Source organism: Bos grunniens, chromosome 16 (assembly GCF_055505025.1).
Source record: "Bos grunniens cultivar Pamir isolate PY7600 chromosome 16, Bosgru_T2T1.0, whole genome shotgun sequence".
Classification (NCBI taxonomy): Eukaryota; Metazoa; Chordata; class Mammalia; order Artiodactyla; family Bovidae; genus Bos; species Bos grunniens.
In genome coordinates, this window is record NC_141180.1 from 79866965 (window position 1) to 80155322 (window position 288358).

General features: G+C 49.8%; 1 protein-coding gene and 1 long non-coding RNA gene across 13 annotated transcripts; one reads left to right on the forward strand and one right to left on the reverse strand.

Annotated features, from left to right (window-relative positions):
• Positions 1–19131: 19131 nt before the first annotated feature.
• On the reverse strand, positions 19132–220455 carry NFASC (neurofascin). 12 transcript variants are annotated; one of them, XM_086345648.1, is made up of 33 exons: positions 220300–220455; positions 118776–118884; positions 96651–96828; positions 89603–89620; positions 88845–88950; positions 86712–86908; positions 86131–86253; positions 83965–84135; positions 79824–79874; positions 73633–73744; positions 73025–73209; positions 71172–71303; positions 67450–67593; positions 66330–66441; positions 65864–66030; positions 65254–65401; positions 63987–64111; positions 62957–63001; positions 61720–61821; positions 61245–61442; positions 60371–60441; positions 58554–58776; positions 56885–57000; positions 54965–55169; positions 53622–53744; positions 52319–52492; positions 49894–49908; positions 43436–43663; positions 39915–40031; positions 38689–38841; positions 30954–31085; positions 28580–28649; positions 19132–25121 (listed from the first exon to the last, which is right to left on the reverse strand). In XM_086345648.1, the coding sequence occupies exons 1-33, from the start codon at positions 220404–220406 to the stop codon at positions 24890–24892; spliced, it is 4389 nt and encodes a 1462-aa protein (XP_086201774.1). In that variant the 5' UTR covers positions 220407–220455; the 3' UTR covers positions 19132–24889. The 12 variants fall into 12 exon arrangements, with proteins under 12 accessions (XP_086201774.1, XP_086201777.1, XP_086201775.1 ...); XM_086345651.1 differs by lacking the exons at positions 54965–55169; positions 56885–57000 and adding an exon at positions 216842–216969 and having other exon boundaries at positions 220300–220422; XM_086345649.1 differs by lacking the exons at positions 79824–79874; positions 89603–89620.
• LOC147357120 (uncharacterized) lies at positions 216988–217918 on the forward strand. Its single transcript, XR_015143785.1, has 3 exons — positions 216988–217116; positions 217334–217417; positions 217518–217918. It is a non-coding gene; the product is annotated as an uncharacterized LOC147357120 (long non-coding RNA).
• Positions 220456–288358: the final 67903 nt, after the last annotated feature.

A 288358-nucleotide genomic window follows, 5' to 3' on the forward strand; every position in this document is an offset into this window, starting at 1 on the left:
CTTAGAGGAAGGGCTGCAAATTAGAAACGAGGTGCGGGCCGAGTGGGGTGGAGGGCTGCCTCTGATCGTCTTTATTGTTTCCCCTGTTTATGAGAGTAAGGTGGGCTCTTGGTCAAGATAACCGAACATTAGAGGAAATTTTAAAATAGATAGTGAATGTACCTTAGCAGATTTAAATTACATGCCTCCGGGTTTATTAATTTCATGTAAATAATTACATGGGTTATTAGTATTATTTTATGCAAATGGATCACCTCATATATCATTGATTGGCAAAATATTTTAAAATTATATAGTAGACCTTGAGCCACTTTTCACACTTTCAACCAGCCCGCAGTGTGTTGTCATGAAAAGCCCACTAGGCTAAGAGTCTGGGTCTTTGCAGGCAGTCTGGGCCCTCCAACTAGTTTTACTGAATGTTCTAGGCTGAGTGCGTTGTCTTCCTGAGCCTCATCGATCACCTGAAGGGGCTAAAGATGGCCAGGGTCCCTGCCGGCTCTGAGATTCTAGGTGCTCACTTGGTGAGTGACGCGTCTCCCCCTCTCTGCTCCTGTCGTGGGCAGGCGTGCCCCGGGAGGCTGGGGCCTGGAGGAGGAGGGACGAGCCGTCTGTGGCGGCCGTGGCCCGGCAGGCTGTCACTGTGCCCCCACCCTGGTCCACCTGCTGTCTAGCTCGCACAGACGGGACCAGTGAGCGGTCCAGATGCTGAAGCAGCTGGTGGGGGCAGGCCAACATCAGAGCTTTAAGGGGCATACCTGTCAAGCCTGGAGCGTGGCTCCATGTATTTTTGAGTGGAGGGGGACACAGAGGCTTGGGACAGGCTTGGATCGACAGAGAAGGGGCCTGGAAAGGGAGGAGGAGGTGTGGTCTGAGGGAAGGCCTGTAGCTCAGCCTCTGAGGCCAGAATGCCTGCCCGGGTCCCATCCACTCTCCCCCCTCCAGGGCCTTCCGCTGCCCCTGCATGTAGCTTTCCCAGCTCGGGGACAGTCTTCCTCGTTCGTGATGGAGGCTCTGTGAGCCACATCTCCTGGATAACTTGGACTGCTGCCGAGCAAGTCCCTTCCGGGATGTCCTTCCTTCTGCCTCTGCCCACGCTGTCCTTGTCTGTCTGTCTTCCTGAGGCTGGCACTTGGCCTCAAGCTTCTGAGGTTAGCCCTGCCCTCTGACCCCACCCATGTCAACCAAGGCTCTGATGAGAGCGCCCCGAGTTCTCTCCAAGCAGAAACGGCTGCCAAGAGGGGTTGGCTCAGCTGCTGCCCTGGGAGAGGTGGACTGGGCATTGGCTGACTCAGGGGCCAATGGTCTGGAAATGTTTGCAGAGGGATTGCTTTAGATTGACACTGCTGTCTTTATGACTGTTTTAGGACAGCTGCCGCCTTTGTGGTGGGGGGTGGGTCCTTGGGGAGGCCACGGTTCCCATCCCAATGATACAGGTGACTAGGGGCTCTAAGATGTTCTCAGACCCCTCTGCAACCTGCCTGCCCTGCCCCTGGGCTCCAGAAGCCACAGTAAGTGCAAACAGGGTGCTAACTGAGCCCAGGACTGGATTTGGGGCAGTATCTCCCAAAGTTTCATCTCGGAGGGATTTGGGGGGCTTGGGGGCTCCTCACTGCCTCAGGTGCTTCTGTTTCTGACAAAAGAGTGGGCTGAGCCTTTGGGGGTCTAGGCTGAGTTTTGCTTGTGGGTCCATTAGATTGATAATGGCAACGGCATTTTATATTATTATTAATTATTGTATAAATTATTAACAACGACTTGAGTGTCTCCAACGAGCCAGGAACTGTACTAAGTGCTTTAACTGAATTGTCTACCCAAGGGGGTATGTGTTATTATTATTATGCTCGCTCTACAGATGAGGCTCAGAGAGATTGAAGAACCTGCTCAGAGTAAACAAGAGGAGAAGTGGAGAATGCTGGTCGGACTCCAGTATCCACGTACTCCAGCCCCCAGCCTCCGGCCCCTCTGGGGTGGACAGAGCAGGGGACAGGTGCCTGTCAGATCCCAGAATCCTCAGCACAGTTGATTACAAGGGGCACTTCTTTTTTCTGGGGCTAAGCAGTATGTCTTCCTGTTGTCTAGAGCGGGACACCTCATCTCCAATTTGGGTTTCCGCAGACTTCCAGACGGGCAGAGAAGGCGAGCTGAAGATGATCAGGCAGCTAATCAAATGGCCACTGTTTGCCTGACAATGTGGTGACCCCAAGTGGGGGCTCCCAGGAGGCATCTTGAGGGCCACTCAACCCTGCTCAGACCACCTGCTCCCTGCTCCGGAGGCCCACCAGGGGATCTCCCGTGGTCAAGGAGGGGCCTCGGGTCAGCCCCAGGGGACCAGTGGGGAGGAGCTCTCTGCCAGGACACAGGCCCCTGACAGTGTGGCTCTCCTCCCGTGTTAGTCCCGAGCCTCACATGGCCTTTCCCAGCCCCTCCTGCAACCAGGCTCTTCACCTCTGGTCTCAGGCTTCAGAAGTTTTCTAGCACTCCCAGGAGTGTTCGTGTGTTTTTGGAGCCAGGTCTCTACCTAGAACAGCGGAGGGTTAAAGAGCCACCGGATATGGTCTGTTTTTAGTGTGCTTGTAACCTTTCTGGAAGCAGTCTGGATGTGGGAGCCGGATGGTCCATCCGCAGCCTCCAGGAAGAGGGCCAGGTGGGTTGGGCAAAGCTCTGAAACCAGACCAGCTTGACACAGAGTCCTGTGTGGCCCCAGGCAAGTCACTAATCTCAGAGTCCCAGGTTCTCCATCTGAAAAACAGGGATGAAGACACAAACCTCGCCTAGCTGGTGTGAATGCTGAATTAAGCACATGGTAGGTACTCAGTAAACATTCACACTTCCCTTTGGGCCCTTTTAGGATTCAGCTTCCCCATCTGTAATGAGTGCGTGTACCCATGAGGCTGAGCCCTTCTCTGCTTCAAGGATTGGGTGACTCTGGATTCACCTTCAGAAGAGCTGGACTCTCAGCTCTGGATGACCCAGCTGGAGGACAATGGCAGGTCACTGACGGACACTTAATTTCTCTGAGAATCCAGGTTCTCATCACCAAAATGCAAACAATCCTATTCCTAACTTAGAATAGTGTAAGGACAAGTAGATTAAAATATGACTTTTATAGGCACTGTTTGTATGAAAGTGAAGTCGCTCAGTCGTGTCCAGCTCTTTGCCACCCCATGGACTGTAGCCTACCAGGTTCCACCGTCCATGGGATTTTCCAGGCAAGAATACTGGAGTGGGTTGCTATTTCCTTCTCCAGGGGATCTTCCCGACCCAGGGATCAAACCCAGGTCTCCCACATTGTAGGCATTGGAGGCAGACGCTTTACTGTCTGAGCCACCGGGGAAGAGATGAAGTCAAGTTTGTATGAAGTGCCATGCAAAATACTGGTGATGATTCCCTCGACCATGCAGTCTCTGAAGGCAGAGATTTTCTCATTCATGCCCATGTTTCCCACACCCCCACCCCCAGCTTAACCTAGTGACTGATGCCTAGCAGAGACTCAAATAACTATCTGTTGACTGGTGAATAAATGGCGGAGAATGACTGCTCTGACAGTTCAGATGGGGGAAAGCGGGAGCTAGGAGGGGGGCAAAGGTTTTGGTGGATGGGTTGGGGGTGCCTCCTGACCTGGAATAAACAGTGTAGAGGTGGGGGACCCGTTTCTGGCATGGGTTGCTGGGGACTGGAAAGAGCATGATTCATGTGGGTCCGGGAGGAGCCAAGTTGAACTAAGCAGGGGGCTGGAAGGGAAATCTCAGTACCCCACCCACATTTGCCTTCCTAATTTTGTGTGAGGGCCTGAAGGGGCCTGCAGCCCAGAGGGGCCTAATTATTCTCTTAGCCATTTCAACACAGGGCTCTCGGAGCTTCTTTTCAGGCTTATAATGGACAATGCTAATGTCATTATTAATATTTAATAGTAATGATGCTAATAATGCCTTGCATTTATGCGGTCTCTCCAAAGAGCTCAAAGAACCCTGAGATCTTTTTTTATGCACAATTTGGCCAGTGTGGGAGGTGGAGGGTGGGAGGGCAGGGGCAGCCAACAAAGGACGGAGCCATGGGGAAACTGAAGCCCAGAGGCTGTCCCAAGGTCCCGGAACGGTGGAGATGAAGCTGGGCTGGGATTGGGCGCTGGGGTTCCCCGTCTGGGGCTCTGCCCTCCGCCTCTCCAGGACATGCAGGGTCATGTTTTGACTTTGCCAGAAGACTCCCCCACCAAAGATGGCCTCCTCCTCAAAGCACGGCCCTGGATGGGGCAGGGCTGCCGGGCAGCGGCCTCTGAGTGCTCTTTACGAAGCCCGCCCTGTGTGGCTAACGCGCAGCCTGGGCACATGGGAGCTGGGGGGGCAGGTGAGGACACGGGTCCTTGACCAGATTCTGCAGGCCTCCCTGAGCCTCAGGCCAGGCCCTGCTGTCTGGCATCCCCGGATGGCTGAGATGTCATCTGCTGGAAGCAGCTTCAATCCACCCATGTCAGGGTGCAGACCCTCTCTTTGCTCGGTCTTCTTGTGCCGACTTTGCTGTCTTTATATTCCCTGCTACAATCTGTCAGGGCCAAAAACATACCCCAAAGACGCAGTCAAAAAAAGCGAGCACAAAAAAAAAAAAAAAAAAAGCGAGCACATTAGAATTTCAGGGCTGCTACGAAGCACTATCCAGGGAACTGCACTTATATAAGAATGGTGGGTGGTACCCCTCGAAGGAGACAGTGCGGAACAGAGTGGAAGGCTATGGGCTTTGGCGTCTGACAGCTATTGATTCCAGTCCCACTCACTGTATTGATTGTCTGGTGACCTTAGGCTTCTCTGAGCCTCAATTTCCTCTTCTGCAAAATAGAGGTGAGATGCTCTGCCTCAGAGGGATGTGTGGGTCAGAGGAGGGAGGCACACATGTTGGACTGCAGCAGAGGAGGCGGCGGGACCCTCACGGCTCTGTCACCCGTGCAGGGAGCGTCCGGTGTGAGTGATGCTCGTGACGGTGTCCTGAGCAGGCTGTCCTGAGATGTGACCTTGCTGCCTCTGCCACCTAGCCTCCCTCTGTTTCTACCCATTTCTGAGTCACTTTCTATAGCCTCCTCTGATTCTGCGATCCATCTGATAACCTCCTGGTGAATCTCCTTTTTGCTTACGACAGCCGAAGTCTGCTTCTGCTGTCTGCAACCCAGAGCCTGGACTAATTCAGGATTCAAAGTTCCTAGCACAGTGCCTGGAACAGAAGTGCCGAGCCAGAAGCTTTGAGAAAAGTGTTGTACTCACACACCCAACCGCATCCGTCCTTCCATCCATCCATCTGTTTAACAAGCAACTATCAAGTCCTCTTGTAGCAAGCACTGTGCTGGGTGCTGGGGACACTGAGAAGAATAAGGCAGGGGATGCCCTCTTACTGAGCTCACAGCGGAATGGTGGGATGACGTGAAAAATGATCAGAACACAACCCATTGAGTGCTGTAACCCAGGCTCACACAAGGTATCATGGAAGGGTACCTGCCTTGGCCTAGTGAGGCTCAGGAACAGAGAAAGCATTTAATTGTGTCTTAGAGGTATACTCTGAGCTCGCCAGGTAGGCCAGGTGTGTTTGGCATGGGCTTGGAGGGGTGAGGAGGATGTGGTTCCAGGAAGGAGCAACCGTTTGTGCAAAGGCAGCAGCGTGGCAGAATATGGTATGTTTGGAAAAGGAGTTGGTCTAGGGTTGAGGATTCAAGGAAGGGATGAGGTTGGAGGGGAAGGCTGCAGTCAATCCTCAAGGAACGTTATGAGCCCAGGAGGAGCTTTATCTGAGGGCAGTGGGGACCATCAAAGGGGTCTAAGCTGGCAAGAGACAGGCTGAGATGTGTGCTTTGGAAGGTCCACTCAGGGGCGGCAGGGAAGGTGGAATGCACAGGGCAGACGCAGATGTGGAGGCAGGGAGGCCGTGTACTCAGCCACTGTCAGAGGGGAAGTCATGGGGGCTTGGAAGGGTTCTGGGCACGGGGCTCAGACCTGCGCTGGCCAGCCAGGAGTCTTCATCGGATGGCCATGGGGCTCTCACGCCTCTACATTGGGCCAGCCCCTGTATCCACCCCCGTGACGGTCAGTTTTGTGTGTCAACTTGGCTAGACTACAGTACCCAGCTGTCTAATCAAACACTGATCTAGGTGTTGCTGAGAAGTGATTTTGTAGATGCGGTTCACATCTACCATCAGTTGACTTCAAGTAAGGAGGTTACCTTCCATAATGTGGGAGGGCCTCATCCAATCAGCGGAAGGGCCTGAAAAGCACAGCTGAGATTTTCCAGAGGAAGAAATTCTGCCCTCAGACTGCAGCCTCCGCTGTCACCTGAGTTTCCAACCTGCCAGCTTGTAATCAGAAAACAGACTCGATAGCCCTCACAGTTATGTAAATCAATTCCTTGAAATGAAGCATATTTATTTCATGTGTATTTGTACACACATACGCACACACACACCTCACTTGTTTTCTTTCTTGGGAGAACCCCGGTTGATACACCCCCCTTTACCCTGTCCACCGGCCTCTCCTCTTGGCTTCCCTGTCTCATGAATGGCACCCCGACCTTTACACCCTCTGTGACCGCACCCCCCCTCCTGTGTCCTGCTCGTTCTGCCTCCCAGGGGCCTCTCCCATACACGCCCCGCCCCCGTGCCCTTCCTGCAGTGTTAGCTCCGATGCTCACCTGTTTTCACCTGAGCTCTTTCTATCTGTCCTCCCCAGGCTTTCTGTTTCCAGTCTAGTTCCCATTCACCCTCCAGACTGCAGTCAGAGGGAGCCTCCTAAAATGCAAACCAGATCATACCGCTTTCCCGCTAACAATTCTGCAGCTCCTCTCCCTCCAGGCTGGTGCCAGGCTCCTTGCTGTGACTTGTGGTCTGGTGTCGCCTGCCCCGCCCTGATGTCACCTGCCTCACCCTCTTTAGCTCAACCCCGGTCCAGAGTACCACACCCCCGCCCCCCTCCGCCTGACACCCCCGCCCTCCCCGCCCCCCCCCCGCCCTCCCCGCCCCCCCCCCCCGCCCCCCTTACCCCCCGCCTCACTCCCAGCATGCTGATCTGTCTGCCCTTCCTGGGAGGTGCCCCGCCCCCCCCGCCCCCCCCGCCCCCCCCCGCCCCTCCTTACCCCCCGCCTCACTCCCAGCGTGCTGATCTGTCTGCCCTTCCTGGGAGGTGCCCCGCCCCCCCCGCCCCCCCCGCCCCCCCCGCCCCCCCCGCCCCCCCTTACCCCCCGCCTCACTCCCAGCGTGCTGATCTGTCTGCCCTTCCTGGGAGGTGCCCCGCCCCCCCCGCCCCCCCCGCCCCCCCCGCCCCCCCGCCCCCCCGCCCCCCCCGCCCCCCTTACGCCCCGCCTCACTCCCAGCATGCTGATCTGTCTGCCCGCCTCACTCCCAGCGTGCTGACCTGTCTGCCCTTCCTGGGAGGTGCTGGACTCTAACCCCACTCTTTCAGTGCTGTTCTTTGTTGGAAATGCTGTCTTTCTCTCTAGGTACACCTGGCTACGTCCTCCTTGCTCTTGAGAATTGGCCTGGAGGTCGTGCCTCCAGGGAGCCTCGTGTGCCCGCCTTTCTCGAGCACGAGGTGGCCCTCCCCGGTGCCCTTGTCACACGGGCATGCTCCTCGCTCATCTGCATGGGGATGGGCTGTCTCTCCCTGTGTCTTTCATCTGTGCACCGTCAGTGCAGTATCGCTGCTCAAAACGTGTTTGTTACATGGCTTGATGAGTGTGGCACCCATTCTTCTCCGGGGTTCAGGATGCGGCAGGGGAGGAGACCCTGCCGGACCACAGATGGCTACCTCCCCCACCATCCCAAAGGTCCTGTATCGTGATCCCTTTGAGAGCCTTAGGCCCAAGTGCTAAGAGTATGTTTCAAATTTTCAAAGAGTTTAAAAAGGAAAGATGTTTTGGGAGATACAAAAAGAATATGAAATGCAAATTTCAATGTTCATAATAAACATTTCTTGGAACACAGCCACATTTATTCGTTTGTGCATTTCCGGCCACTTTCCTGATGCTCTGGCAGTGGAAGAGTTGCCAGAGAGTCTGTATGGCTGAATATTCTCAGCCTGCAAAGCTGAGACGATTCCCTATCGGGCGCTGCGCAGGAAGTGTTTGCTGGTGCTTCGTCTGAGGCGTCCCTTCGCGCCTGGGGAGTCTGAAGCTCGAGGCGTGGCAGGCACTGGTGTGCCGGCGTCAGTTTCCCTCTTGCCTTAGCTCAGTGCTTCTCGACCAGGGGATATTTGGTGAAGTCTGCAGACGTTTATCACAATCGGGGTTGTGGTGGGGGGTATGGAATGTGTATCAGGCATCTGGGGGTAAAGGTCAATAGCCTATAAAGCATAGGGCAGCCCCACACCTGAGAATTACCCCAGCCCCAAGCATCATTGGGAATCCCTGTGTGGAAGGTCAGGACAGGGCCGGCCAGGTTCCTGGTTGGTCTTCTGGGCTGAGGAGCCAGCCAGAGCTTCCACTGCCCTGGAATGGAGCAGTTCAATGATTGTGCGTGTAGGGAGAGGGGCAGACAGGCCAGTTCTTTTCTTGGCCCCCTGAGGCTCCTGTACCTGCTAGGGGCCCTGGGCAGGCCTCCGGGGGAAGACTAACCTCTCTCCCGTATCCCTCAAGGGACAGGACAGGTGCCTACCTGCTTGGGCAGGTGAGTTCGGTTCCAGAAGGGGAGATGGTTGCCAAGGCTGCCAGCTGAGGACATAGGGAGGGGTGCCAGGGCCAGGGGCAGGGGGAACTGGAGGTGCTCGCAGGGGCCCAGGTGATCAGGGTGCCCAAACTGGCAGAAGGCGCATGAGGCGGGGGGAGCCTCAGGGAAGGGGTTGGCACGGCTCCCACCCAACCTTCTGGAAAGTGAGAAGAACAGATGCTGTGACTGTCAGATGAGATGCTCCTGGCACTTTGGGAAATTGCAGAATTAACAAAAGGACGGTTGCTTTCAGGGAGCACGAGCAGGGGCGCAGCGTGCACAGCTGGGCTAGACTCCGGGGACCCCCTTTCCTGGAAAAGCCGCGAGCGGGGGTCCTCCTGCCTGGCTTCTGGGCCTCCTGTGGGTCAGGCCTGGGGAGACAGCGGGATGAAGCAGACGGTCGGGTCTGGGGGCAGAACAGAGTCAGGTCAGAGTCGGGCCAGTCTGCACGCAGCTTGGAGCCTGGCAAGTGGCAGGGCTGTTTGGAGGTCATCTCATCTCTACTCCTGCTCCTGGGTCCAGCCTCAGCAGACGGTGCCCTGCCGGCTGAGGATCCACACAGAGGGGCCCTCAGCAGGAATGCGAATTCACCAGCTGTTACTTGCAGAGCCCCCAGGAGCAGCAGCCAGCTCTCTCTGAAAGCTTCACAGACAAAGAGGCATGGGCCTGAGGGTCTGCAGGGAGCCTGCACTTCCTCGTGGCGGAGAGCTGGGCGGCAGGATGGCCCGCAGCTGGTGCGGTCGCCTCCTGGACGCTCACTGGGGAGAGGGAGCCGGTGTGCGCACCGCGTGGCTGGGGTAACTGAGGAAGGCTCAGACCAGAGCTGGCTGGCCGGGTCCGCTCAGAGGCAGGAGGCTCGGACGCTGTGCTTCTACACCTATTAGAAGAACAGGAAAGGAGAGGATGATAAGCAGTGTCCCAAGAGGGGATGGTTTTAATTGCAATGTGGAGCTAATTTAGACTCAAAGACAACGCTTTCTTTTCTTTTTTTAAATTGGGGTATAGCTGACTTACAATACTGTGTTAGTTTCAGGTGTACTTATAGCTGATTTAAAATATTGTGTTCGTTTCAAGTGTACACATACACACCTACATACGTATGTATTCCAGAGTATTTTCCATTATGGGTTATTATGAGATATTGAATATAATTCCCTGTGCTACATAGTAAATCCCTGTTGTGTATGTATTATATATATAGTGGTGTGTATCTGTTACAGAGAAGGAAATGGCACCCCACTCCAGTACTCTTGCCTGGAAAATCCCATGGATGGAGGAACCTGGCAGGCTGCAGTCCATGAGGTCGCTAAGAGTCGGACACGACTGAGCGACTTCACTTTCACTTTTCACTTTCATGCATTGGAGAAGGAAATGGCAACCCACTCTAGTGTTCTTGCCTGGAGAATCCCAGGGATGGGGGAGCCTGGTGGGCTGCCGTCTATGGGGTCGCACTGAGTCAGACATGACTGAAGTGACTTACAGTAGTAGTGTATCTGTTAATCCTAATTTTATCCCTTCCCACCCTTCATCCACAACTTTGTTTTCTGTATCTGTGGGTCGGTTTCTATTTTACAAATAGATTCAGCTGTATTATTTTTTAGGTTCTGCAGATAGGTGATATCATACATCACATTTGTCTGTCTGTGTCTGACTTACTTCACTTAGCATGACATTCTCTAGGTTCGTCCACCCAAAGACAGCTTTCCCAAGCTGGGAGGTCAGACAACCGGCAGGGGAGCAGTGCAGTCTCTGCGGGGTCAGGGACCTGCCTGCCTGCCCTGGGGCCTGGCCTGGCTAAAGCTCCCCAGTCGGGTGGTCCTGGGGCATTGCTCTGTCCTTCCTGGCATACCCTCTGCTTTCTGGCTCCTGGAGCTGCTGCAGCTGAATTAAGGAAGGGTGACTAGGGTCGGGAGCCAGGGACTCCGACACTCTGGAGGCCCCGGGCATGGGCCAGGGAGCCCCCAGAGGAGGCGGTTGTCTCCTCCACCCTCGAAACGTGAGCCATCGTGAGGGCCACTCGTGACCGGGAGGCGAGCAGGAGTGGAGGGCGAGGGGCAGCAGAGAGGCGAGGGGTCACGCTCCTCATTTGCTGCAGTGTCATCCGTCTCCTTGTCACAACTCTCTCCAGGGGGCCAGCCGGGCGACAGATGCGCCCCTGAGGAGGGGCTGCCGGCCTCCTCCCTGCCGCCACCGGCTTCTCCCCAGCCCCGCTCCCCTGGAGCCCGCTGCATTGTTAGCTGGCCCCCCGGGGGACAGACTGCAGATGGAGCCAAGCGGGTGTCTGTTTTGTTTTGGGGGCGGGGGAGTCTCTGAACCAAGAACCTATTTGGCTAATGAAGTTGTAATTACTCCCGGGCTCACTAATCGGATGAAAACCCACGGCTCTGCTAAGGCCACTGACGGACCCGCGTGTGCCTGACAGCTCTGCAGAGGGCCGGGTGTCGGAAGTGGGAAGGGTTGGTGCTGGGCAGGGAGAGGGCGCAGAGGCTGTGCTTCTGGGCGCAAGTCACACCGGCACGGTCCTCGGTTCAGGATAAGATGAGATTCCTGAGAACTATCATGCCCCCAGTTTTCCCAAACCCAGCACAGCTCCCAGCTACCTGGTTTGGTGGGAGATAGACAGCTGAAAATCCCAAACTATTTCTACCTGTCTTTAGAATGAATCTATTCACAGGTTTTTACATATTTTGTTTCTTCTAGGAAACCCCTCGGGCCTTTCGGATGCAGTCCAGTTGAGCATAATGAGAAATGTGAGCCTGCTTTCGCCAAGGAGGGCTTGGCTAAAAGGGAAGGCAGGGCCAGGGCGTTCGCTGGGGGCCAGGGACTTAGTGTTTGCTGGGGGGTTCCATGAAATGAGGGGACAGAGCAGGACTCACACTGGCCTTCACTCTCTGTAGGGCTGTTTCCTGAGGGCCAGGATCCTACTTCCCGTCCGGGGGTTGAAACTTGCTGCCCTTCTACCAGGGGCTAGAGGCTAGAAGCAAAATTTCCTGATTCTTACCCCATTTAAAAGCAAACACGCTTCAAGGAGTCAGAAACTGTAAAACACGCACAAAGTTTATTATTAGAGACGCAGCCCAGTGTATATGGGAGCACACAGAGGAACATTTATTTTTGTCCGAAGCAGCACAGAAATACACACTGGGAGAGGAGCGTGGAGCACAGTACAGTGATTTAAGTCACCGATATAGGACGGCCCTTCGGGTCTTTGTTTTCATTTGGCCAATTACTTGTTTCTTCCTTCACAGCTGACAGGTCCTTGGACCCTCCCCAAGATGCACGCAGAACCTTCTGCTGAGACGGATCCCACCGCAGAGGCTTACGGCTGCCCATCCACACTCATTACGGGGTGGGGCCCCCTCCCCTTTCGACCCCAAGAAACCTTCCTGCACGTGTGCAGAGGGAAGTCACCCTCGACCTCAAGAGAGGCCATCTTATCTCTTTGCTTCAGCGGAGCTTAGTTTCTGCCACTAGCTTTGCCCTTGGAATACCTGAGTGAGAACGACGTTTGAATTTTACTCCGCTTGACAGAAACCCGCCGTCCAGCCCAGGGGCCCGTCCGTCTCCTACCTCAGGTCTGAGCCACATGCACAGAGTTGGGAGGGCTGGGTCCGTCCAGGAGCCCCTGCCGACTGAAGGCTGCGCTCGCGGCCCTTGCGCACACCCAGCCCGGCCCACGTCCCATCCCAGCAGTTGGCTTGTGGCCTTGACCGCAGCAGGCAGCCCAGGGCCATCATCATGTGGAAAACCTGGGGAGGAGGCGCGTGTGGCTCGGGAGGAAGGACTTTCTGGCTTTTGTGTCTTGTGGAGGCTGTTGCTCAGCTTTGGGAGGGAGAGGGATAGCGGATTTTAGCTTCTCTGGGCTTCAGAGCTGATGGCATCAGTGATGGTCTCTGACAAACGCCCCTTCCTTGGGGACAGGTGTGTCAGTGTGGAGCCGGAAGGAGCCCTGAGTCCCATCCCTGTGGCCTGGACGGGTGGTTCCTCCCCGAGCTCTGGCGTTGGTTCCTCAGTCTCAGGGGAAATGGCCCCAGGGAGGTAACCATACCCAATTCCAATCTGGGTGAGAACTCAGGAGGGGAACCTGGCCGAGTTCTGCCCTGGGGCCATTCTCTCTTGGGACAGACCCAGGCCTTCCGGATGTCTAGCCTATTCCTGTTCTGCGGGTTGTCTGGCCGGGAGGGGCTGGAGAGAGCAGGGGCAGGAGGGAGGGAGGTTCAAGATGGACAGTTCTTTCCCATAAATGAGAGTGGGTTCCTTGGCTTTCAAGGGAGACAAAAGCACTTAGGGGACTTTGGGAAACTTAATTAATGGGGCTGTAAAATGAGCCTCTAGCTCTCAATATCCATCACCAGCCCTTACATCCAACCACTTGGAACCTGGTAAACTTGCTTTTAGGAAGACAAATACTGGCCGCTCCCATCCCCTTCCACCTGCCACCACACAGTCAGCACCACACGGACTAGACCCCTAGCTGGGCAGTAAATACAGTCATGCAGACGGTTTGAAGACAAACGGGCCTGCTTAGCCTTGGGACCACTGGGCGCTAAAGATCAGTGGACCACCCACTGCACATGAGGGACCACAGAGTTAGAGTCACGGGCCGCTGCTCCTGCCCACCAGAGGCCTGCAGCCTGGCCAGGCGTGGAGGAGACAAGTTGGGCACTTGTGTTGAAGGCTGGGGACAGAGGGAGTGGGGAGGTCAGGAGAAGCTCTTTGGAGAGAGATGGAACTGTGGGCCAAGGTAATTATGAAAGGAGGGACTTGAGCCCCCCTGGAAGGATGGGAAGGACTTTTGAAGGAAGGAATCAGGCTAGGGAGAACATCCTAGAAGGCAGAAGTATAAGGGGATTCATTCATTTATTTAAATTTAACAAAGTATTATATAATACTATGCATCAGGCATTTTTCATGTTTTAACTAATTTGATCCTTTGTGTTGTTTAGTCACTAAGTCACGGCTAACTCTTTGCGACCCCATGGACTGTAGCCCTCCAGGCTCCTCTGTCCGTGAGATTCTTGAGGCAAGAATACTGGAGTGGGTTGCCATTTCCTTCTCCAGGGGATCTTCCCAACCCAGGGATTGAATCTGCGTCTCCTGCATTGCAGGCACTCTTCACCGCTGAGCCACCAAGGAAGCCAAATTTGATCTTTACAGCAACCTAAAAGGTAGCTACAATGATAATCCCTGCTCTATAGATGAAGAAACTGAGGCAAAGCAAGGTCAGGTAACCTGTCTGTGGTCACAGAGCTGGGATCTTACTGACTGTCCACCGAGCCCTGGCTTTTTCTCGGTACTCAAGGCTGACTTGTGGAAGGATGCATGCCTAGGGCTTCGCTGCCCCTCGTCATGTGGCCAGGGGCTGCAGGGACCCACAGCCCTTCCCTGGGTTCTCTGGGTTTTCTTGGAGTGGGGTCAGGAACCCACATGTGCTACCACAGCAGAGCAGAGCAGAAAGGGACCAACCGCTGCCAGATCCCGTGAAAAGCTAGCAGGGGCCGCTCCGGCATGAAGCCTTGAAAACAAGATCCCAGGGCTAACTCTTCACAGAGATGCGCATTCACACCCGAGTGTAGCCGTGAGAGCCGAGGGTTCAGAGTCAGAAAGCCCTGACGGCTGGTTCTGGCTTCATCACCCACCTTGGGCCACAGATTCAGCCGCGCGGAGCTGCAGCTTCCTCATGCATAAACAGGACATAAAACTACCTCCTCAGAGGGCGGCTGTGAGGTTAAGAGACCATTTGCATAAAGCACACAGCCTCTGCCTCGCGCAGTCAGCCAGCATCAACGTTATTAGTTACTCTTCTCCTGAATCACTTAATGTAGATGATGCACTGTGACCCAAATGCCAGCTGGTGCCTCTTGCCTCTTTGACATCCATGTATAAATGGCTTGCTGCTGCTACTGCTGCTAAGTCGCTTCAGTCGTGTCCGACTCTGTGCTACCCTATAGATGGCAGCCCACCAAGCTCCCCTGTCCCTGGGATTCTCCAGGCAAGAACACTGGAGTGGGTTGCCATTTCCTTCCCCAATGCATGAAAGTGAAACGTGAAAGTGAAGTCGCCCAGTCGTGTCCGACTCCTAGTGACCCCATGGACTGCAGTGCACCAGGCTTCTCCGTCCATGGGATTTTCCAGGCAAGAGTACTGGAGTGGGATGCCATTGCCTTCTCCCATAAATGGCTTAGTTGTCTGCCAATTCCATGGTCTGTGGAAGTCAAAGTCTCCCATAATTCTTGCTAATTCCTGAGGTCTGTGCTCTGACCTCTACATTCTCCTGTGGTTTCTGCTTCCCTTTGCATCAGTTTGCATGTAGCATTCACCAACTTTGCTAGTTTTTATAAAACATTGAGTCACACAAAACTCATCCATCAATTGGGTAGGCTTGACTGACAATTTGGGGGCAGTGGGTAGGGCTATATCCCAGAGTTCCCAGGCTTTTCCTTATGGATCCTCTAATCCAGGGGTCCTCAAACGTCAGTCTGCCTCAAGGGTTTGTTAAAACACATATTCCAGAGTTTCTGAGACAGTAGATGGGAGCGGGACAAGAAATCTGCATTTTTGATAAGCTCCCAGGTGATCCTACTGCTGATGGTCTAAGAACCACACTCTGAGACCAGTGCTGGTCCTGGGACCACACTCTGAGACCACTGCTGCTCAGGGACCACACTCTGAGACCACTGCTCTCGTCTTCCTTCTGATGTCACTGCACTGCAGCTGTCTCTTGCCCTGGATTGCTTCAGAGTCCTCAGACCTCCCCCCTCTGTCATGCAGGCTTCCCTCACTGTTCTCTGGGAATGCTCCACCCAGATCAGTCCCAGACCCTCCACTGGTAGGATTCAGCCCTGTTAGAGGGCAATTGTGATTTTAAATATATCCTCAGTAATTTTGTTTTTTGTGTTTATTTGTTTCAGACTGATCTACTCTCGCCCACCAGCCACAGCTCACCTTTCCCTAGTTCTCTTGAAGCTGAGTTCCTATTGAGGATAGGATGAGTTCCTATGGAACCCTGGCCAGGACCCTACCAGACCCATCCCTGTCTACACAAAGCTGTGCTTCTCTGCTGAGGGTCTGAGGCAAGCTCTGGGCAGGGGTGGGGGAGGGGGAGGGGGCTGGGACCTGGGGCTGCTGGGCCGCAGCTGTGGCTCCAAATTGCTCGGAGGCCCACTGCCTGGTCCGCAGCAATTCGGCAGGAACCACATCAAACAAATGGGCTCTGATGCATTAAGTGGGGAGGGGGAGGCTGAAATAGGCGCCCCCCCAATGCAGTGTTGAGCGGTAGAGGCTGCCTTGATGAGGGGGACCATAACGAATTCCCAGATTCCATCCCTTCAAGGGCAGCTGGGCAAGAGGGGATATAGCCTTCACTCTTAATAAAGATTGGAGGATGACGCGCTCCCTCCCACTGGGTCAGTTAATCCAGCTCCACACTAGGGATCAGCATTTCTAATGGGCTGGGAGGCACAGCCTTCAGAAGCCGGGGATGAGGGATGACAGATATTCTGGGGTCCCTGGGGGCTCTGGAGGGAGGCTGGCCTCGCTTTGTTTGGACTCATTTGAATCGAGGTCCGTGTTCTTCGAGTAAGACAGTCGTTTCATCTCTCTACTTCTGTGCTCTTGAGTGGAGGCTCCTGCTCTAAAAGTGGGCCAGTGGACCACCCCAAATGTATCCAAGTCCAAAATCCAAATATCCAAAAGGGTGACACAAAAGTTTCGAATTCACCTGGCTACTTCTTTCCTTCAAAGGCACAGCTGTGTCATTCATTCATCCATATGCATTCTGTCCTTACTGTGTGCCAGGCTGGCCTGCAGATACAGAGGTGGAAAAAATGATATTAATTCAGGCTGTTCATCTTTTAGTGAAAGAAGCAGAAAATAAGTGTTATATGCCAAGCCCCTGGGAGAGACCTGAAATAGGTGTTCTGGGGGCATAGAGAGGGAATCTTAACGAGACTGCACTGTGCACACACTGTGCGTGTGTGCGCATGTGTGCGTATGTGTGTGTGTGCGCGCGTGTGCATGTGTACTCGTGTGGCCATAGCAGAATCAGGGAGAACTTCCCGAGACAGTGTCCCCTGCACATCTTGTTAAAGACATGTGACCCAGCACGGAGGCCACAGCCTGACTTTCAGGAGCTGAGATGATCTGTAGGGGAAAAGGTGGTTAGAGAGATTTGGGAAGGACGAAAGAGCCTGGAATTAGGTGTTTCAAGGCCTGGTTGTGAGCATCAGATTATGCATTATCCGGTTGGACAGGTGTCTGTAAAGTTGAGAGGAGAGTATTTCAAGCCTGCCAACTTTTGATGATAATTTATTTATTGAATCCACAGTTATTGAGCCCGTTGTCCTGGACATTGTCACATTGCTTTTGCTTACCTGGTCGTCTCTCTTGATAGTCTGAGTTTCCTGAGGACTGGAAATCTATCCTACTGATTTTATGTCATTAACTGGTCCAGAAAAAGTTATTAATAGGTGCTTTTTGAGGGGAATTAAATTGCCAAAATGGAGAAGTCTGAGAAATTGCATGTCAAAGGCGCTAGAAATCGCTTGAAATGGCTAAAATTTAGGGTATATGTGAAGAATCGTAAAAGTAAAAAAAGACTGCAGAGGTAAGGGTCAGATCATGAAGGATCTAACACGTCAAACCAAGGAGTTTAGACCTTATCTTATTGTAGCAAACTTGAGGTTTCCAAGTAAAGGAGTGACATGATCAGATTTGTGGTTTAGATCTTTTGGCTGCGGTTTCAAGAGGGAGTAGGCAACACTCTTGGCAAGGACACTGTCAGTTCAGCACGCGGCCGCAGACTAGCGCTGGGGACAGTGCAAATGAGCACAAGGAGCAAATTTCTGAGATAGTTTGTGAACGTGAGAATGATAAGATCTTTCTTGCGTTAGAACAAGTGCTCAGGGACGTTCAGAAGTGGTGTGTGACAAACCCAGTGAGTTATTCAGAAGGAGCTAGACCTGGAAATACGTTCTTATTTTAATCTAGTGAAGCAGCAACTCCTCGAGTCAATGGTCTTTTCTGAGGGAAGAATAAGGACCAGAGCCTTGGAACTTGGTGGTTCTTTGTCCCAGAGATTTGGGTCTGCATTCGCAGGGGAGTCTTTTTGCCTATATTTCCCATTACTGCCTATAAACCACTAGTTACCTTTCTGCACAAGCAGAACCCCTGCATGCCCCACACTGTCCTGAGGAAAGGGAGGGGGCTTACGAAGTCTGGGTGCACCCTCACCATTCACCCTGCCTGGTGATGGTCTGCAGCCACTCCTCAGGGAAAACGCGCACTACCGAACCACGGGCCAAAGCAAAGGAGGCGTGCTGGAGCCGGAGCCGTGTTCCTCACCAACAGGGGCCTCTCTGGCTCCTTCCCTTCTCTCTTTGCTCGTTGGCTGATATTCCTTTGAGTCTATTTGTTTCAAATTTAATTTTATTTTTAATTGGAGGATAATTACTTTACAATATTGTGATGGCTTCTGTCGTACACCAACGTGAATCAGCCCTAAGTATGCTTATGCCGCTTCCTCTTCAGTCTCCCTCCCTCCTCCCACCCCATCCCCCGCTCTAGGTTGTCACAGAGCACTAGCCCTGGGCTCCCTGTGTCGCAGACAGCCTTTGAGTCTATTAGGAGGGGCTTTTGGTTCGTCATAAGCAGTTTTATTCATTCTTTCAATGCGCTCTTCCATCTCAGGGCAGGGCTGCACGGGCGGAGCGGCCGGCAGGCAGCCCAGCCTGGAGCTCCTCTAGAGGCAGGGGTGCAGAAGCACAGAGGCAGCTGCTGTGAATCAGCAGTGTCTCCATGACTGAGCACATTCCCGCACCACTCATTCTACACTGAAAACACAGATTGTGCCATTGAATTTTCCAGGATATGACCAACTTCAAAATGGGGGCTGGTGGGACTGCCCTGGTGGCCCAGTGGCTAAGACTTCACATTCTGCATGCAGGAGGCCCAGGTTCAATCCCTGGTCAGAGAACTAGATCCCGCACCCTGCTATGAAGATCAGAGACCCCAGGTGCCGCCACTGACTCAGTGCAGCCAAATAAATAAAGACAATATAGGGGCTGCTATCACCGAATTGTGTGTGTGTGCTGCCTAATGCCCATGAAAAACCCTATGACTCATTTCTTTTTATATATAATTTTATTTTTATTCTTTTAAAATATTTTGGCTGCACCGGGTCTTCGTTGTTGCGGGTCTCACTGGGGTGGGGGTGGGCCTTCTCGTCGCGGGCGCAGGCTCTGGGGTCTGGGCCGGCAGAAGTGGCGCACAGGCTTAGTTGCCCTGCAGCCTGTGGGATCTTCCTGGACCAGGCGTCAAATCTGTGTCCCCTGCATTGGCAGGTGGATTCACAACCACTGGGCCACCAGGGAAGTCCCCTGTGATTCATTTCTGTCATTAACCCCCAAACATCCCTCTTCTAGCCACCAACTAAGGAAATTGAACAAATTACATGGCCAGAGTCCATTGTGAACAACTTTTATTATACGTTTAGTGTTCTCTATACAAAAGAAATCAGTTTTGTTTTTTTTTACAGTGATTCAAAAAAAAATTCTGAATAATTTGGCCTTTCCATTGCTCATGCAGTCAGTTTATAAGTCCACATATTAGATGGTCTTCTACGGCCCAGAAGCCTTCCCTGCTGAAGGTCAAGCATGACACCCTCAGATACGCATCTGTCGCTGACAAGGTTGGTTAATGCAAAATAACTCGAAAAAAGGAAAGAACATGATGTGAGAGGGGTTAAAACAAGGTGTGCCACGGTGAGTGAAAATATTTAACCAATGGGAAAAAAAGATCAGACCAACTTGTGGGTGTGTGGGTATGTGGGAAGGGATGGAGACATTTGGAAAAGATTTCCCCGCTGAACAGAACAAACTGGAAAATGTGTGTGCTGGGGAGGCTGCGGGGCCAGAGGTCCCTGGGGCCCAGCGTGGAGTAGGGAGGGGCAGGACAGAGCGGCCACGTCACAGGCGACCGGTGCTCAGAGCAGGAGGGCGAGAGGCTGGCACAGAGCTGGGAGCCGGGCAGGGGACAGCTGACTGAGAACACTGAGTCTGGAAGTCAGAAAGGAGAGCAGGGCAGTCGTCCGACCTGCATCCTTTTTCAAAGAGAAACAAGAGACGTGCACAAAATTCTGCACTTCATCTCCCGGAGTTTTGTGTTTATTGCTTCACTGAAGTCTTTGCATGTGCTGCACGCCAGCCCGGCAGATCCGGGGGTGGAACTTCCACGGCCCCACTCCCCCGAGGCCAGGGTGGAGGGCACAGAGCCTACCAGGCCCCGTCTCGCGGGGACGCAGTATGCTGGGGGCAAGAGATGCCACCCGAGGGGAGAGCTTCGTGGTGACAAACACCAATCAGCTGGTCCCTCTCCTCCTGGCCTGGGTCTCTCCTGAACAGCACAACCGGTTCACTACGGGCTGGCAGACTGACTGACCTGGGACTCAGAAAAATCCTGTGATTTCATTTGTGGAGGTATAAGGGCGTGTGGGAGAAGCAGAAAAGAATGTGGGCCAGATCTTAAGTAACATCACTGTGTCCAAGGCGGGAACACCGCTGTTTCCAGCTGTGCTGAGATGAAAGAACACTGCACAAGGAGTCAGAGGGCCCGAGTTCAAGGCCGGACCTCACCTCGATTTACCAGTTATGTGACTGCGGACAGTCCCTTCCCCTCTCTGGATTTGACCGTACAATGAGTCATTTCAATCAGATCAGCTCTGTGGTTCCTCTGCATGCTGAAATCTGATCCTGTTTAAGCTTTGTACCTATTTCACTTCCATCTTTACTATGATGAAACCACCATTTAATACTAATAGACCAGTAGGGGGCACTGGTTTTGGCTTGAGATGCCGTGTGGTGGGGTCTGGCGGCTTCCCTGGATGGCTGTCCTTCTTTCCCTGTCCCTTCTCAGAACCTGTTCTCAGTAGCGGAGGGAGGGTAAGCTGGGCAGGCTGGGCACAGCCATAGTTCGGCGTGAACTCCCACAGGTGGCCCCTGCCTGTCCTGAAGAGGGGCTGCCCAGGAGTTGGGCTCTGCAAAGGTCACTGAGTGTCCTCCTGTAATTTCAAGCTCTTTGCTTTATTTGTTGACTCCTCTGATTTATTTTAATCAAGGATCTCCCTCTATGCACCTCCTAAGCCCACCACGTAGTGATCAACCAGGATCCTCAGAGTGGTTTCTTTCCCGGGGACCGAATCACAGCACGGGCCGGGGTGTATGTGGCTACTGGCAGAGTGACCGAGGCATCACAAACGGAGCGTGCGCTGCATCCTCCCACGGAGATGCCCTCCCGCCCCCGAGCTGAGAGGCCAGGAAGCTTCCTCTCTTCAGCCCTTAGCAGAGCAGCCTCGCAAAGACTGAGGCGAGGGTGGGAAACCCCCACCGCTCTCGTCACACGGCTTTTGGGGGTGCTCTGTGACTTGGCCTTGATCCTGCAGAGGGCTCCAGGAGCCTTGGAGAGCTGCGGCCCGTGTTGTTCCCCGGGAAAAACCCTCTCCTTTGGATCAGACTCTGTTCAGGGTTTGCCCACAGGAATCGCCCAGACGGAGTCCGGCACAGGCAGCCTCCGACCGCTGCCCCGACACTCCCAACACACTTCCCCACAGCCCTTCACACTTCATCTCCGTGTCTGGGAGTGGACTCAGCCTCTTCCAGACAAGGTCATGCTTTGTACTGTTCCTCCTGAAAGTGCTGCCCGGCGATGGGGCCTCGGCCTGCGTGTGCATGTCCGTGCGGGTGCTGAGTGTGAGCAGGGGAGGCCCTCGCTTGGCTGGAAAAGCCACAAACATCCACGGATCTGTTTCCAGCCCTCTTCTAAGGCTAACTGTGTTCAGGGAAATCACGAAGGTACTCTCCGGGCCCAGGCCACAGAAGTCCTTGTGGTGAGAGCAGTCATGACCCCGGCAGCCTCTCGGACAGGCGAACGTTTCTCTAGGCCTCAGGACTTGCTGGGAAGGGGGCCAAGGCAATGGACAGGGGACAAGTGTAAGCTCAACCATTTCCTCAAAAGCAAGGCAAGGGGCAAAGAGGTCTGTTCACCATGACCCCGGCCAAGGGGCAGGTACTGTCCCCCGGCCCTGCAGTGTGCTTCCTAGAGACTGGCACCCGCTCCTTTAGCTGGGCACATGCCCCTCTGTGGGGACAGGTTTTCAGAGGAGGGACTGACTAGAGGAGACAGAGGCACCGAAATACAGACAAGTCAAGCAGCCTGCCCGAAGCGCAGAGCAGAGCGACCCGGGAGGACCGTTCCCGTCCGGCCCAGAATGGGGAAGCGAGCTATCCCCGCAAGGACCTTCCCTTCAACCTGCAGCCACTGGTGGCTCGAGCATGCAGAGCGCTCCTGTCAACGCCGCCTGTCACGATACTCAGCGCTGAGGACAGGGGCCGCGGCTGCTCGGCACCGCGGTCTCCAGGGCTCAGGCCAGCTGCTCCTGACCATCTGCGGAGCGGAGGGATGGACGGACGGCTGAGAGGAGGAGACGCCATGGCTGAGTCCTGCGGGCAGACAGGGGCTCAGGCCGGGGGTTTCCGGAGCCGGAAACGGCCCACACTTCCGCCCCCTCCCCTGCCCCGGGCCAAGCAGGCCGAAGCACCGGTGGTGGCGCTCTCCTGGCATTGCGGTGGGTATGTTTGGGGTGGCTCTTGAGCACCCTGCTTGGCAGGGAGCGTTGGACAATACTGCTCTCCGGCTGAGCTGGGTGGGCTCTGGCGCGGGCTCCATGGAAGATGGACGCTCCTCGGCCTAACCAGGCGGCCCACACAGCCCTCTGGGCCCCTCCTGTCTTCGCTCGGGGATGACCTGGCCCCTGCCTGCCAGGAGGGCGGCGGTCACGTGGTGTGTGGCTCTCAGCACAGCAGCGCACAAGGGGGCTGGTGGCACTGCCTTCACACACAAGGAGGGGCAAGCCTGGCAGGACACGGAGACAGGCTGAGGTCCCGCCCCCCTTCCCGTCATGGGTCTTGTGAAGGACTTTCTGAGGCAGGGGGATGGTATGACCACAGCTCGGCGCCCACCCTGCCTGCAGAGCTCGCCTCCAGCGCGGTGAGCGCAGACAGTGCAGTGTGGAGTGAAGGCCTGAGAAACGACTGCTCTGCTCAGATCCAGAGTGTTTCTGAGAAATCCAGCTCACAGGCACACCTCCCTGCCATTCCCTGCTCAGGCTCCGGGAACGCCCAGCGGCATCCAGGCAGGTAGAGGGGGTGAACGCCTGGGAAGGCGCCCCTGAGCTGGCTCCTCAGGCCGTCAGTCACCCCTTCCCTCTGACCACGAGAGCCCGTCCAGGCCTCCTGCCCGCACACCTCCCGCGGCCTGGGCCAGTGGAGAGCTGCCTGCCCTCAGGTTCAAACAGCACAGCTGGTGCGGCTCGGGGCTACCTTTTCTTATCTGCAGACAGAGTACCTGTGTCTAGGGGCTTGACCTGCACCTGACCAGTAAGTGACGTAAGCATTGCTAATACCTTTGTGGCTTAAACGTGTGGCAAACGAGGCTTAAATAAGGTCTCTGAAGGACACAGTGCTGCTCCTGCCCAGGTGCCTCCCTGCAGAGACTGTGTCTGTGGTAGGTGGTCCACTCTGGGGGTCAGCTCCACCCTCCTAAAAGCAACTCTAGCTGCAGCAACAGCTGAAGGGCTACCCTTAGGCTCAAGATTTCTCTCTCTGAGGCTAGGTACCTTTGGTTTCAAAATGGAATAGGTGGGGAGGATAAAGGCAGAGCCCTGGGTCTCTGAGAACCGCAGGTCTTCGAGTGTCTCCATCTGGGGCATGTTTTGAGTGGCTGCTTCGGGTTCTGCTGGGATGCTTGCATAGGCCGCCCAGCTCTCCTTGAGACAGGTGTCACTGGAGGCTTCAAGGCTTGCAGGGAGGGGCTGCGGACCTGGGAACTGCAGGGACAGGTCAGAGCTGCGTAAGGCATACGAAGAGCGCTGCCAGGCCCTGCTCTGCAGCACTGAGTACCGCGGTCCTGCGGGGGCTCCTGATATGGGAACACCCTAAGGAACGGACTCGCAGGCTACTCCTGGGGGTAGCCGCGCCCCATCCACACACCGTAAAACACCAGACCCACTGTCACACAGAGCCGACCGAGGAGAGGCTACCTGCCACACACGCAAGGGGAGTGCAGGTCCACCCCCAGGCACACCAGCACAGCCTTCGCACCGTGGGGTCCGTCTCCCGGAGGGCAGCAGCACAGGCCCTGACCCGGTGTGGGGCAGCCCCCACCCTGGATGCAGGGGGCGCAGTCCTCTGCCCCACAGCCTGAGTCTCAGTGATGAGGAGGAAGGCAGTCCAATCCCAGCCCTTCCCTTCTCTCTCAAGGTGGGCACGGCTCCCCAGGGACCAGACACCTGGCTTCCCTCTGCTTGAGGTACACGGTCACAGGAGCCGAAGTCCTTCGCCTTGGTGCCCACTCCTGTTCCTCAGACTCCTTCAGTCAGCACAGCTTTTGTCTCAGACGCTCCAGAGCAAGGGGCAGGGTGAGAGCGAGGAGCAAGAGGTAAGCCCACCTCCCCAGCTGAACCAGAGCCAGGCAAGGAGGCCTGACCCCCCTCTCCCTCCCTGCCAAAAATACTGTCGTTTCCCAGAAAGGCGCCAAGCCCAGCTCAGCAGCTGACAAGGTTGAGGCAGAGGGGTTGGGGGCCGGGGGAGGCATGTGATGAGAAAGGCATCCTTGGGAAATACATGGGCCCAGCAGCAGTTTGAATACTATAGCTCTTCTGTATGTTCGCTTACAGATCAATCCTTTTTGCTTATCTTGCAGTTTCCTGGGGGAGAATCCGCCTATCGTTTCTTTTTCCAGGGACATTTCTTCAAAAGGAAAAGAAAATGGACATGTTGGGTCTGGAGGGGGAAGACTCACGGAGCAAAAACAGAGACGAGAAGGACTGTAACCAGCGGAAACCTGGTGTGTGTGTGTGTGTGTGTGTGGAGGTCGGGGTGGGCAGTGTGGTGGAGGCCTGGGGTGACCGTGAGGCTGAGCGAGACACCGGGGCTCCCTCCGGCGGAGCTGAGCCGAGGCAGCAGCTTGCCCACAGGTGGCACCGGGGGGTCATCGGGAGGGGGCTTGCAGTCGGCTGGGCAGTCGCCGGCCCTCACAGCTTGGCAGCCTCTCATGCTGTCCCCCCGTCCCTGAAGGTGGTGGCGGCTCTGGGGCAGGTCTGCAGCGGCTCATCTCCCCCCTTCCCCCTCCGGCTTGCGGAGTAGCGGCTGTGCCTGCAAGGCTCCGTTAGGCCAGAGAATAGATGGCGTTGACCGGTGACGTGGCCTCCGAGCTCTCGTTGCCTTCCGTCTCCTCCTTGTCCTTCTTGACTGTGTACTGGCCGATGAAGGAGCCGTCCTCGTTGAACTGGCCCTCGCCACCCTCGCCATAGTCCACCAGGCTGTCGTCGCTCTCCTGCTGCTTAATGGTGCCGTCCAGGGACGTCTGGCTGCCCTGCAGGGGCTTGTTGTCCTCGTCACTGGACGGGGAGAGACAGAGGATCAGAGCCAGTCCACCCTGTGCCGCCCAGACCCCGGCCGGAAGGGAGAGGGCCTCCAGCCTCTCGCTGCTCAGAGGACCGGACCCCAGGATGACCCAGCCCTCACTTGCTGGCCCTGTCTGGCCAGGTCTGCAGAGGGAAGCTGAGGCCAAGAGAGGACACTTCTCCAGGGCAGAGGGGCAGGCGGGTGCTGGGCCAGGATGCCAGGATGTGCCCGCACTCCTAGACGCCTGGGCGGGGGTCTTTTCTGTGAGGCCGGGCTGCTGGCTCTCTGGGATGGAAGCAGAGAAGCAGCCACCCTCCAGGAGGCAGACGGAACTGCCTGTGGACCAGCGGGGACAGGAAGGGTCAAAGAAAGAGGTCAAGGGCTCTGAGTTCTGGTCCCGAGTGTGTCCCTGCGGCTTTGGGAAAGCCCTTCCTTCTCACTGGGCTTTAGTCCTGCCATCAAGAGGGTTCATCTAGCTCTGACTCTGTGATCTGTGACTCTCTCTGGAAAGATTGCCCTTGGCAAGAAGCGAGGGTCCGAGCCCAAGAGAGACAAACCCCTCCCTGCCTTTCCTTTTCTCTTTCTTGGCGGTGTTACCCTTAGCTCTGGTTTATCCACAGAAAGATGCTGGTTTCAGGGCAAGCGGAGGGAGGTGGCAGGGTGTACGTATGAGACAGGAGGGCTGGCAATCAGAGACAAAACTAGCCAGGCGTGGAGGGCTGTGCCCAGCTCCCTCAGAAGCTCTGCAGGCCCTGCCCTTAAGCTCCTCTCACGCGGAGAGAGCTGGTCATTACAGTGGCATCTGCCTGCTGGGGTGCCTGCTGTGCCCCCAGGGAGGGAGACACCCAGAGGGGGCAGGCATCTGCTCTGGCACTGCATCCCGTCCCCCGAGGCAGGGACCAGGTGCTGCCCTTCAGAGGAGAGAGAGGTCCCGGCAGGCAGGAACACAGCGGGCCGGGCAGGCTGAGCAGACACCCCGCAGCCCGCTCCTCTGCCCCAGGCCACACCTAGCCATCCCTGGGCTTGTGGCAAACACCGTCTGGATTGTCACTAGAGTGGGAAGGGAGTTCTTGCCTCAGCGCTGGGCACAGGCAGCTGCCAGGGGTGGGGAGGGCTGCGAACCAGAGCAGAGGAGCTGGGCACCAGCAGGTGGGAAGCTAGCAGCCCACCCCCACCGCGCCAAGCGAGACACCCCCACCGCGCGCCAAGGGACAGTGGCCCTGTCTCCTGGCCTAACTGACGGCAGGGCTGCGGGAGGGGCAGCTGAGATGGAAGTGGGCCTCCAGGGTTACGTTATCTGTTCAGAGGGTGAAATTCATGTTTTGAAAAACAAGCAGATTCTAATGACCAAGCCCCTGACTCCACTTGCCACTCTGTTTCACCAGCACCCTCTCCCCAGGGCTCTCCACTCCCGCTGCACGGTCGTGATGACTGTCTGTGTGATTCTTGTGAACTCCAGGCCCCCAAGCTACATGCAGGCACTGGCCAGGCTGGCCCAGCGGGCATGGAGGCCGTGGGAGAGGGCTTCACTGTGCCAGCTTCTTGTGGGGAAAGAGGACCTACATCCGGGAAAGGACTGTGACCCTGTGGTCTAGGCACCCGTTCGCCTCCCTTCCAGAAGACCTCTGAGGACCAGGTGGACAGACCAGGGAGAGAGAAGCAGAGAGAGCCCCACCAGAGAGGTGCTGGGCAGGGGGGTCCCAGACGAGCAGGGCGAGCCCACACCCCAGGCTGTCCCGCCCAGGAACCTGGTTTCTGCTCTAACATACTGATTTTCGCCCTTTCCAACTTCCGACTCTGGGATTCATCCAAGTGGGGCTCCAGGATGGATGCTGCAGGCCCCCCAGAGCCACAGCCAAGGGGTGTGCAGGTGCACACACGTGTGTGTGCCCATGTGTGTGCTGTGTAAGCCCGTGCGTGCACGCACCAGTATTTGTGTCTCCAGCCTCAGAGTCAGTGGGGCCGGGGGTGGCAGTGGGGAGGAAGCACACGCTTTCACCCAGCAACTGTGGTGTCTGGGAGGAGAGGTGCCCGAGAAAGCGGCTTCTCCCGGCACAGGTCCCTGGGCCCGCCCCTCACGCCGCCTCGAGCTGCACTGAGGGTCTGGGGAGAGAAGGCCCAGGCCCTCTGGGACTCATGGCCAGAGAAGGACCCTGGACCAACGGGGAAGCTGGGCCCCACGAGGGGTGCTGAGGACTGTTGGGGAAGGGCCTCTCACACTTGCCCTTTGGGAGGCTTATGAGGATGCAGAGAGTGGACGGACAGACAGTCTATAAGGCGCAGACACTCCCCAGCCTGGGCCTTGGTCCTCTCGGTGGGGACACGGGCCCTGGACCAAACGCTGTCCAAGGCCCATTCCAGGCTGCAGCCCAGAACGTCATTCTAGGTCCTGAGGGAAAGGCCCAGAACACCGCTCCCTTCATCCCTCAACCAGCTGTCTCAAACACAATACAACTTCCCCGTGTCGTCACCATTTTCAGGGCCGGGGTGGGGTACAGGCAGAGGGGGAGCTGAGGCAGATGGCTCCTGTGTGGGCAGCGGCTCTGCTGCCCGTTGATCTGATCCTGTCTGGGAGGCTGCTGACGGGCAACGTGGCAGAGGCCCAAGACAGGCTAAGGAGAGGTCAGAGGGGGATGGGGTGGCCTGGCCCAGAGAGACTGGTGGGGGTGGGCTCTGATCTGAGCACTTCCTCCCATCGCACCTGGCCTGCGGATGAGACCTCCAGGACTCATTCTGCACTAGTCCTTTGCTCAAAGCACACTTGCCATTAAAATGGACAGATGACAATTCTGTTAAGCCAGATACAAAGGCCCGTCCAGACCTGAGCGGAAGCATGGGCGCAGGACAAGGGCAGTAGCCGGACGTTGCGGCCCGGCCTCCCCAGTTCTGTACTAGCTCACAGTGGGGAATGCATGAGGCTTGGCCAGGTCACTTCCTAGTCCAGGCCTTGGTCCTCTTGTTGGGGACACGGGCGCCAGAACAAATGCTGTCCAAGGCCCATTCCAGGCTGCAGCCCAGAGATGTCATTCTAGGTCCTGAGGGAAAGGCCCAGAACATCGCTCCCTTCACCCTCCTGTAGTTGAGTCTCAAATATAATACAACTGCCCCGTGTCATCATCATTTTCAGGGCTGGGGTGGGGTACAGGCAGATGGGAAGCTGAGAGCAGAGCTCATTGCACAGCAAGAGGGAGCCTGGGGCTCGCTTTCAGAGCAAAAAGGTAGAAACACACATACAAAGAACACAATAAACCTGAGTTGTGCAGCTGGATGAATGAAACGCTGCTCATCAAATGAGTGTGAGTGTGCTGGGCGGTGCTCCCGCCACAGGCAGAGCTGATGGGAGGATCTCCACGCGGTGGCCTCTGAGCCCAGCTGTCAGCCCTGAGGGCAGGAGGGAAAACCCACCAGACAGGGGTGCTGTGCGTGAGCAGGAGTGAAGGGGACCCCGCACCTGTAATCAAAGGAGCCATCCTCTTCTTTGGGGTCTTCAGGGCCGAGGGGCACATCCTTCTTTTCTCGCACTTGGTCAGGAAGAGAAACAAGGACACAGAGGTGATGACTGGCCCCAAAGGAACAGCCAAAGACGCTGCCTCTGGGTTCAATACCTCTTTCTCAATACAGCACCACCCACGCCCTCTGCTTCTTGCCTCCCGCTTTTAAGCAGGTTCCAGGCTAATTCTGCCTCCTTGCCATCATCTCCACTGATCACTGAAATCTTCCCCAACCTGGCTCGCCTCAGCCTCTCCATGAGGTCTTCCCCAAACACCCGGACGCCGTCCTTTCCTTGGCAACTTTCCTTTTTGCCACACTGTGTGGCAGGCGAGATCTTAGTTCTCTGAACAGGGATCCAACCCACGCCCCCTGCACTCCTTAGCACGGAGTCCTAACCACTGGATTGTCAGGGAATTCCTTGGCACCTTTCTTAATCCTGCTCTGTGTGACAATTACTTGTGCACATTTATGACGCCCGTAATAGAATGCCAGTTCTTTCCTTGAGGGTGGGGACTGTGTGTCTCTTCAAAGCTCCTGGGAGAGTGTCCTGGGCAGAGAGGACACGCTGTACACGCCTCTGGAATGGAAGGCGCTCTCCTAACTGGGACCCCACTTGTCTGCGTGACTCCCCTTTCCCACACCGCCCGTGAATGGCCAGCACTCCTCCCAGGCCCTGTCTGGTGCTGTGACCCTCCTACTGCACCAGCTGCCCTGTCCTTGACGGAGCGGTCACTTCTTCTAGAACCCTTTGCACCCAGCACAAGGGCTGGTGCACCGCAGACACTCAGGTGAATGACTGTGCTTCTTTTTGAGGCACAAGGCAGGATAACCACCCCTATTTTCACGGAGGGAAGCTGAGGCCTGGAAGACATCGCATAACAATTAGCAACTAAACAAAATGTCGAATGGACACTGGAGCCACTGGAGCCCTGGTCTCATGGCTCCTGGCTCTTTCATCTTCTGATGTAAGGAAAGGGGCATAACTAGAAGAAGAACTTTCTGAAATGGGCAGAGGAAGGTCCAGAGTTAGCTGATCATTCTCAGGTGTCCCAGTTCCACCTGGAACAAGGAGTGAGATCAGAGAGGCCGCCCTTCCTCAGCCTTTCTTACAGAAGAAAAGCAATCCCAGCACAGCACAACAAAGTGAACAAATCGTTCACCAATGTGCATGCTAAGCGCTAAGTCGCTCAGTCGTGTCCAACTCTTTGCGACCCCATGGACTGTAGCCCGCCAGGCTCCTCTGTCCATGGGGATTCTCCAGACAAGAATACTGGAGTGGACTGCCATTTCCCTCTCCATCATTCACCAATAATGAAGTATAATTTCCTGCCGTTCCTGACTTGAAGGAGTCCTTTAGAATCCTAGCGTCTGAGAGCACGTGGGCCAGAGGAAGAAAATAGAATAGAATCTCCTCTCTCTGAGTTGAGTTTTAGGAGATCGTGGAGAAGGACTTGTTCACAGAGATGGGGAGAAGCCAGTGCTTGGAGAGCACAGGGTGTATCTGGTGATGGCTCTGGGGGCAGGGAGCAATTTCATCCTGCAGTCCAGCTGGACTTCTGCTCTCAGGGTCATCCATTATCCTGTCTCCTGTCACCCTCCCCACCCCATCACAGACAGATGGCTTTCTTGTCCCTGTTTGAAAAACAATCAATATTTCCAGAAACAAAAAAGCCAGAGGCCCTTGTCCTTGACCTTGGTTTGTCTGGGCTGGAGGATCTTCAGGCCACAGAACAGAAGTACCTCTCTGGGACTCAAAGGAAAGCCCAAAGCCCTTTAAGGACTGGCGAGGGGTGGGGTTCCTCTCCGTGCAACCTACCCCCCAGCCTCTGCCTGCTCCTCATATAGGGCCATCTGTCCCCTTGTTGAGGTATTGTGATTGCAACCCCGCCGTGCTGAGCGCCCAGCTCCACAGCCTCTCTCGTGTGTGTGCTTCTTCCATCCAGACCTCTCCTCCCTCCAGCCTCTCTCTCTCATGGTTACAGAAAAGCATCTCTCCTTTCTCCTTCACTGGGATACAGGGTCCTAATGAGATTCAGGCTGAAAAAAGCCAATTACTGAGCAGATGGGTGGTGAGTCCAGGGGAGGGAAGGTCACTCTTAATGGGAGCCAGGGCTCCTTCCATCCCCTCTCTGGCTGCTTGGACTGCTCCATCCCCCCACCTCAGGGGAACTTAATTAACTCAAGTGCTTTCTGGCAACTCTACGGTGCACAGAACAGGCAAGAGGACCCTACGTCCCAGCCTGGGGAAGGGCTGTGCTTGCTGAGAGAATGGCGACTCACAGGAAGAGCCTGGTGGCCCTGTCCCCGAAGCTGGCTCCTTGGACACATCTTACCGGGGTACTTGCCGCCGCGACTCCTCTTGATGAAACAGACAATGAGCAGGATCAGCACCAGCAGGGCGATGGCACACATGAGTCCGATGAACCAGCCCTGGGTGGCAATGTCCGCCTGGTTGTTGGTGTAGGCTGTGGGGGAGGGCCAGAGGCACACACATGAATGACCGGTTCACAAGGCGGCACGCAAGGAGGAGGGAGAATTTCGGCTATTTCATGGCCAGGTTCCTCCTGCAGCCTACCGCTACCACCCGGCCGCCCTCTGGCTCAAACCACCCCGCTACAGGGATGAAAAGGCAAGGGCAAAAGGTCAGAAAAGAGGCACCAACAAGGAAGGAGTAGAGGGAACAGAATAAGCAGCAGAAGGCTGAGCAGGCCCTTTGGGAAGAGAACCGTCCTAAGCTTGAGGCACTGGCATTCTTGCAAGCACAGTGGCTGAGCACAGCCTGGTGGGGAAGGAAGGAAGGCCAGGGACTGACTGTGACTCCCTGTGGATGAGCCGGGTTGAGCTTGCGTGCTGCCCACCCGGGAATGGGGGCCGCGGTCACACGCACACCCCCGGGGGAACACCTTCGCGGGCCGGCACAGACACCGGGACAGACACCTGTCCTCGCAGCCCGTTAGCCTTTCCCGAAGCAGGACCTGGGCGTGGTGCAGTCCAGGGTGCCCCATGCTCCCTTGTGTCTCTCCAACATCCCTGCATGGGCACCTCAGATGGGCCAGGGGAGGCCATGCCTTCAGCACAGCCCACGCCACTCCACCACACGTGGAGACCCCTGTGACAGACAGCCCCTTGCCACCCCTGCCTGGACACGTGGAGGCCTGTCTCAAAGCGGGAGACCCCTTCATGACTCCAGGGGCAGGCTGCATGGGCCTGGAGACCGGAGCACGTCTGACGGTGTCCTGGAGGACCCATGACTGAGGTTAGAGATGGGAAGGGGTTGGGTGCATAGGCGTCACCTGCCCTCTTCCTGTCTACGGACTGAAGAAGAAAAGATGCAGCCTTCCCTGGAAACCACGACTTGGAGGACAGGATCAGGGACAGAGGAGACCGCAGGGAACCTGGGGCAGACAGAGCCAGCGCAGTAGCCTCTGGGAGACCCAGCAATGGTGGGAGTGCTGGGAGCCACGCAGCCCGAGCTGAGGCTCCGGGCCTCCCAGGGGAGAAGCTCGGGGGCAGAGACGTGACCCCAGGCTGCACCCCAAGGTCTGAGTTACACCATCGTGTAGGGCAGGTATCCAGGTGTGGCCTACTCTTTGCTCTTTGTGGGCAGAAAAACTGTCTTTACCGTGTTCTCAGCGTCCAGCCAAGGGCCTTGCACCAAGCTGGGTCTCAATAAACAATGAAGACTGATGAACAAGACCTTCCCCTCTCTCTGCAGTCTGGCTGCCCAGGCAGTCCGGGCTGGAAAGTTCCATAAGACCATGGCCATGACCACGTTGATCCGGGTGCTGTGGGGGAAGTCCCACCCCTGCGTCCACAGGCTATGTCCCACACAAGATCTGAGAGGTCTTCCCAAGCCCCACAAAGGATCAGATTACCTCCTTCCTTCAACCTCCAGCGTTTCTCGTTACCACTAGGAAAAACTCCTCTATTGCTTATCCTGACCCGCGGGGCTCCATCAGTCGCGTCTCCCACCACCCTGGCCGCTCCAGACCCCCCGGCCGCTCCCATGCCTGCCTCGGGGTCCTCTGCATCTGCTGCTCTGTCTTCAGACAGCGGCCTCATCAAATGTCATCTCTTCAGAGAGGCCTTCCTGGACCTTCCCAGCTAAGACAAAACTCTCTTTCCCACCCTGCCACTCTATCTGCAGGACTGATTGTGCCCTTTTCATAGCACTTATAACAACTGGCTATACTACTACTGCTAACAGCTTACACTTGTAAGCACTTCCTATGGGCTGACACAGCTCAAAGCACTTTCCCACAATTATCTAGTTTAACCCTCACAACAGTCCCATAGGGTGGATTTGTCGTTCAGTCACTAGGTCGTGTCTGACTCTTTGCGACCCCATGGACTGCAGCATGCCAGGCTTCCCTGCCCTTCACTGTCTCCCAGAGCTTGCTCAAATTCATATCCATTGAGTCGATGATGCTATCCAACCATCTTGTCCTGTCATCCTTTCTCAAGAAGAAGCAAGAACTGCGATCCGATGGCCTCCAGAATGAAAAGTACAATCACAGAAAACTAACCAAAATGATCACAAGGATCATAGCCTTGTGTAACTCAATGAAGCCATGAGCCATGCTGTGCAGAGCCACCCGAGACAGATGTTTCATGGTGGAGAGTTCTGACAGGATGTGGTCCACTGGAGAAGCGAATGGCAAACCTCTTCAGCATTCTTGCCTTGAGAACCCCAAGAACAGTAGGAAAAGGCAAAAAGGTGGATTTGTACTATTACCCTGTTTCATAGGTGAGGCAACCGAGGTGCTGAGGTCAGTGATCGGCTCAGGGCCCTGGAACTGTAAGTGGTGGAGCTGAGGTGTGACCCCAGGCTGTCTGGTTTGAGTCTGTGCTCTTTACCACTCCACTCAGAAGGTAAGCTCCTTGAAGGAGGGACTGTCAGGGACTGGAGGGACTGTCGTGCCCAGGGCTGGGCCACAGCCCGGAACACAGGGCCCTCAGTTCTCATCTGCTCCTTGGCCTCCGCCCCGTGGCCCACCCTCTCACCCTCTCGGCCTGGTGGGGCTCTGCCTCCCTCAGACTCCATGCTGCCCTCCCTTCTGCACCTGTGCCAGCACTTGACTCAATCGCCCGCTGTGGGTCCCCTCGGCAGTTACTGCATTCTTCTGCTCTACAGTGAGCTTTGCTGGCGGAAGATGCAAACCAGGCCTGTCACGGACTCGCCGAGTCATACTTCAACGGGCCCTCCACGGCAGCCTGGCCCTCCTTCCACTCCTCCCTGCTGCCCCTCTCCCGCCCAGTCTGTGTCTCGTTGTTGCACTCACCTGCCCCACACTGGAGGCCACTGGAGCTTCACAGGCTCTACAACCGTCTCCTTCCATACCTGACGGGGCTCTCCTCTCTCCCCTCTGCAGGGACCCAACGCCTCACCTCCTTGGTGGCTCAGTCCTGTGAGGATCTCTGAAAACTCTAGCATTTCCCAGTTCTTCCCCAGTGCTGTCTCTTCCCTTTCTCTGTTAAACGTGCCGAAGCTCCCTGTTTTCAGGCATTGCTGAGGAACCTGCCAGGCTTTTTGGCTCTCGTGCGCACACTGTCCTCTTACAGGTAAGTGCTCCAACCTTCCGCCATCATCGCCGATCCCTGCCAGCTCCTTTCCATGCCCCACATGCTGGCCTCCAAGCCCGCTGTAGTCCGTGCTCACCCACCACCACCAAGAGCGCCCTTCTCAGACTCACTGCGGCGCCCTAGACTCTCACTCTCGCCTGTCCTCTGGCCATGCCTCTCCAAACTCCTTTCATCTCTCCTTGTTCTTTGAGCTGGTTCCACACTGCAAGGCCAGGGCTTGCTCCTGACATCTCCCTGGATCACCCATCTGCCCCTGCTTCTGCCAGTGCCTTCACAACTCACCTCTAAGGGCTATCGTTTACTCCTTCCAAAATGTCTCCCGTAGTCAAGTCACTACCCAGTTCTAAAGGGTTCCGCTCAGTCTGTGTTCGTCAGACTCCAAGGATACGACACTACATCACGCTGTTACATTTCTAGAACACTTCAATCAAATCAGGTGCCCTGGTCGTCTCCTTCCGCACCCTCCCCACCCTGCCCCAGAGAGCCTGGATGGCCACCCTTCCTGTCCTTCCCCTTTGCATGTTCAACCCCTCCTTCCTAAATCTCTGATTCCTCCAGCTCACACCAGTCTCTTAGGTCCAATTTCAACCCCATTTACTCTGCATGATGCAACATTTAATTGCTCTGTTTCCTGGGTTCTGATGTCCAATGATATTACAAAGGCTGGAGACCTGGGGATCCTTTGAGCCCCCTTGTCCTTAGCATGATGCTGGTCACCTAACAAGTCGTCACCGACTACTTACTGACTAGTGGCCAATTTAATCCTAATATAACTATGGAGAAGGAAATGGCAACCCACTCCAGCATCCTTGCCTGGGAAATCCCATAGACAGAGGAGCCCGACAGGCTACAGTCCATGGGGTTGCAAGAGTTGGACATGACTTAGCAAATAAACCACCACCACCACCAACGTTAACATGGGCTACCTCTTTCATTTTTTCTTGATACCAGCCGAAGGATCACAAGGATATTGGCTTCACCACTGCCACCTGGGCACTGGGATGACAAAGTCATTTCAACTTATGTTTGAACGGTGGTCCCCACCTTTTGCAAAGAAGTTGGTCTGAATATCTGCAGTGACCTGTTTGCTCCACTATCTTGCTGACAGCTGTCTCCCATGAGACCCCTTTCTCTTGGGAAAGAAAGGCGCAATTCCAGGGAAGGTGGCCATATGAGAAATTTACCAATTAAATATAGCTTTCCATCCCTGACATCACCATGCAAAGTTCAAATGTTACTTTCAGTCCTTACTGAAAAGACCAAAGAATTTTCTGTGAAGTTCAGACATACAAGGCTCTTCAAAACCAAGCAGATTTTGTAACTATGTTTGGTGATAGATGTTAACTAAACTTGTGATAATTATTTTGCGTAGATCAAATGATTATGTTGTACGCCTAAAATTAATCAATGTCAATGATACACAATAACAAAGAAACAAAAAACCCAGTGGGATCTGGGGTAAGGTGGGCTCAATCAGACTCCGCCAAAATGATTTAGTTTCTCAAGAACCAAAAGAAATTTAGGACATAATCTCACTCACATGACTCCAAAGACTCTGAAAGGAGGAGGCATTTTTGCAGGGTTTCAGGGCAATTACATTTGTCTGCCAAGACCATTCTTAATTGATCCATTCAACATGTTTCCAGATCCCTAATGGTCACAGTAATAGCAACATCCCAAGATCAGTGAATATCTACATTTACGACCTTTGCTGGAGCTAACGGAACCCAGGACAGCACCTGTTCACTGGGAACACACAGTTCTAATATCTCCTACTCTGGCCTAGAGGTCATATTTTGTGTGCCTTCCACAACCATACTCTACAACCCCGCTCGGAAATGTGTAGCTCACTTGAAAAGCACAGTTCCCTTAACTCTTCACTCTAATCAAGAGGAAATCCGTTTGATCATTGGAGAGAGACCAGTCACTCAAAGCGGGCAGAAAAATTGTATTTCAGAAATAGGGGGAAGAACAAATATGACAGGGATGGGCTTTCTTCAAATGCAGTTTGGCATGGCTGCTCTCACTTAATGCGTCATTTTACACCTTTCCATCTTTATCTCACTCCATCCTGGGTTTCTCCCAGCACAGCAAAAAGAGGCTGACCACAGGTAGGTCCCCTAATGTCCCTCCTTCCATGTCCCTGAAGCCTAAGGCAGCTTGCTGTCTGTCTCGCTGGGCCCCTGTCAGCACCCCATCCAGCCTGCTCCAGGATGTGAGAGCTGACAGGTCTCTTGGAATCCAGAGTTATGTGCTGGGGCCCCTCAGGCCTCTTTGGCTTCAAATGCTTCAAGAAAGTGATTAACTTCTCACATGGGATCTTTCTGGTGAGAGTCAAGGAGCCTGTGAGCATTCCTTGTGTTTTTTTTTTTTTTTCCATTTCCTGCATGAACCATTGTAACATGTTTGAGTCTATGGACGGAAGTGATAGCCTGTGGTTGTCTAAAGACCAGTGGTTGGGCCCCAAGATGGTCATAAACTTGATGAGACACAGGGACCTGGGAGATGATTGTGTGAACTTGGCTCTGGAGTCCACCCACTCCTTTGTGTATTTTCAGAGGATCTGGACACACGCTCACAGGCATACACAAAGTTTAGAAAGTAAAAATATTTTTCTTCTCTATGTGATTTGCACATAGTCATTTCTAGCCAGCCCGTGAGGAAAGGGAGCAGTAAGTGCCCAGAGCGAGGGTCATGAGCCTGCCCTCTCCAGCTTGCATGGGGAGGAGGTGGGGACACATGCGAGCGCTGCAGGCCTCACTCACCCTGAAAGCAAGCTATGGGGTCAGCCTCTCCATAGCAACCACAGGAAAGGAAAAATGAACATCTGAGTCAGTGTTCAGAAGTGCATCTCAATCACTACCATTGTTTTTCTTTGCATGGAATGCTGGGACATTAGAGCAGACTGGGACGTCCCTGAGGGCAGGGACTGGCCCTTTCCCCCCTGGCTCTTCCTCCCCAACCCACACCCACAGCCCCTGGGCTCAGCACTGGGCGAAGTTAAGCTCTGCAAGCAGGCTGAGCTGGCTTTTGCTGCATTCCCTGGGATGGAACTTGATCATCAGATCTCATCCTTGCTTTCTGCCTCTGGGCTCGACTCAAGTTTGTAACAAAGCAAAAGCGAACGCATGCATCGGGGAGCACCAGCTTGGCACCCTGACTGGGTCGGAGTCCAGCCCCCTGCTTCAGTCGGTCCACTGCCCAGCGTCCGGGCCTGGCTCCCGGGATGACCTGGCTCCTTGCAGACTTCCTGCCCGAGCCGGCCTGGTTAGCCTCAAGCAGGCAGCAGGACTCAGACTCCCCGAGTCTGGATGGCATGGACAGGCATGGACATGCACATGCGCAGAACAGGCAGAGACACAGGGAGGAGGCCGGGACACCCAGTCCGGGAGGGACCAGGCTGGAAGGGGTGGGGGAGGCATTACACACACGGGCTGAGACTCTCGAGACGCAAGCCACCAGGATCAGCCTCCTCAAGCCAGGCGCAGGAGGACACATAAGTCCACATTTAGAACTTCACAGAAACCATGCTGCGTTCTTTCCTTTAGCCTTGTGTCTAGTAACCTGCCCCTGAGCAGGACGTGCCTGAGGGCAGGGACTGGTCCTTTCGTTTTTGTCTCTTTCCCCAAACTCATCCTTTCCCCAGGGCTTAGCAAAACGGCCCCTTGGCCAGCCTGCCCAGCTGACTTTAAAGAGAGACACAAACAGGCAAGCAATGCCCTCCAGACTGCCAGCCACCCTGACCAACAGAGAGATTTCTGAACCTTGTTAACTGACCCCCCGTTTCCCTGTTGGTTTGGTACAAATGAAGAAGCTTCTCCATCCACAGCTGAAGCCCTGAAAGATCCAGAGGTCTTCTAGGACTGGAAAGTTTCTCCTCCTCAGTGCAACAAAAGGTCAACTACTTTTAAGCCATGACAAACCTGGGGCAAAGTTAAACTAAAACAAAGCTCCAAACAATTTGGGTAACACACTTTGGAGTTTTTAAACAACAGTTGGCAGTGGCAAGGCAATGCCATACATGCTGATCCTTGGTTTGGTTCCTGGGAAGATTCTGGGGTCAAGACCTGGTCCTATCCCCTAACCCCACATGCAGGAAGCGAGCCCGTGTGAGGCCAGGTCGCACTGCCCCGAGACCCCCACACAAAGACCATGTTTATGCTCACACCGAGCCCTCATGGTTCCAGCACAGTGGAGGCCAGGGGGCCCCCACTGACCTCAGGCTGCGTGGCCTGGCTTCCGTCTGATGCCCCCTCATCCCCACAGGGTCAGACGCGCACTTTCCTCTCTGGTGGCATGCACTTTTGGCTCATTCTGTCTTTCCGGTAGCTGCAGCCTGACACGTAAGAAGAGCCGCGCCGCGCCATGCAAGGTGAGGAACAGGAGGGCGAGTCTTCCTTCCCGGGAGGAGAGACAAGCGGGAAGCTGAGGATGAGCACGACATGCCCATGCTTGCCGGGGACGGCCAGGCCAGACCCCTCTCACCTGCACTGGTCATAAAGGTGATGACGGCACTGCTGATGCCCTCGTGGTCCCGGGAATAAACGCGCAACGTGTATGTCATCCCGGGATAGAGGTCTGTCAGCTGTACGGGCTGGGCCTGGGCCTTAACAGGGACAGTTTTTTTCGTATGATTGCCTGGGGAACAGAAACCTCAGTCAGCCTAAGGCTGGGCACAGGGAGCTGGAGAGGCAAAGCTTAGATGCCTGGGTGCCTGTTAAAGGTGGAGGCACGGTGGGGGCGGCGGGGGCCAGGCCGTCCCGCAAGACGCTGCCCCTCGTGAGGCTCTCTGTGCTCACCACAGGCTGAGGCGCTGAGCACACTAGGACCCGCTTCCTTAGGCTCTCAGGGTGTCAGCCAGCGCTCTGCTGCCCTGGAGAGGATAACTCAGCACCCCGCAGGGTGGCGGAGGGAAGCCGGGCCTCTGCTCCTCGGGCCGCACTCCCGGCTTGCCCTCTCATTTCTCACCGCGTGAGCTTGCGCTGCGGGAGAAGCGACAGCCTGGGTGTCTGGGGGCGGGGTGAATGTTGGTCACGGGAAGCACTGAAAAAGTACGACAAACTAGCAGTTCTGGGTTCTCCAACCGCAGAGAACCGAGAGTTGGTTTTCTTCTCTCTCAGAGCTTTGGGTGCCCTTCCAGCACAAGTCTAACAGGCCAGCACGGTGGGTCTGAGCCCTCTGGAAGGGGGCCTTCCCCCAGCTACCCGGACCCCACTCCAGTCTCACAAATATCCAGTAAAGGAGGACCAGCTCAGCTCAAGCTGAGACGTGTGACCCTGGACGGTGTCTCTGACCTGTGGGCAGCTGGCGTCCCTCTGTGAGCAAAGTACAGTTGGGGGTCCACCTGTCCAGGGGAGACACTAAGAGTATGGATCCTAAGTGAAGGAATCCACACAGCAGCGAGAGCGAGCTCACTGGGGTGCCGTCAAAACCCTTGTCCTGGGCAGGAAATGGACAAAGGGCCCTCAGCCAGGCCACCCCCCCGCTGCCGAGCAAGGCACCCCCAGACCACCACTGAAGGTGCAGAAACCCCTTCCTTCACCTTGAGTTTGCTCTGCCCACCCCTGCTGCCTGAGCACGTTATCGACTTCACGAAGCCACAGTGGAGCAGCTGAAAGGCCTCCCCAGGCCCGGGGGAGTGCTCGGGGCCTCTTTAAGGGCATCTGCGCTACCCACGGCGACTGCTGCCGCACCCACAGAGCAATGCTTACTGTCGGTGTACTCAACCACAAAGTCAGTTCCGGGCCCGAAATTGTGCTTCCAGCTGATGTTGGCCCATTTACTGTTGGGGAGCACAGTGACGTTCCAGATGGACTGCTCGTCGGGGGCTGGCGGGGGTTAGAACAGGAGTTAGTGGTGAGGAGGGAGGAGGCACCGGAGACAGACAGACAGACAGGCACACACGGGCAGCCGGGACAGGGTAAATAGGAAAGGGCCGCACACAGGGCCTGACGGAGCTCCAAGCTGCAGCCTTGGCGGCCAGGCCAGAGGTCGCCATCCAGGCATGAGCAGTACAGTCAGGGGCCCTGTGTATGAGGCAGAGCTGGAAACCATGTGTCCACATAGGCGGGGGTGCGAACGAGAGAGTGGTGTGGGCCAGGCCACCGGAGGCCCTAACCAGGGTTCCTTCCCTTTTTAGGTCCCTTGTCACAGATTTCAACGGTGCAGTGAAAAGCCCTGTTAGCTAGGATGCAGACAGGGTGGGGGTTGTGGGGGAGATGTGCCTCTTTCCCATCAGCTACAGACATTCTACAGAAAGGAAAAAGGCATCTTGAAAAGCCAGTCGAGAGTCATGATGAGATCTGCATAAAGGGCAAGACCAAATGAAAACCTTATTGCGCTCCTGAAACTGGAGACGGAGAGTGGCAACTTACACGGAGCCCTTGGGGTCATTCTTGGTCACCAAGACGCTGAACTCTGTGAAAAATGGCCTCAGACCATCTAACGGGACTTGGGCCTGAAACCCCAGAGCTCTAAGAAGAGACAGTACGAATCCTTCCTCTCCCTTTCATGGGACCATAGAAGATAACTCCTTCTTGACACCCAACATTCAGAGGTCCAGATACCGGAAGAATCCTGTTCTGTTGCCTTCTTAGCACAGTATCTTTGATCTCCATGCAACACAGAAGACATTAATTATCTAGTTCCTATGAGCTGGGAGCTACTTTATTAAAGCCATCACACAAATCTGAAACCATAGCCTGTGGACAGGAGAGTGGCAGTAATCTTCAAACGTAATCATTTTTCAACATCCCAGCAGTCTAGTCTCTGTATCCCATTTCTCAGCAAAGATTTAATAGTGGAGTACTAGCATGAAGCCTTGTATTTCAAAGACTTTACCAGTGTGGCTCCTGTATATTTTATTAGCATGCAAGGGGGCACTGTCACCAACTCACTTGTCAAAAGTAAATGAATAGAGTACATTGGTGATGCATGTGTTCATTATCTATCTGACACGTGACTGAGTCTGCAGGGCTCGGGAAGTGATTAACGATCTCCTGGTCTGCACTCCAAAGAAGCGCCTTTTCTACTCCAGCCTCGTCAGCTGCCGGTGGTCCCAGGTGAATGGGATTCGTTTTAGGTGAGGAGCAAGAAAGAGATTCCATTGATGGCGCCAGGCCTTCTCCGCGGGCAGGGCAGAAGGCAGGCTTCTTTACTCATCTGTCAACGGTTTCCACTGTATCGGCTGCTTTAAGTCAGCCCGAATCCCAGCTCCTTAGAAGCTCATGGCTCTTTCTAGTGGGAGTGAATTGTGATTGGTTATGGTTTGGGGACTTGACATTTTCCCTCCTCAGCTCTGGGCCCTGGAAATAAGCCCAAGGATTTGGGTTTAAACAGTTTGACCACCAATACAACCCTGGCCCAAGGCTGACTGTCTTAAAGGTAATGGAAATGGGGGCACTATTAGATAAGGTCAAGCAATGGGAAACCAAATGATTTTTACTGGGAGGTGGAGGAAGGCTCTGCCACCTAGAAATACCAAGATGATGATCATTAAAGAGATGAAAAGCTCAGAGAGAGGCAGCAATAAGGAAAGCTATCAATGACTATAAAAACAAAAAGAATTGAAGGGAAGCAGGGATTGTTCTGTCGACTCCTGAGATGTGAGACTTAAGGGGTATCCCTTGAGATCAAAAAAGGAGAACTTAAGGACAAAGTCACATTTCACCCTGAAAAAAAAAGTAAACTTAGGAACAATCCTGTCCTCAGTTGTAAGACATGATAAAGATGTACATTCCTTTTGGAAACCCTGGGCAGCAGAGCCGCTGTGCTGCGTGCAGGGAGCAGGGATGTCAAGAGGGCCCCGTAAGGACGAGCTCGGAGGGCAGCCCAGCCCCTGCGGCATCTCGGGTGTAGCTACAACTCTGCGTGCACGCCCACGGGCTCGTCCTCTGTGGCAGCAGGGCCAACCCTTCCAGGAGCAAGACCCACTCCCTGTCTTCATTCTCAGCACATCTCTTCTGTGAATTTGGAGCATCCACGTGGGACCCAGAGGCCCACCTGAAGCCTCCTGTGGCCCCAAAGAACACCCATCACCAAACTGCCAGCGGCAGCTTCTGACAGCCTAGCAGGTTTCTCCTTAGCCAACTTTTTCCTGCAGAGCAGGCTGTTACATTGTTGATACTGCAGCTTTAAGCCAAATCAGTTTTCAAGGTCTGAGGAGCATCATGTCAGCTACACATTGCGTGTCTCACTTACGGCTCACACAACTCCATGTAACTGGATTAAAGAAAAGACTCACACGTGCATTAAGCCTCCATTCTCAGTTGGGTGCTGAGAGAACACGGGTGGGGTGAGTGCAGCCCTGGCAGCTGGAGGGACGTGCCCAGGAGAGAGAGGGGTCTATGGCCCTGCAGCTGCTGGAGGAGCGTTCTGGGAGCTTCCTGCCAGCAGCCCTGCCACCACATCATGCTGGCTTGACAGGTGGTCTCTGGGCTCCACAAGCTGGAGGCCCTCCCCTCCACGGTAATAGGAGTGTTTGATGTCAGTTCTCAGAAGCACTGCTGGGTCCCCGAGGGGTCTCCACAGGCTGCAAGTACAGAGCTTCCCGGCCTGGCTACCTGATGCAGGAACACCACATTGTCTGGGCTCAGCAGGCCAGCCCTGGGATCGATCCTTCCCAGGGGCCTCTAGAAAGCCTGTGGTTTTCCCTCCGTGTGTATATCCGGGGGTGTGGGGAATACAAGGGGGGAGAGCAACAGAGCACTTGCCAGCATTTCAGGACTCCTCGGCAGTACCATTTCCTGGAAGCTCTGACCTTATAAAAAAAGCCTATAAACCTGCTTTTCCAGGAGAGGCTCAAGGGAGGCGCGGGGTTCTGAGAAGAGAGCCGCCTGGCTTGGCCGGCTACTCCCCACTCCCCAGGCTCTGCTGCAAGGCTAGGGCAACACGGCAAGGACAGGAGGCCTTCGTAGGCCAGCTGGCCAACGTCCAGCCCCTCTCCTTCCCTCCTCGCCCCCTCTGCAGTGCTCAGCCCTCAGCCGATCCCTCAGTATGTAGCTGGAGGCGGCCCTACCGTGTGGGCCCTGGAGTGCCTGCCTGTGTGGTTGTAGCCCTGTTAAAAAACAAGGATCTGAGCTTAGGACACGGGGTCTGAGTGGTGGAGACCCCCCAAAGAGTTGGGGCAGGGTGCTCTGTGCCTCGAGGCCACCAGCCTGAGAATCCAGTCTCCCCCCTCCTGTCTGGGGAGGCCTGCGCATGGAGGGGCAGGGGCATGGACGATGGGCAGTACCGGATTCTTGGATCTCAGTCCTGGAGGTGGTGGCGGGACTCTCCGTGGTGGTGGTGGTGGCGGTGGAGGCTGTAGTGGCTGTGGCTTCGGTGGTGGCGGTGGTGGTAGGTGCGACAGGTGGGACGGTGGGGACTGTTGTGGCTTCGGTGGCGGCGGCGGTGGCAGTGGCATCGGTACTGCTCACCGTGCCAGGCGCGCCCACCGTGGTCGGGGGCGACGTGGGAGGCGCTAAGGGGAAATGTAAAATAGCCGCGTCTGGTCGGTCTGGCTGTCCCAAGGCTGGACGCACGGCCCCGCGTGCAAGGCAGGCAGCCCATGGGCCTGATGGAGCTGAGTGACCGGAAGGCTCCCCAAGCAGGACAGATGGGTCAGGCAGGTACAGGGCCGCGGGAAGGGAAGAGAATGAAGCCTGAGTGTTTCATTCTCTTCTCACGGCCTATGTGGCTCAAAGCTCCCAGCATGCACCCAGCCAAGGGCAGTGATGAAGATGACACATGTACTGAGTCGCTCAGACCCCAGGGATGACATGGAGTCCCAGGCCAAGCGCCACCCAGCAGAGGCCAAGCAGCATCACTTGGGTCCAGGCCTGGGGCCTGGGCCTTGAGATGGGCAGCTGGCAGGGCCCCATCTGCAGGGGCACCAGGAAGCCTGCCATTCCCAACCGTTCACTCCAAAACGACACTTCCTCCCGCCTGCCTGAGTTCTAATACTACCCAAACCCATCGACAGAGAGAGAAGCATCCCCACTCTGCGGGCAAGCCTTGTCCCGTGCTTCCTCTTTTCTGCCTCCACTGTCACCCCTTCCCCAGGCTCTCAGCTCATATTCATTTCCTGCCTCTCTTCCCGTCTTCTCTGCCCAGGGATGGTCCTTCCTGCAATTACCCCAATCCATCCTGGGGGCGACAGAGGATAAGATGGTTGAATGGCAGCACTGACTCAATGGACATGAGTTTGAGCAAACTCAGGGAGATAGTGAAGGACAGGGAAGCCTGGCGGGCTGCAGTCCAGGGGGTCACAAAGAGTTGGACATAACTTAGCGACTAAACAACAACCACCACCCTAACTTGTAGTAACTGCCTTTCTCTCTAGGACATTTGGGTCCTGGGCCCCGCCTCCCCAGTCCACAGGAAATGCAGAAATCCCAAGATATGAGTGAGGCACAGGCGGCCTGCTTTTTCGTATAAATCTTCAGAGGGCTTCACATCTGCCGTAACTCTTACTTTCTCATCTCCCATTCAAAGCTACCTTTTGACAGGGGTGAGCCGTAGTGGGTTAAGTCTATCGTGACAATGTGTCCATAGACCCTCTTTCTTTCTACAGAAGAGCCGTGGATGCTAACAAAGGGCTGGCCTATTACTCTTTAGTTCCAGTACTGCTAATGCTGAGAAGAATGATGGGAAATCAAGAGAGCCAGGGATACCGCTCCTTATCTTCTATCTCCTGTGATCTGACCAGCCTACTTTCTGCCAACAGGGCAGAAAGTCACTCAGCTGTGTCTGACTCTTTGTGACCCCATGGACTGTAGTCTGCCAGGCTCCTCTGTATATGGAATTCTCCAGGCCAGAATACTGGAGTGGGTAGCTGTTCCCTTCTCCAGGGGATCTTACCAATCCAGGGATCGAACCCAGGTCTCCCGCATTGCAGGCAGATTCTTTACTGACTGAGCCACCAGGGAAGCCTAAAAATACTAGAGTGGGTAGCCTATCCCTTCTCCAGCAGATCTTCTTGACCCAGGAATCAAACAAGGGTCTCCTGCATTGCAGATGGATTCTTTACTTAACTAAGCTATCAGGGAAGCCCTTAAGACACAAGTAGGTAACTCTAACTTCCAAGGAAGAAAGATATCCTATCTTATCTCAAATCTCCAGAAGTTCAGGAAAATACTATCCATACTCCCTAGAAGAGGGCCGGAGCAAGAAAGAAACGAGAGAGAAAACTGCCAGAAAGCTTCTCTCAAGAATTAAGAGATGCTAAGCCTTCTCATCAAGAGCCTGACCAACAAAAGCCCTTTTCATTCCCGTGGGCCTCCATGTTACAAGTCCCCCATAGAACAGGAGGAACTGTTCCTGGGATCCCAGTTGCCTCCCTATTTATAAGATCAGAGGCGTTATTGGGCCTGAGGGTGCTGATCACAGAGGTCACAGTGGGCAACTGACCGTGCCCCATGCATTCCAGAGATTCCTGGACAAGGTCAGGACAGACAGCGCTACGTTCTCCAAACCCCAGTCAACACAGACATCAGGAAGGTGGGTGTGAGGGGAACATGTAGTGGGAAAAACTCTCCCTCTCACAGTCAGTATTCAAGGATGCATTTCAAGTGGCCCAGGCCTGGAATGCAAGCCTAGTGTTTCAAGAGATCAGCCAGCGGGAATTGTCCTATCCCACTCACCAAGACAGGCAAAGAGACAGACGCGCGTACACACACACACACACACACACACACACGAGTCTGAGATCCACAGGGCAAAGGCGAGCTCCCTCCTAGGCCTGGTACTGGCAGCTCTATGGCCATGGATGCACATGGGCCTTTCCTGCTGTTCTGAGCTGCTGGAAGGAACCCTGAGAAGCTATTTTGTCCATCTGGACAGAACTACTCTGATTTGGCTCCTTATCAATAGTGTGTTTCCTAATAATTTCAGAAGGCTCACCTTTGCTATGACTACTTAAAAGATCATCAAAAAACTGACACTCGCTTCTAAGTCACCCGCCTCTGTAGAGTGCGGAGATGCGGGCTTCCCCCCACGTGCACAGTGGTTCTGCGTTCCAGCCCCGGGAGACTACACACACTCTCCTGTGGGCGCTGGTCCTCCCACGGGCAGGGACACATGCTCAAGCGGACACAGGGCCGACTGGAGGCCCACATGCGTCCCCCCCGGCACTGCAGCGAGCAGCCCTAGAAACAGAGATGTGGAGAGGGCCAGAACAAGTCCTTCCTGGGCTCCGCTGGGCAAAGACAAGAACGAGAATTGAAGATGCTGCCACGGTCTCAACCCCTCCCTCTCCGGTCCCTCCACCCAGTGTGGCTGGAGCAAGGGTTTTCTCTGATGATGGCTGCTGCTAAATGGCTTCAGTCGTGTCCGACTCTGTGCTACCCCATAGACGGCAGCCCACCAGGCTCCCCCGTCCCTGGGATTCCCCAGGCAAGAACACTGGAGTGGGTCGCCATTTCCTTCTCCAATGCATGAAAGTGAAAAGTGAAAGTGAAGTCGCTCAGTCGTGTCCGACTCTTAGCGACCCCATGGACTGCAGCCTTCCAGGCTCCTCCATCCATGGGATTTCCCAGGCAAGAGTACTGGAGTGGGGTGCCATTGCGTTCTCCGAGCCTAGATGCTTTTCCTTCAGCTTGGCAGCAATAATCAGGCGTTAGCGAGAGGGGCCCAAGAGGAGTGGGAGGAAAGGAATCGCCTCCCAGGTGCCCTCCCAGAGGATGCCCAGCACCGCAGGGGCAGTAGCGGTGGTGCTTTAGCTGGCTGCAGTCACAGCTGGTGAATCGGCACTCTCTCTGGTCCACTGCTAACAGTGTCTATTGTCCCAGGGATGGACAGGACCAGAGAGACTGGGAGGGTAGAGGCAAGAAGGCAAGGTTCTGGGGGAAGGGCTGGAAGTCAGGAAGTGAGCTGTCAGAGCCATGTGCAGGCAGGAGGGAAGGGCAGGCTTTCCAGGGAAACTGTCCCGTGTTCAGGTCTAAGGGGATTCAAATGCCTTCAATCCCCAGGGCGGGGTTAGGGTAGCAGATAAAAGGGAAATAAGGCCCAGAAGTGGGGCTTATAGGCAGAGTGGTCCACGGGCTGGACAGACACATTGCTGGGCTGGGATGCCATCTCCAACGACAGCAGAACTAATACGGTCACTGCCCAGCAGAGACCACCAGGCTGGCAACTGCGTGACGGAGGGCCAGGGCAGTGACCAAGAGCGGCGGAGGGCCAGGGTGGTGACCGAGAGTGGCGGAGGGCCAGGGCGGTGACCGAGAGCGACGGACGATGGAGGGCCTGGGCGGTGACCGAGAGCGGCGGAGGGCCACGGCGGTGACCGAGAGCGGCGGAGGGCCAGGGCGATAGCCGAGAGCGGCGGAGGGCCAGGGCGGTGACCGAGAGCGACAGAGGGCCAGGGCGGTGACCGAGAGCAGCGGAGGGCCAGGGTGATAGCCGAGAGCGACGGAGGGCCAGGATGGTGACCGAAAGTGATGGAGGGCCAGGGTGGTGACTGAGAATGACGGAGGGCCAGGGTGATAACTGAGAGTGACGGAGGGCCAGGGTGATAACTGAGAGTGATGGAGGGCCAAGGTGGACCTGGAGGCACAGGACCCCTCCCTGAAGTACTCAACCCAGTGTGTTATCTAACATACTCTGGAAGATGCCCCAGCCAAGGCCAAGGGTTTTCCACCAGAGTTTTGGGTGGCACCATGCAAGAAATGAAGAAAATTAAGAGACAACATGTCTCTTATTCATCTTTTGTCACCCAGAACCCACCACGGAGCTGCCCAGCAAATGTTGGCAGATATGAGTTGAGCCAAACACAAGGGCAGCAGTTCCCAGACATTCCAAAGTGGATGGCTCGGTCCAAAAGTGTCCACCTGGTGCACAGACTACCTTGGCCAAATACAGATGGCCAGAACAGATGGGCAGCAACCCTAAGAGACTGCAGACATGGGCACAGGAAAGGGATCATCTTTCCTGGGTGAGAGGAACACATCAGTTTGGGGGGAAAACACCCACAACTGGCGAGAAAGAGAGAGAAAGGAACAGCGGGCTGGGGTCCAGACCACGCCAACGATGGAGACCCTGGTGCCTGGCGTCACCTGGCGCCTTCAAGGCTGGGAACAGCCGATGCTACTGGCACAGCTCATTTACCAAGAAATGCCCTGTGCCCTGCAGAAGCGGAGCCCAGGAAACACGTGACCGACAGACAGAGGTCCCGGCTCCCTCTGCACACCAGGGTGAGAAGGAGGAAGTGGGGGTTTGGAACTACACGCATCCCTCTCACACCTGCCACACGAGAGGGGCATCACAGCCCGGCGTGGATCCCATCAAGCAAAGCAAGCTCCCTGCCACCAGGCCCAGCTGCCTCGGGTCCCCAGTGCCAGCATGGGGAGGGGACTGTGAGCTGTTGACCAGAGAGCTCCCAGGTGATCTGCGTGGCTCCCTCACTGCCTCTCTCCTTCCACCTCCACTGAGTGGTTTCGGGACCCTGGGCACTTGCTGGGCCAGCCCCAGGGGCGCCCATGCAAACTCAAATCAGGAAGTCAGGGCCACCCCCAGGCTGCACGGACGGCCTTCCCCCAGTCTCCAGGCCCAGGACCCGCTCTGCCTCCCATCCCAGCAGAGGTGGGGAGGCACTGGCTGTTGGCCTGGGTTATCTGAGGGTAGGATGGAGGGGAGGGGAGCACGATGGCTGCGCATCACCCAGCGGTCTGGCTGACGGGACAAACACAAACAGAGGAAGCAGGGTACGCAACAGAAACAGAACCAACCTAAAGCGAGGGGGGCTGTGAGTGAGCGTGGAGGGGAACCAAGGGGGGAAGGTGGGGTCCTCCACGCAAGCCAGCCCTCTAGCCTCCCTGCTGCCTGCAGCCTGAGGCAGCCCCGGTGCACCCACCTCACGGCCTCTGCTCTGCCTCGAAGGAGGGCAGGGGCGGCAGCCCGGGTCCCTGCCCAGCCGCTCCAGCTTGAGGGCCGGCCTTGCTGATGCTCCTCAGACCACAGCGTGAGGGGGCTTGGGCCCCTTGGAGGGCAGGTCACCTCCTGCTCCGGACCTGCCCGCCCAGCTCCTCACGGTGTGTCTGCCTCCCAGACCCCGGGAGTGGGCACTGTCCTTAACACCCAAGACTGAGAAGCTGGGTTTCGGCAGGCTGACGGGACTCTCAGCCCATGGCGTCCTCTGAGACTCCAGGTTGGGGGCGCCTGGCCTATCCCAGGACACAGACTCACTGAGTGGAACCCACGGGAGATGGCAGAGCTGGTGCCCGGCCCCATGCAGCATGCAAGGCCAGCATGCACGGCACGCTCACCCTCGGGTCACCTTTTCAGGGGGTGGCAGCCTGACCCGGAGACAGGAGCCAGCTGCCCCCACCCCCAGGGCACAGCAGGTCACCCAAGGGCTCTGGGCCTGCGGTGCTCTGAGATGGCAAGCTGGGCAAGGGACCAGGTGCTCAGAGGAGATAACCACTCAGCTCCAGAGAAAGCTGCAGCTCCAGCGAGCAGGTCTGGAGCCTCTGAGTGGGCTCCCTTCCAAGCCAGCTGCCTTCGTTAGTGAAGGGAGGGGAAGGCGCTGGCTCTCCTCTGGCCCTGCCCCTCCCCCCGCCTCCAGGCTCCTGCAGAGTCTGGCTTCCTACCCGCTGAAAGGGTGCATGCTGAGAGCATGCTTTCACCCCAGGCCTCTCCCTCGGTCTGCCCCGCTAGGCTGGCCTCCACCTGCGCTGCCCCATGCCACGCCCATTACCTCTGCAGTTGGTACAGTACCTGCGGTTGGCGTGGCTTCAGAACACGGCACCCAAGATAGCCAGAGAGGGAAAGGGGGAAAGAACGAGAGGGAAGAGAAAACAGCACAGGTGAGACCACAGGACAAGCAATCACAGGAGAGACGGTTCTGGCTCAAAGTGACCCAGACGGCATGGCTGGGTGCTGGCCACAGCCCTGTGGATACCACCTGGCCTTTAGGGATTGTGTTCAACCCCACGGGGGTCTGCCACGCTCCTACAGAAAACCTTCCTGAGTCTTGGAGACCCTTCTAACATCTTTGCTTCTATCTCAACTTGAGGACATCTAGGAGGTGGCAGCAGAAACAGTCTGCCTAGAATGCATGTCCCCATGTCTGTTTTGAAGAATGTGTCCCTCTCTAGCGGGGCTGATCTTTACGAAGGAGCTGGGTGATCCTCGATGGTGCCAGGAATTGAAGGCATAAGACAGAAGAGTATAGGAGGACACCAACCCTAGGCAAAAGCAAGCCTCCTTTATCCCCAAGGGCAGGCAGTGGGTAGCTGAACCACGCTGGGGTGAAGGGAGATGGAGAATGGGTTTGGTGGCCCTCCCCACACCGCCTCAGCCTGGAAAGCTGGGGCCTGTGATGGACGGGAGCACGGGGCCCTGTCCCATGTCCTGCCGCCCACTGGACTGCATGAAAGAGGAAACGCAGCTGCGGACTGAGCCTAAAAGGAACTCCTGAGTCTGCTGCAAAGTCCTTGGCTGAGTGGGGCTGAGCATCCCTCTTTGTTCTCTTGCCCCCGGCACTGAGATCCTTCCCTGCAGCGGTCACTGGAGCTGGGCGGTGGGGCCTTGTTTCTCTGATGTTCAGTATTGGTGGGGGCAGGAGAAGGGAGGGAGAAGAGGCTCTCTTTATGTATCTCCTTGTAGAGTGAAGTAGTCAAGAAAGTGCACCATCCCTGGCCTGACCTTTGGTAACAGGCATGTATCAACCACTTACCCAAAGTCACCCAGCCCTAATACTCTGTCCAAGTACCCAAGAAACTGGAAGGGAGACTGGGGGAGAGGGGCATGTTGTGTGGCTCACTCCGGGTTTACAGGCACAGACACACAGCACCGTCAGCCTTCCCCAGCTTCCGCCTGGCCCCTTGCCCCTCTGCTTCGGTGCTGGCCTGCTGGTCAGGGGAGCAGGGCCGGGGGAGGGATGCGGGACTGCTTGTGGAGCTCAGCTGGGAGCCTGGGGGGAGGCAGCAGAGGCAGCAGGCCTGGAGGTACCACTGCTCTCCTGGGCTGGGGGTGGGGATGCCCAGGAGGCCCCCCAAGCCAGGAGACCTCAGCCTTCTTGGGAGAGTGCTGGACGCGATAATCTGTGGTCGGTGTCAGAGGTCCCTAACCACATGGCCCCTTCTTTGCAGCCTTCCCTTGTGGACTCAACCCCATCCCCCGCCCAGCCACGGCACTTCCGTCACCCAAACACACCACTGCTTGTGGTGAATCACAGTTGGATCCTCTTGTGGGCGTCCCTCCTTCTAGACTGGGGGAGCTCATTAGTTTTTATATCCCTGGTTTTTGGCACAGTTGTCCGGCACCTCGGGCAGTGTCTGTTGAACAGCCCACGGTGCCTCTGGGGAGGCAGAGCCCCCACCCTCTCTCACAGGGGGTCTGCGGATGGATGCCAGGGCTTCCAGAGCCTCTCCCACCTGAGAGCTCCCGGACGCCACGAGCAGGGGCGCCGAGCGCCCTCTAGTGGACATCGCGTGCGCGCGCAGCTCCGGGCCGGGTGCCCTCTAGTGGACATCGCGTGCACGTGCAGCTCCGGACCGGGCGCTCGCGGTGGGAAGACGCCAGAGCCCAGGAGAGGAGCTCAAGTGCGCTCTCTGTGCAGCTGGTTGGGCCGACGGCTGTTTCCCAGCTCCCTGTCTTCTCCTCAGCCTGACAGCTCTCTCCCTTCAGGCCGCCAGGAGGGCTACTACGTCTGCCTCCTGCTCGACCCAGGACGCCGGCAGTCAGCGTCCGTCACGCCTGGTCTTCGTTCCTCTCAGCGCCAGGCACCCTCAGAGAAGGGGCAGCCCCAGGGGCCACCTCCATCACAGCGCTGCCTCCCTCATCTGGCAAACACCTTCCTGCTCTGTGGAGTCCGTGAGCACACTTACTTCCAACGTGCTTTCTCTCTCGTCCCCTCAGCTCAGCCACGACTCACACTCTCTTCCGTATATCCCCAACAGTTAAACAGCTGAACAAGTCGAGGCCACGTGAGGATCCAGGTCTGACTGGGACAGTATGAAGACGTGTCTTCCAGGTCCATCGCCGGCACCTACCTGTCAGCACGCAGGCTGGCTTCTCCCTCTGGGGGCCTGCGGGCCGCGGCCCCGCTATCCCAGGAGGCCAGAGGCCAGCTCAGGGTTTCTCTAGGCATCTGCACTCCCCGGGACCATCCGCCCCGCGGCCGCCGCAGTGCACCTACCTTCATTCGGGGGTGCTGGCGACTCCTCCGTGACTGCTTCCCCTGAGCCCACCTGCGTCCTGGCACTGAGGGAAAAGCGGTAGCGCGACACGGGGTCTGCTCTTTGCACCGTGAACTTGGTCTGATTGGGAGAGAAGTTTTCCACTATCTGCTTTCCTACTTTGGTTCCATTAACTGGAGAGAGACAGGTAAGTGGAATTGAGCTTTAGCAATGCTGACCATGATGCGTTATATATAAACTGCTGCTGGAAGGAGGAAGCCTTCTCGACTCTGCTGGGAAGGGAACCCATGAAACCTGCTCAGGATCTTAAGGACTCGGCCTGGGAGACGTTTCAAAGGCTGAGTGTTGGGCCACAGCTCCTCTCTGGCTCTTCAATGACGCACCAGGGTTAACACGTTCCCACTGACCTCATTATTGCTAGCTCAACACAAGGTTATGTGGCTGATTCTGAAAGATTTAACTTTTAATCCTCGAGCCTTCTCAACAAGGACAAAACTTGAGTTCCTTTTTTCCTTTCAACAGAACTAGGGCAAAACCACTAGAGCTTTTCATTGTTAGTGCCTCCTTTGTAAAAGGCCTATTCACTATATACCTCAGAGGGGGAAGGTCAGGTCCAGAGATGGATTCAGAATCACATTCAAGCACACAGTTGGCTATTAAAATCCTTAATAGCACAATGCCTGCCCTTTGAGCCTCACATTAAGGCATAACATCACCTACTTTAGAAGACGTTTGAAAGTCTTTCAAATGAATAACACTCCTGTCCCTGCCTGGTGATGCTGAATTCTTTAGGTGAGGTCATCCCAACCCAGGCTCCTGAGTGAGCCAATATTCAATACTGAATATTCAATATTCCATGGCAACTCCACAAACAGCTGCTTTACCAAAAATGGCAACTTGTTAAGGTGGCCCCGAGGGTCAGTGTCGCGTGGATCCCTATGCATGTACTATCTGCCTAGTGGATGGAAGCTCTGTCAGGTAAGAAACGTTCTGTCCTAGACCTTTAGGAGTTAGAGACTCTAAGATTCCTGAGCCTGGGGGTTGAATCCCTCATCAGACCAGACGTCCCCTATGCCTCACCGGCTGACTGGAAGCCCCTTGAAGGAGAAGCTGTGACAAGAGAGCAGGGATTGGGTCTCACTTGCCTCCCATAACCCTATGGGAAGCTTTTTCCCTGCCCCTTGCATCCCTCCACAATGCCCTGTGTACCCAGAGGCTTTCTACTTTAATTCCTTAGGAAAAGTGGTGAGAATGGGGTTTATGATTCTCAGATTATCCAAGAGAAAGAAGGGCAGAACGTACAGGCCACGTATTTGAGAGTATATCCAATCAGGATCCCATTGGGGTGTTCTGGATGATCCCATTCCAGGTTGATTGTCTCCAGGTTGGGCTGCCGGACTCGGAAACGCCTGGGGGCACTGGGTACTTGGGGAAGGAGGAGAGAGCGGGGGACATGGGGGGAGAGAAAGGGGCGGGCAGGATGAGGAAAACACAAGAAACAAAGCACAAGTATGAAGGCATTGACCTCTGGACGACCCCTGTGCTGGGTCGCTGCTAAGCCAGAACCTGGAGGGCTATGAGGGGGCTGGCACCCACTGCCTCATCCGGGATGGCATCTCCCCACATCTAGGACAAGCACAGCTCAGACTTGGTTTACATGGGGAAGGGTCAGTCAAGTTCTCCTTTAAAAACTACCCTGAATACAGCACACATTAGACTCTGATCCCGCAAAGAAGCCTCCAGGTTGGGCAGAATCATCCTCAGGTAGGAAACCAATTTTAGCCTCTGTTTGGTAACAGAAGCCACGGTTCTCAATCTTCAGACAAGGATTCTCACCACAGGGTCAAAGTATCAAACCCTGGCCTCTGGGCTGAGAATGCCAGGTTCAGGGGTGAGGAGAAAGAAACCCACGTTGGAACATGTGGATGGTGCCAGGAGCAGGAGCAATGGGGAGAGGCTGGTGATGAAAACCAGACGAGGAGGAAGGGATACAGGAATAAAGAAACAAGGGAGAGGAAACAGGAGAGGAAAAAGGAGGAGGGGCAGAAGAATGGGGGAAAATAACAGTTAAGAAGGAAGGAGAAACAAGAGGGCCTGGTCTGAGGGGCCTGGCAGGAACAGGAGACGCGCGGGGACCTCCCCAGGTGTCCAGCTCCCAGGACCGGGGTGCCCCCTGAAGGACAGCCTCTAGGTCACAGCGGTGATAGGAGAGAAGGTTCTTGGGGCTGAGGCTGGCGAACCAAGCAGATGCCTCCTGGGAGTCCAGGTGCCTTCTGGGAGTCCAGATGCCTCCTGGGAGTCCAGGTGCCTTCTGGGAGTCCAGGTGCTTCCTGGGAGTCCAGGTGCCTGGGCTCCCTCAAGATGCTGTGGGCGGCTCCTGCAGTGCCCTTGGGAGTCCGTGTGCACAGCCTTGCCAGAGTTCCGTCAGCCGCCTCACAGTCTTGTTCTGACATAGAACCGCCCATCGGGGCAGCTGCCTCGGGGACAGCGCTCCATGGGTGCCATCAGCATGCCAGTCATCCCTCCATGAGGTTGTGCAAAGGTCAACTTGTGTCATCCGGGTAGAGGCGTGCTGGAGGCGCTTGGGGCCACTCGGCCACGCCACCCGTGTCCTGCCCTCCCCGGGGAGCAGCAGCCGGACCTACCTCCTTCCGGGGTGGTGAACTCCTTGGTTTCACTGCGAGGCCCATCGCCTCGCCCATTGACCACAACCATCTCCAGCTTGTAGTTACTGTAGGGGAAGAGGCGGGACACCACACCACGCAGGCGGTCGCCAGGGAAGCCAGCTTGCTGCCTCTTCTGAGACACCCACAGGTTCTTCAGCAAGCTGCTCTCCCTCCAGTAGTAGGCCTTAGGACAGAGGCGGGCTGGTGAGGGCTTGGCTGTGCAGGGCAGGGTTAGTTGTTAGTGGTGGTGCTGGTGGTGACTGGTCTTCCCTTTCCTGGCCACGGGCTCCGAATTGCAAAGGCCCTCAGCAGCCCCACGGAGGGCTGGGGGAGGCACCTGACAGTCCCCGATCATTAGCCACTAGCGTGTGGGGACCGATGTCAAACCAAATAGAGTTTTTGTTTTCGATCATTTTCTGAGCCATGTTGTCTCTCTGGGGAACAGGCATGCTGGCCAAACGAACAGCCGAGATGCTCCATCTTGAGACTTATTTCCAAGCAGGGATTAGGTTGCTCAGGGAGTCTGTACCAAAAGCACAAATTCGAGCCAAGGGCCCAGGCATGGAGAGCTCTTTCCTGTGCTCAAAGACCACATCACCTTGAGTTAGATTTAGTATGGTTTAGATTGGCAGCAGACAGGAGCTGAAAAGTAGCAGGTTACCCCCAGAAGTCTGAATACAAGACAGGGTTGATTTAGTCCTTTAAAATCAAAAGCTTCCTTTTGATACTATTTAAAAACCCTTAGGATAGTGACATGTCCAAGCCAATGAGAGACCAGGCTGTGGGATGGCAAGAGCTGGGGTGGGATGGGACAGCCTGTGGAAGGTGGTAGTGCCACAGTCAGAGGCTGTGGCATGGGGTGTGATAAGCAGTGGACGGGAAGCCCCAGGTCAGGCCGTCACACCAGCATCACCTGGGGCCTCCAAGGACAAGGTATGGAGGAAGTCCAGACTTAAGAAGGGGACCCAAAGAGAGCTTTAGCCAAAAACTTCTCCAGGCAAGTAGGTTAAAGGTGCAAGTTGGGGAAGAGCTCATTCAAGCATATATATCAGCTCACTTTCCTTCCTCGGTCTGCCAAATCCATTTCCCTAGAAGAGACTGACTCCCTCTGTGCCACCAATTGTCCATCAGCCAACCCCCGATGACCTCTAAGGCGCAGAACCCGTGTTACCCCAGGGCCACAGCCTCTCCAGGAGTTGTAAATAGAGCAGCTCATCAGGGAGAGCCTTGAGTACCCTGGGTTATCTCTCCCTTCCCATTCGAAGAGAGAAACATCAGGGAGAGAAGAGGCGGCTGGGGGAAGTCAAGGGCCATAATAACTGCAGTTGGCTGTGACAACAGGGAAGGGTTTGTACCCTTGTAGTAGCTCTTCCGGTTAGTTGGGGCTTCATGAAACCAGAATGGGTGAGGCAAGCAGCCCAGAAGGGCCTGTAGGAGAGGGGAGGGGTGTAGCTCAGCGGTGCCTCAACACTGCCTCTGAAGATACACGTGTCCTCGCACACGGAGGGCAAGCATAATGTGCTCTGTGTGGCCAATGCAAACCCAGCACCCACCTGCCGAGCAGACTCTCAGCACACCTGGTGCAGGAGACACCTGGTGTATCTGTATTTTTTCTGAGTCTATTTTGAACAGCTCACTCTAGACATCCTGTTTTTTGTTTTGGCTGTGCTGCATGGCTTGCAGGGTCTTAGTTTCCCAACCAGGCCAAGGAGCCGAAAGTGTAGAGTCCTAACCACTGGACCACCAGGGAATTTCTCAGACATCATCTTCTTAAACCAACTCTGGATCCAACAGCTATCCCAAGGACCCCTTCCAAACATCTCATGTACCGCGTCTGCTACCCCCTCGCCCTGTTAGGGAGCTGTGTGGTTAGACGGGGGCTGCAGCTGGCTTCCTCACTCGATATTCTCTGAGCTGGCCCTGGACCGTGTCGGAGTAGACGCGGTTCCACTGAAGGCTGATGGCGGTGCTGTTCAGGACTCGGATTTTAACATCTGTGGGTGCAGCCCTGGGATCTGCAATGTGTCGGGACAGAGAGCTGGTTATGCAGGTGGGGCTGCCCCTCCCCGACGCCAGAGTCCCCTCCGACTTGCTTGCCCTCTGCTGGTTTGTGCCTTCAGCCCACTCTGGACGCCAAGCACTCCCTCCAGGCCGAGTGGCGTGATGGCACTCCACTGTGGCTGGCCTCCCGGTGGCTTACCAACCTTGCTGTTTCCCTTCTAACCCTGTCCTCACACTGGAAATAGTCCCCCTTGAGTGGCATTTGTTTCTTGCCAGGGCCCCGCAGGAAACACTGCCCACAGACTGAAGACGCCCTAGCCTAGTTCAGGAAAAGACTCTGATCCTGTGACTACCTGCAGAGGGAGGGCCACTGCGCCCATAACTGGCTCTCTCCCCTGTTTTTTCTACTCTGCCACAACAGTGGTTCTGCCCTATCCCCTCTAACATGTCGGTTGCAGGGTACACAGATGCGACGGAAACGGTGGGGAGGTCCGTGAGTCCATGGCTAGATGCTGCCTTTTCCATACTTACCCTCCAGAAGTCCCCACCGCCTTCTGTCTGGAAGTGTCTGCCACCATGGAAATGAGGAGCGGGATGGACAGAGGGCCTGCTGATCCCCGGTCCCTATCTCCCGAGGGGGTCCAATCCACAATCACCTCCAGGGAAGCGGGGAACGGGGCCTGACCCTCACTTCCTTCTAGCTCACTGTCGTGAACCCCACTTGCCCTGCTCCTGACCCCAGCACTGGCCCTCTGAATCCACTCTTCCCCAAGACTCTCCTCCCTCCTTCCTTCGGGTCACCCCACCCACCTCCATGGTTTCTTCTCGGCTCAGACCCAGATCCACCAGGGTATGGATTACCCTGACCAGGAGGGGCGTCACTAACCCTCCTGCCTTGCTCAGCAGCCTGCAGGACTGATGTGCTAGGGACAGAGAGGCCCCCACTGTCTGGAGAGGCAGGTACACACTTCTACACATATCCCACAATCACATTGATTTATCCAGTGACAGCCTCCAAAGAATTCCTCTTTTTATGCCCAGAGTTGCAGTGGCTGGCCTAGAGTGTTCGGTCTGGGGAGCTGTGGACTTTAGTCCCTCCAGGATTCCCCTGGGGAGCCCAGGGAGGAGTCTGGCCTGGTCCTGCTTCCTGTGGAGGCGTCTAGTTATGGCCTTTGGGTCAGATGGTCCTTGGGGCTAGCAAGGCCTGCCAGTAATATAGACCACAAACCTGGGTTCTGTTCTCAAGCCTGGAATTTGCTGTTGTGCAGTATGGGCAGGGGTTCCCCTTGCAGGACCCCAGTTTTCATGTTCATAACATGAGAGTATTGGACTGGGTGACGACGTTCATTAACTCTAACTAGCATTCAGATGATACCATCTCTGCTCCCGGCACCGCCTGGGGCCTGTCTGCTCTAGGTCACTGCAGGAAACCCCTCTTTCCTGGTAACTCACTGTCCTCCAGGATGCTCTTAGAAGACCCGGGGCCCACGCCAAGGTTCCTGGTCTGCGGGGTGGCCTGGGTAGCCCAGCTGTGCGGGCCTGGGGTGGAGGGAGGGCGGGTACTCACAATCTTCTCCAGAGTAACCGATGACGGTGTCTGGCTCAGGGCCCTTCCCAAAGTCATTTTCAGCCTGGACTCGGATCTCGTAGGGCACATAGACGGGGGTCTGCCCCACCACGTAGCGGGAGCCCCACACGGTGACATTGTTCCAGGTCTCACGGGTCTCTCTCCGCCGCCACTTGACGATGTAGCGCAGGTTGGGGCCGAAGGCGGAGGTGGCGTTCATGGGCTGAGCGGGGAGAGGCAGCAGGAGTGGTGAGGGCGCCGGCGAGGAGCCCGGGCCACCCCGCTCGCCCTCTTCCCATGGCAGGCCCCTGTCCCCAGCCTGCCCAGCCGTGGCCAGCCCCTTGCACAGCTGGGGAGAGCCTGCCCCCAACTCTGAGTCCCCAGGGAGCCTGGAGTCCTGTGAAGCCAGCAGCATGCAGATCTTCCACCCAGGCCCCAGTCCCTCTGACCTCACAGCCCCCCCTCGGCAGGTGCACAGGCAGTAAAAGCATTACTGTCAACAGGACTCTTTCCAGTGATGGAGCAATCAGAAGCAAAATGTGCACGGTGATGTAACAAGCCTCCAAAGTCAGAGAGGAGTGGGTTCTGGTTTAGTCATGGCATGCCTGCTGCCAATGAATCAAAATTCCCAAATTCAGTCCTAGCGCATCCACGCCTGTCTGCCCTACCCTTCTTACAAGGCTGGAGCTGGGAGCGGGCGTAACTCTGTCTTTGTTCCCCAAGGGCTGGTCCAGGAACCCGTTCCCTGGGCGCCTACAATACGGAGCTGAACCACTTCTTGGCAAGTCCTAAAGATGAGCCCTGGAGTCTTAAGTCTGGGCTCAGCCCAACTGCCAAGGCTGCTGTGAGACCAGGCCCTCGGCAGACAGTGATGGTTGTGATTCTAAACTCTGCATCCGTCTATTTCCATTATGCACAGCAACAGCACAAAAACGTTAAAATTTCAGTGGCTGGGACTTCCTGGTGGCACATGCCGTGGAGTGACTAAGCCTGTGCACCACAATTACTGAAGCCCATGTGCCCTGGAGCCTGTGCTTCATAACAAGAGAAGCCCCCACACCACAGCTAGAGAGCAGCTCCTTCTCTCCACAGCTACAGAAAGCCCTCGCGCAGCAACAGAGACCCAGAGCAACCAAAAATAAAAAGTTTTCAGTGGCTGAATTTACATCTCAGACTTAGAAGCAGTTTGGGGGAAAAAAAAAGAAATGTCATTCAGAGGCCACATATCCCAGTTTTGGTTTGGAAAATGTGGTCAGGTAAGCCAAGATGGAAGATGAGTTTTTCAATCCTGGTCTGGCGGTCATCTTTGGAGTCCCTCTGTCCATCCTGGACTTACAGACGGCGGCCACTGGAGACCCACCACAAGGCTGGTCTCTCTGCACACTCAACAATCTCCAGTGAGAGGAGCTCAGAGCTCACCGAAGCGAGGTACTGGTGTTTAGGCTACATCCTTTCTGGGGACTAATCTAAATCTCTCCTTCCTCTAAAGAAGTGGTTTGGTTTTGTGGGACTCTCTCTGCTTTTGCCAGAATCATAGTGTCTATGTCCTCAGTCACCTCTGCTCCTGTCTTAAAGCTTGCTCTCAGATACTCTCCTGTTTGATTTCTTGATGCTCGATGCAAAGAGTGGCCCTCACATCAGGCAGGACGCCTGGGCCACCCTGCAGCCTGGGGGGTCCCAGGGGTGTACAGGGCGAGGGCCCGCAGGCTGCCAGGCAAGCATCGTGGGCGGGCTGGAGGGGCGGTCCCAGGGGTGTACAGGGCGAGGGCCCGCAGGCTGCCAGGCAGGCATCGTGGGCGGGCTGGAGGGGCTCTCACCGTCCACGTGATCTCCATGTTGTTCTTCCTGGTCCCCTCTCCCTTCACATCAGAGGGGTTGGACTCGGGGGCTGGAACCCAAATGGAGACAAAGTTCAAACCCAGGGTACGCATCACAGGGCACAGTAAACAGCCTCTCCTCCCCAGCTGACTGGCCCCTTCTGTGCTCATCTCTGCATTTCTCAACACACTCCATCCCCTACGCAGCTGAGCTCGCTCTGCCACTCTGTTGTACATATGATGTGCATTCCTAGCTGAGACTTAAACCCCCAAAGGAGGGATAGTTTCTTCTGAGTTTTAATCGCTGACAAAAATAGCATTTATTATAAGGCTTTCCACACTTTAGATGATCAATAGAGCCAACTCAATGTGGGTTATCCCCTTTGTGGATTATCCACTAAGTGTGTTTAATACCAACTTGGTTTATCCTGGCATTCAACATTTTGGGGGACCATCTTTCACCCTCAATGAGCCAGTGTGATTTCAGAAATCGAAGCATTTCATTACCCAAGTATGTTAAGAAACCTTATGCAACATGAGATTATATGTTTCTACCGCCAATCTTCATAGCTCTTCCCTTTAAAGCAGATCATCAAGAATTATTCATAATTATTACTAATAAGTAGTAATAAAAATGTCAGTTAACATTTATTGTGTGCTTACTACATGCACATTACATTAAGGACCTGAATTGTATTTTCAAACAATTGTATTTTCACAACAGCCCTGTAACGGAGATGGTATAATTATTCTGTTTCATAAATGAGGAAGCCTGGAATAGCTTGCCTAAATTCACGTGGCTGGGGACCCGGGGAACTTAGTCTGTACTCGGGTGCCTGGCGTCAGCACCCGCCGTTAGCCCTCAAGCACTCACGTGCTCCGCTGGTTCGGTAGCGCTCAGATGGGAGGCTGGGGTGGCTGCTGCCCACCTCATTGATGGCGATGACCCGGAACTGGTAGTTGACATAGGGCGACAGCCGGAGCACAGCTGAGTTGACACTGCCCGGGAACTTGGAATGGTCATGCCAGACCCCTGGCTGGAACTGGTCTTCTTCAAACTGGACGACGTAGTCTGAGGAGGCAAGGAAGTCGGGACTGTCTGGGGAGCTGAGTCAGTGAGTTCTTTCCCAAGGTTTCCTCGGGTTCCCAGCAGTACTGACAGCCTCCCGTGGGGAGACAGAGGCACATGAACTCTTCCCAAACACAAAACGGGAGACAGACCACAGCCTCCATCCTGTCGATAGCCCAGGGTACATGCCAAGTGAGGAGGTGGCGGGGCCCAAAGCCAGGGCCAGGCCGGCCTCCGGGCTGCGTCCCTCTCTCCTGGTCAGCACAGGCCCGTGGCTGACCTGTGATGGGGCTGTTGTTGTCGTCCCCTGGGATCCAGGTCAGCCTCACGCTTCTCTCAGCCAGGTCGGTGAGCTCCAGGTCCCGGGGTCGGTCCGGTCGTCCTGGCAGCAGAGGGAGGGGCTTCCAGAGTCAGAGCCAACCAGGCCTGCATGGGTCCCAGCCCCAGCCACCGTCCCGCAGACAGGACCCGGGCGGGCTGAGCTCACTCCACTAAGGGACCAACCCTAGCCTGTGCCGGAGGGTCAGCCCAGGGGCCACCCCTGCCCTCGGGGTTCAAGGAAGGACAAAGAGGAAAGACCCCCAGATTCCACCCCACCCAAAGAATATCAAGGGGTGCAGGGCGCAGTGAGAACTGGGGCCAACCCACCCCAATCTGTGGGTGTTCTTGGAGTGGAAGCATTTGGGAAAGGGTCACACCTTTAGGAAAGAAGTATGGGACTTCTGTCTATAATTATCTTCTACTCTGTGTGCTGAGGCTCTGAGGGGGCAGGAGCCCAGGAGGGTGTTTGGAGAGCTTGCAGGGCAGAGCAGTTGGGGGGGTGGGGGGAGCGGGACAAACACAGAGGACCAGGCCAGGGAGGAGAGAGCAGCTCCGTCTAGAAGCTTCCATGATGGACAGCAGGACAGAGTCCCCCAGCAAGGGTGGGGCAGCGCCTTTAGGGGACTCCAGTCTCACTGGGTTTCTGAAGTGGGTGTGAGTGCCCTCCTGGCCTAGGGATAAAGCCGTCCTGGTCTCTGACTAGTGAGGGCACACGTGTTTCTTTTCTCCCACCCTGGCCCCTTGAACTAGTTATTTCCACATTTTGGCTGGTAACTGGAAGGATGTGAAAGATGAGTCCCAGCAGCCACATTCACGTGTTGCACACATGTGCACGTGGACTGTAAATGGGTGGTAACAGCAGATCTGGAGAGGCTGCCAAAAAGATGGGCCTACGGATAACTGGAAGCAAGTGTTCCGAGAGCACATGGAGAACAGGCCGCCCCAGGGGAGTGGTGGGCGTGGCCAGAGGTAAGGGGTGGGAGGAACCACAACTCAGTCTACCAAAGGGGCGGGACTAGGAGGGCACAGGGAGGGGACGGGGCCTCCTGACAGGGGTCAGACTTGGCAGGGGTGGCGCAAGCTGCCCCCTCCCCTGTGCACAGCACTCCTCTCCTGCAGGGCCTTCCTCCTCCTACGCGCCACCCTCCAAGGCACCTCGAGTGCTTGGCACGAGCCCTGGGGTTAGTACGAATTACCTTTGGGAAGGGCAGCCAAACGGTTAGTTGGAGTGGCCTGATCAGCTGCAAAGGTAAGAGGGGTTATCCAGGTTAGCAGGTCAGCTGGGGATAAAGGTGCTCTAAGGGCAGGATCAGGAGGCCAGGCTTGAACAGCGGCCCCTGCTTGGCCCCTGCTTGGCCCCACCCCCCATCCCGTGGAGGGTGCCCCGGCCCTCACAAAGGCCTTCCCGTGCTCCCTCTGCAGCCACGCGGTCTGCTTGCTGTCCCGGTGCAGGCACCGTGTCTGGGCCCACTGTTCCCTGGGACGGTGCAGGGACGCACCGAGACAGCAGAGGTGAAGAGAGGATACGCTCCGCTGGGCAGGAGACCACACCCCCGGGTTTGGGATGGCTTGTGTTTACAGTCTGGCTTGGGGGCGAGGGCCCGCCAAGAGGGAGTCATGGGGAGTGCCCAGCACCCTGTGAAATCCCTCCAGTAGAGGCAGGCAGAGAATAAAGCAGCAGTGGGTGTTAGAAGGCCAAACACAGAGCTGTCTTGTTGGATGGGCAGTTTTAATTGACTTAGTGACTTAGAGTCAGCTGTAAAGTTGGTTAAAACGACCACAATAGGAACCCCGTCCATCCCTCTCTCCTCCGGCACCCTTCAGTTGAGGATTGAGGTGAGTTAGCGATTCCATTCAGGAGGTAAGGCATCCAGTACAGCCTGCTCTGAGAGGAGCAGCTTCCTAACCCTCAGACCCTCAGACAAGAGGATCCCCATGCCTGGCTGGCTGGCTGACCGTGGGCACTGCCCTCTGAGCCACCCCACTTCTCTGGATGCAGGGAGGCGGGGTGGGGGCCGCGGCAGGGCGTGCAGTGGCGGTTACCAAGGACGGTCAGGGCAGGGAGGCGGGGTGGGGCCGCGGCAGGGCGTGCAGCGGCGGTTACCGAGGACGGTCAGGGCAGGGAGGCGGGGTGGGGCCGCGGCAGGGCGTGCAGCGGCGGTTACCGAGGACGGTCAGGGCAGGGAGGCGGGGTGGGGCCGCGGCAGGGCGTGCAGTGGCGGTTACCGAGGACGGTCAGGTAGGCTTTGGCCAGGTCTTGGTCCAGCTCAGTGCTGGCAACGCACGTGTAGCTGCCCTGGTCCCGCTCGGCCACGCCGAAGATGGTCAGGGAATCCTCCTCCTTCTTCATTCTGCAAAGGAAGCGGGAGGGGTTGGAGGAAGGTGGAGGGGAGACGGTGAGGTGGGGAGGCGGGGGTGGCAGGCACTGCCTGTCCATCTTCTCCCTGGGGTGGGGACAGTGGGTCTGAGTGGGCAGCTGCAGCCCCTCCTAGGGGACGGGGGCTCACTGCAGTGCTGTGGGAGGGACAGGGTCTTCCTGCCATGCTGAGCACTCGTGGAGCTTGAGGAGGTTGAGGAGGAGCCAGGACACGGGCAGCACTAGGGGGCCCCTCCGTATTCACTGTGCTTGGATCCCCCGGGTCCTCTGCGCTCCCCTCCTGAATTAGGGCGCAGCACAGCCCACCCCTGAAGGCAGGTCTTCTCAAGCTTGCTCTGTTTCCATCCCAGAGCGATGCCTGCACTCACCCAAGTGCCCTGGGCTCCCCTGAACTGTCTCCAGAGGGAGGAGGGCACCCAGGAGCCCGTGCCTGCTGTAGGATTATGCCCCTCCAGGAAACCAGATGATTGGCAGACCCAGCTGGTACCCACGTGCACCCTGCCCCGAGACCGAAGCTGGTACAGAAGAGAGCCCAGGGGGAGGCTCAGATCAACGTTCTCAGCCGCAGCGGTGTATTCACAACACCTGGGGGACTTTACACACCATCTACGCCTGGGCCCGCCCTCAACTCCAGTCAGATCCGAATCTGGCTGAGGGAGAGGACAGGCATGGGCCCAGGGTGCAGTAAGGGCGAGCCAAGTAACCACAGGGCCAGAGCCTGCTCAGGCATCCCCGCCTCTGTCGGGGGACGAGGCACTGCTGGCTGGGCTGAAAGGAGGCGGGGGGCATCCGGCATGGACGCCGAAGAGGAGCAAGGAGGGGCTGAGGGACAGAAAAGAGAGTGCAGATGGAAGGAGGAGGGGAAGGAAGGGAGGAGGGAGGAGAGAAAGGAGGGGAGGAGGGGAGGAGAGGCGGCGGAAGAGGAGAGAGGAGCAGGGCGCTGAGTGGAGAGGGGGCAGGCATTGGAGGGGATCTCCCCTGAGGGGTCCAGAACCCTCTTCGGCGGTTCTGCAGTGATACACCGACATAGGAGCCCGGGTGCGTCCACGCATCACCAGAATCAAGGGAGAAGGCAGGGCCCCAGGGCGCAGCAGGCAGGGAGGCAGGAGCGGAGACCTGTTGCTGATGTAGAGCGGCTCGTCGTCCTTCAGCCAGGAGACCGCGAGCTTCAGGGAGGGGTCGTGCTTCACGCGGCACTCCAGCTGCACCGTGGTGCCCCTCTTGGCGACCTGGTCCTCGGGCATCCGGTAGATCCTCGTGGGGTCTGCGGAGAAGCGCCTGAGCTTGAGCTCCTCTCTGCCACCCCCACCCCCGAGCGGCCACAGGGTGACATGCATGACCAGCTTGCACGGACCGCAGAGGGTGGCAGAAATAGGATTCAGTTAGGTGCACGGGTCGGGGAGGCCCGGAATAGGAGATCCCCAATGGAAATAACGCCCAGGCCCTTTCTCGCTGGCTCAGGAACACAGGACGTGGTTTCTGGGGCGGTGGCGGGGAGCTGGTGTGGGGAGCAGGCTTCGCTGCCTAGGGCAGGTAATGACTCAGTGCGTGCAGCATGCAGGCCAGCCGGAGGCCCTGAGGGAGGTCCCACTAGGGATTAAACATTAAAGGTGGTGCGTTTTCAAAGTGACACACACGGATAACTTTGAGGTGGCATCCTCAAAGTTAAAGATGCCCCCCCGGCCCCGACTCACTGCGTCCTCTACCTAGCGACCGTCTCCTTTACCTTTGACCTCGAGGCGGACCTGGTTCTCTGCTTTGCCCAGGATGTTGGTGGCAACACAGGTGTAGATGCCCTGGTCCTCTTTTCGGATCATCTTGATCTCCAGACTGCCGTTCTCATAGACGTGGTAGTTGCCACCATCCAGGTTGCTTCCTTGTCCATTCTTAAACCTCACAACAGAGCAGCAGGACACACAGCATGCTGGGAAACGACCAGCCCGGGGGAAGGGACCCCAGGCCGTGCGTCCGCCCCCACCCATGGCTGGCCTTGGCAAGCCTCTGGCCTCAGTTTCCTTCCTTGCACAATAAGAGGCCTGACCCAGATGCTCTGCCAGCTTCATCTCAGCCTCCACCCTCTGCGGCTCCCAGAACTTGCTGAACCCCTCTCGTGGGCCGAATGCGATGAGAGAGGTGAGACAGATGCCCCTACAGATGCCCCCATGGGGGAAGCCTGGTCTCCTGGAACTTACCATCGGAGCGTGGGGATGGGAGACCCAAAGAATGGGCAGTCCAGCCGGGTCCGGTTGTACAGGATCACCCTGATGAGCTGGTTCCGGGGCGACAGCATCCGAGGCGGCACGTCTGCAACCCCAGAGACCTAACCCTGACTTTGGGTGGGGGTCTGCCTTCCTCTGCGACCCCAGAGACCTAACCCTGACCTTGGGCGGGGGTCTGCCTTCCTCCGTGACCCCAGAGACCTAACCCTGACCTTGGGTGGGGGTCTGCCTTCCTCTGTGACCCCAGAGACCTAACCCTGACCTTGGGTGGGGGTCTGCCTTCTGTGACCCCAGAGACCCAACCCTGACCTTGGGAGGGGGTCTGCCTTCCTGTGCGACCCCAGAGACCTAACCCTGACCTTGGGCAGGGGTCTGCCTTCCTCTGTGACCCCAGAGACCTAACCCTGACCTTGGGTGGGGGTCTGCCTTTCTCTGTGACCCCAGAGACCTAACCCTGACCTTGGGTGGGGGTCTGCCTTCCTCCCCCTCCTTGGGGACCAGTCTTATCTCAATGTACCTTCTCCTCGGGGCAGCTTTCTAAATACCAGCGTGACCTCCCCCATCAACCTCCCTCCGGATTAGGTAAGGAAGGAGGAAGCTGACCCATCTGCACCTAGTCTACATCCAGTCTCACTTTTGCAGAGGATGCCCCCAGCCTTCCAGCAGCTTCTGCATCTGCCCCTCCACAGCCCCAAGGTTTCTCCTAGTGGCACCTGCCCTCTGCCCTCTGCCTGCTCCAGGAGGGCCACAAACACACTCAGAGTAGCTCCTACCCTGAGGCCCAGGGGAGACTCAACATGGACACACCAAGAAGGTGAGACGGTCCCTCCTCTTGTCAGGGGAGGAAGGAGACTGAGCCTGGTGTCTCAGCTCTCCGTCTGTCCTCTGAGTGGAATGAACCGTCTGCACACCCAGCTCTGCAGATTTTAAGTCCTCCATCACCGCTCCTCATTTCATCCTGGGTCTCCACGCTTCCCTACACTGCTGCCCTTTTCCCCACAGCCTGACTGATCTCTCAAGCAGAGAGGGAGCCCACGCTCCGAGCAGGGCCCTGGAGGTTCCCCGGCAGGCAGGGGGAGAGGGGTGCACTCACCCAGCACGCTGACGAAGGCGTTGGCCAGCAGGTAGCCGTGCTCGTTGGAGGTGTTGCACTGGTACACGGCCCGGCTGCTGATCTGCGTGTCACGGAAGATGATGGTGTCCCCGGCCACCTCACGGTTGGGGTTGGGCGGTGCCGCTACAGACAGGAAGGTGCTCCTCGTAAGACGGGGAGGGCAGGCAGAGGGCGTGTGGGACTCGGGCCAGGGCTCCCTGGTAGGACTGAGCCTACCAGAGTTTATTTCTCAATCCGTCCAATGGGAACAGGAATCCCGGTCAAAGCTACATGGCAGCTGGGCAGCCGTGGTTTGAATTCTAACCACATTACCCACCGGCCCTATTGGCTCTAAACACTTCGGGCTCCTTGTCTGGGGATAACTTACCACCCTGTGGCATTTCTATGAGGATGACTGGAGAGTCTATGTATGTCATTAGAAGAGGGCTGAGCACATGTGGTTGGAGGGCTGTTATCATTTTCACCCAATGTGCATATATTCAAAAGTGTTTTGAAAAGCATAAAGCAATAAACAACTAGGTGGGGCCTACCCGCTTCCCATCCTCTGAGCAGAGCACTCTGCAGACGTCCACAAAGTTAAACCTGGAGGCGCACGCCTGCTGCAAGTTGATGAGCCCCTCCATTTGCCAAAGTGACCTGACCTTCCCAAGACACGTGCGCACTGAGAGGACACCCCTGTCGCAGTTCTCCTGGCCCCCCTGGCTGCGGATGCAGAGAGCGGAGGCTGGGGAGTCGCTTCAGGCACGTCCGGCTCTTTGCAACTCTGTGGACCATAGCCTGCCAGGCTCCTCTGTCCACAGGATTCTCCAGGCAAGAATACTGGAGTGGGTACCACGCCCTCCGCCAGGGGATCTTCCTGACCCAGGGATCAAACCCACATCTCTTATGTCTCCTGAATTGGCAGGGGGGTTCTTTACCACCAGCACTTCCTGGGAAGCCCGAATCACTCTAAGAGTCGGGGCAAATCAGTAGCTCCTCCGGGCCTCATTTCCTTCACCTGTCAAATAGGGAAGCATTTCTTTCATCTTCCCCTACTCTGAGGAAGGGTAAGGTAAGAGAGCAAGAATGAGATAACGAGCAATACAAATAAAAGTTTTCCAGAAATGTAAAGAATCCACACTTTCCTCATCTTTCACCACCACGAGGTGCCTTTCCTCTGTAAGGTTTTGGGCCTGGGCCAGATGACCTGGCTTGTGTGATCTATGACCTCACCCAGGATCACTCAGACCTTCCACAGGAGTCAGCAGAGGGGGAGCCAGGGTCCGGCCCCACGGGCGCCACCCCATAGACAGCGGGTCTGAGCCCGGAGATGTGGAATCAGGTGGTGAACAAAGCCAAGGTCAGTGTTCTCATCCTTCTTCCGGCGCCTCAGCAAAAAGGCACAGAGGAAGCAACGCCAGCAACTTCACGTCTCCTCACCTGGAGGCGACCAGCGTTTCTCCCAGTCACTCCTTTGAACGATGGGGGACCTTGCCAGGGCCAGTGCTCAGCTGCAAATCCCGGGCTCTGCATTTCTTTAATGGTGCTGTGGAGTTTAGAGCCTTTGTCTGCCTTATCCCCGAAGTGCCATCAGGACAGGGAGAAGGGCAGAGGACAGGCCAAGTCAGTAAGTGGCTTGTGTGCAGGGGGAGGCTATTTCCTAGGATAACTAGAGGCTCAGTACCAAACAGGGCAGGTTGAGGCGTTGTCACAGCAGCCCCCAGCTCCCTCAGTCCCGGGTCGTGTGACCTCGGGGCAGTTTCTGCAAAGGCAGCACTTCATTTCCTCATCTTCAGTGTCTGAGGTTAACGAGGTTAAGAGGGATGCTCAGCGCCCGGCACACAATAAATGTCTAGAAAGGTGCATTCACGCCGTCTCCTCTGCCCGGCTCCCTCCTCTCCACCTGCTTTTATCAGCTGTTGCTCACGAGTTAGGTTCTGAGTTCTTGCCATCTATTTTCTGTCCCATCTGGCTGATAATACAGTTTGTATTTGCTCTGACCCTTCAGAGAAAGTAAGGACAGGACGTTTAACATGTAAAGCAGGGCTTCCCTGGTAGTTGAGAGTGGTAAAGAATCCACCTGCCAATGCAGAAGACACAGGTTCGCTCCCTGGCCCAGGAAGATCCCACATGCCATGGAGCACCTAAGCCCGAGTGGCAAACTACTGAGCCTGCGCCCTGGAGCCTGGGGGCTGCAAGTACTGAGCCTGTGCCCAGAGCCCGAGCTCCACGAGGAGAGAGGCCACTGCAGGGAGAAGCCCACACACCGCAGCTAGAGAGCAGCCCCCACTCAACTACAGCCAGGGAGGGGCCTGCTCACCACAGCCAGGGAGGGGCCCCTGCTCACCACAGCCAGGGAGGGGCCTGCTCACCACAGCCAGGGAGGGGCCTGCTCACCACAGCCAGGGAGGGGCTCCCACTCACCCCAGCCAGAGAGGGGTCTGCTCACCACAGCCAGGGAGGGGCCCCCCGCTCACCACAGCCAGGGAGGGACCCCTGCTCACCACAGCCAGGGAGGGGCCTGCTCACCACAGCCAGGGAGGGGCCCCCGCTCACCACAGCCAGGGAGGGGCTCCCACTCACCCCAGCCAGAGAGGGGTCTGCTCACCACAGCCAGAGAGGGGCCCCCGCTCACCACAGCCAGAGACGGGGCCCCTGCTCACCACAGCCAGGGAGGGGCACACGCTCACCACAGAGGGGCCTGCTCACCACAGCCAGGGAGGGGCCCCCGCTCACCACAGCCAGAGAGGGGCCTGCTCACCACAGTCAGGGAGGGGCCCCCGCTCACCACAGCCAGAGAGGGGCCTGCTCACCACAGCCAGAGAGGGGCCTGCTCACCACAGCCAGGGAGGGGCCCCTGCTCACCACAGCCAGAGAGGGGCCTGCTCACCACAGCCAGAGAGGGGCCCCTGCTCACCACAGCCAGGGAGGGGCCCCCGCTCACCACAGCGAGAGAGGGGCCTGCTCACCACAGCTAGGGAGGGGCACCCGCTCACCCCAGCCAGAGAGGGGCCTGCTCACCACAGCCAGGGAGGGGCCCCTGTTCACCACAGCTAGAGAAAAGCCTGTGCAGCAATGAAGACGCAGTGCAGCCAAAAACAAAGTTTTTTTTTTATAAAAAAGCAAATGCAACTAGAGTGAATTCAGATGTGAAACTTTGACCAAGGCCTCCGGCTAGAGAGAGCCTGGAGCCACGCACCCCTGCATCTGGGAGGGACTAAATCTTCCTGGACGCTAATGTGCACTCAGTAACTGCACTGGGCAGCTCTGCTCTCAGAGGGGCTTCCCCTCATTTCCGACCGTATCTTCCATGTTGTCGCACAACCCTGCCTCTTATTATACCCTCAGCAGAGGGAGGGGTTTGGTGGGGGGCAATGGTGATGAGCTACCAAGGTCTCCTCTACCTCCTGAGCCCCATGACCCAGAGCCCATGATCTCAGGGACACAGCTGAGGTCCCCAGCTCTCAAACTGAGCTTTGCAGTTATTAGGGGCAGAAAGCAGAAATTTATGAAAAAACCCTAGGGAGCAGAAATCCCTTAAACACGGGCACAGGCCTCCTGTTCTATCTCACACAAAGGAGGCTGGGTTTCCTCCCTCTTGAAAGGTTCAAAAGGATGGGTCGCTCCCTCACTTCTGATGGCACAGAGCTGGTCCACAGGGGTGGGGAGCTGGATGCTCCCAGGAGGGAGAAGAGACAGGCAGGACAGCAGCGATTACTCACATTGCAAAGGTTCCCCGTTCACCATCCACTGGACCGTGGGCTTGGGGTTCCCATTGGCTCGACACACCAGTCTCCCATCCTCGCCAGGAGCCAGGATGAGGTTCTTGGGTTCATCCAGCCAGTAGGGAGCAGCTGGAAGACAAGGACAGGCACAGGCAGGGGTGTCAAATGAGACAAGCAGGCTGAGGAAACCAAGGGGGCTCCCTCTCGGAAGGCAGGAGCCCCAGTGCCGGGCCCACCCCCACGCCTGCCCAGGGCTCGTCCCGATGGGATGGCGGCAGGAGCCCCCGAGTGCCGGGCCCACCCCCCACGCCTGCCCAGGGCTCGTCCCGATGGGATGGCGGCAGGAGCCCCCGAGTGCCGGGCCCACCCCCCACGCCTGCCCAGGGCTCGTCCCGATGGGATGGCGGCAGGAGCCCCCGAGTGCCGGGCCCACCCCCCACGCCTGCCCAGGGCTCGTCCCGATGGGATGGCGGTCCCGACCTCTGGTCGACTTGGCACTACAGATGCGGACTGGTTTATTTCAAGTTCTCAGAACAAGAGTTCTAAACTGGGGCCTCCTGAAGAGCTTTTAAGAAACACGAATGCCAGGGCCCATCGTCAACCTAGTAAGTCAGAATCCCCGGGGGAAGCCCAGGTGGCCAATGAATTGAGAGCTACTCAGAGAAGGCAATGGCACCCCACTCCAGTACTCTTGCCTGGGAAATCCCATGGACGGAGGAGCCTGGTAGGCTATAGTCCATGGGGTCGCTAAGAGTCGGACACGACTGAGCGACTTCCCTTTCACTTTTCACTTTCACGCACTGGAGAAGGAAATGGCACCCCACTCCAGTGTTCTTGCCTGGAGAATCCCAGGGACGGGGGAGCCTGTTGGGCTGCCATCTATGGGGTCGCACAGAGTTGGACACGATTGAAGTGACTTAGCAGCAGCAGCAGCAGGCCCTCCTGATGTGCACCCAAGGCCTCAAGCCAGGGAGGACAGTAAAGTAGCAGGGGCCGGCCCCGCTGGATTTCCACTGCTATTGTTGCAAGACCAGACCACTTAGGAAAGGCGTGCTGCTCATTCTTTTACCGTTGACCTTTGATTAGCAGAAGCTCTTAGCTGGCCACTCCTTCCAGCTGTTTGGAAATTTTGTGAATATGTGGATTATTCTGAGAAGAGGGTCCTTCGGATCAGAGTTCAAAGCTCTTGAAACCCCAATGAATGTTAAGTACCCCTATTCTGAGTGTGGTGCTGAAACCAAGGTCACAGGTCAATGAGCATGTGCTAAGAAAGTTCTTGCTCTGTGGTATTTAACCTTATCACCCTGATCATCCACTCAGCCCCGCCATTCAGACTGAGAAGTGATTGGTGGAGCTCCCAGCCTCATGGCTGGGACCCACAAAGACACGTGCTCCATTGCTGACAACAGCTCAGGTATTTTTAGGGGAGGGAAGCGATTTCCTAAAAAAATAATTCAGGCCATGATCCCTCCCCATTTTTAAAAAGAACCATGTTCAACTACACAGACAGCATAGGGCTAAGACAACACGCCACGAACAGGAATGAGAAACGAAAGACAGGTTCCGGGTCATCCAAACAGGCCACAGAAGAGAGTGCGCCTGCGGAGAGAGCCCCAGGCGCCCAGGGGAGGAGGGCGATGGTGGGGGATCTCTGCCCGTGACACTCCCCTTCCTCCCTGCCCTTACACACGCACACACGCATCCAGGGGGATGCCACTCCTGCAGGTCGCTATTCCCACTCATCAGCGTGCTGGTGTTTTCCCCACTCATGCAACCACCCCGAGAGGGAGGGGTGGCCGCGGAGGTGAGGGCTGGCAAGGCCGTCATAGTGAGAATTGCGCACAACGTACCCTTCACTCTCACCGAGATCGTGTGCCGGATACTGCCCATCTTGTTGGAGGCCAGGCAGAAATACTCCCCAGAGTCTTCCTCGGACACGTTGGTGATGCGCAGGGCCTTGTTGAAGTTCTCAAACTTGGCCTTGTCGGATGGCAGGTCCCCACCTTTCTTGTACCATGCAATGTCTGGTGTGGGGCTAAGAGAGACCAAGCAAGAAACAGGGACTTACCACCACATGTGGCTCTGCCACGCCTGTGTGGAGCCCAGGACACCCGGGTATCCTTATGGTGTCCTTGGGCTCAGGAGGATGCGTGTCCTTCGAGGGCTGATCCCTCCTGTGCAAAGGGGATGCTCAGCCACAGGGCGCACAAAGGAGTCAGCTAAGATCACAAGGGGGTCTAACACATACAGGAAGCCTAGCTACCTGCTCTCCTCATTATCTGAGAAAGAAAGGTGGCCGGAATGGGATGACCATGATTGGCAGTGTCCTCATTAGGAGCTATCTGCTTCTCTCTCCCACCCCACCCTCTGCAAAATGTTGCAGCAACAGAGCATGCACAATCCCCCAACCCATCCTCCTGGGGGGGCGGGCAGAAGTCGGGGTGCAAACCGTACGTACACCCCAGAGGCGATGCACTCCAGTAGGAGGTCCATGCCACGCAGCACCATCTGACTGCTTGCAGTGCCCTGGGGATACATGAAGCTGGGTGTTCTCTCTGCAACTCCTCGGGCTGAAACAGGATGGAACAAGCTCTGTGAGCTTACTGCCCAGAGGGCTGTCCCAGCTGGGCCGAGCTGTTGGACTAGAGAGAAAGGTCATCGTGCCCTCCTGATGATGCCCTTAGCCGCAGACCCCCACCCCCTGCCGCACCGCTGAAACCACCCCAGGGGCCGGGGCATCATTAAGAGAGGTGTGTTAGGAAGCGCAGGGCTCCTCAGCCCCACCGGCACGTGTGTGTGAGCAGCTCTAAGCTCTGAAAGGCTCTGCCAAAAGGAGCCCAGAGTCCCCCCAGTTCATAAGCCTCTCCGGCCCTGGAAGGGGCAAGGGTTGCCTGAGCAGGGACAGTCCACTCTCTGCACATCCCGCGCTGGGATCCAGAGGCCAGCACGGTGGCCCCAGGGAGGCCGTCTCAGCTTGGGGCCACAGGACAGACAACCGGCTCTTTGGGACCCCGGAGACAAGGAGCTGGGATGAAGCCACAAAGACTCAGATGAACAGTCAGAGATGCAAGGAGTATTATTAATGGCTTAGCAAAGACAGGGGAGAATTAATGCACAGGGATGACAGGAAATCACTGTGGGGCTAAAATCCAATCTGCTGCTTCACTAATGACTTCCGCACGGCAGGGAGGAGGGTGTTAATTGGATGTGAGAGACTGAGGGAGGGGTGAGAAGCAAGTGCAGCCAAGATGGAGGAGCCGCTCCACCACTCAAGCAGGCTGGAGCAGCCCTGGGGCCTGCAATCAGTGACACACACACAGCTTTCCAAGGACAGGGGCTCACAGAGGCGACACGCTCAGGGTGGCTCTGTCCCTGTGGAGGGGGTCATGCAAGTCTGGGGACACCCCAGTGCAGTGGACCCCACCTTACCTGAGCCTCACCTCTGCCTTAGAGCTCTCTGCACGGTTTTACGGAAATGAATGAGATGGGACGAGGAAGAACAAGGATTCTGTAACCAGGAACCCCAAAGCAAGGGCAAACTGGAGGGGTCACCTTTGCTCAAAAGGTGTGTGACTGTCAACAAGAAGAGTTAAAAATATAAATACAAGCTGGGCCTCCCCACAGGTTTAATGGGTCTCTGACTCAGCTAGAGGGGAGGCGGCGCTGCCAGGGGGCTGGGAGCCCTCAGACGTGCCTGGAGTGAGAGCAGGCGTGCTTCCAGGCGGGGCAGGTACTGTTACTGGGTGCCTGGCGTGCAGGTACTGTTACTGGGTGCCTGGAGTGAGAGCAGGCATGCGTCCAGGCGGGGTGGGGTAGGTACTGTTACTGGGTGCTGGTGGAATGAGGACAGAGTGGCAGGGACCCTGTCTCAGTGCCCCGGCTGGGCTCGGGGGCTAGCTGGGGTCTGGCTGGCGCAGCAGGGCTCCTGTCCTGCGGGCACCCAGCTTCTCTCTATCAGCCATCAGAGGAGGGTGTGTCACAGAACTGGCGTGTATTTTATCCTTTTATCAAGGGGAAGGAATGATGAAATGTGCATGGAGGTAATTAGTCTGCTGGCACACTGCAGGGCATGTAGCAAGTGCTTGGTGAATGAGTGTGGAATGAATAAATTCAAGAGGAGGAAAGAAGAAAAGAGAAGGCAACAGTTTACCCCGTGTCATCGCTCTATGCAGATGTCCTCACCTGCCCCACCAGCACACACACATACAACACTGGCTACCGAAGGGGTTAATCCATTATGTGGTTAATTGGTTACCATCTGTAACTCTAAGCGCATCCAGCTCTCAGTACCAAAGAAGCCTGATGCCAAGGCAGCAGCTTCCTCCCACCCATCAACCTGGAGTCACCCAAATGGTCAGACAACACAAGGTCAGGGGCACCGGGAGGAGAAGGAGATCTGAAGGCAGGAGGCTCTGGTGCCAGTTTGGTGAATCTGTTGAGAGCTGGGAACTGGGGGGTTCCATGGAAGTTCAGTCAGCATATTCCTTCCACGTGGGACCCAAACCTGCGGCAACCAATGTGTGTCCCTGTGGACGTTTAATTCACACCTTAGCATGCAGCCCTGTAAGCACACACGACCAACAAAGCGAGGATGGGAGAGGGGAAGTGAGCACAGCGGCCCCCTGTGGCTGCCTGGACACACTGCAGCTGGGCCTATAAAAAGGCCACAGCATCCCTCATTTACAGGATGTGGGCTAGCAACCAGAGTCACCCTAAAGGAGGAGAAGCCACTGCAACCAGGCCAAAGTTTAGAAATACAGGGAGGAGCATCTTAAAGGCAGAGGTCACAGTCAGGGCTGCCACTTGGCCACTCACTGCAGGCCAAGCACCGGGCTCGGCTCTGTCTCTACCACCACCGTCATGTTTGAAAGTCACAGCAAACCTGGGGGTATGCCTCTCATTTTCCAGAGAGGAAACAGAGGCTCAGCAGAGTCAACAGACTTGGCAAAGTCACAAGCCAGTTATGTTTGGCTTCTGGACCACTGGAGCCAAAGCTTGGGTTGCACCATCTATTCTACACTGCCCCTCTCTTTAAAGACTGATATCCTACTTGTTCCTAGGACTGACAGTCAGTTTTGGGAAGATCTTTCTTACTCAAACCAAAGAATACCAAAATTCAAGGGCAAAAGAGATAAAGGAGAAAGATATTTTTGTTTTAATGAGCTTCTCTGGTGAAACTATTCCACAATGTTTCCCTCAAATATTGGTTCTTGCCATCTCAGCTGAGAGTCCTTCTCTCCTGGATGTCTATTCAATAAAGTTAGGGAGATCCTTCTCTCCCAAACTGGAAAAACAGAAGCTGGGCTGGAAATTAAGAGGCTCCAAAGACATCCCAACTGGATTGTTAAGGCCATGGAAAGCTTAAAGAGGAGTCAGGGTGACACGTGGGATCGTTAAGGGATGAAAAGGCTGGACTCAAAGGGGAGGCTGTGAAGAAATGTCCTCTTACATGAAACGGATTTACAGGAAAGTTTAAGAAGGATAATCCAGCTGGTACCTTTGGGAGCCACTGCTCCCAAGGGAGGGTAGCTCATTTCTTTCCTGGGAGACACAGACCCAGGAAGAGTGCTAGAGACAAAGGTGATCACTCTATGAGCTGTGTGTGTTGGAAGATGACAGGGGGTTTTACAGGATCTGTCTCAGAGGTGGGGATCCAGCCTCTCCAGTGTGATAATGCTTCTCTTATTCTCGTAAATCATCAAGGCTGGAGTCAGACCTGATATCTGAACAAACTCAGAATCCAGCTGCTAACGCTCACATCTCTGAAGACTCACAGCTTCCCACATGGGCTCATCTGACCTCGAGGTCATGGGCAGCCATCCTCTGCTGCTCTTGCTGTGGTGCAAGAGTGGGCTCATGGGTTTCCAGGGAATCTGGTCAGCAGGGGCACATCAGGAGATGCCTCTGCCTCAACCACCTTGGCTTTACAGAGACAATGAAAGCTGCCTCAGCACAAACTTGCCTCCTGCAAGAGGACATGGCAAGACTAAGGGAAACCCGAGTTGCCTGCCTCTGTCGAGTGCTGCGTGTTAGCAGAAGAGAGTTCAATGAATCAGACGTGTCTGAAAACCTCTGCCACACACAGCTTTTAGGGTGGCTGGACCTACCTTTGCTGCTTCCAGTTCTCGGAACTGAGAACTCACGGGGCTGGATTCCTGGCATCTCACCACCTCTCTGGCTCTAGAAATGGCTGACCAAGCAACCCCAGAAGATGAGCAAAACTCTTTGCTAGTAACATTTAATATCTTCTACTGCCAAGAAATCTCTTCCATAAATCTATCCCCAGCCCCTCATGCAGTAGCTGGAGCTTTGTTCTTACTCTGCTCTCAGCATAGCTGAGAATCGGAAAAGCTTTCATTTTTCCAGTCTGCCCTACAATTTCTCCCTCCATAGTACTTTCTTCCTGTGATTGTGCCTGTCTCTCTCCCCTAAGCTTCTCTTCAATTCCTCCACCTCCCTCTTAATTTCAGAAGCAAAGAACAACCGTGCTTGATCCAGTCAACACTAAACCATCCTCTTTAATACCAACAATGGTAACATTTATTAATCATGAATGTGTTTCACATCTCACTAGGGACATATGCACATTATCCTATTTAATCTTCACAACAATCTTTTGGAGCAGGTAATATACTCATTCTGCAGAAAAGGAGATTAAAGTTCTAATAGACTAAATGACTTGTCCAAGGTCGCTTGATGGCATGTCTTAGAGCCTGAGTTTCATTCCAGGCAGACTGCCTCAGAGGGCATGCTCTGCCTGTCTCCTTGCCAGGATGAATTCTAAGTGGCAAGTTACCATCTCAGACCAGCTTCTGCCTACTACTTAGTGTGTCAGGGGACACCTGGCATACACTCACAGGATACCAAACCACTCTAGGAAAAGTGTGGTTATGGGCTGGCCCTGCTGTTACAAAAGGGGCATATTCAGAGCTAAGCCCAGAGGGGTACTGGGCATTATTCATCACACTGTGCCTCTCGGTCCAGGAACTCAGGGAAGGACTGTATCTTCTCTCCTTCCTTTTCACCTTCTGTTTTCTTCTAGAAGCATCTGAGCTAGCTGTCCTTGGTTCAGCACGTGCCTCACTTTGACCTTTATACCCTTTCTAGCCCGGGTCGTACTTGGTCAGCCCCATCCACCTTGGATTGAGGAGATGAGGCTAATCTTCCTGTGAGCTCCCGTGAGCTTTTAGTTTCCTAGTCTTGGATGATTCTTCTAACTCCTGCTTACTCACAATACTATCCACCACCGGTCACACACTAGTTTATTAAATGGTTAGAATCACTCAAACTTATCACTGATAGAACAACTCTACATGTCTGCCTCGATGGTTTATCTTATATACAGCAAGGAGCTTGGACCAGATGGCCTCTACGAGACTTACTGGCTTCTACAGACTCCAACCTAAAGACTACTTCCATGACAGATTACCCAGAATCTGATTTAGAAAAAGGCACATTTCTCACCAGTGCTCTGAGGCTCTGGACATAATGGTGGTTGGCCCCATTATTTTGAAAGCAACGTCCAGGATCCAACAAAGGTCCCCTGCATTCTCGGGCAGTAAATCTCCTTGGCAGGATCTCAGCATGGCTCTGGCTGCTTGATGCCAAGTTACAGCCTTTGCCTGTCTCCCTGGCTCTCACTCCCCCTTCCTGTCCTCCACTCCAGACACCGATCAGTTGATATTAACACATCAGCGCACAGACACTTCCTATCTTTCTGAGCCAACAGTGACCCCCCTGGGGACCTGCAGCCTTAGCTCTGAGCCATAACTGATGCTGGGAGCAGCTGCGTCTCCAGAGCCAGCAAATGACGATTTCTCTGGCTGCTCAAGGAAAATGAGACATCCTTGAGCCATGCTTGGGGGGTAGCTCAGGTGTGGAAACAGACAATTACTCTACTAATCAGCTTGAGCAACCAGTTGTGTGATGAGTTAGAAATATGCCTCATGGAAATTGTTCCATGACTTGCAAATGTGTGGTGGAGGGGGTGGGATTGGATCTGAGTGCACTTCCAGAGGAGGGAAGAGAACCAGGTGTAGACCGCAATGGATGGTCCAACTTCATTTATACTTACCTTGAAAGAAAACTCAGAGCAAGACTCTTCTTCCTATTTCCCAGGTGAATTTTAAAGAGATGTAAGACCTGTGAAATGTATGCCCAGTGACTAAGGCTAGAGCACGATGCAGGCAATTCACATCTAGACACTTAAACCCGGCTAATCAAAGACTACAAAGTTTTCTGTGCTCTTTAAGCCACTGATGGAAACGAGACTTCCTGTTTCCTCCTGACTGTGGGAAGTCCCTTATTTTCAGATATTCTCTGTCCACCCACCACTGATTCCTAAGTTTCTACTGAACCTCTGAGAAGCTGTTTTGAAGTCCTACCCTGGTTTGACCAGGTAGGTCAAACTTGTCCAGAACTCACAACTGGAGGCTGGTATCTCTGAGGAGACCACACCATCACATAAGCACCTCCACCTTCCACACTGGCCACCTTCCTCCCAGTTCTGGAGGAGTCACCTTGGTACCCTGACCTGGCCAACTGTAAGGCTTGGCAGCCGGCACGAGTTAATGACATGGTGTCAGTCGAGTTAGGCAAACTGGGGTTAGGACAGGCAAGGTTACTCCCAAGGCTACCACGGCGACTCACCACTGTACATGTCAGGGTGGTTTCTTAAGGACGAGTCATTATAGGGGTGGTCTGCAATAAACAAAAGAGGGTGAGCAAACAGGGGCCACGGAGAGGTCAAGGAGGCAAAAACGGGGGAGAACAACAGAAATGCAAAGCCACAAAACAACCAGGGAGCACCAGTGGTCTTTCGCAAAGGAAACACACAGCATATTCGGAAAGGAAATACGCTTGGTGAAGAACAAGCAACACAAAACAGCTCCCAGAAGGGAAGAAAAGGTTAAATCCTGCAAAAGAAGGCAATAGTAAGTTTCTTTTTTAATAAAGAAATTAGGCATGACCTTTAATTGCTTGGTCATACTATAATTTCAAACAAATGAGATATGAATTAGTGGTATCCTGTAGCAATTTGAACAACTCTTTTCCACCAAAATCCTCTGTTCCCAGGACTCTGGGTCAGGCCAGCTTCTGGGGTCACTAAAGAGAAAGGAATGTTAGTGAGCCCTGGGGCAAGAGCAAAGCCCCACCCGAGCAGAAGCCAACTTGCAAGGGGTGGGAGGTAAATGAGGGGAGAAGATAGAGACAGATCATCAACAGAATGGGACAGGAGGACCCTTGGTAGTGCCCAGCAATCATGTGCTGACCAGCAACAAGAACTCCCCAGATGGGCACTATCCTGGTCTCCAGATTGAGTCTCTTGGCAGAAACGCCTCTTTCTGCGGAGGCGAGGAGTGATTCTGGGAGAGGGGGACAGCTAGGCTGAGCTTCGGAGTTTAGGCTCAGAAAGGGAGCCAAGGACAGGAGAGAGTGCGTGAGCTGTGAGTTCTACACTTAGAACAGGGAAAGGCCTGCTAACAAGATAGAGGTTCAAAGCTCTCTGGACTAGCTTAGGATGAAGCCATCCCTTATGGAACAAGAGACCAGAGGGCTCTGATGTTGGGTAATGAAAACCTTTGGGCACTGAATCCTCAGTGAGAAAGACATTTTGGAATGGGGCATATGATCATGCCAACATCCTTAAGGAGCTTTTCATTCTCCTACCAGCGTCTCCTTCCAGCTACCGGTTCAAGTTTTGACAGCACCAACAGAGGGTCGGGATGGGAGCGCCGACTGGAAGCCAAGCAGACGCCCTGAGAAGCCTGGACCCAGCCCAGCAGCCTGAGGGAGGAGAGGCTGCCAGAGCATTTGCATCTTGGAAGACGGATCAAATCCTGTTATAACTCATGGCGGGGAGGCAACAGGAGCACCAGCATTGCTCTGCATCCCAGAGCTGCTTAACGTCCATTAGAAGGGGTTTCGTTATTCAGAACCATCCTTTAAACAGGGATATATTGGTTGTAAAAGACCTTGCCTGTGTGTGGGAAGGTGGCTTGGGTTTATCTGGAGGTAAAGGTGGAACCCGAGACCCTCACTGGCATGAAGAGGCAGGGCAGCGTGGGGCGGGAGGGGCGGCAGCTGGGCCTCGGAGGATGGGGGGGCCCCATGCTCCTGTGCCACCAGCTGCAACAGAAGGGCCCATGCTCAGAACTGACCTCACGCTTTGTGGACTCTGAAGCACATCTGAGAAACTCAGGGAGACTTCCTGACGCCTCTAAGAAGGCCACTTAGACAACGATGTCAAAGGAAGCAGGGTTAGTTCTCCGGCCTGACTCAAGGACAGCCTTGCTCCTTCTCCACGGCTGCCTCCTGTCCCCGGGAGGCACCTGGGACCGAAGTGGGACAGGCATCTCTTTGTTATTCCCACTTCACTGTCTTTGACTACTTCCCAAGGCAAGATTTTAAAATGATTTTATATTGCCCAGTGTTCTGTATCAGATCCTTTCTCTCCTTCCTTTAATGCAGATAATAAAAAATTGGCTGTGATGAGATTTATTTCTTCCTCAGTGGGCAGACTGTGAAAGAAACCCCTGGTGAGAACAGTCTTTGAAGCTGTCCCAACTTGTCTGATTTGTCTCCCACTCCCAGACCTGGTTCTGAAGGTACAAGAAAACGCTTGTGTCCTTTCCAGGCAGGAAAGCAGAGAAAGCACAGCTGAGTTATTTTAAGCAACTGAACCCAGTTCTGAGCTGGCACGGATGCCCAGAACTTGCTCCCAGCCAAAGCTGCCCCTGGGAGAACTCCAGGAAGCCGACAGGGTTCTGTCCCCGACGGCCAGCACATTTCTCAGCAACTGGAGGCGAGAGTTTCAGTGGAGAAGGGGACCCAGAAATGCAGCAGAAACAAATATCCCTTACCTAACTCTGGTAGAGAAAAGGATGTTTCTGGAAAGTCCAACTTCTAAAGGTTGTTGAAATCTTCAACTGCTTAATTCTACAAAGGAAGGCTCTTCCCCACCTCTGTCTCCCTGCCTCTACCCCACGTACCAGTGACAGCTTCTGCCCAGGACTGCAGTGGCCACCTGACTCTGCAGTCCCCACACAGCAGGCAGACTCTGAGCCTGGGTCGGGAGAGAGGGACCCCGGTGAGGCAATGAAGGAGGTCCAGGGAGGTGCTGCCTTGACATTCTGCCCCTCCACCACTGCCCGAGGCTGCCTGCCCTGTCCTGGCTCCAGAGGCCCCTGGGCAGACCAGACTGTCCTCCTCAGCTCAGCCAGCTGGCAGGCAGTCCCTTCTGCACTCAGACAACCCAACTTTCTTCTCAGGGGTCCTCTCTGGGCCTGAATCCAGAATAAAAAACACCAGGGAAGAGGCAGCAAGTGGACTGAAGCTGGGCAACCCTGCTAGGAACAAGCAAGCCTTGTCCCTGGTTGCTGGCCATCCTGTTGGCTATCAGAGTACAGGCAGCTCTGAGCAGCGCGTGGGGAGCCCCAGAGGTCAGAAGGGGAGATTAGGGGAGGAGGAAATGGGGTTCAGAGAGAGACGAGTGGGGAAAAGAGGAAAGGGGAGGCGAAACAGAGAAGAAGGGAAAAAAAGGGAAGAATGTGAAGAGAAAGGAAAAGAGAAAAAACCCACAACAGGAGAAGGCACACAGGAGGGAAGCTGCCTTGGGGGCCCATCTCCACCCGTGGGATGGCTGGAGGGTGGGGCCAGGCTGACCCGCAGCACTGCGGTTCCCATCACGCAGGGGCCAGTGAGGCGAGAAGGGCCCACATGTCCTGAGAGAGGGGCGAGCTCACTCCTGCCTTCCTCTGCCTCCCATGCCCACCCAGGAGACAGCACCAATCACCCATGGGTCCGCTCTGGGAAGCCAGGGCTCAGCCCCTTTCCTTGAACCTGTGGAAACGGCCAGCCCCACATGGGCCCCTCTGCCTGAGCGCCTCCTCTACTGCCTCTGTCCACGGTGCTGAAAGCAACATTCACAACTGCCTGAGACAGATGAACATCTTTGGGCGCTTTTATACCGAAGGTCAGTGACAAAACCACAGTATAAACCAACATAGCCACTTCCAGTGTCCTGAGCAGGCGAGGACTTTGTAGCCAAAGCTCCAGGCTGGCTGGTCTCTGGCAAAAAGTGACTCTCTAGACCGAGAGCTTCTCTCTCTCCTGGTGAAGGGTCATCAATGCTAAAATGGGTCAGGAAATGCTGATTCATTCTGGTAGCAGCCAAACAATCAGGGAACAAAAGTGAAAACAGATAAAACTAAAAGATAAACCTGCAACTTGCAAACACAGCAATTCCATATGGTTCAGCATATACTCATTAATATTACAGAATCAAACACAATTTATTTTGTGGTATCACTAATTTAGATATTCCATGCTATTATTTTAGAAATAAAGATAACCAAACCATGACGAGAAATAATCAAGCTGACTGCATGAGAGAGATGTTGAATGACCACTTACAGCAGAGCTTCTCAAATTCTGGTGTGTCTCCAGGACACCTGGAGAACTAATGTAGACCAGAGAGGCCCAGGACTCTCGGGCAGGCGAGGGACTGGATGTAGGTGAGGGCGCCAAGCTTGCCAGGTGACTCTGACTCCACCAAAGTTTGAGAAGCACTGATTTGGAGCAGGACCGAATTTAACTCAAGGCTCCAGAATCAAGAGATATGGCTAAAGAGCAGCTAGAGTCACTCAGGCACCGTGAGCTGGAAGAATTTCTAGGTCAGCCATGGGGACAAGGCACTTCCCAGATCCCAGTGCCCAGGGCTGTCTGGGCTCGGTGGGCTGCTGTTCCCAGCCCCTGGCCCCCAGCCCCGGGCAGGGGCCCGCACACTTACTGGTCAGGACTTTGAGGGTGAATGGGTTCTTCTGCTGGATGGTGTGGGTGAAGTGGAAGCGGGCATTGCAGCTGTAGTCTGTCTGCATGTCCTGCAGCATCACATTAGAGAAATACAGGTCCCCATTATGGCCCTGGGAGACACGTTTGTCTTGGGTGATGGGCTCCATGGCTATAAGGAAGCAGGGGTACAGGGGGAGGTTAGCAGTAATGATAACAGCAATAAAAATCATCATAGTTCTGGTGATTGAACACCTACCGAGGGCCAGGCTGGGGCCAGGAGCTCCACAGTATTTGATGGAATACTGTCAACCCTGAGGAGGGATTATTCCCATTTTAGAGCTAAGAAAGCTGAGGATTTAACAAGATCCGGCTTGCAAAAGCAGTGAAGGGGAGTGGGATTTCCATTCAGACCTGTCTGTCCACCGTGTTCACGCTCTGCGACCACACCTTTCTATTTCCTATTCATGCCACAAAAGATCTGACTGGCTCCGAGGCCAGAGGGAGGAAACACAGTCCTTCAGATGGTCCCCAAACCGGGAGGCACGTTCACCTGTTTTATTTTTTAAACCTCCACTCATCCCCAAGAAAGAAAAAAGCACCACCAACTGTCAGATATACACCAATCAAGGATGTATATCATCAACTTTAGGACACTTTCCAATTTTAGAGATGTTAAAATATGAAAATGTGTGCTTTTTTTAAGATTAATAACATCATAGGAGTGGCTGAGAATGCTGACCACACCGTCTACATTTTTTTTAAACCACTGTATCTGTAAACGCAAATGACCAGGTTTCTAGGCTGTTAGGTTTGTAAAAATATAAGGCTGACAACTTACTCACAGGTATCTCCTTCTTATCCCTGATGATTGCTTCTCAAGTCACCATTGCTTTTTCTTTCTCTTGAAAAGTAGTTCTATTTAATTAATTAATTTTATCATGTTGTGACAAGGGGATAAGCTGAGAGGAGGAGTACCCAGTCCATCCTGGGATTTGAGCTGAGGCTTGAAGGTCCCGTGACATTTACCAGGCAGAAGAGGAAGGAGCTAAGAGGTTTCTAAGCAGCAGGAACAGTGTGTGCTAAAAGTAAGAACCCACAGCCTGAACCGGGAATCGGGGGTGGGGAGGGCATATGAATGAAAGGATCATTTTTAGAAAGACCAGGGAGGCCAGGTATGGATGATTATTGTAACCCAAGGAAAAGCTGATGGTGGCTCCCGCTAGGGAGGTGGCGGAGAGAATGGAGAGCAGGGTCATGGGATGTGCTCAGGAAGCAGCGTGAACACCATCCAGCATGGTGTGGGGTTGAGAGGGGCTCACAGACCAACCCGGCGGCCTGTGGCCAGCTGCCCTCCCCACACATCCGCACTGTGATGAGACAAGGGGGGGACAATGACTGAGCACAAAGCCATCCATTCAGGACGGGAGGGAGGGAGGAAGCCAGGGAGAAGCTCAGAGAGATGGCAGCCTTCTATCCATCTTCATAATGCCCCCTCCCTTTATCCCGACTGAAAACACAGGAAGAAACAGCGGACAGTTCAGAGAGCCTCTGTCCAAAACAGAGTCAGGACAAGCTCTGAATGAGGTACTCTGTCCTCCCTGCTCCAAACACCCTGTCTCCCCATCGCTCCTTTATCTAAAGTTTCATTCCCTAATCCCTCTTCTGTCCGATGAGAAGACTGAATCAGAGCAGATCCAGACGAACCAAAGATTGAAGGAGGCTTGGTTTCAACCTGCCTTCGACTGGCCGATTGGCAGTTCGTCCTCTGACCCATTTCTTTTTCTCTTGCTCTTATTCATCACCACAAATATTACTGAACACTTACTATATGTCTGGCCCTGTTATAAGCACTTTGGACATATTGTCCTTTGAATCCTTAAAATAATTCTATTACATAAATACATTTATCAGTCCTAGTTTTTTAAAAGGGGAAACCGTAGCCCAGAGATGTTAAACAAGTTGCTTGAGATCACACAGCTAATAGCAGGCAGGCTCAACAGTGAGCCCCAGCAACCTCTCTCTGCAAAGCCCGTGTCCTTAGTCGCATGGCCACCTTATATCTGTTCTCACGAGTCAAGGTCGTCCAGCCTTGGGAAGACCCCTTCCCATTCAACACTCTCCAAAAATTAAAACAGAAATAAAACACCAGGCCCTCGAGACTTACAGCTGCTCATCCAGAAGATGACCGGGGACGGAAGCCCAGGTGGGGGGTTGCACTGGAGCGTCAAGGGGGCACCTTCTTGAACCACGACAGGGTCGAGGTTTTCCTTGGGCCACAGCGGGGATTCTGGGGAGAAACAAAGGAGGAATCGATGAGGGTGACAGCTGGGCTGGGCAAGGAGCTGGGTTAGAAGGTGGCAGCTAAGAGGGCAAAGAGAAGAGGAAACGGGAGAACAAAGAAGGCCCTCGAGAGGGACAGGGTCTGTGTGTCTCAGCAAGGGGTGGCCTGGAGAGGCAGGGGAGGCCTCTCGTCAGACTGAATGAATACACATCTTCCAAGGCTCTACTCCTCCCCTGCCCCTTGCCCCGGACAGGTCAGTGAGGTTGTTCCACAGCGGTTTGGAAACTTCCTTTCCAAGGAAATTTTTTGAGTTGAGGGAGGCGCACCCCTGCTCAGAGGCCAGGCACGCAGATGCCCCAGGTAGCTGCAGGCCAAGGGCAGGTGGCCCTTCTGGAATGACCCTCTACGCCCTGCCCTCCACAGACCCAGCAGCGGGGCATCCTGGGCCAGGCCCACGCACTCACTGGACACCTGCAGGCGAATCCGATTGGACAGGGCCGTGCCAAATTTGTTGCGGGCAAAGCACTGGTATTCCCCCTCGTACTCCTCTGGCCGCCCGCCACTGCGGAAGTCGATCACCAGCGTCCCGGACCGCCTCCTCATCGACACCCGGGGGTCCTTGGCGATGTTAAAGAACTTGCTGTTGCGCGTCCAGTGGAAGCTGTGGACAATGCAGGGTGGGGGTCAGGGTCAGGGGCAACCAAGAGTAGAGGGTGGGCTCCAGGCTCCCAGCTCTAGGCCAGAATCTCAGGGCCCTAGAGTGGGACTCGGGCCATAACCATTCCTCCAGACCAGTGGGTCCCATCCCTGGCTGAGCAGCAGGACCTGCTCGGACCCCTGATGAAATGCTGGGTCCTGGGTCCCACCCAGGGGAGTCTCTGAGGAGGCCCCTGACAGAAGTCGTGCCACCAACCGCGGCTGGGAGTCACGACTGCAAGTGAGAGACACCACGCGGCCGAGGGGGACTGCGTTCTTTGAAAGAGCAGGTAGCGATTCTGGTTTTTTAAAATCCAGAATGAGCAGCTACTCCCACCCCTAACCATTCCCAACCCAAATCCAAATTCCTATTCCACCGGTCCCAACACATCAGGGAATGGGCCCTTCTCTGCCTGTGTCAGTATTCGATAACTGACTCTAAGGTCAACATGAAATGGCCCCAGGTTATCTGTGCGCCGCTCAGAGGATGTAGATTATAAAATGGCTGTGCATTACAACCCCGGAGGAGCAGTTTTAAAATACAAAGTAGCCTTAATAAAACTGGGCCCTACGTGAAGAGACTAGAACATCCTCTGTTTCTCTGGGGGCGGACGCGTGTCTGCCCGGGACATAGCCTAAAAGAAGCACGGACGACGGCAGCTTCTCAGAATCTCAGGCACTGCCTGGCAAAGGCCTGTGGGAGAAAGACCAACCCTGAGAAGCGAGGTCAAGATACCCTGCCAGAGACTCCTGCTTCTTCACGGGCAAACGAGGCCCTGCTTGCTTCTGGGCCAGCTGCCTCGGGCACACCTGTGGAGGGAGGCAGAAGCAGGGTGCCCACCCCGAGGCCCTGCTTGCTTCTGGGCTTGCTGCTCTGGGCCAGCCGCCTCGGGCACACCCATGGAGGGAGGCACAAGCAGGGTGCCCACCCCGAGGCCCTGCCCGCCTCACGGCTCCTGCGACAGACACACACTGCACGAGGGCCTGTCACGTCTGGGTACAAGGCCACCATGAGGCTGCCGGAGCTCCAGCCTGCGGCTGCTGCTTCGAAGAGGGTGGGCATTCCCATCCCCAGTGCTTATCACTTGGTAGAAGTTATGCCTGGTCTGGGGTGTCAGAGGCCTGGGGTTAGGTTCCTGACATCTCCGAGCCTCATTTCACTTCCTCTCCACGAGGGCATGGGTCTTTCCCTGAAGGGCGGTGAGGTGGGCGAACAGATGGTGTGAGGAGCAACGGCTTGCAATTAGTGTCTGCCGATATCTCATATGATCTCGTGTGTGTGTGTGTTAGTCGCTCAGTCATGCTAACTCTTTGCGACCTCATGGACTGTAGCTCACCGGGCTCCTCTGTCCATGAAATTCTCCAGGCAAGAATACTGGAGTGGGTTGCCATTTCCTTCTCCAGGGGGGAACCTTTCTGACCCAAGGATCGAACCTGGGTCTCCTGCATTGCAGGCAGATGCTTTACCATCTGAGCTACTAGGAAAGCCCACCATATGATCTTGATATGCACATAAATAAGCAGACATGAATGCAGAATGGAAGACTAAAGTTAGCGTGAAGAGGAACTTCCTGTAAGCTAAGCATCGGGTGGATGCTGGAAACATAAGCAGTGGGAAGAATGTTATATTCAAAGTCAGAAAACTTCATATCTAGTCCTGGCTTTTTGGTGTGAACTGAAGCCAGTGAAGTTTCCTGGCCCCCAGATTCCTCATCAACCACATTTCCTAGTTATCCAAACTGTACCTTCTCCCTAATAGGTGCCTAGCGGACATTTTCTGAATGGATTTCTCAGCTGCTTCAGCTATCATCAGGCTCAGGGGGAAGGGAACGGCTTTGATGCCCTTTTGGCAGGTCCTGTGTTCCCTCCACCCAGCTTGGATTCACCTGCTGTGCACTCACCTGGGGGCAGGGTTCCCCTTGGCTTCACACTCAATCAAGATGTTGTCACGGGGATCCACAATGTGGTCCTTCACAGACTGCTTGGTGATGGTCGGGGGCTGGGACACTGTAAGAGCACACACGGTGATCAGTCAGGGGACCTGCCCTTGGGGAACGGCTGAAATTAAGAGCTTCAGGAGCCACCCAGACAAGCAGGCCAGCAGCGGTGAGCAGTGCCCCGTGCTAGAGACCCAACTGCTTAAACGGGGTTGCAAGAAAGGGCGTGGTGTGTCAAGGACTAAGCGTAAGAAGAACCCCTTTACGTTCCTGTCTTTATGAGAAACTGAAGGCCAGGCTTTTGGTTTGCTTGTTCATATATTCTCATGCTTAGTACAATGTCTAGGGTACAACAGTTCTTCATAAATGTTCATTGAATGAATAAAGGAACCAAAAGCAGCTCGATTTCCAGAACCTAGTTGCCATGATGGTTCTGAGCTCTGTAGGATCAATAGTTGGAAACTGTGGTGAGGCTAGGGCTGAAAGCCGCTTTAGTCCCCAGACGCCTTCCCAGGGGCTTGTCTGCAGCCAAAGAGCCAGCTCCAGCTCCCAGCCCCAAGATCCGAAGTCCTCACTGCACTGCCTTGCCAGCCACTGGAGGACGGGGGCAGCGGTCCTTCCAGAAGCTTCTGGCAGCCCAGTGTCCTCCGCCTCCTCCCATCCCTTCTTACTGCCCGCCACCTCCCAGAGGCACAGTGCAGACAGGCGCCCAGGGGACTTACGCTCATTCTGAATGCTTGCTGTTAGTTCCCGATGGGTTAGCATTGTGAGGGGAGAAAAGAAGACAACGGTTATCAGTTATCAGCATGACTGTCACCCAGGTGGCCTCAGGCCCCGGCCTGCAGGGGGAGGCGATGCCAGTGTGGCTCTCTCCTCCCAGCCTCGGAGCTCTGTGGGATAGCCACGCAGGGGTGGGGACAGACCCGACGACCCTTCACAGAGAAGGTGACGCCTCCCCCAGGGGACCAGACCGCACAGCTGAGCAAATGACCAGCTTCTGACCAAGTGATTTCCAGGGAAATCTGCAAGTCAGAACTGGCAATGCTGCTCAAAAGAGGCGGGGTTCTGAGGATGCCACTCGTCATCTCCACATGCCAAGGGTGCGAGGGTGAGGCTGGAGGGCTGGGGAAGGGGTGGAGCTGAACCACTGGTGCAGGGCGGAGCCCAAGGGCCAGTCAGGTCCACGGCCTCATTGCTCCGCACCTTCTTCTCCTTCACACCTGAAAGCATCTTCCCACCTTCCTTCCTCTGCCATCCTTTGAAAAACTCGAGGGAAGGATGAATTATTGTCATCTGCTCATGGCACAAGTGCACTGTTCTACGGAAATCCTGCTTCTGAACAACTCTGGAGACGAAGCTGAACGCACCAGGGCTTTCTGTGCTTTTTACAAGGAGGGCAAAGGGGCAGGTGGCACGGATTTCCCCCGGCCTCACCTGAGACGTGCGTGTGCTCATGCACAGGGGTGTTTGGGGTGTGGGCCTTGCACACCTTAATCAGTGCGAGAATCACCTGGGGGGTGTTGTCTGGTAAACATGCAGGCTCTGACTCAGTAGGTCTGGGGGGTCTGAGCGCCTGCGTTTCTGACAAGCAGCCAGCTGACGGCTGGTGGCTGCAGTTTGTGGGCCACACTGTGAACAGCAAGGGTTTAGAGGGTTTATTCTTCGTGGGGAGAAGGGTTTGGTGAAAATTTCTCTGCAGAGAAGAGAACATGCGTTGCTATAACTTTTTAAGATATTCTTTCCCTCACAGTTACATCACTATATATATTACACGATTACATTACTGTAGACCATTCTTATTTCAGGCCAGTGGAGAGGTCAGACACTGCTGGTGTGGTGAGCTGACCTTTTCTAAGTGAGCACTCCCTGGGGGAAGGCTGAGCCATGATGACCTCAAAACTTTCTGACTTGATCAGTGAGATGTGCAAGAGGAGATGAGAGGCTCTGAGCGGGGTGGCCTGGAGAAAGCAGAGTTAAGACAGGACCAAGTGACACAGAGGAGCCACAGGACAGGGAAGATCGAGAGGGGAGGTGGGGGGCAGCAGGGACGAGGGCCCTGCTACACACTGTCAGGAAGTGAAAGTCTTGACAATAAAGCTCATGAAAAGGTTCGAAGGGATTCTTTCAGTGGGCTGGAGGTGTGTGGCCTGTTCATGGATTAAAGAGAAATTTTATCTGCTTTACCATGTGCCTGGGGCGACCTTGGCAAGAAATAGAAAAAGCAAGAAAAGGACAGGGCAACAACAGAAATCTTGGTTTCTGAACGCAGGCTCTGGAGAGCTCCCCACCGTGGCAACTTCAACCATCCGTGATTCTCCTGCCAGGACCCAAGAAAGGTAACTCTGGAAAGCCAGGCGTGTTGGGCAGGGACGGGGAGGGAGGCAGAAGGACCCACGGTCAGGAGCAGCAGGGCTGACCCCTGACCCACTCCCTCAACTACCAGCCCGGGCCCCTGGTTACTTCATCTCAGGACACATCTGACGTCTTTTGGGTCCTCATACCCAGTTGAGGGCTCTGGCCTCACCTGGGATACGAAGCCTAAAACAGAGTCTGCTTTGCCCACATGGGTTTCAAGTCTTTTACACATCAGTTCAGTTCAGTCGCTCAGTTGTGTCCGACTCTTTGTGACCCCATGAATCGCAGCATGCCAGGCCTCCCTGTCCATCACCAACTCCTGGAGTTCACTCAGACTCACGTCCATCGAGTCAGTGATGCCATCCAGCCATCTCATCCTCTGTCGTCCCCTTCTCCTCTTGCCCCCAATCCCTCCCAGCATCAGAGTCTTTTTCAATGAGTCAACTCTTCACATGAGGTGGCCAAAGTACTGGAGTTTCAGCTTCAGCATCATTCCTTCCAAAGAAATCCAGGGCTGATCTCCTTCAGAATGGACTGGTTGGATCTCCTTGCAGTCCAAGGGACTCTCAAGAGTCTTCTCCAACACCACAGTTCAAAAGCATCAATTCTTTGGCACTCAGTTTTCTTCATAGTCCAACTCTCACATCCATATATGACCACTAGAAAAACCATAGCCTTGACTAGATGGACTTTTGTTGGCAAAGTAATGTCTCTGCTTTTGAATATGCTATCTAGGTTGGTCATAACCTTCCTTCCAAGGAGTAAGCGTCTTTTAATTTCATGGCTGTAATAACCATCTGCAGTGATTTTGGAGTCCAAAAAAATAAAGTCTGACACTGTTTCCACTGTTTCCCCATCTATTGGCCATGAAGTGATGGGACCAGATGCCATGATCTTCGTTTTCTGAATGTTGAGCTTTAAGCCAACTTTTTGACTCCTCTTTCACTTTCATCAAGAGGCTTTTTAGTTCCTCTTCACTTTCTGCCATAAGGGTGGTGTCATCTGCATATGTGAGGTTATTGATATTTCTCCTGGCAATCTTGATTCCAGCTTGTGCTTCTTCCAGCCCAGCATTTCTCATGATGTACTCTGCATATAAGTTAAATAAACAGGGTGACAATATACAGCCTTGACGTACTCCTTTTCCTATTTGGAACCAGTCTGTTGTTCCATGTCCAGTTCTAACTGTTGCTTCCTGACCTGCATACAAATTTCTCAAAAGGCAGATCAGGTGGTCTGGTATTCCCATCTCTTTCAGAATTTTCCACAGTTGATTGTGATCCACACAGTCAAAGGCTTTGGCCTAGTCAATAAAGCAGAAATAGATGTTTTTCTGGAACTCTCTTCCTTTTTCGATGATCCAGCGGATGTTGGCAATTTGATCTCTGGTTCCTCTGCCTTTTCTAAAACCAGCTTGAACATCTGGAAGTTCACAGTTCACGTATTGCTGAAGCTTTTACACATAGGCCAGTTCAATGGAAGCAGCCTGAGACGTTGCCCAGGGAGTGTCCGGTTCTTGAAAGGAAAGTTGACTCAGTTAAGGTTCCACAGGAAGTTTGGGGCAATGTATTACTGCAAGGAAAATCAGCTCTCCCACTGCTGGTCGAGAGCTCCTTTCACATGTCCATTCTCGGCTGGAGAGGTGAGCCAGCCAACGGGGGCCCTGGCACTCCGCTCTCCCTGACACTCTGGACAGAGCTTGGGGGAGTGCAGGTTCTCTGGATTCTGCCCCCAGCCCCACGCTGACAACTGGCCGGGGCCTCTTGAGAAACTACTTGCCTAAAGAGGTAATGACATCTGCAGCCACCACTGTGCAGCCAAGGGATTTATCACAGGGACACGGTCAGCCCAGAGGACACGCCACCACAGCGGGAAGACAGCGAGGACAGCCTGCCCAGGGACAGAGTGCCCGTCTCCACCTAGTCCTGTGCACACCCGGCCCTTCTATCCTACGGAACCTGCTGGGGGGCGATGTCGAGTGAGAACGAATTTGCTCTTTTACTTCCAAGAGGGAGGAAATCTTCCCATGGGCTCTGCAGGGAGCGAGACAGACCCCCGCTCAGTCTGCAGAGTTCCTGCACTCACGAACCCCTTTCCCTTCCCCGGCTCTGACAGCCCCTGGCACCCCCGCCCCATGGAGGATTGAGTGACCGTGCGTGCGCGCTGTCAAGGCCACCCCAGCCTCATGCCCTGGCCCGACAGTAAGGAGGCAGCGCTGCTCCTACCCCGCTGTCCTCCTCCGTGGGTCCCTAGAGGGGAAATGCCAAGTTCCTTGATGCAGGGAGGGCGATGGAGGGGCAAGCTGCCAACAGACTCACTTTTTTTGGCAAAATCGCTCTAATGGATGGGGCAAAAGCAACCCTTTGGTTTTTCCAAAGGTCACGCTGCTCTGCTTGGGGGCGGGGTGGGGTGCATGTGACTCTGCTGGCGGAGCAGCGGCAGTGGGAGGCCGCGTGTTCAGTGAGGGATTGCGCTGCGGCTCAGGCTCTGTTCTAGGACACCTGCTGCGCCCAAGCCCCCGGAGGCCCAGTTGATGCCCCCAAAGGGGAAGCGAGCAGAGGACACGCCAGGCAGCCCGTGGCCTGAGCCCCTCTGCCGCCCCAGGTGACACACAGAGAAAGCTGAGGGCGTTCCCACCGGCCACTGTGAGCAAAGCTGTGTGAACACAGGCGTGCAGGCACCTTTCCTGCCTTTTGCACCAACATGGATGGACCCTGAGGTCAATGCTAAGGGAAATAAGTCAGACGGAGGACAAATGCTGTGTGTTCCCACTTACATGTAGAACCTAAAAAAAGGCAAAACCAAAGAAATGGAGTAGGGTGGCAGCTGGCTGGGGGTGGGGGAAGTAGGGAGACGCTGGTCAAGGAATACAACTTTTAGCTACAAGATGGGTGAATTCTGGGGATCCTGTGCACAGCATGGCAACTACTGTTAACTGTGCTGCATTATATACTTACAAGCCGGTACAGGAGATCTTAGAAGTCACCACCACACACCCACAAAGCTAACTTCCTTTCTGAGTTCTACACCGTAAATAAACATATTTTTATGTCAGAAATATCTCAATAAAGCTGGGTCTGGAGAGGAGAAAGCCTGACCTTTCCCCAGCCCGTTCCACTGGGTGAGATGGAAGGACTGGCTCAGATCATCTGGGAGGCATCTACCCTGCTGGGCCCGGGGGCAGGGCAAACCCTGACTGATGAGTGCCTCTTCCCAGGGCACCTGGGTGCCCTCTGAAGAGCCTGCCTCACTCTTGTCTTGCTCTCATCTTTCGCAGACTCAGGCTGGAGACGTGGCCATGGCCACTGTGCCTGCAGCAACCAGGGAGGCTGGTTGCTGTATGTATGCGACAGGCACAGGCAGCAGCGGGAGCTTCTTGTCGACACGGCTGGGGGCACCGGGACTGGCTCTGCAGAAGGACTTCCTCGTGAAGAGAGATGCCATGGTCACGTCCTGGCCCTGCCTAGGTGAGCTGGAGAAAACAGCTTCATTTCTCTGCCCCTCAGAGTCGGCCAAGGATGACACCGACTCCGCGGACGGGCTGTGAGAGTCACCGGAGATGTGCCTGGAGAGCTCTGAGCTCTCTGTCAGGCGTGAGGCAGATGCTATTCCAGGGAGACCCGAGATGAGCTACAGGGGGCAGGCCAACAGAGGCGGGGTGTGGCACGTGGTGCCACACTGGGGGCCAAGGGGCCTGGGCTCTTTCCGTGAGTCCGTCGCCCACTTGCTGCATGGCCCTGAGGAAGCAGGGACTGGGGTCCCGATGGACACTTAGGAAGACACCCTGCAGACCCTCCTCGGGGCTGGCAGCTCTGCCCCACGGCTGGTGCTCTGCAGAGACTGGCTGTGGGGTCCTGCCCACGGCCCCTGAGCTTTAGGATCCAGATTCCTAACACAGACGTCGAAGCCCTTGGTTTATAGGTTCACCCTGCAGGAACCCCTCACCCACCTGCCCCAGGGACCAGAGTGGCAGACGAGTAACCAAGGAGAAGTGGCAGAAACAAAACGAGCCTTCACCGCTTCCTGCGTAACCCAGCTTCCTCCTCAGCCCCTCTCCTCGCCAGGGACGTGGCCTTACCATGCTCCTTATTAGACTGTCTGCCTGGGACCGTTCATGAGAAACTGTCCTTGAGCCAGCAGTGCAGACGGTCTCCATGGGAATGGTCTCCTTCACAACTGCCCTCTCCCTCCCTCCCTGTGTGTGTGTGTGTGTGTGTGTGCGTGCACACACACACACGTACACAGGCTGGGGCCATCAGGAGGGCTGTGGGGGCCCTGTCCATCTTGCTCTGGGTCCAATCACACTTTCTCCTGGCCCTCTCCACCCGGAAGTACCCCCTCTCTGGGCAGCTGTTACTGGTGAAGTGCGGGCGGGCAGCAGCAGGGAGCTGAGATACCCGCGACTCTTCTCCAAGCTGTGCTAGCTCCAGGCGCCGGAGGCTGGCTTTGGAGAGCTCAGTGGGGACTTCTTCAAGGCTGTATCACTCTCCCACCCCTCCTCAGACACCTGTTGCCTGGAGAGAGTCCAAGGCAACACTGGCATCACATACGTCCCATCTATTCCTCGAAGCAGGAACGGGGGACAGAGGTGGCGTATTCACATCACAGCTCTGGGATGCCCAGAATTCCTGGCAGAAGAGTCAGAATTGTAGCAAAGGTGGCACCCATCTAAATACAGGCCAAGGGTCACAGCTGCCAGTCCACGGGCCACTTACAAATGTAACATCAGATACGGCTGGTGGAGACATGGCTGTCAGACAAGCATCTTCATCCTGACTTTATGATCTTGAGGGTCCAATAATGTCCCACCAGAGGAAGCAGATGCCATGGACTTTACTTTTCAACTTTACCATGGGCAAGTTGAAAACAAACAGAAGGAATTCGTGCCTGATTCTCCCACAGTGACACTATAATGGGGTTCTTTATTTTAATGTCTCACTTAGTCACAGTCTTTTGCAAAAGTCACCTCCTTTACAACCCTCCTCAGGCCATCTGTCCTCATCACTTCAGCCAAAAGGACCTGGCTACATGAGAAAGGCAAATCAGAGCTGTCCACCATGCTCGGCCCCTGGAATCTCCACTCTGATAGGTTAGTCAAGAGCACAGAGGGATGAGGGAGGGGTGTGGAGGGAAGGGCTCCCGAGTGACGCTCGGGCTTCCTGACTCTCAGCAGGCTCCGGGCAGCGATTCAGCACAGCCGAGGCCCTGAGACATGGCTCAGCAACTCCAGGTCCCAGGTTCCCAAGCATGAGCTCGCCCGGGGTTGATCCTCTGGAAGAAAACCCGCTCTGAATCCAGAAGCCACTGCTTCTGCTGTCGCCGCCTTCTCTGAAGGGTCCTCGCTCTCCCCGCCCCTCCCCGCCCCACTGACTCCTCTGCCCCAGTCAGCAGATTCCAAGCGGACAGGAGACTCACGGTCCATGGGGATCTCGATGGCCCCGCCGAGGCTGAGCGCGCAGAGGAGGACGGCTGTGTAGGCCCAGGGTGGCGGCTGCCCGGCCATCCTGAGCACCGGGCCTCGCGCCCCGCGCCCCAGCCCGCGAGGTCTTGCTGCCTCCAGTCGCTGGAACTGAGCCTCCCGGACGGAGTTCAGCTGCGGAAAGAAATATGATGCCAAGTGAATGTTCCCTGAACTCCTGGTCCTCTCTAGCAATCCTACAGAGCCTTGAGGATTCAGGGTCCCCTTGATTACAGACCTACAGAGCCTTTTTTAACCTTGTCCTATCGACTTTGGGGACCTGACAATTCTTTGTGTGGGGACCATCTTGGGTATTGTAGGGTGCTGAGGAGCACCCCTGGTCTCTGCCCACTAGATGCCAGGATGGCCTACTCCTGCCCTCAACTGAAGACGTCTTCAGAATCGCCAACTGTCCCCTGGAGGTAGGGCAAACCACCCCAGCTGAGAACCAGTTTTCTAGAAGGAAGGACAGCTCTACATAGAATAGTCATAAAAACAAATACTGGCTCGCAGGCCCAGCACCTGGAAGGTGCCCCGCACTGGTAGTCGCTCAGTCATATCTGACTCTTTGTGACCCCATGGACTGTAGCCCGCCAGGCTCCTCTATCCGTGGAATTCCCCAGGCAAGAACACTGGAGTGGGTTGCCATGCCCTCCCCCAGGGGGTCTTCCCAACCCAGGACTGAACTTGGGTCTTCTGTATTACAGACAGATTCTTTACCGTCGGAGCCACCAGAGAAGCCCCATGCACTGAGCCCGTAGGAAACACACCTATCTCACAGCCTTTCTGATCCACATGTGATGAGGGGGCCTGAGGCTGAGTGCGTCTGGGTTAGCGGCATAGAGACAAGATCACAACGCTGTCCTTTGACCTGGAGTCGGGGAGGGCAAAGGGGGCAGCGGTGCGGGGCAGAAGTTGGGTAAGTGGAAACTTGGTTGCCCACGAGAATTTGTGGAATGATTTCTACAGATACTTTGTGCAGCTAACTATTTGGCAGTGGTCACTGACGCTGTCCCTTTAGGGATAATGGCAGTGTGGACATGACAGCCCAGGACACAAGGCTCCAGAGGGTTGGGAGAATAAGCAACATTCATGACAGCATGATGCTCACACCCTCAAGCACATCGTTCCAGGGCCAACATGGGTGAGGGCTAAAAATGCCTGTCCAAGGAGCCTGGGATGGTCCTGGAGAGACAAATCCTCCCCCTGGTCCTGAGAGAGAGGAGCAAGAATGGCTTACAGCCCAGACTCAGATACCAACCTTTAAACTGCCTGAGGCTCTGAAACACGGAGTCTTAAAAAGTGGTCCAGTTTGCTGCTCTGACTATCACGGGGCCAAACAAGCCACAGAGGACAGCGGGAAGCAGTTTCCCCACGATTCCTCTGGCTTTTCTGGATGAGCAGCCACCTATCAAATGGACACACTGCTTAAAACAATTGGGCAGCAATGTGAAGTCTTGATATCACCCGAACACTCCTGCCAGCTCCCATATATCTTGACTGAGGGTACAGGGGATCCCTTGTGCCTGAATGTGGGCAAACCAACGGAAGCTTGGGGCTGACACCAGCCCCTCACCTCATGTGTACTTCTGGACTCCTTTCCTTGTCTGCTGTCTCCCTTCCCACTGCTCCTTCCTTGGTGTTGCCATCATTGTTTACATCAGTTACTGCAACAGCTTCCTAAGTGGTCTCTCCCCACTTCTGCCCTTTCCCCTCTGACTTATTCTCCATCCATAACCAGAGCACTTACTCCTCAAAGCAAATCAGTTCAGCTCAGTTCAGTCGCTCAGTTATGTCTGACTCTTTGCGACCCCATGGACTGCAGAATGCCAGGCTTTCCCCTCCATCACCAACTCCTGGAGCTTACTCAAACTCATGTCCATTTAGTTGGTGATGCCATCCAACCATCTCATGCTCTGTCGTCCCCTTCTTCTCCCGCCTTCAATCTTTCCCAGCATCAGGGTCTTTTCAAGTGAGTCAGTTTTTTGCATGAGGTGGCCAAAGTATTGGAGTTTCAGCTTCAGCATCAGTCCTTCCAATGAATATTCAGGACTGATTTCCTTTAGGATGGACTGGTTGGATCTCCTTGCAGTCCAAGGGACTCTCAAGAGTCTTCTTCAACACCGTAATTCAAAAGCATCAATTCTTCAGTGCTCAGCTTTCTTTACAGTCCAACTCTCACACCCATACATGACTACTGGAAAAACCATAGCCTTGACTGGATGGACCTTTGTTGGAAAAGTAATGTCTCTGCTTTTAAATATTCTGTCTAAGTTTGTCGTAGCTTTTCTTCCAAGGAACAAGCCTCTTTTAATTTCATGGCTGCAGTCACCATCTGCAGTGATTTTGGAGCCCAAGAAAATAAAGTCTGACACTGTTTCCATTGTTTCCCCATCTACTTGCTATGAAGTGATGGGACTGGATGCCATGATCTTAGTGCAAATGCAAATATAGATACAGTATCCCCTAGTCAAACTCACTAACTCACTGCTGCCCCAAAACTGAAGCTGAAGTTCGTGACTTGGCTGGAAGCCCTGTGTGGTGCAGCCGCAACTGCAAGACCATTTCTTACCCTCCCCTTGCGCTCTGAATCCCAGCCAACATGGGTAGTCTACCAGATCTCGTCGTAAATATAGCTCTGCTGTGCTGACTTCTGCACAGATTAACTTCTGTCTAGAACACTTTCTGCCTCTGCCCTCTCTCATTAGGGTGTGTCAAGTATGACTGACGTGCCCGCTTGTCTGTGCTCCTGAACACCACTCCCCTATTACAGCACTTGTCACTATGAATTCATTCCAAAAGTCACTCCTCTGTACACCCTATAAAAAGGAAGGTACTGTAGGGAAGGTGCCTCTTCTTGTTTATTCCTAGAGTATAGCATAATACCTAAACCATAGCAGGCACTCAGAACCATGTGATCAGTTCAGTTCAGTTCAGTTGCTCAGTCGTGTTTGACTCTTTGCGACCCCAAGAATCGCAGCACGCCAGGCCTCCCTGTCCATCACCAACTCCTGGAGTTCACCCAGACTCACATCCATTAAGTCAGTGATGCCATCCAGCCATCTCATCCTCTGTCGTCCCCTTCTCCTCCTGCCCCCAATCCCTCCCAGCATCAGAGTCTTTTCCAATGAGTCAACTCTTCAAATGAGATGGCCAAAGTACTGGAGTTTCAGCTTTAGCATCATTCCTTCCACGGATGCAAAATGAGCCTGAACAAAACAAACCACTTGGTTTTAGACCTTGTGTTTCCCCATGAAACCACCAGGCGGCGCCAGAGAGCACAGGCTTTGGACCTGGGGACTGTGAGGATGTTCCGTCAGTGGGGGAAAATCCCCTCCCTACACAGGCGCTGCTCTCTGGCGGGTAACCATTCAGCTGGGAGTGAGTTAAGAAAGTAGAACAGCTCCAGAGGGGAGACTGGCTGGAAGGCCTCACAGGAGGTCTCTGCTTCTTCCTCTTCTCTAAGATGACCCTTACAGTGTCTCAGAAAGAGGCTGTGATTGCCCCTCCGTGGTTCCTCACCTCCAAAGACTAGATGCAGGCTGTCCATCTGAAACCTTAGTGCTGAGGGGCCAGGCAGAGGCTCGGCACTCCTCCCAGGAGGGGAGGGGAGGACTCCAGTTTTGGCTCTGAGACCACCAGGTTTTGTTCAGGAGCCGCCAAGTGGTAGGAAGTGATGGGAAAGAGAAGGGTATCTTTTTCTGGGAATCTTGATGGAAACAGGAAGCCAGAAGCTATTCATTAACTAGATACACATTGGCAGGAAGAGAGGCCAATTATTTGCGGTGTCTTTAACCCACAATTTAAAAAACACAGTAGGAAAAGAACAGAGAAATAATCTCATTTAGCTATTTGACAATTCTCTCTCCCTCTTCCCTTGGAATCCAACTTTTCCAATAAAGTCTTTACAGAGGAAGATAATTTAAAGATTATTTAGCTTTATGGAATCTCCTTACTTCTCAAATGAGGAAACAAGAGCCTAGAAAGGGGAAGTGATATCCTCAGTGTCACCTCACACACGGCTTTGTGGCAAAACTAAGAAAAGAACCCAGGTCTTCTGACTGGTAGCCCAGGGTTTTTCCATCAGATTTCCCTGTCTCTCCATATATATGACAATTACTGAGCAAAGTTGCAATTTAAAAAAGAAATGTATAGTTTGACAGTATTTCAAAAATTAAACATCAAATTACCATATGACCCCATATTTCTGCTCTTAAGTATATGCCCTAAAGAATTAAAATCAGGGACACGAACAAGTATATGCATGCCATGCTAAGTTGCTTCGGTCATGTCCAACTCTTTGTGACCCATGGACTGTGGCCCTCCAGTCTCCTCTGTCCATGGGATTCTCCAGGCAAGAATACTGCAGTGGGATGCCATGACCTCCTCCAGGGGATCTTCCTGAGCCAGGGATCAAATACCACATCTTCTGCAGCACTTGCATTGCAGGCAGATTCTTTACCATTGAGCCACCAGGGAAGCCCCAAACAAGTCACGTACACACATGTTCATAGCAGCATCATTCACAATAGCCAAGGGGTTGAACCAGCCCAATGCCCATCAATAGATAAATGGATAAACAAATTGCTGGATATAGGTGGGAGAAGCAGAGCAGCCAGGGGCCGGGCTCGGGGGCAGAATTGTCAGGGGCCTTCAAGGGGAATGCCGCTAACGACGGAGCATCCCGTGGAGGAGTAAGGAAAGCCACATATCCTTGAAAGGGCAGATCAGCTGCGGAAGAGGGGGCGGTGATGACTGCCTTGGAAAGTTGGCGGAGGGTGTGGAATTTTTCTGTTTAGCTTCATGGGGGCAAAAAAAGGATCAAATGAGAAGAAATTCCAGAGAGGCAGCTGCTTCTCTGAGATGCAGAGAAGAATAATCTAATAAATATAGCCATCATACAAAACCATCCGTGAAAATGAACCACCGCCACACAAGCTACCACTATGAAGCATCTGAACAATCCTTTTATATTGAATTAAATAGGTAAGAGGTGAACTATAAGGATACAAAATACAGTAAAGGGAGGTCTATTGCAGGGGGAGAGAGCAAGGAAAAGAACAACAATAAAGAAAACCAAAAGAGAAATCTTGTGTGAATTGAGGTATAATGTGAACTGCTGCTGCTAAATCGCTTCAGTCGTATCCGACTCTGTGCGACCCCATAGACGGCAGCCCACCAGGCTCCGCCATCCCTGGGATTCTCCAGGCAAGAACACTGGAGTGGGTTGCCATTTCCTTCTCCAACGCATGAAGGTGAAAAGTGAGAGTGAAGTTGCTCAGGTCCGACTCCTAGCGACCCCATGGACTGCAGCCCACCAGGCTCCTCCGTCCATGTGAGTTTCCAGGCAAGAGTACTGGAGTGGGGTGCCATTGCCTTCTCCGATACTATGAACTAGGGACTATGATTAATTCAAGTCTTGTATATTTGCGAGCCCCACTCCCCAACCCACTGTGTGAGAAGTAAGTGAAAGAGAAGAAAAAAAGAGAGTAGAGTCACTCAAACATGAAGTGTTCTGCAAGCGACGCTGCTTTTCATAAAGAACGCAAACGGCATTTGGTCAGGTGTGTTCCTGCCCCTGCAGGAAGGCAACTGGATGCTTCTGAGGATCACCTCGGCACTACTGTAAAAGCACAAATCCCTGGACCCTCAACCTTCTAGACAGGGACCAAATCAAGCCTGCAGATTAGAAACGCCTTTTTCAATCTGAAGGCCTTTAGAACCGATGTCGTCTTACACGAGGATGCTTCACATGCTTGGGCAACCTTCCTAAGGCAAGGCCTTTATGCTTGGAAGCCTTGTGGGAGACACGAATTCAAAATATCTTAAGCCGGGGCCTAGGGAAGTACATGTGAGTTGAGTGATGATCAGCCACTGGTGGGGACACCTGGAAACGACATCGTGGCCAAGTTCAAGAGCAGCAGCCGTGCAGAAAAACCCCCTGGGTCTGAAGCTGCACCCCGCTGACAAGGTGGGGAGTACTGAAGGTGGGAAAGTACTGAGCCTTCAGGTCTTGGCCTTTCTCATCTGAAAACTGCAGATAAGAGGAGCACCTATTCTGCAGGGCTGCAATTGGGACTTGATACCCACATCCTGCACAAAGCACTTAAAGCTTGGGGCAAACGCTCAAGAAATGTTAGCTGCTGCTACCCAGCAGGCTCTGACCTTCCTCCAGGACACCACCAGCAGCAGCCCCAGGAGCAATGCTACTTGGTCAGCCGCAGGCACTTCCTGCTTTTCTGTTTTTCCTCTTTTGTGGGTCCTGGTTTGCTTTCTCTCCCCAGACTGGGGGGCCCCCGGTGTTGATTCCTCAAGCTGTCCCCGGCAGATGGAGGAGAGAACTGCAAGCTGTTGCAGTCGGGAGCTCCCCACATTCTCACAGCCCCATTCTGAGCTGTACTGGTGGTCACAGCACATTTGAAGTGACGGGGAGAAAAGACAGGCTGCGCCGAGACACAGCCCCGCTGGCAGCGCCACACCCCCCGCTGCAGAGTCCACCGTGGACTTCTGGGCGGCAGTCAGCCAGCCATTCGACCACTTACCAGACCTGGTTTCAGAGAACAAACAGGGACGAGAGATGGACACAGGGACAAGGGACAAGCTCTACTGTCACAGGGCTTACAGCGTTCCAGTGGGGAAGACAGGAAATAAACGTTGAACGGCAGTAACAACAAAGTGAGGCACCAGGAGGTGCAAAGAAGAAAATACAATCCGACCCGCACACAATGTTTATAGCAGCCTTTTCCATAATTGCCAAAGCCTGGAAGCAACCAAACTGTCTTTCAGTAGGTGAGTGGATAAGTCAATTGTGGTCCATCCAGGCAAATGGAATATATTTTAGCACTAAAAAGAAATGAGCTATTAAGACATGAAAAGACATGGAGCAAACAAATGCATATTAGTAAATGCAAGAAGCCAATCTGAAAAAGTATGATTCCATAGTTAACTATGGGGCATTCTGGAAAAGGCAGAACTCTGTCTTTAAGTCTCTGCCAGAGCAAGTGATGGTGGCCAACTCCCTTGCTATAGTTCACTCTGAATAAAGAGCCTCTGCTTGTGCTCACTTGGGTGGCATTTATTTTCACACCAACTTTACACAAATCACTCTCTTTTACTAGTCTGCCTTTCCTGTTCTTTCACCCAACTTTCTGTTATCTTTCAGGCGCAGGTCAGGTGACACCACCTCCGGGAAGCCTTCCTTGGTTCCCCCGGACCACCAAGACTGGATCCGGTCCTCACCCTCCGTGCCACCACCTCCGGGAAGCCTTCCTTGGTTCCCCCGGACCACCAAGACTGGATCCGGTCCTCACCCTCCGTGCCACCACCTCCGGGAAGCCTTCCTTGGTTCCCCCGGACCACCAAGACTGGATCCGGTCCTCACCCTCCGTGCCACCACCTCCGGGAAGCCTTCCTTGGTTCCCCCAGACCACCAAGACTGGATCTGGTCCTCACCCTCCGTGCCCTCAGAGAATTCTGGGTTATACCCGCTGTAACGAGTGCTAGGTCTTGGTGTAGAATGTTGTCTTCCAACTACGCGATGAGCTCCTTGAGGATGGGGCACAGTGTCTTATTCAACCCACACAATGTCAAGCACACAGAGAACCTCGTGGGCATATACTGAATGTTCACCCAGCGCCCCTGCTCTCCTCCTCCCTTCCACTGTACCTGTATTCATCAGCTAGCGCTGCCACCACAAAGCACCACAGCCCGGAAACTCACTGTCTCAGGGCTCTGGAAGCTGGCAGTCCAGGATCAGGGTGTCAGCAGGGCTGGTTTCTTGTGCGCTCTCTCTCCTTAGCTTGCAAATGCCTGCCTTCCTGCAGTGTGCTCACATGGCCTTTCCTCTGTGCAAACACACCCCTGGTGTTTCTTCCTCTTCTCATAAGGTCACCAGTCCTACTGGATGAGCCCACCCTACTGACATCGCTCAACATCAATTACTTCTTTACAGACCCAATCTCCAAATATAGTTACATGTGGGTAGACCTTCAACACACAAATTTTAAGGAGGGGCACAACTCAGTCCATAACAGTACAGACATTTTCCTTCAGCGCATTTGTCTCTAGAGTGATCCTACCCAATTCTACGGTTGGGCTGTGATTAGTATAAAAAAATTAGCACTTTCTAACTCTCACCCCTATGGCTGGTTTAGGAATGGACACTTATCCAGCCAGAAGCACTGTGCTTCATGGAGACTTCTGCTAAAAGCTCTGAGAAAGACAAGTTTCCCCCTCTCTTGAACGAGATGCAGTGAGGGCGCCCCCGACGGCAGAGGGTGGAGCTTCAGGGATGGGTGGTGGGGGTCTCGGAGCATACCGTGAGGACACCCCAACACTGCAGAAAACAGAGAGAAGACGCAGCGAGACCTGACCGTTCGTGTCACTGTTTCCGTCACTGAGGGAGCGTTTCCTGAAGAAAGCCCTACTTGGGGATTTTCAATTACGTGTGTGTTTATATTAAAAATCCTTTTGAATTTTTAAGCCAGCTGGAGTTGTTTTCTATCACTTGCAACTGAGAGTGCTATCAGAATCAGCAACGCCCCGAGAATATTCGTTGAACCCACAAGCTTCCCATGATCTTCACTTTCTGTATTTAAGAAGCATGTCTCTGTCCGCCTGCCTGCCTCCGCCTGGACCCGGCCCCATCCCTCTGCAGGGTCTCTGACCACCAACTCTCTGCTCTCCTGAGGGTTTCCAAACTCTTCTTAACTGGCTCTCTGCCTCAGCAGAGAAACATCTTCCAGTTCTCTCATAATGAAACCAAAGGATCATTCTCTGTATTGCATAGCTCCCTACAGGTACCTAATTTTTTCTTTCTTCTCATGAAAGTTTTTTTTTCCCCCAGTAGAGGTCAATGGCTTCTATGTTTGCTGACTTTGTTCCCATTCATTACTCCTCCAACCACACCCTGAACCTCTCCTGTCGGGCCCCCGCACTGGCCTCCAGATGGCCAGATTCAGGGTTTTCAGTCTTTATCTTGCTGGGCCCCTTGGGGGCATTAACAACTGTTAATCACCCAATCCGTCCTTCGTCCTTCATAACATCCTTTCCTCCTTGTCAGCCTCTGAAACCCCACTCTGGGGGCTCGTTTTCTTCCCGGCCCTTCTAGCCTCCACGGCAGCACAGATCACACTGCTGGACCCTCTTCCTCTGCTGATGTCCTCAGTGTCTTCACTGGGGCCCTGGCCTTGCATCTCTCTTCTGCGTTTGCTGGTGCCCGCCTAAGTCACCGAGCAGACTCTTGGAATCACTCTTACCTCCCACCTCTCACACCTCACATCCAGGCACCAAGGGCCCTGGACTGGCTCCCTCTGGGTGTCTCTCATTCTCCCCCTTCTGCACATTCTCAGTTGCTTACCTCTGATAAACATCATGTCTCATTGTAATGACCTCTCGCCTGGTCTCCTTCCAATCCATTCTCCATGTTGCTATTACAGTGATCTTTCTAAATCCCCACCTGATCATGTCACCGCTCTGCTGAAAACCTTTCCACTTCTCCCCATTGCTCTACATAAGATCAAATCCAAACTGCTGAACGTAGCACATAAGGCTCTTTAAGATCAGGTTTCTGGAGTGCCCTCCAAGCCCACCCAAATCCTAAATGCTTCCTTATGTGTTAGTAGCTCTCTTTTGCAGCCCCATGGACTGTAGCCCACCAGGCTCCTCTATCCATGGAATTCTCCAGGCAAGAATACTGGAGTGGGTAGCCATTCCCTTCTCCAGGGGATCTTCCCGACCCAGAGATCAAGCATGTCACACTGTATTCAACCTCCGTAATTTATCCATGCCAGCCCCTGTGCCTGTAAAGGCCTTCCCTCCTTGTCATGTGATTAATTCCCACTCAGTCTTCAAGACTTCACTGCTCAGACATCTTCTGCACGGTGAAGAACGCCTTGTGCCCCTCTGTACCCCCTACCCCCAGCAGAGCTGGGAGACTCTCTCATCTCCACTATAGCTTAAACCACCTCTCTGGGCACTTAGCACATGGGCAAAACTGCGTGATTAAACTAAGGGTTGGAGGCCTTTTCTGTAGAAGTCTAGATAGTAAGTATTTTCGGCTTTGTAAGACAGTTTCTGTCACAAGTGCTGAACTTACCATTACGGAGTGAGGACGAGCACAGACAGGAAGCGAGTGGATGGGTGTGGCTATCCACTAACAAAACTTTATTTCCGAAACAGGCAGTGGACTGGGACTGGCCCGGAGCTGCAGGTTGCTCACCACTGGCTTAAGCTTTCTCCCATCTTTGGGGAATTCTTGAGGCTCAGACCACGCCCTGCTCATTTTCGTGTCCCCAGAGCCTGGCAGGGTCCCTGGCGGGAAGTATTTAGGGAAAGGAAGATCCAAGTAAAGGTCTCAGCCCTGCCACTTATCTTCTGTACACTACTTGTTTTCCAAACCTTTTCTAAAATCTCATAAATGGAAATAAATATTCCTGCTTTGTCTGCTGCAGATGGTGGTTGTGAGAATCACATAAATAATGCATAGGAACACGAAGCACAGTACCAGTGGAAGCTGTTTCACTGTTCACGTGACTCCACTACACAGACTTTATCATGTGGGCCTGAACCCAGGAGAGGGCCTATGATCTACCCGCCCGTCGCTCCGCCCTGACGGGTGGTGTGGGGCTTAGCCACAGCCCACTCTGCCCTACCGCATCCTCTTGCTCTGGGGACGACACCCAGGGGTGAGGCTTCTCAACCATTCTCCTCTCCCCATCGCTCCACTCCCATTGTCCTAGCTTCCAGACTCCACAGTTGTTCGTGACAGATGAATGGCCTGATGGCCTCTGAGGCCTCCCAGAGACCAGAGCATGTTCTCTGGGTTAGAATCAACAGGGGTAGAAGCTGATGGCAGACCGGTAGTGCACGGTGAGAAGGAGGATGGCATCAAGGTTTCCAGGCTGGGAGACTGGATGGGATGACACTCATAACTGGCATCAAGAATTAAGAAAGCGGAAACGTCTGGAAGTGACTTGGGCTAGGGAGAGCATGAGCTTGGAACCAAATATGTCCGGTTCGAAATGCCCAGGGCTGTGAACAAAACACCTCTGCAGGTAGTCTGAGGCTGTGCTTCTGAATTATTGCCTGCAGAGACGCACAGCGACAGATTAGTGCTACAGGGCCACGTGCCAGCAGCTAGCTCTTAGAATAAACTAATGAAATGACTGGAATAGTACTACAGGAACCAATGAAGGAGTACACTCACACATCACTGCCACAGGATATTGTGGGGGGAACAGAGAGATAATGAAAGCCCAACTGAGCCAACGCAAAACTCAGCCATCCTGCATCAGATTACAAAAACAAACACGCAGCAGGGTTTATCACTGCGGCTGCCTGGAAGCAACCTGTTCAGAAATCAGAGAGAGGAGCTGAAACAAAAGAGCAAAGAGGAGCCCATCAAAACAGGGAGTGGGGAAGGACCGTGTGCGTGGGGTCTGAGAAGCACTCAGGAGTATCCCAGGCCAGGCCACGGGCTCCCTGCAGACAGGCAGGCAGGCCCTCTTAGGGGAACTCAGGACTAGGACATAAGGAATTGCTCGTCATTTGTTCCCAGTACCAACCAGGAACAGTTGCAAATGATGTATACATAAATATAAATCCAAGTGGCTCAGCTTATATAAATATATAATACATATAACTTGTAATAATCACATTTTCACTCACTTTTCATTTTCTTTCTTCAAGAACAGAGAAAGAGCCGGTATGTGTTCTCTATTATGTTTTGGCAGAAAAAATAGCCGAGGAGCTGACTTAAGAGACAAAACCTACACTCTCTGTCCTCCGCTCAAGCCCTCTGACCTGGCTCCCACCCCATGCGGCCTCTTCTCCCGCAGGGCCAGCCTGGGCCTCGCACCCCCCGCCCCCCAGACCAGCCAGGTAGTTGCTGGGCCTTCGGCCACCTCCGTGAAGGCTGGAAGCGCTACCCCTTACCTCTCTACAGTGCAAACGCCCCTCCTCACCGAGGCCCTCAGTGGCAACCCCTCTGCAGTGCAGACCCTACCTTCCCACTGAAAGTGGGCTGCGATTTCCCCTGTACCCCCAGCACGCTCTGTTCCAGGGGTCATACATATCCTCCTGCCGGTGAGACTAGTTGTTCCTCATCCATCTCCTGCATCAGACTCTGAACTTCCTGAGTCTATGCTTTGTCTCCCTCAGTAGCAATCCAGTACAATAAATATTCATGGAGTGAGGGAATAGCCATCTTATCAGATACTTCCTCTTAATTGAGAGATATGCATCCATCAAGAATTAGTGTATTAGAAATTCTTGATTAAATCATATATAATAAAACTGTTGTTACAGCATACACTTGAGTAATAAAAATAACAGCAATAACCTAATAACATCTATTAAGCATCCCATGAAGTAGACAGACCTCGTCCCTGCTCAGCAGGCACACTCATCCCCTTTTTCCCTGAAATCCACCCCTACTCCCTTTCAGGGCATCTTTCTGATCTCAGTCAGGGCCTCCCTGTTCCCTCCATCCTGAAGACAGATTCTCAGAACTAGGGATTCGGGGCTCCAGGCATTAACCCCTGAATGGCCGTCTCTTCTGTTCCCAGCCTCCCTGCACCCACATCCAGAGGGTTTCAGCTCAGCTGCCCTGATTCTGAGGTCACCTTCTGCAGAGGGGTGCCCAGGGCACTGTGGAGGACCCTCCTCCCTGCTCCCCTCCTTCCACGGGTCCACAGATTCCTTCCATCTCTTATGCCAAGGGAGGAACCAGGCAACAGATGGTGACCCCAGCCCGAGTGCTCCCTCCACTCACAGGCATCTGAAGGCCGGATGGGTTTCCTAGGAAACTCAAGTGCCCCATACTGGTGATCCCCAGCCTCTCCCAAAGAGAGCACCAAGCAGGAAGGAGGAAGACAGAGGGGAAGACGAGACCGATGGGAAGCCGCAGGAGGAGCTCCATGCCTTCCTCCCAAGTATCCCCAGTGAAGCCAGACGCCTCACATCTCCCCTTCACCCCCCCAAGATGGCCACAGTCTCAGCATCTTCACAAAGTTTCGCTGCCCGTGCAATCCTCCCCCTCTCCCTTTCGGGGCTGTAACTACATGAACCCTCCTGGGGCCCCAGGACATGACAGCCTAAGTAAGCACTCACCAGCCTGCTTCTTCATCTGCCTCTCCCCTGCCCAGGAGTGGAGACCCGCTTCCTCCCTGCGTGGGGTTCAACCAGTTGTCTTCTAGGATTTTCCAACAACTAAGGACACCTTGTATGTGGATTCAAGCCCCCTTCCCCCTCCTCCCTTCTCAGGGTTGGAGGAGGGTGGTCTCCATCTGCTCGGTGGCTGTGTTGCATGCTTGGCTCCCTGGCATTGTCAGAGGGAGCGATCTGGGAGGAGAGAGGGGCTGTGTTTAACCATTGAGAGGGTTCCCCTGGTGGCAGGGGCACCGGCAGGTCTGGCCCCTCCTCGCCCTGCCTGAGGTCACGGGGTCTCAGCAGGAGTGGGGGATGGGGAACAACAATATCAGGTGGCCCCGATTCCCACCAGGGGAGGGGGCGGAGGGGGACACCTGGGTTTAGGATTAAGGATTTGGCTGAAAACAACTGTTTCCTGCCCAACACCCAGAACTAATCTATTGGTTGAAACCTGAACCACTGGGCTATTTATTAAGTTGGGAACAAGGGAAGGAGGGGGCAGGAAAGGAGAAAGAGGGAAGAGGTCTTTTTCCCTTGAGGTGCCCACCGTGAGTGTCCGGTGAACTTCTCATGCTCCCTCCAGGCTGCCAGGGGCCCAGAGCACGGGCAGGCACCTTGCTGCTCACAAGCCACCAGGCCGCTCATGAAGGCTGTGCCCACCCAGAACGTGTCCCCCTTCTGGGCAGGAGGTGCAGGCCCCTCATTGCGGGGGCAGAGCTGGTTGGGACACTAAGTGAACAGCGCTTGGACAGGGAGACCCGCTGCATGATTTTGCGTAGCTGATTTGTGTGGGTCTACCAAAAATCTTTTAACCTTCCGCTTATAATGGATCTTGGGTTATTTTTATTTATTTTTTCCCCATCACCACAATGCTTCAGTGAACATCCCTGTACATGTAATACAGAGGAAGTGGGGTGGCTGCCTTATCCTGTCTCTTTAACCCCACGCCAACTGGAACCTGAAATATATCTTAGCCTGGTATAGAGAGGCAGCCCGAAGTATAAGCGGCCAGGTCCACGGTCCAACCCTGGACATCCCACCGCACAAGCCAACAGTTGCTGGACACGCTGGGAGGGACTGTACCGGTGCTGCAATCCACCCGAGCCCGCTTTCTGACGTTCTCTGGGGCGGTGCATTTTCTCCACATTATTATCATTGCTTACTCGCTCATCCTCCAAGAGGCAGCACTAGGAAACACACATGGAATGGAAAAAACTCTCAAATGTAGCCAGTGCCGCTGCCTGTGAGCTGGTCAGACGCTGCACAGGGGCTGCCTTCGGTACGGTGTGTGGATATCTGTGAATTTCCATTATTCTGGCTCCACTCACTGCCACTGCTCACTGTTAACTGAGCTCTGACCAGGCTCCTTACAAAGACTAACAGGTAAAACAGACTATAAAGGAAACAGAAGTTAACAAGTAGGGTATGCAGACAGCCTCCAGCTTGGAGACACCAGCTAAAGAGACACAGGAAACAGCCTTCCCTCAGTGGGGGGAGAAATTCTGCCACCTCCAGGAAGAAGAAGAAGAGCCCCCACCTCCCCGTACCTCGAGCCCGCTCCTCATTTATGTCCATTTTCTACCCTCAGGGAGAGAGTTTCACAGCAATTAGACACACATCTTTTTCACAGCTGGAGGGAGAGGAGAGAGGGCTTGTGAAGCTTCCACCCCCTCCACGTGGGGGAGAAGAAAGCAGGATGGCAGAGCTGGCCCCCCTGCTGGCTGACAGCCTGTCAGCAAAGGCTAGAGAGGAAAGTGATCATAACCTATGGACATGATCCTGTGTGTGCAAGGGTGCAGCCCAAGGTCCGGGGAGGGCGGGGAGGGACCTGGGTTCGAAGGAAAGATAAGAGACTGGAGATAGACGGCCTGAAAGGGGGCTTGGATTTAGTATGAAAAGACCAGCTCCTGCTGCTGCTAAGTTGCTTCAGTCGTGTCCGACTCTGTGCAACCCCATAGACCGCAGCCCACCAGGCTCCCCCGTCCCTGGGATTCTCCAGGCAAGAACACTGGAGTGGGTTGCCATTTCCTTCTCCAATGCAGGAAAGTGAAAAGTGAGAGTGAAGTCGCTCAGTCGTGTCCGACTCTTAGCGACCCCATGGACTGCAGCCCACCAGGCTCCTCGGTCCATGGGATTTTCCAGGCAAGAGTACTGGAGTGGGTTGCCATTGCCTTCTCCAATGAAAAGACCTAGGGTTCCTCAAAACATGAAACACAGAATTACTATATGCCCCAGCAAACCACTCCTGGGTATACACCAAAGAACTACAGATATATGTCCACATGAGAACTTGTACATAAATGTGCACAGCAGCATAGCTGATCACAGACAAAAAGTGGAAACAACCTGAACGTCTATCAACTGAGGATGGATAAATAAAATCTATATATACCATGGAATATTATTTAACCACCAAAAAGGAATGATACAGAGAGACATGCTACAATGCGGCTGAACCTTGAGAACATCACGCTAAGTAAAAGAAGCCAGACACAAACGACCATGTATTGTACCATTCCATTAGTATGAAATGTCTGAAATAGGCAAATTTCCAGAAGTAGGAAATAGACTGATGATTGTCTAGGGCTAGAGGAAGACCAAGCTTCCCTGGTGGCTCAGATAGTAAAAAATCTGCCTGCAATGCAGGAGACCCGGGCTCGACCCCTGGGTCAGGAAGATGCCCTGGAGAAGAGAATGGCTACCAAACCAGTATTCTTGTCTGGAGAACTCCATGGACAGAGGACCTAGTGGGCTATAGTCCATGGGATCGCAAAGAGTTGGACACAACTGAGTGACTAACCCTCACTCCTTGAGAGAAAGACCACGGTCAGGCGGAGGAGAAGGGGCTGCTGATGGGTACGGAGATTCTTTGGTGGACGGAGAAGGTAATGAAAATGTTCTAAAATTAACTGTGGTGATTAGTGCCCAACTCTGTGAATATATTAAAAATCAGTGCATAATATTTTTTAAACTTATTTTTTAATTGAAGTATAGTTGATACGCAAGTTGTATACTTTATAATGGTAAATCGTATGGTATGTGAATTCTATCTCAATGAAACTATTGTTTAAAACATCAATGAGAAAAAAGGATTAACTACGTAAGACCTTGGAAGACTTTGTTAGAAAACGGTGATACTTCAATAAGGAAAATAAACGATTAAATTTATAAACGTAGCTTCAAATGTTCAAAGGAACTCAAGTTTATTAATGGACTCAAACAGATTATTAAAATTTATGAGATTTATAAAAAGAATTGTAAAGTTTATCAGTTGAAAGGTTTAAGAAAAAACTAGGTTTGGGGATCAATATATTGAATATTGAGTTTTTAAAAAAGACTTTGGGCTAACTCCTCGGATGCCACCCAGAACAAGTCGCAGTCTGCGCACTCCCCGCCTCCGCAGTAAGCTACAAAACGCTGTGCAGACACGGTGCTGCAGGAAGCGCAACCTGAGACCTCAGTCTCTCAGCAGCTCCCCCGAAGGGTGAGGGCTGTGCCCTAGTCAGCTTCTGTCCGGACCCCTGCTTCCGCACTCCAGTCACCGACCACTGCATTCCCAGGCTCCCTGAGCGGGCTGTCTGTTTGGAGCCAGGCCCCTGTCCATCTGAGGAGCTACCATCTGGATCCATCTGCTCACGATGTCACTCATGTTAAGCTGCTTACTCCACCCTCTCTTTGTGGGATTCCAGGCCCAGTTTCAACAGACCAGGGTTCTAAAGCCATTTGAAAACCACAGGATGAGCTCAAGCAGGAAAGAAAAGGGTGGGGGTCCAGGGAGAAGGCAGGCTGTTGGAGAAGCTTGGGGTGGGGAAAGAGGAAGGGCCTCCAGCCCCTTCACTGACTGTGAGCTTCTTGGGGCAGAGGGCGGCGTCCTCTCCTTTCCTGTGCTCTTCATAGAAATGAGCACCAGATGAAGGCAGAACAGGATCAACTAGGAACATGCAGCCCGGGGGAAACACGCCGGACAGCAATTCCGAGCCGCAGCCTCAAGAGGAAGGGGTGTACTGTGACCCGTCTGGCTCAGGAAGGGGGTGCAGAGTCGGGAGCCACATACCCGAGGTTCTCTCTAACCTCATGGTTCAGCAATTCGTTTACCCTCTCTCTCAGTCAGAGCCTTAGTTTGCTTGTCTTTGAATGGGTAATACACATTTATTACAATATTATTGTGACTACTAATTAAATGAGTTGATTTAATTCATTTTAAGTGAATTAATGTGCTAATGCATTTGTATAGCATCTAACGGGCTTCCCCTGTAGCTCAGTTGGTAAAGAACCGGCCTGCAATGCAGGAGACCCACGTTCAACCCCTGGGTTGGGAAGATCCCCTGGAGAAGGAAATGGTAACCCACTCCAGTATTCTTGCCTGGGAAATCCCATGGACAGAGGAGCATGGACAGTCCATGGGGTGGCGAGAGTCAGACACGACTTAGCAACTAAACCACCTCCACGATAGCATCTAACGCAAGGCCTGGCCCAAACTTGACTTTCAAAAGCTATTGGTTATTTCTTCTTCCCCACAAGTGACAGATGGTGCAATGCTTTGCTACATGGCTTTGGACAAGCTGGACTTTCAACCCTAGATGTGTCTTATAGATCTACAAAACACACGATGCCTGTGCTAATAACCATACCCTACTCTGGGGCCAAGGAGTCATTACTGTCTCATTGTACGGTCATCTGCACAAGTGCAGTCTACCGTGGACCAGACAGAAGGGCAGCTCCTGCGAGATTCCAGAGCAGCCAAAGCAGCCTTCGCTTCCCTCTCTCCTGCCTCAACCCTGCGTCCTGACCCAAAGCGCTAGGAACTCCTGGAGACCACTGCCCCACCCCCATTCCGCCCCTGCTCACCCAGCCTCTTCCACCAGCGGCCCCACGACCCATGACATCGACCACCCCAGGTGGGAGTCGACCTCAAAGGAGCCAGGTCCGTTCTTCTGAGGCTTCCATCCTGCTGCCAGTATTGGCCTAGCTGCTGATATTCCAAGGCAATGGCACCCCACTCCAGTACTCTTGCCTGGAAAATCCCACTGACGGAGGAGCCTGGTAGGCTGCAGTTCATGGGGTTGCTAAGAGTCAGACACGACTGAGCGACTTCACTTTCACTTTCACATTCCAAGGATAGCACATCCCTGGCTGCATTTTTAAGGTTCCTATCTGACACAACAGGGAGACGCAGGGAGGAAAGGACCAAGACAGCAAGAGGGAGCGGCATCTGTTCCCTCCCCTCCCTCCAGCCCTCTGCATTTACATCCAACTCAGACACTGGTCTGGGTCCAACTGCCGTCCTGGCAGGCTTCTGCAGGCTGGAGATGTGAAAATACAGGAGCGTGGAGGAGGGCGTGTGGGACAGACAGGGGACGGCCGTTCCCTGCGTTATGAGATGCGCTGTTTGTCTAGGGGTCTGCGGCTGAGCGCTGGCTATGATGCTTAGGCCAAGACACGGCCGGCTCCAGCGGTGGAGGGGAAAGCCGCGTTAACGCCCCCAGTGAGTGTACACACCTGTGTGTGGCAGGGCCTCTCTCTGCTGTAGTCTCTAGTCCTCCCGTTAGAATCAGAAACTCACGGGGTGACACGCTGTCTCAAACCCAGCAGCCCCACCTCCGGTATACAGGTGGGTTCAGCAGGGCGGCAGAAAGGCTGGGGTGGGGGGGCGGTGTGGAAGTGAGTGCATCGCCTCCACAGAGATGAGGCAGACGGCACACGTCACTGAGGCGACCAGCTCTCTCTGCGGTCACCGGTGGCTCCACACCCAGCCCTGCACACCTCAGCACCCAGGACAGGGTGGTAAGCATGGGTGCTGTCTCAGGGGCCCGGAGTTGGTCCTGGGGAGAGAGTTCCCAGTGAAGCCCCACGGCCCGCCCCCGATCATCTCCCAGCCGTGGTCCTGCTCCCCCCATGGCCAGGGAGGCCCGCTGCAGTGCTTCTGGAGGCAGAAGGCCCGGCACCTGGCAGGGAGACTGAGGGGTGTGAATGCAATTAACCAAATGACGCCGTCTGAGACACCGAAGGCCTGCGGAGGACGGTGGTTCCTCTGCCTGCGTCAGAGGGCAGGTGTCTGCTCCGAGCGCCTGGCAGGCCCAGGAGCTGAGGCACCGAGGGAGGGAGAGGTTAGTCTGAGCAGGGCAGGTGCTCACGCTGGCGGAGGGGGAGGGCGGAGCGGGAGGGCGGAGCGGGAGGACGGAGGGGCCATGTGCGGGAGCAGACGCTGGGGTGGGCCCCAGATGGCTATGGCCCGGAACAAGAGGAGAGCCAGAGAGGAGGAGGGCAGACAGACAGACGACTTACTCATCTGAGGCGTCCCAAGCAGAGACACAAAATCAGATTTCTACCTAGAACCTGGCTGGAGTCCTGCTCAGAATCATCTGTGCAGCCCAGCCCACCCTGAGAATGCTCTGCAGCCCCGAAGTCAATCGGCCAGCTGTGTGGTCCCAGAGCTGCAGGACGGCCGGGGTTCCATCCTGGTGAGGGCACTTTCTCAGACATGAGCGCTGAGCACACTCCTTCACTTGTTGTGACACCAGTAAAACGTGGTAACAATGTGCCCCATTTCACAGAATTGCCGTGCAGAGGATTACAAGGAACACGCCGAGTGCGGGCAGCCAGGGAGCCCTCCAGGGCTGATTCAGGCAAGGCTGACTGTTACCATCCTCTAAAGAGCCTGCTCAGTCCTCCTCTCAGAACTTCCTGGGCCCTCAGTAGCCATATGTGTGTACTCTTGTTTTCTTCTTTTTTTAAGTTTCCCAGTCAATCTGAAAGTCCTCTGATCCTTTGACCCTTCATGATGCCTCAGACTGGAGGAGGCCCTGTGGCATCCCAGCAAGAAAAATGGCTCACAATTCAGGACATCTGAGTCCTAATATGAGCTCTGTTGGGAATTCATTTTGTGGATGTTAGAGAAATAACTTCTTGAGCCTCAGTTTATCCATCAGTCAAATGGGAATGCTGTCACCAGCTGCTGCTGCTGCTGCTAAGTCACTTCAGTCGAGTCCGACTCTGTGTGACCCCATAGAAGGCAGCCTACCAGGCTCCGCCGTCCCTGGGATTCTCCAGGCAAGAACACTGGAGTGGAATGCCATTTCCTTCTCCAATGCATGAAAGTGAAAAGTGAAAGTGAAGTCGCTCAGTCATGTCTGACTCTAGCGACCCCATGGACTGCAGCCCACCAGGCTCCTCCATTCCTGGGATTCTCCAGGCAAAAGTACTGGAGTGGGGTGCCATTGCCTTCTCTGACTGACACCAGCCTTGCCCTCATAACAGAATTTTCATGAAAGTCAAATGACACAACTAATCTAAACAAATGCACTATAAAAATAAAAGCTCTGAACTAATATGGGCTTGCAGATGAGACTGGAAGTGTCCAGAGGTAGGAACTAGAACAGGTTTGCCCTGCATCAGGCAGGCTGTGGCAGGGTAGGACTCCAGCTGCCAGTCAGATGGACCGCTGGACAGGGACACTGCTGTCATCAGAGAAGCGGGTTCCTCAGGGAGGCATCTGGTTGGGCAACCCTGAGTGTGTGTGCCCAGCGAGGAGGGCGGAGGGGCCTTTGGAGGGAGCACAGAGATACAAAGTAGGGAGGGTGCAAGTGCCAAGAGAGAGGGCACAGCGACCCACAGCTGGACCAGCCCCTGATTCTGCACACACCTGGGGTCTGTTCCTATGCTGTGCCACAGATACTAACATGCCGGTTATAATAACCTATGCATTATTTTTGCAACCAGAGTCCTCCAAATACAAAGCAAAAAAACCCTGGTGTCCCCCTGCTACTGCCAGTATGTTTAAGTTCAGTCTTCAGTAACAACGATCAGGTGAAAAAGTCCTGTGGTCAGATGGATTTCCCAGGTGGTCCCTGAAACCTGACACTGTTCTAGGGCAAGCTGCAGATCTAGAAGAACCCCCACAGAAACTACCTTCATAAAACAGGTATATCCAAGCCACTGTTGCTATGACAAGTAATAACTTTCATATACTAAATACCTACTCTAAGCCTACTATATGCCAGGCACAGTATAGGGCTCCTTTATGTTTCATCTTGACCACAAGATATTCCTTATTACCCCCATGTAGACAGCTAGAGTGGCTTGAAACTTTCCTACAGTCACAAAGCAAGGAGAGCTGGATTTTGTCCAGAGCCCAAATCCATGTTATCAGCATATCCCGTTCCTAACTTCCAGCTCCCTCCCTGCCTGCATCCTCCCAGCCCAAATCCCCAACTCTTTCTGGGAGGAAAGGGAACTGGAGCAATGAGGCAGAGATACCCACACTCAAGAATGGGGCAACACTTCTCTGTTCAGGCTTCCAGGACAGACTCCCTCAGCCCAGAAGCCTCCAGGCTGCTTGTTTGTGGTTCAGTACCAATTACTCCTTGGTTAAAACTGTAGCCCTTAATTTTTGCACATCCTCCTCTGACATTCCTGCCTGGAGATTGAAGTAGGAGCAGCAGCATTTTATCCCAGAATGGAACAATGCAGACCCTGGACACAGGGTGTGGCTTCAGTGACGTCAGCTTCAGCCACGAACTGTGCCCTGGACAGCTGTCCATCCACCAGGGCCCCCTGCCCGCCCAGAGAAGGGGTTCTCACAAGGCCCTGCATATGCTGGTGCTGTCATTCAGGAGGCTCCCGGGTTGCAGAGGCCAGGCTAAGAGGGGTGCAGGTCACAAACACAGCTGTTCCCCAGTTTTCAAAAGAGGTGAACAGTCGGGACAATATGCAGGACTAATGCCGGCTCACCACGTCTGCTGGAGGAAAAGGAATGGTACTTCCCCAAAGTCAGCCTCCGGCCAAGGACAGCCTTGCAGCCTGGCTCTGTGGCCCACTCTGGGGAGGAGGATGGAGCTGTCCCTCAGAGCCAGAAACTTCTCTCATCAAAGAGAAGGGGCAGGAGGCAAGAATTGCCCCCACCCCGCCCCAGAGCCAGGGAGCCAGGCACTCACCGTCTCTGCCTCATTCAGTCTCCTTTCCGTAACGCCAGAGGGGGCTCCCTTCCCGGCTGCAGAGACAAGGAAAACTCCGGCGTCCCAAACTGCACAGAAGTCAGTCAACCTGTCACAAAGCAAACACAAAGGAGAACCCGGGGTCACTCGAGGAAAGAAAAAGAAAAGGCTTTGTGCTCTGAGGCTTGTTCATTCACTGGAAATTACATCTTTGTCTACACCCGTTTGCACAGTTTCACATAGCATAAGAGCATCTTTGTTCACAGAAATGCAAAGCACTCTGCAAGAAATGGGAGAGATTCTGCAAGGTGCTAGACTCTGGACTCTGGGGAAGGAAGGTCGGCTCTCTGTCTCTCCATAAGGTCGTTATTGTGAATTGACACCATAATCAAATTGCAGAATCCTTAGTCACCTAAAGGAGGGAAGCCATATCTCAAAGAATTTCTCCTACACCCGAGGAAGAATTTACCCAATAATTATTTCATTACTTTTCTTACTTAAGTATTATGTTTTTCTTCCCCATCTACAGATAATCAAACTGAGTTCATCATAAATAAACTGCACATTAAAAGGAGACCTAATTTTGGTGTTAGGAGACATGGGTTTTAGGTCCTAGCTTTTTTTATTCTTTAGGGTGGGGTCGCAGAGTGTAGGACACAACTGAGCGACTGAACAGCAACACTTCCCTACATGTAATGCATTTTCCTCATCTGTAAAATGGGGAGAATGTACGGGACAGTGCATCAGATCACCAGACCATTAGTTGGCATTTCAAATGTTCAGGTCCCAGGTCTGATCCTTTGGGGCAATCATTTAGCCTTTCTCAGTACAGATAACATACTTCAATCATTTGCTTTAACATTAAAATGTGTCTGTAGAAAATGGTAACATCCACCTGTGTGGAGGGGAGTGTGGCAATATCTATCAAAAGAAGTGTGCATTTACTTTTTGGCCCAGCAGTCTCAGTTCTAGGAATCTTTTCGAAATACATCCTGCATGATGCCCATGTTGTGACCTCGAGGGTTACTGTTAAGTGAAAAAAACCATGATAGGAAAAAGTGTCTTTAATATGCTATCATTTAAGAAAGGAAGAACAAATGCAAATATATATATATATATATTTTGAAAAGACAAGAAAAGGATAAAGCATAAAATAAAATTTAAAGGACCTGGGGGAAAGGGAAGAATAATGTGGAGGGAACAGGGACACTGAATACATCTTGTTTTGTGGGTTTGCTTTGAAACATGTCAGTATTTGACATAATAATAAGGCACAATATTTCTTAAAGAAATTCCTAAAATGAAAGTGTAGCAAATGAGTCTATGTGTCCAGTTGGTTGGTATAGCTACACATAGAGAAACTCAAACATGGCAATTTGGCTGTATATCATTAGAGGGATACACCTTAATAAAAAGAACTGCCCCATCCCTCATCCCCCCACCCAATACCCTAAATTGTTTTCCGTAATCATATTATTGATGAAGATATGGTGTTTTAATTGTTGTCATTCTGAGACTTTTGTATGTATATTGTGGGATAAACCAAATGAGTGATAATATTTATATTACTGAAAAATAAGAGTTTCTTGTTGAAAGAAGAAATAAATGTAAGCTTGATGAGATCAAGTTAAAATTTTGTAGTCCTGAGTATGAACTGGGAGTATCAGGATGAACTCCATGTTTTACCTACATCCATACACACACACACACACACACACACACACACTTCCTGCTGCTACTGCTAAATCACTTCAGTCGTGTCCAACTCTGCGCGACCCCATAGACGGAAGCCCACCAGGCTCCCCCTTCCCTGGGTTTCTCCAGGCAAGAACACTGGAGTGGGCTGCCATTTCCTTCTCCAATGCATGAAAGTGAAAAGTGAAAGTGAAGTCACTCAGTCGTGTCTGACTCTTAGCGACTCCATGGACTGCAGCCCACCAGGCTCCTCCATCCATGGGATTTTCCAGGCAAGAGTCCTGGAGTGGGGTGCCATTGCCTTCTCCCCACACACTTCCTAGCCAGGCCTAGAAACAAGGATCGTCCTAGAAGGAATGAGTATGCCCAGAATCAGATTATGAACTCTATGTACCATCGCCTAAAGGAATCAGGCTTTCTTGGAGGAAGGTCTGATACAGCAAATGTGTAAGTTGAGTCCAGAACATCTTGTCACATCATAAAAGCAAACAAAGTGTTAATGATTTCTAGAGTTACAGCAAAAAGATTCAGAAGCTACCCAGCCTAGGATGTCCCTGGTTAAGTTGAGAATTAAAACAGAATCATGGCTACAATAGGTTGAAACATAACAAATGTGTTTAAATCTTATAAATCCCCAATAAGATTCTTTAAAACCCCAGATAACCCATGAGTCACCTTTTAGGGATGCTAGGAACATAGTTCATCATTTTAAAATCTGGTCAATAAAGCCAAAGGGGGAGGAGTGGGCAGCATCATTGCTGAGACAAGGCTGGCTTTGTACTAATCACTGTTGAAGAGAGTGATGGATGCATCAGGTCCATTACAGTAGTACTCTCTCCTGGTTGTAAAACATTTTCAAAATAAAGGAAAACTTTAAATGATAGAACAGGTTGAGAAATGAGAAATCTTAGAATGCTAATTCTTGAAACTTTAGAATCTAAAGTTATTTAATCCTAACAATAATCCTATATGGTAGCCAAGGATACAGACATTATTATCCCCACTTTGCACTGCAAGAAATAAGTGTAAAGAATCCCTTGAGTCAGGAGTCAAGCCCACACATTCTTGTTCCAAAGTTCATTATTTACCAGTTGCTTCTTCAATATTCTCATCTTTTATATCTGCATTAGTAAAACGTTCATTGCCTATATGAGGTTAATGGGAGCTACCAAGAGAAAAGTCCTTGGAAAACAAACCTTTGTATATATATCTTTCTGTCACTTGAAAACTGGGGACCAGATTTGTCCTATGTAGTAGTTGTTCTGAGGATCCAGTGGGAACTGTGATTTGAAGATGGACAGATACCAAGAGAGAGAAACAGAGAACCCTTAAAGATGACTGAGATTACAATTACCCCAATGCCTTCACCATCACTCACAGGACGTGAGGGTTAAATGAGAAGTGAGGCTTGAACTCAGGATATAGACTCCAGCTGACCCAGGAATAGGATGGTCCTCGATATCCGATGCTCTGGGGATGATCAGGGATCAAGAAAGATACCTGACACCCTGTAAACTGCAAGAGCGGCTTGGAGTCACAGGTGGGTGGGGTCCCTGGTCAGGTGGCTGGGCATCTTGGGCACTGCCTCCAGATTCCAGAAGGCCAGACACCTGCTGGGTTCCCTGAATGAGGCCCGGGCTGGAGGGAGTGCGGTGGGCAGTGGAACATGGCTTTCTAGTGACAAGAAGGCAGAGCATGTCAGACACGGGGGAGGGCCTGGGGCCGCTCACCAGCTCCCAACTGCTCTCTCTTGGCATTCATAATCCTAATGTCTGCCTGGAGAGGACTCACAGGTCTCTTCTCAGCAACTGTTTATTCCCAGATTGTCCTTCCCTCTGCCACAGAAGAAAAGTGTGTCTCTAACACTTTTCACCTTGGAATTTCATACTATAAGTGCTTATTTCTGGAGAAGTACAAAGTCAGACTTCTCCGGGATGCTGGTTCATGTGTCCCAAAGAAGGCTGAGCACCGAAGAACTGATGCTTTTGAACTGTGGTGTTGGAGAAGACTCTCAAGAGTCCCTTGGACAGCAAGGAGATCAAATGAGTCCATCCTAAGGAGATCAGTCCTGAATATTCACTGGAAGGACTGATGCTGAAGCTGAAACTCCAATACTTTGGCCCCTGATGGGAAGAGAACTCATTCATTGGAAAAGACCCTGATGCTGGGAAAGACTGAAGGTGGGAGGAGAAGGGGGCTACAGAGGATGAGATAGTCGGATGGCCTCATCGACTCAATGAACATGAGTTTGAACAAACTCCGGGAGATAGTGAGGGAGAGGGAAGCCTGGTGTGCTGCAGTCCGTGGGGTTGCAAAGAATGAGACACAACTGAGCGACCGAACAACAATTCCCTTGGATATTTAGTCAGCTCACAGAACAAGGACTTTCTCTGTCTCTTGCTTGAGGTTCTTTCTTAAACATTTAAAAAACTACTTGGTACTTTGAATAGGTAATCCTTTCACATGACATGAAACCCAAAACTTACAAGGGTTCACAGTAAAAGTAGAGCATATATAAGGAAACTTCCATCCCGAGACTGTCCTGCAGGTTCCCAGTCCCACTGAGAGCCTCTCCCCTGCCAGCTACTCTTAACAGTGTTTTGTATTCCTCCCATAGACTTTCTACGTATACATAGATACTCTTTAAAAATTATAGCATACTATACATATTTTGCAAACAAAGCTAGTGGAGGTGATGGAATTCCAGTTGAGTTATTCCAAATCCTGAAAGATGATGCTGTGAAAGTGCTGCACTCAATATGCCAGCAAATTTGGAAAACTCAGCAGTGGCCACAGGACTGGAAAAGGTCAGTTTTCATTCCAATGCCAAAGAATGCTCAAACTACCGCACAACTGCAGTCATCTCACACGCTAGTAAAGTAATGCTCAAAATTCTCCAAGCCAGGCTTCAGCAATATGTAAACCATGAACTTCCTGATGTTCAAGCTGGTTTTAGAAAAGGCAGAGGAACCAGAGATCAAATTGCCAACATCCTCTGGATCATCGAAAAAGGAAGAGAGTTCCAGAAAAGCATCTATTTCTGCTTTATTGACTATGCCAAAGCCTTTGACTGTGTGGATCACAATCAACTGTGGAAAATTCTGAAAGAGATGGGAATACCAGACCACCTGATCTGCCTCTTGAGAAATTTGTATGCAGGTCAGGAAGCAACAGTTAGAACTGGACATGGAACAACAGACTGGTTCCAAACAGGAAAAGGAGTACGTCAAGGCTGTATATTGTCACCCTGTTTATTTAACTTATATGCAGAGTACATCATGAGAAACGCTGGGCTGGAAGAAACACAAGCTGGAATCAAGATTGCCGGGAGAAATATCAATAACCTCAGATATGCAGATGACACCACCCTTAGGCAGAAAGTGAAGAGGAACTCAAAAGCCTCTTGATGAAGGTGAAAGTGGAGAGTGAAAAAGTTGGCTTAAAGCTCAACATTCAGAAAACGGAGATCATGGCATCCGGTCCCATCACTTCATGGGAAATAGATGGGGAAACAGTGGAAACAGTGTCAGACTTTATTTTTCTGGGCTCCAAAATCACTACAGATAGTGACTGCAGCCATGAAATTAAAAGACGCTTACTCCTTGGAAGGAAAGTTATAACCAACCTAGATAGCATATTCAAAAGCAGAGACATTCCTTTGCCAACAAAGGTTTGTCTAGTCAAGGCTATGGTTTTTCCTGTGGTCATGTATGGATGTGAGAGTTGGACTGTGAAGAAGGCTGAGCGCCAAAGAACTGATGCTTTTGAACTGTGGTGTTGGAGAAGACTCTTGAGAGTCCCTTGGACTGCAAGGAGACCCAACCAGTCCATTCTGAAGGAGATCAGCCCTGGGATTTCTTTGGAAGGAATGATGCTAAAGCTGAAACTCCAGTACTTTGGCCACCTCATGTGAAGAGTTGACTCATTGGAAAAGACTCTGATGCTGGGAGAGATTGGGGGCAGGAGGAGAAGGGGATGACAGAGGATGAGATGGCTGGATGGCATCACTGACTCGATGGACATGAGTCTGAGTGAACTCCAGGAGTTGGTGATGGACAGGGAGGCCTGGTGTGCTGCGATTCATGGGGTCGCAAAGAGTCAGACACAACTGAGCGACTGATCTGATCTGATACATATTTTCTTCAAACTTGTCTTTTTGAGTTAATATCTTAGGTATCTTTCAGTATTAGTTCGTATGAAACTGCCTTATTACTTCTAGCAGGTGTATAGTATTCTACTGTATGAAAAAAATATATATAATAATCCTCTACTGATAGACATTCAGAATGTTTGTAATCACTGAACATGGAAAATTGCTGTGATACATTATCTTTGGATAAATATGATTTCTCTTATTTGTAAGATTATTTTTAGGGTAAATTCTCAGATGCATAAGTCCTAGGCCAAATGTAATGTGGCTACTCCATGAAAGTTTGCACAATTTAAACTCCCATGAGCAATTTATAAAGGTTCCTGCTTCCCATTTCTTCTCCAACATGCTATGTTATTATTATTTTTAAAACCTCTGACCATCAGATGCCCACAAATTGGCATCCATTTGTGGTTCTTTTATTATAAGTGAGGTTAAGCAATTTTCTTTTCTTTGAATTATTATATTCTTTGCCCATTTCTCTACTGGGTAGTTGGTTTATTCTTGTCAGTTTGAAGGAACTCTTTCCACTTTTTTTCTTAGAACACAGATTTTTTAAATTCAAAATTATATAGAGTTTACTTGTAAAGAAAGATTTTTTTAAAATTAAAGATTCCTTTCTTATAATTACCATATTAATGGTTATTTAACACCACATTAGTATGTTAAATTTACTATAACATTTTCAGCCAGTAGCCTGTTTACGTATATTTGTTTTTTTACCTTTTACAGTGTTGTGTTGGTTTCTGTCATACAGCAACGTGAACCAGCCATAATTATGCATCTATCCCCTTCCTCCCTGCCCTCCCCACCTCCCCAGCCCGTTCCTCCAGGTCATCCCAGAGCAACAGGCTGGGCTCCGTCTGCTGCACAGCAACTTTTCACCAGCTGTCCGCCTTACACCTGGTGGTGTATATATGCTGATTCTACTTTCTCCTTTCGTCCCCTTCTCTTCCTCCCCCGCTGTGTCCACAAGCCCATCCTCTACACCTGCATCTCCATTCCTTCCCTGCAAATAGGTTAATCAATACAATTTTTCTAGATTCCATATGTGTGTGAATATATGATCTTTGTTTTTCTCTTTCTGACTTACTTCACTCTGTCCACCTCACTAGAACTGACTCAAATTCATTCTTTTTTATGGTTAATATTCCATTGTATAAATACACCACATCTTTATCCATTCAACTGTCAGTGGACATCTAGGTTGCGTCCATGTCCTGGCTACTGTAAATGGTGCTGCTGTGAACACTGGGGTACAGGCTTTTTCAATTTATGGTTCTCTCAGGGTATAGGCCCAGGAGTGGGTTACTGGGTCATATGGTAATTTCTAGTTTTTTTAAGAAATCTCCATACTGTTCTCCGTAATGGCTCTATCAGTTTACACCCCCACCAACAGTATAGGAGGGTTCCCTTTTCTCTACATCCTTTCCAGCATTGATTGTAGATTTTTTGATGATGGCCATTCTGAATGGTGTGAGGTGATACCTCATTGTAGTTTTGATTTGCATTTCTCTAATAAGGAAAGTTATGACCAACCTAGATAGCACGTTAAAAAGCAGAGACATTACTTTGCCAACAAAGCTCCGTTTAGTCAAGGCTATGGTTTTTTCAGTGGTCATATACGGATGTGAGAGTTGGACTATAAAGAAAGCTGAGCACTGAAGAATTGATGCTTTTGAACTATGGTGTTGGAGAAGACTCTTGAGAGTCCCTTGGACTGCAAGGAGATCCAACCAGTCTATCCTAAAGGAGATCAGTCCTGGGTGTTCATTGGAAGGACTGATGCAGAAGCTGAAACTCCAATACTTTGGCCACCTGATGTGAAGAGCTGACTCATTGGAAAAGATCCTGATGCTGGGAGGGATTGGGGGCAGGAGGACAAGGGGACGACAGAGGATGACATGGCTGGATGGCATCACTGACTCGATGGACATGAGTTTAGGTAAACTCCAGGAGTTGGTGATGGACAGGGAGGCCTGGCGTGCTGCAATTCATGGGGTTGCAGAGTCGGACAAAACTAAGCGACTGAACTGAACTGAATAATTAGTGATGTTCAGCATCTTTTCATGTGTTTATTGGCCATCTGTATGTCTTCTTTGGAGAAGAAGATATTTTTTTGACTGGGTTGTTTGTTTTTCTAATATTGAACTGTATGAATTGCCTATATATTCTGGAGATTAATCCTTTGTCAGTTTCATTTGCTATTATTTTCTTCCATTCTGAGGGTTGTCTTTTAATCTTGTTTATTGTTTCCTTTGCTGTGCAAAAGCTTTTAAGTCTAGTTAGGTCCAATTTTTTAATTTTTGTTTTTATTTCCATTACTCTAACAGGTGGGTCAAAGAGGACCTTGCCATAATTTATGTCAAAGAGTGTACTACCTATGTTTTCCTCTGACAGTTTTATAGTTTCTGGCCTTAAGTTTCAGTCTTTAATCCACTTTTGTTTTTGTGTATTATGTTAGGAAGTGTTCTAGTTTCATTCTTTTACATGTAACTGTCGGGTTTTCCTAGCACCACTTACAGAAGAGGCTGTCCTTTCTCCATCGTATGTTCTTGTCTCCTTTGTAAAAAAGAAGGTGCCCAAATGTGTGTAGGTTTATCTCCGGGCTTATCTATCTTATTCTATCTATCTATCTATATCTATCTATCTATTCTATCTATCTTAAGCTTATCTATCTTATTCCACTGGCCTATATTTCTGTTTTTGTGCTAGTACCATACAGCCTTAATGACTGTAGCTTTGTAGTATAATCTGAAGTCAGGAAGTTGATTCCTCCATCTCCATTTTTCCTTCTCAAGATTGCTGTGGCTATTTGCGGTCTTTTGTGTTTCCATACAAATTGTGAAATTTTTTGTTCTAGTTCTGATAGATAATGATACCAATGATATAAAAATATCATTGGTAGTTTGATAGGGATTGCACTGAATCTGTGTGATTGCTTTGGGTAGTACAGTCATTTTCACAATATTGATTCTTCCAATCTAAGAACATGGAATATCTCTCCATCTGTTTGCACCATCTTGGATTTATCAGTGTCTTATAGTTTTCTGCATATAGATCTTTTGTCTATTTAGGTAGGTTGATTCCTGCTGCTGCTAAGTCACTTCAGTCGTGTCCGACTCTGTGCGACCCCATAGATGGCAGCCCACCAGGCTCCCCCTTCCCTGGGACTCTCCAGGCAAGAACACTGGAGTGGGTTGCCATTTCCTTCTCCAATGCATGAAAGTGAAAAGTGAAAGCGAGTGGTGAATGGGATTGTTTCTTTAATTCTGTTTCTGATTTTTCATTGTTAGTGTATAGGAATGCAAGGGATTTCTGTGTATTAATTTTATATCCTGTGACTTTACTATATTCATTGATTAGCTCTAGTAATTTTCTGGCAGAATCTTTACGGTTTTCTATGTATAGAGTTATGTCATCTGCAAACAGTGAGCTTTACTTTTCTTTTACAATCTGGCTTCTTTTAATTTCATATTTTGCTTCTCTGATTGCTATGGCTAGGACTTTCAAAACTATATTGAGTAATATTGGAGAGAGTAGGTACCCTTATCTTGTTCTTGATCTTAGAGGAAATGCTTTCAGTTTTTCATCATTGAGAATAATGTTTGCTGTGAGTTTGTTATACCTTTATTATGTTGGGGTAGGTCCATCTAGTCAAGGCTATGGTTTTTCCAGTAGTCATGTATAGATGTGAGAGTTGGACTATAAAGAAAGCTGAGCGCTGAAGAATTGATGCTTTTGAACTGTGGTGTTGGAGAAGACTCTTGAGAGTCCCTTGGATTGCAAGGAGGTCCAACCAGTCCATCCTAAAGGAGGTCAGTCCTGGGTGTTCATTGGAAGGACTGATGCTGAAGCTGAAACTCCAATACTTTGGTCAACTGATGCAAAGAGCTGACTTATCTGAAAAGACCCTGATTCTGGAAAAGACTGAAGGCAGGAGGAGAAGGGGACGACACAGGATGAGACGGTTGGTTGGTATCACCGACACAATGGACATGAGTTTGGGTGAACTTTGGGACTGGGTAATGGACAGGGAGGCCTGGCGTGCTGTGGTTGATGGGGTTGCAAAAGGGGACACGACTGAGCGACTGAACTGAACTGAACTGAGGTTTATTCTATGCCTACTTTCTGGAGAGATTTTATCATAAGTAGGTGTTGGTTTTGCCAGAAGCTTTCTCTATATCTATTGAGATGATTATATGGTTTTTATCTTTCAGTTTATTGATCAGAGAAGGCGATGGCACCCCACTCCAGTACTCTTGGCTGGAAAATCCCACGGATGGAGGAGCCTGGTGGGCTGCAGTCCAAGGGGTTGCGAAGAGTCGGACACGACTGAGCGACTTCCCTTTCACTTTTCACTTTCATGCCTTGGAGAAGGAAATGGCAGCCCACTCCAGTGTTCTTGCCTGGAGAATCCCAGGGATGGGGGAGCCTGGTGGGCTGCCGTCTATGGGGTCACAGAGAGTCGGACATGACTGAAACGACTTAGATGGTGTATCATATTGATTGATTTGTGGATGTTGAAAAATCCTTGCATCCCTGGGATAAATTCCACTTGATCATGGTGTATGATTCTTTAAGTGTGTTGTTGTATTCTGTTTGCTAGAATTTTGTTGAGAATGTCTGCATCTATACAAAGGAACTCTTTAGGAAAATTACCTCTTTATATTATAAGAGGAGCTGTACTGTCCATGTCAATATTTTCACCCTAACATTATTTATGATATGTTTGCCATGACAAAAAAAGTTTTTTCATAGTTAAATAGATCTTTTAGCACTGTTTTTTGTCATACGTAGGTCTCTACTTTCAAGAATATTTTTAAGATTCCCATATATTCCTTAGCATTTCTATGGTTTAGTATTTTTGTTTCAATCTTCTATTCATCTGGAAATTATTTTGAACTCATGGGAGGGAGGACTATAAATTTATAAATATATCAGCTGGATTTCCCAACTTCATCTACTGAAGAATTCACATTTTACTCTTTGGTTGGAAATACCATCTTTATCATATATTAAATCCCCTTATGCATTTGGCTCTGTTTCTGGGTTTTCTCTTTCACTCATCTATTTATTTCTTCATATGCAGGTACCATACAGTTTTAATTACTGCAATTGATTAAATTCGGTTTTTAAGAATTTTCCTGTTTATTCTTGCTTTTTTTTTCCACATGAACTACAAAACCAGGTTCTCTAGTTTTTAAAAATCAGATGGTATTTTAAAATCATATTAATATTAGCAATGACAAATTTATGATGTTGAATCTACTTAAGAATGTGACATACTTTTAGAGGAATGGATAAGAAGATATGGTACATATATACAATGGAATATTACCCAGCCATTAAAAAGAATGAAATAAATCCATTGCAGCAATGTCTTCAACATAGTGCTAGAAGTTTTAGCCACTGGAATAAGGCAAGAAAAGGAAATAAATGGCATACAAGTCAGAATGGAAGAAATACAACTGTTTCTACGTGCTGATAACATGATGGTCTATATAGAAAATCCCAAGGAAACTACAAAAAGATCCTCTTAGAACTAGTCATCAAGGTCTCAGGATATCAGATTAAATACCCCCAAATCCTTTGTATTTTTGTGTGTAAGCAATGAACACATGGAAAAAATTTCAGTACCCCTTTACAATCCCTCAAAAATTCAATACATAAGTATTAAATATATACATAAAATGAATAAAACATGTACAGGATTTATATGGTGACAACTACTGATAAAGTAAATCAAAGAATTACATAAATGGAGAGACATACATCATGTTCATGGATTAGAAGACTCAACAAAGTAAGCATGCAAATTCTCCACAAACTTATATACTGGTTTAAACAAACTCTATCAAAATCCTACCGAGATTTTTAATAGATATAGACAGACTGTGCTAAAATTTATATGGAAATACAAAGGAACTAGAATAACTAAAATAATTTAAAAAAAGAAGAAAAACGGGAAGAATCAGTCTACCCAACTGAAAGACTCATTATATAGCTACAATAATCAAAACTATGTGGTGGAGGAAAAGACACACAGATCAGTGGGACAGAACAGAGAACCCAGAAATAGACCAACATAAATATGCTCAACTGAGTTTTTACAAAGAAGCCAAAATAATGGAGGAAGATAGCCTTTTCAACAAATGGTGCTGGAGGAATTGGACATCCAGAGAATCCACAGGTAAAAAAATATATATATATGTGTGTATATATGTATATATGTATATATATATATATATATATATATATTCTTCACACAAGTCCTTATGCAAAAATGGCTTCAAATGGATGGTGGACTTAAAATGTAAAACTTGTAGGATAAACACAAGAGAAAATCTAAGCAAACTAGATTTGCTGACAAAAGCAAGGTCTGTAAGACGAAAAACTGATAAACTGGACTTCAAAACTTAAAACTTTGTTTTGCAATAGATAAGAGTAGGGGAAACCATGCATAAAACAAAGAACTAGCTCTAGAATATAAAATAAAGAATCTCAAAAGTCAGCAGTAAAGATACAAACATCCGGTTAGGACATGGTCAAAGTTTTGAAAAGATATTTCACTGAAATATCTATTCAGACAGCAAACAAGCATTGAAAAGATATTCAACATATTAACCATCAGGGGAAAGCAAATTAAAATCCACAATAAAAAGAAAAAAATCCAGTGAGAGATCACTACACATCTATCAGAATGGCTAAAATAATAAGAAATGGTGACAACAGCAAATGCTGACAAGATGCAGAAAAACTAGATCTCTCATCCACTGCTGGTGGGGATGCAAAATCATACATACAGTCTAGAACACAGTTTGACAATTTCTTTAAAAAGGAAAAACATGTAACTACCATGTAATTCACAAGTGCACCTCTGGGCATTTATCCCAGAGAAATAAAGACTGATATTCATAGCAAAACCTGTATGTTTACAGTGGCCTTATTCATAATAACCCCCAGATGGAAACAACCCCAGAATCTTTTTTTTCCTCCCTTGGCTATCTATTTTACATATGGTAATATAACCCCAGTATCTTTTAAAGGATGAATGGTTAAATAAATAGCAGCATGTCCCCATCATAGAATAAAAAGGAAAGAACTATTGAAACATGCAATAACTTGGACAAATCTCCACTAAATGACGATGAGTGAGAAAAGTCCACCCAAATGGTTCACTTCAGTTCAGTTCAGTCGCTCCGTCATGTCTGACTCTTTGTGACCCAAATGGTTAAATATTGTGTAATTCCATTCATATAACATTTTGGAAATGACAGAAATTATAGAGACAGAACAGATTATTGGTTGCCATGGGTTAAGAAAGGGGGTCCGTGATAGGAAAAGATGGGTATGTCTATAAAAGGTTAACAAGAGAGATCTCTGTACTGACAGAAATGTGTTTATCTTGACAGCACATTGTCAATATCCTAGTGTGATATTATACTACAGTTTTGCAAGCTGTTACTATTGAGGGAACCTGGGAAAAGCATAGGGCTTCCCAGGAGGCCCAACGGTCCAGAATCCGCCTGCCAGTACAGCAGACACAGGAGACATGGCTTCGATCTCTGGGTCAGGAAGATCCCCTGGAGAAGGGAATGGCAACCCACTCAAGTATTCTTGCCGAGAGAATTACATGGACAGAAGAGCCTGGCGGGCTTCAGTTCACAGGATTGCAAAGAGTCGGACATGACTGAGCAACTGAGCACGCATGGCAAAGCATATAAAGGATCTCTCTGTATTATTTGCTCTGACTGCATATGAACCTATCATTGTCTCAAATAAAAAATATAATTAAAGTAGTTTTTAGTTGATTCTCTTTGTATTTCACATAATAATATCATCTGTAAATAATTATGTTATTTTCTCCTTTCCAATTTTTATGCCTCATTTCCTTCTTTTGGCAGATTCAACTTAATGTTAGGCACTGGAAAAACAAATTGGGAAGAAAAATCTGCTACCACATAAAGTAATACAAACTGGATGGAAATATCTTTTTAACATATTTTCATTATGGGCTAGCACAGATTACAGAATTTTGACATTATTTTTAAAAACTAAAACATTTTCCCAGATGTATTTAAAAGCTGCATCTGCACAGTAAGGGGAGGAATAACCAGGAGAGGCTAGAGGGGCCTGCACAGCCACTGAGAGAGACACTTCTAAGAGAAGCTGCAGACTTAGAGAAAATGTTTGAAAGACAAATCTGGTAAAGGGCTGGCTGCAGAATACACAATGAATTCTCAGCTGAATAATAAGCCAATAAACAACCCAATAAAAAATAAGCAAAAGATTTAAATAGATCTTCAGCAAAGGAGATACATTTGGCAAATAAGCAGTCAAAAAGATATTCAGCACTACTTGTCATTAGGGACGTGCAAGTTAAAACCACAATGAGATACCATGAGACACTATTATATACCTGTTAGAATAATAGCTCAAAACCCCCAGCAAACGAAAACCTCACAATACCATGTGCTGGTGAGGATGTGAGACCACTGGAACTTACGTACATAGAAATAGTACATCTACTTTGGAAAACCACTTGGCAGATTCTTAAAGGAGAAATATATAGATACTATATGACCCAGTAATTCCACTCCTGGGTATTTACCCAAGAGAAATGAATATATATTTCTACTGAAAAACCTACACATGAATATTCATAGCAAGTTTATTCATAATTGCCAAAAACTAGAAATAAGCCAAATATCTGTCAACGGGTGAGTGGATAAATAAACTGTATATGTAATACAATGGAAAACTACTTATCAAAAAAAAAAAAAAGAGAGATCTACTGATATAAGCAGCAAATCAGAGGCATCTCCAATGCATTGTTAAGTAAAAGAAGCCTGTTTCATATGATTTCATTTATATGACATTTTAAGAAATGCATATTCCAGGGACATAATACAGATCAGTGGTTACCAGAAGCTGGGATTGCAGGGAGAAGATTAACCAAAAGGGGGTATATGAGAACTTTTATGGAATGATGGAAATGCTCTGTATTTTGATTATGGTGGTGGTTACATAACTGTATCTGCAAAATGTATAGGACTGAACACCTAACAAAGTGGATTTTATTCTGAGGTATATCTTCATTGACTGAACTTGGAAAAAAAAACCTTTAAGGTATATGAAAGGCAGATTAAAACCTGGGGGAAGATAACAGGCATACAGATCTGACAAAGGATTACTATCAAGAATATATAAAGAAGTTCCGTAAGTAAATAAGATGATAACTAATCCAACAGAAATACAGGAAGGAGACAAGAATGCATATGGTTAATAACCATAGTATTGGTCATTGGGAAATGCAAATCAGGACCAATTTACAAACTCATTCAATTGGCAAAAATTACTAAATCGGATGATATCAACTGCTGAAAGAGGTTGAAAATATACAAAGTTTCTTATACACTGCTAAGGGTACAATCACTTCAGAAAAAGTTTAACATCACCCCCTAGAGTTGAACATTCACAATGATTTAGCAAATTTACTCCTAGATATAGATCCATAAGAAACTCTTGTATATGTAAAACTATGTCTTTGGCAGCATTATTCACTATAGGAGAAACCTAGAAATGGCCCAAAAGTTCATCAACAAAGAAATGGAAAATTAAATTGTGTTAGAGTCAAACAGTGAAATACACAAAGCAGACAAAATAAGTGAATTAGAGTGCTATGCAATAAAGTGATATAATAAAGAAGAAAACAGGATTCAAAATAATGATTACTACAACTCAACAACAACAACACACACACAATTAAAACATGGGCAAAGCACTTGAATAGACACTTCTCCAAAGCAGATACATAAATGACCAACAAGCATGTAAAAAGATGTTCAGTAGGGAAATGCAAATCAAAACCACAATGGGAAATCATCATATACCCATTAGAATGGCTGCTATCCAAAACAAACAAACAGAAAATAACAGGTGTTGCCAAGGATGTGGAGAAACTGGAACCCTCCTACATTGCTGGGGGAGTACAGTGCAGCCTTTACAGAAAGCAGCATGATGGTGCCCCCAAAAATTAAAAACAGAATTACTATATGATCCAGCAATTCCATTCTCAGTTCAGTTCAGTCACTCAGTCATGTCCAACTCTTTGCGACCCCATGAATCGCAACACGCCAGGCCTCCCTGTCCATCACCAACTCCCGGAGTTCACTCAGACTCATGTCCATCGAGTCAGTGATGCCATCCAGCCATCTCATCCTCTGTTGTCCCCTTCTCCTCCTGCCCTCAATCCCTCCCAGCATCAGAGTCTCTTCCAATGAGTCAACTTTTCGCATGAGGTAGCCAAAGTATTGGAGTTTCAGCTTTAGCACAGTCCTTCCAATGAACACCCAGGACTGATCTCCTTTAGGATGGACTGGTTGGATCTCCTTGCAGTCCAAGGGACTCTCAAGAGTCTTCTCCAATACCACAGTTCAAAAAGCATCAATTCTTTGGCGCTCAGCCTTCTTTACAGTCCAACTCTCACATCCATACATGACCTGGGTACATATAAAAAAGAATGGAGGGACTTCCCTGCCGGTCTAGTGGTTAAAACTCCATGCTTCCACTACACAAGGCGTGGGTTTGATCCCTGGTTGGGGAACTAAGATCCCGTGTGCTGTGTAGTGCAGCCAAAAAATTATTTAAATTTTTTAAATTAAAAAAAAAAAGTATTGAAAGCAAAATTTCAAAGAAATATCTGCATACCCATGTTCATAGTAGCATTATTCAAGATAGCCAAAAGGTGTAAGTAACTCAAGTATTCATCAATAGATGAAAGGATAATCAAAATGTGGTGTAAACATACAATGGAATATTCTCCAGCCTTAAAAAGGAAGGAAATTCTATCATGTGCTACAACATGGATAAACTTTGAGGATACTATGTAAATTAAAATGTCAGTCACAAAAGGACAAATACTGTATGATTTCCCTTATATGTGATACCTAGAGTAGTCAGATTGCCAGGAGAAATATCAATAACCTCAGATATGCAGATGACACCACCCTTATGGCAGAAAGTGAAGAGGAACTAAAAAAACTCTTGATGAAAGTGAAAGTGGAGAGTGAAAAAGTTGGCTTAAAGCTCAACATTCAGAAAATGAAGATCATGGCATCTGGTCCCATCACTTCATGGGAAATAGATGGGGAAACAGTGGAAACAGTGTCAGACTTTATTTTTTTGGACTCCAAAATCACTGCAGATGGTAACTGCAGCCATGAAATTAAAAGACACTTACTCCTTGGAAGGAAAGTTATGACCAACCTAGATAGCATATTCAAAAGCAGAGACATTACTTTGCCAACAAAGGTCCATCTAGTCAAGGCTATGGTTTTCCCAGTGGTCATGTATGGATGTGAGTGTTGGACTGTGAAGAAAGCTGAGCATCGAAGAATTGATGCTTTTGAACTGTGGTGTTGGAGAAGACTCTTGAGAGTCCCTTGGACTGCAAGGAGACCCAACCAGTCCATTCTGAAGGAGATCAGCCCTGGGATTTCTTTGGAAGGAATGATGCTAAAGCTGAAACTCCAGTACTTTGGTCACCTCATGTGAAGAGTTGACTCATTGGAAAAGACTCTGATGCTGGGAGGGATTGGGGGCAGGAGGAGAAGGGGACGACAGAGGATGAGATGGCTGGATGGCATCACCGACTCGATGGACGTGAGTCTGAGTGAACTCCGGGAGTTGGTGATGGACAGGGAGGCCTGGCGTGCTGCGATTCATGGGGTCACAAAAAGTCAGACACGACTGAGTGACTGAACTGAACTGAGAGTAGTCAGATTTCATAGAGACACAAAGTAGAATGATGCTTGCCAAGGGCAGGAAGAATAAGGAGCTTGAGTCTTGCAAGATGAAAACAGTTCTGAAGATGAGTTGCACAACTCTGCAAATGTACTAAAACTATAGAGCTACACACTTTAAAAATGGTTTAAATGGTAAGTTTTATGTCATGCATATTTTACTACAATTAAAAAGGAAAGATAATGATCACTTCTGGTAGTGGGAGAGGCAGAAAGAACAGCTTAGTTGTGATGGGACCATAAGATATTTGCTAGTTCTCAAAGTCTTATATTTCATTGTATGTGGTGGATTTACAGGTACTTACAATATTGTTATCAATAAATAAGTAAATGGATGATTAGGAAGGAAAAAAAAAGAAGGAAGAGGGGAAGAAGGGCGAGATAAGGAGGGAGGGAAAGAAGAAATAAAAGAAAGAAAAACAGCAGGGCATGCTTGGACCAATGATGAGAATGAGTCATAAGCCAAGGATCATGATTAATCCAATGCTGTGTTCCTGAGGCCCTCCCCTAAAAATATCCAGTGGGTCAAAGGAATCCTATATTAGCCAAAATAAACCACTAACTGAATTCCATCGTTCAAGGTGATGAGAAAAGTGATGCAGAAATAGATGAGAAACGTGAATGATGCTCAGAGAAGTTCAGTGATTTCTCAAAAGTCACAGATACCCACATTCTCATCCTTCCTCAGCCACGTTTGCTGAAACAGACAGTAGCAACAACGGCAAATTAAGAACAGACATCCATTCTTACAAACATCCCTTTTAATTCTTACAACAGTCCTATAAGGAAGGCATTATTATTCAAATTTACATATGAGAAATTTGAAGCCTAATGATGTTAAAAAAAACTTGCCTAAGGTTTCTCAGCTGGTGAGAGGCAGAGTCAACACTCAAACCCAGGTTGGTGGGTGTCTTCAGAACCCACACTCCTTTGATGCTGCCACTCAGAAGCCTGGTTCACAGCAACAGGGCAACATTCCTACTGCTACTTTGTGAATGGCCCTCGATTTCATTTAAAAGTTCTCTTTGTAATTTTTAAAATTTATTTATTATTGAATTTTATTGCTTTACAGAATTTGGTGTTTTCTGCCAAACCTCAATATGAATCAGCCGTAGGTATACATATACCCTCTCCCTTTTGAACCTCCCTCCCATCTGCCTCCCCATCCCACCCCTGTAGATTGATACAGAGCCCCTGTTTGAGTTTCCTGAGCCATACAGCAAATTCCCACTGGCTATCTATTTCACATATGGTAATGTAAGTTTCCATGTTACTCTCTCCATACATCTCATGCTCTCCTCTCCTCTCCATAAGTCTATTTTCTATGTCAGTTTCTCCACTGTTACCCTGTAAATAAATTCTTCAGTACCATTTTTCTAGATTCCGTATATATGCGTTAGAATAAGGCATTTATCTTTCTCTTTCAGACTCACTTCACTCTGTATAACAGGCTCTAGGTTCATCTACCCCATTAGAACTGACTCAAATGCATTCCTGTTTATGGCTGAGTAATATTCCAGAGTCTACATAACTTCTTTATCCATTCATCTGTCTATGGACATCTAGGTTGCTTCCATGTTCTAAGCTGTTGTAAATAGTGCTGCAATGAACCATGGGATACATCTGTCTCTTTCAATTTTGGTCTCCTCAGGGTATATGCCTAGGAGTGGGATTGCTGGGTCACATGCAGTTTTATTTCTAGTTTTTTAAGGACTCTCTATACCGTCTTCCATAGTGGCTGTATCAATTTACATTCCCAGCAACAGTGTAAGAGCGTTCCCTTTTCTCCACACCCTCTCCAGCATTTATTATTTGTAGATTTTTTGATGATGGCCATTCTGACCGGTATGAGGTGATATCTCATTGTATTTTTGATTTGCATTTCTCTAATAATGAGTGATGTTGAGAATCTTTTCATGTGATTGTTAGCCATCTGTATGTCTTCTTTGGAGAAATGTCTGTTTAGGTCTTTCCCCCACTTTTTGATTGGGTTGTTTGTTTTTCTGGTATTGAGTTGTATGCTGCTGCTGCTGCTAAGTCACTTCAGTCGTGTCTGACTCTGCGCGACCCCATAGACGGCAGCCCACTAGGCTCCTCTGTCCCTGGGATTCTCCAGGCAAGAACACTGGAGTGGGTTGCCATTTCTTTCTCCAATGCATGCAAGTGAAGGATGAAAGTGAAGTCACTCAGTTGTGTCCAACTTAGCGACCCCATGGACTGCAGCCTATCAGGCTCCTCTGTCCATGGGATTTTCCAGGCAAGAGTACTGGAGTGGGTTGCCATTGCCTTCTCCGTGAGTTGTATGAGCTGCTTGTATGTTTTGGAAATTAGTCCTTTGTCAGTTGTTTCATTTGCTATTATTTTCTCACATTCTGAGGGTTGTCTTTTCACCTTGCTTTCTCTTTGTAATTATATCAGCAAACTGTTACAGTGATTATATCAGAAAATTGTTTCCCTATGGGGAAAAAGGGTATAACTATACTTAGTTTATATATTCCATATGTCTTGGTTTTGAAATACACCATGAATGAGAGAGAAATTTGTAAAGGTAACGTGAACTGGCCAGAGAACAGACATGATGTCACAGCAAGCCCTATTCCTGTGACTGGGACTTAGGAAGAAGGGCTCCGAGGAAAGACAGGCTCTCCCTTCAGATGGGAGAGCCTGGGAAAGTGCACAAACTGCCAGGGGCGGGTGAAGGCAGCAGTCTACCTGAGTGCTGAGCCACCATCAGGGCTGGGGGACTCCCTACATCTTTAGAGGATGCTTTGATTCCCAACTAGACCTCAGCGCCATCCTCCACAGAACCAGCTAACACGTGAAAATGAGGATCTGACACCGTTCACAAGAGGCAATAACATCATACCCGTACCAGCCACACGCACTGGAGAAAGGACTTACAAACTGACATTACGCCCTGGTGTTGGCAGTTTAGTTGCCAAGTCACGTCCCACTCTTGCAACCCCACAGACTGCAGTCCACCAGGCTCCTCTGTCCATGGCATTCCCCAGGGAAGAATACTGGAGTGGGTTGCCATTTCCTTCTCCAAAGATTACCCCCTAATTAGGGCCAAAGAGGAGGAGCATGGGACACAAGGCAATTGCAATCACTTCTTTTTCTGCCTTTTTTCCTTGTAGATGCAACCAAATAAATATTAAAAAAACAAAAAACAAAAAACACTAGCAAAATATAGATTCAAAACCCAAAAGGGTGATACCATCAAGGTGTTGCATTCAGTATGTTAGTAAATCTGGAAGACCAGCAGTGGCCCCAAAACTGGAAAAGGTCAATCCTCATCCCAATTCCCAAGAAGGGTAGTACTAAAGAATGTGCTAACCATTGGACAATTGCACTCATCTCCCGTGCTAGTAAGGTCATGCTTAAAATCTTGCATGCTAGGCTTCAGCATTATGTGAACCAAGACATTCCAGATGTCCAAGCTGGGTTTCAAAAAGGAAGAGGAGCCAGAGATCAAATTGCCAACATTCGCTGGATCACAGAGAAAGCAAGGGAATTCCAGAAAAACGTCTACCTCTGTTTCATCGGTTACGCTACATGTGTAAGTGTTAGTCGCTCAGTTGTGTCCGACTGTTTGCGACCCCAAGGACTGTAGCCCACCAGGCTCCTCTGTCCATTGGATTTTCCAGACAAGGACACTGGAGTGGGTTGCCATTTCCTTTTCTATGTGTGGATCATAACAAACTGAGGAAAGCTCTTAGAGAAGTGGGAATACCAGACCATCTTACCTGTCTCCTGAGAAACCTGTATGAGGGTCAAGGAGCAACAGTTAGAACCCTGTATGGAACAACTGATTAGTTCAAGATTGAGAAAGGAGCGTAACAGGGCTGTCTACTCTCAGCCTGTTTGTTTAACCTATATGCTGAGCACATCATGAGAAATGCCAGGCTGGGTGAGTTACAAGCTGGGATCAAGACAGGTGGGAGAAACATCAACAACCTCAGATATATGGATGATACCACTCTAATGGCAAAGAGCAAAGAGACTAAAAAGCTTCCTGGGGAGGGTGAAGGAGGAGAGTGAAAGAGCCGACTTAAAACTATTGGAAAAACAAAGATCAGGGTGTCCGGGCCCATTACTGCATGGCAAATAGAAGGGAAAAGGTGGAAGTAGTGACAGATTTCCTCTTCTTGGGCTCTAAAATCACTGCGGATGGTGACTGCAGCCATGACAGAAGACAATTGCTTCTTGGCAGGAAAGCTATGACAAACCTAGAGAGTGTGTTGAAAAGCAGAGACATTACTCCGCCGACAAAGGTCTGCATAGTCAAAGCTATGGTCTTCCCAGTGGTCATCAACGGTTGTGAGAGCTGGATTGTAAAGAAGGCAGGACACCAAAGAATCAATACCTTTGAACCGTGGGGTACTGGAGAAGACTCTGGAAAATCCCTTGGACAGCAAGATCAGACCAGTCAATCTTAAGGGAAATCAACCCTGAATACTCTTTGAAAGGACTGATGCTGAAACTGAAGCTCCAATATTTTGGTCATCTGATACAAACAGCCGACTCACTGGAAAAGCCCCTGCTGCTTTAAAAGCTTGAGGGCCGAAGGAGAAGAGGGCATCAGAGGATGAGATGGCTGGATGGCATCACCGATGCAATGGACATGAACTTGGGCAAACTTTAGGAGATGGTAAGGGACAGGGAGGCCTGGTGTGCTGCAGTCCATGGGATTGAAAAGAGTTGGACATGACTGGGCGACTGAACCACCACAAAATATACAGAAGATAAAATTTACCATTCTGGTCATTTTAATGTATGGTTCAGCAGCATTAAGTGCATTCAACTGTTGTGCAGCCATCACCACCATTCCTCCTAGGAACTTCTTCATCTCCCTAAACTGACACTCCACAGCCAGTAAACAATAAATTCCCATATTCCCTCCTCTATTTAGCACCTGCAAATAAACCATTTTAAAGTACTTGCGGTAGAGTATTGAGTTTAGTCAAAACATGTGAGTGGGCTGGGGAGTCAGTTAGTCAAATTATCTGTGAAGCAAAAACAGGACGCTGATCCTGCACAACTTTATCACTATGATCGGAGGATGATACTAATTCATCCTAAGCCCACAGTGCCCACCTACGCTGATCCCTACATGTGCAGCTGGTCGTGGCTAGGGAAATATAGACGTCCCTGCAGTCTGGTCTCATTTTAATTCACGCTCTTGAATCTCAAGTGGGTCCTTAACGGCACACACCAAACGCATCTCCTGCTCATCTGCTCTCCCAGATGGCAGTTCATACCTTCTCCTCTCTTCTTAACCCCCAACCTCTCCTTCCCCACTCTTCTCTCCCTTGTTTTAATTTCATTATGAAGTGGGAAAAAACATAATGAATCTCCGTGAGCACATCTGCCAACATTGACAATTACTGACCCAAGGCCAATCGCACATTATCTAACACACACACACACACACACACAGACACACACGTGTACGCACGCTTCTCCATTCTCCTCCACTGGATTATTTTGAAGCAACCCCCTGTCACTGGATAATTTCATCTATGGATATTTTGGCATCTATCTCTAAAAGACGACACTTTTACAAAACATAACCTCAATAACATCACACCTCCAAAATTATCAATAACCTAAAAATTTTTATTGGAATATAATTGCCTTACAATGTTATGTTAGTTTCTACTGTACAACACTGTGAATCAGCCATGTGTATACATAGATGCGGAGAAGGCGATGGCACCCCACTCCAGTACTCTTGCCTGGAAAATTCCACGGATGGAGGAGCCTGGTAGGCGGCAGTCCATGGGGTCGCACAGAGTCGGACACGACTGAGCGACTTCACTTTCCCTTTTCACTTTCATGCATTGGAGAAGGAAATGGCAACCCACTCCAGTGTTCTTGCCTGGAGAATCCCAGGGACGGGGGAGCCTGGTGGGCTGCCGTCTATGGGGTCGCACAGAGTCGGACATGACTGAAGTGACTTAGCAGCAGCATACATAGATGCCATCCCTCTTAAGCCTCCCTCCCACCTTCCCATTCCACCTCTCTTGGTCGTCACAGAGCACAGAGCGGAGATCCCTGTGCTACGTAGTAGCTTCCTGCCGGCATGCCCTGAGAAAATCACAACTCAAAAAGACACGTGTATGCCAATGTTCATTGCAACACTATTTAAAATAGAAATATAAAATAAATAAAAATAAATAAAACAAAGTGAAATAAAACTTCTATTATTATCAAATATTCACTCATTGTTTAAATTTCCAATGGGTTCGCAAATGTCGGTTTTATTCACTGTTTGAATCAGAGCTCAAATAAGATCCGCAAACTAGTTGATAATTATTACATCTCTTTTAACTTGCAAGTTTCATCTCTTTTTTTCCCTTATACATTTTTTTTAATAAACTGGAGTTCTCTCTCTCTTTTTTCCTTTATATTTTATTTTTTTAACTTTTTATTTTGGGGTATGGCTGATTAACAGTGTTGTGATCGTTTCAGGTGAACAGTGAAGGGACTCGACCATACATATATATGCATCCATTCTCGCCCAGTGGTTAGTTGGGGATGGTTAGATGGCATCGTAGGCTCAATGGACACGAATCTGAGCAAACTCCAGGGGATAGTGAAGGACAGGGAAGCCTGCTGTGCAGCAGTCCATGGGGCTGTAAAGAATTGGAAACGACTTAGCAACTGAACAAGATTCTCCCCCAAACTCCCCTCCCATCCAGGCTGCCACATAACACTGAGCAGAGTTCCCTGTGCTATATAGCAGGTCCTTGTTAATTCATTTAAAATACAGCAATGTGTACATGTCCTTCCCAAACTCCCTAACTATCCCTTCCCCTCTCATAATTTCATTTTCAAAATCTATGAGTCTATTTTGTAAGTACATTTGTATCATTTCTTTTTAGATTCCACATATAAGGGATGTCATATGACATTTCTCCTCCTCTGCCTGATGTACTCAGTATGACACTCTCTAGGCCATCCATGTTGCTGCAAATGGCATTATTTCATTCTTTTAATGGCTGAGTAATATTCCATTGTGTATATATGTACCACATCTTCTTTATTCATTCCTTTGTAGATGCACATTTAGGTTGCTTCGATGTCTTTGTTATTGTAAACACTGATACAATGAACATTGGGGTGCATATTTCTTTTTGGATTATGTTTTTCTCCAGATATATGCCTGGGAGTGGGATTGCAGGGTCATACGGCAGTTCTATTTTTAGTCTTTTAAGGAACGTCTGTACTGTTCTCTGTAGTGACTGTACCAAGTTACATACCCATCAGCAGTGTATGGGAAGGTTTCCCTTCTCTCCACATCCTCTCCAGCAATTATTGTTTGTGGATTTTTTTGACAGTAGCTATTCTGGTTGGTGTGATGTGATATCTCATTGTAGTTCTGATTTGCATTTCTCTAATAATTAAAGATGCTGAACATCTTTTCATGTGCCTATTGGCCATATGTATGTGTTCTTTGAAGAAATGTCTATCTAGGTCTTTTGCCCAATTTTGAGTGGATTTTTTGTTTTGATGCTGTTTAGAGTCATTTGCTGTAAATTTTGAAGACTAACCCCCTTTTGGTCAAATCATTTTCAAATATTTTCTCCCTATCTGTGGGCTGTCTTTTTGTTTTTTGTTTCTTTTGCTGTCCAAAAGCTTTTGAGTTTAAGTAGGTCTCATTTGTTTATTTTTGTTTTTATTTCCATTGTTCTAGGAGATAAGTTGAAAAAGATATTGCTGTGACTTATGTCAGAGAGTGTTCTATGTTTTCCGCTAGAAGCTTTATAGTGTCTGGTCTCACACTGAGGTCTTGAATCCGTTTTGAGCTTATTTTTGTGTATGGAGTTAACGAATGATTTACTTTCATTTTTTATATGTAGCCGTCCACTTTTCCCAGCACCGTTTGAGGAGACTGTCTTTCCAGCATTGTGAAGACCTGCCCCCTTTGTCATAGATCAAGTGTCCATAGGTACCTGGGCTTAACTCCGGGTTTTCTATTCTGTTCCATTGATCTGTGCTTCTATTTTTGTGCCAATATCAGACTGTTTTGATGACTGTAGCTTTGTAGTATACACTGAAGTCAGGGAGCCTGATACCTCCAAATCCATCTTTCTTTTTCAAGACTGCTTTGGCTATCCGGGGTTTCTTGTTCCTCCATACAAGTTTTGAGATTTTTTTGTTCTAGTTCTGTGAAAAATGCCATTGTTAATTTCCGCAGAAATTGCATTGAATCTGTAGGTTGCCTTGGGTAGTACAGTCATTTTGACAATATTGAGTCTTCCAATCAATGATCATGGTATATCTTTCCATCTGTTTATGTCTTCTTTGATTTCTTTCATTAACATCTTACAGTTTTTGGTGTACAAGTCTTTTGTCTCCTTGAGTAGGCTTATTCCTAATATTTTATCCTTTTTGATGTGTTGGTAAATGGGAGTGTTTCTTGAATTTCTCTTTCTGATCTTTTGTTGTTAGTGAATAGAAATGCAACAGATTTCTGTGTATTAATTTTGTAACCTGCAACTTTACCAAATTCATTGATGAGTTCTAGTAGTTATCTAGTGTCTTTATGTCTTCTATGTGTAATATCATGTCATCTGTAAACAGTGACAGTCTAACTTCTTTGCCAATTTGGATTCCTTTTACTTCTTTTTCTTCTCTGATTGCTGTAGCTAGGACTTCCAAAACTATGTTGAATAAAAGTGGTGAGAGTGGACACCCTTGTCTTGTTCCTGATCTTAGAGGGAATGCCTTTAGCTTCTCACCATCAGGTATGACTGTAGGTTTGTCATATATGGCCTTTATTACGTCCAGATATATTCCCTCTATGCCCACTTTCTGACAGTTTTTATCATAAATGGGTGCTGAATTTTGTCGAAAGCTTTCTCTTTATCTACTGAGATGACTGTATGATTTTTATTCTTCAATTTGTTGACGTGGTGTATCACATTGATTGATTTGTGGATGGTGAAAAATCCTTGCATCCCTGGGATGAATCCCACTTGATCTTTTTTTTTTGTATTATTGGACACAGATTGGTAGTATTTTGTTGAGGATTTATGCATCTATGTTCATCAGTGGTATTGGCTTATAACTTTATCTTTTTTCTGGTATCTTCGTCTGGTTTTGGTTCAGGGTGATGGTGGCCTCATAAAATGAGTTTGGAAGTTTTCCTTCCTCTGCAATTTTCTGGAACAGCTTCATAAGGCTAGGTGTTAACTCTCTTCTAAATGTTTGATAAAAGTCACCTGTGAAGCCATCCGGTCCTGGACTTTTGTTTGTTGGGAGGGTTTTAATCACAGTTTCAATTTCAGTGCTTGTGATCGGTCTGTTCATATTTTCTACTTCTTTCTGGTTCAGTCTCGGGAACCTGTACCTTTCTAAGAATTTGTCCATTTCTTCCACGTTGTCCATTTTATCGGCATACAGTTACTCACAGCCTCTTATGACCCTTGGTATTTCTGTGGAGTCAATTTTAACTTCTTTCTTATTTCCAATTTCGTTGATTTGAGTCTTTTCTTTTTCTTGATGAGTCTGGCTAAAGGTTTATAAATTTTGTTTATCTTTTCAAAGAAGCAGCTTTTAGTTTCATTAATCTTTGCAATTGTTTTCTTTGTTTCCGTTTCATTTATTTCTGCTCTGATCTTTACGATTTCTTTTCTTCTACTAACTTTCGATTTTGTTTGTTCTTTCTCTAGTTGTCTTAGGGGTAAGGTTAGCTTGTTCATTTGAGATTTTTCTCGTTTTCTGAGGAAAGATTGTGTTGCTATAAACGTTCCTCTTAGACTTGCTCCTGCTGCATCCCACGGGTTTTTCGTTCTTTCATTTTCACTTGTCTCCGAGTATTTTCCGACTTCCTCTTTGATTTCCTCCGTGGTCCATTGGTTGTTTAGTAGCATACTATTTAGCCTCCATGTGTTTGTCTTTTTTAGAGTTTTTTTCTTGTCATTTACTTCTAATCTCATAGCTTTGTGATCAGAAAAGATGCTTGACATGATTTCACAAGGCCCACCTTGTAACCCAGCATGTGGTCAATCCTGGAGATGTTCCATGTACACTTGAGAAGAATGCCTGACACTCTACATCTTAAAGGAACTGGGACTCTCCCATCCTTTTGCTCTTGGCTGATGGCCATGTTTATTCCTCGACAGAAAACAGAGATAACAAGTAGGAACCTCCACAGAAGCCACCACCCCGCCTGCGAGCTGATGTCCTGCACATCCCACCTCCTCATCCTCCCCATGGGTGACCTGTCTGGCTCTGGGCCCAGTCTCCTCTTGCCGGCTCAGCAACGAGCTCCAGCAAGGCTTCTTGTCCTCCTGCTTCATCAGGTTTTCCTTGCTTACTGGATCGTTCCCACCAGTTTACAAATATGCTGCAATTTATCCCAACCCAAGGATTAGCCTTCTCTCGCCCAACTTTCACCTCTGGCTGTGGCCCTACTTCTCTTCCCTTCACAAGAAAAATCCTTACAGGCCTGCCAATGCTTATATCCTTTAATTTCTCTTCTCCAAACTCCTTGTAAATCTGTACCAACCAAGATTTTCCCATACAACTCAAACAAAACTGGTCTTATCAAGGTCACCTCAACAGTGTAAGTCCAGTGGTAAATAAATTCTAGCCTCATCTTTCTTGCTCTAACACAAGCGATCGCTGTGTGTTCCTGAAAACACTTCCTTCACTTGGCATCTGGAACAGCACCATCCTCCTCCCTCCTTCCTGCTCTTCCCTCTCCATCTCCTCTGCCGGATCCTCCTCTTCTGCCCATCTTCCAGGGCTGGAGTGCCCCATGCCCCACCCTAGGAGGTCTTCTCTACTTAGGCTCTTTGCCTTGTGATCTCACCCAGTCTCACAGCACTAAACACCGTGTGTATGCTGAAAAGGGGTAGTGCATGGGGCTGCAGAATTAGACACAACTGAGAGACTAACATTTAACACTATATGCTGAAAACTCCCAATTTTAAATCTCTAACTGGTAAAGAATCTGCCTGCAATGCAGTTGATGCTGGTTCAATGCCTGGGGTCAGGAAGATCCCCTGGAGAAGGGATAGGCTACTCATTCCAGTATTCTGGGCTTCCCTGTCTTCCCCGGTGGCTCAGACAGTAAATAATTCCCCTGTAATGTGGGAGACCTGGGTTCCATTTCTGGGTTGGGAAGATTCCCTGGGGGAGGGCATGGCAACCCACTCTAGTATTCTTGCCTGGAGAATCCCCATGGACAGAGGAGCCTGGTAGGCTGCAGTCCACGGGGTTGCAAAGTGTCGGACACGACTGAGCGACTAAGCACAAGCACAAAGTCTTATATTTTAACACACTTTTTGCTTTCACTAAGACCCTTTTCCCCCAATATTACCACCACAACCACTGAGAAGGAAAGGGAAGGGTATCACTCTCCCCTTCAACAAAGAACACTGGCTTTTAAGTGCTTTAAACTTGTCAAAGTGTTTCAGATTTTCACTATAACTAATCCTCACAACCTCCTTGTATGGTAGACATTATTCCCATTATTTCCATTTGACAGATAAGAAAACTGAAGCTCAAAATGACTTTTAAAAATCCTTTATCTGAGGGAAAAGAGATTTGCCTTACCCAAGGTCATAGAAGTTAGAAGCAGTTAGAAGCAGGAGAGCCAGCAATTGAATCTGAGGCCCATGATTTCACATCACATGGTCTTTCCTGTCCACCATGCTTCCTCAGTTTAATACTGACGGGAAAACAGTGGCCCTGGTAACAGAGCAATGGGATGAAGGAGAATTTGCTCAGTTCAGTTCAGTCGCTCAGTCGTGTCTGACTCTTTGCGACCCCATGAACCACAGCACACCGGGCCTCCCTGTCCATCACCAACTCCTGGAGTTCACTCAAACTCACATCCATCGAGTCAGTGATGCCATCCAGCCATCTCATCCTCTGTTGGCCCCCTCTCCTCCTGCCCTCAATCTCTCCCAGCATCAGGGTCTTTTCAAATGAGTCAGCTCTTCGCATCAGGTGGTCAAAATACTGGAGTTTCAGCTTCAACATCAGTCCTTCCAATGAACACCCAGGACTGATTTCCTTTAGGATGGACTGGTAGGATCCTTGCAGTCCAAGGGACTCTCAAGAGTCTTCTCCAACACCACAATTCAAAAGCATCAATTCTTCGGCGTCAGCTTTCTTTATAGTCCAACTCTCAATTTGCTCAAGGTGACATTAAGTCATTTGTGGGACAAAAGCAAGAGCTTCCTGATCAATTCAACTTTGCCCGCAGTAGACCTCAAGTTTTCTTTCTCTCTTTCCTGACATCAGCAGTCAGGGGCTCCCGGGGAGGTGCTAGGGAGGAAGGGCAGGGAGACAGAAGGATTCCATTTCGCCAAGGATGGCCAGACAAACACACTGTATGCTGGACAGCACTCTAGAGCATCAGCTGGAGGCCCAGATGTTCTCCAGAGGCATGAGCCTGGCCCACACAGTGGAATGTGAGTTGTGAGCCAATTTGGGGTTTGGATGACGGGAGTGGAAAGACAGCCTGAGTGTTGCCAGTTACCTGTCTCCCTACATCCTGCCAGGGCCTTAAGGAGGCTCCTAAAACAAGCCACAGGCAGAGGAGACTGGCTCAGCTAAGATGGGCACAATCTCGGAAATGACTGACCTCACCAGCTTCCCATGTTGCAGGTATGATGAGCACTTGCTGCTTTTGCTGCAGCCAGGAGAAGGCAAGAAGCAGCAAACATTTCAAAGTCCTCTGGTGGCAGCATGGAGACCTAAGTAATGTGACTTTTTTATATGGCTTTGGTAACTTTGGTCACTGTGCTCTTTATTCTCCTGTATCTAGGCTTTCTGTCTCTCCCATCAGCCTGGGGACTCCCTGGGGTAGGTCTTCCCTCCCCTTCAGTCTGGATTTCATGAACTGTGCCTCCCCCATCACACTGCAAGCTGTCTGAAGGCAGGGGCTGTGTCTCTTCCATTAGATCGGAAGCTACCTAAGATTAAAGATCACATTTCCCAATAGCTTTAGAGTGCCCTGAACCCCGGGACTCCCATCTCCTCTTTTAACCCCCCAACACCAAGGACAGGGGACTGTGTTCTCTTCTCCCCTGCAATCTGACCTCTCAGAAATCCATGAACTACAAGACGGAACCTGGGAGAAGATCAGACTCTTGGGAGAGGATCAGGCACTCAGCTCATCCTCGATGCCCGAGCCTCACCTATCTGGACTGAGATGTGGAGCAACTGATCGTGCTTGGTCTCTCCACTCCCTCCCTGTCTCTCTCTTCTACATTCCGCCCCATGAGCCCTGCTGCCCGCCCTGGGAGCAGACAGAAAGGAAGGGCTCTCTCAGCCTAGCAGCACAACCCTAGTTTAATCACAGAGTGCTTTGTCCTCACAATTAATAGTTTCATGTTTCCTCTCACAGTCTAATGATAGGAAAAAGAAACGTGTGCTTCTGAGGAAGAGGTCTACTTCAGGGTTTTCAGGTGATAAGGGTTAGCTATACAATGTACAGGGTAAGTTTCGTGGTAGGTAAGGTAAGTTACAGGTAGGTTACAGGTAAGTTTCATGGTAGCTCAGATGGTAAAGAATCTACCTGCAATGCAGGAGGTCCAGATTCTATCCCTGGGTTGGGAAGATCCCCTGAAGAAGGGCATGGCTACCCACTCCAGTATTCTTGCCTGGAGAATCCCCTGGGCAGAGGAGCCTAGTAGGCTACAGTCCATGGGCTCGCAAAGAGTTGGACACAACTGAGTGACTAAACTTCCAGTGTCTCCTTTTATTCTGTATCTCCTAAGAAACTTAGGGGGAAAAAAGTCTGTGCTCAGATGGAATTTCTATCTCCCCTCAGCTCATGGATTTCATTATTTTATTCCAAATTTAATCATCTTGTTTTATTTAAGCCATCACAAGAGTCTTTAAATCCTAAATTATACAAAGAAGCGTTAAAAAATTATATTGTGTATATATTTTTGTCTTATTAGTGACCTGAGAGGACAGAACTATGCAGTGATTCATAAAATGGGCTTTGGAATTAGAGACCTGAACACACACCAGCTTTTATTAGTTCACCAGTGAATTACGGTGTAGCTGTGGGCCACTCGTTCAACCCGTCTGAGCTTTGCTGCCTCGCGGATGCACTGGGGACAGCGTCTCTGCAATGCATTCTCACTGATCTAAATCTCTTACCAGGCCTCCCGCTCCCGGCCCCCGCCTAGCCCTCTGCTCTGGACCACGCTGGACTTCACAGCCCCACGTGCTCACAGGCCGCTGCCGCCGCCTGGGGCTCGCTCCACCCTAGCCTCACCTGTTGCGTTTCCGGCTGGATCCTCGTGACATCTCAGTGTAAAAGTCTCTGCTTGGGAGAGGCCTTCCTTCGTCTCTTACTTTAGACCAAGATAATCCCAGTCTGCTGGCCAGTGCTTCCCAAGCTTCAGTGTACAATCAATGACTCACCCAGTGATCTTACTAAAATACAGCATGCCTGGGTGGGGCCCTACATTTGTAATTTATAACAAGCTGCATGCAGGTGGTCTGAATGCTACTGGGAGGAGAGCCCTTGAGAGTGCCAAAGCACTCTCACACACCTTAGTCATTTGTTTAATGGTATCTGTCTTCCTGCTAGACCGAGCTCCGTACCCCAGGCCCAGGCCCAGTGCCGAGACCAGAAGCACTCCAGAAATGCTGGCCGATTAAACTGAGCAATATCTGTGATATCTCTAGCCTGGTTTCTGGTCAGACAAAAAGAGATTCAACAAATGGTACCAATCATTATTAACAATATTATGATTTCATGCTCACCACAACTTCATGTCTTTTACTTCTCTCCCAATCCAAACAGTTCTTTGGATGGTCCTAGACATAAAACCAAGGCCTGGAATGTGTTTGTTGACTGGATGCCTAAAGGAACAAGTGAATGAGAGGCTCTGATCCAGGCCCCTTTATAAGTGTCCAACATACATAGAATGTCATAATTAATATGTCCCCAGCCATTCATATAAACCCAAACCCTCCCTTCTACCAATTTCTGCTTGTGGTTGGGAGCATACAACTTAAAAACACACAGCAGAGACCAAAGAGTTACTGAGAAATCCTCAGAACAAACAAGTGGCAGCCCAGGAAGGAGAGTATTGTTTTAAAAATTATTTCCTTAGTCCTCAAAGAGCTGGAACAAAGCAGGATTGTGTTGGCTGCCTCCCCTGCAAGAATTCGCATTCTAGGCCTGTCTAAATGCCAGCCTAAATGCTACTCGGAATACAATTACTAAACCCAGCAAGCATCAGCCACAGGCGGAGGCTGCAACGCTACCCTTCCCACCAATTTCACAGTGACTTCAGGCAGTGAACCTCATTTCTCGGCATTCAGCTTTTCTGATTACCCCACTCTGGCTCCCCCGCCTCCACCTTGTTCCTTTTGGCCAATTCCATGCTGTCTCCTTCAGGCCAGAGAGTGGGCAGACCTGTGTGCAGTTCAGAAGCTTCTAAACAAAATAATCTCAAGGAAACCAGTAGATCAGGCCATCTCCAGGCAACCTAACCGATTGGCAGAACCAATTCCCTTCATTCTCAACCGCCTACGGGCTAGGGAGGAAAGTAGAAACCCGGAGAAGGTGCTGAAAGTCTTTGTGCCTCCAAGTAGATGAATATAGGACTAGACGAGCCACTTACTTAGACAAAGGGAGTTGGAAACATCAGCCCTCAAATTCAAATGTGGGATCTTAAGTATTAAAAGAGGAGATAGTCTTGAGTGCTGATTTGCATTTTCCTCATATGAACAAAATGTTGTAAGGAAATAAGACTGAAATCAAAACAACAAATATTTACTAGGAAAGATACTGTGGGGGCGGGGGGTAAATAGAAATAAATAAAATAGGACATTGACCATACTTACAATCTTGTTAGGGGGATGAGATAAATGAGAACAGTAAATAACAAAGCGGCATTTTAAGTAATGCATTGAGTCTACAACATTTAGACATTACCATGAAGTGAACCCCTAACAGCTGAAGGAACAGTTCGGGTGTTCCACTTCCCTGGCAAGGCATTTCTGGAGAACGCAGCTTAAAGCTCACTTTCGTCAGGTCTGTTCCTGTTTCAGTCACTCCTGCCACATTCAGTGTTATCAGCTAAAATCCGAATGTGAATAAACAAAGGCAGTGAGAACGGATGATCTGTGAGCGAGTCCCTAAAGTACCCCTGCATGGATCACAGCCTTGTCACGGCGAAGGGGCTTGGGTAACTCAACAAAGCTATGAGTCTTGCTGGGTAGGGCCACCCAAGATGCACAGGTCATAGTACAGAGTTCTGACAAAACGTGGTCACCGGCGGAGGGAATGGCAAATCACTCCAGTATTCTCACCACGAGGATCCCATGAACAGCATGAAAAAGCAAAAAGATATGACATCAGAAGATGAGCCCCAAGTCAAAAGGTGTCCAATATGCTACTGGGGAAAAGCAGAGGGCAATTACTAATAGGCACAGTAAGAATGAAGCGGCTGGGCCAAAGCAGAAATGACACTGGGATGTGGGGCTATCTAGTGGTGAAAGCAAAGTCCGATGCTGTAAAGAACAATATTGCATAGGAACCTGGAATGTTAGGTCCATCAGTCAAAGTAACTGGACATAGTCAAGTAGGAGATGTAAGAGTGAACACTGCCAGCTTAGGAATCAGTGAACTAAAATGGACGGGAATGGGTGAATTTAACTCAGATGACCATTACATCTACTACTGTGGGCAGCAATCTCTTAAAAGAAATGGAGTAGACCTCATAGTCAACAAAAGAGTCCCAAATGCAGTACTTGGGTGCAATCTCGAAAATGACAGAATGATCTGTTTGTTTTCAAGGCAAACCATTCAGCACCACAGTCATCCAAGTCTATGCCCCAACCACTAATGCCAAAGAAACTGAAGTTGACCGGTTCTGTGAAGACCTACAAGACCTTCCTAACACCAAAAAAAGACATCCTTTTCATCACAGGGGACTGGAATGCCAAAGCAGAAAGTCAAGAGATACCTGGAGTAACAGGCAAGTTTGGCCTTGGAGTACAAATTGAAGCAGGGCTAACAGAGTTCCGTCAAAAGAACACACTGGCCATAGAAAACACCTTTTCCCAACAACACAAGTGAGAGCTGTACATGTGGACATCACCAAATGTGATCAAAATCACATCAAAATCATACTGATTAGATTCTTTGCAGCTGAAGATGGAGAAGCTCTATACAGTCTGCAAAAACACGACCTGGAGCTGATTGTGGCTTAGATCATCAGCTCCTTATGGCAAAATGCAGGCTTAAATTGAAGAAAATAGGGAAAACCACTAGGCCATTCAGATATGACCTAAATCAAATCCCTTATAGAGTTGTTGTTGTTCAATCACTCACTTGTGTCTGACTCCTTGCGACCCCATGGACTGCAGCACGCCAGGCTTCCCTGTCCTTCACCATCTTCCAGAGCTTGCTCAAATTCATGTCCATCGAGTCAGTGATGCCATCCAACCATCTGTCCTCTGCCATCCCCTTATCCTCCTGCCTTCAATCTTTCCCAGCATCAGGGTCTTTTCTAATGAGTTGGCTCTTCGCATCAGGTGGCCAAAATTCATCTTTAATAACAATCCTTCTAATAAATATTCAGGATTGATTTCCTTTAGGATGGACTGGTTTGATCTCTTTGCAGTCTAAGGGACTCTCAAGAGTCTTCTCCAACACCACAGCTCAAAAGCATCACTTCTTCAGCATTCAGCCTTCTTTATGGTTCAACTCTCACATGACTACTAGAAAAACCACAGCTTTGACTACGTAGACCTTTGTTGGCAAAGTAATGTCTCTACTTTTTAATTATGCTGTCTAGGTTTGTCATAGCTTTTCTTCCAAGGAGTGAGCATTGTTCAATTTCATGGCAGCAGTCACTGTCTGTAGTGATTTTGGAGCTCAAGAAAATAAAATCTGTCACTGCTTCTACTTTTCCCCCTTCTATTTGCCATGAAGTGATGGCACCAGATGTCATGATCTTAGTTTTGTTTTGTTTTTTTAATTGAAGGATTACAGATTACAGCTTTACAGAATTTTGCTATTTTCTGTCAAACCTCAACATGAATCAGCCATAGGTATACATCCCCTCCCTTTTGAACCCCCCCTCCCATCTCCCTCCCAATGCCACCCCTCTAGGTTGATATAGAGCCCCTGTTTGAGTTTCCTGAGCCATACAGAAAATTCCTGTTGGCTATCTATTTTATACATGGTAATGTAAGTTTCCATGTTACTCTTTCCATACATCTCACCCTCTCCTCCCCTCTCCCCATGTCCATAAGTCTATTCTCTATGTCTGTTTCTCCATTGCTGCCCTGTAAATAAATTCTTCAGTACCATTTTTCTAGACTCCACATATATGTGTTAGAATATGATATTTATCTCTCCCTTTCTGACTCACATGACTCTGTATAACAGGTTCTAGATTCATCTACCTCCTCAGAATTGACTCAAATGCATTTCTTTCTATGGCTGAGTAATATTGATCTTAGTTTTTTGAATGTTGAATTTTAAGGCAGCTTTTTCACTCTCCTCTTTCACCTTCATCAAGAGGCTTTTCAGTTCCTCTTTGCTTTTTGCCATAAGGGTGGTGTCATCTGCATATCTAAGGTTATTGATATTTATCCCAGCAATCTTGATTCCAGCTTGTGATTCATCTAGCCTGGCATTCCGTATGATGTACTCTGCACTGAAGTTAAATAAGCAGGGTGACAACATACAGCCTTGATGTTCTCCTTTCCTGATTTTGAACCAGTCCCTCATTTCATGTTCAGTTCTACCTGTTGCTTCTTGACCTGCATACATGTTTCTCAGAAGACAGGTAAGATGATCTGGTATTTCCATCTCTTTAAGAACTTTCCAGTTTGTTGTGACCCACATAGTCAAAGGCTTTAGTGTAGTCAATAAAGCAGAAGTAGATGTCTTTCTGGAATTCTCTTGCTTTTTCTACAATTTAACAAATGTTCACAATTTGATCTCTGGTACAGTAGAGATGATGAATAGATTCAAGAGATTAGATCTTTGGTAGACAGTGTCTGGAAAACTAGGGACAGAGGTTCACAACATTATATAGGAGGCACTGACCAAAACTATCCCCAAGAAAAAGAAATGTAAGAAGGCAAAGTGGTTGTCTGAGCAGGCTTTGCAAATAGCTGAGGAAAGAAGAGAAGCAAAAAGCAACAGAGAAAGGGAAAGTGAAGTCGCTCAGTCGTGTCCGACTCTTTGTGACCCCATGGACTGTAGCCTATCAGGCTCCTCTGTCCATGGGATTTTCCAGGCAAGAGTGCTGGAGTGGATTGCCATTTCCTTCTCCAGGGGATCTTCCTGACCCAGGAATTGAACCCGGGTCCCCTGCATTGCAGGCAGACGCTTTACCGTCTGAGCCACCAGGGAAGACTGAGAAAGGGAAAGACGTACCCAAATGAACACAGAGTTTCAGAGAACAGCAAGGAGGGATAAGAAGGCCTTTTCCAATGAACAATGCAAAGAAGTAGAGGAAAACAAAAGAATGGGAAAGACTAGAGATCTCTTTAAGAACATTGGAGCTATCGAGGGAATATTTCATCCAAGGATGGACATGATAAAGGACAGAAATGGTAAGGACCTAACAGAAGCAGAAGAGATTAGGAAGAGGTGGCAAGAATACACAGAAGAACCATACAAAAAAAGATCTTAATGACTGGGATAACCGCGATGGTGTGATCACTCACCTAGAGCCAGACATCCCAAAGTGTGAAGTGAAGTGGGCCTTAGGAAGAAGCATCACTATGAACAAAGTTAATGGAGGTGATGGAATCCCAGCTGAGATATTTAAAATACCAAAAGATGATCCTATTATAGTGCTGCACTCAGTATGTCTGCAAACTGGGAAACCTCAGCAGTGGCCACAGGACTGGAAAAGGTCAGTTGTCTTTCCAATCCCAAGGAAGGACAGTGCCAAAGAACATTCAAACTACTGGACAACTGTGCTCATTTTGCATGGTAATAAGGGTATGCTCACAATCCTTCAAGCTAGGTTTCAGCAGTATGTGAACTGAGAACTTCCTGATGTACAAACTGGGTTTAGAAAAGGCAGAAGAGACAGAGATCAAATTGCTAACATTCACTGGATCATAGAGAAAACAAAGAAATTCCAGAAAAACATCTACTTCTGCTTCACTGACCACATTAAAGTCTCTGTGTAGATCATGACAAACTGGAAAATTTGCAAAGAGATGGGAATACCAGACTACCTTATCTATGTCCTAAGAAACCTGTATGCAGGTCAAGAAGCAAGTTTGAACTGGACATGGAACAATGAACTGGTTCAAAGCTGGGAAGGGAGTACATCAAGGCTATATATTGTCACCCTATTTATTTAACTTATATGCAGAGTACATCATGTGAGATGCCAGGCTGGATGACTCACAAGCTGGAATCAAGATTGCTGGGAGAAATATCAACAACCTCAGATATGTAGATGATACCACTGGCAGTAAGTAAAGAGGAACTAAAGAACCTCTTGATGACGGTGAAAGAGGGAAGTGAAAAAGCTGGCTTAAAACTCAACATTCAGTGGATACAGAGTCCCTTTGCTCTTCACCTGAAACTACCACACAGCAGTCAGCTACACCCCAATACAAAATAAAAAGTTTAAATTACCAAAAAACCTTCAACATTCACAAAACTAAGATCATGGCATCTGGTGCCATCAGTTCATGGCAAATAGAAGGGGAAAAAGTAGAAGCAGTGACAGATTTTATTTTCTTGAGCTCCAAAATCACTGCAGACAGTAACTGCTGCCATGAAATTGAAAGATGCTCACTCCTTGGAAGAAAAGCTATGACAAACCTAGACAGCATATTCAAAAGCAGAGACATCACTTTGCTGACAAAGTCTGTCTAGTCAAGGCTATGGTTTTTCCAATAGTCATGTACAGATGTGGAGCTGGACTGTAAAGTAGGCTGAGAGCTGAAGAACTGATGCTTTCAAACTGTAGTGCTAGAGAAGACTTTTGAGAGTCCCTTGGACAGCAAGGAGATCAAGCCAGTCAATCATAAAGAAAATCAACCCTGAAAACTCACTGGAAGGACTGATGCTGAAACTGAAGCTCCCATATCCTGGCCACCTGACATGAAGAGCTGACTCTGGGAAAAATCCTGATGCTGGGAAAGACTTAGGGCAAGAGGAGAAGGGGGCGACAGAGGATGAGATGGTTAGATGGCATCACTGACTCAATGGACACGAATCTGAGCAAACTCTGGGAGACACTGAAGGACAGGGAAGCCTGGTGTAGTGCAGCCCATGGGATCGCAGTCAGACAGGACCTAGCAACTGAAGAACAAGAAGAAAGAGCTGAGATCAATGACAGCAAGAGGCAGATGTGTTTGGAACACTGATGTATATACCACAGCAAAAGTGCATCAGAGTTCAGAGAAGGAAGGGACTGTGGGAGACTCACGGGGAGGAGTGGCAGCTGCTAAGGAGGTGGCATGGGGGCTGCTGAGCAAACTATCAGACAGTCTAGTTCTTGGAAGCTTAAAGACAGGGTAGGAAGTAAGCAAGTCAGGCAGGGAATGCGTGCATCATTCGATCCTGGGCTGTGTTTGTGAAATGAAAGACTCAAGGCTGGTCTTGAGGGCAGGAAGGATGCCAATTTGAATGGAGAGGGAAGTTCATGCAGAACTACAATGGGAGAGGGGCTGGACAGAATGTGGGAAGCTTTGAAAGCTAGGCTAGAGGTTTTTTCTTTTTAAATTCTTCAAGTAACACAATACATTCTTGCAGTAAGAGATGTAATACAGATGAAGTTAACAAACCCCTTAACACCTCTCAAGTCTCTCCTACATAGATAACACTGTTATTGGCTCGGTGGCAACCCTTCTGATGGGCTAGAGACTTCATGAACAGGCAATGGACTCACTAGAACATTCTAAGTCAGGAACTGTGTTTGAATCAGAATAGAAGCAGAGGTGAGCAGGTGACTCCTCAAGAATGGAGTAATGCAAGGCAGGAGGTGGGGGAGAGTGACTGTGATAGGAACACAGGATTTGCAAAGTCAGGGCTGGCTGCACCAACCAAGATGGTGAGGAATTTGGCTGCAACACTGATTTAGAACTGAGCAGAACGAGCCGGCCGATTCAGTATCCCAAGCACTAAAGACCTCCCAGGAATAACAGAGGCCAACGAAAGGTATTTTAAAATTTGACCTGGTACCTGCCTCAGAGGTGAAATAGGTGAAATAACTGTTTTCTACATAGGAGCCCCTTAATAAATGTTGGGTTGAATGTTTTCAAGCCTAAATTGCAAGGGTCAAAAATATGGGTATGAAAGACACCATTGGTTTCCCATTCAAAAGTCATCCCTCCTTCTTCCCTGGTTTTTAAGATCCCCCTTTTTTTTTCATGTTAGTGCCAGGCTCAGAGAAGGTGGATCATCCTTTTGCTCCAAGGTATGAGCCATGATTTGGTTAAGTCAGCACAGTAATACCATCTCCCTTTGCTCGTGCTTGGTTTAGAGATGGCCAAGTTGGCCAATGAGACATAAGAGGAAGCTGGCTAGGGAAACTTCTGACAAAGATTTTTTATCTCTGACAAAGATACAGCACAGGCATGACATTTTATTCCTTCCAAGAACTTGACTATTTTAGGATATGATGCTTGGAAGTATGGCAACCATCCCATAATCACGAGGCGCTAAACCTGGAGACTAAGGATCAACAAACTTAAGACACCAAAGAGGAGAGAAACAAAAGCTGAGTCCTCTACAAGTCCTGCCCCAAACCTGAGGCTACCTACCTTCAGACAGCTTATTTGGAGAGGTAATTAAGTGTCCTTTTACTTAAGCCTCTGTTTGGTTATTCTGTTCACAGTCATCTGAAGGCTGGAAAATGGTAACCTGTTAACTAAGACCCTGAAATGTTTAATTGGGAAGCAAAGTTCTTGCTGTATACTGGACTTAGTGACCAAGAGGAGGAAAAGGGGAGAAGCTGAACAGAGGAGGGAAAAAGTCTAAAATAGCTACAGTAGCCCAGGAAGTAGTAAACTCAATTCAGTTCCAACAAGTGCAGTATGATACAATGCAACTTAATCGAATTCAACAAATATTATTATGTGCCTTCTGTGTACAAGGGCTTCCCTGGTGGCTCAGATGGTAAAGCATCTGCCTGTAATGCACAAGACCCAGGTTTGATCCCTGGGTCAGTAAGATCCCCTGGAGAAGGAAATGGCAACCCACTCCAATACTCTTGCCTGGAAAATTCCATGGATGGAGGAGCCTGGTAGGCTACAGTCCATGGGGTCGCAAAGAGTCAGGCATGACTGAGCAACTTCATTTTCACTTTCACTTTCTGTATACAAAGCTTTAGGGGGAATAAAATGCTGAATACATGCCCACTATGTTCCAGGAATCTTTTTCCTTTTCTTTAGCAATTATAGATTAAGTACAAGATCCTGTTACTAGATCACTTTTTGGCCTACTTTGAAGGTTCTGTTTACCTTCCTTGTACTTCAAACATGGCTATTTCCCAGGGTCTCAGTCCCAAGCAATATCTTCTTAGTTTACCCAGCACCGCTCTGCAGAATCCCTTCTCTGCAATGGTTTTAATCATCTCCTACTAGATAAGATTCCCGGTCAACTTCTCCTGTCCCTCCTTCTCTCCCACAATTAAATTCATATTTACAGTTGTTTACTGACCATCTCTACTTGGGTCTCCTATAGGTACCTTAAAAACAACATAATTAAACAAGACATATGATCTGCTCTATCAAACCTATTCCTCTTCCTTGTAGTCACATTATCAGTGAATGACACAATTATCCACCTACCTAGACTTGAGAACCAGACTCTTGTCTTTCTGTAAAGTGAAAAGTGAAAGTCATTCAGTTGGGTCCGACTCCTTGCGACCCCATGGGCTATACAGTCTGTGGAATTCTCCAGGCCGGAATACTGGAGTGGGTAGCCTTTCCCTTCTCTGGGGACCGAACCCAGGTCTCCCACACCGCAGGTGGATTCTTTACCAGCTGAGCCACAGGGAAGCCCTCTGTTTCACTAAGCCTTCCACAATCAAATTCTATCAATTTTGGCTCCAAAGTATCTAATTACTCTGTCCCTTACTATTCATGCTTCCTGCTGTGCTTTAGTTCAAGTCTCAACAAGATCACTATAAAACCTGTTAATTGTTTTTCCTGCTGTCTAATAATATTTGTCTCTGAGTTTCAGCAAGGTAAATGGTACAGAGTTCTGCGTTACGGTGGCCACAGAAGTTGCAACTTCCTCAGGACCTAGAGCATTTGGGTCAAAAGACTAGGTGGGTGTCCTTCAGTCAAGCTCAACGACGGTCACTAACCGCAGTGTCTCCTTTTCGTCCTTTGGTTGGTTTGATGACTGTTCCCCACACTGTCCTACGTGGTCCACCAACATGAGTGGACATCAACTGACTACAGAAGAAGCTCGAACTATAGGCCTGAGCTACTGTGTCTGCTCCTGGTGCTTGGGATTGACTTGGGCTGTCTGTGGCATGAGGGCACAGGGTGTAATGGGGGTGGGGAAGGGTACAGAGGTGTCCAGCAGGAGGAAAGCACCGAAGCTGGAGAAGCAGGTGGTCCACGGAGAAGCCTGGCATTCATCAGCATGTCAGTGAGGGGCCTGAGCAGCACCGCCCAGGCCTGGACTGGAGCAGTCCTCGTCTCTAGGTCTCACCAAGTCATTTAACCGTCTGGACCTTTGCTTCCTGCCTTCAAACAGAGCTGTTACAAAGCAAGACTCTGCACGCGAGCCCAAGCTCCCCAACCTTAAATAATTCTGGATCCTTCTACCAGAAGTGAAATGTGTGGGACAGAGGTGAAAGGCAGGACCATTTATCCATTTCATCATTTATGTGTATAAACTGTGAAACCATAGTTCCATTTGTAACACAACTATATACTTTATTCATATAGTATAATGCTGTCCAATGAAATATAAACCACATATATGGTTAAAATTTTTCGAATAGTTATTAAAATACTAAAAAGAAACTGATAAATAGAGACAAGTAGAATTAACATTTTATTTAATCCAATATTACAAATTATCATTTCAACACATAATTGTTGTTGTTCAGTCACCCAGTCATGTCTAACTCTTTGCAACCCCATGGACTGAAGCACACCAGGCTTCCCTGTTCTTCACCATCTCCCAGAGCTTGTTCAAACTCATGTCCATTGAGTCAGTGATGCCATCCAACCATCTCATCCTCTGTCATCCCCTTCTCCTCCTGCCCTCAATCTTTCCCAGCATCAGGGTCTTTTCTAATGAGTCAGCGCTTCACATCAGGTGGCCAAAGTATTAGAGCTTCAGCTTCAGCATCAGTCCTTCCAATGAATATTCAGGGTTGACTTCCTTTAGGATTGACTGGTTTGATCTCCTTGCAGTCCAATGGACTCTCAAGAGTCTTCTCCAACACCACAGTTCAAAAGCATCAATTCTTTAGTGCTTAGCCTTCTTTACATTCTTCTTTAACATGCTGTCTAGGTTTGTTATAGCTTTTCCTCCAAGGAGGAAGCGTCTTTTAATTTCATGGCTGCAGTCACCAGCTGCAGTGATTTTAGACCCCAAGAAAATAAAGTCTCTCACTGTTTCCATTGTTCCCCCATCTATTTGCTATGAAGTGATGGGACTGGATGCCATGATCTTCATTTCCTGAATGTTGAATTTGAAGTTGCAGAAGCTCTATAAAGTCAGCAAAAGCAAGAACAGGAGCTGACTGTGGCTTAGATCATGAACTCCTTGTTGCCAAATTCAGACTTAAATTGAAGAAAGTAGGGAAAACCACTAGGCCATTCATGACCTAAATCAAATCCCTTACTATTATACAGTGAAAGTGACAAATAGATTCAAGGGATTAGATCTGATAGAGTGCCTGAAGAACTATGGACAGAGGTTCATAACATTTTACAGGAGGCGGTGATCACGACCATCCCCAAGAAAAAGAAATGCAAAAAGGCAAAATGGTTGTCTGAGGAGGCCTTACAAACAGCTGAGAAAAGAAGAGAAGTGAAAGGCAAAGGAGAAGAGGAAAGATATACCTACCCATCTGCATGCAGAGTTCCAAAGGACAGCAAGAAGAGATAAGAAAGCCTTCGTAACTGAACAATCCAAAGAAACAGAGGAAAACAACAGAATGGGAAAGACTAGAGATCTCTCCAAGAAAATTAGAGATACCAAGGGGACATTTCATGCAAAGATGGGCACAAGAAAGGACAGAAATGGTATGGACCTAACAGAAGCAGAAGATATTAAGAAGAGGTGGCAAGAATACACAGAAGAACTATACAAAAAATTTTTTAATGACCCAGATAACCACGATGGTGTGGTCACTTACCTAGAGCCAGACATCCTGGAGCAAGAAGTCAAGTGAGCCTTAGGAAGCATCACTACGAATAAAGCTAGTGGAGGTGATGGAATTTCAGCTGAGCTATTTCAAACCCTAAAAGATAATGTTGTGAAAGTGCTGCACTCAATATGCCAACAAATTTGGAAAACTCAGCAGTGGCCACAGGACCAGAAAAGATCAGTTTTCGTTCCAGTTCCAAAGAAGAGCAATGCCAAAGAATGCTCAAACTACAACACAGTTGCACTCATCTCACACGCTAGCAAAGTAATGCTCAAAATTCTCCAAGCCAGGCTTCAACAATACGTGAACTGAGAACTTCCAGATGTTCAAGCTGGATTTAGAAAAAGCAGAGGAACCAGAGATCACATTGCCAACATCCTTTGGATCATAGAGAAAGCAAGACAATTCCAGAAAAACATCTACTTCTCCTTCATTGACTACACTAAAGCCTTTGACTGTGTGGATCACAACAAACTGTGGAAAATTCTTAAAGAGATGGGAGTAACAGATCACCTTATCTATCTCCTAGGAAACCTGCATGCAGGTCAAGAAGCAACAGTTAGAACCAGACACGGAACAATGGACTAGTTCAAAATTGGGAAAGGAGTACATCAAGGCTGTATATTGTCAGTCTGCTTATTTAACTTCCATGCAGAGTATATCATGAGGAATGCCAGACTGGATGAAGCCACAAGCTGGAATCAAGATTCCAGGGAGAAATATCAACAGCTTCAAATATGTAGATGACACCACCCTTATGGCAGAAAGCAAAGAGGAACTAAAGAGCCTCTTGATGAAAGAGGAGAGTGAAAACGTTGGCTTAAAACTCAACATTTAAAAAACACAAAATTAATATATCACAATTATTAATGAGATATATTACATTAGATATAGTTGCTAAGTCTTCAAACCCCAGTGTATTCTATATTTACCGCACATCTTAAATTGAGCCAGCCACATTTCAACAGCCATACGTGGCTAGCTGCCCCCGTACAGGCAGCACAGCCCTCAGCCAGGCAGCTGGCAACAGCGCATGCCAGATGTGCAAGGCTGTCTGACACCGTCCCTTTGGGCCACCTGGTGAGTTCAACCTCATGAGTGACTCCAGGCATGGCCATCAGAAGAATGTCTGAACCACACTGTGCTTAAACTATTGACCAGAGAATTGTGAATAAATGATATGGTGGTTGTTTTAAGCCCTTAAATTTTGGGGGTGGCTTGTTATGAAGCAGTAAAAAACTGATACAGCAGTAGATAATGTTGCTGCCTTTACTAAAGAAATGAAGGTTTTAAGAGTTCAAGGGAGGAAGGGGTTAACTATTGAAGAAGTGTCAATGTAACCTAGTCAAAGAAATGTGCAAATGGATAGTCAGTGTCAGAGATTCAGTTTATTCAAAATGTTTCAATTTTGCCAACCCTGAGCCCCTTTTAATGCTTGTATATTGCTTGCTAAAGTATCACATGCCTACACAGATGCCACGCACATCCTTGGCACTCAGTACTAACTGAGGAGTCCACAGAACTCTTTTATCTAGGCTGGGTTAGGTGCAGGCTCCATAGAGGAGGACTGGAGAGGTTAATGGTTTCCTTGTAGACTAGGTTCGTGTGACCAGAGGTTGGTCCACAGCAGACTGAATGGAAGCTGTTGCTGCTTACCTGGGTATCTTTCCTCTTTATCTTCATGCAAAGGAAAACCAATCCTTCCTGGCACCACCCCCAGCCCCATCCTATGCCCTACATTCTTACCAATATTGAAAGCAAATTTATCTTGCCTCTTGTCCACTACGGCATGCGACTGTGTGGTCTGGCTCCCCCTCAGCCACATCTGTCGCCTGGGCCTTCAGCCTTTCCCTCTAGCCTCAGACACTGCTTCAGTGACCAGCTGTAAAGAACTGCCCACATCACGTGGGCAACACCCAGCTGTGCCTAGACTTATGCCCACTTCCGGCACCTCCTGCTTCCAGCCCAAGGGCTCCCTATTGACCCTGTAGGCTGAGACACGGCAGGGCCTACTCGCGGAGGCCAGGCAAGTGCGACCCAGAAGTGCCAGGGAATGAGGTCCAGTGGGACGAGCTACTAACCCATGGAAGAAGGGATACCTTCTGTTCCCGACTGAGGAGCATCAGCTCTTAAGAGCCTGAAACATGGAACCACCGGCTGGCCTTGATACTCAGTAGAGGCCAGAGCAGTGACACATCCGCGTGTTGGCACGCCCTCTTTCCCTGAGCTCCCGGCCGCTTCACTTCTGTCTGGGGTTGCTCTCGCTGAGAGGTGGAGCACATAAGCCTTTGCCTGAGGCTGTGTTCTCAGGACTCTGGGCCAGAGGTCAAGTCATCTAGGATTCTTCCAGGGGGTAGATCCCACTCTCAAATATGATGCTATAAACACCTTGTGTCTAGGGGCTTCAAGGGAGATCGACATTTCTTTGGCTCCCAACTGAGGACCCCTGCCATCCCTCTCTGCTTGCCCAAGAGGGCCCAGCCCACAGCCAGAGCCCTGGGCCACTGGGCAAACACGACGGCATGCGTGCACCGTCCTTCCCCTCTACACCCCTCCTGGAAAAGAGCGCCTCGCTTTCCAAAGACACAGACACTGTTTTTCTTAAGCACGTTTACTCAGGATGCTTAAAACACTTCACTTCTCCCCTTCTTTTGATACTATTCTTTGCCGAGTTTAGGAACAAGAGCTGGAGTTTCACCTGCTCCCTTGACTTATCTGTGAGATGCCAGGGTTGGGTGCTCTACATTCTGCCAACAGTCTCACACAGAGCAGTCTGATTTTCCCAAGCATCCTGGAAGCCCTGTGAAGGCACGCACCAGGTCTCACTTAGCTCTGGTCCCCAGGCCACTCCCAGTACAAGCAAACACTATCTGAATGAATGGATGGAGAAAGAGACGGATGTTACCAAGGAGGCAGCTCAGGGGATTCAAAGCACTAACTTTTCCACGGGTCTAATGCCCAGAGAGTCAGCCACACCTGCCTCTGTGCTCTGTAACACCCTAAGCAGACGCACGAGGGAGCTCCCAGAGACAGAGGAGGCCCACCTGCTGGTCTCCTGTGATCTCTGTTATAGCGCGACAGGAGAAGGTAGTCAGTTGCTGGAGGAGAATTACCTTTTAAGCTGCAGCATGATGCTGAGGTAAGGTAGGGTCTGGTTACAATTAGGAGCCAGCCACTGATGTTAATGAATTCTACAAATTTGTACTCTGAAGACCTGAACAGCCAGAGAGATCACCAATTACCACCCAGGACATTTACCTTCCACGATGTTCCTGGGATCTGAGAACTCTTACAAGCCTCCATCCTAACGTGAGTGAAAGGAAACGAAGATGACCGACATTCAGAGGTGGATGTCTGGACTACTGCCCCTGGGAAAATGCCCTGGGACCTGCCAAGACATTTACCACTGCGGAGAGATGGAACGAAGCGGGTAAAGGGAACTGTAACCAGGGAAACCTATACAGAAAGGCAGCACCGTCTGCTGAAACAAAGTCAGTAAAAACGATGCTATTCTGGGCCCACAGGGATTCTGTGGATTAACGGCCCCATCTGCTTCACCGTTCCCCTCAGTTAACCTGGATAATGGAGCACTAGAACTAGACCAAAAGACTCATTTCTGATGACCTCAATAATGGGCATCCTGCTGCTTTAGAATTCAAAACTGGAGAAGAGTAAGTAGTCTGGCCGCTTGATTCCCTGATCCTGGGTAGGTGGGAAAGCGAAGGTGATACACACCTTTCAGGAGTCCTACACCTGGATGCTATTAGTTTAACTTTACTGATATAAGAATTTTATAAGTCAACCAGAAAGAGAATGCTATATAGTCTCAACTTCCCTTAAAAATATTATGATTTTCGTTAAGTTTCACAACATCCTCCCGAGTCAGCTAAAGAGACATCTGGGTTCTGCACGCTGGGTTGGGACTATGAGCTGGCAAGTCTAGGGCCTGTTGTTTCTTCCCCTTCAGCCCCCCCCAAAAAGCTGCTAAAAACAGCTGTTCTAGATCCCTCCAGACAGGAGTGGATCCCAAGGAAGACACCTTCTTCAGCCCTCAAGCTGACACCCATTTGTAAGCAGAAAGCGCTAGACTTCCCAACTGCTGCTAAGTCACTTCAGTCATGTCCGACTCTGTGCAACCCCAGAGACGGCAGCCCACCAGGCTCCCCCGTCCCCGGGATTCTCCAGGCAAGAACACTGGAGTGGGTTGCCATTTCCTTCTCCAATGCATGAAAGTGAAAAGTGAAAGCGAAGTCGCTCAATCGTGTCCGACCCTCAGCAACCCCATGGACTGCAACCTACCAGGCGTCTCCATCCATGGGATTTTCCAGGCAAGAGTACTGGAGTGGGGTGCCATGCCTCACTAATTGCAGAGTAGCACAAAAGGTAGTTGGGTGGTGGCAAAAATCCAATCCAAGTAACTGGTTATTTCTTGCAAAACGCCCAGCTTTGGAACCCTGTCTGATAGCATTCTCGCTCTCTTGTCATGCTCATTCATTAATTCTACAAGTATTTTTTTTAATCTCTACTACATGTAAGGTCTTCCCATGCCACCACCTGGCACGCTGCCTCCCTGATCACAATCATGTTCCATTTAGGAAACGGAAGGTGCAGTGTGACGGGGTTGGACCACTGGTTCCAGACTTCATTCTGCAATGCAGTGGGAGTGCTTGGGGCTGGCAAGATTTGATGGGCAGGAATACAAACCATCAGATAAATGCTCAACGACAAAGAAGGAGGCAAATATGAATGAAGACTGGTGGTAGTGAAGTCAGAGCAGAGTCAAGGAGCAGAAGAGAGAAAACGTAGGAGACCATTTGCAATCTCTGGTAGTAAACTGAAAATAACAGGGTCTCTTTGTCACAAGGCCTCAGGGCAGTGAATTCACCTTCCAACACGAGCACCAGATGAGTAAGAGCCAGCGACTGTTCCCACTCTACCCACTAATTTGTTAATAGCAGATCCATATTTCTAGCCGCAAGCTCACAGAATCAAAAGAAGATCAAGTACCTCCAAGTGTGATCCAGCAATTCCACTTCTGGGTATATACCCCAAAGAACTGAAAGCAGGGGCTTGAAGGGATATTTGCACATCCAGGTTCAAAGCAGCATTATTCATAATAACCAAGAGGCAGAAGCAACCCAAGTGTCCATCAACGGATGGATGAATAGAATATGGTGTATACACACAGTGGAATATTATTCAGCCTTAAAAAGGAACCACATTCTGACACATGCTTCAACATGGATGAACCCCGAAGACACTGTGCTAAGTGAAATAAGCCAGACACACAAGGACAAATACTAAGATGATTACACTTACATGAGATACCTAGAGTAGTTAAATTCATAGAGACAGAAAGTAGAATGGTGGTTATCAGGGGCTGGAGGACAAAGAAATGGGGAGTTGTTTCCTGGGTACAGAGTTTCAGTTGGGGAGGATAAGAAATGTCCTGGAGGCAGATGGTGGTGGCGATGCAGCATAACAACGTGTACTGAGTACACTTAAAAATGGTCAAAATTTTAGATTTTGTGTTGTATTTTATCACAGATTTTTAAAAAGCAAATCAAACACAAGTTATTCCTGTGGTGAAATGAAAATCAAGGCCCAGTTGTATTAAAGGGGCTAACAGGCCATATTATTTGAAACCAGGAAGGTCTTACAAAATCTTAAAAACTAACACTCATGTTAACTAGCCTCCAACCAAGAAATAATAATTTGCAAAGCATTAGACTGGGCATATTGAATGCCTGGGTTTCAGATCCAGCTTTGTTACTAATCTAATTACACAATACTTGGTAAAGGAGTCACTTCTTCCTATACTTCAGTTAACCAACATGTAAAATAATGGGGTTGGATTTGCTGACCAAAGCCCCTTTCAGTCAGCTCAGGAGGTGTCTCAAGATATGAGCCAGGAGCAACAGCATCCCCTGGGAGTATATTAAAATGCAAATTACTGAGCCTCACCCCAAACTTACTGAATTAGAAGCTCTGTGCGTGAGCCCAGCCACTTGGGTCTGAACAAGCTAAAAGGTTTGAGAACCACTGACATAAAACATTTTATGTTTTTGTAATTGATAATGAACTCAGTAAGCCACATTTTTAATAAAATAAAAAGCACAAGTATCCACCCACATAAAGCAAATGCATTAGGAAATGAACAGGAATGAAGAGGATCACTTTTTAAAAACATGAGATATAAATGTAAACAGCAAACTCCATTAAAAAATCAGAATTAATACGCCCACATGAGTCCTGTCTTCAAAATAATAAGAACCTACCACCTGTTTTCTAAGGATGAGTCTGCACAAAACATTTTTGAAATTTTATTTGGAATCCATTTCTGGGTCAGTTAGAAGTTGGATGAAATCAGCTTTATTTGTTTGCAACTAAAAGAATCTCCATTCAGCTTGATCTTATACTTATTTTCCTGATAAAGCTACTCCCCCAAATCAGATTCCCTCTAAGAGAAAGAAGAGCACCCATTCCTGAGGAAGCGTGAATGTGCCTGTGCTGGAGGCTCAAAGGCAGATCCAAAGCACAGCTCTCACGTGTTCCCAACGATGACAGCCGTGTGTCTGGCATCTCAGAGTGCCTATCTGGAGCTGGAGGGGAGTGAAAGATCACCCCACCCTCCCAAACCCCCTTCAAAGCGAGCAGAACTGCCATCACCATCTCACACATGAAGCCACTAAGGCCAGAGGGGCTGATGAATTTGCTGAGGGCGACGGAACTAACAGATAGAACCAGAACTGCGCTTCCCTAAATAAACCCTGCACAGGCTAAGACCCTGGGGCCTGGGAGTGGGGGCTGGGCCAGAACGGGAGGCCCAACCCCCCAGGCTGTGATGTCAGATCAGAAGAGGAGGCTCCAGCCCAGTCACTTTCTTCAGCAAACAAAAGACTCTTTCGAATTTACTGAATATTTTGGCACCCGCCCTGGTCGATTCTTTCTCCTTCAGTGGGTTGGAAAATATTTCTAGCATCCCACAGAGTCCAGTGAGAGCGAAGACGGTGGAAGATTCCTCCTCTATCTAGCCACACAGACGTTCTGCTCTTTGGGAAGGAGGCGCCCATGGACGAGCCCCTGGGAGATCATGGCGAGGGTGAGGCTAGAGGGCTCTGGCCACTTGGACCTTCCACCTGGCCCCTCAGCCAGAGGGCTTCCTCCTTGTTTGAATATATATCAAGTTTTTTCCTAACTCCTCAAAAGGCTTCTTCCCTCCGTGGGTCTCTCCTCAACACCCTTATGGTCTAAACCTCATTTTAGATTTCTACGTATGTTGTGCACTGTCCTTTGTCTTACGTGTATTTCTCTTTCCAGCCAACTTATGTCCTGGGTGGTTGACATGTGATTCTCTGTATTTTTCAGCGTCCAGCATGGCACTGGGCACCACATAGGCACAGCACCATCAAGTGGTGCTGATGGCGATGCTGTTACCTAACCTGTGCCCACGAGGTGCTGGGTTCCTGGATACATGCTCTGCTGGTATGCATTAGCTCAGTGAATCCCCACACAGTGCAAGGTGCCAGGGGCCATTCAATTCACTTTTCAGATAAGAAAACCAAGACTCAAACTTAAGTAGCCTATTCAAGGTCAAGGAGGTGAAGTAGCCTATTCAAGGTCAAGGAGGTGAAGTAGCCTATTCAAGGTCAAGGGGAGAGGCTGGGGTGCAAATCTGTGTCTTCTGGACTCCAAAAGCAGAGCTCTCGGCACTTTGATATGGCTTATTTCTCAAGATCCCAAATTAAGGGTGTTAGAACACTCCTGATTTTACCTTCTGCTTCAGGCATTTCAGCCCCAAAGGCTCTACCTGATCCTTCCTAATCTCCACACTCTCCCGCTCCACGCTAAGGGGTTAGGAAGAAGGGACTGCACAGCCCACGTGGTGGTTTTAGGAACCACTTTCAAGATGACTGGACTTCCCTGATGGCTCAGCGGGTAAAGAATCTGCCTGCAATGCAGGAGACACAGGAGACTTGGGTTTGATCCCTGGGTGGGGAAGATCCCCTGGAGGAAGAAATGGCAACCCACTCCAGTATTCTTGCCTGAAAAATCCCATGGACAGAGGAGCCTGGTGGGCTACGGTCCAAAAGGATGCAAAAGGTCGGAGAGGACTGAGCAACTAAGCACGCACGTACCAAGATGACTGACCCCAGAAGAAGCAGCAGGAGGCTGACAGGAAACTGGACGTTGCGGGGCAAAGATGCCTTCCGCAGGCCAACGGCCTTTCCATCTGGAGGCCACTCTATCCACAGGGCTGACACCCCCTGACACGTCCTGCCTGGAGCCCGACAGGGTAGGAAGCCACATCACAGCCCGGTATCCGAGGAGAATAACTGTCACTCCAGCAGAGAGCAGGATCCGTTTATCCTAACTTCCCAAAGCAAGCCTCAGCACTTCGGGTGGGACACAGGGCTGAAAACCAAGGTGCTGATGCGCTGTTGCCCATGTTTCACCCACCTGCGCTGCGGTCCTGAACAGGAGACAGTACAAAGAGCACCGAGCAGGGAGTGGGGACAGCCGTCCCGGCTCTTCTGTAACTCTCTGGGCCTGAGGCACCTCGTCCCTACGGCAAGGGCACCGCCGCAAGGCTTGCAGACGGCCTTCCGGCCCCTCAGGTCTGCAGCCCGTGACCAGGCTTGCCAACCACATGCCACAGGCAGCCAGGCTGCAAACGTGGAGGGCTGATGCAGGAGGTAGGGTCACACCCTGGCCCGCTCCCTGGGAACCTGACCTCGCTCCCCCTCAACCTCAGGCCAGCTCTGACGGTCTCCCAAGGAAAAAGCTGACCTCTGGCCTGGCTGACTCCCAGTTAAACAAAGGACTGCAAGTTGTTGAGCTGGGGGCCGCCTTCCCCAGGGCGGCCCATCTTCCACCTGCCAGCTGACTCTTGCACAGGCTCCATGCCCCAGCTGCACAGGCTGCGGGGAGGGGGCGGGCCCAGCGCACTCTCCATGCCCCAGCTGCACAGGCCATGGGGGGCATCATGCCAACAGGACTCCAGTAAGACGTGAGTGATGAGGAAGGGGCCAGAAAGCAGAGTTCATGGGCCACTGCTCACTGCACACCTGTCACTCCCACCCAGGCTTTCAGAGCAGGAAGGACCCTCAACGTCCCTGCTTCGCCCTGCTCTACCCAAGTTCACATTCCATGTCGGCCAGGCACACTTGCTCCCTGTGGCCCACTGTGGCTTCTCAGCATTACAAACCAGGGCCTCAAAGTGAGTCACTCAAAGCTCTTCTGTCCTGTATGAAAACCTGCCTTTTTCTTATAACAACTAATTAAGATCTGTTTTCCAGAAAGTCCTCCAGAGTCCACCTCGAATGTACTCTACCTCATGAGCCGTTTTGTGCATGATTCACATGGATTTCCCAAAACTGACTAACATACAGCATCTCGCAAAGAAAAAACAATCCCCAAACTCTCATGGACATATCTAAGAACCAACCCCCGCAAGGGGTCTGTATATCCCAGCCTAAGAGGTACTGTCTTTAAAAAACCAAATCTAATTTTATAAACACTGTCTCTTAATTGCAACTTAGAATTGCACAAGAGATTTTTTCTCTTTTTAAATGTTAAAAAAATTTATTTTATTGAAGTATAGTTGATTTACAGTGTTGTATTAATTTCTGCTGTCACAGCAAGTGATTCAGTTATACACACACACACACATACATATATACACACTCTTTTTCACGTTCCTTTCCATCATGGTTTATCACAGGATAGTGAATACAGTTCCCTGTGTCACACAGTAGGGCCTGTTGTCTGCTCATCCTCTATATTATAGTTCGGATCTGCTAACCTCAAGTTCCCATGCATCGCTCCCCCAGCCACCCCCATGACAACCACAAATCTGTTCCCTCTATCTATAAGTCTGCTTTGTAGATAAATTCATTTGTATCATAGTTTAGAGTCCATATATAAGCAATATCATATGGTATTTGTCTTTCTCCTTGACTTAGAGAAGTTTTCTCTTTACCACTGTTAGAGTAATACAAAAGCATATTGTAAACACTCTCACAGAATCTCACATGATCAAACGCAATTCTCTGAGCTACACAGTTTGGCACTTAGTCATCCAATATTTACTGAGTGTTTCACATGTGCCAGGCGATGCTTTTAGCAACGGGATTCCGGGATGAATAAGACACTGTCCCAGCACTGGGGGAGTGGGCCTTCCAGAAGGGGAGGCAGGCAATCACACATGAACGCGCACATACACAAGGGCTGTGAAGAAAAGCAAGGCGGGGAAAGAGGGTCGGTGAAGGGTGTAGGGAGAAAGGAAGTCCTGATTTGACACGGGGTGGTCAGGAAAGGACACCAAAGCAGAGGCCTGAACGAAGTGAAGGCAGAGGAGGTGATGGGGCACAGCAGGGAAGGGCCCCACAGCAGGAGCCAGCTGGAATCCTGAAGATGAGCCCAGAGCCCAGGACGGTGGAAGCCTGGGGGGAGGAACGCGCTGTGCACGCCGGGGAGTCCGACTTCATGGGGAGCCGGAAAGGAGGCCGCTGGAGGGCTCGAAACAGGAAGTGACGGCTGTTTCCTTCCGTCTCTGCCCCTACCCTGGCTCTTCCTGTGCATCAGACCAGGAGCCCACTGAGCCTCTCATACCAGAGCTCCCTGATGGCACAGACCGTGCTTCCCCTTCCTTCTGATGTGTCCCCTCAGGGCCCAATCCTGCACTCCCACCTGTCACCTAAGGTGCAGCGGCTCCACGCAGTGTGGCGACTCCAGCTGCCCTGCCTGCCCTGCAGGCTTGGCCACCGGAGCCCCTCAGAGGAGCCCAGGTGGCAGTGCAGGCAAGGCTGGCCCCTGCCCCGTGCTGAGGCACCATCGTGGGTAACACACCACCTCGAGCCCTGCATCATCGCTGCAACAGCCTTGAGGCAGCCACCGCTACAGCTGCCCCAGGGGAGCCCGTATCCATAGCAACCAGCATTTGTGAGTTGCCATCCCTGGAGGGAGGGCAGGCAGCATCAGTCTTGCTGTTTATTCTGAGCGGAAACAGGCTTTTCTCCTGCTGGTTTGGGAAGCGCTCCATTCCTGACAGAGGTATCCTCACACACTTTGGTCTGTTTCCCCTCTCTGTCAGCAAGGTGTAGTGGAGATGTTATACTGATTCAAAGGTAGGATGTTCTCCCGGTTTCTACTTGAAGCTGATCGTGCATAAAATCTTGCTTCTATGTTACCTGGGAGCTCGGAGTAGGGGCAACTAGAAAAAAACAAATCACACAGCTGGTAGGAACCTGAGATGTCCCGCCCCCCTGCCTCTGAGCCAGATGGCACCTCACCTGATCTCATGGCAAAATCAAAAACACATCTTCTTTTTAAATGAATTAAAAATGAAAATGAAAAAATTAAAACACTCATAATAAATGCTTTGCTTAAAAGGTATTCCAGCCTGGGACTCTCATTTCAATGTCTCATATTCCTTTTAGGCCAGGCAGGCAGAGGTTCTACGTTTATCTTACACCATAGGTTACAGGTTAAACATGAGTAGGGGTGAGAGGCTTCCTAGGATGAATGCAAAAGACAGTCACAGGTTTTCTTTTAAAATATTTAAATAATTTGGTGCCCCTTTCTACAGAGATACCAACCAATCTGACCCTAGAAAATATATTCAAACTCAGAAAGCAGGCTTCCATGCGAAAGAAACTGGGCACACCAAGCCACCTTCACCCCAGAAAGAGAGTGACGTCGCCACCAGCTCCCGTGAACAGGGGCCATAGCCCACCACAAGAGTCCCTGCCACCTGACAGCTGGACTATGTCAGCCGGGGCAGAAACTGCCCCTTCCTCACACTAAAAACCACGTCTCTCATTCCCCAGCTCTTGTCCCTTGAAAGATGGCAAATCCTTTTTTTCTTTTAAAACACACACAGAACAAACCTAGCCCGCTGTCTTTTCTCTATCGCTTTCTGCAGCCTCTAGAACGCACTCTTAAATTCCAGTCTTGACTCTTCCCCTCCTCCCAAAGAACTGCCCTGGCTTTGAAATACAAGGAATCCCACAATCCTCTGTAAAGTTGAGAGAAAAAATGTACCGTTTGGCTGCCCCAGTCCTTTGAGAAGGCACACCTGGTGGCGCTTACGTGAGCCCATTCCTGCAGCCCCAGAGATGGCCCCTGGTCCCCTCCACCCCCCATCACCTGCGGTCTCCCCTCCCGACACTCGTTCTGCTCAGACAGGACAGCAAGAACACACACCTCTGCCAGCAGCGGGACGCGTGACCCCAGTTTCCCCGTCTACAAAATAGACACAAACTGTACCCATCTTACAGATTGCTTTGGGGGGTATAATCAGACAATTATGTCAAGCGTCTAGCACATACATATGTGAATTGTTATTATCAGCTGTTACATTAGTTGCTAATAATAGCTGCTATTTTTGTGGGCCACAAATTTTTCCAGAGCAGATATCAACATTACATAGTTGGATTCCCAGCTCAGTGTCTGGCACATGGTGGATATTAAAAAAAAAAAAAATTAAAATGTCTGTTAAATAAATCTAGTTGAAGAGGCCATAAGCTTATTTCCTATTGGTTCCCACTCCATATTAGACTGCCTTGGCTGTTCCCCTAAGGGGATGGTTATCCTCACATAACCTCTCCTCCTACTCAGAAAAATTCCAGTAAAATCAAACGGAAGGAGGAAAACGCTTTAAGAGCGGGAAGTCTCTCTGCACATCACCTCGCCAGGACTCACCAGGCCTCTCAAAAGATCGGTCCCCTCCCCCTGCCTCCTGGATGCTGTTCAGTAACCAGCTGAATAATGAACCATCAGAGGGGATTCCAACTGATGGCAATTAACACTCTTCCAGCTGGGAAGAGAGTTAACTTCACGGTGCCCAGATCTGCCGACTCCCCTTCCCTCTTCCAGAAAACGCCAGCTGCTACCACTCCACACGGGAGGACCCCACAGATCAGAAAGAAGAACCTGGTCAATGAAGCAAGACTGGTGATGGAGACATGGGCACCACGAGACTGTTCTCTCTACTCTTGTATATTGTGAAAAATAAACAAAACCCTGATTAATAATTCCTTCTTTTGCATAACTAGGAGAAGGAAATGGGCAACTCACTCTAGTATTCTTGCCTGGAGAATCTCATGGACAGAGGAGCCTGGTGGGCTGCTGTCCATAGGGTCACACAGAGTCAGACATGACTGAAGCGACTTAGCATGCATGCATGCATTGGAGAAGGGAATGGCAACCCACTCCAGCAGTCTTGCCTGGAGAATCCCAGGGAGCGGGGAGCCTGGTGGGCTGCCGTCTATGGGGTCGCACAGAGTCAGACACAACTGAAGCGACTTAGCAGCAGCAGCAGCAGCAGGGCAAAGAAGCCCAAAGGGTTACTCTTTCCAAATCACAGGTGGAACACCAGGCCTGGATTTATATTGTAAAAGAAAAGATCTGGAAAATATCTCTGGCATTTGAAAGATCAATATGGCATTTAGGTGGTATATAGAAAGAGTGTTGGCCTCTGAGCTTGGGCAAGTAACCCAAGCCCTCTGAGCCTCTCCTCCGCTTCCTTACCCTTAAAACTTAGGCTTTGTCCCCACGTCACAGGGCTACCCAGTGAGGCAAAGGAAGTGAAGCTTCCAATGCTGTGAAAGCACCTCAAAAGGTACCTAAGCACATAGTAGATGCTGGATAAATTTTAGTTTATTTTCTTCCCTTAATGAAACAAAGCTGTTCTATTGTATTCTTAAGAAGCTTATGGAATCAAACTCCAGAAGTTAGCTGGTGGCCAAGAGTAACTAAGACACATTAGTAACTAAGACACAAAAGAATGCTTCTAAGGAAAGGAACTCAACTCTACTGCCTGGGAAACCTGAGCTCCCAATACCCATCCAAGACTGAAGTGTGTGAATAGCGTCACTTGTCACAGGCACTAAGCCAGGAGGGATAGGGCGGCAGGCTAAGAAGGAGAAGGGCATTCCTCTCCCAGGCCTCGGGCAGCAGCAGGTTTAAGCAAGAGGAGATGCTAGAAGGGTTTGCTGAGCATTTAAATACCATGAAGACCAGACCGATATTTGTACACAAATGTTCATAACATTAGCATTATCCACAATAGCCAAAATGCAGAAACAACCCAGATAGCCACTGACAGATGGATAAACAAAATGTACTATTTATACAATGAAATAACATTCAGTTTTTTAAAGGAACGGAATTCTGATACTTGCTACAACATGGATAACCCTGGAAGACATTATGCTAAATGAAATAAACCAGATACAGGAACACTGATTCCCTAACACGAGGTTACTAGAGTAGCCAGATTCATAGAGACAGGAAGTAGGATGGTGGTTACCAGAGGAGGGGGGCCCACGGCGAGTTAGTGTCTAACGGGTACCGAGTACCGGTCAGGCAGGACGGAAGGTTCTGGAGATGGTGTCTGCACACAAAGTGAATGGATTTCATGCCCCTGAACCGAACATTTAAAAATGCTTAAAATGGCAAGTTTTATGTTGTATATGTTTAACCACAATTAAACAATAACAGTGATGATAAAGAGAGGAAAAAGTGCCATATTGACAGCATCTTGGTTTTAGCTTGTATCCCTTTTTCCCAAAGGCTGAAAGCAACCTCAACAGGCCCGCTTGAAGCACAGGTGAACTGGATCCCAGAAAGGCCAGGTAAACTGCAGTAAGTCGTTAGCGATGTGTCCTCCAGCAGGCGCCACCTGGGACGGCTCTGCCACATGAGAGCCAGGGTGAGCACAGCTGTCCTCCTGCCTGCCTGAGGACCGGGTGAGCTGCAGACGGGTGCACAGGCGGGAGGCCGGGGAAGGGCGCAGAGGCCTGGGGAGTCGAGTCACTCTCTCTCCCCCGCATCTCATCAGACCCCAGAAGCGGCACGAAGAGGCCAGCTGTACACACACACATCTCTAGAGCAGCAGAGACCGTCTCAGTGACAGAGAGCCCCGGGAGGCTGCCTGGGCCGGCGCCTGAGGGGAAGCTCACTGCAGTGGGATGAGGGCAGTTTTAGGGGAGATGAAATAACCTTTATCCTGACTGCAGTGGTGGTCACATGGGCATACACATCTATCAAAACTCATCTGACGATACCTTTAAAACAAGTACACTTTATTGAATGAAAATTATACCTCAATACAGTTTATTTTAAAAGTTAAAAAAAAAAAAGGCAGGGGTGATAAAGTCACACGCTTTGGTAGTAATTTAGGAGGCAAACCTAAAGGGCTCAAGAAGGAAGACAATACATTCCAAAGGACTGTGTGTAGGTCAGGCTGTTCTGTGCTGAGTCTGAGAGACCCCTCCTGCCTCTGCCTCCCCTGACTAACCCCAGGATTTGAGTCAGGCAGGCAAAGACCCAATCAGACCGCGCAGGCCGAACTTCAGATGCTCCCTCAGAACCAGTTAGTAACATCCTGTCTTGAGGAAGGGGAACCGGGTGGCGGGTCCCTGTCACTGGCTCCTGGTGTGTGCTCAGGACCATTACCCTGTCACTTATATCTTTCCCTATAAAAGCCTCCAGCAGGGGAGCTGAGGGCTTGGGGACCGAGAAAGCTCCAAGGAGAGCCCCAAGACGGCAACAGGAGCAGTGATCCCCACAGACTGAGCAGCATGCAAGTGCCCAGCACTCAAGCCTCCTGGACAGTCTGCAAGAACTTTGCAGAATGTGCCTACCCAGCCTGTTCTTAGGGAGGAAAGCACTTCAACTTCCTAATGCTGTATCATTCAGGCACTTCCAGATCTGTTTTCCTTTCCCTTCTTCTGGCAAAATATCATCCACTCTCAGGCACGTGTGACTTCTGGGGGGCTGACATCAGCGGTGCCCCCCACGCCTGGCCTAACCAGAGGCTGACAGAGCAATGGGACGCTGGGGTCTCCCATCTTGCCTTCAGGGAGGTCCATGGCGAAGAGATGAGAGTTGCAAGGAAGGGACATGAACAGGACGCTTGGATCTGCTCAGGGTCAAAAATCCAGCTCCCGGGTCATCAAAATTCTGATGTATCTGTTGCTCAGTCGCTCAGTTGTGTCTGACTCTTTGCAACCGCATGGACTGCAGCAAGCCAGGCTTCCCTGTCCTTCACTACCTCCCGGAGCTCGCTCAAACTCGTGTCCATTGAATTGATGATGCCGTCCTAGCATCTCATCCTCTGGCACCCCCTCATCCCCTATTTGACCCACCTCCTTCTAAATAAACAGACCCACACTCAAATTCTGACTCTCTCGCTTAATCGCTGTGTGACCTTAGGTAAGTCACTTAACCTTTCTGTCTCCCCATCAGTGAAATGGGGATTGTAGTGCCTGCCTCCTCTGATTACTGACGGAACTGAATGAGGACATGTGTCAGAAGCCTGGGCAGTGCCTGGGGGCAGCCAGAGGACATCCACCGCCTTTCTCCCCCCAGCTCCCTCATCCTGACCCTGCTCAGTCCACAGCAAAGTGGACAGTTATCTCTCGTTTTCAGCCTGGTGCTGGCTCCCAGAGCTCAAGGGGGCAGGAGGCAGCCAGGGTCCGCTGGCCCCTTCCCTGAGCCCAGGAGAGCGGCAGGGGCACCAGCATGTGGAAGGACAGCCCCCAGGCAGGACAGAGACCCGTGCAGCCCTCAAAAGAGGGCCCGGCTCCTTCCTCCTGTGCTAAATGGTTTCCTGGTTCATTCATTCACCTTCACAAAAACCAAGACGCACCTGCTATCAAAATCAAGAGCTGAGGAGGCCAGGAGGTCACGCAGCAGAGGTGGAACTGGGACCGGACTCCAGCCTGGCCCCACCACCCACGTCTGACCGCCCTGCCACACTGCTGCCAGGATGCTGCATCCGCTGCTCACAGAGCCCATCGGGGGAGGACAGACTCCCCATCCTTCTGAGGCTGCTCCACAGTACCGGCAGGGTGACGGGGGCAGAAACTGCTTGAGCAGTTGACACAAGGAGCCTCCTGCCCTTCCCTGACCGCTCACGGATCTCACCGAGGGGCCCTTTGCTCTGGCGCCTACACGGTGTCCACTTGGAGAGCTTCTAGCAGCTCTTGCTGAGCACGCATCCACCACAGATGCCTGGTCCTGTGTGCGGAGGCCCAGGGCCATAGGCCCTGGCAATGCCGAGCACTGCTTGCTGGGGGAGCAAGGCACATCTGCCCGGAAGGCCACTAACCCTCGGGCGCTCCAGAGTTCCCAGGAGTAGTTCCCCTCTCTCAGCCTTCCTCCTGGGGTCTCCTGAACAGTCCAGTCTCCCAGCTTTCCGCATCCTAGATCCCGGGTGAGTCCTTGGTGCGCCCAGAAGCTGCTGGCGGTAGGCACCCTGTGTTACTGACACATGGTCTGGCATCTTTCAGGGATGGTCAGGGGTCCAGGAAACAAAGCTGCCAAGACTCCAAGAAAGAAAATCCCTCGAGTGGTCATGAACCCGGAGTCCGGCCTGCAGGAAGGCCCCCCCCTTCTGAAGCGCTGGGTGCTTCTCAAAGATCTCTAAGGAAGAACATCCCACCCAGTCCCTGGTCACCGTCAGGAAGTATCCTTGCATCTGACCTCAGTCCTCGTGGCCGCCAAGGCCACATGCACTGTTTCGGTCTACTGGCACTCGGGCTGGAGGGCGCGGGCTCCGGAGCGGGGCAGACAGTGTGACACTGGACGTGCTTCCCTCCTTGAGCCCGGCGCAGAGCGGCAGTTACTGGGACAGTTCCAGAAGATGACAGAGCTCAAGGCTCCAGCAGCGTGGATCCCAGGGCAAGCTCTCCAGGAACATTCACCAGTGTTACGGCTGTTGATGGTGTCCGCATCACCGGGGAGGCCACCTGGCCAGCTCCTCCTGGAGCCCCATGTGCAAGGAAGCCTTGGAAGGCGGTGTGCCCACACTGACTCAGCTTGCCGCCCTCCTGAGGAAGGCCCTGTCTCTGCTCCTGGACCTTTCAGGAACCTCCCAGAGCAACTGACAGTCAGACAGAGCCAGAAGGAAACCCCAAAAGCTCGGGAGGATGCTGGGTCATCCCTCCGGGCGGCTGGCTCCCACTGGACTCTCCACATGCACACACTCCCACACCCCACGTCCAGCTGTTTCTCCAGGGCTCACGTACTAAGCAGACGAGCATCCAGCCCGGCAGATGAATCACAGAAACAGTGCTCCCAAGAGCATGCAGGTGCTTCTACAAATAGTCACTGCTGCTTCAGACTGTGGGGGAGGGAGGGAGGCGAACGCCCGGCACGGGCAGCAGTGGCGAGCCCGGAAGGGCAGCGTTCTCTGCAGGGCCTGCTCATCACCCGTCGCGCTGAGGCTGGGGCCCGGGCAGGCGACACCAGGGGCGCGCCGGGCTCAGAGCCTGCCCTGTCTGCTCTGTGCACCGGAAGAAGGAGCCCCTTCCTTTTCCCTCCCACTCACAACCAGATCAGCATGCATCTCTCAGAGCTGTCTTATGATGGAAGGGTTTCCTAATTCAAGGTAGCTCCTGGCCAGACTCACTTCCAAAGCTGAAAGGGAGGCACCATCAGTTCCTGGGAGAGCCAGCTGACCCAGGCATCTGACTCCCCGCTTGTTCTGGTTCAGCACTGAGGGACAGGGAACCGGGACTCCCTTGAACTAGGACCTGCTCTCATCCCTGGAAGCCAGCCGAGAGTGAAACAGCCTGTTCTCACTTCTCTGCAAGCAGCAGCTTCTGCCTTCTGACCTGAGACCCGGAGATGCCAACACTGAGCCTTCCCGGTGGGCCTGGAAGGCAAGGGGCTCACGTGGGCTGGTGGAAGCCAGAGAAAGGAGCTGAAGGAGAGAAAGGGAGAGGCCAGGAAAGACAGGAAACAGAGGGGAGGGCCAGGTCACAGAGTTCACGCAGAGAGCCGTGCAGTGAGGTCCGCAGCACCGAGTCCTCCCTGGGCTGAAACGAGCTTCAGCACAGCCCTTCCCTGACACCCCTGTTCCTCAGCCCAAAGCGCCCCTGCCACCCTCGCCCCCGCCTGCCTCCCTCCTACGTTTCAGTTCATTCATCACAATCGCAACTCTCCTTCTAGCCCACCTGCTTCATGCTCCTGATCCTAACACCAAACAGGCCCACTCTCTGGCGTGGAAGCCTTTTGCAGGCCTTGAACACAAGCAGAGCTCTAGCAGTGTCAGGGAATTATGCAGAATCCCACACAGGCCGAAGCGGGACTCACCTGGAAGGAGGCAGCAGGCGGGTACAGGAGGCCAAGGGACGGGGCGGAGGCAAGCATCCCAGCCGTCTGGGGGAGGCGGCCAGTCCACCCAGAGCCTGCTCAGTCCCCCTCCATGGGGACAGGTGGGATGGAAAGCAAGGTGCGCTTTCAGCCACCCCGGGGGGCAGATGCAGGCCTGAGCAAATTCCTAGCTAGGCCTTCCCCTTGGCCACCTGCCGCAGAGCAAACACAGCAGCCCGGCCCTCGGTGGAGTCAAAATTGCTCGCGGCTTCCCTGCTCCTCGCCACCTCCCACGTGCCACCTCCCCAGCCCTCCTGGCACAAACAGGGCTCTGTTACCACAAGCCCACCATGTCCCCTGAGAAGGCTGTGAATGGGACGCCACACAATGCTCTTGTTTATTAATAAGCACTCGGGTCCCCACCCCCAGCCGGCCTGCTCGCTCTCTCGCCGCCGGGTCCCCTCCTGCATAATGGAGGGGTTGTGCCACCCGTGACACAGGCCAGGCTGTGCCGCTCAGGCTTCGAGGGGGACAGATGCAGACAAGTGCCAGGCCGAGCCAGGCTCCCCAGGGCAGGGGCGGATGGGGCGCAGACCCCCCAGCTAAGACCTGGAGGCGCCATGGCTATGGGGGAGCACAGTGTGCTGTGGGTGGTACCAGCCCCCCACGCAAGTCAGGACGGCAGCGGGTCATGGAGCATTTACTCAACCCCTACCCTGCCCATCGCGGCCAGGTGTTGCCCACACGAGGAGGCAGCTCTCCACACACCTCGGCTCAGCCCACTGGCTCACCTCTGCTTCAGGGCTCCAGGACAAACCGTCTCTCTTCCTCTCGACAGTCCATCGCACATCTGATGGCAGCCATGAGTGTAGCCTCTGCCAACACTTCCAGTCTTCTCTGGGCTAAATATCTCCAGTCTCTCCAACCACCCCACAGGAAGCTATCTCCAGGCTACTGCTCCAGCCTGCTTCCCCTAAGAGGGCCAGACTTCAGAAGGTCAGGCTTTCCCTCAAGCTCTCCTATCCTGCTGGTGAGAGAGTGCCTTATAACATTCTTCCCGGGGAAAGCTTAGAAATACATTCAAATGTCTTTAAAACGTTTATGCCCTTTGTTCCGTAAATACCATTCTGGGAGTAGATCTTAAGTAAATAATCAAGGATAATTAGAATATATGTCACACAAATGTTTATCAGAGTATTGTTTATAAAGGTAAAAAATTAGAAGACCCCTAGACAGCCATCACTAGGGGAAATGTTAACCACACTATGGCAAGTCCATGGTTTGACAGGCTGTGGAGTATGGAAACAAGGGTTCTGACTCTGCCATTTACTGGCTGTGTTCAGTAACTTCAGGTGAGTTACTGAGCCTCTCTATGCCTCACTATTTGTATAATTGGCATAATAAAACAATCAATCAATTCAATGACGACAGTACCTGATAAATAAGGTAAAAGCTTAAAATAAAAAAGCTTCGATTCTTACTATTACCGCAGGCCACAGAATATTACATAATTGTCAAAATGATGAAATAATGCAGGGCATCTTAATAACATGAACAAGTGAAAAAAAGGCAGATTACAAAAATAGGGTAAGAATGGCTATCTTTGAATAGTGCAATTATAGATAATTTGCATTTTTGCTTTGTGCTTATTTACATTTTTTAAATTTTCTGCAAAGAACATAAATTACTCTGGTGGACAAGAAGTATGTGTAACAGGATGGTCCTACCCCCAGCCCAGAGACAGGGCAGCCCTGGTCCCTGCCATGACCACCTTCCGGGAAGCCCCTCTGGACCCTGGACCTTCTCTTCCCACGGCTGCCCCACACTGAGCGGCAAGGTGGCCCAGCCCCAGGCCCGGCTCCCTCAGCCCCACACCTTGCCTACCGCTTGCCCATTCCCCAGGGGCTTCTTAGGGCCCTTTCTCTTGCCAATGACGAACACGGGGCTGGTGGAGTGTGGGAAAGTCTGGAAAGGATCATTGAGAAAGGCCTGGCCAGAGTGGAAGGTGTGGCCTCAGGTTCAGAGCTGGAAAAGGGGCACCTCTCAGATGAGGGGCAGAAGCAACTCCCCCTGCATATCGGTAGGGTAGGGAGGGGCGACTGGAGAGACCAGATTCATCCCACGTTGAAGAGGAATAGAGGGAAAGACTGAGAAAGCCAGACAAGCATCCAGACGGGGGTGCCCCCAGAGGGCGGAACCTCCTGCCCCACCTCTGCTGCTCTCGGGTGTCTGTGGCTCTTCTCATGGGGGCAGCCACGCTGGCTGACCCCTTGGTGCCCCTGCCGACGGCAGCCCCTTTCTGGATGCGGGGTGACGGCCCAGGACAGAGCAGGGGTGGGGCAGGTGGGCAGCTCTGGCTGGGGAAGGCAGAAGAGGGCAGAGAGCTGCAGGGCGGCTGGCTGGAATGTGGGTCACGTCCGCAGAGGCTGGAACAACAGCTGTGCCACTGGGCCTGGCAGAGAAGTCCCTCCTGTTCTGGGAGGGCAGCCCCTCACCCCCACCCATCAGGAGCACCCCTCTGCCACCCGCAGCCCCCACTGACAGGACTGGAATGCCACTCTGCCACCCCAGGACTGTCAGCAATGAACCATCTGGGGACTGGCAACTAGGCCAGAGCGTGACCCATGGCCCAGAGGAATTGCGGGCTCGGGGCGGGTCTGAGTCCCTGCCTGAGGTCCTCACATCACATTTGTTAACTGCTGTGGCGAAGGGTTCAGCCTCACCTTCAGGCACAGAATCCTCACTTTCTAGAAAGAAAAGCAAACTCTACTAAAGCCAGAAACTTGCTGTCAAGAAGTACTTCACCTAAAGTGGTTAAGGAATAGCTGGGTGACCCCCAACAACAGTTGAAAAATGCCCACATGGAGTGGGAGATGGGCTAGGAGAGCCTCTGAGGGCTCATCCAGGGCCGAGCTGCCAGGAGTGCATGCGGCTGCAGGCGGCCGGCAGGAAGCTGGTCCCTCCGAAGTGAGGCTGGGGTGAGGAGGACGGGTTCCCAGAGCAGCCGGCCCAGGACTGTGCCACCCGGATCTGTCTGTGGCTGTGCCTATGTGTGAGCGTGCATTTGTGAGTCTGCGTGAAGGCACACACCTGGCGGAGGGCTTTGGCTCCCACGTGTGCGCCCCCATGAGTGTGAGCACACTTTGCTGCATGAAGATGTCTCAGTGTACTTACATCTTAGTGCATACCTACACGCCCGGCTTGGTGAGCTTATGTGTGTGACTGTCCCAGAATGTCTGTCTAGTGGTCTGTGTGTGCAACTTTAGTGTGACTCAATACGTGTGGGTATTTGGGCATGTACACAGGTGTTCCAACACACATACATGGTATGGGATGTGTGCTCCTTGGGTTTATAGGCTGGTATCATCGTGTAGGTGTGTGAGTGCAAATATGTGTGTGTGAGTTACAATAGAAGGATGTGTTTTGATGTGCGGGTCTGTTACTCTCACACGTGTTGGTCCTGGCTCCTCTGTGCATGTTTATGGCATGTGTGTCTATCCTGATGTGTGCACCATCTCTGTGTGTGTCTGCACATGCACGTGCATGGGTGTGGAGGGGAAGGGTCGGGAGAGGGTGCGGCAGTCCCATGGTCTCCCTGCTGCTCTCTAGGCAGGAACAACACTGCATGAATCCGCCACCTGCAAACCCTGTGGGGGCTCCTGCTTCTGAAGAATAAAACCCACCTCTCCCAGGCTGACACCCAGGCTGACATCAACATCCAGTAATCTGCTACACTTGCTTTTCTCCAAATGTCTGAGATAGACCATCTCTACCTCTGCTTTTCTGCTTCTTTGCCTGGAGGTCCCTTACCCTGTCTGTCTCCGCCCAACAAAATCCTACCCATCCTCTAAGGCCTAGAGCCAATGCCACCTGCTCCAGGAAGCCACCAGACCTATCCTCTAGCAAGATGTGACCATTCCTGCCTCCGGCTTCCAAGCAAATTACTTATATCCCTCACTAAGCACAGATCCCGTCCTCCTTTCACTGCAATGATGGGCACAAGAATTTCTTCCTCTACTGGATGATGAATTCAGAGTCAGGAACTCCACCCAGTTCTCTGCAGCTCCCTGAGTGCCTGGTTCAATATCTGGCACACGGAGCCTGCAGCTAATGTTCACTGGGCTTAGCTGCCCAGCAAGCTGAAAATGGAGATGACGTTTACTCTCTTGGAGCCTTTAGAACTGGGCAAGTACGTGATAAAGGCCTGCAAGTCTCTAGCCCTGGTGAACTGCAGGGCTAGGAAAGCCTATTATTAGCCTCTGTGGTCTCAGGTTCTGTGCCTAAAGGAGCCTCCTCTGGGAGCAAATGCCCAAGGTCAGGTGGGACAGTTCTGCCAGCTTCTTCATTCTTGTGAAGCATGGTTACCTAACAACTGACCTCTCTCAGCAGCTGGGCACAGCTCCAAAGCCCTATCCACACTGGAATACACACCATCTGCTGCTGCAGCCAGGAGAGAGTCCAGTTACACATTTCCTTCAGCAACCCTACACGCACACTCCCAATCCTGAGGTTTCCCCATGGAGGCTGAGCTTCTGCAGCCCACTCTGCCTGCCCACCAGCCAGATCTCCAGCATCCAGAGGAAGACCCTGGCTCACAGTGATGGGGAAGGGAGCAAGGAGTACTCTTCAAGGCCTGGTGCCAGGAGAAAGAGCCCTTGAGCAAAGAATTCAAGAATAAGAGCGGTGTTTGACTCATACTTTGGGCCAATATATCAGAGTGGCTAAAATTTTACTAAAAAATTGATAATACTAAACGTTGGTAAAGATGTGGTATAACTGGAACATGTACACTGCTGGCAGAAGAAGAAACTGTACAGTCACTTTGGAAGACAGCTGGGCAGGGCACACTAAAGCCAGGCACGCTAACACCTGCAGTCCAGCAGTCCCACTCCTGGGCGCTCACCCAGCGGAAGTCGGCACTTACATCCACACACAGGTGTGTTCAGCAGTGACTGACTGTACTCAAATCCATACAGACTTGCGAGAGGACCTGAAGAGCCAAAACAATTTCGAAGAACAACAAACCAGAGACTCACATTTCTGAACTGCAAAACTTACTGTAAAACTCCTGGAGAAGGAAATGGCAATGCACTCCAGTATTCTTGCCCGGAGAATCCCATGGATTCCCATGGATGAGCCTGGTAGGCTACAGTCCATAGGGGCGCAAGAGTCGGACACGACTTAGTGACTAAACAACCACCACCACCACCACCACTATAAAACTACAGCAATCGAATCAGTGCTGTATTGGCACAAGGATAGACAGCCCAACGAAATAGAATTTAGAGTTCAGAAATTAACTCATACATCTATGGCCAACTGATCTTTTTTTCAAACTTTATAAACTTTTTATTTTGTATTGGGATATAGCTGATTGGGCTTCCCTCATAGCTCAGCTGGTAAAGAATCCGCCTGCAATGCACGAGACCCCAGTTCAATTCCTGGGTCAGGAAGATCCGCTGGGGAAGGGAGAGGCTTCCCTGGTGGCTCAGCTGGTAAAGAATCCGCCTGCTGATTAATGATGTTGTGGCAGTTTCAGATGAACAGCGAAGGGACTCAGCCGTACATATACATGCATCCATTCTTCCCCAAACCCCACTCCCATCCAGGCTGGCACATAGCATTGAGCAGAGTTCCATGTGCTGTACAAGAGGTCCTTGTTGGTTACCCATTTTGAATACAGCAGTGTATACAGGACATTCCCAAACTCCCGAACTATCCTTTACCCCTGGCAACCACAAGTTCGTTTTCTAAGTCTGTGAGTCTCTGTTTTATAAGTACATTTGTATCATTTCTTTTTAGACATAGAAGGGATGTCATAAGTATTTCTCCTTCTCTGTCTGACTTCACTCAGTATGACACTCTCTAGGTCCGTCCACGTTGCTGAAACGGCTTTATTTCATTCTTTTTATGGCTGAGTAATATTCCACTGGATATATGCACCACAACTTCTTTATCCATTCCTCTGTCGATGGGCATTTAGGTTGCTTCCACAACCTGGCTACTGTAAACAGTGCTGCAATGAACACTGGGGTGCATGTATCCTTTCAGATCATGTTCTTCTCTGGATAGATGCCCAGGAGTGGGACGGCAGGGAAGTACGGTAGCTCTGTTTTTAGTGTTTTAAGGAGCCTCCATATGGTTCTCCACAGTGGCTATACTGTGAGTCTGAGTGAACTCCGGGAGTTGGTGATGGACAGGGAGGCCTGGCGTGCTGCAATTCATGGGGTCGCAAAGAGTCGGACACAACTGAGCAACTGGACTGAATTGAACTGATGTGGTCAAATTCATAGAAACAGAAAGTAGATTAAGTTTGCCAGGGCCCAGGGGAGCAGAGAATGGGGAGTTGCTGCTTAATGTTTACAGAGTTTCCACTGGAGTAATGAAAAGTTTTGGAAATAGAGAGCAGTGACAGCTGTACCACACTGTGGTAATATCCTAATGCCATGAACAGTACACTTAAAATGGTTAAAATGGAAAATCTCATGTCACACACACACACACATAGTTACAGCAATAAAAAAGATTTGTTTAAAAATCACTGGAGCATCCTCCCCTGCTTTGCTGCCAAACCCATCAATACCCGACTACAAATAAATGCCTGTCAGGACAAATGCGACAAAGACAGAAGATTTCAGAAGCGCTATTTCCCCAGAGGGCGATACTCTTCAAACCTTTGAGTGAGTTACTGTGATGCTACAGTGGTGGAGGGATCTATTCTTGAAATTCCACCGACCTTGTCATTCACTTCCTGGGCCTGGCTGTAGAACTGGAACACAACGTCACCAGCCTTCAACGTGCATCTGAAATCTCCTGAGAACCAGGCTATGTGTCTCTGACCCAGCACCTTCCCTCCAGGCCCCTCTCTAGACGTCTTTAGTTCCACCCTCTTCACTGCTGACTTCAGCTTTTGTCACCCAGTAGGTAAAATATATCCAGCACACTGGCCTGGGGCCTTTGCCCTGAGTTCTCTGCCAGACTTCCAAAGCTGGCTGAAATATTTAACCTTTAAAGAGAAGCCCTGGATTGTTCAGGCTTCGGCAAGTGAAAGTGAAAAGTAAAGTCGCTAGTCGTGTCCGACTCTTTGCGACCCCATGGACTGTAGCCCACCAGGCTCCTCCATTCATGGGATTTTCCAGGCAAGAATACTGGAGTGGGTTGCCATCAGGAGATCTTCCCAACCCCGGGATTGAACCCGGATCTCCTGCATTGTAGGCAGACGCTTTACCGTCTGAGCCACCAGGGAAGATAGACGGCAAGAGATGTGCTATTTTAAAATTTTTAAAACTCCACTTGCCAAGGTACCAGTTCACCTGCACTCATCACCAGTCTCCTTCTCACACTGCCCCTAAAGAGGGAGAATGATCTGTGCGTAGTTCACTTCCCAGCCAGACCGATGACTGCAACAACCTAACTGCCCCACTGACCCTCATGAAGAGGGGGCTCCCCACTGACCCCCTCTTCCCCAGCAGTTAGGCAATGCTATTTTGTGTTAAGCAGCCCACCACATTCCCAAGTTATATTTTGGACTTGGTCTCTCTAAAACTCCTAAAATGCATATCTTTCTTGGTATCTTGGAGGTGTACATAATTCAATAACTGCTCGGCAACCCACTCCAGTATTCTTGCCTGGAGAATCCCAGGGACGGCGGAGCCTGGTGGGCTGCTGTCTATGGGGTCGCACAGAGTCAGACACGACTGAAGCAACTTAGCAGCATAAGGCTTTCTGACTGATCTTTTAAATGAACACACCAGAATTTATACATTCGGATGACTGCTGACTCCTTCCAAGAAGTCCCCTTGGGAGGCTATAATCCCAGGGATGGGGGAGCCTGGTGGGCTGCCGTCTATGGGGTCACACAGAGTCGGACACGACTGAAGTGACTTAGCATAGCATACATATTCTAACAATGCACTTGCCTGTCCTTAGAACATTCCGGAAGCTTCTCTTTGGAACTGCTTTCAAAGCCTATAGCATAACTTTTGATGGGCCCCCAAGGTAGCAAATGTTTATCCTATGTGGGTAGATTCGATTTTTTTTCTTAGCTTGAAAGATAGGGCTAAGAATGGGAAAGACAGCTGGTGACGCAGTTGGGAATACTATTGAATGTTAAAAGCGAAGAATTACTATTATCGAGGATAAATCTCTGAAGACTATTCCTAGGAGGATGAAACAAGATTCTGAGCACTGGCCCCCTTATAGGGATAAATACACAGCCCTCAAATGGTGCAGTTTTGGAGGACAACACATGTGTGAGTGAGTAAGATCTGGTTATACCATTAAAAACAATTTGAAATCACTCTATTGTCACCATAGATTCCTTTGCTGTATCCACTCATGTCACTGTGTCTGGCCAGGTGCTAGGAAGTAGGAACTTTCCAGAAGTGGCTGCCAAAGACAGTGGCCTAGAGTGGCCACAGGGAGCAGGCTGCCTGCTCTCTAAAGAAGACAGAGGCTGGGACATGCAGGGATGCGGGCAAAGTCTGGTGGGTCCTCGTTAAGTTAAACATTGAATTACACGTGGACTAGAAACTCCACTCCTAGGTGTACACGCCAGATTACTGAAAACAAGTGCTCACACAAAAACGTGGACAGAAATGTTCATGACAGCACTACTCACAAGAAACAAAAAGCCTACCAACAGATCAATGGATAAACAAAATGTGGTGTATACAGATGAAATATTATAGAGCCACAAACAGGACCTGCCACAGCATGAATGCACCTTAAAAACGTCATGCTAAGTGAAAGAAACCAGTCACAACAGGCCGCAGAGCGCGTGGTTCCGTTTCTGTGAAATGTCCAGAAGAGGCGTGTGCGGAGAAGAGATGGCCAGCGGCGATGGAGGGACGGAAGGGGTCTGGAACTAGACAGCGGTGATGGTACCCAGCAGTGTGAAGAAACGAAATGCCACGGAACTGTATATTTTAAAATGGTCAACTTTATGTTGTGGGTACTCTACGAAAAGGAGAAAAAGACAAAAGAAGTAAGCGGGCAGGGTTTCTACGCTCACCTCTGGCAGGAAAGCAGTCTGCAGCGGGCAGCGGTGCTGGCGAGACCTGGCGGAGCACACAGGCAGCGGGGCTGAGAGCCTCACAGGTGCGAGAGGAGAAGGGGTGCAGGGACGCCGGCCCACACCAGCGACCACCACGGACACCAGCCAGCCCACAGCAAATGCAACTCAAACCATGTGTGACAAAAGATCCCCTGCGGTGAGAAGCAGGGACACTTCCCGAGACAAAGCCAGAGGAGAGCGTTTCTAATGCAGCTGGTTTCCCTGTCAACTCTCATCTCTGCCTGCAGCATCCTGACCGGCTGCCTAGGACAGCACTCCTGTCTCTTCTGGGTCATCAGCGCTGGGAGCCTGGGGGCTGGGCCGGGGGCAGGGAAGGAGCTGTCCTTCCCTGAAGATAAGATTCCTCCCTCCACCAGCAGCTGCTTGTCAGGAGGGCGACCCAGGCCACGCTGCTCTGCAAGGCACCCTCCTTTCCTCCCCCAGCTCCCTGAGGGGCTCACAGATGCTCCCGGCGCCTCTCTGAATGGCCAGCTCCAGGCTCGAGCAGGAAACTCACACACCAGTCAGGCAGCTGAGGCTGCTCTCCAACCACCAGCCCCCGGCAGCCTCCAGCTTAGGGGTATGTTTTCCTAATCTTCATGTGTGAGGATCTACAAATCCAGAGAACAGACAAGACCCTTAGCAGCAATTACAAGACTAATAACATTAAGTCTTAAATGGTTATTACCAACCCAGATCCCTTATTAGTTGTGACAGCCAGTGAATTGGGGAAGCAGTGAATTGTAGTGCATATGAAAAGTAACTTTAAAATTCAATTGTCTCTCTGGCTAAGGCTCAGTGCAGCTGCTGGACCTGAGACCCAGGCTCTGGGAAAGATTGGAGAGCGACCCAGGCACGCGAGGCCTGCTCCTAACTCAGGGATTACCGGAGGCCACCTTCACACCTTGCACTCTCAGCACCAGGGGGGACTACAGACCTCTTGCATGCTTCTGGCGTCTTCCAGTCCCCTGAGGTCGGGAGAAAGGAACGAAGGACCAACTTCTGTTGCTGGTGACGGCAGCGCAAGGATGCCTAAGGCAGGGGAGGCACTGCCCAGCGGCCAGGCTCAAAGGGACCTCCCCACGGACGGCAGCTCCAAGCACAGCGAGCGTGACAAAGAGCTGATTCATTCCACTTGCTGGGAGACGGCGAGGTGTGGCGTGAAACAGGCGGCAGAAAAAGCAGCCTGCAGGGCACCTGCACTAAGGCAAGGGGCCGGGCAGCTGAAAAGGCAGTGGGATGACCTCTGAGAAAGGAGTCAGGCCCTGATCATCCCCCCTAACCGCGGCCACGCGGGGATGGAAATGGGGCTGCTACAGCTCCTGTGAGGACAACATCCCCACGCTGATGGCAGGCAGGCTGCGCCCCACAAGAAGGCTCCGAGACACAAGAAAAACGAAGAGAAGGCGAGGGAGGGCCGAGGGAGGGCCGGAGGACCTGAGAGGGGAGAGGCAGCTCAGAGGGGCAACTGTCAGGCCAACCGCAGCTCGCAGCCCGTTGCCATGACGACACCCTCCTGCGTGGCACCCAAGAATAAATGATTGATCGAAGACACTGCTTTCCCGCCTGCCCAAAGCCCCCAGTGCCCTCTTGGCCGCCGCCATTCATCTCCCCTCCTCCACCTGTTCTGTATTTGGCTGAAAGAGGAACCAAACAGGAGCCCAGAGACATCACAGGCCCCCAAGCCCCTCCCCTCACCTCTCTGCCTCCCTGTCCTTCTCACCCTGGCTGCCTTCTTCACCCGTCACAGGCTGAACCATGGCCCCTAAAACTCTTATGCTGAAGTCCAAATCTCCAGAACCCAGAATGGGACAGAATTCAGGCCTCCTGAAGAGATAATTACGGTAAAATGAGGTCCTTAGTGCGGGCTCAAACCAGCATGACTGGTGTTCTTATAAGAACAGAAGGTGGGACGTAGGTATGAGCAGAGGGAAACGCAAGCAAGGACACAGGGCGAAGGGGGCCGTCTACAAGCCAAGGGGGAGGCGCAAGAGGCCAGTCCTGCTGCTGCTCTGACCTTGGACTTTCAGGCTTCAGACCTGGGAGGAAACAAGCTTCTGCTGCTCAAGTCACCAGTCTGTGGTACTTCGTTATGGCTGTCCCAGCAATACAACACCCAAATAGGACCCCCTCAAAGCCAGCTGTCATTCTGGGGTGCCAACCAAAATGGAAACATCATCTCAGCAGCAGAGTCAGAGAACTCAGAGGTGCCACGTGTCCACACAGTGGGCTTCCAGGGGCCTGAGGCTGGGAGACAGGACGACCCAGCCCGGAAAGCGGCCGGCAGACTCAGTGCTGGGAAGGCAGGCTGCGGCAGGCATCCCGGGCTCCTCTGCCTGGGCTGAGCACAGCAGAGTCACCCCACCTCCTGGGCTGCCCTAACCTGAAGAACACAAGGCTGCCCTGCGGGCAGAACCAGTGCACAACAAGGAATGACAAGAGCCAGAAGCGGCCAGGGCCTCCTGCCTGCGCTGAGCAGGCTTAGGGTCCTACCAGGAGAAAGAAGCACCGGTTCCACCGAGTCCGGGGTGTAAAACTGTGCAGGGCGATCAGGTCAAAGGACAAGCACCAGGTGGGAGACAGGAGACACGGGACCCCCGGGGCAGCACTGCGGGAGCGCAAAAAGGAAACGACCGTTTGGTGGTTCCTCCACAACTTAGTCATAAACTACATGACCCACAATTCTACTCCTAGGCAGACACCTCCAGAATTGAAAGCAGGTACCCAAACAACATGCACAGTTTCACAGTGGCCATTCACAAGAGCCAAAAGGTGAAACAGTGCAAAAGTCCATCAGCGCATGAATGGATAAACAGATTATGATATAGACATATGATGGAATATTACTTAGCCATAAAAAGGGATGACGTCCTGATACACGCTATGTTGTGGATTAGCGAAAGCCAAGTAAAAGAAGCCAGACCCAAAAAGCTACACATTGTATGGTTTCTCTGATATGAAATGTCCAGGACAGGCAAATCCATACAGACAGAAAGCAGATGAATGGTTGCCAGGGGACGGGGGAGGGGGAGGGAGAAACAAAGAGCAAGTGCTCAGTGGTATGGGCTGCTCTTCTGGGGTGATGGGAAAGTTCTGAAGCCAGAAAGAGGCGGTGGCAACACAGTGAATCTACTAAATGCCACGGAACGGTCCGCTTTAAAACTGTTATGTCACGCAAATTGCCTCTCAGTAAATTACTTTTTTAAGTTAAGCCCTAGGTATATGGGTAGTTAGTCTAGTCTCTCTACCTTGGTGGGTGCTTCCCCGACATTTGCACTCGTGCGTGCACACACACAGCACAAGCAGGGACTGCTCGGCCTCCCTGCTCCACACACACATCCTGCCCTGCAGCTATAGGTTTCCTCACTCGTCCCTCTCCCTCTGCCTCTCTATTAATCATCCTCTCTCCTTTCCTCCACACATCAAAATACTACTGATCTTTTCACGTCGAGCTCAAAACCTGACTTTTCCACAAAGCTTTCCTCAACGACTCCAGTCAGCAGTGGACTTCCTCCCCACTAATCCCACTGCGGTTTATCAGTTGCCAGTCAGTTATGTTCATGCATGGAATGGCCTTCTTGAGCCTCCTTCTGTGTGTGTAAATCTTGTTCCCACATTAAGATTATAACCTTGAGGAAGACCCTGAGCTGCACACATGTGCTCTGTCTGCCGAGCCCTAACACAGCCTCTGCCGTGCTGCAGAAGCCCATTCCTGGAGTCAGGCAGGCTGAAAGCTGATTCCGGCTCCATGCCTCCCTCACTGACTAAGCCTGAGTCCCAGGGGTCCTCTTCTAGGCTCCCAGTCAGAGTTCTCCAAGCGCTGAAAGGAAGGTCAAATGCAGCAGCCTTACAGGTAAAGAATCCTGCACACTGGGAAGCATGAGGCCACAGAAGGCACTCGTCATAAAGCACACACTCCGTAACTGCTTGATGAGCACGGGGAGCTGCCCACACAGCAAATCCCTGGGTTCCAGCATCCCTGGAGGCGGTGGGTCTGAGGAAGCAGGCGTCAGCACAGCCAGGCCTGGAGAGGGTCCATCAGAAACCTGTGTCTCTCCAGGGACTCCGCACGGGACTGAACGGCTCTGCCTGGACTGGGGTTGAAGGGGACCCTGCAGGAGGACAGACTGGGGCTTCTGGCTAAACACACCATCTCCTGAGGGTCCCCACTGAGAAAGATGAGCAGAGATACGCCCAGGTAAGGACTCCCCTGGTGGCTCAGACAGTAACGAATCTGCCTGCAGTGCAGGAGACCTGGGTTTGATCCCTGGGTTGGGAAGATCCCCTGGAGAAAAGAATGGCTTCTTCACTCCAGTATTCTTGCCTGGAGATAACCATGGACAGAGGAGCCTGGTGGGCTGCAGTCCATGGGCTTGCAAAGAATCAGACACGACTGAGTGACTAACACTTTACCACTTTCACTTTCAAAGCAGATCTATGCTAAGCTGGGACTGTGGTTCCTGCATCCCTGAGACGAATGAATGACCAGGGGAGGACTGACCAGGCTGGAAGGACTCCAAAGGGGTTCACCTCCACAAGGATTGCAAACAGAAAGAAGATTCTTGTCCTTGGGCAGCAGCAACCAAAGGGTTAATCTCAGAGTGGTGCACACCCCCAGTCCAAGAGTCCCCGCCCTCCTCAAACTGTTCCTCACTGCAGGTAATTAGGTCAGCTTAGAGGATTTCCCTGTCTAGAGGGTGGGGGAGGCAACCCCAATGGAGCCCCATTGTCCCAGGCCAAGATCCCAGCTAAGCCAGCCCCTTCCCCCAAGACGGGCGCTTACCTCTGGGGTGGAGGGTCTGGCACCTCCCAGGTGGAGGGTCTGCCACAGAATGAAGGGGCCAGGCTCAAAAAGTGGAAGCAGCTGGGGCCACTTATATGCAACCCCCAGTCACAGTGGGATGGTCCTCGCCCAAGGGTCAGAATGAACGAGAGAAAGAGAAGTGGGAGGATCTGGGCTCCTGCTGAGAGGCTATGACCAGGTGGAGAGGAGCCAGTAGCCTCATGGCAGTCAGGGAACAGTCCAGCAGCAAGATCACACTAACGGTCAAGTCTAGGTGTGAGAGACTGTCAGGAAGCTTGCTAATCCCACCCAGAAGAGCAGGAAAGAAGCCAATCAGCTCTCCTGTGGTCCATATGTCTCCAGTCTCCCTGCCCCCGCCATTTCCTAGGGCAGCAGACATCCAGCAGAGTAGCAGGCAGAAAGGGTGTGTCCTGAGAACCCCACTGAGAAACTCATTCACACCTTCACCATGGGGAGTCCTTCTCACTCTCCAAGTGGGCAGCTCAAGAACATCAGAGACTTCTCTCAACATGTCAGTGAGATGTGGAGGGGCTGGCTGGGTCTGACATCATACCAGGAGGTACGCACTGTGTGAACAGCTGTGTTCAGTACACACACACACACACACACACAGATGCCTCCCATGGACAGGGACAGAACACAAAGGACTGGCTGAGGGTCACACCCTCTGTGCTTCAGCTGGCTTCATTTTAACTGCACTCCCCAATGTAGGGGAGCCGGCTACGGAGTCTTGACTATAGAAAGACGCAGAAAGATACTCTAGACTGGGCTCGGAGAGGCTGGTCAAGTCTAAATGGGTGTATGAGGAGACACGGAGACACACACACACACAGGAAATGACCAAAGTCGAAGAGGATTAACATATAAAAATATAAACTAATGTGACTGTGGGAAACTAAAAGCAATCGATTATCTGCAGCAAACAGCTTACTTCTGAGCCTGAATGAATTCAGTGGGTACCCCACGTCTAACATGGGTTCCAAGTATATATAAAAGCATTCATTTTCAGCCTCAATGAAAGAAAAGTTAAGGAAGATAATCTGTGCAAAAGTGACATGCAGTCAGTCATTCATAAACCTAATGTGGACCGTAGATTATCTAGGGTTTGGGCTTTCTGTGACATTGCTTCCCATCTGTTAATGTGGTCAGAAAAGCAGCAAGCCAGGCTGGGAGGAAGTGGCGTGGAGACAATGTCTACTGACCCAGCAGAGGATGCTGCAGGCGACGTGAGGCCTCAGACGCGTCCCCAGACCAAGGGCCATTACACCAGGCTCCATAGCTAATGGCCACCAGACCACATCATTGGTGCCTCTTTCAAACATGCAGCTAAAATTCTGATGCCATTGAAGACACACCAACCAGCTCACCCGGCAGAGGCATGCCTAGGAGACTGGTAAGAGGGAGCACTGCAGCAGTGTTCCCAGGACTTCCAAGACCAGGCCCCAAACTCATGATCCGTGGACTGACCTTTGCCAAAGACAGCTTTTAGCTGGTGGGAGAGAAGGAGAGAGAGCAGTGACCGTTTGGCCACGCTCATTTCTAAGCCCCACTGGCAGGCTCCAGCCACGCAGGCCAGCAGAGCAGGCCGTCATCCCAGGCCTGGGGTCAACTGGCCTCTACTTAAACACTTCCTAAGACACAGAGTTCACTTCTTGCAAGGCTTCTCACTCCACTTCTTATTTGGGGGCAGCTCTTAAAGGGTTAGATGATATCTAAGATCCCCTCCAATTCTCTAATCCAATCTGAAGTTCTTAAGTAAGTTGAACAGAATGTTGCTTGTTGTAGTTCTGACATCTGGACTCTCAAAGACCGCATCCACTCCTATCTCCAAAAACAACCTAGGAGGAAGGGGCACACTGTTCACCACCCCCGATCTCTCATTTGAAGAACTGTCACATTCATCATGGTTTTCAGACCCCACACCATCCTAGAATCCTAGTGGAACCAGGAGGAACCTTAGAGGTTGTTCTTGTTAATGTTTCTCCTCTTTCTAGCATGTAATCATGCCAAGGAAATGCTAATATAATTTGTTTATTTTTGCATACTTTTAAGTTTAAAAGTATGCTGTTTTAGATCAGATTCAGTCAGTCAGTCAGTTTAGTTGCTCAGTCATGTCTGAGTCTTTGAAACTCCATGGACTGTAGCACGTCAGGCCTCCCTGTCCATCACCAACTCCTGGAGTTTACTCAAACACATACACGTCCATTGCGTCGGGGATGCCATCCAACCATCTCGTCCTCCGTCGTCCCCTTCTCCTCCCGCCTTCAATCTTTCCCAGCATCAGGGTCTTTTCCAATGAGTCAGCTCTTCACATTAGGTGACCAAAATACTGGAGTTACTGCTTCAACATCAGTCCTTCCAAGGAACACCCAGGAAGGATTTCCTTTAGGATGAACTGGTTGGATCTCCTTGCAATCCAAGGGACTCTCAGGAGTTTTCTCCAACACCACAGTTCAAAAGCATCAATTCTTTGGTGCTCAGCTTTCTTTATAGTCCAACTCTAACATCCATACATGACTACTGGAAAAACCACAGCCTTGACTAGACAGACCTTTGTTGACAAAGTGATGTCTTTGCTTTTTAATATGCTTTCTAGGTTGGTCATAACTTTCCTTCCAAGGAGTAAGGCATCTTTTAATTTCATGGTTGCAGTCACCATCTGCAGTGATTTTGGAGCCCAGAAAAATAAAGTCAGCCACTATTTCCACTGTTTCCACATCTATTTGCCATGAAGTGATGGGACTGGATGCCATGTTTTCTGAATGTTGAGCTTTAAGCCAACTTTTTCACTCTCCTCTTTCACTTTCATCAAGAGGCTCTTTAGTTCTTCTTCACTTTCTGCCATAAGGGTGGTGTCATCTGCACATCTGAGGTTATTGATATTTCTCCCGGCAATCTTGATTCCAGCTTGTGCTTCTTCCAGCCCAGCGTTTCTCATGATGTACTCTGCATATAAGTTAAATAAGCAGGGTGACAATATACAGCCTTGACGTACTCCTTTTCCTATGCGGAACCAGTCTGTTGTTCCATGTCCAGTTCTAACTGTTGCTTCCTGACGTGCATACAGGTTTCTCAAGAGGCAGGTCAGGTGGTCTGGTATTCCCATCTCTTGAAGAATTTTCCACAGTTTATTGTGATCCACACAGTCAAGGCTTTGGCATAGTCAATAAAGCAGAAATAGATATTTTTTCTGGAACTCTCTTGCTTTTTCCATGATCCAGCAGATGTTAGCGATTTGATCTCTGGTTCTTCTGCCTTTTCTTAGATCAGATTACTATCAAAAATATTATTAACTGCAGTTGTAACACAATCCTTAATAATGGTTATCGTAGGAATAAATTCAACTCTCTACCTTCCCAACTTAACAAGTTGCCCAATTTAGTTTAGGATAACTAGATTAAAAAAAGCACAATTTGTTAACACGTTTTTTAAAATTTATATTTTGGCCCTGCCATGCACAGGATCTTAGTTCCCTGAGAAGAGACTGAAGCTGGGCCCTTGGCAGTGAAAGGTCACATTGCTAACCAGTGGACCATCAGGGAATTCCCTGCTGACACATTTTTAGATGGCATATTATATCATGTTGGGCTTGGTGATCAAATTATAGTAATTTAATCAAATGTTGCTGCTGCTGCTGCTAAGTTGCTTCAGTCATGTCCGACTCTGTGTGACCCCATAGACGGCAGCCCAGTAGGCTCCTCTGTCCCTGGGATTCTCCAGGCAGGAATACTGGAGTGGGTTGCCATTTCCTTCTCCAGTGCATGAAAGTGAAAAGTGAAAGTGAAGTTGCTCAGTCGTGCCCAACTCTTAGTGACCCCATGGACTGCAGCCTATAAAAATAATCAAAACCTGCTCTCACATCCTGAAGTTGGAACTTCTTATTCTTGGTTGCTCTGTAAGTTTGAAATTTTGTTTCTGTAAGAGAAAAGTGTTCAGACTAATTTACATGCATTTCTTTTTTATAGGTGTAAATAGTGTTTATTCCCAGTGAATGAAAATCCACTTTAAGTATAATTATCACTTTTTCTGAGTACTAGAAACATCTTGATGTGTTATATAAAAATTCTGGGAATTTTGTAGAATTATTATTGTGTTCCCCATTAGCTCTGTCACGTTCCATATGCTTCCTGTCTCCACTCATGGTTCATTATGGATAAAAGAAACCATAGATGACTATGAAGAAAAGCAAAGTGAAACTCTGAGAGCAGAAGCACCCTGCAGCCAGCAGTGTTCAGCAGACAATACAATCCAGCCCTGATCTCCTCCAAATCCTCACCCCTCACATACCAGCAGAGCCCCAATCTGTCTCATATTAAGGAGGAAAAACAGAGCTATTAACTGATTAAAAGCAGAAATGAAGCCAGACAACACTTTAACTACTTGAGAGTCCCCAGAGTTTCAGAATCACATGGTAGGAAAAGGTCTTGTTCAACCATAACCTCATCTATTGCTACACTGAATTTTTTTAGTGAAGAAACTGAGGTCTCCAGGCAAGGATTTAGCTGAGGTCACCTGAGAGTCGGGGCAGAGGCGGCTCGGGACCCAGCTCCTGACTCTGAGTCCTCTGCTCTCCCTGTGCGCCTGGCAGTGCCAGGGTGGCTGCAAAGCCATCTGAGGGTGAGGCCCTGTCAGGGGACCAGACGGGGGAGCGGGAAACAGCTGCACAGCACGCAGGCCGTCCCGTCTGCGGGCCACCCCACAGCCAGGCACAGCCCCCTCCCCACAGGAAGTACTCGACCATCGTTTCCTGGGTTATGAACGAAACCACAGCAGGTCCTGCTTCTATCTCTCCCCCGAGTCAAGGGGCGCCTATTCTTGTCCCCTTTGCAGAGTCGGGACAGTTTCCATCTCATCAAGAAAGCAGCTTCTGAAGACCCAGCCGCCAGTACTTCCTGGAGCGTAAGCGGACCAGGACACAGTGTGGTCCACCATGCTGTCTCAGCCCCTTCGGCTGCTGCAACAAAATGCCACAGGCTGGCCGGTTTACAAACAACAGATACTTCCTTCTCACGGTGCTGAAGGCTGGGAGTTTTAGGTCAGGGTGCCAGCACGGTCAGGTTCTGGTGAGCAGCCTCTCTCGGGACAGATGTCTGCCTTCTCACTGCATCCTCACGTAGTGGAAGGGAAGAGCTAGCCCAGGGATCTTTTACAAATAAGGGCACTAATCCCATTCACGAGGGTGCCACCCTCCTGAACTAATCACCTCCCAAAGGCCCTACCTCCTAGTACAATCACCTTAAGCATTAGGTTTTCAACACAGGTAATTTGGCAGGGGTAGGGGGCGGGGACACACACACTTTCAGACCACAGCAGGCCCACACTTCCGAAAATGAAAGAACTGGGCTAGCCATCCTCCGAGTTCGGTCCCTGAACCAGCAGTAGCAGATCAGCCGCTAGCTTGCTAGAAACGCACATTTTGGGCCCCACCCCAGGACGCCTGACTCAGACGCTGTGGGGGCGGGGCCCAGCAGCCAGTGTTCTAAGAGGCCATCCAGGGCACAGTGGCGCAGGCTGGTCTGAGAATCACAGACTAGCCTGTGTTTACGGTCCCTTGCAGCTCTGACAGTTTCTATCCCAGCCTGAATAATGAGATGGTGATTTGGATGATGACGGTATCCGCAAACACTGGCAGAGTTGTCGCAGCCCCAAGTACTTTCTGAACACTCCATGTAAAATGACTCAGTGCCCCAGTGGAAGGCGATCTCTGTAGGGAGGCGCAGCTGCAAGTAGCTGCCGCTGACATGCCCGAGAGTGGGGCCACATCCTCCCACTCAGGGGCTGCTGCCCTCCAAGCCTTGTCCACAGGCCCCAGCGGGAGACCTAAGCAGCAGCCTTTACCCAGGCCAACTGGTCTCCCTGAGCCGCACCTGCCCTCACTGCTCTGGGACTCTCTTCCCAACTCATCACATCTGACTTCTGTACTTTGAACAATGCAGGAAAATTCAAATAATGGCTTGCATGGTGTTATTACTAATTATTTGATTTATTAACAGCTGGGGCAGGGGTGATCGTGTCTGTAAGTTGCAGGTGCAGAGTAGAAGCTAGGCTGCAGCTGGGACCAGCAGTGAGACATCCTGAGAAGGGGCAAAGGATCCTCCACGACCCTGTCCGTGTCCTCTGTTCCCAGCAGCCGACTTCTGGCAATAACTCTCAAACCAGGAGAAGAGCGACTGAAAACACACACATCACATCTTAATGGTTGTGATTTCTAAGTGCTTGGGGTTTTTTGTTTGTTAATGCTTTTCAAATTTTATAATTTTACCTTTATAACCAGAAAACTTACATTTAAGAAATAAAATGTGGATTTCTATACTTTACTGTATACATGTTTTAATACCAGTTATTAAAAAATAACAACAACAAAGGGGATTGCATCCAACCCACTGAGTCCTGCTGACCCCTGCTACAAGGCAGCATCAGTTTCCAGGTAGGATGGGTGAAATGGACAGGATGAGCTCTCCAGATTTCCCTGGTTGGGCTCTGGGTCCCTGAGTCTCAGTGTGTCCCTCCAGGAAACGGGGAAATAACTGTTTCCAGTGGGTTGACAGGAAGACAGATGCAGAGTCAGAAATGAATCCCCAAAGCCCATATTGCCCCCGCCCGTCTGTTTGTTCACCGTCTTATCGACATCACAGCTGAGACTAACGCAACTGTGCTCCTCTGGCTCTGGGGGGATCCTGTGGGCTTTCACCTCAGAAAGAGGCAAACCTGACAAGCCCCAGCACGACGCCAGCCCCCAGGGCCTACTGCTCCAGGGGAAGGTGAAGGCACAAAGTGGCCTGCCTCCAGATGGAGATGGGGGCGCACCCGTCACCCGGCCAGGGAGGAGCCTCTCAGAACCTACTCAGTTTGTGAAATTTTCTGGAAAGAAAAAATAGGAGGGTTGGGGAATGTCAGCAAAGAGTCAAGTCCTCTACAGCCCCCAACTTCCCAAGTACGCCAGTGGGTAACAAAGGAAAAGAAGCTGGCGGAATCTCCGCTGCCCACGCAAGCCGACAGCCCGGTAGGGAAGAGGGAGCTGGCCTGGCCCTCCTCCTCCCCACCGTCTCACACTGGCATCTGGGGTGTGGGACGTGGGCCAGAAAGGTGCTCGACAATCAGACGGTGGGGGGGGTTCTGCCCCTTACTTTGCCACTAGGTTGCTGCCAGCTTTGAGCGAGTCCCTTCCCCAAGCTTCGTCCTCCTCCCACCCAGAGTGAGGGCCTCCCAGCTCAGATGGCTAAGACTCTCATGAGACACACAACCAAGGAACCCATGAGCTGTCAGATGGTGCCTTTTCTTACTCCACCAGGAGGGAACGGGGAGGGGTGGTCCAGGCAACAGCGGACTCCCTAGTGGGAAAGGACCTCCTCAGCCTTCAGGAGAACACCGGAGACCGCGAGCTCAGTTAGATGGAACCTGACTGGAATCAGAAGGATCTGAGTCGAAGCCCCAGGTGCACAGCTTACTAGCCGAGGAACCTCAGAAAAAAGCCATCAAGCTCCCCGTACTTCCCTTCACTCTCCCGTAAAGCAGGGCCACTGAGAATACTACTTCCTGAGTGTGGAGACACTGATTGAAAGCCCTTAGCCTATGGTAAGCTCTGAATATCTGGAAACTGCCATCATTCTAACCTCACTCTTCCTATTGTTACTGCTGCTGCTGCTATGACAACAACGGGGGAGAGGGGGCGGAGTCGGTGTGGGGAGGGTCACAGGCCACTAATGCCTAGGACTCATGACCACGGCCCACTTCCTGTCCTCCCACTGGGGGTCAGGCAGATAACCAAGGTCAGTTTACCACATCTGCAAGAAGAAAACCACACGGGTTCCTGACAGTCATGTATCAGCTCTGAGTTACCTCCTCCCAGAGGAACCCCCAGTAAAGAAAGAGGTCTGCTTTTCAGGAGGCTTAATACCTTCCTTACCCATCCTCTCCCTCCCCCTCCACTCGCGCACACACACACACATGCACATGCACGCACACACACACCCATCCTCTCCCTCCCTCTCCACTCACACACACATGCACACACACACACACACGCATGGACACCCACACACACATCCATCCTCTCCCTCCCTCACCACTCACGCGTGCACACACACACACACACACATGCACAAGCACTCACAGAGCCCGCAGTTTTCCATCGGTACCATGGAGGATTCTAGGACACACTGGGGCAAAGGTTGAGCAGGTGCCAGCTGCCCAGCTGCAGCTGAATACAGGGCTCAGAGAAATCTACACAAAACAAGTTCAAACCGAACAAGCAAGCCAGCCAGCAGCCACACAGCCAGTGGTGATGCAAGAAGACAGTGGGCCCTTCCCAGGCCTGGCCACCAAGTCCCAGGGCTGGTGAGACCAGGACTTGAAACGCTGCCAGAGCTGGGAGAGGGTAGCAATGGTCAATGGCGTTCTAGGCCAGAGCTGTCTGAGCTGCTCGCCATCGCCCACCAAGGGATCCAGGGCCTGCCTTGCACTGGACACCAGCTGAGCCCCATGTCCCAGGAGACACCCAGCAGAGCGCAGACTGGGAATCCACAGGTAGAAAACGCGGCTTGCCTCTGCACTGATGCATGCTGCTTCCTCAACCGGTCACCAGCTCCCTATGCTTTGGTTTCCCCACTTCTACAGCAGAAGCAATCATGAGCTTAGGGTATTAACTCAGTGTGGCAAACAGATGATTAAGATGCAAGTAGATTATAGGAAGCCAGACAAGGGAAATGAAATGGTTTATAACTGGAAATGAACTCTCATACTCTGGCCTGATAGGCAGCCTCGCTTCTGCCTCTGTTTCATTGATTAACCTTGTGTTGATTTCCTTGCTGTGTCTGTGCCTCAGAGAAGCCATCCCTTTCTCCCCGCCACCCTTTTTCCTTATAGGTGTGGCCAAAATGAAATTAGAAAATTAGAGCTTGAGAATCACCAGACTATCCATTTCTTCTGAATTTCTATCCGCCCTTGTTTACAGGAGACACTCTCTAATGAGCTTGTTAGGCACACAGAAAAAGTAACAGCTCCATCTTTCAAAGCTCCACTCTGAATCACCTCCTTGAATCTTCCAAGCTACCACAGACTGAAATGAACTCTCAAACTCCACGAGCTCTGTGCTCCAAACCATGCATTTGCACCATCCTTATTACTTTGTGTAGTTAGCCATCTTCACCACGCATGGATGCCTGGAACGCCTGCTCAACTAGAGTGCAAGGTTTCTGAGCAAAGATGGCCTCTTCCCTCTCTGCTGTGATTCTCACAGTACCCAGCATACAAATGAGCACCTGTGTGAGGCTCAAAAATATTTTTTGGTTGCTCCCCAAAGTCGTTAGGTGTACTTGAATAAGGCTGGGCATGAAGCTACAGAAGGGAAGGTGGGGAAATAACAGCAGCAGCTCAGTTTCATCAGGTGCTTCTTATCTGCCAAAGATCACACCACTAATGAGCAGAGAGGCCAACTGGAATCCAGGCAGCCTGACTCCAGGCCCTTGCTCTTGCACCATCTTCTACTTCCAAGACCAGATGCATGCCCTTGAGCATTCCACTTTGGGAGCTGAGAAAAACCAACCTGGGAGGGCAGAAAGAAAAGAACGCAGGCAAATAATCTGCAGCAAAAATAGTCCAAGCCAGTAGAATATCTTTAGCCACTACTGAGTAGCCCTTGGCCTGTTTTAGTCTGTCCCCCACATAACGCATCTGGGTAGACCCAAGATGATGTCACCAGCCTGGTGAGAAACAAAAGCATTCTTGCTCTCAGAAGCCCCACTGTAATTTTTTAGGTTGCCATCCAAAAGCTTTTTCTTTATTTTTCAAGGCTTAATAATGCAGAGGAACCATGGGATGTGTTCAGAGACTTTCTCAGTCTGACTTGGAATGGGGCCCTGACCCCACTCCTGCACCAGAACCTTCCAGGAGGGTCCAGCCACACAGCATTCATAGCCTTTTGCTACATCTCCTTTTATCTTGCATGCGTGCTAAGTTGCTTCAGTTGTGCAGGACTCTTTTCAACCCTATGGATGTAGCCCACCAGGCTCTTCTGTCCATGGCGTTCTCCAAGCAAGAAAAGTGGAGTGGGTTGCCATAGCTTTCTCCAGGGGATCTTCCCAACCCAGGGATTGACCCCACGTGTCCTATGGCTCCTGAACTGCAGGCAAATTCTTAACTGCTGAGCGACCACGGGAAGGCCCCTTTTATCTTTGCAGATGGTGACTACAGCCATGAAATTAAATGACGCTTGCTCCTTAGAAAAAAAGCTATGACCAACCTAGAGAGCATATTAAACCTTGGAAAAAAAGCTATGACCAACCTAGAGAGCATATTAAAAAGCAGAGATATTACTTTCCAATAAAGATCCATCTAGCCAAAGCTATGGTTTTTCTAGTAGTCATATATGGATGTGAGAGTTGGACTATAAAGAAAGCTGAGCACCAAAGAATTGATGCTTTTGAACTGTGGTGTTGGGGAACACTCTTGAGAGTCCCTTGGAAGGAGACCCAACCAATCTATCCTAAAGGAAATCAGTACTGAATATTCTTTGGAAGGACTGATGCTGAAGCTGAAGCACCAATACTTTGGCCATCTGATGTGAAGAACTGACTCCTAGGAAAAGACCCTGATGCTGGGAAAGATTGAAGGCGGGAGGAGAAGGGGACAACAGAGGATGAGATGGTTGGATGGCATCATCAACCCAATGGACATGAGTTTGAGTAAACTCTGGGAGTTGGTGATGGACAGGGAAGCCTGATGTGCTGCAGTCCATGGGGTTGCAAAGAGTTGGACACGACTGAGCAACTGAACTGAACTCCCCTAACCTGCACACTCTACATCTGTCGGTGCAGCATGAAGGCCCCCACCGCGTGAAGGCAGCCAGATGAAGGAAAAAAGCCAGAGGCCTGGGGCCACCGGCCAAACCCACCCAAGTCCCAGAGCCCAGGAGGCTCATGCTGATTCCTACACAACCCAGGACGGGTTGTGCTGGAACACCCCAGTCCGGGAGAATGAAAAAGATTAAAGTACTAAGACCCCAGACCTCTAAGTTAGACAGGGTATTTAACAGTGTCGCACAGACAGGTTGTGGGTGGCCAAGCTTCTGGGTTATCAGTCAGTTCATTTCAGTCGCTGAGTCATGTCCAACTCTTTTTGACCCCATGGACTGCAGCACGCCAGGCTTCCTTGTCCATCACCAACTCCCAGAGTTCACTCAAACTCATGTCCATTGAGTTGGTGATGCCATCCAACCATCCCACCCTCTGTCATCCCCTTCTCCTCCTGCCTTCAATCCTTCCCAGCATCAGCTTCTTTTCCAATGAGTCAGTTCTTCCCATCAGGTGGCCAAAGTATTAGAGTTTCAGCTTTAGCATCAGTCCTTCCAATGAATATTCAGAACTGATTTCCTTTGGATGGACTGGTTGGATCTCCTTGCAGTCCAAGGGACTCTCGAGAGTCTTTTCCAACACCACAGTTCAAAAGCATCAGTTATTCCGGGTGATAGGGGATTCATTTTTTAGCCCAGGCCTAACTGGATGTCCTTATTCTTATCAGAGGGGCAGCATATGCTGACCATGCACAACCAGAGACAGAAAACAGAGCTGTCAGAAACAGAAACCCCTAGGGACACTCAGAGAGAAAGAAAAGCCAAAATATGAAATGGAGATTTAGCAGAGAAAATATTGAAGCAACACAATGCATAAACACTCTGTACTTAAAAGTAAACACTGAACAATTCATAAACAAAGTTTAAGAGAGGTCTGGATGTTATAATACTGGCTTTGAAACAGGAAAGCAGTATCTCAGCACAGAATTTCATGGAATGCATGAGAGGAAAAATCAGTCAAACTGCAACAGAGCAAGAGGGTAAATGTGGAGCAGATATAAGAGAGAGTCAGTCATTTCTCAGTGAGGAGCATTAGAAGTTCATAGCCAAGCAACAACGTGGGATCCCTGCGGCACACGTACAGTCATCCTGAGTTTCCTACCCAGATATACAGGACAGGAAACTCCCATCCTACAGTCAAGGTTTTTTTTTTTTTTGGTCCTCTTAAGTATGGATTCCATTAGTCTCAGCTAACACCTGATAAGGTCTTTAATTAAAGAACTCTTCCAACTCCAAGTAAAGACAGATAAGCACCTGGACGAGGTAGGTCCCTGCATAACTGGTCAGACCACGAAGACAGCCCTCCTCTGTTTCACTCAACAGCTTAGCCAGGATAGCTCCTGCCAGGGGGTGTCCCTGAAATAATGGCAGCATTACTGAGGTTAGAGAAGCAGACAGGGGGACCACAGACATCGGGTCTCCTCTCCATGCTGAGTCTACCAGAGAAGACCCCCCCAACACACCACAGGGTGGGAGCTCGGGCGCCAGGTGATGAAAATCGTCTGCTGATGTTACACTTGTGGATGAAAGAGGCTCCCGGGAGTGTCCCCTTGCAGGGCCCCGTTTTCTTATAGCAGAGCACCAGCATGAAAGGCAAGCCTAGACAGGCAAAACAGACAAGAGCTGGGCTCAGAGGCTCCGTCCAGCAGAGAGGGGACCACAGGGGCAGATGGTGATTCTTGCATGGGGAAGGGGCCGTAGCTTCCACCCGAGTCCTGATGAAGCCTCTGAGCAGTGGTGTTACAGTATCATGTTGGTCAAGACTCAGAAGGCTCTCGGGCCATCAGACCCTAACATTTCCTAACAGAAGACCGGCGCTTCTGTGTTCCCAGACTTTTATCTCACTCTTCAATACAAGTGACTCTCAGACATGGTAACTTCTCAAACAAGGGACCATCAGCACATATTGGAATTCAGAGCTGTCCAGTGGGTAATGAGCCAGGAGTAGGAGACTTTGGGATCAGATTCAATCCCAGCTTTGCCACTTAGAGCTATCTTACTTTGGGCCCATTCTGAGCCCCTATCCTTCCAAGTGATGGGTATAAATATCCAGTCCAAGGCTGTGATGGATCAGTGAGTTGACAGAAGCCACGCATCTAGCACAGTCCTTGGCACAGGGTCGATGTCCAGTCAACCCTGCCTCCCTTAGCCCCTGGCTGTCCTTTGGACAGAGGCACACACGGTGGGACCAGGGAGGGTCTTCCGACAAGGGCTGGAAGCCCAGCACCTACAGCTCAGCCAGCCGCTGTTTAAACGGATCCTTACACAAACACAACTGCTTAAATGCACAACAGCATTTATAGAGTGCCTTCTCCTATATAGTTCTTAAACAGTCCCATTAGGTAGGCGTTATTATCCCCATTTCACAACTGGGAAATTTAAAGCTAAAGAAGGTTAAATAAGCAGTTCTAGTCCCTTCAGGTCCATAACCCAGTGCCCTTCCTGCCACCCGATACTAGAATAATCATCCATTTACTGTCTACTTCTTGTAAGTCTGCTCTGGGCCTGAAGGCAGGGCTGGAGGCCCACTGGGACTGGCTCCAGGAGCAGCGCCAGCCTGCCCTATGCCGGCCACAGGCTTCTATGCCTCACGGCTGGCGGTGCGCCGCTGGGAGCAGAGGTCAGCATGATACAGCCAGCCGAGCTGACCACCGTGTGCTGACTGAGGACCGCTGTGGGCGAGGCTGGTGGGTAAGACATTCTGCATCCTCAAGGCACTGCTCATCTCTTGAGCTAAGAAAGGAACAGCCAGGTGAAAAGTAGATCCGAGGAGGAGAAAACCCATCCAGAGAGCCAGTGGTTCTCAGCCTGGGTTGTACATTAGAATCAACAAGGGGCTTCCCTGGTGGCTCAGTGTAAAGAATCCACCTGCCAGGGCAGGGGACACAGATTGGATGTCTGGTCTGAGAAGCTCCCTCATGCCTCAGAGCAGCGGAGCTCACGTGCCTGTGCTCTAGAGCTGGGGAACCACAACTGCGCCCATGCACCACAACCGCCCAAGCCCGTGTGCCTAGAGTCTGTGCCCTGCACGAGAGAGGCCACCGCAGCGAGAGGACCACACGCTGCAAAAAGGGGAGACCCCCGCGGCCCCAAGTAGAGAAACGCCCGTGCACAGCGAAGACCCAGCACAGGCAAAAATAAATCAGTAAATAAAGTTACAGATCACCAAGAGGAAACCGAAACACTCCTATGCTGAGGTTCAACTCTTAGAGACTGTGATTTAATCGGCATCAAGTGGGTCCCAGCATCAGCACATCTGAACATCTCTCCAGGTGAAGCTAACTCATTGCCAGGTTGACAACACACTTGCAGGGTGCTGCCAGTCGGTGCGGTTTACTGACGAGTGGTACCAGCCCTACTCCGGAGCTTGTCAGAAATGCAGACGCTCAGGCCCAGTCCAAACCCACTGATTCTACCCCACACTTTAACAAGATCCCCGGGGACTCACGGGCGCGTGGAGGACAGGCAAGGGCAGGCTCCGTCCTAGGAGTCAATCAGAGAAGGCCCTCCCAGCCCTGCTGAGAGATACAGCCCACCTGCTCCCCACCACGCAGGGCACACCCCTGAGAGGAGAGCTGGGGAGACCGCAGAGAGCCGCCTCACTCAGCTCTGCACCTCCTGTCCCCGCAGAGTCACACCTGAGCCTGCATGATGCTGCTCCACGGACCAGAGCCGCCGGAGCCCCAGCAAGCCCCTCTGTGAGCAGGAGGGAATCTGAGAGCAGGACTCTGCCACCGTTTCAGTGATAAGAAGAAAAAGGAGTTTCTTCCCCTTGCATCTCCCTCCCCCCATCGGCGCGTCTCCACCACAGAAGAGGCAAGCTCAGGACAGCAGCGCCTCAGCCCAGCCTCAGAGAGACAGTGGGCAGCCCGACCCACCATAAAGGCAGCTCTGTCTCTGCAGGCACGGGGTGGCTGGTACCGGCTAAGCCTCGCAAAGGAGGGAATCCTCAAGAGAAGGCCAGAGACACACACACAGGGCAGCCCTGCCAGTGCCCCGCGCCCCTCCCCCAGCTCTGCATCCCCGCAGCCCGGCAGTCTTTGTTTCCATCAGTGTGTTTGTGTGTGTAATTTACCTCACGTGCTGGCCTTTGCTCTCCTGTTAGACTGAGATCAACCCTCCCTGGCTCCTCCTTTGTCACTGCCCAGAATACCAAATACAGAGACTTAGGCCCAGCAGGGGTTTGAGAAATATTATTTGTTATTCATGCGCACGCATTTTCTAGGAGTCAAACCCATAGCTGCAGGCTAACAAAGAGCTACTCACAAACAGGCATTTATTAAGGATTATTATCAGAAAACTGAGATTCTATGTAAGAAAACTAGAAAGCATGGCTTCAAAAAGCACACACTCTGGTTTAGGAAACTAGACTTTTACACAGAAAGCCTAAGACGGAGACGCAAAGAAATCAAACATATTTAGAATAAGCTTACACAGACCTCTGTGCACAGACTCATAACAACACAAAGGAAATTTTCTATTCCAGTTTTCTGACAGTTTGTTATTACTTGCTTATTGATTGGCATTTTGAAGCATTTTCCCCTCTGGTATTTCTACCACTGACCACATCCACTACACCAGGTAAACAAGATGAAATGACGCCTACAGTCAGAAAGGAAGATGAACGAAGACCAGGAACTTCTCTCTGTTGGATGCCCACAAACATCTGACGTAACAGCACAAAATCTGTACCCCATCTCACCACAGAGTCAAGTGTCCAGAGCCATACACACTGAGCTCCTGACCCATTCGAGGCTCCAGAAAGTCTCGGATCAGGTCCCTGGGACTAGAGCCAGAATCCAAGGAGCCTTCTCCCTGCCCTTGAAAGGAAAACCGCAGTGCATCACGAATGGTTGTTCTCATTGTGACAAAAAAGGGCAAAACTCACAGCCACGCACAGACCTTCAGTTCAGATTCAGCATGAGGTTTTCTCCAGCAGTGGGTCAAACTCCTCCCCATTCAAACGTCCATTTTTGCTCTAAGTCAAACAGATTCGGGCATGAGAGACAAATATGCAAAGGTAAATGGCAAACTGCAAAGATTTTGACACTAGAGCTGTGCAGGATATTTAAATTAAATTAAAATTTCAGTTCTCAGTCACATTAGCCACGTTTCAAGTGCTCAACAGCTATGTGTGGCCAGTGGTTACCACGCTGGAAAATGCAGATACAGAATAGTCCCACCATCACAGAAAGCTCTATTGGACAGCACAAATATTGAACATCTAGATTTTCATTTAAAGAAATGAGTAGGGTCTTCTGGGGACTTCTGTTGTTCTATCCAGGTGTGCTGGAGAGGTTTTAGATACATTTCAGAATGTTGGGTAGAAAGAGTACCTTTTCATAATGAAAGAGGCAATGTGCTGAATGTGCTGGGAGTCTCATGTAAACACAAACACTCTAAGGCAAAATTTGCAAGGCTACAAACTGGGTCATTTTAACATGCATATGTGCACACACATGGTCTCTCCTTCTTAAAAGGGCCATTACTAGTTCTCCTAACCCAAACTTTTGCTTTCATCACAAAGATTGTGAAGTCAAATGCTGCAAACCAATTTGGTGCCCAAAACCCCACATGCTACCTAGTCCTAGCCAGAACTGTTTTCCAGATCCCTCTTGGATGGTTCTAAGCATTCCCTGGCTTTACCTTTTAACATGGCATCACTAGGGAGAAAAATCTTTCAGATGGCAGGTCAGCACCCTGGACAGCAACAAGCTCCCTGCCTGCCAAGGAAGAGTTCCAGTCCTCCCCATTGCCCGAGACACCCTTCAGAAACAACACTCCCCAGACAGCACTGCCTGTGCAGGGATGTCACTCACGTCTCCTAATGTCACAATCTTGTTCAGAACAAGAGCAAGCTCAGCTAAGAAGCCTAAATGCTCCTCACCAACTTTAAGACAAAGTCCAACTTCTAGTCAGATTCAGGACTCTCTGGAGTCTGGCCCCAGCTGGCCCCTCCAGCTGTACCTTCCACTGTTCCAGCCTGGCCAAGTCAATGCCGGAGGACCACTTCCCTCCTCTAAACCTTTGATTATGCTCCTTTAGCCCATTTCCTTCCTTTATCTCCTACCCATCTCTGGGGACCCAGATCAGCCCCTGCATCTCTTCAAAATCTTCCCAAAGGACTTTAGTCTACATTGGTATCCTCTCTTTTCTGACATACCAAGGCATTTCTAGTTTAGATCATGCTTTAAGGAACTTAATTACATACCCTCTTGTACAATTACTAGGTTCGTATGCAGAGTTTAAAGTTCCCAGTGTCCTGGTACATGGAAGACCTAGCTTTGCCAGCAACTACACATTTTGATCATAAAATAATGATCTTAGATGAAACCATCTCTAACATTCTATGAGTTGAAGATTCTCTCAAAACAAGTTGCCACCCAGAAGTGTGCCTATGCTCATAATAGAGGCTTCAAAGACTAACTGCAGATGCAATGAACACCATGTAAAAAAAACACACACAAAAAAACAAAACCAAGGCACAGCTCAGAGCTGGCAACAGCTAGACAACCCTGGTTTAGCTTCCAACATGAGTCACAAAGGCTTCATTTCCACTCAGTGCGTGATGACGAACAGAAAGAGATCCTGTTTTTGTCCTTTCCTACGTCACAGCATGGGAAAACCGCCTGTGGCCTCAGAGAACATGTCACCTTCAACATGTGGAAAAATATCGCACAGTGGGTATTGTAACACTGGCATTATAACAATGCTTCTCATACAGACATCCATGGGCAGGCCAACCAATACCTGACCGCAGTGCACTCACCCCACTACTAATTATGCATAAGCCCAGACAGACTATGGAAAATAACAAAAAACATAATTTTGTTGGTGCCCCCAAATAAAATTCTGACTGGTCTTACAAGTCAAGAGGTTCCAAAGGGGAGCGAGAACTGACTTAAAATCTCAGCTCAACATTTTACTTTTTGTCAAAATGATTGTTATATGACCTCCTTGTGTTTAAAATCCTGTTCTCACAGCACCAACTTACAGATCCACATACAACAGGACACAGGGATGGCTCTTTCCCTCATGCACATGGAGAAATTAAGACCCAGAAGAGTTTAATAACTTTTGTATTGCAAATAAAGATCACATTAGAATGAGAATCCAGTTGAAACAATTTCAATAACATAAGCAACATGCACACATAAACATTCATATACTTGTATACACATACATTCAAAGAACTCTTAGTAATATAAAGAGATGAGTTACGAAATTCACCGAGCTTGGAACTGGAAGATTCCACTGAATTCTTGCAAAAAAGTGTTACTGCCAAAGCAAATTGGCCAGCATCAGTAAAGAAGGAACTCTCATCACGGGGAAAAGTCCTTGGAATTGCTCTGCCAGCCATTCACTCTCATCCCAGAAAGTCACAAGATCTGAGAACAAAATTTAGCATCTGGTCAACCAACCCCAGTTGGTCTAAATTGGATCCAGGAAAGTGAGCCCAGCATGAAGGCCACAATCATCCTGTCCTAAGCCCTTCCCCAAGTCGACCATTCTAAGCGCTCAGAGAGGGATAGCAGTGAGACCCCAGGGTAATCAGGTTAGAAAAGTAGACTCTGGCACTCAGGGACCTCTATGACTATGTCTCAGTACAGTGCTCCAAATATGTCCCTCACTACTGAATTACATGCATCCACCACCCAAGCCATGCCATTTATTCATCGTGACTCAAACACCCCTGCATATTCCTGCCATTGAATCTGCAGTCCTCCAGCAGCTCTGATTACCAAGTCTTCAAATCTTGATGTCTCAAGATCCCCCTCAATTATTTACTCCTGCAAGAGGCTTTTCCAGATTGTCCAAGCCCAATATAATCTCCTGTCAACCTTTTAGAATTTACTGTCTGGAATTAGCAAGTGTTTCTTGTATTTGAAAAAAAAAAAAAAATCTCTCTCTCTCTCTCTCTATATATATATATCTTATCTCCATTACAGTGAAGACAAGGTCTTGTGAGCCTCCATTTTGCTCCAGAAGATGGTGTGGTACCCGCTACCCACATAGCACATGTTCAATAAATGTTTGGTGATGATGGTAAGAATAGTAAGACCTCTCCAAAGGTTCCTGTTACCCAAGGACAGACCTAGATATACAACTATGTCCATAGGACTGCGTGGGGCAGGCAGAAAGAACCCAAAAGGGAACCCACGTGGTGGGCAACAGCTCACACAGCCTTCCTCCAACTCCGCCAACGGCTTCCTCATTCTAGGACTTAGTCAGAAATCCTCCCTTCCTACCCTTGAGCCACTGCTCCCAAGCTGTTTATCTCGTTAACTCTGTTTATTGTGATCCTGGTAAGAGGTTCTGAAGCCCTCCAAGCCCCTCTCTAATTAAATTCATTAGAACAGATTGGGGCTTTCTTTCTGCATCTCAGAAAAATTAACAACATGATTAGCATCATAATGCTGGGGAGATGGGCTGCCAGGGAGGCCTTTCAGGAGGGGCTGGCCCAGTCTGGGAGAGGAAGAGTGAGGGGGAGCAGGTGAAGAAGAAGGCAGATGCTCAGACAGCTGCTTCCCAGAGGAGGGGAGCTACGGGGTCAGAGGGGATGGTGGAGTCAGCGGAGATGGTGACAGCCTGAGGGGATGACCCAACAGGCCCCAGGCACTCCAACTTTTTCAAGGCATGGCTTTTGGGAGAGGGAAGGCAAGACAAGAAATTAATCCATGACATAAATACCAGAGACACAGGCTTCTGGGACTAGAGACTTTCAGCAATCTCTAGTGTTAGAGAGAGAAACATATTGAGGCTCTGTTAATGATGGCATCACCGACTCGATGGACAGGAGTTTGAGCAAGCTCTGGAGTTCATGATGGACAGGGAGGCCTGGTGTGCTGCAGTCTATGGGGTTGCAAAGAGTCGGACACGACTGAGCAACTGAGCTGAACTGCACTGAATGCTGGGGCTGGAAGTAAAACAAGCCCCTCCTGCTGTTCATGACGATGTCCCTTCGGTAAGGCTCTACTACAGGAAAATGGGGTGAGCAGGCACAGGTAGGCACGTCACTTCTTTCCCAGAGAACCTGATCCCACAGAGTTCTTGCTTATACCCCTGGTGGGTTCCCTCATCTAGAAAATTCTCACCTTCCCTTCCTTACCAAAACTCTACCAACCTTTCAAGGCTCAGCTCCATTTCCACCCCCTGTAAAGAACAGTTAGCATTTGGTATTTACTGCTGGCCAGGGAGGGTGCTGGAGTCTTCTCTGCCTTATCACATGTGATCCCTAACACAGCTCTGCAAAGTTCATATTAACGGTCCCATTTTACAGACTGGGAGACCGAAGCCCGTCAGCCAGTAAGTGAAAGAACCAAGCTTTGACCGAACGTCTGTCTGAAGCCACAGCTGAGCAGCTTCACAATGCTGTCACCTCCCTGACTCCATAAGCCATACTGAGGCATAGCTCCTTCCTTGGAAACCTCACTGCCCAGGGTCTGAAGACTTAATTATACGACACCACTTTGGTGGTACTTTTGTATTACGCCACTTTTATTTTTCCCGACTTGTCTCAAAACCTAAGCAAAGAGGGTGGATCAAGAGATCTCAAGCTGGCTGGCAAAGTCTGACCAATGCCCCAGGTCAGCAAAGCTGTGAGAAGCACCTCCTCAAGCACCCAGCAAAGTCATTAGCTCCCAGAGCCCTCCCTGAAGCCCCAAGGACCAGGGTGCACACGTTTAACATCTGCCCTTGCAGCCTGAGCCCTAGCTGAGCACTAGGAGTAAATGCTCAGAAGTCTGACATGAGGCTGCTCTAGCCAAAGCGGCAGTCGATCCAAACAGGGCGGTGCAGTCATCCCAGGCCCTCCTGCCCGCCAGGACCCCTCGGCCATGCTGCTACAAGGCCAGGAAGCCATCTACCTCTGGTGGAGCATTTCTTGTAGTGAACTTAAATCTGTTTTCATTTCTGTAACTCCAACTCAACTTATACGCCCAACATGTAGCTTAGTTGGGCATTCAACAATATGCCCTAGGATATATTCAAAGGCTCGGGACACACTAATGAAATGAGATAAAGCAGATATGTACCCGGAGGGGGCTTCCTCAGAAAGGTGAGGATGGCTGTCTTTATCCTTGGGCTCCTTCCCAGTTCAGCCATGGATGTTCACGGCAACCTATGCTCAAGAGTGTAGCTTCTACGGATCCCTCTGTCACCATCAACCTCCTCCCTCCTACCTGAATTTCTCCGATGACTCCCACCTGATCGTGACCTCCCAGAACTCCAAGACCCTTCCGCCCATGTCGAGCTCACAATAATTTTACTCACCTTGCTCCTGAGCACGTATCTGTACTCGCTGTCTCTCCATCAGTTAGGAGCTCCCTGAGGGCAGATCCTGGGCCTCTTTCCTCTGGCTCACTCTGACATTCTAAGCATATTTTGACCATCCTTTGCCCCTAAAATACAAGTGCTTAAGAAATGAGAATGGGAGAGTTGAGGAGCCTCAGTCTTGTCCCAGGGTTCCCCTACCAGGCTGAAGCAGCAGCCAGCAGGGTTCAGCTGCACGCAGAACATCACCTCTTGCCCCTCGAGTCAGGGATCTGGTAATATCCTGCACCACCTTCTTCCTCACATTCAACCTCCAAGTCAGCCCTGGGCCCCATTCTGACAACACCAACCCAGCCCTCTTCCCAGCTGCGGCGGAGGGGGCCGATGCCACAGGAGGGAAAGATGTTCCTCATCCCTGGCCCCATGTCCTTACTCAAGCTTATCTGTGTTATTTGTCTGATCACTCGTCTCTCTTTTCCATCACGCTGGCAGCTCTGAGAGACCCTGTTTTACTTTCCATCTCTATGATCCCAGCACCTAGCACATTGTAGGATTTAACTAGCATTTGTTGAATGAGTAAGTATGTAACCAGCCTTTAATTCCCCTTACTTCCTTCCCTCCTCTTCTCCCAAGCCAAACAGACTGAAACTGAGCTTCTCTGCCTCTTTCTTTCTAGTTTCCTAGGAAACTCTTTTTCTGAAGACTAAGTGATGACCCTCACACCCCAGCTCTTGGATAATCTTAGAGAAGAGGGGCACCAGGGGAAGGGAACACACTGCAGCAACTGCTAAGTAACAGGAGGCTTGGAACCCTGTCTCTCAGTCACTGCAGAAACAACACCATCTTCTGTGCCTCCACCCCCAGATATCCAAAGCGAGAACCCAACCCCCAAACACCGGCCACCTCCTCAATGTACCCCTGACCGATACAGCCCGACTCCATAAGCCCAGCCTGTCACAGCCCACAGGGAGCTGGCCAGGTCTTGCTCTGGCTCCGCAGGGGGCTGGCTTCCCACTCTGTGTGCCTCAATTTATCCATGCCATAGCCTCTGTGATATCAAACAAGGGATGAGCGGTGAGATTCACTGCACAGAACCAGGAGATATATACACAATTATCAGAATCCCCCACTTAACCTGAGCCCCAAGCAAGCATTTCAACATCAGTAACTTAATCCAATCAGCTCCCAAAGATGGCTCCAGGTGATACCTCCTCCCTGGAGCAGGAAAACCTGGGAGCCCTGGGAATGCTGATGCCAGGGGAAGCTACCACCTCACCCCACTCATGAGGGGAGGGACACGGAAGACCGACAAAGCAGAGGACAGCCAGTCCCCCAGCCTGTGCCTGCCCATTCAGAGACGCTGCTCATGAGCTGAAGGAGTCCACTCTCTATTCTAAAGTGAGGGAGCCTTGTAGAGAAGGGGCAGCACCCACCGGCAATTTGCTCTCAACCTCCAATTTAAGACTTGGGATTTTAGCTGAGGTCCCCAGGGCAGGAATTGGGCTGCCATTGCCTGGTTCTCGGTGCCAAACACAACTTCTGGACTAAGTGTAAGTCAGTCTCTTTCCTCATTTGTGTTATTCATCCTCATTCTATTTGCTCTCTCTCTTTCTTTCTATACTCACGCATGCGCGCACGCGCGCACACACACACACACACACACACACACACACACACACACACACCCCTTCAGCTGAATCTAAATGCGAGAGGAAGAAATTACTCCCTCCGAAGTGCCAGTTCTGTCAGGACAAAAAGTAGAATTATTAGATGCAGAGCAGATCCCACTCCCATCTTCTTTAAATGTTCCTGCAATGCAAAGCCACCAAATGCAATCACCCCCAAACCAGGGGGGGAGGGGCAGGCTCCTGTCTGCCTCCTTCCTCTGCTCCTCCAGCTGGCGTGACCAGTCCCCCGGGTCTTTACACATTTTCCCTGGGCTTCTCTTACTTATGGTTCAAGTTCAGTGGGTTGTGAATCTGCCGGTCTCCAGCTCTAGACGAAAACTCCACGTCCTGCCCACCCAGGTCTCCAAGCCCTGTGGCTGCCCTTGCCGGAGCCGTGATTAGGGCCCAGCAAGGGCTCATCCACGTTCCGAGGGTAGATAACACACACCGGCCCTCGTGCCAGGGAGACAGACAGGCAGAAAAGGGACATCGTCATCCACTCCTTTGGACGGAGGAAGGAGGGATCTCTGCCCAACACACACACAGACACACACACACACCACTGCCAAATGCCAAGTAAGGAATGAGGAACAGAACCCAGCTCAAGGCAAGAGGGACTGCCATGGGGACCAGAGTCTAGGTGATTCAGCACTCTGCCCACTCAGCCCAGCCCATGGGCCACACACATGACAGCTCTCGATGCCAAAGTGCTGACTTGGAGGCTGAGAAAGAATCCTTTCTAAAATCCGAAATTTTCCAGCCCTCCAGAGAGGCTCCTCATCCAGGCCTTTGCATCCCAGGGCTCAGATCAAGACCAGGAAGAGGTTGCGAAACCATTTCTTTGGATTCTGCCTCTCCTCACTAGTTTTCCTAAGCTTAACACCTCCTCCCCCCCACCCCCACTCCCATCCCTCTAGGAAACAAACCTGAACAGCTACAGGAAGACAGTGGCTAAAGAGGAATGTAAGAGAGGCCTAATAACACGCAGCATCCTTTGCCCTTCCCCACCCCGGAGCCATGAATAGGATCAAACATGCAGAAAGGGGTATAAGTGGATTCTGCCACAGTGAGTACACAGGGCCTTCAGAGTCCTAGGCCTCCCCAAGCAGAGAAGGAGGGCCCAGCGGCAGGTGAGGGGGCTTGGGACAAGTCTGTGTGGCTACAAACAGCACCAGGAAGGGCATGTGGGGAAGGTGATGGGGGGCTCGCCAGGTAACAGTCAAGAGGGAGAAGACGGCGTTCTGGAGAGGGTGGAGGCGGACACCAGTAGGCAGCTGGGAAGGGGCTAGGCCCCGGTATGCAGAAGGGACGCGGTAGGGACAGAAACTGCGAGGGAGCTGATAGACGCACACGGAGGGACGGGGGCATGAATCGGCGGCCGGAGCAGTAAGGGCAGGAGAGAGGCGGGGGTGCAGGGAAGGGAAAACAGAAGGGAAGGGGTCGCACAAAGTGGGGTGCGGTGGTAAACAGGTCAGTGGAGAGCTCGGGGTGCGGCGGGGACGGAAGGACAGGGGAAGAGACGGAGGGGAGGGAGGGGGCGGGGAGGCGGCCAAAGAGCAAAGGCGTGCGGGGGGCTGGGGCGGGGAGCCGGGTGGGGCAGGGTCCCGGTGTAGACTCGGGGCTCGGGCAGGTGACGACGCGGAGAGAGAGGTCGAGGCGTGGAAGGAGGGGATGGGTTCGGGTGAGAGATGGAGACAGGCAGAGAAGGGCGGGAGCAAGGGGACGGCGCTGGACGGGCCTCCACGAATCCGTTCCACCCGCAGCTCGTCTCCGGTGTCCGCGCGTGCCTACCTGCAAGGGCTGGGGCTCCGGCCCCGGGTGCAGTCGGCGCTGTCCGCCGCCCGCGCCGCCGCTTGCCCGTCGTCCCCCGCAGCGCCGCTCGCCTCCCGCCGCCGCATTAGGGCAGAGCGCGGCCCGTGCGCGCCCCCGGCGGCCGCGCGCCCCCGACCTCCTGCGTGCGCGCGCCCGCGCCTCCCCGCGCGCGCCGGGACGGGGAGGGGGAGGGGAAGGGAGGGCAGAGGAGGGAGGGGGCGGGGAGGGAGGCAGAGGGGGAGGGGAGGGAGGGGAAGGGAGGGGAGAGGCGAGGAGTGGGGGAGGGGAGGGGAGGGGAGGGGAGGGGAGGGCCGGGCCGGACTGGGGAGCGCGCGGGCCGAGACCCGGCAGGGCCTGGAGGGGCGCGGGCCAGAGGCTTGCGGGGTCCGGCCCGCGCCGCCTTTCTCTTCGCACGGACCCCGGCCTCTGCGCACGGGCGTTGGAGACGGTAGTGATCCGCTCCGGTTTCCATTCGCCGAGCCAGACTTGCAGGAGGGAACACGCTGGCGGTCTATCCGGGACTATCGCGTTTGTCCTGTGCACGCCCCTCCACCATTAGACTGGGACTCATTGTGGGGCTTGTTCCCAGGGAGACTTACTTCTGGTAGACTCTCAGGAGCTTTTCTTTACTGGAGAGCTGTTGAATCCCGAACTGGGGAGGTCAGCAATGTTGTGACACCTGCTGATGGTGGAGTGGTCTTCTTTTAAAAGCGGGAAATTTCATTTAAATGGGCTCAGGCCCTGCCCAGACTTGAGTTAAGGGGGAAGAAGCCCAGCACTGGGAGGCCAGATATCCAAAGTCTCCTCCTGACTCTGACTCTCGTGGTGAGATGCTTCTCTGTGGGCCTGTTTTCTCAACTGGACGATGAAAAGTTGATTAGATGATCCCTTCAGAACTGGCAACTGTGAGGCCCTGTGCAGGCTGAGAGAGACACGAGCTCACTGTCACCTGAAACCATGGAGAGATCTGGATTGGGGCATCACATAACCTTAGGCGGGGAGAGCACTTGGAAGAAGTTTCTAGTCTATCCCTCATCCCAAACCACAGTTCCCTTGGCAGCCCCCCTCTGAGGTCCCATTCAAAATCATGTTCAGGGAGTTTGCCTGGTGGTCCAGTGATTAAGACTCCCCCCTTCCAATGCAGGAGTCTCTGATTTGGAAACTAAGATCCCACATACCATGTGGCACAGCCAAAGAAGCCAAGGGGAAAAAAAAGCACACGCAGCCCCCTTCCCTGCGCTCACACAGCCCCTGCCCTAGCACCACGATTGCTGAGCTGCACCCCATGCCTCCCTGCCTCTCTCCAGCCTGTGGGCTCTGGGAGAGCAGGAATGTGTCTTGTTCCACAAGCTGTTCCCAGCCGTAGCACACAGTAGGTGCTCAATCAATACTTGATCAAGGAATGGATGACAGCCAGTAATAAAGGAATCATCCAAATACCCAACAAAGTATCTCACTCTTCAGTTAGGTGCTTTGAGACTTACAATCACAGCTATTAGGCAAAGTCTATACGATGGGAAAGGAAGGGGTTGATATGACAGGACCTGAGAGCATGGCTGCCTCTAGGTGTCAGGAACCCTGGGCAAAAGTTTTTGCAGGGTCCCTTATCAATACAAACAAGTTGACTTCATTCAACATCTAGTCTCAGCATCATTCTAGCAGCCCACTCTCACACAATCCTATGAACAAAGGAGGGCATGCTCCTGGAGTGGGGCCTGGCCACGAGGCCCTGGGGTGACCCTGCAGCATGCATGCTCCTGGAGTGGGGCCTGACCACGAGGCCCTGGGGTGACCCTGCAGCATCCAGGAGCCTCCTGGGGTGTCTGGTCAGCCCCACTGCCAGGTGATGTAGAATGCTATAAATTTCTCTGAAGGGGAGAATCTGGACATTGGGGAGCCCCATCCAGATGCATAACTTGCCCCAGTTGGTCCCAAGCACTAAGGAGAAACTTAGGAAGATTAGAGAAAGTTGCTTCCAAGCACCAGGGCCCTTAGGTCTGGACTCAGGGCAGGACCCCCTTACTCTCTCACTGGACGTGTCCAGCTGTGGCTGTCTCCGTAGAATAAAGAAAATAATTTCCCTTTTCTAAGCATCTGTTGTATGTCAGCTGCTGGGTTCCTGTTTAGATCATTTGCGGGCTCTTTACAGTGATGAGATGGAGATACTTTTTAGGTGGTATTGCCTGTGGTGATGACACCAGCTCAGACACCTGCTGGGATTCAGATCCCACCTCCACCACTTCAGATGTGGATGAATGTGGGCAATTTCCTTTTATTTCTTTTGAAAAATATTATTAAATCTATACAAGTGTAGAATTACAATATGAATTAGAGCCAAATCGTTCTATAAGATTTCTTACAAAATATGTTTCTCTCATGCTTTCCCCTCTCTAGAAGCCATCACTTTCAACCCTTTTGATCTTTGGTTATTGCCTATTTACTTCTGTGTATCTAATAAGACGCTATGTTGCAATTTCTTGCTCCTGTTTAGGCATTATCTCTTGATTCCACCCTATGAAAGACACTCTTCACATATACCTGTCCTGTTCTCTTTTCCAACCTCCCAAACTAGTCAGATCTCAACACTGGTTAATCAGAATTAGTATTTATTATGATTACTTAAATGCTATTTACAATGGACCTTTTCAGTTCCTGCAAACTTTTTGTTTTTTCCTTAATATTTGTCATTTTTGGTTTGTTTTGTTGCCACAGGGAAGCCCTCACATATAGTGAAAAGTGAAGTTGCTCAGTCATGTCCAACTCTTCGCTACCCCATGGACTGTAGCCCACCAGGCCCTCCGTCCATGGGATTTTCCAGGCAAGAGTACTGGAGTGGGGTGCCGCTGCCTTCTCCGTTAACAGTGGCTAGGCATACTCACATATGGTAATTATCTATAATTCAACTCTAAACTCTCCATCAGTTGTCTATGTCTATTTGTTCAAAGCTTTCAAGTATTATATTAATTTTTATCTTCTAGAAGATTCTCTCCTAGAGCCTTCTGATGTTGAAGGAGCATGGGATTTGCCAAGAAAGTCCTAGCTGACCAGCAGGGTGAACTTGGGCAGATCATTTAACCTAAGACTTATTTTTCTCATCTGTAAAAAAAGGGATAAAATGAACACCAATCAGGTAAGGTCCTTCGTAAACTAAAACGCTCTGCGCACATGTTAGCTATTGCCCAGCTTTCTCTTCCTTTCCTTCATCTTTTTCAAAACAGCTAAGGAAACTGAGGCTTGGAGAGACAGAAAAGCACAGTGATTTGGTGGTGGAAACTGAACTAGAACTCGCTTCTCACAGCTGTGGTGTGAGGAAGTGAACTCTGGGCCAGAGGGGAGTGAGCGGAGCGCGCGCAGCAGGTGCTGTCGTCCGACGCGCCCCCCTGACTAGGGGAGGGCGCCACCTGCTGGCGACAGGCTCTGGGGACAGGCACTGGCTTGGGCTCACGCTTCTGTGTCAGGAACAGGCTGACTCTGTGCCAAGGGCAGAAAGCGATTACTTTTTCTCTCCAGACCTTTCTCTGGCCTTCCTGTATCCTTTTCTTCCCTGAGTGTGTATCTCTAGTTCTGTCTGAAATTCCAGCAGGCATCACTCTTCTGACCCCAGACTTGAAGCCTCACTTCCTGTGTCCTCTGTAATGCTGAGTGTTGAGTCACGAATGATTCTTAGATTCCCTCGCATCTCATGGCTCCCAACCAAACTGCAGAAGCCCTGCCTTACCCTGGGCTCAGGCCAAAAGAAAGCCTCCGTGCTGTCTCAGGTGCTTGGGGGACACTGGCCTGGGAGTGCTGAGGGACAGGGCTGGGCCCCACCAGCGTCCGTTATACCCTCAGCCACCCTTTTCTGCATGGCCCCTAGAAGGTGTGGGAAAACAGACAGTTCCTGCATTATTGCTGGAGGTTTAACTTGATACAGGGCAATTTGCCAGTGCCATCAAAAACGTTAATGTAGCCTTTAACCCATCAGTGCTAGCTCTAAGACTCTAGCCTGCAGAAACACTGGCACAAATCACAAAAATGTGTATGCACAAGGACGCTCACTGACCATCCAGAGGTCAGGGGTCAAACAGGTTGTATAATCTGTGGGGTAGAGAGGTATGTGTGCATGCTAAGTTGCTTTAGTCGTGTCTGACTCTTTTTGTCCCCATGGACTGTAGCCCACCAGGCTCCTCTGTCCATGGGATTTTCCAGGCAAGAATACCAGAGTGGGTTGCCATGCCCTCCTCCAGGGGATCTTCCCAATCCAGGACTCTTGTGTCTCCTGCATTGGCAGGCAGGTTCTTTACCATGAGTGCCACCTAGGAAGCCCTGTGGAGAGGTCTGGAGCCACTTAAGAAATAATAATACACACACATATCTTTTTAAAAGAAGAGTAGCATAATAGCATGTAGAGTATAATTCTTTTCTGGAAGAAAAATAAAAGCCAGTTGGCATAAGAGGTTGGGAAAAGAGAGAGGGAATGAATCCCTGGGCAAGTTTAGAAGCTTGAGTACAGAGCACTTGGAGGAAATCAGGAGGGACCCAATTTTTTTTGAAGCCTTTCTTGTACCATGCCCTTCCCATTGACCTTTACTGACTATGCCAATGCCAAAGCCTTTGACTGTGTGGATCACAATAAACTGTGGAAAATTCTGAAGGAGATGGGAATACCAGACCACCTGACCTGCCTCTTGAGAAATCTGTATGCAGGTCAGGAAGCAACAGTTAGAACTGGACATGGAGCAACAGACTGGTTCCAAATAGGAAAAGGAGTACGTCAGGGCTATATATTTGTCACCCTGCTTATTTAACTTCTATGCAGAGTACATCATGAGAAACGCTGGGCTGGAAGAAGCACAAGCTGGAATCAAGATTGCCGGGAGAAATATCAATAACTTCAGATGTGCAGATGACACCACCCTTATGGCAGAAAGTGAAGAGGAACTAAAGAGCCTCTTGAAAGTGAAAAAGGAGAGTGAAAAAGTTGGCTTAAAGCTCAATATTCAGAAAATGAAGATCATGGCATCCGGTCCCACCACTTCATGGCAAATAGATGGGGAAACAGTGGAAATAGTGGCTGACTTTATTTTTCTGGGCTCCAAAATCACTGCAGATGGTGATTGCAGCCATGAAATTAAAAGACGCTTACTCCTTGGAAGGAAAGTTATGACCAACCTAGATAGCATATTAAAAAGCAGAGACATCACTTTGTCAACAAAGGTCCGTCTAGTCAAGGCTATGGTTTTTCCAGTGGTCATGTATGGATGTGAGAGTTGGACTATAAAGAAAGCTGAGTGCAGAATTGATGCTTCTGAACTGTGGTGTTGGAGAAGACTCTTGAGAGTCCCTTGGACTGCAAGGAGATCCAACCAGTCCATCCTAAAGATCAGTCCTGGGTGTTCATTGGAAGGACTGATGTTGAAGCTGAAACTCCAATACTTTGGCCACCTGATTGGAAGAGCTGACTCATTTGAAAAGACCCTTATGCTGGGAAACATTGAGGGCAGGAGGAGAAGGGGATGACAGAGGATGAGATGGTTGGGTGGCATCACTGACTCAATGGACATGGGTTTGGATGGACTCCGGAAGCTGGTGATGGACAGGGAGGCCTGGCATGCTGTGGTTCATGGGGTTGCAAAGAGTTGGACACGACTGAGCGACTGAACTGAACTGAACTTCCCATATATTAGATCATGTAGTCCTCACAAAAACCCAGTGAGATTGGCATCACTGTCTTCAGTTTACTGATGAGGAAACAGAAGCCCAGTGAGATTAGTAAACTGCAGCATCATGCGGATGGGATGTGGTAAGGGATTGCGTGTGTGTGTATGTTCGGTTGTGTCCAACTCTGAGGCCCCTTAGAGACCCCTTAGTCCACCAGGCTCCTCTCTCCATGGGAGAATACTGGAGTATGTGGCCATTTCCTACCCAGAGGATCTTCCCAACCCAGGGATTGAACCTGCATCTCTTGTGTATCCTACATCAGCAGGAGAATTGTTTACTGCTGCATCCCCTGGGTAACCAGGTAAAGGATTAAGCTTGCCCAAAGACAGGCTTAGCCTTTGCCCTTGGCTCCTGGGAGGTCATCTCTAAACCCCTGGGATGTCCAGCGATGTCCTGCATGACAAAAGGGTCTTTGTCTGCTTGTAGGGGCTCAGCCTCACTAGACAGTCTATGCTGACAATGTGGTTTATGGTGGGGGTTTGGGGCTTGACCGCCAGAGGGCTGGAAACTTAGGTCAACCACAAGGGGGGTCAGCCAAGTCTAAGTGCTGCTGTTGCTTAGTCACTTAGTCATGTCTGACTCTGCAACCCCATGAACTCTAGCCCGCCAGGCTCTGCTGTCCATGGGGACTCTCCAGGCAAGAATACTGGAGTGGGTTGCCATGCCCTCCTCCAGGGGATCTTTCCAACCCAGGGATCAAACCCAGGTCTCCTGCATTGCAACCAGATTCTTTACCATCTGAGCCACCAGGGAAGCCCAAGAATACTGGAGTGGGTTGCCATGCTCTTCTCCAGAGATCTCCCTGACCCAGGGGTCGAACCCAGGTCTCCTGCACTGCAGGTGCTTTCTTTACCAGCTGAGCCACTGGGGAAGTGACTGAGCCTCAATAAAGACTCTCACACTGAGGCCCGGGTGAGCCTCCCCAGCTGGCTGTCCTCTGTGCGCACCATCACACATCCCTGCTGGGGTTTGGCCCTGTCCCCGCGTCTCCCCTGGGGAGGACGTCCAGAAGCCCTGCACATGGAGCTCTCCTGGGCTCCGCCTCTTCCTGTGTCTACTTTACTCTGAGTCCTTTCGCTGTGATAGAGCATAACCAGCCGTATACTAGCTTCCAATGAGTTCTGTGAGCCCTCCCAGCAAATTATTGGGTCTGGGGTGGTCTTGGGGGATGCCCAAGCTTGCAACTGGTGACAAAGTGCAGGTGGCTCTGGGGACTGCTCCCCAACTCTGAAGATGGTAAGCAGTGGAATCTGGAGTCCTGCAAAGGTCTCAGAGATGCCAGTGTGCCCCCTCCCCACGTCCCCCGCACTCCGCACACTGCCCCGTTGTATGACCAGTGCTGAAAGATAGACATTCTAGCTTCCTGTGGATGGGCAAGGGGAACAGAGTGATGGCCACACTAAGGGGCAGGGAGGTGGGTGAGGATGTGGCCAAATAAGCTGAGGCGCGCTCAGACAGAGTACTGAAGATTTTAGAAAGATCCAGGAGCCTGTGCCCCTCGCAGTGCGGGGCGTTGGGGCGGGGGCAGGCATAGAGAAAGTCAATGGAAGAAGTCACTAGGGACCCCATTTTCCATAGGTCCCCTAAGAAGCTAGAAACCTTCACCCCCTCTTCCTTTTCCCTCAGGATTTCCTCCCCTCCCTAAGCCAGAAGTGAAGTGAAGTGAAGTTGCTCAGTTGTGTCTCTTTGCGACCCCATGGACTGTAGCCTACCAGGCTCCTCCATCCATGGGATTTTCCAGGCAAGAATACTGGAATGGGGTGCCATTTCCTTCTCTAGGAGATCTTCCCGACCCAGGGATTGAACCCGTGTCTCCTGCGTTGTAGGCAGATGCTTTACCATCTGAGCCACTAGGGAAGTCCCCTAAGCCAGAAGGGGAGTTTAAACCTCGATTTGCATGTAGATTTAAGGGAAGGAGGGAGAAAGCTGAGACTGGGCCCTGTTCCTTCCCCTACTTGGGGACACACATGGTCCTTTCCACGAGTCCCCATATTGCCCTCGCATCTGGCACATTCTTGACTACCTACTCTCAGCCCCCAGAGGAAAGGTCCAGTCTAGTTCCAGGCTGGAGAGCACCTTTCTACCTGATTTCTCACTTCCTGCTTTGGAATTTTTAAAAAAAATCATCTACTGCTGAGGGCAGGAGGGCTGAGGCCCTGAGGTCACTTGAAAAGCACACACAATGTCCGTGTTGTTAGCTCGCAGATGTGGAACCCTCTGCAAGGTGTGGGATCAGTCTTGCACCTTGGCAGGGAACAAGGAGGCAGGCGGAGGGGAGGTGAGGCCCTGGAACAGCCCTTGTTGCAGCCCTGTCCCTGATTTGTGAACAAGAGTTGCAGCCACTCCAGTTCATGCTTGTACACAAAGCATATTTCCCCCTTTAAAGGCTGCCCACTGTGATCATTTGGGACAAATTTCACCTGCATAAATGTGCAGGAGAAAGTAGGCTGTTTGGAGCTGTTCTCCACTGCAGTGAAAAGGCCACACCTGTTTACATTTTCCTCTCTCCTCCAGCCAGCCAGCCAGCAAGAAGACAGCCCAGCTTCAAACTCTTTTTCTCTAAATAAATGAAAGCTTGGTTTTCCAGAGGCCTATAAGGACTAATTTTCTAGGCATAATCCTGTCCCCAAACAGGAATGAACAAGATCCCTCTCCAGCAGGGAGTCCTGGCATTTAGAAAATCATTGCCGAAAGAGCTTCTTCTTCTGCAGCTGTCTTGCAAATTCACTTGTACAAATAGTCCTGAGAGGGGTCAGGCACTGCTAACCACAAGAGCATCCGTATCACCACAATCAAATGGTTAAAGCATGTTAAACAATTCCTCTTCCTGAAACCTCTCTCTCACTTTATTTTGGCAGTGGACTCCTATTTTAAGACCCTGCTTAAACATCTCTCTGGTGGGGAAAAACAACCTCTCCCTTTGCCAGAACCGGCCCCTCTCCCTTTGTCTTCACCTGGGCAGCAGTGCGCGTGTCACACGCTCTCTTCATAGCTTGTGATACCACGTTTCTTTACAGACGTGTCTCCCTAATTAGACTGGAAGTTTCCTGACAGTAGGGAGGTTTTATTCTCTGTGTCTCCACAGAGTCAAACACAGCGTGCTGCTCGTGGCTGAAGCTCCATAAATATTTATTCAACAGTTGAATGAATGTACGAATAAAAGAGCTGCTGCGAGTACAGACCACACTGCCCAGTGGTGGGGCCACGAGCCACAGGTGGCTATTTCAGTTTAATCTAACTCGTTGGAATTCCCTGGCGGTCCAGTGGTTAAGAATCCGCCTGCCAATTCAGGGGACCTGTGCTCCGTCCCTGATCTGGGGAGATCCCGCCCACCGCAGGGCAACCGTCCCGAGGGCCACGACCGCTGAAGCCTGCGTGCCCGAGAGCCTGCGCTCCCCAACAGGAGCCACCCGGGTGAGCAGCCCACACACCTCGACCAGAGCGTAGCCCCCGGCCCTGCTCCCTGCAACTAGAGAAAGCCCACACGCAGCGACGAAGACCCAGCGCAGACAAAATAAATTAATTCTTAAAAAATAAACTAATTAGAACCACAAATTCAATTCAGTCACAGTAGCCACATTTCAGCCAAGACTGAAGAACCTTTCTGTCGTTAAAGAAAGTTCTATTGAACAGCGCTGGCGGGACCTGGAGCTGTGCCGCGCACGACTCGCACAGTGGTTCGGAGCAGGCTTCTCCGAATGAAGCACCTCCCGGTAGGTGGCGCTGTGCAGGCTGCTGGTCAAGGAATCACACAGACATTTATGGTCTAAGGCAGGCATGGGAACATTTAAAGAATGCCCTGTTAATAAATAAATACAGGCTAACTGAAGTAGACACATTAGGGTTAGGTATTGCCAAATACATAAATAATGAGCAGACCAAAGAAAAGAAATGTAAATAGACGTGGCTGTCTTCATAGCCTGAAAACCGTCTGCTTCCCTTCTTACGTATGAAATGAATGTTACTTTATTAGAATTATTTCTTGGAGAAGTACACATATTTGACAGAAATAAACATGCTGGCTATGGAAATATAGCTCGTGCTCTCTCTCTCTCGGAGAAGGCGATGGCATCCCACTCCAGTACTCTTGCCTGGAAAATCCCATGGATGGAGGAGCCTGGTGGGCTGCAGTCCATGGGGTCGCCAAGAGTCGGACACGACTGAGTGACTTCACTTTCACTTTTCACTTTCATGCATTGGAGAAGGAAATGGCAACCCACTCCAATGTTCTTGCCTGGAGGATCCCAGGGACGGGGGAGCCTCGTGGGTTTCCGTCTATGGGATCCCACAGAGTCGGACACGACTGAAGCGACTTAGCAGACTTAGCAGCTCGCTCTCTCTCTCTCTCTCTTTCTCTGTCTCTCTCTCTCTATATATATATATATATCAACCACATGCAGCAACCACAAAAGATGTTTGTTACATGGTAGCCACTGACATTCTAGGTAAGATTTTAAGATTTCCAATGGTCTTTCCTGTTGTTTTCCATAAACCATGGTAATGTCTTACCCTTTGCAACCCTTCAACCTCCAAATTACCTTTCTGATGCTGCCTCTTGCATATAGCAAACGTGCAAAAATTTCTTGTCTGTCTGTGTTTCTTGGTTGTCCATCCCTGTACCTTGCAGGTCCTCCCCATCTTCTGCAGGCTGTGATCACACTCTGCTAAAGGGACCAGAAGTCTACATGGTTCGGGACGCCTCCTTCTGCACTGGACCAGACCCTCCGGGCTGCACCTGCGCTCTGCAGCCCCAGAACCCAGGCTTCTCTGCTCTGCCCTCTCCCGCCCACTGGCCCTCAGCACAATTCCTGCTGACTGCCAGGATCGGTGTTAGCTGGGAGCCAGGAGGGGGCAGCTGAGAGCCTGGCCTAGGGGCTGGCCACCCCTGTTTGTTTATCTTATTAGTGCTGGTTTATTAGCACAGAACCCCCGAGAGACAGCAGGAGGAGGTTTCTGTTCTAAATAAGCATCAGTACGTTGTCGTGTCTGTAGACTCAGGCCTTGATGGGTGGCCCTCCTGCCTCCCACCTCCTCTGGGTGGGTGGACCCAGGAGAGTACTGATCTGTCTGGGCAGATGGGCTGGTGTGTGCTTCTAAACCTTAAACCCAAGGTTCATCACAGTTTTATAGTTTTGTGTGCAGAATTCCTGTTAAGAATCCTCTAAGAGTCTATTTACAAAAATAATTTATCTAATAAATAATTATTCTTTTGTAAATAAAGCCACCTTAATAATTACATCTTGCTCTCTCTTGAGGCTTCAGATGGACTAAGTCTTTCGACTCTGAATGTCAGGAGCTGGGGAAATGCCGTCTTCCTGCTGAGGAGCACCTGCATCAGCCCGAGTCCCCATCACTCACTCCCTTGTTGAAGCTGAGGCTGGAATAAAGGGTACCTACCCTCTCAGACACAGGAGAGCATTTGAAATGAATGGATGACTAGCCATAATTGGATTCAAAGCACCTAAAAAATTTTCAGGGACCATGAACTCCTTCTGCTTCACAGAGATCAGGTACCATGACCAAGGAGATCATATAAGGAGACTCAACCAGTCCATCCTAAAGGAGATCAGTCCTGGGTGTTCACTGGAAGGACTGATGCTGAAGCTGAAGCTCCAGTACTTTGGCACCTGATGGGAAGAACTGACTCATTGGAAAAGACCCTGATGCTGGGAAAGGTTGAGGGTGGGAGGAGAAGGGGATGACAGAAGATGAGATGGTTGGATGGCATCACCGACTCGACAGACAAGAGTTTGAGCAAGCTCTGGGAGTTAGTGATGGACAGGGAGGCCTGGTGTAATGCAGTCCATGGGGTTGCAAAGAGTCGGACATGACTGAGTGACTGAACTGAACTGAGGGGGCCAGGAAGGGGAGAAGAACCCCACATACTGTTTCTTCCCTCACTAACACCCAGCTGTAAAAAATCCAAGAACAAACAAAAGCTTCTCACCTGCCCATCCCCTTACCCAGAGAGAACCTTCCTTGGGCAGTCACTTGGCCACTGTGTGCATATTTTTGTGTGTTAGGGCAAGAATGAGTCTGTCTGAAGCACAGATGTCCTGGTAAATATATAACAATAGGTTCACCGGGGAAAAAAGAGAAGCCCTGATGTGTAGCGTTTTCTGATTCCTATGGTGTAAATTCTCCCGCCACAGGTAATTCCAGTCACTGAATGTGAAGATGGGAAGCACACACAGAGTAGCTCAGGATTATATTATGTCCCGCACACCAAAACAATAGACAGGAACAGCCTCGTGATCATAGATGACAGTACAGTGTAGTAGAATAATTAGAAATGATGTCTTGCATTATTTATTACTTTTGTCTTTGATATAATTATTTAATTGTGAGCTTCTGTAACTTAATTTTAAGTAATGACTGTGTTGGGGGTACCCTGGTGGCTCAGTGGTAAGGAATCTGCCTGCCAATGCAGAAGATGCAAGTTTGGCCCCTGGGTAGGAAAGATCCCCTGGAGAAGGATATGGTAACCCACTTCAGTATTCTCGTTAGGACTTCCCTGGTGGCTCAGACGGTAAAGCGTCTGCCTACAATGTGGGAGAGCTGGGTTCAATCCCTGGGTCAGGAAGATCTTCTGGAGAAGGAAATGGCAACCCACTCCAGTATTCTTGCCTGGAAAATCCCATGGATGGAGGAGCCTGGTAGGCTACAGTTTATGGGGTAGCAAAGAATCGGACACGACTGAGTGAATTCACTCACTCCCTTCACTCATGGACAGAGCAGCCTGGCAGGCTACAGTCCGTGGGGTCGCCAAGGCTGAACATGATTTAGTGACTAAATGACAACAACAGCAACGACCGTGTTTTACAACTAGATTGCAAGGTCCCTGAAAATTTAGCCGGGAGCACTTGTAGGCTGACACAGCCTGGCTCAGGCACACTACTGCCCTGAAGCCACACAGTCACACGGTTCTGTCCCTGCCTTTGCAACTTCCTAGCCCAGAATGTCTGTTTTGTGGCTCCCATGCAAACTTCAGCAGCGTCAGTATATCAGGCCTGTGTGAAGGAAGTAGAACCCGGCTGCGGGAGACACCGCACAGCTGCCTGAGCGCCCAGTGCCCCACCCCCGCTGCAGTATCCATCCCCTGTACCCTTTGGGGGCCGCGCTGGCTGACCGGGGTGCCCCCCCGGGTGGCCTGCAGGCCGATGATAACTCACACGTAGTGCAAAGCCTGACCCCTTACCCAGGGAGGACTGTGCCACAGAGTTACACCCCGAGCACCTGTGGATCAGGCCAAGGTCTTTACCTGAGACACAGGCTGGCTTGGCAACTTCCTCTTCACCCATCTTCCCACATCCCCCCAGAAGTCAGGGGCACAGTCTGTCTGAGGCTCTGCTTCTGGGAAACTTGACCAAAGACATGAAACCTCAGAAGGACTTCCTTGAAGTCGCACAGTGACCAAGGCACAATTTGTACCCAGGTCCTCTGATTCCCAGAAAGTGTTCTTGCCATCTTGCCACAGCTGCTGCTTCTACTCTAGACTCTTCAGCGACTGTCGAGTAAAGCTGAAGCCCAACCACCTTAGCATGGCATTCAGGCCCTGGTGCTCACACTCCAACCTTCCTTTCCGGCCTCGTTTCCTAGGATTCTCTTTATTTACATCCCTAACTTCAGCCAGAGCAGGCTGTCTTCTGTTCCTCAAGCTTGCTTGTCTCCATGCTTTTGCCCCCATTGTTTCTTCTCCAGAACAAATAATTTTAAATGTAGCAAGTGCCAACCACTTTCAAGGCATTGTACTCTGTAATGTCAGTCTTCAAGATGGGATAGATCTGTCTTTGTGGGTAGCCAGAGACTTTTCAAGAAGTATGTGCACAAGAGTAGTTTTAAGTATATTGGTTTCTAGGTCCTCAACTCTTTGTGTTTCCTAAAACTGTCTGAGAAGGGGCCTCCATACGAAATAACCCCTTTACAGAACCCTCCTACCCTGTTGGTAGGGATGTAAATTGGTACAGCCACTATGGAGAACAGTATGGAGGTTCCTTAAAAAATTAAAAATAGAGTTACCACGTGATCCAGCAATCCCACTCCTGGGCATATAATTGGAGAAAACCATGGTTTGAGATGACACGTGCCCTGCAATATTCATTGCAGCACTATTTACAACAGCCAAGACACGGAAGCAATTTGAATGTCCACTGACAGATGAATGAGTAAAGAAGCTGTGGTACATATATACAATGGAATATTATTCAGCCATTAGAATGAACTAATGCCATTTGTAATAACATGGGTGGACTTGGAGATTATTAGTCTAAGTGAAGTAAATCAGACAGAGAAAGACACATATCGTATCATACGGCTTATATGTGGAATCTAAAAAAATTGATACAAATGAACTTATTTACACAACAGAAACAGACTCACAGACATAGAAAGCAATCTTATGGATACCAAAGGGGAGAGGTTGGGGGAGGGATAAATTGGGAGCTTGGGATTGACATACACATACTGTTATGTTTTAAATAGATAACTGGGAGACTTCCCTGGTGGTCCAGTGGTTAAGAATCTGCCTTTCAATGCAAGGGATTCGGATTCGATCCCTGGTCCAGGGATCCAACATGCCACAGGGTGACTAAGCCCATATGCCACAACTACAAAACCCCGCTCTCTGGAGCCCACGGACCACAGCCGGAGAAGCCTGCACACTATGACAAAGAGCCTGTGCACCACAGTGAAGATCCAGTGCAGCTAAAATTGTAAAAATAAAATTAAATAAGAAGGTAAAATAGATAACCAACAAGGACTTATTGTATAGCACAGGGAGCTGCACTCACTACTTTGCAGCTACCTAAATGGGAAAGCAATTAGAAAAAGAATAGCTATATGTCTATGCACAGTGGAATCCCTTTGTTGTACACCTGAAACTAACACAGCACTGTAAATCAACTCTCGTCCAATGTAAAATAAAAATTAAAACACAAAATAGCACTTTTCCCACCTGAGCAGTAGTTTTACTGTCTTAAAGTATAAAAATGTTTCAAAATACTGCTTTGGGGGGAGGTTCCTTTAATAATCAGAGAAGTCACATTTACCCGGCGGGTGCTCGGTAGTAAGATACTGCGATGGAGACCCACGGTTCAGTAAGGTTGGCCTGGGCTCTCACGCCAGGCACAGTGGTTCTAGTCTCCCTGCAGGAAGCAGTGGGTCCATTTGGCACTAGCCAGCTACAGGGGTTTCGGCTGGAGTCGGTCTGGAGTCAACTTTTTCCTACTTGGATCCTTTAAGACATGGATCACTAGTGTTGAATATCAAGAGTTCTAGAACATAGCACATCTTCAGAGATCATCAGTTCTGCTCAGACTTGATGAGGACAGAGATGGAGTGGTGGAAGTTTAGTGTTCTAGCTAGTAATTGAATAGACTTTTTATACTAAAGTAATAATAGTGAACGGTGACTGAAGCCATGAAATTAAAAGACGCTTGTTCCTTGAAAGGCAAGCTATGACAAACTTAGACTGTGTTAAAAGGCAGAGACATCACTTTGCTGACAAAGGTTTGTATAGTCAAAGCTATAGTTTTTCCCGTAGTCATGTATAGAGATGTGAGAGTTGGTCCGTAAAGAAACCAAAAAACTTATGCTTTCAAATTGTGGTGCTAGAGAAGACTTGAGAGTCCCCTGGACATCAAGGAGATCAAACCACTCAATCCTAAAGGAAGCCAACCCTGAATATTCATTGGAAGGACTGATGCTGAAGCTGAAGCTCCAATACTTAGGCCACCTGATGCAAAGAGCTGACTCATTGGAAAAGACCCTGATGCTGGGAAAGATTGAAGGCAAAAGGAGAAGAGGGTGGCAGAGGATGAAATGGTTAGATAGCATCACCAACTCAATGGACATGAATTGAGCAAACTCTGGGAGACAGTGGAGGACAGAGGAGCCTGGTGTATAGCCTATGGGGTCGCAAAGAGTTGGACATAGTGACTGAAAAACAACAGCAACAGATAATAGCTACCCTAGATAGTGCTTACCGTGTGACTGTCCCTCATGAAAGAACTTGATATCTATTAAACACATTGATTCGTTACACTAAAGCCATGAGGAATCAAGCTGAAAATGGAGGTGAAGCTCCTGGCCTGAGGTCTCCCATCTGGTAAGCTGAAGAGCAAGATTCAAACCCCTGTGCTGAGGTTCCAGGGTCTGTGCCTTTAACCAAAACCAGATGCCTTCAAGCAGATGTGTTTTAAAGTAGAAAGCCATATTTGATGACTGTTTAAGCTAAAGCTTTAGGTTTCCAGTTTTCGTGAATTTCTTCTTTTCCTTGGGGTGGATGTTGGGGCTGGAGGCGCTAGATCATTGTACTATGGCCTTGGGGTAGTTGGTGGAGAAGCCTTTCCGTCCTCCAGTCTCTATTTATCCTGCTTGATGGGGAATGAAATGGGGGACACATGGAGGAGGGGTAAGGATGTCTTGAGAAGAAGGGATGAGGATAGACCCTAATCCTGGGGAATGCTGTGTGGGTATTCATAAAGTTGATTTTCCATTTTCCAGAGCATTAGAGATGTTGGGAGGGAGCAGGTGGGGGCCCCTGCTGGCATCTCCATCTGGGCTGTGTCTGCCCTGGAGAACCTGCCCCACCAAGGCTGCTCTGTCTGTGCCATGCAGGGACCTGCAGGGGCAACCACAGGAGAGGGAAAAGGAAGACAGAACCCCTAGAATGATCACAGCAAAAGGAGAACCTGTGGCCATGCTGACTCATCTTGGTGAAAAGGAGAGGAGAAGATTATGTTAAAATGAGAAGGGAGGAGAGCATTCCTGTGTGTTATATCCATTTACAAAGATGCCCACAAAGGAAGGTAAGGAAATCATAAAAGCATGAGTGAGTGAGTATGTCCCCTGCTCCCAATTCCATTTTTTTTTAATTAACTCTATTTTTAAATCAAATTTATTTATTTACTTTGGTTCCTGGGTCTCATTGCTGCGTGTGGGCTTTCTCGAGGTGCAGAGCCCAGGCTCCGGACGCATGGGCTTCGGGAGTTGCAGCACAGGGGCTTTGTTGCTCCATGGTGTGTGGGACCTTCCCAGACGAAGTGTTGAACTGGTGTCCCCTGCATTGGCAGGCAGACTCTTATCCACGTACCACTAGGGAAGTATAACATTGTTCCTTTTAAGAAAAGTTTTAGGTTGGAAATAGAGTACAAAGATTTCTTAGTATCCTGTTGCTAACCAGTGTGGTACATTTGTTACAAATGATGAAACTATGTTGATACATTGTTATCATTCAAACTCTATAGTTTACCCATGTTTACTCCTGGTGTTGTACATTCTGCTGCTGCTGCTAAGTCACTTCAGTCGTGTCCGACTCTGTGTGACCCCATGGACGGCAGCCCACCAGGCTCCCCCGTCCCTGGGACTCTCCAGGCAAGAACACTGGAGTGGGTTGCCATGTTCTTCTCCAATGCATGAAAGTGAAAAGTGAAAGTGAAGTCGCTCAGTCGTGTCCGACTCTTCGCAACCCCATGGACTGCAGCCTACCAGGCTCCTCCATCCGTGGGATTTTCCAGGCAAGAGTACTGGAGTGGGGTGCCATTGCCTTCTCCTGTACATTCTACTGGGTTTGAACAAATGTATGAATGACATGTATTCATCATTGTAATATCCTACAGAGTGTTTCCACTTCCCTAAAGGTTCCTCTGTGCTCTGATTATTCATCCCATTCCTTACCTAACTCCTGGTAACCATCCGTTTACTGTCTCCATAATTTTGCTTTTTCCAGAGTGTCACATAGTAAGTGGCTTTTGTAGGTTGACTTATTTCACATGGTGATGTGCAGCTGGGGTGCCTTCATGTCTCATCATGGCTTGATAGCTCATTTCTTTTTAGTGCTGGATGAAATTGCCCTGCCTGGGTGGACCACAGCTTATCTGTTCACCTACTGAAAGACATCTTGGTTGCTTTTGGCAACTGTGTAAGAGACTGCTGTAACATCCCTGTGCAAGTTTTTGTGTGGACATACATTTTCAACTTCTTCGGGTAAATACCAAAAAAGCCCAGTTACTGGATCATATGATATGAGCATGTTTTATCTTGTATGAAACCGCCAAATTGTCTTCCAAAGTGGTTCTTCTATTAGAGTTATCATAAGCCTCATTTTACATAGAGTAGTTAACTGACCTACCAAAGCCCCAAAGCTAGCAAGCAAGTCATGCAGTCAGAGTGCAAACCCAGTTGGCTCCCTAGCTCATAGACTTCATCCCACCCTTTGGAAAGTGGCTGGGATGAGATGATAAGGAGTGAGTAGATATCTCACAAATGAGAATGTGTACAGCCCTGCCCCCACCAAGGCCTTGAGCTTCTATTTCTTTAAATAGACTGTTGTACACAGCCAAGCAAAGCCCCTCAATGGGTCAAAATGCAGCCCACTGGGCCCAGGATGGGCCCTGCCTTAGAGGCATTTAAGGGAGCTGCCAATAGCCCTCGTGGTGGGCAACTTTCATCTGAATGTCAGCGATCCTTTGAATTACACTAGTTTTTTTTTTTTTTTTTTTTTTTACTGTTGCTGTTGTTTACTTTTATATTAGGGAATGTATATGAATATAATTTTAAAAACAAAGCAAAGTGGCTCTACTTTTTTTTTTTTTTTTTGCATTCTCACCAGCAGTGAATGAGAGTTCCCATTATTTCACATCCTTACCAGCATTTGATGTTCAGTGATTTGGTGCTGTGCTCCAGAGTTTGGCCCTTCCGGTAGGTATACAGTGGTAGCTCACTGTTGTTTTAATTTGCATTTCTCTCATTGTGTGCTTGTATCTCTTTAAGTCCTTTTGGTCTAGAAGGAATTCCCGAGGTTTGATGTTCACAGCCCTTGTGAAGCCAGAAATCCCCGTTAAGTCTCTGAATGAAACCACTGAGACACAGATATGGGAGCTCCAGCTTCTGTGTGGGTCAGACAGGCTATGGCTCTTTGAACTTCGATTGCAGAGCAATGAACCACACTTGGCTGGGAAAATTTCAGAGCGTCATGACATAATCTGTGATATGGTGTGACCAGGCTTGACAATGGGGCCAAAGTAAGATAGTGACTTACTAGATATGCCCCGAGTCATGTAGGCAGTCAGCCAAACCTCTGTGTCTGACCCCTAGTAAGCTCAGGTGAGTGTCTCTGGCTGGCAACAGTCTGTACATGTTGCTACTGCTGATGGAAACATGTTTAAATCTGGAAACATTTTAAACATTTTTATTAAAAATAAAAGCATTTTTAAAAACATTTTAAAAATCTGCAATAGGGATAGGAAGTTTTATTTGAGCTATACTCAGGACTATAGTCTGGGAGACACAGATTCAATAAGTACTTGTATTGTGTTCTGCCAGACTACAAAATGGGAGAGGCTTATAAAGACAAAACCCACAAAAATTACATAAATTGTTTGTCAAGAATTAGGACTGGAGCTGGGAAGAAGTAAGGGTATTTGTTAAGCCAGGGTTGGTTGGGGTCCAAAATGGTTGCTTAGTAACAAGTGAGGACCTTGAGACCATAAGGTTGCAACTGGCAGCTAGCAGATAGTTATTTTAAGAATGGTTGGTGGTGTCCTTGAGACTCATACAGTTCAGAAAATTCAAATTATGAGTAATGCAGAAACCACGTGCCTGAAACCACATCCACAATGGCCACCCAGCTCCATTTTGGATGCCCGAACCACAGTTACTCCATTTTAATTTTAAAATGCAAAATCCTTAAAGCAGATGGACAGTGCATGTTTGACAGGTCAATGGCACCCCACTCCAGTACTCTTGCCTGGAAAATCCCATGGATGGAGGAGCCTGGAAGGCTGCAGTCCATGGGGTCGCTGAGGGTCAGATACGACTGAGCGTCTTCACTTTCACTATTCACTTGCATGCATTGGAGAAGGAAATGGCAACCCACTCCAGTGTTCTTGCCTGGAGAATCCCAGGGACAGGGGAGCCCAGTGGGCTGCCATCCGTGGGGTCACACAGAGTCGGACATGACTGAAGTGACTTAGCAGCAGAAGCAAGCTATTTTGGTTAGCCTAAGTTCAAATTAAATCATGTCTAACAGTTAGAACTGGACATGGAACAACAGACTGGTTCCAAATAGGAAAAGGAGTACATTAGGGCTATATACTGTCACCCTGCTTATTTAACTTATATGCAGAGTACATCATGAGAAACAAGCTTATTTAACTTATATGCAGAGTACATCATGAGAAACAAGCTTATTTAACTTATATGCAGAGTACATCATGAGAAACGCTGGGCTGGAAGAAGCACAAGCTGGAATCAAGATTGCCGGGAGAAATATCAATAACCTCAGATATGCAGATGACACCACCCTTATGGCAGAAAGGGAAGAGGAACTAAAAAGCCTCTTGATGAAACTGAAAGTGGAGAGTGAAAAAGTTGGCTTAAAGCTCAACATTCAGAAAACGAAGATCATGGCATCTGGTCCCATCACTTCATGGGAAATAGATGGGGAAACAGTGGAAACAGTGTCAGACTTTATTTTTCTGGGCTCCAAAATCACTGCAGATGTTGATTGCAGTCATGAATTTAAAAGACACTTACTCCTTGGAAGGAAAGTTATGACCAACCTAGATAGCATATTCAAAAGCAGAGACATTACTTTGCCAACAAAGGTCCGTCTAGTCAAGGCTATGGTTTTTCCAGTAGTCATGTACGGATGTGAGAGTTGGATTGTGAAGAAAGCTGAGTGCCGAAGAATTGATGCTTTTGAACTGTGGTGTTGGAGAAGACTCTTGAGAGTCCCTTGGACTGCAAGGAGATCCAACCAGTCCATTGTGAAGGAGACCAGCCCTGGGATTTCTTTGGAAGGAATGATGCTAAAGCTGAAACTCCAGTACTTTGGCCACCTCATGCGAAGAGTTGACTCATTGGAAGAGACTCTGATGCTGGGAGGGATTGGGGGCAGGAGGAGAAGGGGACGACAGAGGATGAGATGGCTGGATGGCATCACTGACTCGATGGACGTGAGTCTGAGTGAACTCCGGGAGTTGGTGATGGACGGGGAGGCCTGGTGTGCTGCCATTCATGGGGTCGCAAAGAGTCGGACACGACTGAGCAACTGAACTGCACTGAGCTGAAGCTTGAATGACTCCATTGTACTCACTATGTGAAAATTTCTTCCATCACCAACTATTGCTGGGAAAAGTAAGTGCTGCCCACATGTCTCCACTGGGAGAGGACAACTGGAAGTTTGCTCCAGGTCTCTCCCGGGCCCTGCCCTATGCGTCTGCTTTCTCTGCTGTTTCCTTTCACAGTAACAAACCATAAACATGGGTAGGAGCGCTTGTCTGAGTTCCGTGAGTCCATCTGGCAAATCGTCGACCCTGCAGATGGTCCTGGGGTTCTCTAAAACCACAATCCCAGTTTATTCCCTAATTCAAACTCCAAGTGGACCCTGAGGGCCAAGCCTTTCTGTCCCATTCTCACTTTTCCATGTGTCCCCCAACAACAGTTTCTTTCCCTCATGAGGTTGAGGCCCGCAGAAGCTCCCCCACTGACCCTAGGCTCCCCGTCAGAGGGCTCCATTTCCACTTGTCATGCTCTCTTTCCAACTTCTGAGCCACTTCCCAACCACAAGTTCAGTTTTGGAACTAAACATGTGATTTGGACATAACAGCTTATGAGCAATGACTTCCTGAAAGCCTATGAACAACTTGCCCTGAACTTGCCCAGTGGAGACGCCACGTGGTCTCAGCCTCCAGCAAGTCACTTCCCCTCTCCAGGCTTCGTTTCCACGACCACTGATCTCTGTAGACGCTTTACAAACCACAGCAGGGCCTGCACATTTCAGGAAAGGACACTTTTTGGAGAGAGTACAGAGGCTAGCTATAGATAGAAGTCAGAAATCTGTCTCTGTTTCCTTTGTTCCCAGTTTCCTTAGAAAAGGAGTATTTTCTTTTATCACTAGCAAAGAAAAAGAAAATTTCAAGAAGGCTTGAAAAATAGAATAGAATGCTTTCCCAGGTGCCTTTGGGAAAACAGGCCAGATGTATTTTAGAATTCAAAATTGTTCAGATTTTAGAAAGATAATTTGGTGCAAAACCATACCTTATGTAACAAGCCCAGTGACATCTGGGGCAACAGGCTGTAAATCAAACACATTGATGCTTCTGCCATGAAATGTTTGAATATTCACACTGAGTCAGATGAATAAAGCTGTAATTCATTGCCTTGCAATGGTTCAGGTCAGGTTTGCCTACCAAGTGACTTCAGGTTAAATTAGTGTTGCTACCATATGTGTTATGAAAAAATTCTATTCAGAGAACTTTTTGAATAGGTTAAATTTTTCACATATTTATTTTTTTAATTTTTCTTCCAGTTGTACAGAGCTATGATTGACATGAAGCACTGTGTACGTTTAAGGTGTGTAGTAGTAATGTGAGTCGCTCAGTCATGTCCAACTCTTTGCAACCCCATGAACTGTAGCCTGCCAGGTTCCTCTGTCCATGGGATTCTCCAGGCAAGAATACTGGAGTGGGTTGCTATTCCCTTCTCCAAGGGATCTTCCTGACCCAGGGATTGAACCTGGGTCTCTCACATTACAGGCAGATTCTTTACCATCTGAACTACAGGGAAACCCTCTTTAGATATATAGCATAACGCACACATCATGAAATACTATCAAATAAGTTTTGTGAATATTCATCAACTCCTATAAATGCAAAATTAAAGAAATAGAAAAAAATGTTTTTCCTTGTGATGAGAACGCTTAGGATTTATTCTCAACAATTTTAATATACAACACACAACAGTATTAATTATATTTATCATGCTGTATGTTACATCTCTAGTACTTATTTATCTTATAACTGAGAATTGATACCTTTTGACTGCCTTCATCCAATTTCCCCTCCCCTCCCCTTCTACTTCTGGTTAACCACAAATTTGACCTGTTTTTCTACAAGTTCTTTTGTTTGTTTTGTTTTTGAAGTGTAATTAACCTACGACACTATGTTAGTTCCTGTTATACAGCATAGTGAATGGATATCTCTATGCATTTCAAAAAGCACTCCCCTTTCCCCACATCCTAGCCAACACTTGTTATTTGTTGTCTTTTTAGTAATGGCCATTCTAACAGACATGGTTTTGACTTGCTTTGCCCTGATGATTAGTGATGTTGAGCACCTTTTCAGGAATCTGTTGGCCTCTATATGCTTTTTGGAAACATATCTTCAGATCCCCCACTCATCTTAAATGGATTTTTTTTTTCCTGTTGAGCCATGAGTTCTTTACATATTTTGTGTACTAGCCCCTCATCAGATATATGATCGCAAGTGTTTTTTCCCATTCTATAGGTTGCCTTTTCATTTTTGTTGATGGCTTTCTTTGCTGTACAGAAACTCTTTAGTTTGATATAGAAATCTGTGCTTTAAAAATGGGGAGTGTCAGGAAATAGATATAGGAGTATCATTTCTATATATCACTGGAGTTAAGCTAATATAACTCTGAAGCTGAATATAATGAGTTAGGATGTATTTGGTAGGACTTCTCTGGTTGTCCAGTGGCTAAGACTCTGCACTCTCAGTGCAGGGGGCCCAGGTATGTTCCCTGGTCAGGGAACTAGATCCCACATGCTGCAGCTAAGATCCAGTGCAGCCAAATATATATATAAGATGTATGGTAAAAGGCCTTAGGTCAACCATTAAAATAATTTTTAAAAGTTTAAAAAATACTAAAGAAATTTAAATGCTGCATTAAAATGATTCACGTAGTGCACAAGAAAAAAGTGAAAGAGGAAAAGAGAAAGAAAAAAGACCTGAGATGCATAGAAAATTAAAAGCAAAGTAACAAGTGTAAATCCAGTTGTATCAATAAAACATTAAACAATCCAAATAAAGACAGAGATTGTAAGAATGTATTAAAAAAAAAAGATCCACCTGTATTTTTTCTATAAGACTCACACTTGGTTTTGAAAGATACAAATAAACCGAGAGAAGATATATCATGCAAACAGCAACCACAACAAAGCTAGAATGGCTATACTGACTGATGTCAGATAAAATAGACTTTAACACATACAAAAAATGTTACCAGATATAAAGAAGAATATTCCACAATGACAAAAGGGTCAATCCATCAGGAAGATATACAAATTAAAGGGTCAATCCATCAGGAAGATATAAAAATTATAACCATATATGTATCTAATGGACAGGGAGGCCTGGTGTGCTGCAATTCATGGGGTCGCAGAGTCGGATACGACTGAGCGACTGAACTGAACTGAACTGAATTGATGTATCTGATGACAGACCACTAAAATACATGAAACAAAAACTGACAGAAATGGAGAAATAAATAATTCAACAATAATGATTGGAGACTCCAATATCCCTTTTTCAAAAATAGAGCATCTAGATAGTTCAACTAGGAAATAGAAAACTTTAAGAACACTATAAACCAACCAGACCTAGTAGACATCTATGAAACACTGCCCCACAGTAGACTATATATTCTTCTCAAGTGCACATGGAGTGTTCTCCAGGATAGAGCATATACTAGCCTGTAAAACACATCTCAATTGCACTCTTGAGAGGGCAGAGCAAAGAAAACATGTTTACTAAACAACTTCTTTATGAGCATTCATAGCAACTTTATTTGTAATAGCCCAAAACTTGAAACAAGCCAGATGTCCTTGAACAGGTGAATGGTTAAAAAAATAAACAGTATATTCTCATAATTATTAAAGGTATTATTACTGAAAACCATATGAAAGTCTTACCACCCAAAGCCAATTCCTGCTACCACCCTGGTCAACAGCCCATCAACACCCTACCAACACACACACACCTCACACATGTCCGGCGGTTTTCTATCCCCTCCTCCCTGCACAGTGATCCTCAAAGGGAAGCTGTAGGTTCCAGAAGAGCACATCACAGTTTCCTGGGGTGAGGGGTTGAGGAAGGCTGTATGGTTTGAAAACTCCCAAAGTGACTCGCCTTCACCCCGCTACCTAGAGAACCCTTGGACACTTTACGCAAATGGGGTCATAGCACACATGCAATTTTGTAAGCTGCTCTTTAAACTCTATATTATTATACCTAATGGCTGCACAGTATACATTTTTTGTTGTGGTGGTGGTGACAGAATTTTAAAACTGATTCCATGTTGGTGTTATTTAGGTTTTTTTCCTTTTGATAATATAAAACTTTGAAGTGAACATCTTTGTATATATAACTAGCACCTATATTAAATTCTATTAGTGGAATTTCTGGTTCAGTGCATTTGAACATTTAAAAAAATTAAAATGTAACGATAAAATACTTTCTAAGAAGATAGTGCAGATTTGTATTCCCATCAATGCTTATTGCCCACTCCAGTACTCTTGCCTGGAAAATCCCATGGATGGAGGAGCCTGGTAGGCTGCAGTCCATGGGGTTGCGAAGAGTCGGACACGACTGAACTATTTCACTTTCACTTTTCACTTTCATGCATTGGAGAAGGAAATGGCAACGCACTCCATTGTTCTTGGCTGGAGAATCCCAGGGACGGGGGAGCCTGGTGGGCTGCCGTCTATGGGGTCACACAGAGTCGGACACGACTGAAGCAACTTAGCAGCAGCAGCAGCAATGCTTATTGTTGATAGTTTAGTCTTAAGAGTACCCCTCACAGCCTTTAAGTATTGCTTCTAGGCTCCTGACCTCTAATAAAGATGCTAATACGGCTCTTTGACTGCTTAGCCACATCCAGGAGCCCACCACACCCTTTTTCCTTTCCCACAGGCCATGCTCTTCACTTCTCTCTCCTGCCACCTGCTGCTGAAACAGGAGAAGTTCATAAGGGCACACCCGAGACCAAGCAGCTGCAACCCCAGGCCTTCCTGGGCATGGAGGAAACTGTCCTCAGATCCTCCCAGTCTGTCCTACATGGACCAGGGCCACAGAAAGTGAGGCCCCTGGACTTCAGTACAAAAGGAGGCCTGGGTCAGAGCCCAGAGGAGACCCTAGTGCAAGGGCAGAAGGGCTCAGAGGCATGAGCTCTAGATCTGGTCTGTCTCTGATCTGCTGTTGGGCATGAGTGCTCCTTCTTGCCCTTCAGTGTATCCCCAGTAAAATGAGAGGTCAGCCTAGACCAGTGTTCTGCAAACTTCAGATGATGACCCCTTAATGAGCTGTGAATTCTATTTATTAAGTTGTAAAAAGACTTTAAAAATTATTTATTTTTTAATTGAAGGATAATTGTTTTACAGAATTTTGCTCTTTTCTGTCAAACCTCAACAAGAATCAGCCGTAGGTATACATATGTCCCCTTCCTTTTGAACCTCCCTCCCATCGCCCTCCCCACCCGTCCCCTCTAGGTTGATACAGAGCCCCTGTTTGAGTTTCCTGAGCTATACAGCAAATCTCCGTTGGCTATCTATTTTACATATGGTCATGTAAGTTTCCATGTTACTCTCTCCGTACATCTCACTCTGTGCATCTCACCCTCTCCTCCCCTCTCCCCATGTCTATAAGCTTATTCTCTATGTCAGTTTCTCCACTGTTGCCCTGTAAATAAATTCTTCAGTACCATTTTTCTAGATTCCCTATATATGTGTTAGTATACGATATTTATCTTTCTCTTCTTATTACTTACTTCACTCTGTATAATAGGCTTTAGGTTCATCCACCTCATTAGAACTGACTCAGATGTGTTCTTTTTATGGCTGAGTATTCCACTGTATTCCAATGGAATATACACAAGGTTCCATTGCGTCTATATACCACAACTTCTTTATCCATCATCTGTCATTGCACTGCTAGGTTGCTTCCATGTTCTAGCTATTGTAAATAGTGCTGCAATGAACAATGGGATACATGTGTCTTTTTCAATTTTGGTTTCCTCAGGGTACATGCCTAGGAGTGGGATTGCTGGGTCATATGGTGGTTTTATTCCTGGTTTTTAAAGGAATTTCCATACTCTCTTCCATAGTGGATGTATCAATTTATATTCCCACCAACAGTGCAAGAGGGTTCCCTCTTCTCCACACCCTCTCCAGCATTTATTGTTTGTAGACTTTGTGATGAGGGCCATTCTGACCAGCGTGAGGTGATATCTCATTGTATTTTTGATTTGCATTTCTCTAATAATGAACAATGTTGACCATCTTTTCATGTATTTGCTAGCCACCTGTATGTCTTCTTTGGAGAAATGTCTGTTTAGGTCTTTCCCCCACTTTTTGATTGGGTTGTTTGTTTTTCTGGTATTGAGTTGTATGAGCTGCTTGTATATTTTGGAAATTAATCCTTTGTCAGTTGTTTCATTTGCTTTTATTTTCTCTCATTCTGAGGGTTGTCTTTTCACCTTGCTTATAGTTTCCTTTGCTGTGGGAAAGCTTTTAAGTTTAATCAGGTCCCACTTGTTTCCTTTTATTTTTATTTCCATTACTCTAGGAGATGGGTCACAGAGAACCTTGCTTTATGTCATCAAGAGTTCTGCCTGTGTTTTCCTCTAAGAGTTTTATAGTTTCTGGTCTTACATTTAGGTCTTTAATCCATTTTGATTTTACCTTGTGTATGCTGTTAGGAAGTGTCCTAATTTCATTCTTTTACAGGGAGCTGTCCAGTTTTCCCAGCACCATTTATTGAAGAGGTTCTTTGTCCCATTGTATTCTTTTGCCTCTTTTTCAAAAATAAGGTACCCATAGGTGCGTGGGTGCCTGGAGCCAGCACAGGAGTTCCCACCCATGACAAAGGTCATGCGGAGAGGCCTGATATGCAAAGGCGATTCAGGACTCGAGGGGCCCCCTGAATCTGCTTGAGCATCTACCCCCAAACCAGAACCTGTTTTATTATTTTACGACTTTCACCAACTCCTCTGACATTAACGGGGGCTATCCTTGACCACCTTTCTCTGAAGGAAATCAACTTAAAGCTCTGGTTAATTAGCCTCCTGGGCATAGTAGGAGTGTTTCAATCCAACCCCCTCAGATGGCTAACTTGCCTGACAGGTTTATCCAGACTCCTACAGCTATGCATACGATTGTTTACAGCCTCCCAACCACGAGAGGCATGGGAAGCTTAAGATATTCAAATAGTATACAGCCTCTCGGGGAGTTAGAAATTATTAGAATAGAACTGGTGAAGGATTTCATTGTTGAGCCAATGCTTACTACCAAGTTTCCTATCCCTTACCCATTATGTCCCTGGGAGTATATTAATTAATATAGTTGGTATATAGAAAAAATAAGTAGTGGCCTTGGTGTTAACAACCTTAGACCCTTGAGGCAGTAACTTCTTTCCTTGCTACAGCCCACTGCACCTTTGCCCTACAGGAAGGCAACTTTATCTAGTGCTTTCAGAGAGTGGAGCCAAACTTTAGAAAAATTACTTTTAAAGAAAATAAGGTTTCTGGTTAACTAACCTTTATCAGAACAAAGAGTCATAAAATGTTAATAGGCCTCCTGGCCAGAAGATGATGTAAATCACCTAAAGCATTTGTATACGATAAGTTTGCAGAAAAGAAAGCCTGGTCTCGATAAGGATCAAGGACTGCCAACTTTGCATGACTTTACACCCCCTGTTATCCTCTATGCACAACTCAAGGTATATAAGCTCCCTTTGAAAATAAAGCTACGGGCCTTGCTCATCAGGCTTGGTCTCCCAGGTCGTTCTTGCTTCCCTTTCTCTCCTTTTCTTCTCTGTTCTTCCTTCAGGATGACTGAATGGAGCGTGGGGGCTGTCTGAGCTGCCCTGGGCTTACCTGCCTGGGCTTCTAAGACCCACTCGAGAAGGTGCCTAAGGTGGGGCACCTTCAGCTACTCGAGAGGGCGCCTGCGGCCTCCGTGGTCAGAGCAAGTTCGGTGTCACGAACTTTATTGGTTTCCCACGTAAACCAGTCAGGTCAAGCCTCTGTCTCTGCCCTTTTATCTATCCTTCCAATCGCCAACGCCGTCCTCCTGGGGATATCCCTGGATCCAACCGGGGCTGCTCCCCAACCGGGGCTGGTCGCCGGTACGTGGGTTTATTTCTGGGCTTTCTATCTTGTTCCATTGGTCTATATTTCTGTTTTTGTGCCAGTACCATACTGTCTTAATGACTGTAGCTTTGTAGTATAATCTGAAGTCAGGAAGGTTGATTCCTCCCACTCCATTCTTCTTTCTCAAGACTACTTTGGCTAATTGGGGCCTTTTCTGTTTCCATGTGAATTGTGAAATTTTTTGTTCTAGTTCTGTGAAAAATGCCATTGGTAATTTGATAGGGATCACATTGAATCTGTAGATTGCATTTGGTAGTATAGGCATTTTCACAATATTGATTCTTCCTACCCAGAAACATGGACTATCCCTCCATCTATTTATGTCATCTTTGATTTCTTTCATCAGTGTCTTATAATTTTCCATGTACAGTTCTTTTGTTTCCTTAGGTGAGTTTATTCCTAGATATTTAATTCTTTTTGTTGAAATGATGAATGGGATTGATTCCTTAATTTCTCTGATTTTTCATTGTTATAGAAATGCAAGTGATATCTGTGTATTGATTTTGTATCCTGTGACTGCTAAATTCACTGATTAGTTCTAGTCATTTTCGGATAGTATCTTTAGGGTTTTCTGTGTACAGTATCATGTCATCTGCAAACAGTGAGAGTTTTACTTCTTTTCCGATCTGGATTCCTTTTATTTCTTTTTCTTCTCTGATTGCTGTAGCTAAGACTTCCAGAACTATGTTGAATAATAGTGGTGAAAGTGGACACCCTTGTCTTGTTCCTGATCTTAGGGGGAATGCTTTCAGTTTTTCACCATTGAGAATAATGTTTGCTGTAGGCTTATTATGTATTGCCTTTACCATGTTGAGGTAGGTTCCTTCTATGCCCATTTTTTGAAGAGTTTTAATCATAAATGGGTGCTGAATTTTGTCAAGGCTTTTTCTGCATCTATTGAGATTATCATATGGCTTTTATCTTACAATTTGTTGATATGGTGTATTACATTGACTGATATACATATATTGAAGAATCCTTGCATCCCTGGAATAAACTCAACTTGATCATGGTGTATGAGCTTTTTAATATGTTGTTGAATTCTGTTTGCTAAAATTTTGTTGAGGAGTTTTGCATTTTTGTTCATCAGTGATATTGGCCTGTAGTTTTCTTTTTTTATGTTGTCTTTGTCTGGTTTTGGTATCAGAGTGATAGTGGTCTCATAGAATGAGTTTGTAAGTGTTCCTTCCTCTGCAATTTTTTGAAAAAGTTTTAGAAGATTAGGCATTAGCTCTTCTCTAAATGTTGGATAGAATTCTCCTGTGAAGCCATCTGGTCCTGCTTTTGTTTTTTGGGAGATTTTTTATCACAGCTTCAATTTCAGTGCTTGTAATTGGGTTGTTCATAATTTCTATTTCTTCCTATTTCACTCTTGGAAGATTGAACTTTTCTAAGAATTTCTTCAAGGTTATCCATTTTATTGCCATATAGTAGTTCATAACAGTCTCTTATAATCCTTTGTATTTCTTCATTATCTGTTGTACCCTGTCCTTTTTCATTTCTAATTTTGTTGATTTGATTGGTCTCTCTTTTTTTTCTTGATGAGTCTGGCTAAAGGTTTGTCAATTTTGTGTATCTTCTTAGAGAACCAGCTTTTAGTTTTATTAATCTTTACTATTGTTTCTTTCATTTCTTTTTATTTCTGCTCTGGTCCTTATGATTTCTTTCCTTCTGCTAATTTGAGGTTTTCTTTTTTGTTCTTCTTTTTCCAGTTGTTTTAGGTGTAAAGTTAGGTTGTCTATTCAATGTTTTTCTTGTTTCTTGAGGTAGGATTGTATTGCTATAAACTTCCCTCTTAAAACTGCTTTTGCTGGATCCCATAGATTTTAAGTTGTGTTTTCATTGTCATTTGTTTCTAGAAATTATTTGATTTCCCTTTAGATTTCTTCAGTAACCTGTTGGTTATTTAGAAATGTATTGTTTAATCTCCATGTGTTTGTGTTTTTTTACAGTTTTTTTCTTGTAATTGATATCTAGTCTCATAGCGTTGTGGTCAGAAAAGATGCTTGATATGATTTCCGTTTTCTTAAATTTACTGAGGTTTGATTGTGACCCAAGAGGTGGTCTATCCTGGAGAATGTTCCATGTGCACTTGAGAAGAAGGTGTATTCTTCTGCATTTGGATGGAATGTCCTGAAAATATCAATGAGATCCATGTCATCTAATGTGTCATTTAAGACTTGTGTTTCCTTATTAATTTTCTGTTTTGATGGTCTGTCCACTGGTGTGAGTGGGGTGTTAAAGTCTCCTACTACTATTGTGTTACTGTCAATTTCTCCTTTTATGTCTGTTAGTGTTTGTCTTATGTATTGAGGTGCTCCTATGTTGGGTGCATAGATATTTACAATTGTTATGTCTTCCTCTTGGATTGAGCCCTTGATCATTATGTAGTGCCCTCCCTTACCTCTTGTAATACTCTTTATTTTAAGGTCTACTTTGTCTGATGTGAGGATTGCTAATTCAGCTTTCTTTTGCTTCCCATTTGCATGGAATATATTTTTCCACCCTCTCAGTTTCAGTCTATATGTATCTTGAGGTCTAAAGTGGGTTTCTTGTAGACAGCATATATATGGGTCTTGTTTTTGCATGCATTCAGCCAGTCTGTGTCTTTTGGTTGAAGCATTTAATCCATTTATATTTAAAGTAATTATGGATATATGTGTTTCTATTGCCATTTTCTTAATTGTTTGGGGTTTGGTTTTGTAGATCTTTTTCTTCTCTTATATTTCTTGACTATACAAGTCCCTTTAACATTTGTTGTAAAGCTGGTTTGGTGGTACTGAATTCTCTTAACTTTTGCTTGTCTGAAAAACTTTTTATTTCTCCATCAATTTTGAATGAGATCCTTGGTGGGTACAGTAATCTTGGTTGTAGATTTTTCCCTTTCAGTACTTTAAATATACTCTGCCATTCCCTTCTGGCCTGCAGAGTTTCTGCTGAAAGATTGGCTGTTAAATGTATGGAGTGTCCCTTGTATGTTACTTGTTGCTTTTCCTTTACTGCTTTTAATATTCTTTCTTTGTGTTTAGTCTTTGTTAGTTTGATTAGTATGTATCTTGGTGTGTTTTTCCTTGGGTTTATCCTGTTTGGGACTCTGCTCCTCTTGGACTTGATTGACTATTTCCTTTTCCATGTTAGGGAAGCTTTCAACTATAATCTCTCCAAAAATTTTCTCATATCCTTTCTTTTCTCCTCCTCTTCTGGGCCCCCTATTCAAATGTTGGTGCATTTGATATTGTCCCAGAGGTCTCTGAGACTATCCTCAGTTCTTGTCATTCTTTTTACTTTATTCTGCTCTTCAGAAGTTATTTCCACCATTTTATCTTCCAGCTCACTGATTCGTTCTGCTTCAGATATTCTGCTATTGATTCCTTTTACAGTATTTTTAATTTCAGTAATTTTGTCATCTGTCTATGTATGTTTATTCTTTAATTCTTCTAGGTCTTCTTTAATTGATTCCTGCATTTTCTCCATTCCATTTTCAGTGTTTTTGATCTTTACTATCATTATTCTGATTCTGTTTCAGGTAGTTTGCCTATTTCTTCTTCATTTATTTGGACTTGTGTGTTTCTAGTTTGTTCCTTCATTTGTGTGGTATTTCTCTGCCTTTGCATTATTATTATTTTTTAATTTATTCTGTTTGAGGTCTCCTTTTCCCAGGCTTCAGAGTTGAATTCTTTCTTCCTTTTGGCTTCTGCCCTCCTAAGTTTGGCCCAGTGGTTTGTGTAAGCTTCATATAGGGTAAGATTTGTGCTGAGTTTTGTTTTTGTTTTTTTTTTCCTCTGATGGGCAAGGCTGAGTGAGGTGGTACTCCTGTCTGCTGATGACTGGGTTTGTATTTTTGTTTTGTTTGTTGTTTAGATGAGGTGTTCTGCACAGGGTGCTACTGGTGGTTGGGTGATGCTGGGTCTTGTATTCAAGTGGTTTCCTCTGTTTGAGTTCTCACTATTTGATACTCCCGCGGGTTAGTTCTCTGGTAGTCTAGGGTCTTGGAGTCAGTGCTCCCACTCCAAAGGCTCGGGGCTTGATCTCTGGTCAGGAATGAAGATTCCACAAGTGGTTTGTTATGGCATTAAGTGGGATTAAAACAAGTATCCAAAAATGAGAAACCAAAGATGAACCCCAGACAAATGGCAGTTAAAAAATCAGGCAAATAATAATTAAAATAATGGAATTACACATACACATATACACTCATAAGCAAAATTAAAACAGTCTAACAAAAATAAAGTACAATAGATTGACCCAGAGAACAGAGGAAACCAAAAATCATATCTACCAGTTAAGAGCAAAACTAACTAAAGCACAAACTGGAAAACAAAACTACATCAAAGTGCCAAGTGGGGAATAAAGCAATGAAAACAAAACTAACAAATACGTTGAGAGGAAAGGAAAGAAAGAAAAGAAAGAAAAAACAGATATGCAAAGTTAAATAGAGGGAGATAAAGAAGATTTATATACATTAAAGATTAACTGCAAGGGTAAAAGAACAGTAGGAAAAGCAAACAAAGGAATAAATGTAGAAATAATAATAATAGATTTTTAAAAATTAAAATTAAAAAGAGAGAGAGAGAAAAAAAAAGGAAAACTCCACAGAACTGCAAAAGCCCAATGTAGAAGCAGAGGTATATAACAATAAAAAGTATGGTTAAAAAAAAAAAAACTCAAAAACTTAATTAGATTTCATAGTGCCAATAAAACAGACAACTACAACAGAGGGGGAAAAATCCAAAAGAAACTACAAAACAAGTCAAAAAATAAGAATGATAAATGTTTTTCTTGAGTCACTGCTGTCAGAGTCCTTTCCCTCGCTGGGAGTTACAGTCCACCTTACCTCCCTAGGATGCCCTCCAACACTGTGCTGATCTCTAGACCTGCTGTGGGGGCAGCTCAGATTCTAATCTGGTCCTACTCCTGTGTGTTCTTGCCTCCAATGTCCACAGCTATCAGAACTAGTGCATTTTCTTTTATGGGCATTTTCAATGTCATTTTATATATTCCATAGACACAGAGTCTGCCTAGTTTATCCTGTGGATTTAATCTGCAGCTTGTACAGCTGGTGGGAAGATTTTGGGTCTTCTTCCTTTGTCACACTGCCCGTGGGTTTCAATTGTGGTTTTATTTCCACCTCTGCTTGTGGGTCGTCCACTGGGGTTTGCTCCTGAGTCTGCCCTGGAGGACTTGGGTTTGCCCCTGTGAGGGCCAGGTGTGGAGGTGGTGCAGCTGCTTGGGTCGCAGGGGTTCTGGCAGCACTAGGTACTCAGGGGAGTTGGTGGCTAGGGCAGCAGGAAATATAGTGCTGTAGGAGGGCATGGCAACCAGCATTGGCTAGTACGCTCCAGTGCTCTTGCCTGGAGAAGCCCACTGACACAGAAGCCTGGCTGGCCACAGTCCAGAGGGTTGCAAAGAGTTGGACACGACCGAACTGACCCTGTGCGCATAGATGAAGACTTTTTGCCTGTGGCAGCTGTGCCCCAGTGAGAGGTGAGCGTGAAGGTGGTGCAGCTGCCTGGCTTGTGGGGACCCTGGCAGTGCCAAGTGTGCAGCGACACAGACTGCCTCCAGGCAGGAGTTATGGCCCTATCAGAGTCTTTCCTCGAGCCTCTTATAGCTGGCGATCAAAAGGCCTCTTTGGCCAGTCTTTCTCCATAGCTCTGCCCGTTCAGCCACTTAGAGGCCTTCTCTGCCTGGGGTTCTTCTCTGTTGTTCAGCGTCAGGCACACAGAGGGGCCCCCCTGGCTGGGGTCCTTCTCTGTAGATCAGTGCGTAAGATGTTTGATGGGCCAGCCTCTCTATTGTTCAGCTGCTGATGCTGGCATGTGGGGAGAGAGAGGCTACGGTGATGGCTCCACCCCCTACGTGTGACTCAGCAGTATCGTCTTGCTTCCATGGCTGCCTGGCTTTCCTCCACAGGCATTCCCTACCACAGTTCTCTTCCCTCACATCCCTTCCATCTGTCTCTCCGCAGTCAACAGCAGCTCTTGCCCTGAGATTGCTCCACAATCCCCAATCTCCAGCTCCTAGTCACTGCCCCTTCCAGGGGACCAGCGTCCCTGTCCAGGCCAGGGTCTGTATGGCTGCTGCAAGGACTGTCTGATTCTCATTCCATTTAGGCTGCCACAGATCAGCTGTTTCACTCTCAGCCTTAAAATGTTTCTCCTCTGACCCAGACAGTTGCCCCAGTGCGGGGACTGGACCCCTGCTTTGGTTCCCCTCCCGCCGAGGGCTGGTCCAGTCCCACTAACACTCCTGTTTTCCCCCTGGTTCCTTCATCCTCCCGAGTTTTGCGTGAGTATATGTATTCTTTTCCGCTGGTCAGGTCCTCCTGTCCACTCTCAGCTGGTGCTGTGCATGCACGTCTGTGTCTGGAGGTGTATTCCTGATGTATCAGAGGGGAGAGATGCACTCCACGTCACCTACTCCTCTGCCATCTTGTTCTCTGTGAAAATATATTTTTTTTTTAATGGAAAGGTCAAGATAGAAAATTTGGGGAATGACAAAATACACTGAACAAGTATTGCTTCCTGAACCTTCTCTATGTAGCGTGTCTTGGGTTGTTATGCTGTAGTTTATTTCTTACGGAAGGCTTTGGCCAGTATGGGCAGTAGATGGTCTGCCAGTCTCAGGAGACCAGAGGGTCCTCCCAGCTGGCGTTTGCAGTTGTAACTGGGGCTGTTCCCCTGAGAAGGTCCCACCATGTGGCGACAGCTTCGGTGCTGTTCTGACACAGTCTTCTTTCTCTTGCTCCTCCACTTGGCTGCTCTAAGATGGCAGGAAGCCCCAGCTCTAATGGAGAAGACTGGTGAGTTTCCTATGAAGCCCCGGAGCAGCAACCACCACCACCTACAGCACCTGAGTCATAATTCCCTTAGAGCACCTCCTTCTCAGGGATGCCTGGTATGGGTGGGGCTGTCTACGCACTTGCGTATGTTATTGACCTGGCAGAGGCAGTCGGTGTGGTCACGGTGCCAGGGAAAGACCCCTTTCCCAGCTCAGTATCACTCCGCCAAAACTGAAGAGGGCAGTTGCCGGGGTCCAGCTCTGGTGGATCCAGGGAATTCGAAGCGGGGACGGCGTCGGCGAGGATCAGGAAACAACTGCTTAATTAAACATTAATTAAGGATATAAAGAGTAATAGAATAAGGATAGCTCAGTGAGAAAATTTAGTGGAGAAAAGAGGCTGAATAATTCAGCCAGAAGGTGAGACAAAGAACGACATGGGGAGACCAAGTTTCGGTGAACAAGGCCCGCACTTTATTTTCCAAAGTAGTTTTTATACCTTAAGTTATGCATAGAGGATAATGGGGGAAGGGGTAGAGTCATGCAGTAAGCCAGGCTTTCTTCCTGCAAACTTATCATATGCAAAAGTTTAGGTGATTTGCATCGTCTTCTGGCCCGGAGGCCTGTTAACATTTTAAGACCCTTTCTTCAGAAAACTTATTTTTCTCTAAAGGTGATTAGTCAGGCGCCACCCTCCAAAAGCATTAGATAAAGTTGCATTCCTATAGGGCAAGAAAAAGAATTAACTCAAGGGTCCAAGGTTACAAACATTAAAGCTACTACTTACATCAATTATATTAATCAATACACTGCCAGGGACACAGCAGGTAAGGGATATGGAAACTTAGCAGCAAACATTGGCCCAACAAGTGAAAAACCCTTCACCAATACAATTTCTAATCAATCTTTTAACTGCTCAAAGTAATCTGTTTTTAGACAGTTTAGAACATCTCATGCCTCTCACAGTTGGGAGGCTCTGAACAATCACATGTGGCCGGAAAAACCTATTCAGGCAGGCTAGAGGACTTCCAAAGGAGTTTGTAGGTTGAAACACTGTCACACCCAGGAATTATTAACTGGAGCTGTAAGCTAACTCTTTTTACAGAGAGAGGTAGTGGGGGACAGTCCCCCGTAAAGTCAGAGGTGTAGGTGAGAGCACAAAGCAGAAAGTAGGCAGACTCTGGTTTTGGGGGTAGATGCTCAAGAATTTCCAGAGGGACTCCTGAGGCTCGATCCCGCCTTTGCGTATGCCGAGCCTCCTTCCTCATGACCTTTGCCACGGATGGAGTTCCTCACGCCGGCTCCCGGCAGGCAGTGAAAACCCACGAGTAGGGATGAGGAGGGTGCAGCAGGTCTAGAGGCCCTGGATGCCCTAACCTAGGTCCCCTTGTGCTCCAGAAGGCTAGGGTGAGAGAGGAGACTGGGAGCTGCTTAACTTGCTCAGGGAGCCTCTGATCCTGCTTCAGGACTGAAGACAGTGGGTTCTGCTGTAGGATCAAGTTCTGAGGAAGCTGCAGAGGGCAGGAGCTGCCACCAGAGAGCAGCAGAGCACTGCTGTTGGAAGTGTGGGCTCTGTTTTCCCGGCTCTTAAAGGTGGCAGGACACCAAGGACCTCTAGAGACGACGCGAGAGACTCTGACTTTTAAGACAGGTTGCCTACCAGGGATCTGCTGGACCTAGCTTGCATAGGCTTGCAAGAACTGATGTTTGAATTTTCAAAACATTTGCAAGCCAGTTGTTAAACACAGCCATTGTTAAATCTTGCAATGAAATAAATTATATTTTAAGAAAGTAACAAATACTAAACACTCCCCACTTTCCAATTATTATACTACAATTAATTATCTGTGTTTCTGAAGTTTATTAAGGTTATTCAGTCTGTGTGGTGAAATGCCGTATAGCATTGTGCTACCATGTACAGTGACATCACTCTGCCAGCCTGAAATCCGTCACAGTGGGAGAATTTACACAGCGGGAATCAGAAAAAGCTACAAATTAGGGAGTCTCCTTCTTCTTTTGGAGAGCAGTTGTTAACTTACCAGCACATCCTGTCTCCAGTTCTGTGATCTTCCCCCATCCCAACCAGCCACTCCCACCAACGTCAGAGAGTCTTCTTCAGCACAGAGAGATTCAAGACATGGCTCTGACCCTTAGCACCGAGAACACTTAATGACCTCACCTAGACAAGCGGACATGAAAGAACTTACAGCTGAGACGAGTTCAGAAGGACTCTGAGGCAGGGTCACGGGCTTCCCCATCACCCCCAGGCACCGCGACCCCTGCCATATGGGTGGTAGGTGAAGAAGAGATGGTTGGCCTGGAGAAAAGACATGGGAGAGAAAACAGCTCGGTAAAAACTCAAAGGGCTGGCTGTGAGTGATGGTTCAGATCCAGGATATAGAATTAGGGCCAAAAATACTGAGTTGACTTTATGTGAAGAAGAACCTCAACTAGGGCTGTTTGGAGATGGAAACACAGGGCTCCAAGTGCTACTTCCTCCCCAGTGGCTGGGATGCATAAAAAGAATTGAAGACTCCGACAAGAATCAACTAAACTCTTACTACTCAAAGTGTGGTCCACAGATTAGTATCATAGGCTCACCTGGAAACTCGTTAGAAATGCAGGGTCTCGGGCCCCATGCCAGACCTACTGAATCAGAACCCACATGTTAATGAGGTCCCCACGTGATGGTTTCAGAAGCGTTAAACTGAATTACCTTTCAGATGTCTTTGAGGGAGTTACTCATTACATTATCGCTTATATTGGCACCTTATATGGAAATAATCTAACTATAATTTGGAGAACTGGTTAGTAAAGCATATCCACATGCTAGAATCACTATTCGCACAATAAAAAGAATGAGATGATTTATGCACTGGTAAGAATGAGATCCAAGCTACATTGTTACATGAAAAAGCAGGCATTCCTAAAATCAAAATGTGTTCCAGATCATCAATCAAGTATTTAAAAAAAAGAAGAAAAAAACTCTGAAAGAACTGAAAGAATCATAAAAGAAAATACTAACAAACCACACATTTCCACCTGGCAAAAAACAAAGCAAACAAGTGCAAATGACAGATTTAGAGAGCGTTTGCAACATCATAGATAAGAGGTCACTTTAATAAACAAGGATTTGTTTAATAAACAAATCAGTAAGAAAAAGACCAATAACTTAATTTTAAAAATGGATGAAGGATTTAAATGTTTCACAGAAAAGGAAAGGCAAATAATGCCTTTAAGCATGTGAAAGGAAGCTTAAACTCGTTCAGGATGCAAATTAGCACTATGATGAGACATCATTTTTGTCTACATTGGCAAAGATTAAGTAAGTTTGATACCATGGGAAAGGAAGGAAACAGATACTCTCATGCCATGGTGTCTCTGTGGTTCTACTGGTAATAGCTCTAAAATTTAAATGTATATACTCCTCGATGCTTCCTGGGGCTTCTCTGGTGGCTCAGAGGTTAAAGCGTCTGCCTGGAATTCAGGAGACCTGGGTTCCATCCCTGGTTCAGGAAGATCCCCTGGAGAAAGAAATGGCAACCCACTCAAGTACTCTTGCCTGGAGAATCTCATGGAGGGAGGAGCCTGGTAGGCTACAGTCCAGGGGGTCGCAAAGAGTCGGACACGACTGAGCGACTTCACTTTCACTTTCACTCCTTGATGCAGCTATTCCTGTAGACACACACGTATAAAATTATATATATTCAAGAATATTGTAATTCAGTTACAACAGCAAAAAAAAATTGGAAATAACCTAACTGTGTATCAGTGTAGCTCTGGTTAAGTTCATTTCTCACACGCATGCAATGGAATAATATGAAGCTGTCAAAAATAATTCGGCAACTCTGTAAGGACTGAAATGGAATAATCACCTGCACATTTCTAGTAAAGAAAAGCATCGAGATATAGAACATTATGTATAGTATGTTTCCATTTGTGTTAAAATATTAATTAAGCCTTTATGTTCTCAGAAATTTCTGGAATGATAACACAAGAGACAAATACCAGCAGATCTGAGCAGGTAGTCAGGTTAGGAGGGAGCTGAACTTTTCAGTGAGTGCCCTTCTAAAATGACTTACAGCTTTTAATGCTTTAGTTTTAAACCACGGAGCAGACCAAGCACCGCCCCCACTCCAGGCTCAGGTGGGTGGCGTGTCCCTGGGGCTGCCCTGCGCTGCTCTTCTCTCCTAGTTAAACCTCTCTTTCCTTAAGGCTCATTTAAGGCTCTGCCTCCCTCCCTCCACAGAGGCAATCTTCCCCTGGCTTTCAGCATGTCACTGGTGGGATCTGCAGCCCATTTTTCTGGCTGCTCTGGGCATTATTTTCTTCTCTACGTGCACCATTAGAGGTGTCTGCACTTCCTTGTATCACCAAAATGCCACTGGCCTTTGGTGATGTCACCCCTCTCAGCCCTGACACTCATGATCACACCACATGATGCAGTCTGTAATTCTACCCCTGGCTCACTGTGAGTCTCACCTCCCCAGTGGCATGGGAGCTCTTTGAAGGTGGGGGCCTGGGCTTGGTTCATCTCTGTGTCCCCCTCGGTGCTAAGAGCAGAGTGGGTGCTCCTGAAAGATGTCTTAAGTTCTCAGGTGAGGGACGGCCGTTTGACACAGATGATACCGCTGCTGTCAGACTGCTCCCGTTCCCCCTGGCACTTGGTTCTGGGAGACAGAAGCGCGGTCCCTCTGGTGCTGCAGGAACTGAGGCTCCTTCCCGCAGAGGCAGCAGCCTGCCGTGGGCCTGCCCCAGGAGCTCGGAAACCGCTCCTCCTCCCGCCACTGCAGTCCTTGGCCTCAGCTCCACCCACCGGCCCTCTGGGAAGAGAGCAGGCAGGTCTCTTTTCTCTGTCACTGCACTTGAACCCCACCCCTACCTTAACCATTAATGTGTGTGTACTGAGGCTTCATTTTCTTTGGTGAATTTCACAAGCTCAGTGGAGGTTTCTCCAAATATTTATCAAGTGCCCACTGTGTATTAGACACTGTGGTGGGCACGTGTTGTGAATAAACACTACACACATTCTGCTCTCAAGGAGCTTATGGTCCTTGGGGGAAAACAGCCACATGAGCAAAATGAATGTAACGTCAGCACAGTGCTAGAAGGATGCCCAGAGTTATGGGAACGCAGGGGTGGGGGTGGGGGGCTTACCCTGCTCTTCGGGTGGTGGAACGAGTGACAGTTTCCTGCAGAAGGTTCTATGGCCCAGCCCGAATGCTCAATGAGAATCTAGGGCACCCAGATTTTACAGCCAGTCTTCTTTTTAGCCTAATAGTCTTCATCACTCCTCTTTTTCCCTTTCTTCCTCAGTGGAGGAGCTATCTGAGGTGGGAGAAATAGAACTGATTTTGCTGAAGGGACAAATGTAATGAGGTGAGATACTTGTAAGCTTCCCGGGTGGCCCTGTGGTAAAGAATCCACCTGCCAATGCAGAAGATGTGGGTTCGATCCCTGGGTTGGGAAGATTACTGGAGGAGGAGATGGAAACTCACTCCGGTATTCTTGCCTGAAAAAACCCCATGGACAGAGGAGACTGGTGAGCTCACAAAGAGCCCGACAGGACCAAGCAACTGAGTGTGCACACACAAGATACTTGTAGATCAGCTGTGTAGGGTCCAAGACTGGGAGGGGCAGTAGTCGAGGGTCTAGGGCTGGAAGGGAGTGAAGCAGGGCTCTGGCCTTATCAAGAGTCCAGCTATAACTCCTCCTATCCCTTCCAGGGAGTCTCCTCCCCAGTTCAGTCTCTGACATGTGGGTGCTCCCAGGAAAGGGGCCACAGGGGCAGGTACACTCCAGGCTTGAGGCCCAGACGCAAACTGACCATTCTCCCGTCCCTTACTTATCACCCTTCTCAGAGTCCAGAGGATGACGTATGTTCTTCCCTCGATGTTCAGAAGTGTGGTCACACAGAGGGTATTGGAGGCCAGCCTTGGGAGGGTCTGACAACATGTGTGTACAAGCTCTTGGCCGCACCATTTGAAGTGCTTGAAATATGTACATTTCCTGTGCCGAGGACGGTTGGGGCTGGCTTTACTGTGGGTCTTTGGAGGTTAGCCCAGTCACCTAGGACTTCTCCCTGGGCTCAGCTCTGGAGGAAATCTGGAAGCCAGCGCAGGTGGGAGTGAGAACCCTCTGCTCCACCCTCTGGGAGGATGCAGCCTCAGGGCAGCCAGGCAGGACCTTTCAGAGTCTCTGGTGAGAGCCTCATTCACCTTGAGGCTAGCCCTGCAGAGCAAGCAAGGGGCTTTCTGAGTGAAAACTTCCAAAAGGTGATCGATTCTCAAGCCCAGAGACCAAGATGGCAGCTGCCAACTAACCTTCCCTTCAAATTCAGACACCTGGGTTGCTGCAGTGAAGGGTCGGCTTCCCAACCACACAGAGGGGCCAAGAGGCTCCTCTCTGCTGCCTGCATCCCCCAATCCCCATCCAGGCCCTCTCTCCAGATAAAAGGCTTCTTGTGCAAAAATCTCCGATCTGAAGTGCTGGAAATCCTAAAAGCCAACTGCATCAGGCATGTGTCATAAATATTTATACTGCCATCGACACGTGTCAGAGTGTACGTGTGCATGCCAGGGAAGGCCTGCTGATGGACACGGAGAGCAGGCTTCAGGCCAGTGAGAGGCAGATGTCCTAACCCTGAGCGAGTGTTGTCCGGGGCACCGCGCTGGGGGCTTGGGCCTCTAGACTGGATCGAGCAGGAACAGGGCGGCCACCGTCAGGAATGCTGTAATGGAGTTCTGAACAGGGTGGGAAGGTGGACTCCACACCCCTGCAGCCCGCTCCAGGGCACAGGTGCTGCGACTCTGCAGACTGTAGGTGGTCACCGTGCTTTCCAGTTGATTACACATGGAGGCGCAGGATTCAAGCTCCACGTGCCCAGCACCAAGAGAGAGATTTCACAGAGGTCACCTCCTTGTGTCCTCCGCGATGCCTGGAGGTGGGTACCAACCACTCCCTCAGCTCCCAGGGAAGAATGAGACTCAGAAAGCTCCCATGACTCGTCTGTTAGCTGCAGAGCTGAGATTCAGATTCAAGCTGTTGGCTCCAAGACCAGTGTTTTCTCTGTGACAGCTGCCAGTCAGCTACCACGCTTCAGGCCTTGGCTAGGTCCCAGCCCTGTCTGCAGGGCAGACCGCGCGCGTCCCGGCCATGTGCTCTGCAGACGGGCGGGGGCGCTGTGCGCTATGTGCGCAGCAGAGACCTGAAAGGAGACTCGCCTGATTGAGGGCACAGCGCCTGGAAGGCGGCAAGGCGGACTCTGCTCACCTGTCGGGTCAGCTGGCGACCACCCCGGGCGGGCCCCACACACGGCCCGAACTCGCCTGTCCCTCCAGAGCAGGCTCGCTCAGGAGAGCGGGAAGGGCGGCTGCCCTCGTCTTGGATCTTGAACGTTGCTGAGTCTCGCGGAGCTTCTGCCAGCTGGGCTGTCGACCTGCACCATGGAGCTAGACGCGGCCTGCCCGCCGCAGGGACGCCGTGAGGCGTGAGCCGAGCCCGTGGAGGAGGATGGTGGAGGAGCCCGTGCCCAGCAGGCAGGGGGCCGGGAACCGACCTGAGTCCTCCCCTCTCTCCGCAGCGTCCGCCTCTGTCTGGCCAGGGCTGCCTCCTCCAGTGCCTGCCCTGACTGTGCCTCTGCATTCCCCATCTGGAAGAGCCCCCCAGCACCCGTCCAACTCCACCCGTCCCTAAGGATCCACCTTTCCCTTTGCGACTTCTTCATCTCCTCCTTCCCCAAGGTCTTAGTGATATTTCTGAGGTTACTGTACAGTCCTGGCCCTGCCTGATCGTGAGCTGTCTGCATCTCATGCAGAGTCCAGGGCCCTGAAGGCAGCAATGAGTCTCCCCGTTCCTGAATATCCCTCCCAGCACCAAGCCCAGAGCTGGGCACACCTGTGGGAGGAAACAGAGGCGTGGAGTTCTCCCACCGGCCTTTACCCTGCCGGGCACAGGGCCAGGGTAGGGATAGGAGCTGAAAGAGGCTGGGAGAGACAGACAATGAGAAGCAATTATAAGGCCAGGTGACAAGGCTGCGATACGGCTTGTGCACTGAGTTCTTGGGAGCACAAAGGAAGTCTGTGTTGAGGGATGAGGGTTGGAAGTGGCTGGGAGAGAAAGGGGAGGGAAGGAAGGGAAGGAGGGACGGAGGCGGGAACTCTGTATTCCAGCTGAGAAGTGTGATGGAGAGGAAAGGACTTTTTCTCGTCTTTGCCTCTAGCAGACTCAGAGGGGAAAGGGGGCCTTGCCTCTGATTGACAGGCTAGCAGAATTTGCCTCCCATGTAGCTGCAGCCCAGGTTAGGCAAGGCTGGTGGGAGATTCCTTAGACCCTGTCCCCGTGGAAGATGTCATGGAAGATGATCTGAAGGAGCTGATCCACCCAGCGTCAGGTTGGGTGGGCCCAGTGAGAAAGCTGTGTACTGAGGGCCACAGCTCAGGACCCTTGCTCTCCTGGAGTGGCCTCCCTGCCTATGCCGGGACTCCCAGCCCTCTTGCAGTGCTGGCTGAAGGCCCCTGAGGGCCTGGGGAGTCCCAACAGACTTGATGTTGGCAGGAGGCCGCTCCCACTCACTCTGCCTTTTCCCCTGTGTGGAAGAGTGTCTCTTTAAGGTGAGACCCTGTAAGGCGTTGTGTAGTGGGCCGCTGTCGGGGTTTAGAGCCCACAGGCCTGGGTTTGGACACTCGATCTTCCATTTGCTGGCCATGTGACCCTGGGAAAGTCGTTTCCTCTCTCTAAGCTCTGAGTCTTCATTGAGAAAAGGCTGTACAACAGCCCACCTCACTGAGGACTTGTGTGGTTAAATGAGATGCTGTCTATGAAGGCACCCGGCATGGAGCGTGGACTCCATGCAGACTGACATGGGCACGGCTCCCTGCCGGTGGCCCCGCCACCCACCCACCCTTCTGTCCCCTCTGACTTCTGCAGGGAGGGTGCTGAGGTCCAGTCCTGGTGCTCCATCAGGGGAGCAGGGATGCTGTAAGTCTGGGTGGGCAGGAGCAGGGGGATTCCTGGGCCCCGGCTGGCCCTGCCAGCCCGTAGCATCCGGAAAACTTTGTGCAGGCTTGTCGCAATGTTGCCCAGCCTGCCAGCTGGTGCTCGCAGGGTGGCCCTGGGGGTGTGGTGGTCCCCGGGACTCCTGGCCTGAAGCGCCTGGACCTAGGACACATACGGTCCTGAGAGAGGTGTGGCTGGCAAGGGAGTGTGGGAGGGAGTCAGGGGGGCTCAGAGGCCCCAGAGGGGTTCACCCCATCTTCAAGCCCCAGAAAGTCACCCAGACAGCCAACAAGAGGACCTGGAGATCCACACCCTCCCCTGCCCTCACCAGGGCCCCCCTGGAAGGTCTGCCAGGCGTACAGTTGCCACAAGATGCCTGCTTCTGCTGCCCCCAACCCAGGATCTGGGCCGCAGCGAGGGAATTTTAATTTCTCTACAGAAAACCTGCTGGTTGGTTATCTAGTGCAACCCCTCACCTTACAAGCAAGGAAAATGAAATCCAGAGAGCGGAGTGACTCTCCCAGGAGGCTAGGCAGGGCTGCGGTGGTCAGGACGACAGCCATTGCCTCTTGGCTCAGGGCATAGCCCCTGGACACTTCCTTACTCAGGCCACATACGCTGCAGGCATGAAGCTGCGCCTGACACATGGAGCCTCTGTCCAACCGGGGCTGAGGCTACCATGGGTAGAAGGTCAGAGGACCTTTGCTTTGCTTACCTGTGTAGCCCAGGGCTTCCCAGGTGGCTCAGTGGTAAAGAATCCGCCTACAATGCAGGAGATGTGGGCTTGATCCCTGGGTGGGGAAGATCCCCTGGAGGAGGGAATGGCAACCCACCCCAGCTTTTATCTGGAGAATTCCATGGACAGAGGAGCCTGGAGGGCTACAGTCCAAGGGGTCGCAGAGAGTCAAACAGGACTGAGCACGCAGGCGCCTAGAATGCTGTTTGAGTGCCTGGTAGGTGCTCACTGGACAGTCAACAAAGGAGTAGGTGAGAAAGTGACCACTGGGATCTCTGAGAGAAGCAGATGACACTCTCAAATCAGGAGAGTCTGAGGAACATTTAATAAGGGGACTGCTTACAGAGGCGCAGCCAGGTGTGAGGAGAGCATGGATGTGGGGGGCACATGGGGGCTCTGATGGTCCCCCAAAAAGGGCAAAGGGGGAGCCACAGGTTGCTAGCAGAGGGTGTAAGGAGAGGCCCGTGGAGACAGCTGCCCAGAGCGAGGCTGTCATCTCAGGTGCGGAGCAGGGCTGGGAATCAGGGCCCTGCCCTGCGCTCCCCAACCTCTGACCCCTGCCAGGGTTCCCGGGGCCAACGCCGTGGGCGCCTTGTGCGGAGGTCCCGATGGAGAAGAGCTCTCTGTCCGGGCGGCTAGCATTCGGGAGCAGATCATTCTCATCGTGGGGGCGGCGTCGCGGGCGGCTTAGCAGCACCCCTGGCCTCTGCCCACGAGACACCAGGAGCAATGCCAGGTGCCCCCATGAGCAAAACGTTTGCGGATGTTGCCAGATGCACCCTGGCAGCAAAGTCGGCCCCGTTGAGAGCCACGGCCGTAAAGTGACTCTTCCCAGGGCAGACGCCTGGGCCCAGGTCTGCTTTTTATACCAAAAATGAAAATGCTGTTTTCTGGCTTCCTAGGTACTCGTCAGAGCTCTCAATTTTAAATCCAGTCAGTTACACAATTAGCACACGCAAACACAGCCATTTGCAGGCATCAGCAGGCAGTAATTTTTGGAAAAGAGATACACAGGAATATATACATGTACAATGGGAAGCTGTTTAAATACAGATAGGATGTATTTATTTATTCCTCACCTTGTTTCATAATGGATTTAAGACAGCTTAAAGTAAATTAGAACAAGTGAGGGGAAATGAGACAAAGGGAAAACAGGAGCGTGCATTTTAGATGGAGGTTCATAACCAATTGCTCTAGATGAAGGATTATGCGCTTGCTAAAAGATGGGCCATAAATTCAGCTCCATGCTCTTAGTACCCAACTCCAAAAGGGAAGCAGGACCAGCGTCAGTGTCTGTGGGAGGCCTTCATTGCCAGCCCCCCAGCTCAGCTGCCCTGACGTCTCCTCTTTCATGGTGACCTGTCGCTGGGCTGGCAGCACTTGCCCCAGGTGGCGGGATTAGCAGCCTCCCTGTGGCAGGTGGTCCAGCAGGTCAGGGTCCAGCCTTGAACCTGCCTGGGAGGAACTTCTGAGGTGCCCAGGCCAGGCCCCAGATTTTTAGGAGCCAGAGGCAGAGCAGAAAGGGCTGTCTTCCTGCTGGCTCCCGAGACTGGCATGGAGCTCTGCCCTTCTAAGTGTTATCATATCTCTTTAGCATCTTATCTGTCTCACTTTGGGGCTGAGGACATGGTACCCATTTTTTGGATAAAAATAATAATGAATGTTAACTAAGCACTTAATATGGACCAGTCCCTTTGTTATGTGCTTTATGTACACTATCTCTTTTAAACATTTTACTTTTTATTGAAGTATAGTTGATTTATAATGTATTAATCTCTGCTGCACCACAAAGTGACTCAGTTATACACATATATACATCCTTTTGAATTACTCTTTTCCATTAAGGTTTATCCCAGAACACGGGATACACCTCCCTGTCCTGCACAGTAGGACCTCGTTGTTTATCCATTCTGTATGTAGCAGTTTGCATGTACTAACCCCAAAACCCCAGTCCATCCCTCTCCCCATATTAGCTCATTTAGTCTTCCCAGTAACCCCATGAGGCCAGCACAAGTGAGAAAAGGGAGGCTTCCAGGTGGAAAACTGAGGTTTACAACATGAAAAGCAATATCCCCGAGCTAGTAAGCAGCGAGACAGGGACTGAAGCCCAGCCTGGACTTGCGCTAGAGCCCGCGAGCAGTTGGTCCAGTTCTCTCGCCTTTGCTGGGAAGGCTGGAGGTCAGAGAAGAAAAGGAGACGGATCCTAACCTGAGAGGCCGAGAGGGACAAAATTCCAATACGGAGTCCCGGGCGGTGTTTCCTCCATCCCAGGGAATCCCTGCCTCTATGCTCAGGGGGAAGAAAAAGCTTATTTTATGAGATGGGAACCGATGCTGTCTTAAATTAGATGTTCATTATGGACTTTTTTTGCATTAATTTTGATCTTTAAAAGTATTACATTAAAATATTCATCTTGGTGACTGAGTTTCTTGGCACCCCATTAAGTATGGGGCAAGTATGTTACTCACCTGGCCCTAATCCTGGCTTCCAGAGACCCCGACACTGACCACCACCCACATTCCCTCACTCAGCCCCTATTTCCTCATCACGTGGGAAGAAATAGCTATCTCTTCTCTGCCTGACAAACAAGGCCGAAATGAGAACCAAGGGGAGGAGAGGCTGAACAAGCAAACCACAGGGGGCCATTTCTTCCAGGAATCATGCCAGATACTCCCAGACTTCAGTCTTCACCCTGCCACACCAGCAAGGATCATCATCCCCTGTCACAGATGGAGAAACTGAGGTTCAAGGTCAGAGTTACTCACCTGAGGTCATGCAGCCAGGCTGGACTGGCAGTCCAAGGCTTCACGCACTGCCCCACCCTGCTTCTTGGCCCTGGGCTCCTCTTGTCTGGTGGAGAGCTTGGGTTAGGTGGTCCCTGACCACTCACTCCTCTCTTCAGGAGTCTGAAAGCCACCTCCTTCTCAGGATGTGAAAGTCAATCCAATCCAATCTGTAGCAAAAGCAAATGGACTCTTTGGAGAAAACCTAAGATGTTGTGTGAGTTAATAAGGTAACAATTTAATATGCTTCTCTTGCCTACACTCAGCCTCCATCTTAAACAAGCCAGCAAATGTTCACAGTTTGCCTTTAAGTAATTGAGGGAAGGCATTTGAAATTCCCATCTCCCCTGCTCCCCAACCAGCAATGTTTCTTGTCACTGGCTAACAGCATTTAAAATATTTACAGCCCTTTCTTTACCCTGGGGTGTATCAGAATAAATCATTGTTACCACCAATAAATCAAAAATTAATCTCCAGAAAGCTCTATGCCTGTCCTATCCCTCAAACAGCAAGTAGCAGAATCTATCCAAGCAACTTGGCATCAACAGAATTGGTGTTTCCTCAGCATGCCTGCCGGAGAAGGCAAGGGCAACCCACTCCAGTACTCTTGCCTGGAAGGTCCCATGGACAGAGGAGCCTGGTAGGCTGCAGTCCATGGGGTTGCTAAGAGTTGGACACGACTGAAGCAACTTAGCAGCAGCAGCAGAGGCATGCCTGCAATGCAGGAGACCCTGGTTCGATTCCTGGGTCCAGAATATCTGCTGGAAAAGGGATAGGCTACCCACTCCAGTATTCTTGGGCTTCCCTATGGCTCAGCTGGTAAAGAATCTGCCTGCAATACAGGAGGCCCAGGTTTGATTCCTGGGTTGGGAAGATCCCCTGGAGAAGGGAAAGGCTATCCACTCCAGTATTCTTGCTTGGAGAATTCCATGGACTTCATAGTCCATGGGATCACAAAGAGTCAGACACGACTGAGCGACTTTCACTTGCCTTCACAGCATTCCTTTGAATCTAAGGCAAAGGGAGCAAGGGCTCCACACGCCCCCTGGTGGGGCTGCTCCAGGGCCAGCGACCCAGCGCTGGGACTGGGCCTGTCTGGGGAGCCCTCACTGACCTTAACCCCCGGCTCCTCAGCCCTGATTATCATACCAAACCCTCCCAGACACCATAGCTCTCTTTCATCCTGAAAAGGCCTCTTTCCTCGTGCAGAAAGTACCTCCTCCATAGCTAACTTTTTCCTTCATCATTCTCTTTTCCTCCAGTTAGATGTCCCTTCTCGCATCTTTTCAGTCCCTCTTTTTTCTCTCTCATCCAACTCTTTCCTGAAACTCTGTTGAAGTTTTTCTCTCCCTTTCCCTTTCCTGTTCCTTTGAAAGCGCCCTCCCTCCTTTTCCCGTTTTCCTTTCTTGTCTTGTATTTCAGGATAGAACAGTTCGACATCTAGCAGCTAGTGCGCTAGTATGAGCTCCGTACTGTGCTGGGGGCAGTAAATTTCAGGAAGTCTGTACAGTGTCTATGCCCCACTAGTGCCCGACTCTCCTTTCTCCATCTGCTGCTGCTAGAACCTTTCTCAACACTTCATGTGTTACCTCGGCTCCCTAAACCATATGAAGGAAAATACAAACAGAAGCTAGAATGAAACCTCTCCCCCTCCCAGCACCTGCCGCGAGGTGGACAGCGGCTCAGGGCAGGGGTAAGAGTGCAGGCTGGTGTGGACTGTGGCTTTCCTCTGCGGTGTCCCTACTCTGCATGGCTAGGTGCTCAATGAATGTGAAAGTGAACTCACATTTCATGCTTTTTCCTCTACTTCTTCCTACCCTTAAATTCTGTACTTGAATAGACTTTCTACATGCCTTCTAGTGATGAGGTTCCTTCTCAACTTGTTATCATCTCCGTAACTACCTGGATTTAGAGAATTTATATTTGTCATGACTATAACATCACATGAGCTCATCGTTGCAAATTTGGAAATGGTAGAAAATTGCAAAGAAAAGGAAATCTTCCCATAATTCCACCACATATAGATAACCACCATTATTAACATTTTGTTATACTTCATTCCATTTCTTTCCTATACATATGTGTATTTTTAATAAGGTTTTCACAGATGTATCATAATTGGAATATTTATGTAGGGTAGGGCCATACTGCAACAATAAAGATTACTCAAATTTTCCTATGTTCTAACACATTAGAAGTGATTTGTTGCTCCTGTAACAATCTTCACTGATTATTTAGCTTTGTGTGGTGGCTTTGCTGCAGAGAGTCATTAAAGTCTGGAGCTCCTTCCATTGTGTGGTTCTGCTTTCTCCTTAAGGCCTTGTTATTGTCTTCAGTTCTCAAAAAGAGAAACAGAGCGTGAAGCAGACACACCCACCGTGGTTCCAAGTAGCGCACACCACTTGTCCACTCATGTTGCACTGGTGGGTCACTTGGTCACGTGTCCCCACCTAACGTCCGGGGAGGCTGGGAGATGTAGTCCAGCCACACACTTGGCTACAATCCACTTCTGTTAAAAGAGGGACTACTTAACAGCCGGTGATGCTTCCCACAGCTTCCGTAAGCTCCCTGGGGACTGCTCACTGTGAAGGCCTGTGCTCTCACACCTCACTTTCCTTACACAGGCATGCACCCTCCTCTGCGGGTGCTGCCCCAGGGATTAGAGCTCCCTTACCCGTCCTAACAACCCTAGGCTGCCCTGGCGATTGTTACTCATCTGTGCTTTCACATGTCACACGGTGGGGTTAGATGACTCGGTCGTCTCATTGAGACTGTGGGTTTCTTGAGGGCAGCATCTTAAACACAAATTCAGAAGTTAGTAATTTTGTTGTTGAGTTCTGTTGTAAAATAGGTACTTAAGATGAATTTGCTAAGCAAGACAGGGAATAGATAGGAGAAAAAGTGTGGACACGGCCAGAACCGCAGAGGCATCAGAAATGAGCCCACCTGATGGAGCAGGTGCGAAGAGAGCTGTGTGGGGATGGTCTCAGGGCTGCGGGTGGGAGCATTGCTAGAACGGAGGCCGGGGCAGATCCCTTCATCAGAGCTCTCCTAAAGTGACTCCTCACGCGTCATTTTTAAGGAGACGTGTTGGTGTGATGGCTATTTAGACAACAACACAAAAACATCAGAGAAAACCAGGGGAGACAGTCTTGAAAAACCCAGAGAAAGTGGTGCACAGGCCTCCCGGTCCCTACCAGTCACCTGCACAGGCCTCACCTCCGCTCGGGCTTTGCTCCCCAGGCCCGGCCCTGACCAGCCAGGGTGGTAGCCTCTGTGCGCAGCTACTTTCCTAGAGTTTAGAAGCTGGCTGTGCTTCTGGGTCCTGACTCTGCCTGAGGTTTCACAGTGGAGTGGTGGCAGCAGGTCAAAGTGGAAATGGGTTTAGAAGATGTAGGTCTGATAAACGAAGTCTTTTCTTTCGAGCTGCTTGGATGTGAATGGAGGGGACAGGGTACAGCAGAAGCAGGAAAGGGATATGAGTTCAGTAAAGGGCTTTTGCAGGAGGTGAGGAAGTTGGTGGTAATCTTGTTTTTCTTTGGTTTGGTAGTAATTGGAGGGATTGGAGCATGTTTATATGCTGAAGGGGAGGAGCCAGCAGAGGTTAGAAATATAGGAGAGAGAAACTGGACCCATCAAAATGAAAAACAGGTGTCTCTTTGAAAGACATCTTTAAGAAATGAAAAGACCAATATATATTTTTATATAAAGACATAAATATATCTTCATGAGCTGTAAAGTTCTTACAACTCAATAACACAAAAACAAAAGACAATGGGCAAAGGGTTTGAACGGACTCTTCACAAGAGAATATACAAATGTCCAAGAAGCACATGAAAAATAATGCTCAACATTTTTAGTCAATAGGAAAATGAGAATTAAAACTACAATGAGATATCACTACACATGTACTAAAATGGCAAAAATACTGACAATACCAGTGTTGGTAAAAATATGAATCCAGTGGACCTCTAGCATATTTCTGGCAGAAGTATAAAATTCTTTGTCCACCTTGGGGAAAAAATTTGGCTGTTCTTGTAAAGTAAACATGCATTTACCACACAGTTCAAATATTCACCTCTAGGTATTTACCCAAGAGAAATGAAAGCCTGTCCACATGAAGATTATACAAGTATGTTTACAGCTTATACAACCAGGAAAAAATCCAAATGTCCATCAGTAGATACATGGATAAATAAACTAGCATATCTATCTGAGGGAATACTACTCAGCAATAAAAAGAGCGAACCGCTGATACACACAAGAGGGTGCGTCTCAAGATATTATATTGAGCAAAAGAAGCCAAACATGAAAAAACTGAATTCCGTATGACACCGTTTATGAAATTCTACTACAACCAGAACTAATCTACGGTGACAGAAGCAGATCTGTCGGCTTTCAGCAGTGGTTGCTGGGGAACTGACTGCAGGAGGCAGCTTTTGGGGGAGGCAACACTGTTTCATATCTTGATTTGTGGGACTAGTGCTTAACCAGGTATATTCTTTTGTCAAAACTCACCCATTTGCTAAAACGGATGCATTTCACTATATGTAAGTTAATTTCAATAAAACTGATTATGGAGAGAATAACTAGAGACTGTCTTAAATGTAAAATGGGATCAAAACAATAGATGGAAAGGTTAATCTTGCGTAGGAGATGACGTACTTTCTCCTCTGAGCTATACCTGGAAGAAAAAAGTGTGGGTGCAGGAGAATTAGAGGACTGGCGAGTCCATGAGAAAGCACTCAGGGCCATAGGGAAGCGTTACCTTACAGCATCGGATCCCATGGGGAAGACTGCAACAGCCTGTATTTTTTGTTGTTGTAAATGCTGGCCAGGTGGATTTCAAAGACTACCCAGGACCATTACATAGTGAACCCACTAGTTCAGGCTGTTGGCCTGGGTTGACACCATTAGCCCATATTATATTTGCATAACGCCATTTTGTCCTTGCTGGGAAAACATCAGGTCCAATAAAGTATAGAGGACTGTTAGAGCTCTCAGGAAGCCTCTGGCCACACATTGTCATGCAGCTGAAACAACAGACTTTTGTTGTTGTTTTTTGCCTTGGGTTTTAGGGGGAAAGAGACAGCCCAGAGAAGTCTTACACATGTTATTTGGAAGTATTGTGACAGCCAAGAAATTGGACTGATGTCAAAAGAAACCACAGTGGCTGTTTCCTTTCTATTATTTTTTAAAAAGCAATTTTGATCTTTCAAGCTCTATGAGAAGCAAAGTTTACTAAATATACCTCTGTGGGGGTGTGTGTTGATCCAAGCATTTATCTTGTCTCTGATCCCAGAGGATACATTCCTCTTCCCTGGGCCTTCTCACCCTCTGCTATCACATGAGTCTCTTCCTTCTTGAGACCCACTTCCCAGGCTTCTAAAAATCTGTGTGATAAAGGGCAAAGGATGGAGCCCTTTCTGCAGAAGGCAGGGCCAGTTCCTTACTCTGCCACAACTGCCTTATGATTACAAAGGGCAAACAACTGTCTTAAGAGAAAAAGTGAATTTATGGCTTATGTAACATAGTCCAGGGATGGGCCAGCTGTGGCTATGGCTGGATTCAGGGGTCAAGCCCATTCCAAGGGCATGCTTTTGGTCATCTCTCCGTTTGCCTTCTTCTATGTTGGTTTCAATCTTGGCTCTATTTGTAGAAAGTTGGCAGCAAAAGCTGTACCCTCAGTTCCCCTCAGATTCTTATTTCTCTCATGAAACTTCAGAAACTGTTATTGCTTGGCACCTTTGATCTGACTGGGGTCAGGTCAGTGCCTCTGGGGGAATGCAGTATGCTGGGTTGCTTATGACCTCAACCCAAAACACCTGGCTTGAGAGGAATGGAATTTCCCCCATAGCAATATAACAGAATAATTGCTACACAAAAGAAGCGCGTAATGGGAGGCCAGAACGACCAGTCTACCACACTCAGGGGCACTGGGCAAGTTCTTCAAGGCTGATTATCTGGCTCCAGCTACTTAGAGAAAGCAAAGTTCAGTAGGTTTCCTAATACCTACAAGGCTTGAAAAAGCACTGCAGGAGCAGATATGGTACCTGCCAGTGCTTGGGGAGGGAGCTGAAAAAATTCCATAGATCAGTTTTCAAGGCTTTCCATGCTTTGGCCCCAACACTGGTCTCCAGTTTTCTGCTTGAACGCTCTCCTCCAGCCTAATAGATCTCATTTTGCATGAATTAGAAACTCAGGTTCGAAGTGCCAACTGCAGCCCCACCGTTTATTATTTGCATAATTTTGATCAAGCCTGTTTCCTCATTCGTAAAAGGGAGATTATAATAGTACATAACTTATTGATATTAGATTAAAAGGGTTAAAGGAGTTCACATAAAATGCAACACTTTCTATAGCTGATTCATGTTGATGTTTGGCACAAACCAACACAATACTGTAAAGCAATTATCCTTCAATTAAAAATAAATAAAGGATGGTATGGGGAGGGAGGAGGGAGGAGGGTTCAGGATGGGGAACACATGTATACCTGTGGTGGATTCATTTTGATATTTGGCAAAACCAATACAATATTATAAAGTTTAAAAATAAAATAAAATTTTAAAAAATTAAAAAATAAATAAATAAAATTTAAAAAAATGCAACAGCTGGAGGGCTGGTTTTCAAATTCATTCTCAGCCCTTCTTTGCACCTCTTGAGGCCCAGGATACTCTTCCCTCTTTTGGACTGCATCACCGAGGTTCCTTTGTCCTCTGGCTTCCAAATGTGTCTGACCGTGGGTTAGAGTGTTTCTTACCTACGCCTTCCTTGCACTTGTATCACATCTCTGGCCGTGGCTGTGACCCTCCGTGGACTGAAACTTTTGCCATGTGCCCCCTTCTCCGTATCTCCACCTCTCACTTTGTCCTTCGGTGATATTATTTCTTCCATTGCCTTTTCAGATAGAGATGGCTTTACATTATTGCTAAGACCTGAATTCCGTAGTATCCCTCATTTGGCCCATTAACCCTGCTCAGACCTCATCATAGCTCTTCATTAAGATAACTTTACCTACACCACCTGGTGTAAGGCTGTTTCCTGCTGAGATCTTGACTGATACAGCAGTTGATAACAGGAGTGGTCGCAGAAAACAACCTCAAAGTGGATTTGGGGACCACGTTTCTCACTTATTTAATGAATGCAAAATTGACCTTATTGCTGGCAGAAGTGGGACACTGGTTATCTGTACCATGATGTAGCATTAAGATTATTCAAATTATTCCTGAGAGTGATGTAAGACAGAGAGTCAGTGGAAGGCAAAGTTTTAATCGATCAAGTGACTGCTACACTTGATTGCAATGGCAACAGTGGTAATTACGGTAATTGTAGGGTGGACTGGTTCAGAGAAGGCAATGGCACCCCACTCCAGTACTCTTGCCTGGAGAATTCCATGGATGGAGGAGCCTGGTAGGCTGCAGTCCATGGGGTCGCTAGGAGTCGGACACGACTGAGCGACTTCACTTTCACTTTTCACGTTCCTGCATTGGAGAAGGAAATGGCAACCCACTCCAGTGTTCTTGCCTGGAGAATCCCAGGGGCAGGGGAGCCTGGTGGGCTGACGTCTATGGGGTCACACAGAGTCAGACACGACTGAAGTGACTTAGCAGCAGTAGCAGCAGGGTGGATTGGTTACTTCTGACAGTGCTAGAGAGTTTATGAGAGAAAGAGAGATTGAGGAGTTTTAAACTTTGAACTTCCAACTCAAGACATGAGTGTAGAACCAGAAAGTTTCTGCGGTGATCTTAAAAGAATCCTTATCTCTTGCAGCCTCAGAGAAGACAGAGCTGTGGGTCAGGTCTAAAGTCTGGGTTGAAGATTAGCAATACCTGGTAAATGTACAGCTTTATAAAGTCTTTATGCTAATGTTAGAGCACTGGTTGGGAAGGAGTTGGACACAGACATTGGGGTAAGGACATTTGAAATGAAGAAATGAAACTGAGATTGATGAGCCCCTAGTCCCCCTGACTCTCCCTTGCTGGAGAAGGAAGTCTCTTTATGGCCCTTAAGACCTAGCCCCAGCTTATCTCACTGCCACCAGACTCACAATGACAGTCACATCTTATCACAGCCCAGGGGAAAATCTGAAAGATCTTCTGCAGGAAGAGGTGGTTATATTCCAAAGGAATTGTGGTTTCTTTCCATTTGTATTGTCAGGAACCTTGGGAATGTGTGTGTGTGGATAGATTCCCAGAGTATTAGGCTGAGCAGGATGAAATGTAGTGTTGGGTCATATTTGTCAATATGGGTGAGTTTACCTGGGATTCAAGGTGTAATATTGCAGTTTAAGTGATTGGGAGTGGTTCTAATAATTTGCTTGGTTGAGTAGCTAAATATTGAATTTAATAGTGCCTTATGTCTAATGACGGAGAAGGCAATGGCACCCCACTCCAGTACTCTTGCCTGGAGAATTCCATGGATGGAGGAGCCTGGTAGGCTGCAGTCCATGGGGTCACTAGGAGTCGGACATGACTGAGCGACTTCACTTTCACTTTTCACTTTCATGCATTGGAGAAGGAAATGGCAACCCACTCCAGTGTTCTTGCCTGGAGAATCCCAGGGGCAGGAGAGCCTGGTGGGCTGATGTCTATGGGGTCACACAGAGTCGGACACAACTGAAGTGACTTAGCAGTAGCAGTATGTCTAATGAAGCTGACCATTGCAGAACTCCCCTAGCACATTATAGTAGGAATCCAAAGCTCAGGGAGATGGGAAATAGAAACATATCTATTGTATGTAACCTGATTAATTCCTCCTCTAAGGCCCAGAGAATACTCCCCTCAGAAAAACATTTTAAAATTCATCAGTAAGAAGAATACCAGCACTCCTGAAAAGCTCTGTGGTGTCTGTCTTCCGCAGGACAGAGAAAACAGTGGGAAATGCTGCCATTGAACTGGGATCTCTGATGGTAAAAATGGGAACCCCTGGTGACAGACTACTGGACACAAGATGAGCTCAGTTACTCCAATGAGCCACAAGGATAGAGCAGTTAACAGACTGTTTTGTCCCACGTGGATTTATGATGGAGGCTAATCAATCACAGGGTTCAAAGGAAGGTAACAGATGTGCAACCTACTATGATACAACTTGGTCTGTGTCAGCATGTGTGTGCTAGTCGCTCAGTCATGTCTGACTCTGTGCGACCCTGTGGCCTGTAGCCCACCAGGCTCCTCTGTCCATAGAATTCTCCAGGCAAGAATACTGGAGTGGGTAGCCATTCCCTTCTCCAGGGGATCTTCCCGACCCAGAGATCGAACCCAGGTCTCCCGCATTGCAGGTGGATTCTTTACCAGCTGACCACCAGGGCAGCCCTGGTGAGAGAAGGTTGTTCACAAACTCAGAATCCTTCAACTGAGATACAAGTCAGATCCCTTTAAGGAAACCTGAAATGTGACCAAAAGTACATTCTGTAAATTTCCTCCAAGCCTCCCCAGTGGTACCTGAGGGGCCATTTGCTAGGGTGACTGGGCAGGAGAGAAAGGGAAATACACAGCCCTTGTGTAGTGACTGGGTATCAGCTCTGAATGGATGCTAATTTCTAGGACTCTAAAACTCACCGTGATTCATCAACCAGAGTGGGAACTTAGGAAGGTCTGATGATGAATGAAATCTTGACATGAAACACCCTACAGTATGTAACTCTAGTGGGCCCATGGAAAGGACGTAAGTGGCAACTGACAGAGTCCCCACATCAGTTCCCTCATCCTGGAATAAAAACTACTGGGTGTGAGAGGCCAAGAGGAAGCCTCTAGAAAGCAGCTCCCACCTATCCTCCTGCATGCCTAAAGAGCGAACCAAAATCACCACCACATTCCTGGGGGTACTGCTGAGAGTAGAGTCACCATCCAAGCCGCGACAGACGAGAGGATGGTGTTTCCAGTCATATCCCTGTATAACACCTATTTGGTCAGCAAAAATGCCATATAGATCATGAGAATGACTGCAGATTATGCTACACTCAATTAGGTAGCTGTTGCCAACTGTAGGTGCTATTCTTTTATATATATATCTATCTTTGCAGCTGCTATCCTTGATGTGCTATCTTTATTAGAGCAGTGGCACCTGGTAGATAGCTATTGACTTGGCAAGTGATTTTTTTCTTTATCTTAATTAGTAAGAACAATTGGAAGCAGTCTAATTTCACCTGGCTGACTGAGACAGTGATCTACACTCATGATCTTCAGGGTTATGTCAACTCTCCTGTTTTCATTTAATCCAAAGGAGACCGGATACCTCACAGTACTTAATGCTGGTCCATTATATTGATAACATCATGTCAATTGAATCTAAAGAGCAAGATGCAGCAAGAACCCCTAAAACCTCTGTAAGGTACAGGCATGGCAGGGGACAGGAAGAGAAACTGCACAAAATTTAGAAGCTTGAAACACTGATGAAATGCCTAGGGATCTGGTGGTCTAGGTCATCTTGGAATAGGCCTTCCAAAGGCAAAGTTAAGTGGATCCACTTTGTCCTATGCACCACAAAGGAAAAGGTGCAGTGCTCGACGAGCCTCTGAATTTTGAAAGCAACATTTGGGTCTTCCACTGCGGTCCATTTGCTTAGAAACCCACAAGGCTGCCATTTTAAGGTGGATCCCAGAGCAATAGAGGGCTCTACACCAAGTCCAGGCTGAAGGACAAGTTGCTCTGCCACTAAGGCCTTATAACCCAGGAGATTCAACATACTTGAAGTACCTGAAACTTTGCCCAAAGAATACCAAATGATAATGTGACCTGAGCTGCTCATTATGAAGTGGGTGTTATCCTACGCCCCAAACCATGAAGCTAGGTGTGTGCAGCAACATCCATTACTAAATGCAGATGGTATGTATGAAAACAGGCCTAAATGGGTCTGAGTGGCACAGGTCAATTGAGATTCCCGCTGCATCTACTCCTGCTGTTTTACCGTCTCTTCCTCAACCCACATAAACAATCCCCTGTAGACCAGTTAGCAGAAGAAAGACAAATAGTAGGCCTGGGTTACAGGCAAGTCTATTTCTACGTTGACACCAGCCAGAAGTGGATGGCATTACAGCCCCACTAAGGGTGGCCCTGAAAGACAGTGATGAAGAGAAACTTCCCAGTGGGCAGAAACTTGGACAAAAATATCTCACTTGCTTGGAAGGACAGATGAGCTGAAGAAGAAAAAATCTACACAGTCTCATGTGCAGTGGCTAACAGCTGGTCTGAAAGAAGAGTGGAATGGCCAACAGGGACACGCTTGTGACTCTAGCTGGGTGATGACACTCTGAGAGATTGGGGTGTTATCCTATAGGGTGCCATATATGCTTTAAACTTGACCAAAAGACGGTGTCAGCTCCCTCAAAGCCCAAATATAAAGGCCTGAAAACCAAGTGGAAGAGGTGAAAACGTTTCCTCTTATCATTGTACCTGCTGCTGCTAAGTCGCTTCAGTCGTGTCCGACTCTGTGAGACCCCATAGACAGCAGCCCACCAGGCTCCTGTGTCCCTGGGTTTCTCCAGGCAAGAACACTGGAGTGGGTTGCCATTTCCTTCTCCAATGCATGAAAGTGAAAAGTGAAAGTGAAGTCACTCAGTCATGTCAGACTCTTAGCGACCCCATGGACTTCAGCCCACCAGGCTCTTCCGTCCATGGGATTTTCATTGTACCTAGTAAGACATTTATAGAAATTTTTTCTTAATGTGCACATTCTCTTGCTTTGGGTAGGTTGAGATCTTAGTTCCCAAGAGAAGAATGCTCCCACAGGGAACACACATAGCCATGGTTCCATTAAATTGGAAGCTGGCACCCTTTCCCTGATGCAGCCACTTGGGGCTTCTCTTGTCACTGACCCAACAGCCAGAGCGAGAGTTTCCACACCTACATAAGGTGATTGGTCCTACTTACCAAGAGGAATCTGGGCCGCTGTTAGCCCGCAGGACTACTGCCTGTTTCAGGACCCTATGCAGGGATGACTTTAGAACACCACCCGCCAAGACCCTGTCAACGACAGGGGGAGCCTGTGGCTGGCTCAGAGAAGCCCAGGCCAGAGCTCCTGGTGGGGTCCACTCCCCATCCTTCTCCAGCCCTAGGGAGAAATACAGGGTTTGTGGTGTTCAGTTCACTTCTACAAATGTTTATCGGACAGCCTTCAGAGGTGACAGTGCAGCATAACTGACTAACCAGAGCATTCCTGAAATGAACTGTCCTGGTAAATTGAGCTTTCTAAGTAACTAAGTTTCATTCTGAAAATTTGTTACATATCCTTTTGAAATGTCTGGCTCCACTTCCTTCCCACCATAAGCACTGCCTAGTGAGCATGGTTGATGCTTTCTGTGATGAACAGGGATTTTAAAAGCCCTCAAAGTGATGATTTCCAGAAGACCAAGTCTCAAGGTGATAACATAGATAAAGAAGGGGAAGGTGATGGGGCTGAATGAACTGCACAGGACAGGAGGTGCTTTATCAAAAGATAAATTCCTGATATCAGCCAGATTCGCCGTCATTTGCCTCTGAAAGAAGAGTCCTGGAGGAGCTCTGGCTGGTAGAAAGCTTTGGGAGCTGGGAATTTGCTGTGATGATAATGATGGCCGTGTACCTGAGATGTTTGTGTTCCTATGGCCCTCTGCGTTTTCATGCCTCTTTCACATTTATGCTCTCATTTGAGTCTCGTATCAGCCCTCTGAGATGGCAAAGGCATGTTTTGTTACTCTCTCTGAACAGTTACTCTCTCCATTCTGAAGGAGATCAGCCCTGGGATTTCTTTGGAAGGAATGATGCTAAAGCTGAAACTCCAGTACTTTGGCCACCTCATGCGAAGAGTTGACTCATTGGAAAAGACTCTGATGCTGGGAGGGATTGGGGGCAGGAGGAGAAGGGGACAACAGAGGATGAGATGGCTGGATGGCATCACTGACTCGATGGACGTGAGTCTGAGTGAACTCCGGGAGTTGGTGATGGACAGGGAGGCCTGGCGTGCTGTGATTCATGGGGTCGCAAAGAGTCGGACACGACTGAGCGACTGAACTGAACTGAACTGAACTGAACAGTTGGAACACCCGAGGCACAGAGAGGGCGGTGGCAGACTGGGACACGAGTCCCTTGAATCGCTGCTTGTTGTGTCTTTGGTTTCTGACCCGAGGTATTCTCTTAGGCCTTTGTAGTGGGAAGACGACAACACATTTTCAGGGATTTTGAGAGAGAAAAAGAGGAAGAAAAAAACTCCATGTGGTGGTTACATAGCCATGGGAAATCCAGGCTGCACAAAGATTGGACAGGCAAGCAGTTTCCCCCAAATTCTTGAATGTGGTATGTCCCCCCGCCATATAGTTAGAACTCCAGGCAACACAGCCCAAAGACCATTCTCCTCCTGCCCTGACAATCTCCTGCCATTGCTCTGATGTTCTCAGCCTGCCTCTGACACTGCCATGGAGGCAAAGTCAGGAGACGCCTCCACCTTGGGAGAAAGACTGTGGCCAAAATGAGGTGCCTTCTGCTTCCAGCTTCTTCCCCAGAGGAAAGGGAACTGCCCTTCTGGGCTGACAAAATGTTTCTTCAAAGTGAGCAACAGGGGATGCAAAGAGGATGGAGCTGGCAGTCAGGGACTTGGGTTCAAAGTCTTGGCAATACAACAATGGGCACATACAGTGAGTTTTCTGTGCCTCAGCTGATTTCTCATGCATGCAGAAGGGGAGAATTACCCATGTCTTTAAGTCCAAGACTGCTCTGAAAGCAAGTGAGATCCTATGAAAAGAAAGGTGTTCTGCACTTTTTAGAAAATGAAGGACCAGGAACAACCAACCAAGGCAAGACCCAGCGCACAGGCTGTCTGCAGGGTTCTGAGGCTGCCTCCTCTTCTCCCCAAACGTCTGTCCCCCGACCCTCTCTTGCACCTCACTATGTTATCTGATCATGTCTGCCTTGAGTCTAACTGGTGTTGAGGAGGAGGTGCGCATGGGTGTCACACTGTAACCCGAATGAACCAGGCTCGCTTTTCTCTCTGCACATTCATTTTCACATCTGTATAATGTAGACGGGGGAGGCTGAGACGGGTAGTCATTTCTGTTAGATGATTTTAAAAGTCCTTTACAGTCTAACAGTCAGTGAGTTGATAAACTCTGCCTCCCTAGAGAGAAACTTGCATACTTCAGGCCATGTCTATGGATAGCTAAGGACCAGACAGGCACAGGGAAGCAAGTGGGCAAGAGCAAAACATGGGGAGGAGAGAAGGGTTTGGGACTCCTAAGCAGCTCAGACACGGTTAACCCAGAAGGAGGAGTGGACCGCCTCTTGCAGAGAGACGGCAGGACTGAAGCTCAGCAGAGCAGCCTGGGCACCTGGGCCCCTCCATACCCAGCTTCCAGGCCTCCGTGCAGCATGCTGGTGCTAGCCTCCCTGCGGACGCATCGTGCACCTGTGCATGTCCAGAGGGTTTCCTCACACTGGGAGAGCTTGGCTTCACCCCCTCTCTGCCGTCCAGTGAAACCAAGAGGCAAAACTGCTGATCTCCAAGGACAGTGAAGGCAGAATCCAGGCAGTCCCGGGCCAGACACTGAGTTAAAGTGGCTGGACGCTTTGCGTTCAAGCCAGGTGGATGAGAACATCAGAGCCCAGTAGCACCCAGGCCAGAACAGGCTCAAAGAACGAGCATGGCTGCAGCCCCGTAAGAAATCTCAAAGCCCACTCCTCACAAACACGCCTTTCACAGACACATGCCTTAATGACAGGGCCCACCATCCTAAAGGCTTCTGCTATTAGGTTGATTTGCTCCAAGATGGGAGGACAAGGAGGCCCTCCTGAGGATGAAGCCACCAAACAGAGCCCCACATGCTCCCCCTGGGCTCTGAGGTTTCAAAAGTAAGCCTGAAGACTTTGGCAGACATGGAGGGGGTAAATGGTGAGTCCCCCTGACTCCCTGAAAGAGCCAAGGGAGCATTTCTCAAAGTCTGAGCCAAGAATTGCTTGTATCAGAAGAGGCTGTCCCACTAACTTGAAAATGTATGTTCCTGGACTCCTTACCAGTGAATCTGAATCTTGGGGGAACAGTCATTTCTTAGCAAGCTACAGGAATGATTCTTATGTCTAGTAATGTTAAAAACCGTATGACCACTCTCCAGTCTTGACGAGAGTAGACACTTGGCAAGACTGTATTGAAAGATTGCATGCATGACTGAACGTGTGTAGGGGAAGAGAAAACTCATTCTCACTGAACCAGGAAGAAACAGAAGTGACTAGAATGAGTCAGGTCTTATTGGACCTGGAAATGGGTTCAAAAGCTTCCAACATAATCAACTTTCTCCCACAACAAAATATATTTTTGAAGTTTACAATGCTTTCATCTTTCTTCTCTTTTGAATCCTGATTGGAAAAAAACAAAACAAAACAAAAACCTAAGATATTTATCACTATTGTTAACTCATTTAACACTTGAAAAAACTTGAGGTTCAGAGAGTATTCCTTTACCGATATCGTGCAGCCAACAGGGGACAGAGACACAACCCAGATCCTTTGACAAGGAGCTCCAGGCCAACCCACTGTGCAGTGTCGGCTGCTACCATCCTCACCAAGCATAGGGAAGGACACTGACCTGGAGTGATACCATGCTGGGGCACTGTTAGCAGAAGGGGAGAACTTCTTAGTGTCGGTGATTTAGGGGGTAGGGGGGTGCAAGGCAGGAAGAGAGGGCAAGCTGATGAATACTGAGCACCTACTGTATGCCATAGCCATCCGCTTTGATGTAGTATTTTCATGTAGTGCTCACGATCACCCTGTAAAGGTTTCATTTCCCTCATTTTGTAGTTGAGGAAAAGGAAGCTCAAAGGGAAGATAAGGAAGTTGCCCATGGCATTGACCACAGAGCTAGGAAATGGCAAAGCCACACTTTGAACTCAAATTCAGAGCCCATTTATAAAATCTTTTTTTTTTTTTATTACTCCCCCCCACCCCTTTCCTGCCTACCATTGGATTGATCCAAGATTTAATTCAGTTTTTTAAAATTTGACTGGTTAATATAGTCTATCAATATATTTTTCCTGTTAGAAATTACTTAACTTTTATACATGCTTTTATTGAACTATACCTTTAATATTTTATGCCAGGCTCCTCTGTCCATGGGAATTTTACAGGCAAGAATACTAGAGTGGGTTGCCATGCCCTCTTCCAGGAGATCTTTCTGACTCAGGGATTGAGCCCAGGTCTCCCACATTGCAGGTGGATTTTTTACTATCTGAGCCACCAAGGAAGCCCTTAACAATGTCTAACATGATGCATCTCTTTTTCCTGTGCTATACAAGGGCTTCACAATGCCTTACATCTGGTTTCTCCCTCCTGTGTTTCGAGATACTGCTATCTATTCAATTGAGCCACATAAAATTGTCAATATTCAACAAACACTTAACCTACAATATGGCAATTTCATACAAATGATATTTTCAATGAAAGCAATGTGTTAGCTACATTTCATAACCTCCCCCAAATTAGAGGTTAAAAATTTTGACACAGATTTACCAACATATAAATCCATTTCCTTATTCAGTGTTAACTTTGTGTGGCTTTATGTTTTAAACATAGAATGTATTTATTTAATCACACACACACACACACACACACTCCAATGGGAACAAGACAGAATAACAGAACGAACCCTGTTCTGGAGCAATACACCCTGCCTCTCACTTTATCCTGATTCTAAGACCTCTTCATTCAAGCCAAATAAATGCTGAGACAGATGGTTGGAAAATTATATAAAAATAATTAAGTATTATTGCCTCTTTCACACAGTTTGACCTGGGTTTGATGCACACAATTTGTCTGGATTTGACCTTGGGAAGGTTATTTTTACCTCTCAGAGTCTCAGATTTCGTTGTGATCTGAATTTGAAGGTCTTAGGCTGATGGGTTTGCATCAAAATCATGTGAAGTTTTAAAATAGCATTATTAGTTTTTGAGATCTACTTCTGAATGTTCGGTTTCATTAAAAACCTTTTTCAATGTAGGTCTGTGAGTAGCAAACTCAATCTTTGTTTAAAAATTCTTTATTCCGTTATTATTTTTTGTAGGTCAGTTGAACTGGGTATAGAATTCTAGGTTGACAGTTCTTGCTTCTGAGCATTTTCCTTAGTCCTTTTCCTGTTTTCATAACTCTTATTAAGTGTTATATCCAATTTTCTCCATACCACTGAGTCTGATTTTCATCTCTATATCTCTCTGATAAAGAGAGATTTCTAGATTCTGGACTGGTGAGGAATCTCTCTGATAAAGAGAGATTTCTGGATTCTGGACTAATTCTTGATGTCCACCCTGGGCAGGGGTGTACAAAGGGTCAATCTTCTTTCTAGATTATTACCTCAGATCTAGTTTTTTAAAAATTCACTGTTTCTCCCTTTGACCTTGAAGAGGCTATTATTCAAACTTCTGTGGAGTCTTTGTGTTGACTATTATATTTTTTATTTCTAGAATTTTCATATGTTCTTTTTGACAATTACATTTTGTTTTATGGTCTTATTCATATTTTCCTGATGATTTCCCCTTTCATATTTTAACATTTTAAGGGCATATATTAAAGTTCTTGCAAATGTTTTATTCTATTCAGATATTAGGGTACAATTTCTTTGATTTGAAGTGCCTGCTAACTATCCTTTACAAAGGTCTGTTTTGTTTTGTGGTTATAATATTTCACTGTGAGCCTCTATTTCAGGGGATTACTTCCAATGGAATTCCCATGTGTCCTGGGATGAGACAGTGTCTCTTCTTGTAAGGCATCTGCAGTGTCTTACAGGGTTCAAAAGTTTCTGGGTGGTTTTAATGTTAATTTCTCAGTTGGGGGGTCCCTGTACTATGAGAATAGTGGAAATTTAGAACCCGAGTCTGTCAAATTGGTTTAGGATGCCAATTTCTTGGGAATGACCCTTTGTATACCTATGGCCAGGGTTTACATCAAGTTTTCCTCACCAATTTCCAGGATGGTTGGTAGAGATTGTCTCGTACTTGCTGCATGGGTCGAGTAGCCCTTCACAATCCCTGCCTTTACAACAGCTCAACTCTACTCCTTGGGCCCTGCAGCCAACTGTCCCATCCACATTCAGTATCAGGACTCCAGCCCCCAGCTGATTTTATAATTCTGTGGGCCATTTTGGCTCAGCAGCTCCTAACCCCCTTGACTTTGAGCCTCCTCTTTGTTAATCTAGCATGGGGGATTTCTCTCTCTTAACATTGAGCCTGTTGCTGTTCAGTCACTTAGTCGTGTCTGACTCTTTGCAACCCCATGGACTGCAGCACTCCAGGCTTCCCTGTCCTTCACCATCTCCCAGACCTTGCTCAAACTCCTGTCCATTGAGTCAGTGATGCCGTCCAACCATCTCATCCTCTGTCATCCCCTTCTCCTCCTGCCTTCAATCTTTCCCAGCATCAGGGTCTTTTCTAATGCGTCAGTTCTTTGCATCAGGTGGCCAAAGTATTGGAGTTTCAGAACATCATTCTTTCCAATGAATATTCAGGGTTGATTTCCTTTAGGATTGACTGGTTTGATCTTCTTGCAGCCCAAGGGACCCTCAAGAGTCTTCTCCAACACCACAATTCAAAAGCGTCAATTCTTTGGTGCTCTTTATGGTCCAACTCTCACATCCATATATGAATACCGGAAAACCCATAGCTTTGACTGCAAAACTTTGTTGGCAAAGTAATGTTTCTGCTTTTTAATATGCTCTCTAGGTTTGTCATACCTTTTCTTCCAGGGAACAAGCATCTTTTAATTTCATGGCTGCAGTCAACATCTGTAGTGATTTTGGAACCCAAGAAAATAAAGTCTGTCACTGTTTCCATTATTTCCCCATCTATTTTCCATGAAGTGATGCGACCAGATGCCATGATCCTGGTTTTTTGAATGTTGAGTTTTAAGCCAGCTTTTTCACTCTCCTCTTTCATTTTCATCAAGAGGCTTTTTAGTTCCTCTTCACTTTCTGCCATAAGGGTGGTGTCATCTGCATATCCAAGATTACTGATATTTCTCTCAGCAGACTTAATTGCAGCTTGTGCTTCATCCATCCCAGTGTTTCTCATGATGTACTCTACATATAAGTTAAATAAGCAAGGTGACTATATACAGCCTTGATGTACTCCTTTCCCAATTTTGAACCAGTCTGTTGTTCCATGTCTGGTTCTGTTGCTTCTTGACCTGCACCCAGGTTTCTCAGGAGGCAGGTCAGGTGGCCTGGTGTTCCCATGTCTTTAAGAATTTCCCACAGTTTTGTTGTGATCCACACAGTCAAAGGCTTTAGTGTAGTTAATGAAGCAGAAGTAGGTGCTTTCCTGGAATTCTCTTGCTTCTTCTATGATCCAACAGATGTTGGCAACATAGAGCTTAGCTACATTAAAAAATTTTCTTTTGTTGTATTTTATCCAGCATTTTCATGTATTTGGAGAGGGGTGGGGCTGTGAGAGTAGTCACTCTCTGTCACCTCAGCATACCACATTGACCAGATGCGTCCAGTCCTTGCTTTTACAACACACAGTTCCTTTGGGGGATAGACTCTTTTTCTGTTTTGTTTCATGGCTATTCAGAAGGAATAAAAACTCAATTCCCTTAGAAGTCAGATGATAAAATAAAGACTCTCATTGGAAGGAAGGAACCTAAATGAGCAAGTTAGAAAGAGCCAGGGGAAGACACTAGCAGGAGTACCTCTTTTAAAAAGAAATTCAGAGCTACTTGCGGGAAGTTGAAAATGGAGCTGGTCTCTGTGGCTTGCAGCTCCCAACAAAGAGGCAGAGGTGCTGAGGAGATCATTAACATAGGCAATCTAAGCAGAAACTGCATACAAGCTGCATTCGACTGGTGAAAAAGCCCGAGGCTGCCTGGAGGTGAGGAAAAAGATAAACAAGCAAATGTTCAGAGAAAGGGAATTTATAACAGTTTTGTTAACAACAAAGCATTCAGTTTGTACTCTGCAGGATTTACTTATTTTAACCCTTCTCTAACGGAGTATTTCATAGCTTCTGAAAACAGTATCCATGCCACTAGATCCTTATTTTAAATGGAAAACAAGAGAATATATCCAGATGACTTTCTTCTATTACCCCTACCCAAAGTAGTCCGCCAACCTGCCCTAGCGCTCACCTTAATCAGGTAACACTGGTCACATG

Coding starts and splice junctions, on each gene's coding strand:
- NFASC (XM_086345648.1), bottom strand. CDS start 220,406: ATGCGGCGGCGGGAGGCGAGCGGCGCTGCGGGGGACGACGGGCAAGCG. Junction 53,745..54,964: donor GTTCACCACCCCGGAAGGAG/GTAGGTCCGGCT, acceptor TCCTTCCCCAAG/TACCCAGTGCCCCCAGGCGT. Junction 40,032..43,435: donor GACTGAGATCCAAGAATCCG/GTACTGCCCATC, acceptor AACCCCCGCCAG/CCCCCGACGAGCAGTCCATC.